Genomic DNA, 277,868 nt, shown 5'->3' with positions numbered 1-277,868 from the left:
GATTTCTGCTACAACATAAATCTGGCACTTTGTATCTGTGCCATTAATGACAGTAAGTTCAAGTACTGCCTGAACTGGACAGAAATATGTTCTTCACTCCCTTTTGCAAAGGTCTGTGGACTGTTTTATCAGTGCCTATTTTGGGAATAATTTTAAGTTGACTGCAAATGTGGATCACAACACTAAGAAGATGGTAAAGGTTCCTTTTCAAATCTAGACAGCTTTAAGGAAAGGGAAATTTGTTTTAAAAACAATACAATAACTTTGAGACAAATTCACTCATCCACAGTCAAATACAATTTCTCTTTGTTTAACATGCTCTCACCTTACCCTCCAGAATATCAAAAACCTCACTTTCAGGTGCATGTCTGCATGTTAGAAAAAAAAGTACACTTTTGTACTAAATTTAAAATGCTTTCCATGCACTTGAGAAATAGGAAAAATAAAAATGTACTTAAAGACTTTGATGCAAAAAAAGACACCAGAACCAAACAAAAATTATTTTTAGCAACCTCTTCACTTAAACAGAAACAATTTTTCTCCTTCTGAGTGTCCTTCTGGACTCAGTACCATGAGATGAAGAAAACAAGTAATTTCAGAAAATGGGATCATTCCTGCATCCCAAGTGTGTTTCCCTGGCTGGTGTTTGACTGCCAAGGAATTCTCTGCAAACATCCATACAGCTGCAGCTCTCCAATAGGAAACACAGATGGAGCTGGAGCAGGCAAGGCAAAAATAAAACCCCTACAAATCTCCCTGCACTCAGTGCTGGGGAATTTGTGCAACACCTCCTGTGGTGCTGCTGTACACTGGCACAGGGGAGCAGAGAGAGGCAAACACTGAATTAATGAGCACAGCCTGCTTTTCCTGGGAGCCTGGACTCTGACAGAGCTTTAGCCCTGCACGTTCAGGCCACTGACCCCAGCATGAGGCCTCTTGCCACTGGAGGTACTACAGGAAAAGCATTAACCAGACCAATCAATCCACCCATATAGACTTTAAAACAGGAGAGGGAAAACTGTCAAGTGATTTCAAAGACTAGAGTGAGTTTTGATTTGGTTTTTGTCAACAGTTCAGCTTGGAAACAGTTACCAAGGAAGGAAATGTTCATGAGAACAAGGATCTGCATGCTTTGCATTTAGAGCTTTTCCTTTTAGAAAGCAAATCAGAGAAAATTTTCAGGACAGAGCCCCTCTTGTGCTTCCATCACCCCTTATAACCTTTCTCAAGGATTTTACATCAGATTGAACCATTCCTTTATTGCACTGATTCTCCCACAAACCATGCCCTAACCAGCCTACCTCTGCAAGGCCAAAACAGTAGGAAGGTGGTTTTTATGGCAACATAAGTTTGCACAAAGCTGTTATCCTGTGACAAGCACAAAGCCAGCAAAGTGCTGATTGGAAAGAGCTACTGCAAAGTTATCCATTTTAAAGGCAATATTTTATATAATAGTAAGATTAAAAATCAAGTCATATATCCAGCTCAAAGCTATGCCAAATGCAGAGAGATAAAGCATACAGACAAATATCACTGGCTTCCAGACAAAGCTGGTAACTTTTTTCTGAAAGCAATACTGATATTTGAAAATATTTCTGAATCAGAATAAAGCCTTAAGGATGCCTTATTTCCTGCAGGAGCAAAATTGTAATAATCTTCTGGAAACTGTAGCTGCTTTTTTAAATAAATGAAGCACTTTGCTCTCCCAGGAACAGCGACATCCTTCATCTCCCAGTTCTGCTGTGTCCAGGGCTCTGACTGCATTCCACTGCATCAGGATCTGCACCTTGACCACAGTGGTGTCAACAGTGACCCACAGCCCCAGCAGACAAATCTGAAGTAATTCTGCCAGGGTTTCATGGGAAGCTTGTGTAAGCAAAAGAATTTTTCTGCAAAAGACCTTTAGACATTAATAAACCTTAAATAAAAATAATAATTTAGAAAAAAAAAAAGCATTTTCTTGAGAAACTCATGAGAATTCAGATTTGAAACTTGCTTTCAAATCTGATGAATATAAAGTTCTTGGATCTTCTAAAATACTGCTGAACCAATCAAGCATATATCTCAATTTTTTCAAACACAAACCACTGAAATCCATTTGCTACAGTCCTGACAAGGAATGTCAGAGAGCCTTTTTGCACAAAATCCTCTAAGGTTTGTCCAGAGACACTTTCATCTATCAGTGTCCATTTGGGAAGATTAGTCAATCCATCCCCTCTATAACAGAACCTAATATTAAATGCTTCTTAATTTTACTGGGTTTCTCCCCCCACTTTCTTCCCCTTCTTGCCCAGAAGAGAAGCACAGCCAGATATTTCTTGTTACTTTACAAAGCCCATTTCTTTATCCCTGTGGTTTTCTTTTCCTCATTCCCTTTTCCACTTTATTTCAAAGGTTGAATACCTCTCTATATTCCCTGTGTGTCCACAGTGCTCCTCAGCAGGGCTGTGTTTGTGTCCTTTACCTTGTTATTGCAAGAGTGACACTTCTTGCTTGCACTCACCACCACAAAATTGCACTTTAATCAATAAGGTTGTTCCTTTTGCAGCCCTGGCACATTATCAGGATGGGCCCCCATGAACAGCAGAAAATATTCCTTATTTGTCCCTGAAATGAGGTGTTCTCAGAGCTCAGCTGCCTTATATTTAAAAGTTCTTTTCTCACTTTCAGCTTTCCCTCACTGTTAACTGAAAAAACTAACAGACAATCTTTCTCAGGTAAGAGACATTTGTTTGGATTTATGAAGATATAAATACCTCCATAAGACAGGGCTACCCTCAGTACAAACATTCTGTATGGATTTTTGTCTTTTGCTGTAGCTCATTTCAAGTCCTTTCTCCTCTTCCTTTCTGATTCAATCCAAGATTCAGCTCTAGATTCCTTCCACCAAAACAGTAACGGCTCTTTCCAGATTGGAAAAAATTAAAAGGAATTGTGTGATGAAGTCAAGAAACTCATTTTGGCTAAAATCTTTTCCACACAGAGGAATCATGTGCCTCTAACAGGAGAAAGCAAGTGCAGGGATACTGAACAACAAGTAATTCAGAGTTCAGAGCCCAACCTGCAACTTTATTTTGCAAAGGGGTCTCCAAACAAGATTTTTCAAGCACAGAGAGTAGAAGTACAGCAAAGTTCCAAAAATTTTATAGCAGCCCTGTGGGCAAAAATTGTTCTGCTTGTACTTCATGTTGCCCATCAGGAAAGTTATCAGATGGTGGGAAAAGGCTTTAATGTTCATGTAATAGCTGAAGGCATCACACAAATCTGGTAAGTCTGACTGCAGAAGTGAGAACAAAGAGTGCTATCACATTCTGCAGTCAGGTCACTCCACTACTCCAGCTAATCACACTTCTTTCAGGTTCAGGTTTCTTACAACTGAAATACAGTCAGAGGTGTGATCTGCAGTGACAATTTACTGCCAGACACAAAAGCATCAAGAATGGAACAAAATAAAACAACGGGGTGAAAAAAATCTCATTTTTCTTTTTCTTATTTTGGAGGTAGCCAGGATTATTATTGCTTTATCAATTTATTACTGCTCCTTCCTTTCTTATCACTGTTGCCAATGAATCACAAATTGCAATTTGTTTGCTCTAAGACACATATTCAGCAGAAGAGTTGTCAAACACTGGCACTGGCTGCCCAGAGAAATGGTTGAGTCACCATTCCTGGAGGGCTTTAAAAGAGATGTGGATGTGGCCCTCAGGCTCATGGTTTAGTGGTGGGCTTGGCAGTTCCAGGTTAATGGTTGGACTTGGTGAGCTGGGAGGTTTTTCTGCATAAACGACTCTATAATCTTATATCTACAACTTTGAAAATGGACTGTCCTCAACTCCAGGTAACTAGGAAAGTTTGGGGCTGGATCTGCTCTCAAATATGACACAATGTAGGTGTCAAAGGACTGCATCAAAGGCAGACATAGGGGAGCAAGTGTGGTATTCCCATTCTCTGAACAGAGAGAGACATCATTTTCTCTCCCAGGATTTTTCCTGGGGAAGGCAGTGAGAGGCTGTGAGAAGAAGAAAAAACAATTCTTCTCTCTATTCACTGCTCCTGTAGTTTTGCAGATGTGGAATGTGTTATGGAGATTGTTTACCCAAAGTGATTTAGTTACTGGACACCAGTGGAGGTTGTTTTGTTTCCTTGGCCAATTGAGTCAAAGCTGTGTCCTGGCTGTCTCAGACAGCCGTGGGTTTTTCTTGAGTATTCCTTAGTATAGTATCTCTTGAGTATGTAATTTAGTATAGTAGTAGTGTAATACAGAATAGCTTAATAAAGCAATTGTTCAGCCTGCTGAATCATGGAGTCAGAGCACATTATTCCCTGCATTGGGGGCAGGCACAAAAGCAGCCCCTAGAGAAGGGATGAAAGCATCCCTGCAAGCAGCACGAGAGCAGAGAGCTCTGCACACCTGGCACAGGTGAGAGGCTGCATTCTGCAGGGGATGGGGACAAGTTTCCCATCACACACATCAAAGCTTCAATTCATGGAAGGAGCAGCCCTCAGTTCCTCACTGCAGCAAACACAGAGCAGAGCATGGCTTGTCATCCTCCTGCATCCTCCAGGCTGGGAGATTTTAGGCTCTACAACTCTGCCACTGACTTTGTTATGCTGGCCAGTTCTCTGAAGCCCAGTCTGCAGCTCAGAAATCAGCTGCCCAAAAGAGTTGCCAGGTTTTTCTCAGAACTCTTACAGACAGAACTCTTTGAAACAGGCTCAGGTTATTGCAAGGTGCCAATGCCAGAGCCCATAAGGCAGCTGCCAATATGATCTCAGGAACAAAGATGGGCTCCTGGCAGTGACAACTCCAAAAGATTCTATAGCCTACCACAGAGCTATCACAGCTCTCCAACACTCTTCACTTCCTCTGTATTTGCATATCTTGCATATATTTCCATATCCTTATTTCCTTTTTTTATAGTAGGAAAAGCCTTTAAACCAATATTTGGGGTTATATTAATCTAACAATAAAACAGGCAATAGAGCTCTTAGTATGTGTTTGGTAGTAAAAAGATACACAGATCATTTTCACATGCAGGACAGCAATCCATAAAAGAAAAGCACTTTTCTGAACATTAGTCCCATATCACATTAAATTCAAAACTTGAAGTAAAGTAACAAATGCTGAGTCTGATAAGTAACGTTTTTTCCATGGAAGCACTTGTTTCAGAGTTTAACATTTGGTAAAAGTAGTACATCAAATTCAGAAGTCTTAATTAGCTAGTTATGAGATACTGAATTTAACGCTGTATATCCTCCTTTCAGCTCTTTCTAGGCAAGGTCCTGGGTGAGATTTTCTTATGCAGCAGAGCAGAATTGACTTAATTGAATTACAAATTCTAAAGAGGAAATAGATTTTTAAGGGCAAACCTGAGGCTGAACAAGAGAAGCAGAGCAAATTGCTTTGGGAAGACAGCCTGGAAAACTTAAAATGTGATCAAACTGGTTCATCCTTGCATTCTGTGGTTGGTAAACAAACCCACAGTTACTAAGGGGACTAAGAGAAGTCCCTGCAATGGGAATATAAATTATGGATCTATATAGAAGAAAAACCCTTGGGAAAATTAAACTGTGATCTCTCTTCCCTTGTAATTTCCCAAGCCTGTAACACTCCTGACAGACATTATCTAGTTTCTACTTTAGGAAAAAGTTCTGTTGACAGATTCTTTTTGATAACTTTTTACAGAGATGGGATCAGTACAAGGCACAGCATTCAGGATGCAGGTACACCAAGAGCACAGGGTTTCTGCTTTATTTTCTCTCTCCTTAAAAATCCTAGCCTTCCATTTGCTTCTTTTTGAGAGCTGCTGACACTTTAGGATTTCTATTTATTATAAATTAATCATAAATAATATCAAACTTTAGCATTAATAGCTAATCCATCCGTGCTACTAACAGAACTAAACACTCTCTGTTGTAAAACCAAATAGCAAAACAATGGGAAAAAGCATTTTACCTCTATGTGCTTTCTCAACAATGCTTCAAGACTATTTAAATTTTCAGTGCAAACTTGAGAGGTGGGCACTGGAAGCAGCTCTCATCCCTTTTTGTTAATTTGAAAGAGGAGAGATTTACTAATCCTAATTTTGTCTGCTCCCAACTGCTTCAACACAGAGGAACAAGCTGAACAAACTCATGTGCTGGAATGAAGCCTTGTCCCTCTTAAGTTTAAATTCACGAGTTCTTGACACCAGCTCTCACACATATGCATAGCATCAATCATCTCCTCTCACATACTGGGAAGATGTATGTTGCATATTAATTTTACTACTTTTTCCTCTCTCCTTCTGTGAAAATAATGTACTTTGACCCCCACAGCCCTCAGAAACAGAAAAAAGAAAATATAAATTACCCAGGGCTCTCAATTCCCAAAGTTTAAAGCACTCTGGCACCTTGTATTAACTGGAAGACTTTCAGGAAACCAAATTACTGGGGTGGCAGATAGCTGCAGATGATTCCTCTGCCTTAAACAGATTCTGTCTACAAGGACTGATTAAACCCCACTTTACCTCACACTGTTCCTCCTACTTCCAACACGTCAGGACCTCCCAAATTCTCCAGCTACATGAATATTTGTTCCTCTTCATTTGGTTTTATTTGTCCATCTACATCCCTGAGGCATCTCTGTCCGACAAAGGCATTTGCATGGCTAGTGAACAGAGAGTAAGAAATGGTTTAAATTCCAAATAGTCTTTGCTGTTGTAGAAATGAATAGCCATGATTTTCTTCTACACCCTAAAATGCTCCAAAAGATGGCTTTGCCCTGCCTGGGGTACAAATACTTCACACACCATCTGCCTACATGTTTCACATCTTCACCTGCCTTTAAGTTCACTCATATCTCCTGACCACAACAAATCTGCAGTCAGATTTCTTGAGAGAAAACAGAGACTGAAGTTATTTGAGGCCACATCCATCCTCTGAGCCAGCAGGACAAGAGCCTGCCCCAAGCTAGAAGATGTTTTGTCCCACTAGCTCAAGCTCATCTGCCTGGTGACACACAGAAATGAAAAATAAAAATAGAAAGTATTTCTTGTGACAGAACACCATATTCACACAGTATTGTGGCACAAGGAATGCCCACAGGGGATCTGGGGCCATGCTTTGTTGGACCCTTCTCAGCAAAACCATGGAATACAAGCAAACATTCCAGAGACTTATGAAAAACCATTGCTTTTCTAATAATTAACAGCACAAAACACTAAGAGGGATTGTTAAACACACTCTGGGTTTGGTTTTTTTTAAAGAAAAATAAGATAATAAATAAATGGAAAAAAACAAGATTTGGAAGAGTGATGTAAGCATGCATTAAAGACAGATATTAAGTTTCTGTTTCCAAGGACAAATCCATTGGTATCAGCAAGCCACAAGTGACCTGGACCAGGCAGTGCTAGAAATTTTCCACTGCTGTCCAAAGTTCTGGAGAATCCCTGAGTGCCTGGGGTGGAACAAAGCTGTAATCAGGAGAGCAGAACCAGAGCAGCTGGCAGTGCTGCATCACAGGTGCTTGCTGGGGAGCTGTTTGGGAGGCACAGGATTCCCAGGGCAGTGGGATTTCAGGATACAATGCAGATGGAGCTACTCTACCAGTCATGCTCTAAAAGATCTTATCCAATTTGTTAAAACTAAGAGAGTGCTGGAACAAACCAAAAACCCCGAGGCATATTGTAGCAATTGGCAGAGAAGTTTCAAACACTTGATCAATTCTGGTCCTGACCTCCACACTCAGAAGTTAAAATAACATTCCCAGTTTTTTCTGCAGTAAAATGTCTGGCGTTACTACAACAAAAATTAAAATATTAAACCATGTAAATATTATGAAGTTAATGTCTTCCTCTGATGACAAGAGGAAAAAACATCTTCAGGCAATGGTTACAAATGTGACATTGACCCAGCAATCATCTATTAAATTAGAAAAATACTGCAATTGATTGAGAACACTTGGACTGCACTTACACAGAAAAATCTCATAGGATAAAAAATCTTCTCATCAGAAAGGACAGGCTTTTGGAAAGATGGCTTATTCTTAACAGGAACTTACTGAATTATCAGGCTTTTGAAAAGATGATTTATTCTAAACAGAAACTTTGTGAATTTTTTCACTTCATTGATCAAATGTATCAGGAAAAAAATCCAGTTATTATTGATTTATTGGCAGGTCCTGGAGACCAGTAAAAGTATTATTTTTGTGTCTTCCAGACCAGGAAGATTCACAGCTTGAAAAAGCAACCTTCTGTCACAGAGCAAGTAATAGATTAAAAATGAGAAGAGCAATATGTTTTTGTCATCAGAACTTGCTGCAATGTTATATTCAGGCATCTGAAGCATTTTTCAGCACTGCAGAGCATATTAAGAGATTAATTCATGTCACTACACACTGTATGACATCCCAGGGTAAGTAATTTGCAGTAGATACCAAGTTTCCTCCTTTTTTTGCACAAAGTTAGCAAACTGAGCTTGTAGTAGGGACTACAATGAGTCAGAAATGTTCTGGGTTTTGGAAGAAAATGTCAACCCAGTGAAATGGATGTTTAAAGGGCCATTTGTTCTGTAGCACTGTGGGCCATGGCTTGAACAGGGGGTGAGAGATCCTCCCCAAAGCTGAGGTCATGCCCCTCTCCTCCCTGTGCTTCAGGCCAAAGGAGGACTCACAGGAGGCAGTGCAGGTGTTTCTCTGGCTCCAGGTGCTCCCTGTATTGGAAGAACAAGAATTCCTGGATCCCTGAGCACTGGTGTCATGGTTTAACCCCATTCTGAAACTCAGCCCCACACTGCCACTTGCTCAATCCCACACCAGAGAATGAGAAGAGTGAGAAAACATAACAAAGCAGAAAATCAAACCTGCTATTCTACCGTGGTCCATCATGCCATACCTGTAAGTTTACCAGGAGCTGCATCAAAGCTCTGGGGCAATTACAGTGGATGAAGAATTCACACTTCAGAGGATTTTATCTCTGCTAAATACAGTGTACATTTGCTTGGAGGGGATGTATTTCTCCTTGATTTACCCATGTCAGTTAAATGTCACTGATATCTTTGGCTGCCAGAAGTGGTAAATAAATGTGATAAAAAACATGTACAGCCCAGTCAAATGTAGCCTCATTGCAATGAATCAAGGGAAATATTATGAAAAATGTTTGAAACCAAGCCAAGGATATCAACCCATTACATTTTAGTAAATGCTGCTATTTTACATATTGGCACCATTTTATCCATATTAAATCATTTTACTGATGATTTTTGTCACAACAGGTTTTCCTTCATGTAAAATTACAGGTTTCCCAATGATTTGATCTCTGACATGTTTTGTATTTGAAAATTTCCATTTGCTTTGGATAACAGAAGTAGAGCCAAATTAACCTGGGCAAAAACTTGGCAAAAGGCAGAAACTATTATTGTCAAGTCCAGGTAATCCACATCTGAAAGCTGCTAATCAAAATTGCAAAAGCACAGCAAAAATATTGACTGTTCTTCCTATTACCTTGCAAAAATAAACAGATTTGTAGCTCTGCTGAGACCTTTGCTCATTAATTCTCTGTGAGACTTAAATTTGATAACTGAATGTTCTAGTCATACATTATTTTGCCATGTTATAAAATTCTCAAGTGAATTAATCTAATCATGAAAAAATCCTGAACAATAGAGGTTAAAAGGAAAAGCCATGTTTCACAATCCTGTAGAAAACCTAATAAATAATTTTTTTTAGAATCTCCTAGTGAAAAGGCTGTAGGCTAAATATTTGTCCCTTTTTCACCCTCCCAAATCTAAAAGCTTCCATGTATTTACATTAGACATCCTCATTTTCAAAGCATATCCAAAGACATATTCAAAGAAAATAAAGGATAAGTATTTCTTATAAAGACCTCATATCTGGGATTGAATAGGGCTGAGCCCTAAATTAAAATACCACAGACAGCTGGTTAAAGAACAGTTCCTGAAGTTCTGAGGCAACAGATTCCTGAGTCTCCCTTGCATCCCCAGGATTCTAGCTGAGGCAGGAGTACAAATTATGCAGCATCACCCAACCTCTCCAGGAAATCTGGCCATGGGAAGGCAAGGTGGGACTGCTGCTCCTGAAACCACAAATGCATTGTCTAGGGCTGACCCAGAAGTGCACATGAACTCCTGAAGGAGCTTGGACTAAAAGAGAAACTGAAAAGCTGAAAAGCTTTTCTGGCAGAACATAGAAGGAAAAAAAAAAAAAAAAAGAACATATCACAGAGATTTTATGTAGAAAATACTACAAGCTGCATACCATACCACAAAAAAAATTTGGAAAATTTGGGCAAAAAAAATTTAGAATCAGAAGACAAGAGAAACAACTTTGTGCCAGTGACTTCTTTCTCATCTTAAAAACCTCCTTCTGCAGAGTTAATGAATGGAGAATCAACTGACAGTTGTTCTGCATAAGGCTCTACAACATGACCTTTCTGAAGCCATGTAGCTCCAAGACACTCTTTTAATTGAACAAAAAAAAAGTGTTCCTGATTAAGAAGAAAAAGTCAAGAGGTTATTAAATTCAGTGTCCAAATGTGAAAAAAAAGTCAAAACATGATCAGAGCATTGTTTTCTGTCTTGTAACAGCCCTCTCTGTTCAACAGTCTTTTCTGATCAACTTTTTCCTCCTTTAGAAAAGTCCTCACTTCTTTAATTGCATGGCATGTAAGATAACAGAAAGCAACAATGCGTGTGTTCTGAACAAGCTGAAAAACATGAGTCAAGGTTTCTCTGAGACAGAAATCAATTTGGTGTAAGTCAAGCCATCACACCTTGTTTGATCAGACAGGGCCTTCTCTGATGGTAGGAAACACCAGTGCCAGAATATCGACGTGCACACAATCAGCCTCAATGATGAGGTTCCGTGGTAAGCACAGTCCTTGAACTTCTGTGGGTGGCACCTCACCAAATTCCCCACCAACTGAATAGAATAACTCCATCCATTACAGTACCACAAATCTCTAGGGACAGGGAAGGCATCTTTGAGGATGTCCCACTACACCACTGCCCCATTTTTAGACTCCTTACAAAGCATCCCTTTTTGTCTGCCATCAAATAAACACGGGATATTGGGCTAGGCCAACCTTCAGTTCAATTTTGTGTGGTCAATTCTTATGTGATTAAATAAAACCTATTTTTTAAGTCTTAATCCATACACTATTTAATTTACATGAAACCAAAAAGCCTCCTCTTTGATGTGCATTAGGGACATTTGAAGATCCCTTCCAACCCAAACTATTCCATGATCCTGTGGCACTGCAGGTGCAGAGTGGAATCCACACAGAATATATAACAGGCTGCAGTAATGTGAAAACTGGCCCATCCCCAGGCAGCTGCTTGCTAGCTGGCAGCACAGGCAGCAAGTGCCACACAGGAGGGGTCTGCAGACAGCAGGGAGGAGGAACAGAGATGATCAGCACGTTCCCATGGCTCGAGCATCTCCCAGGAGATGGTCTGTGCAAAGAGGAGCAGCATCCCGGCAGACAGAGAGCAGGGAGCTCCTGCTGAACACCACAGTAGGCAGAACCCTCAGTTATGCACCGTTTACTTCTTCTCACTGCCACCACTGGGTTCCCATCAGCATCTTCTAAAGCATAAAAATGACCCAAAAAAGTCTGAATCATACCTTGGTCAGCTGTCGTTGGATTTATCAGTGAAACTGAGCCTTTACACACACAGGGGATTCAGTTCACTCTCACAGATCAGTTCCTGGGAATACAAAGCAGCACATAATTATCTTTTCCTTGCAGGACACTAACTCACCAGCTATGCCCATGAAGAAGAACTATTGCACTGGCACAGACTGAGCTGCAAGCTGTCCCTTGCTTGTGAGAATGCCCCATGTTGTGTTCTCAAGCAGAGCTCGTGGAAAACAAGGGCAGGAATTTTTGTTCTGATGTTCTGGATTGAGCCTCACAAAATAAAGGAAGAACTTCAACTTCCATATATCAAGAGCTACCACTAAACCAACAGAATAGTGCAAGTATCTTAGAAACTAGACAATCTATACAAAGTATATATAAACCCCATTTATATATAGATTTAAGAGCCCAACTTTATCACCCACCTTAAAGTGCTGGCTTCTCATCAAATCAGTAGCTGTTCTTCAGCAGAAGCAGAGACAGATTGCATGAAACATGTTGTGATTTGCTATGCTCTGTAAATATAAACTAAAAAGGTATAAAAAAATGTGCTTATGAAAAATACATAGCCAAAAAAAAGAGGAAGAAAAGTACACATAAACAAAACAAGTGAGATATAAATGCAAATGATGCTGCAGAATTTAGGACATTGTACAAAATAAACAGAATTAACCATTTATATGGGATACCAAGAAAAACCTCATATTCTATTGTTGACAGATTAAGAGGATTTAATTAACAGCGGGGGAAGAGTGGAGGGCAAATTATCACCAGTTTGATAAGAAAAAATTATTTGTAGTCAAAAGATTTAAAACTTTGAAGAGCACAAATTCTCCTGTTTCAAGTCTTTATTCAGCTTCTCACAGATGGAAGGAGGAAACCAAATCCTCTGGGGGAAGCTCTTCTTGTATTGCTCCAGCAATGCTTCTCATGTCCTTCCTTCAAAAACTGGTCCTGACTGTTACTAGAGACAGAGTGCAGAGATAGGGGAGCCTTGCTTTTATCTCATGTGGCAACTCCCATATCAAAAAAATCCTAAAAATGAGAAATCCTGAGGCCTACAAAATCTTTGTATCCTCGAGTGTAGGAATCCAAATGCAACAGGAAGAATTAACAGAAGTCTTTTTTATTGATTTCTGGGACATTACATGGGACCCCTGAGACCTCAGCACAAATGAGAACTGTAAAATATATTCACAGTCCTGTCAAAACCTGAAGACTAATGACCTAATATGAAGTCGTTAAGTTTGTGATACAAAGATATCCATCAAAATTTTATTCAGAGGTGTGAACACTTCAAGTGACACCAGGGTAATACAAGCTTGTAAGGCAGTAAAAGGAAGGGTTTCATTTTGTTTTTCAAGTCCACTTGAACATTGTCATGTTACAGGCAAGTTATGATGATGGGGAGGAAATTCAATTCACAGCTGAGAAAAATGTGTAAATGCACTGGAAAGTGAAGCAGACAGGGAATTCTGCAGGAGCCTTAGCCACAGCTGCTGGCCCATGGTGCCACTGCTCTGCTCTCAGAGTCCCACAGCAAGTCCAAAGGATGGGGTAAAACTGGTGACTGGGGGAAATGTGTCTGTAAAATTTCAGATGGCATTAAAAAAAATAAAACACAGAGTGGCCTAAAACAGGCTTTAGAGTGAGTGGATGGAACCATTCATTCTACAAAATTACTTTGCTGTCCTTTGGTTTGGGGCATTTTTGTTGAAGCCCCTTTGTAGCAAACAAATATCAGTAATCTCAGTTCAGTTTTGACTTTCTGCCCTAAGTTAAAACCACCTACCAAGAATTTACAGTTATAACAAAATTCCCCTTATTATGTTGCTTTAACAGAGGATTTGAACTCCAGCCTTGTTTTTATAGTATGATTCATTAAATCTCATGAAATTCCTGGGGAAAATCTATTTTCCATCCTTGAATTTTCCAGAACTGATTTTAAAAACTTGAATTTACCACCTCAGAACTAACACCAGAACAATTACACTAAGATATACACAGAAACCTTCCCAGCTATGCAGATTTCCCTGAACCTGCTCACCTACCAATGCAGAGACCTCCAGGTCTGATCTAGACATCATTTTAACTCATATTGCATGGTGGAGACTTCATGGTATTATGCTGACACCTGACCTGAAACACCACAGAAACACTCCAACTCAGATGCACTTAAGGGAAAAAAATCACAAGTCATTCATTTTGAAGGTCTAGACAATTTTTTTTCCTTCAAAAACTGCTGTGCAGCATGACTAAGATAGCTGACAGGTTTGGGTATATTCTGCAATGATTCCTGTACATGCTCTCTTATCCTCCTCCATGGGATGTTTGTTACAAGCAGAGTTTGCCTTAGCAGAGCTCCATGTGAAGAAGCAAGGAGGAAAAAATCAGGTTCAAGTTTAACCACTCCTTAACAATTAATTTTTAAAGACTAATGCCAGGATCATAATTTAAAATTTTAAAAAAATTTACCTTTCTGAGTTTGATTTAACCTCAGAAACAGCAACAAAGAAGATTTTTTGCCAGATTTTAAGGGACTTTTTTAATCTAGAAAAATTTGGCAGTAGTGTGAGAAAAGATGAAACTGGCACAGAATTGCAGTGTGAGTATCTAAGAACCTCAGTTTGCAAGGGATCATCAGGCAAGGTTTCAGAAACAAAATCATATGTTGCTCATAATTCTTAGAAGGTAATGAAAACTCCACAATATCTTGCATTTATGGCTTTTAAGAGGATCAGATATTCTCTACTGGTCAAAATCTTTTCAAAATTTATAAGCAGAGGAGGCAAGACTTGGCTAAGCTACAACATGGGCTATCAATGTCCTTGGCTCACACTAATGCCAATTTTTAAATTCTATCTGTTGGGAAAAAGGCACAAGAACTAAACCTGGGGACCAAACACTGAGATAGAGGAAAAATTAGAGGAAAATGTAATTTTGTCTGCAATGCTGGGCCTCAAACAGCAGTTCCAGAGTCTGAAGGCAGCTCACAAAGGCTTTGAGAACTGATTTTTAGCCCAATCAGGAGCAGAGTCAATAGCAATGAATCCCCTCTCTGAACAGGGAAGGCAGGCAAGTTTTCAGAAACTGTTTTGGGCTCTTATGAAAACTAACAGAATATTTTCTTTTCAACCAAACTTCACACAGTGGGGACAGTTGGCAGTGCTTCCTTTTGTGAAACTGGATAAAGTTAAAAAGCAGGTTTTGCAGACACTGTTGCAGTTCTTCAACATTTAAACTACTTCACATATAAAAGTCAGTGGGAGCTCTTGCTTTCCTGTGAAATATTGCTCCAGAGAACATGACTGCATGTGTCAGTGGTTCCCTCCTGTTTCCAGGACTGAATAAACTATTAAAGTTTCAGTGCTGGCATAAAAGCTCTCTGAAAACATTTTTATCACTCAACATGTAGAACATGAATTCCCCTGAGGAGCCCAATTACAACTCCCTAAGTTAAGCCAAAGCCCAGCAACAAGGTGTTCATTTAAAATAACAAAAATAAGTTTTGCTCAGTAAACAAAGTGCAGTTGTGGACTGGTTCTGTTTCTGCTTTGTTTCCAAGCTACAGAAACAGGTTCAGCAGCAGCAGTTCTGTCTCACAGTCAGTCACAGCACTCAGTCAAAAAGGCTTCTGACTCTCTGATGTGATTCAAACAAGTTCAGTGACAACTGAAGTCTCTGACAGGTCTTCTCCCAGATTAGGGTGAATGAATTTTGCAGCTGCTTTAATGGCTGGTTCTGCATTCAGATTTTTCAATAGGCTCTATTACAGATCCCAACACACTTATTCTTCCCCAAAGAAACAATGAGTTTATATCTCAGCTGTAAACTGAGACCAAATCTACTCAATTTTGCGTGAAAACGGATTAAGTGAGGTCAGAATTAAATTATTAACATCTGCAAGACAGAAAAAAAAGCAAAAACAAAATAAATATTGTCTGTAAAAAAGAAAAGTTGATAATGAAAAAAGGAAGTAATTCTTTCCATTAAAAAAACTCAGCAGGAGATCTAAATGTATCATCTAGACAGCTGTACTGTTCTGTAAAGCAGATTCTCATGATTATAAGAAAAGCCTGACAATAAATGTCTATTTTAGACAGGAATAACAATTCTTTTGTTCCACTTGCTCTTCAGCTGATGCCTTTTAAGTAGGGAACAGTAATTCCAGTTTTCAGGGGAAGCCAAAAGAGATTTACCTGTATTTCATCTCCTAATCAAAGCTGGCTAGTTTGCAGTGCAATCTGTATTTAAATCTCATTTGCCTGTGTGAAGATGCTTCACATGCATTTAGCTTCAGACATGGTGTATTACTAAAAATCAAACAAAACACAACCATATTCTGCTTCCTTGAAAGCAAATGCAATCTCTTGCTTTGATTTTGGAGATAACAGCATCAGTTCCTGAATGCAGACAGGAGGTATTAACAACAAAAAACTCACTTTGGCTCCCTAAGGCACAGGGAGACACAACACAGACTTTTAAAGCCACTGACTGCTCTGACAAACCTACAGAAAAGCTCTAGGAAGAGTTTCAGAAGTGAACAAAAAAACCCAACCCAAACCAGCCAAACATCAGTGCACCCCTCAGCAGACTCCCAGCACAGAAGGAATTAACAAACACTTCTCTCCTGCACTTTTCCCAATAAATGTGGGACGTGGTGCAACAAAATTTGATGAATTTTCCTTGCACCACTTACAGCCTGCCACTTCTAGCAAATCTACATCTCACCTGAATTCTCTGATGTAAAAGTGTAAGTGGTATCACTTATCTGCTTCTCAATCATCACAACATTTTTTAAATAACCCCATTAGGCATACTCACTATCAGAACCAAGTATTTCCTTAAATACTTAACTTTCTTGCACATAATAGAAAAGAAAATCTGTTTCTTTACTCACTGTAGAGTCTACAAAACACTTTTACAAGTGTACAAACACTTTTGTATGATTGTGCTTAAGGATTGTTTTGGGATAAACTAGAAGAAAACGAGGCTGGAACACTGCTTACTATAACTCTATGTTTGACCACACAGGTCTTTTCCTCCATAACTGCATAAATTCTTGACCACCAAAAGTGATTACTCATTCAAACCCAGAAGCACCTACACTGGATTTAGAATTGGGGCTGAATTCAAAATTTCTTTCTCTTCTCTTCAAATTTCACTGACATAATTCAGCTGAAGATAAACAAGTAGGAAATATTATGTGGCAAAATACCATATATGTGCTATTCATTAAGCAAGCTGTTTTTTAGTTCAGGGCTGTTGTCTACAGCACAGCAGATCAAATCTAAGCAGTCCTGGCAGTGATCTTCACTATTCCACAGAAGTTTATATATTACCACCAGCACCACAGTAATTTCAATCGTGAGGAAAGCCATGATAAGCAGGTGGCTAATCAGCAGATTCTATTAAATTATTTGGCCATTTCTGTCTAGTCCTGGGTGGATAATCATGCTTGTCAAAAAAGCTGCCAGTATGGCTGAGCATCCAGTTGGCAGGCTAGACCAATTAAGGAATAAGTAGATGAAGACACAAGAGATATCTTAGATTAAATTCTGATTCCTGGCACATTTTATAGGAGACAACAGGAACACAAGGCAAAAGAACCCAGGCCTCAGAGACTTTTACTCACACAGTAACTGTGTACTCACTTTGCTGCAGCAGCTTAAAACATGGGGAAGAAAAAGAGTGGCCAGAGACACTCCACCTCTCTTACCAGAGCAGAGGCAGAGTCAGGAGCACCTCTGCATCCTTTACTCACCTCCTGCTCAGGCTCAACTCAGCTCTGCCTGCCTGGCTCTAGGTGTTAATCCCAACTCTTACCACTAGAATTGAATGTGCCTTCCTTTTAACTAAGAAACAAAATACACAGGAAGAAAAGATGGTGGAAACAGAGCTGGACTTCAGTGTTGATCATCTCTACTGGGAACTTGGAAAATCACCTCGTGAGTAATGAAGTCAAGTGCACTGCTGGCTGCTCTCAGCAAGAAGGGAAGGGATCATTTTGATATGATCACATAAATATTCAACAAACAAATGTTTTTTTACTTTCTGCAGAGCACTCACTACACAGATCAACTTTTAGGCTGATTGCTTCAACCACTGTACTTTTCCTCTTAGCATAATTTATATCACAACACAAGCATTTTAGCACATAAATTGTGCTACCTCCAAACAGACAATGATTAAATATGCTAAAAAGCTTTTAGGAAGTATAGGTTGACTGAGTCATTCATTGCATTTACAACATTGTGCTACAAAGCAAACTTAAAATGAAAAATAAGTATGTCAAACACAAGTAAACAATCTGTCATTTTATACATACTTAGGCAGAAGCTGAAATGCTTGCTCAAAATAAACTGACATCAAAAGTTCATTGTTTTCCAGTGAGTATTCCTTGTTTCATGTTATGCTATTGCTTTGCAAAAGAATATTTTGAGAGGTATTTGGTTGTAACATGAATTGCTTTTTGAATATCAGCTCCACATTATTTCAAGCAATTCTTATGGTTTACACCAGCATGATTGAAGTGACTGGGTGCAAGATGAACACTGGGGTGCCTCTGTGCTGCTCTCTGTGAGTGCTTTGCCAGCTCAGTGAATCTGTCAATTTACAGATGATGCCTTAACACTTTAAGAAGGACTTTGCAGAAACAATCTCGTTTTAGAAGGTATACTCAAATTACAAACATGCAGCAATGTAGCACTCTTTGTGAGTCATTATCTCAGAAACTTAGACAGTTCTGAAGGGAGATGTGTCAGAGTATGACCAACATTTCTGTAATGGCATTTTTCATGACAGCATCATCTATTTGAGAGAGCAGAGCAGATGTTTTTCTGTTTGCCCCCTGCCAAGCACAGAACCTTCAATTCCTTTCCAAAGTCTTGGGAAGGCAGGAGTTACTCACAAAAGTAAGACTCAGTAACCCACCAGTGGGTTATTCCTCACTTGCCCTGAATTAATACACAGAGCAGAATACAGAAAAATGGGAGAATGGGACACAGAAAATTTCCAGCAGCCTCTCACAGGAGCCACCCCTGTAACTCCCTCACTTCCAAAAAACCAAAAAACCTTGCCACACAAACACAACACACAAAATATCAGCAGCTGAGGACAAGGAACAGAGCTCTCAGTCTGGGGTGTTAAGTGCCCATCAGAGGACAAACCACAATACCATTATTTCCCCATTTCCATGAGATTTTAGTTCACCACTTCACTGAATCCTAGCACAAACCACTGCTCTGCTGCTTAGTTTCTGCCCAGCAGCTGGTTCTGCTCAGAATGTCAGATTTCCTACTGAGGCTGAAAGGGACCAGAGGAGAGACCTTGGCCCCACAGTCACTGCTGCCTGTGACAACAGAGGCTCAGCTCAGGATGAGAACACTTTGCACTGAGTCAGCCAAGTAGATACATATGGTATTTTACTTCAAGGGTGTATGTGTTTTGAAAAACCTTCAAGACTTTTCCTACCTAAAAGCTGAATGTTAACACAAGGCAGGGCAAGGGGCAGCAGGGCACTGAAACACCTGCTTGTGAAAGGTGGATTCTGTTCATGGAAGTGGCAGCAATAGAACTTGTCAAAAAAAAAAAAAAAACCTTCAATAAATATTTCTCCATACATTTTGCTAAGGCTTACAGGCAGGTACATGTTTAGATTTTTTAAGAGCACTGGCAGGTTTTCACAAAACCCAAAACACACATCTTGTTCACTGGCATCAGCTGTTCTGACCAAACTTACCTTGCTCTTCAGTGGATTCAAATGTCCTACAGACAGAAAATTGCTTTCCTAAAGAATGAGAATAAACTAAATCCAAATGTAACATCCTTCCTAACCCCAAAATTGGCCAAAATAATTATGCAAATTCATAACTCTCACTGCCTTGAGTTACAATAATTGAGATTTCATTGGGAAATCTCTGCATCTCAGATGTAACGAAGTCCTGATTCTTAAAAGATCTGCAGCACCTTCCTTGGAACACACAGTGAGTGACAGCACATTGTGAGCCCTGTCACAAAGCCCCAGAAGCACAAGGAGACTCAGCCTCTGCCTTGGGTTCCTGGCTCAGCAGTTTTGCTCCCTATAAATGCAGGAAACCCTGCCTGGGGCCAGCATAGAGCAGCAGGACTGAAGGGTAGCAGAGAGGGATGTCTGGGGAATCACACACATCCCAGAGCATAATCTGCAGCAGGTCACCTCCAAAGCACACAAAGCTTGGATTTCACTGTCTCATGCAAAATGCAGAGTTCATCTGGGGGCAGAGCATTAACTTGAGGCAGCTTAAAAGGTACATCAGCATCACTAAAAGCAGCTTGCATTTAAAGTCTGTGATACAATTATTTTAGAGCAAATACTCTTCCAGGGTTTGCTTCAAAAAGACTAATTTGAAAAATATCACAAGAAGTGATTATTATGCTAATAGTCATTCAAAATGCAACATGATTCTTTCCACACAAGGGAAGTGGTTTGATTTCCCTTTCTAGCAGCAGAATTAATATATTGTTTTAAACATAGATATGCCTAATTTTAGAACATATGGACTCTGCCATGTGGTTGTTTACTTAGATGGGGTGCTTTAATTTACTTGGCACTTTCTAATGTTTAGGGTGTCTTTCAGAATAAGGAAGAGATGTCTGGACACATTGTGGGCTAAACCAGAATATAATTAGAAAGCAAAAGCTTTAGGGGATCCTTCTTTATTATATCCACAACACTTGAACACATTATCTAGCTCTGTGCTCTATAATAGAACACTCAACATATACTAAGAGACAAACCAAGAATAAAAATAGCATCATGAACAGCCCTCCATATGTGTTTTCAGTGAGAAGCACCAGGCAAATGCAAAGAAGCTACAAAGAAACTAACTGCATATTTTTCATATATAAATTCTCTTATCTGTTCAGAAAAAACAGTTAACAGATCCCTTAGTAGCTCCCAACAGTTCATGAAAAAAAAATAAATTTATGCTAAATATAGCATTTATAAAACTGTTTATTCACCTATATAGGTATCTAGACTATTTTACTCAGGGATTCCCCTAATAAAAGGTTTAGATTTAAGCATAATTGAGTAAATCAGCCACAATCAAGGCCTGCAGAATGCAGGTCATCTCTGCATACCCTGGGACTATGAATGCTGTGGAAGAATCCAGAACCACATTGGTCACCTGTTTAACTAGCGTAGACACAGTTTGACTTAGAGAAAACAAGATTAAATTCCTGATATTGCTAGACTAACAAGAAATTTGTTCAGATAACTTCTACACTATGGAATTTGTATCCAATTATAAGACATGAGTAGCAGAAGTCACAGCTTCTGTGCAGAGAAGAGCTGGATGGAATTGTAATTGTAATTCAAAGTCCTTCCCAAAGAGGAAGGTAATAGTGTTAATGAAAATCAGCATATCAAAGTGTGTTTGCATATCAAAAGATAACTCAGCCCCAGATAAACAATGTTCATTTGCATTCTTACAAATTCCCAGAATTAATCAAGGCACAATATAAAATTTCCCTAACTTAATTAGCATGAACAAAAGGGAAGTGAAAGTCCCTGCATACTTCTTTGAAGACTCATTAGTGCTCACCAGCATCCTGATAACGTTCAAGTGCAATTAGAGAGGGGTACCAGAGCAGAATACATTTTAAAGAGCCCCAAAAGCAGAGGACTGAGATGCTGCCAGAAGGCACTGCAGAGAAACACAATGTGAGGTAACAGCTTAATGACAGGCATACTCTCTGCAGAACAGCTGCTTTTGTTTGATGTTTTTTTCCCCTGCAAATTTATTCTAGTTTTGTAACCACTTCACTAAAATAAAATTTACCGCCCTGGTTTTTAAATTGTCAGCAAGAGGACCTCCTACTTACTTTTTAATTCTTTGAAATTACTGATATAGAGATGCAAGGACATCCTGTAGCAGCCTGAAACTTGAGACTAGTGTGAAAAGTTGAAGAGATAAAGTGCATGTCCCACGAAACTGAAGTGCTCAGTTTGAGAACTGGCATTTCCCACTGGTATCTCCAAGACTTCACTGTGAGATATCTCATAATAGAAGTCAGTGCATAAAGAGCCTGTGACAGCTGCACCATCAAAAACAGGACAAAAAGTTTAAACAAGAAAAAGACCAGTAAAATCTTTTCAGAAGTCCATGACTGAGCAACTCTGAAAGGCAAAAGAGCATCACTGATTCATAGCCCTGTCCTCAGGAAGATTCTCCCTTGCATCAAGGGTGCAGGAAGCACCAATCATCTGATCTGTTATTTATGAATGAACAGTCCTTCTTTGGACTTCATTCAAGCCCTTTAATTTACAGATAAGAAGTTTTCTAGCCAATAAAGGATTTTGAATTTTTCATATTCGGGTTAGGATTCTGTGATCTAGTCAATTTAAAACATTTGCACCATTGAGAATATTGAGAGTTTCAGCCTCCAATTCTTCAGCAAAATATTCTCTATCTATCCCACCACTTCCCTCAAAGAAGAAGTAGAAATAGCAATTGGTACTACAGTAACTGGGGAGTGGCCTCCATGTCTTTACCTTGACCCATGAGCTTCTCCATCCTCTTTCCCCCCTGCCCTGCTGAGGGTGAGGGAGAAAGGGGCTGGGAGTGTCTGGCAGCCACTTAAGGTTGATCCAGCACATGCCCAGAGCCCAGATCTCATCTTTCCAGCAGGATGGCAGCTCTGATGGTGAACTATAAGCATGAGCCAGGCTTGGATTGAGAACTCCAAGGCCAATTTATTGCACTATTACCACTGCCTGCCTCTTGCAGTTCTCACATATTTCTGAAGGCAAGAACTCATTTGCTACTGAAAAGGAAACAAGAAAAAACATTTGTGTTAAGCATCCATTGAATCCTCAGTTATATACTCATACAATTACTCTGCCTGTGAATAATGCATTCCTTGGTGTAATGGCTGGGAGCTAAGGTGTATTATAAAAGAATGCTGGATGGGATGCTGCATAGAAGTAGGCCTGAGGATAACACATATACAAGATATTTATGAAACATATAGGGTTTTAAGCAGATTAATTACTGTGAGTTTTGAATACAAACTGGGGGAACTTTCATCCAACAAGCAGATATGTTATGTTCCTGCAATTTGGTTTCATGAACTCTAACAATAAAATCACAAAAAAATAAACTCCAATTTAACTAGGAACTGACAGAAAAAGCGTCAGAGTAGTCTCAATGCTTCACAGTAACTGCCATGCAGAGGTACTAGAGACATCTACAGTAGCCTGAGAAATTAGTCCTGGTTATCAGGCACACTGCAGCAGTGCCAAGGAACTGAACTTAACTGGGAACACCTTTGTGCTTCATTGGACACAGGAGTCCACTCCTGCACGGAACCTCACCAACACCCCTCTCCAGAGTGCTCTGATGCACAGTGCAGCATCTCAGAGCATGGAAACTGAATCTCTTCCAGCTGCACATGGCCTAGAAATTCCCTCCAGCTGCATCACAAACCCAAGCTAGAGCTAATCGGAAGTTAAAAAAAAAAATACAACAAAAAACCCCACACAATCTGAAACACACATAGCATGGACATCAAAATGCACATAGCATGGACATCAAGCCCTGAGCAGTTATTCCACACTCTCTGTTCTGCAAACACAGTCTGGCCACGATGCCCAGTGCTCCCAAGGGACTCTCCTGCCCATTCCACACCAACTGGCTGCCACTCATGAGTCCACAGGGGCCCCCATCACCTTTCCAAGTCCGTGCCAGGCATCTCCCTGATGCAATGCCATGAATTTACCCACTGATCCATGACACCACACACAGCCCACCCAGGGAAACTCACAGTGCCCTGGTATGGGGTCCCAGCATGCTCACAGTGCATTTCTGGACACAGCAAGCCCTGCAGGTGGGACTGCCCAGCACCTTGATGCAGTCAGGAGAATTAAAGGAGTGACCCATTTCCCAGAGGAAAAGCTGCTCTGCAGTGGAGTGACTGGCAAGCAGCTGGAGCTGAGGGCATCCCTGAGCAGCCAGCCTGGCAGAAGAAAAGGCAACAGAAATTTCAGCTTGTGAAGAAAGAAAGAATTGTATTCAAAGTGTGGGAACAAAGAAAAAGGTTCACTCTAAGACATTTAAGTCAGCAATTATTCAAAGTATCCTGTCTTGGGCCACAGGCCATCGGATGACCACTGTATCACAGAGAAGAGAGTGTTATGTAGCATATCAAATATTGTACAAATGGTGCCAGCATTCAGCTGTAACTTGAAGCCACTAACTGGCTTTTCAGCAATAATGGCTCCAAGCTATTTATCTAGACTTGCTAACAAAAACAGTCAAGACAAAACCCTATGAGATAATTTAGTCTCTTTCTTTATCAAGTTTATCCATGCTGACAGCAACAAATCCTAATTACTTCAGCTAAGCCATTTTAATTGAAAGCACAATCCTAGCCTGCTGGATTAGTAAAAGAAAAAATAAATCATATGTCTGTGTGCAAGAGAAATTTTTTTTGAGGACAGCTGAGCAGTTTTGTTGTGGATAGTCAGTATTTTTCTGCAGTGCATTAATAGTCATTTATTTACCATAAAAAGACATAACAAAAACAGTAAATGGGTTAGAAAGCCATGAACACAATAATGTAAAGAGAGAAACTGGCAACTTGATCTTTCTGCCAGAGGATGTTAAAATGGCAAAGCAAACATAAAATCCATTAAGTATAATGGAACAGGAAAACTAGCAGTGCCAAACAAGAATTAGGAGTTCAAAGATCTGTGATCAATAGAAGGATTTAAAAGGAAGGAAATAAAGCAAACCAATAAGATATCAATAGCCAATATGATGAGAGAAAATAAAACTGGTGCATTTAAGGGAAATGAAGCATTTTAAAATATAGTGAGAACAAAATGAAAGTAAGACAGATTATTGTCAAATAAATAAATGCAGTTGATAAAATCCTAAACAAGGATATAGACTAAGGAAAAGTACAGTAGGTAGTTGTGGATTCTTTTTTTAAGCAGACATTTGTGGCCTGCCTGTCACACCCACAATACAAAGATTACTGTCTGTGACAGGAGGAAAAGGAAGGAACCCATTTAGACCCTGCATTTTCCAACTGGCACATCCAAAAGATTTGCATCTATGAATCTGTAAGGCTCCACTCAGATCAACAGAGAAGGCTTCTAAATTGAATATGAGTCAGCAGTGCCCTGGCAGCCAGGAGGGACATCCATGTCCTGGGGTGCACCAGGCACAGGCTAGGTGGGGACTGTCCTGATCTGTTCTCACTGGGCCTCACCTTGAGTGCTGGGGCACTTTGGGGTGCCACAATACAAAAAAAGACATTAAGTCATCAGAGAGCATCCAAAGGAGGCCACAAGGATGGTGAAGAGAAGCCATGTGAGGAACAGCTGAGGTCACTTGGTCTGTCCAGCCTGGAGAAGACTGAGCACAGACTCCTTGCAGTTACAACCTGCTGATGAGGAGGGGCAGACCCTGATCCCTCTCTGTGCTGACCCATCACAGGACCCCCGGGAATGGCTGAAGTTGTGTCAGGGGAGGTTTAGTTGTGTATTAGGGACAGGTTCTTCCCCCAGAGGGTTCTGGGCCCCTGAACAGGCTCCCCAGGGCAGTGCTCACAGCAGCTCCTGACAGAGCTCACGGAGCCTTTGGGCAATGCTCTGGGGCACGGGGTGGGACTGTGGGGTGTCCTGTGCAGGGCCCGGAGCTGGCCTCGATGGTCTTTGTGAGTCCCTTCCAACCCAGCACATTTTGTGATTCTGTGAAATTCCAGTGTTTAATAAATCCAATAAACCGTTGAATTTCACAAGGCTTGAAGGACTCCCTGGGTAGTTTTAAGATGTAAAACTGGCAAGGACACCCATGGAGTTACAGTCTGTATAACATATTAGTCTACAGAACAGTTACTGTGAATCTCATAACAAAAAAGAATTAGAAGCTAAAATGTAATTAATGATGGTCAACATGGTTTCATAATCTTTCCACGCCTTTCTAAGTCTTCTCAAACAAACCTGTAAAGCTGACAACATCACTCATCTGGTAGATCAAGCTATCTTGACATATACTTGAATTTTTTCAAACTGTTAGATTTAATTCCATATAATGTTGGCACCAGACACAGTCTGAGAAGTATCAGGAAGGATTACAGAGCTCTGGGAGCAGCAGTAAATGACTCTGGAGTGCAGGTAACCTTTTCATCACTCCTCCCAGTCAAAAGGAAGGGGTTTGAAAGGGCAATCCAATCTGCCAAGTCAAAAAATGGTTACAGGACAGGTGCCAGAGCCAGAGCTTCAGCTTCTTCTTCACCCAGAGGATGGGTGGGCACTGGAACAGGCTTGACCAAGTGCTGCAGAATATTTTTATGAGCAATATAAAATCTCTGCTAATAAAGTTGGCAGCTAACACAAAGTTCAGTACTGTAAAAATGAAGACAGGTAATAAAAGATACAGGACCATGTGAATTGCCAACAGACTAGTCAGAATCCATCTAAACCTGCTTTAATACAGCCAAGTTCCAGGTAGTGGTGGCAGGATTACAGCAGACAGACACAGTAACTTGCTCAGACTGACCTCAGGGCATGTCTGGAGCACCCTTCATAAAATGCAGAATAACTGTTAAAATCTGGGTAATGACAGTAATTATATATATATATAACCCTAGTAAAAGATTGCTGGAAAACCACATCCTTTCAGAAAATGAGTTGCACAAAGGGCAGAATAACACAGGAATGAATTCAAAGAACAGATATAAGAATCACCTGGAAAAGCAAACTTTACAATGAGGGGCATAAAAGCTTAAAGCATATAAAAAAGATATGTGATTGCCCTATGGTAATTTCACAATGAAGTAAATATGATGGTGGAGAATTTTTCCTTCTGATGCAAATAATAACAAAATCCAATGGCTTAAAGTTTAAACTTGTAAAATTCAGCACGACCATTAAGATTTCATTTACCAAGGTAGGTGAGCAGTGGCATACATAAATGGAAAATGAGTTGGGGAAACTGTATCAGTTCAGACCATTGAGGCAGTCTGTTTGAATTCATCTTTAGAGGTGTGAATAAATGAAGCAAACTGGTGTTTGAGCTGGAATCCTGAACACAGACTGTGAATGTAAGGGAGTACCCCAAGCAGCAGGAGACAGAATGGTCAGATGAGTCCCTGCCATACTGCTTTATAAATTCCTCTCATTTTGTAAAATCTTGCACCTACTCATATCCAGAGCAGCATCATTAGGACTCACTATCACAGACAAGTAACTAATATTTGGTGAGTTTTATATTGCTGTAAAAAGGATAATCACAGCTGAGAGGAACAAAGCACGTAACATCTGATCCATCCAAATAAAAATCTTTGAGCAGTTCATTTAGATACAAATGAATTGCTGCAGAAATGCTGCCACCCAGCTGTAAAAATTGCACAGGGAGAGACTCAGCTCCCAGAACTCAGCTAAGTGGAAAGCTACTATAGTTCACAGAGTTTTTAGTTATTTGAGCCTTTTCTTTGCCAAGTTCAGTTAAAATCTATTTTGCCACAAAGTAGAGTATATGCATTTGCTTACAATATACAAACTAGGTAACCTTACAGACTCTCTAAAAACTTCTGAGCACATTAAAAATGTACATCTGATGCATTTCCTATTTCTTTTTTGCACTAGAAGGCCCTTTTTTTGTCTAGCCATTATATTAAAAAATAATTATTAAAAGCCAGTGTAATTTAGATGGTGGCAATGCACCTCACTTGAAAGAAATGGAAGGGTCCTTTTTAAAGGGGGGGAAATAAAAAGAAAGTTCAGGCCCAATTTTCAAATCTGTAATGATACTTAGCACACAGTAAAACCAATCTCATTAGCATTATTTTAAAAAGTTCTATTGAGAAGGCAATTTCTAGATGAAATTAATAACTCACAGATGACTATGAATGCCTGAGCAGTGAATAGAGAGTCAGATGTTTTACCTCCATGTCTCCCCTGCATAATGCAGAGAACAAATAACTAAGCTTCTAACACATTTAAATACTAACTCTGAATTACTGTATTCAAACCTGACATTTAAGACCAAGAAGATTTTTGGGGTTTGTGCTCTTGACTCATTTAAAATAAAGATCAGAAGTCAACAAATGAGTAGTGAGACCTGAATTTTAATTTACTTCACACTGCTGAGTAAATCAAAGAATCCTAGAACAGCCGGGGTTGGAAGGGACCTGAAAAATCATCCAGTTCCAACCCCCCTGCCTTGGGCAGGACACCTTCCACTAGCCCAGGTTGTTCAAAGCCCCACCCAACCTGGCCTTAATCTGAACAGAGAAGTGACAGGGGCACTAGTCCAGCCACAGCAAAATACTGAAATTCAGAAGATATTAAGACCATGAAACAGGGATTAAAGGTGACCTTTGTACAGCTCTCCCACGAGAGCTTTCCTGGAACTGCAAACATTAAACTGCTCATTTTAGCAAATCTTGCCATGTAAATCCAATATACTTCCCCCTCTAAATGCATTAGGGAGCAAGCACAAGGAAAGGAATTGTAGTGGTTAAGTGTTCTGATCATGTACAGCATAGAAGACAACTGTATGAATACAAACTAACCAGACTAACCAGATTTAACCTAACAGTTGCAGAGTTCCCCAGACAGGTAAGGGGGAAGTGCCAAAGGACCAGAGTTCCTCCACAGCAACACACACCTTCTACCAAGCAGTTTTGCAGAACAGTTGTGAACCACTGCAGAAGGTCTAAATCTCAGTAATCCAAGAGATCTCTTCTAGTCTAGTGCTCCTGCAACACTTGAGCTCAATTTAACAAGAAATAACCTATTAGTGCACAAGGGCTTGCTGCTCTTCAGGCTCTTTAACAGACTGCAGGCACCCAGGGAAAAACACTGCAGATCACAGAGAATAAATACAATTTCAGCAATCATTCACACACTGACTCAAAGGGGTCAGGTTTCAGGCACAGTTCCCTCCATGTCATGCTCAAATCATGAAATTCTTATTTCCCATGGTCACTGTAATTGTGTACAACAAAGCTATGTTCCCTTGTGCTAGAAAGACTCCAATTGCAATGCTCATTAACTGGGAACCAGTGAAGTAACTTTTATCTAAAATTTTGTCTCTTCCTAACAAATGGAGGGATTAGCAATGGGATAATAGAGTAATGTCACTCAAGAACATAAAGGGCTGTTTGTAAATCTAAGGAGAGGTAATTATTCACAGTAACAGAGGATTATTCAGTGCACCTACTCAATTGCTACCTTTCAAAGCAGGGTTTAGGCACATGGCTGTATCCAGGCAGGATCACAGAATGGCTGAGGTACCTCTGGATCCTCTGCACAGACCAGTGGCAGACAGAGTGGATGGATCACTTTGTTCAGGTGAATTTTGAATAGCTCCAAGAATGGTCATTCAACAGCCTCTTTGAGTCATCACCTCAAGTGTTCAATCATTCCCAGAAGAAAAAAAAAACCTAATGCTTAATATCCTATATTTCAGTTTGTGTTTACTGCTTCTGGTTTCATTGCTTATTGCCTTGTGTTTATTGCCTCACTGAACACCAATGAGAAGAGTCTGCCTCCATCATCTTTACTTCTCCCACCATCAGGCATTCATTATGCACATGGGTAAGAGCCTTCCAAGCCCCCTCTTTTGCAGGCTGAATAGTCCCAGTTCTCCCAGCATGTAAGATGCTTCAACCCCTTCACCTCCCTGGCTCTGCACTGGACTGACACCACTGTGTCTCTTGTACTGGAGAGCCCAGTCCTGGACACAGTGCTCCAGATGCAAACTCACCAGGGCTGAGCAAACAGGAAGGGTCACCTCCCTTGGTGTGCTCTCAATGCCCTTCCCAAAGCAGCCCAGGAGGCTGCTGGCCTTCTTTCCCACTGCTGCTGTCAGCTTGGCATCCATCAGGATGCAGCTTTCATCTGCAAAGCTGCTGTCCAGCTGCTGCTGGTACATGGGGTTACTCCTGCCCCCATGCAGGACTTTGCATTTTCCCTTGTTGAATTTCATGAGATTCCTGTCAGCCCATTTCTCAGCCTGGCCCAGCCCCTCTGAATGGCAGTGAAACCACCCCATGCACCAGTCACTCCTCTCAGCTTTGTCTCCTTTGCAAAACTGCCCCGGGGTCACTCTGTGATGTTATCCAGGTGAGGAATGAAGAGCACTCCTGGCCCCATCACTGACCCCTGGGTGCACCATGAGTCACTGGCCTCCAGCTGGACTTCCTGCTGTACATCACCACTCTTCCAGAGCAGATCAGACTGTGCTGTGAATCATTTTGCTTTTTGAAAGGCAGCACATTTGCAGCAAGGCAGATGACAAGTGAGTTTCACCTTTTTGTAGTCTAACCTGACAAGTGGTGAGTCAAGGCAATGCCACTAATTACAGTTCTGTTGACATTTCCCTTGCTTCCCATCAGTTTAGGAGCAACCCATAAGCATCACACACATCTCTGAGATCTTTGTTTTGCATAAAAACTTGCATTATCCATTTCACCAAACCAGCAGGTATTTATGACTGGTGGCAGCTTCCATCCCATGAACATAATTACCTACAACACAGCAGTTCAGTGGGATATTAAAGACAGATAATGACACTCATACACAGCATTCAAAAGATGGACTCTGCCCCCCAGAAACAGTATGATATTCTGGACTCAACAGCACTCAACAGGTGAAAAATTCCACAGCAGCTTTTTATGGACAGGAAAGAGCACATCCAGAGGCAATGCAGCCTCTGCAGATGTGTCTGTGGGATTACACCATTTTGTCTTTTACACTACTTCCCCTGACTGAAAACCACAAGATTTCTCTCTAGGAAAAGACTTTTTCCTACTAGGCAAAAGTGATTGGCAGAACTTATCCAGCTATTTAGGAGTTCAGAGCTAGGCAGTCCCTTTTTGAGTCTTACATCATTAATACAGCATCAGGGTTTGGAGTTTTCTTTTATGACAAGGACCACTTTGATAGAAAAGTGGAATGAAGTAGGCTAAAAACATTCAGAAAAGAAGCATTTTAGTTTCAAAAAACCATGCAACTTCTAAACCCAGGAAAATCTGCCTATTTTGCTGCTATTCTTACAGTTCAGGAGATAAGCCACAGCTCCATCACATTTCACACTTGTGGCTTTGGGCAGTGAGCAACTTGTATACTCAATTATGGAACTGTTGGGAGTTCTAGAACTTCTGTTTGAACTACAGAATCCCATAACAGAAATATCTTGAATAATCTCAAACATGGATTTTAAACATAGGGTGCTGCTCAACCCCTTTGCACACATAAAATTCAAGTTACTTAACAGAATATTTCTTTATGCACCTATAACCCCAAATTTCCATGTATATGAAGCAGAAAAATGTAGCCATATAAAAGAAGGTACTCCAAAAAGCACAGAAACAATTACAGAAATGCTTCAGAGATGAAACAAGAAGCTTGTTAATTTTGTTTTAACCAAAGCTGTGTTGCAATCTGATCTATTTTCTGAACTTGTTTTCATTAATACTGATCCTATTTAGCCGAAGGAAATAAAGGTCAAATGACATATGGTCCCACATGGCACAATCCAAATGAGCTAGAAGGAAAGACATGTTTTTCACTTCATTTGTTGATCCCATTTCCTCTGACACAAGCAATGGTTTTAACCACTACCAGCTATGTTGAAATAGTGCTCCCACAAAGACAGAGGACCAGAGACCTGCAATTTATGCAAGCTTAGAGTAAAGGCAGAACTGCTGCTTTTAGCAGCCCTGTAGTGCAGTATCTTAATCTGTTTAAGCAATAAAAACCCTTCAGTGCACTGATCAAAAACCACCACATTATGCTGCTACTGAAGCTGTTTTAATAAATCAGAAGATATCCAATAACAGTTGGAAAAACCCCCATCCACTGCCCATGGGGTGTATCATTACTGGGAGCTATGTCAGAGCACCATGTAACATCAGGACCTTCCACAGCTCACACCTGGCAACCCAAAGCATCAGGATCTATTTAACCAAATGAATCCAGCCCTTTGTTCAGCAACTCAAAGCTTCTGAAACACACTGTCTCACACAAACCCCACGAAAATACTCTTTCCACTCACATTTAAGCTATTACCTTAGTCTGTCACAACTTTCAGGCCAAAAATCACACATCTTTCATTAACAGGTTTTTCAAATTTTCATTTACACAGGTGGCAACAATCCAAAAGAATCCATCCATTTCTACCTAAAGTTCTGTTCACAAATCCTGCAATTGTGGTGCATAATTTTTGTTTCTTGTTATTTCACTATTTTTTTTCTAACAGATACGTAAAGTTGTTTTGCACAGCATCTGGGGAGTTACAACATTAGATTCCCACAGTCTGTGCGCCTGTTCCAAGGTGATATTTAGACAGGGGTCTTCCCACTCTTCTCTGGTAGCAAGATTTTATTCATCAAGACATTATCCCTATTGACTCTGTGTTTGTTTGAACAGGTTTCATGATGGTGCTTTGGCTGTGAAATTGATAAGGTGTATGAATATATGTATGTATTTTAATTTTTTTAAACAGCAGTCTTGAAGATACGACTGTAATCAGAGAACCTGCATATTTACAGATACAAAACAGTTCATTAATAAAGTAGGACCTGCAGTTTTAAAAGCAACTAATGGCTGAGATGCACTTGAGCTACAAAACCCAGAAATGTCCTTACACACATGCCCTTGATTGCTAGCTTTATAGAGTTAAGTCATTGAATCAAAAATGTGTCCATAAGTAGATATAGAAAATGTCTAAGTCTTTCATTAAAAAATAAATAACTCATCTCCCACAATCAGCAAGACCAGGAGATGAAAAATGTTCTCCTCTAAGACCATGCAGCACATTCTGTATAGGCACATTCCTGGTGTCCACACTCTGCAGAAATCACTGCTGGGACTTTTTACATTGATATTCCTTCCCACTGCAAACCCCCCACATTTTAATTAGGAACCTAAGTCAGCCAAGGTCTTCGTAGCTGTCTTTTTATCAGAGTAACCAGGAGCCATCTTAAGCACCATGTCCTAGCCAACTTCTGCTGGGTAATTGAGGCGCTGTGCTGCATCCCACAGCAATCTCCCAATGCTCCTGCACTCCTGCCAGCATACCTACAGACTAAACTGAACTTAAGCACAGCAAGTCACTTCAGGATGAAGCTGCTTCTCCACTTGAGACCATGGGATGAGGCCAAATGATTGTCATCAGGACAGAGAATCCTTTATAAGGGTTGCTAGCTCGTAGAGTAATGCTTCCCTTTCACTTTTAAATTACTTCCCACTTGACATCTTCAAGCACCTCTGGCCTTGCTTGATTTTTGTTGTATAAGGAAATTCAGAGATCTAGGCTAGGACTGAGAGTCTTTGTCTTCCAAAGAATAAGTTAGACAGCAGCAAATATGGCTAAAAGGTGAGTCTTATAGAAACAACCTGGAAATTCCCAATTAAGGATGCCCCCTGCACGTGCTTTTTTGTCTAAATGTCACACACAGATGGGTGGGTAGGGAGAACCCAAAAACCTCTCTAAAGGAAGTGCAGTTTCCTCATCCTGTCTGATGCAAGCTAAAATTTCCAACATTTCATCTCTCCCTGCAGAAAGCCATGTTCTTGGACAGCACAGCCACACTGGTCAGAAGCCACTGGAGTTTTCACCCTCAACACACTGCCCTGAGAAAACATCATCAGCCACAGGCAGTCCAGAATCAGCCACTTCAACCCAGAGCTGACACCTTGGCCTCTGTGCACATGGAGCTGACTTCTACCCAGCATCCATGAACACTCCAGGCCATCCTTTCCTGTATGCACTAGAGCCAAAGTTTTTATGGGATCATCTCAGCACCCAACCATTAAATCTGGAGGACAACACCTCACTTAGAGGCCACCTCCAATATCAGAGCCCACGAGCAATCAATGGCAGCACAGTGGTGTCCAGGCTGCAATAAACACACCTGGCCAGGTCACTGCACTCCCCTTCCTTCACAGCCCCCATGGTGCTGGTGTGAGCCTGGGGAGCATCCCAGGACCTGCCTGTCTCCTGCCAAGACTTTGGAAAGAGACACCTCACAACAAGACTTACTGTTCCCAAAGCAACTCTTCAGTTGGTTTCAGCTGTGCTTAAAGGGAGAGGAATTATGCAGTTTTAGCAAGTAGTGTTATTCTGTGTTGATGTTTCAAAAAAATTACTGGCAATGGGACAGATATTAGCATCCCCCACAGTTGCTGTTGCCAGATGTGGCTGACAATCTTTTGCTGCCTGTTTTAATAGTAACTGAAGCATTTGCAAGGCACTTACATTTTCACATTTTCCTCCCAGCCTCCACTGAGGAGTTTAATTCAGTTCCGATTCAAAGACCAAGAGAGAACATTTCAGCTTAAACATCTCCACCAGATACTGGCTGTCACAATAAAGAGTTGCAGATTTTCCCAGCCCTTGAGAATGAGCCCCCACCACTGCAGGCACCATATCATAACCTCCTGTTCATGAACTGTCCAAACACCATCTCAAAGGCAGTTAACACTTGTGCCTCCTTTGCCTTTAGTAGAAGACTTTTACAGACCTTCTTGGAGCAATCTATTTTTAGGCTGATTTTTAACTGATTTAACAATACCTCATTTATTTGTACCCGCCTGTACTTGTGGAAATGCTGTCTTCCATGTGACTTTTTCCTTTCTCTCTGGTACTTAACTCCTTGCTGTACCAAAGAAAGCAACTATACTCCTCACCTTTTTTGGTAAGTTCTACAGGCCAGGCTTTTCCAGTCGCTCATGAAACAGGCAATTCATTCCCTTGGTCATCTATCTATGTACCTGTTAAAATTAAGAGTTCATTACCCTTGTGTACAGTGTAGAGGAAATACCTCACTTGAAGGACTGCAGCTGCAGCCACTTCACATTAAATAAAGAAACTCTGTAATTGGTAAATGCACCCAGACCTCACTATCCTGTTCAGGACATCACTCGGGGAATTTCCATAGGTATAAGGAGCTGTTAAGCATCCTGTGCTCTCAGCTTTTGAAATGTTTCCCTCAGGCACATATCATGCTAAATAATGGAGTTACGCACATGGCCAGCTCAAAGCACAGGGTCAATCTGAGGAATTCCTTGGTTTGAGAAATAATCCATGCCCCCAGTTTTACAGCAGGTTTCAATAAGAAAAAGATCTGACTGTGAATCTCTCATTGTGAGGTCACATGGTTGCTGCTATTAACTTAAGAACTGAGCAAATAAAAAATTTAAATTGACACCAGCTCTGTCCTTGAATAAAGAGCCAAGAGTCTTGTCCTTCTCAGCTTCCCTAGGCAGGGAAAGAAGCAGACACAGCAAGGAGCTGCTACTTTTCATGAGACCAGATCCTCTGAGACAAGAAGTTTCTGCCAAGCTCACATCCAGATGGAGCTCTAAGCCCGAGGCAGAGAATTGCTTAATAGCCAGTTGTTGGTATTAAACCTTGTGAGAAGCAGAGCTTGTTCAGTAGTGCCTGCAAGGCTTTAAGAAGGAGCAGCTCTAGCCTCCAGCACAACTGTCCCCCCAGTGTGACTACCCAGCATGACATGGCACGCTGGATCTCAGGTGCCCTGAGGGTCAGGAACCTGACTGCTCACCCACTAGAGCAAAGCACTTGGAAGCAGCAGAGCACAGGCCAACTGCTTGCAGAAGATGCCACACAGGCCACAGCTGCCCTGCTCTGACCTCCTCATCCAGCCACTCTCCACTGCAGTTTTTCATTAAGTAGGATTTACACAAGTAGAAAGACTAGGATAAACAAGGGTAAGAATGTTTGTCTCCCCTGCACTGTCCAGGAAGTGCCATTTCCCTGCTGTGTCGTGTGAGCAGCTCCTGACTCAGCCATTCCCTGAAGAATCTCTGGGTTTGTGGCATGAGAACACATTTAGCTGCACGCTAGTCCGTGCCACACCCCACTGGCCCCAGCCTCTAGACACTCACTTCAAAAACTCCATCCTCGCATGTGACAACGAGGTGGGGAAGGTTTTCATTAGCAAGAATTTGTTTAGAGGAAAAAAAAATATTAATAGGACAGAATTTGTTTATCCTGAGATGTATCTTGAACTGCCAGAAGATGCTTCCAACTAACAACAAACTCTGAAGAACAACATTTCAAACACAAATAAAATGCACACTTGAAATCCCTCCTCATCCAATGCAGCATCTCTTTCAGGGAAGGCACATCCCCTATCATGTCAGGCTTCTCAATGCAGAGCTAAGACCAAACATGATAATCCATCATTGTGTTCTCAGGCTAGCTGCTCCAAGTTTAGATTTGCTCTATGACGAAAACAAAAACCTCCACAACTTTCCAAACTTCCCTGGTAAGAAACTGTTAATTTTACATGCTATTCATCTTTGGAAGATTTAGTCTGAAATAAAAACAACAGCTGGCCTGATGCTGAAAACTGTCATACAGCTCAGTACCACGGGGACCACCCAGTCAGTGATAGAATGTTTTATTATATCAGCTAGAGCTGAGAAATGTAAAAGGAGTTCTGTAAATTTAATCACTGGTTGTTGGAAGAGCTGAAGAAAACCTCTCCATTTGTCATCCATATGTTTCAAGAGGAAAAAAAAGGCTGGCTTATAAATGATGGGTTGCAAACACTGTAACAAGTTCTGTAAATTCAGCACCTTTCATGAAATTTCCATTTTAATTTCATGACTCTGAGCCACTCAGCATCTCAGGTGGGATTAGTCCAGGGCCTAATACAATGACACTTCTAGCAAAAAGTAATACATTATGTTTTTACTCACTTTGGGATTTTTGAATGCATGGTGCAGCACAAACATACAATAAAGTACAAATAACTAAATGCTCCCAAATCTCCTGCTAATACTAATAAAAATACCAAAGCAGCACGTAGTTAATGTTGTTTTATTCAACAGTCCAATACCACCGTGTAAGAAGGCAATTTATTCAACGATTTACTCGAGAGACTCCTGAAAGAATAATACATTCAGAAACTCCCAAGACACACTCACCAGTGGTGTTTGAAGATTGTCTATTTATATTTTACAATGTCTTCACAGAAGAGAGGTTAAAATGCCTGGCTGTGTCTCCCCTGCCTTGCAAACAGGGAAAAACACATCAATACTGCTCTGAATCTGGCTCCCCACTGCAAGCCAGAGAGCAACTTGCCCTGATGAAAGCTAAGAAACAACACAGGAGTTGAGCTGAACAATTTCAACATAAAACATCTTGCACTTGGGGTAAATTGAACAGCAGTTTAGCAACTGTGCATAATAGCAGGTGTAATGTGCAAGGTTAAGAGGCAAATCAAGTAAAAGATCAAAAATAAGTAAAATAAAACAGTGGGGATCTCAGACAGGCCTGATATCTCTGGCAAAACTGTTCCAGCCCTGGTGCTTCATCACAAACCTGACAGCAAATCCAAGGAGAGAAACAAGTAGGGCCTGCTCCTTTTACTTTTTATTACATTTCTGCTGCTGCCTGTTTATGAACTCCAGGATATTGCAGGTACTTTTGATCTTTATCCTATCACCACATTAACACACAGTGTGTTTCACCCCGATGTCCTGACCCTGGAGTAACACAGAAACTGTTGCCCTGGGTTCATGGCTCAGCTCAGCTAGTTTCAAAGCAATTTATATCATTAATAATTCACATACATCACTGTGTGAGCAGCAGGTAGAGCATATGCTCCACGAATGGGGCTCACTGCAGGAAAACTCATGTATGGGTGGTTTGCCTACTTTGTAGGCTCAAGGAATATACTGGGAACTTAGGGATATGAGAGGTATTCTTAACCTCAACACAGCCATATTTATACAGAAAACAATACCTGTTGCATAACATATGTATTTTCAGTATGAAAGCAGTGCTGGCACTTATCTGCACTTTAGGGAACAATAAATGATCTTAAGGATCTCTGCTCACCCAAAGGCAAACAGCCCAGGTACAAAGCCCTGTTCCTGGAGATGTGCTGCCTACAGGAACCAGGAAATGGAAGAGACAGCTAAGGAGAGAAATAGAGCACAACAGGAAAACTCAGCCACCCTCAAGACAGCACACCTGCCAGCTTCCATTTCTGGCCCTGTGTCCTCGCATTTCCCAGATGTCAGGGAAACTTTGCTGTCTGACCCTTCAGGGGCCACTCCTGGGGTCACAGTGTCACCACCCCAGACTGTCCCTGTTGGGACTGAAGCCCCTTTGCAGTGGCAGCTCCGGTGACCCAGTGGGGTCCCTGGACACCCCACACTCACACAGGATTCCTCACTGGCTCATGGCACAGTAACACAAATCCAGCTCGAGCTGGTGCTTCCAGGGAGGAAGCCTGAGCAAAGGAATCCCTTGGCTTTCACACTCTCACAGTTTTTGTGTAATCTGGGCTCCTCCTGCTGAACCAGCAGCTCCTGCTGTCGCTGAGTGCCCAGTCACCACCAGTAGCACAGGTGCCTGTCACAGCACATGCAGAAGAGGAGGCTGCACACTGCCAAGTGCTCAGCACTTGCAGAGTGCTGCAGTGCTGAGCTAGACTGGCACTCTGCAACATTCAGCTGACACTTGTTTCTGGCTCATCTGGATTTTCATGCTCACATCAGTGCTGTGAGAGGGAAAAAAAAGAATGACATCACTTGACAAGGAGAACAGAATCAAGAGGAGCCATGATAAAAGAGTGATCATGGGGAAGGAACACAGTACTGTGTGACAAGCAGAGCCCAGTGATTAGACTAAGATACCAAAAGGTGCTGATCTCATTGCTTTCAGTGACTGAGAAATTCATACTGTTCTTAAGTGCATTTTCTCTGATCTTTAGGTATTTAAACAAAGATCAGATGCTTGGTCATTTGCTGGCACATAAATCCCAGATAATGCCTGCATCCTGAACAGTTACTTGAAGTGCTGAAGTGAATCATGTCCATCTGCCCACGGCAGCAGGGCCCTTGGCTGCACCTGCCACTATCATTCTTCCCAAAAAGCCACCCCCTGGCACTGCAGCTCCATATGGACATGCCACCAGCAGTAGCTTGTGCTCCCAGGAAGGTCCCTGTAGCCCCCAGAGACTGCCTGCACTCTTGTTTAATTGCACGTGGCTGAGGCTTATCTCACCTGAATTCTTTATCATAGAATGGTTTAGGCTGTAGGAGACCTTAAAGATCATCTTGCTCCAACTCTCGGGAAGAACCACACACTGAATTGGCATTGACACCAGACTCCAGAACAGAAAAATTGCCTGATCTTCAGGAAAAAATTGCCAGGTCTTCCACAAAACAGCTCCCTACCACAAAACCTATTTCCAATTCAGAGATCCTTTCATTAAAACTCTTCAATCTTTAGGCACTGTGATTATTTTCAAGAATTATGAGAGTTAGATCCCCAGAGTGATGATGTGCCATGAATCAAAAGAGACTGCCTCTCTCAAGGTTGCTACCAAATGCCCAGAGTACCCAGGAGCACATGATCAGCTACAGTTGGGCTGCACAAGAATCCATCTGAGCCTGCAGCAAGTGCTGTCCTGAGCCCTGAGTTAGGCTCAGAGCTCCTTCTCTGCCTCCCCAGCCCTGGGATGCCAGTCAGACTATCTCATTCTTACACTTTTCCCCAGGAGCCTTCTCTTTCCTGCATGAAGGCCACTCCAGCATTTTGGAGAACACTTTCAGCCTTTTGTTTCTCCAGCAGCATCAGCTGGGACACACAGATATCAGTTTAACAGTGCCCACCCCCAGGCCCAGCCTGCTGCCTCCAGTGGCACAACACATCCACACACAGGGATGGCACAGGAAGGTAAAGGAAAACTTTTAAACTTGTGTAAGAAAACTACCAAATACCTCTGCAATTACTCAGATATACTTCTTTCAAAAAAAGCTACACCAGCCTATCACAGATTGTGTGGGGAAAAAACTAACTATATATAGGATTGGTTTTAATTTTAAATACTGAATTTCTTAACAGATTAAAAACTGAGATGAGCAAATATACTGCTTAGTGTGTAGGATTTTAAATGGTTTCATCCTGGTAATTTCCAGGCAAGTGCAATCAAGTAATAATACAAGCAATAATGCATGCTGCTCCTTGAAATATAGAAGTTCTGGATAAGAAAATCTTCATTTCATCATTAAGAGCAAATGCTTTCTCAAAGCCATCAGTATGATCTGCCTTTTGATGCTGAATAAGTATCTTGGTCTGGTTTTTAAGACCCTGGCAGCTTTCCAAGGTGACATACTTTTTTCTAGTTACACATGTCTGAAATTTTGTACTCATGCTTGTTTTGAGGGCTTCTATTCAAGTAGAGTGGTCTCAGCTTAAAACTTCATTCCAGTGGGGGCCTGAGTCATTGATTTTATTGCATAATGATGAATTGAAAAATTAAATAACCCAAAAAAAATTGTCAATACTTGAAATGTTGGCCCCTACCTCTGGTAGTGAGGGATTAGGCTGGAATCTACTATTTGTTCATGAATATCCTATTACTGTAAGAGAATGCATTATAAGTATTTCTGCTCATTGTTGACTTTCACTGCAAGAAGTGTTATTTATTTTGCTAGAATCTACGAGTTTCTCTTCTGCCATCTGGCAACCTTATTTGCATGTTTCACATTGATTATAGAAACACCATTAAGTATCTGTTTAAGTTTCCTCAACACAATGCTTTATTTTTATTATCAGAAACTGTTCTGATCACCAGCAGTAAATCCATATTCTTCCCAGCTAAACATCATTTCACATTCCATTTAATCTCAGATGAGTTTCTTCCCATACACTCAGAATACAATTTAGGAGGCAGATGTCAGGGATTTTTAGGGCCCTGGCTTTAAAGCACACACAGAGCTTCAAGTCAAAACCAGCTACCTGACAGATGTGAGGTGCCTGCTGCACAAGGGATCCCCACAGGATCCACACCACACACTTCAAGAGGCAGCAAGGGAAGTTTATTGCACTCACTGCCACCACAGGTTGGCAAAAACAGTCCCTTGACTTGGAACATCAACAGGAATGGCCTGCACTCTTATGCAAAAAAAAAAAAAAAAATCCCACCTGCACTGCTCAGGGATTCCCCATGGTCTATAAAAGGGATAACAGGCACTTATCTAAAGGGAACAGGAAAGGACAGCCCTGGAACTTCATCAGCACAAGACTTTGGGGTAGGAAATTAAAGAGCCAGAAAGAACCATCTGGGTTACCAGTCCCCTGCCATTTAGGGAGCTCCTCCAAATGCTTCATCCCTCTGTGACTGAACGCAGCCACATTCCCAAAGTGACAAAATCACCTAATTTAGTATTTGCAGTCAGGCTGTTACCTGCCACCTCTGCTTAAGTCACAACAGATTTAGAGTAAGTTTGGGTTTTCTGTGTTTGTGTTTTGGCATTTGGTGGGGGTGTTTGTTTTGTCATGTGTTTACATGTGTTTTACAGAAACAGAAAACAACACTTATCTAGGCTTCACACAACACAAAAAAAAAAACCTTCAAAAAAAAGTAATTAGAATATTCACAGAAATATTAATGGCCACATAACCTAGCTCTGTTTACCAAGTGACTAACACCCAGGGAGACTCATTCAGAATTTAACATCACATAAAACACCTACATCATGCACACAAAGTAGTGAAACATACATTATTACTTAAGTAAATCCTTCTAAACTGCTGACTATATGTTCATTAGCCAAGAGCCTGGATCTGAGAAGTTAAAACATCCCTGGAAAACATCCCCAACACACCAGGGCCACACAACTCCATGTGGTCACAACAAGGTTCCAACAACATCAATCTAAGCTTTGCAGTTTTATTCCTGATATCTTATCACACAACTAAACCTCCCAGCAAACCTTAGCCACTGCTGCATCCCTTTTGCTCATTTTCAGTTTGTTCATTTCAGATTCATCCTGAATGTATTCCCCTGTATCCTCCCTACCATTTTTTTATTTGTTTTGCCAACCAGCATGTTGCTTCCTTCCATGCCACTTCACATGTAAGGGCTGTCTCAAGTACTTGCTCTACTTCTGTATAACCCTGCAGAGTTATACAGACAAAGCCTGACAGTGACAAAACAGCCCAAGTGCCAAGACAAGCCCTCCATGCTGAGCCAGGCATATTCTCAGCTCCTCACAGCCATCTGTCAGTAACTGCACCAGACAGGCAAGCAAGTGCAAGTACCTGAGGCAGCAATCACCTTCCTCCCATAGCTGCACATATCCTACAGCTCCAATGCAATGAGGTACAAGCTGTGGTGGTACCTTCAGTGACAGCTGCACGTTTATGAGTGGCATTTTTCATCTCAACAACCATTTCAGCCATTGAAGGTCCTCTCAGGACTTGCTGTGTAACCCTTTTTTTCTCAGGTGTGCTTCTCCTCACAGTGCTGGAGTTCAGGATTTCGGGCAACAAACCCTCTCATTTCAGCATCACCCTGCAGTGATCAAGAAGGGAGATCACCCTCTGCATCAGCTTCACCAATTCCAAACCCATCACACCTTTGTAAGGCACGGACCAGCCCAGTTCTGCCAAAGAAGAACAGAAATTCTGGGCACTCAAGCACCTTCTTCAGATAAGGTAAGCTCCAGAAACAGCCCTTAGATCTCTGTGTAAGTCCCTAACCCAGAAAGCACTACACAGTGATGCCTACAGGTGCTCAGAGAGTATTAGTGCATGTGTGCTGCAGCACAGGAGACAAGAACTACAAGTCTGGTTTTATTTCCTAATGCAAAATACATTCTGTTCTGGACACAGGATCAAATACTTCCTTGGGTTTTGGAGCAAAACCCAAAAACAACTTGGAAAAAAAGCATAAAAGGGTATTTCATCACAAGCTACATTGTGAGGGAAAGCAGTTGGCACATTTTTTAAGTGCACAAGCTGTAACTGCATGAATTTGAATTATAATGAATCTGGGAAAAAAGGACTAAAGACACACACATGCTGTTTTAAGTACACTACCTCCACAGTTACTATTTAACTGGTCTTAATAACATTTGAATAGGTGAAACTTTTACTGACTCAAAAGCAAAACTGTGTAGAAGCATGATATAATTATTCTATCATTATTTCAAATCATTAATTAAAACTTTATAGGAACAAGCTGGTGGGATTCCAGAAAACCAGCTACCAAAAAAAAAAAAAAAATCCAGCTTTATACTGTATTTTCTAGTGGTAACTCTTCATCAGAACAGCTCAGATACAGTGTCAAGCCTCTCCAGGCTGTCAATTTTTACACCTAAAAAAGCAGCAAGGATCTCTTGCAGTGCAGTTTTCAGAGGATATAAACCATAAAAGGTTAAACTTGAAAATGCTGTCCTCAAAACTGCACAAACCCCTTCAGCTGCCTGAGACAGACACCTTTGCCCCTCAAAATAAGTATTTTGACCATAAATACTGCATATTAGAAACCACAGGCAGCCAAAAGCTAAGCCCCAGAGATACTGATTACACAGTAGCTCTGAGAAAATATAAAGAAAAATAATACAAATGCAGACCACTAGCTAGGAATTCCCCACAACCCTTTACACTAGTTAAAGGGTCAGAAGAAAATTCAAATGGTTGTAGCTAAAAGAGAGCAATTACAGAAACTCACAGCAGGCATCAACAACAGTTAAGTAAGAAAATGTATGCTAGACAGTACTAAAGCCTTTCTTCTTTAAGAACTGTAACACTTTACCTATAGTAAAGTAATCAGAAGAGCTTGTACCTAAAGATACTTACAGCTAGAAAAGACCTTAAGCAGGTACAAGACAATAAATCATTAACAAAAGCAGCAAGGAAATTATACTTGAAGTAGATAAATACCACTTAACTAAGTAGTCTAGACCCAAAGTACTAGCTTTATAAATAAGATCTACCTCTCTTTTAGCAACAGCATGTATTGACTTCACTGTGACACAGTGACACCCCCAGCCACCTAAGGCCATACAAATCCCACAACTCCACCACATTGCTGGCCCCTCCCTAGCCAGGGCCCTTATATAAACCCACCCTTAGCACACTTCTGGAGGCTGCTCCTATAAATTTGGCAATGGCAAACAGCTGTTGCTTCCATACAGTAGAGTGTGCAACAAGGAGTTCCTTCTGCCTGGTAAGTGGGACTGTTTTGGGCCTTTTCTTTTTCTGAGGACTTCTTTTTATGGTTGTTTTTGGAGTTTTTTTCAGCTTTAGTGTTAATTTAGTTGTTTGCAGTTACTGTAAAGCAGAGAATGTAGCTACATGTGTGAGGAATTAGCTTTTATAGAAGCATCCAATGTAATTAATTGTTTCTCTAAAGGCTGCAGGACAGGCTCTAATAGCTCTGTAAAGCTGTCTAATAACAACAGCTTATGGATATTAAGAGAAAAAGCACAGTAGCACTGCAAGTACAGTGGGAGTATTAATGACTGCAGCACATTGTGACTCACAGAACTGTTGCTTACCCTCAAATGAGCTTGCTGAGAACAAATGATAGTAGAATAAGTGTGTGAGAGGGCTTTGTGCTGTGTGCCTGGATTTGCATAGAGGATGGAATCCCATGAGTGGTAAGGCTCATAGGGGATCTGAAGGGCCACTCCTTGGGCAAGGACTGACCTCCACCAGGGTCTGTGGCAATACTTTAATGCAAAGTAAGTAACTAAGGTATTCTGTAGCTTGGGCTGTATCCTAACAGGTTCTCCTTATAGCTTGAGAGCTGAATTCTTTGTCAAGCACTTCAGCTCACTTCTGACACAAATGCTGCTGCAGGGTTTTATTCAGACAGCTGCTGAGTCCCCACTAAAACTGTAACAAAGTTTGTGGCTTCCCAGTAACATCAGTGAGTGGTAATGACTTCATGGGAGGCTTCTGAAACCATAAGGAGAGAAAGGCAGCTCAAGCAACAAATCAATTTTGTGTTCCACAGCATGACCTAACACAGTGATCTTGCAGCTGCTTTTGCATGCTGAAAGGGGGGAAAATGCTGTTCTACAGTAACTATAACTCTGAGCAGAAATTAGATGTGTGGCAGGAGCAAACACTCCACAGTAAAGGCTTATCCCAGTGCAAAAATAATGGTATGCCTTAAAAGTTAGCAAGTAAGCAAGCATTAAAAACCCTACCTACAAATGGTTTTGTAGCAGAGCAATGGCAGTAAGTGACACATAAGTTGTTTTATTGACAGAGTAAATATTATATTTTTTCCTGGAAAAAAAACCACAAATATTGATCAGAAAATAACATAAACCACTAGTCAAGTGCTTTTCCATGCAGAGCAGGTGAAACCAGATCTACAGAATATCAGTGTTGCCACATTCAGTAATTTATGAGTGCAATTTAACTTCCAGCAAATTATCCATATAAAGGAAATGGACTTACCAGAAAAAACAGTTGTGCTATAATTAAATTAGTTGACTTCCTTTGTATAGATTACACAAAACACAAAGATATGCAGTTAAGATGGAATATTGCATGCGAGTATAGCCTGTGAGCATACCTTCTGCTGCATCCTAAATTTAATACTTAAGATTTGCCAAGTTTGTTATTCTGTGACTTCAGTTAAGTATGCAATAAGGCAATTAGGAAATGACAAATGATAAACATCTTCAAATTCTAAACCAGCTCAAGTTCCAGAAAGAAAGAGCTGCATGTGAACAAAACCAAATGTTTTGGTCCTTGAAATCGTGAATGAAGTATGGCATGTGTTACACGGTATAACTATCAGAATCTGATAACTGATTTTTTATTTTAATGAAAGCAGGAGTTGCCTGATTGAATTATTTTTTTCTCTTTAGATATGACATGACACTGTGCCTAAAAATTATTTCTGAAGTATATTTTGTAGTATAAAATTTATTGACCATTTTAACTGTTGCTTATCCTGACAAGAAGGACTCAGGGATGCTGGGGGATGAGATGCTGGACAGGACCCAGCCATGTGCACTCACAGCCCAGAAAGCCAAGAGTGTCCTGGGCTGCAGCAAAAGCCCTGTGGGCAGCAGGGGGTTCTGCCCCTCTGCTCCACTCTGGTCAGACCCCACCTGCAGCGCTGCCTCCAGCTCTGGGGTCCTCAGCACAGGAAGGACATGGGGCTGTAGGAGCGGGTCCAGAGGAGCCACCAAGTTGATTAGAGGGACAGAATACCTCTCCCAGGAGGAAAGGCTGAGAGAATTGGGATTGTTCAGCCTGAAGAATAGAAGCCATCTGGGTGACCTTATTGTGGCTTTCCAGTACCTGAAGGGAGCCCATAAGAAACATAGAGAAGGGCTTTTCACAAGATCCTGGAGTGCCTGGACCAGGGCAAATGGCTTCAGACTGAAAGCCAGCAGGTTCAGATTAGATGTTGGGAAGAATTTCTTCACTGTGAGGGTGGTGAGGCACTGGCAGGTTGCCCAGAGAAACTGTGGCTGCCCCATCCCTGGAAGAACTTGTCAGGGTAGATGGGGCTCTGAGCAACCTGGTCTAGGGGAAGGTGTCCCTGCCCCTGGCAGGAGGGTTGGAACTGGATGGTCTTTAAGGTCACTTCCAACTCAGGCCATTCTATGGTCTACTGTGGTCTTGTGTTCTCTGTACCTTAATAAATCTCCATAAACCCTTGAGAGGTGTTGGATTCCTACCAAAACAGTGGGGCTAAACACTGCACTGGTGCAGTGCCCAAGCTGGGATTTGCTGTTACCCTGTGGCTTGAACTCCTAATACTCCTTAGCATTTGATCCTCAGGGCTCCTATCACTCATCTCAATTACAACAGTTAGTGATTAGCAACTCCTGAAAATCTGCTCCATGCTGTTTTCAAGTACACAGGAAATTAAACCTTAAAGGACCACCCATGAAAAGTTTGGGTCAAGTGATTTGCCTTGTATCATACAAACTCTGTGATAAGAGCTGAAATAAGTACAGTCATCCACAGAGGTTTTTCCTCAAGATGAATAACACTCTCACAATCTGCATTCCTGATCTCCTTAACTAAGCCCACTTCTGGAGGAAAAAAAAATCTGATTCAAAGCTTGTTCACCATAGACTTTAATTCTTTATAATATTCTGGTCTTTAGGGAAAAAAAAATGAGACTACTGCCATGATCACACACCCTCCCCTTAAGCAGGCAGTTTGTGTGATTAGTTCTTTCAAACAACTTAATTTCTTAATGTGCCTATGCAGGACACCTTCAATATGTAGAAAAATCTATATTACTGCAGATTGACTTTAGATTAATGATGGAGATCATTGCCTTGGTCTATCAGTTTATGTAGGTCTGCTACTAGCTGAGGTGGAAGCAGTCTGTGTCACTGGCTTTTTAAGTGTTAACAGCAGAGAAAAGGTGAAATGCTGAGTTTTTGTTGTCTATTACAAGGTGAAAGAGTGTGAAATCATGTCACACAAACGTGTATTGCCTTCTCCTTTTATTCCTGGTCCTATAAGAGATTATGAGAAGGGAAAACATTCCCTAAAACAGTCCCTCTTTAAAAGGAATATTTATTGTAGACTTCCTTTGTATAGATGTGTGCAGAACCAAAAGTAACTGAAATAATGGCTTGCCTTTTTTTCCTGAAAAAACTAGTTTGTGACTAGCTCAGTGGACAAACAGGAACCTAACAGGAAGCTGTTAAGTCACTCACATCTGCTGAAAATACCTGTTCTACCCACCAAGTTTAGAGTCTAGGGAGATAACTTCATCTGCACTGTGATACACCAACATAACTTTCTCTGCTTATTTAGACCATTCCTCTCCATGTTTTTATCAGTTTGCCATAATCTAAAAGGACACTCACAGATGTACCTTCTCAAGTGAAAGGAGAACACAAACTCTATTTACATCAATGCAACACTTGATGTTGTACCTGAGCTCATCCAACTGTGTTGACAGGAACATAATTTTCTGTCTTTTTCCCAACTAATTCTGATGCCTCTGACTTTGTAGTGAGACAGGCAGAGCTAAACCAGCTTGATTTTGCACTCTGATTGTTAGCTTTACTGTTCACCTGCAACTTGGCTCCTGGAGATCAGTCTCAGCTGGCAGGGATGTCAATGATGCCCGTGTTTATGTCAGTCTGCTTACTCGGTGTCGCAGTCCAGAGCTCTGTCCTCTGGGTATCAAATCTGAGCTCGGCTCTGTCCTTTGGGTGGCATCCCTGGGCTCAGCCCTGTCCTTTGGGTCACACCCGTAAACTCAGTTCTGTCCTTTGGGTGGCACCCCCGGGCTCAGCCCTGTCCTTTGTGTCTCAGCTCTGTCCTTTGTGTCACACCCCCAGGCTCAGCCCTGTCCTCTCGGTCACAGTCCTGCCGTTTGGGTCACACCCCCGGGCTCAGCCCTGCCCTCTCGGTCACAGTCCTGCCGTTTGGGTCACACCCCCGGGCTCAGCTCTGCCCTCTCGGTCACAGCCCTGTCCTTTGTGTCACACTCCCGGGCTCAGCCCTGTCCTCTCGGTCACAGCCCTGTCCTTTGTGTCACACCCCCGGGCTCAGCCCTGTCCTCTCGGTCACAGCCCTGTCCTTTGTGTCACACCTCCGGGCTCAGCTCTGCCCTTTCGCACAGGCCGAGCCTCACCTCAGGCACTCCCGCAGCAGCAGCGCGGGCCGAGGTCGCCGTCTGGCGGCCAGGCAGCGGCAGTGCCGGCGCAGCTCTGGCAGTAGAGAGCATGGCTCCCGGCCCTCACAGGCAGCGCTGAGGCCACTGCCCGGGCCCAGCAGGGCTGCCTCCCGTGGGGGATCAGGACACAGCTCCGCTCGGCCCCAGCGCCGCTCCCGTCCCCTCAGCCCCGTGCCGGGCGAGAGGGCCCGCGCTGCCGCCCTCGCGTGGGCACAGGCGGCGCTGCAGGCGCGCCCGGCGGTGCCCGGGAACGGGGCTCCCTCGGCAGCGCCGGGTGAAAGCGGCTCGGCTCCCCCGGGAACGGGGCTCCCTCGGCAGCGCCGGGCGGGAGCGGCTCGGCTCCCCCGGGAACGGGGCTCCCTCGGCAGCGCCGGGTGAAAGCGGCTCGGCTCCCCCGGGAACGGGGCTCCCCCGGCAGCGCCGGGTGAAAGCGGCTCGGCTCCCCCGGGAACGGGGCTCCCTCGGCAGCGCCGGGTGAAAGCGGCTCGGCTCCCCCGGCAGCGCCGGGTGAAAGCGGCTCGGCTCCCCCGGGCCTCGGGAGCGGCTCGACTCCCCCGGGTTCGGGGCTCCCTCGGCAGCGCCGGGCGAGAGCAGCTCGGCTCCCCCGAGAAATTCGCTCCATCCCGGCGCGGTCAGACGGGGGCCAAACCCCCGGGGAGCCGCCTGTCCCGCTGCTCTGTCTGCCGGAGGTGCCTCTTCCATAAGCTTTGTCTCACACCACTAAAATTCACAACTTTTTGATCTCCCGGCGCTCTGCTGCAACCTCCCCTCCTCCAGTACCTCCTTGGTCTCTTTATTCATGCTCGGGTTTCCCCTACATGCTGCCTAAGGTGTTTCTCGGTTTGAGTGATCCTTCACCTCACTTTAGTGCTCACCAATTCATGTCCTCAAAACCTGCAATCCAATCCCTGACAGCCAACTTTCTCCCCCATAAAACGCGCTCTCTGCATCCCAGGGACTTTGGTGGGTGCAGTTACTTTTGGTACTGGGACGGCTCGTGCCCACTGCTTTGCTCTTCGTGTAGCAGCGCGACTGGTCTGTGTCCGAGTCAGCAGAGCACATGGATGCGGGAGGAGAACCTCACTGCCAAACTGCTCACATCTGACAAAATCTGGGTGTGCAGGGCTACTTGCTTTTCTGGGGGGGGTATTCCTGGCCATTGCAATGCTTTCAGCTTTCTCCTCTGGGGGCAGAGCAATGCACAAGCCCTCCTGCAGTGCCCCAGACCCTCCACTGATAAGGCCTTGATCAGCACATTCCACGGAGCTGCCCAAGGAGTTGTGCCGAAGCTGTTAACAGTAGCGTGGAACAGGATCAGCCCAGGGCTGAGCGCTGAGGCTTCTGCCTAAATTGGCAGTTGCTATGTCACTGCAGAATGCCATCACCTCCCTGTAAATCAGCTTTCTCAGGTCCTCTGCAAGTGGCAGAAGATCAGAGGGGTCCCCTGAGATCACAGGCAAGGACGGATCAATTCAGTGATGCAGAAAACTCTGTGTGCCCATCGTGCACCCTGGCTCACGCGGAGCAGAGGGTGGGGGGGACAGAGCTGTGCTGTGCCACAGGGAGGGAGGGGGAAGATGAAAGGCATCAGCCCATCCATCTCCAGGTGGCATCAGGCCTGTCTGGAGCCTCTTTTCATCTGCTCCTTTAGCAAAGTTCAGATGCACTCATTCGGAAGGATTTCTCTCGGCTCAAGGCAAGAAAAGCACTTTTACTTCTGTGCTTCTGCCTTCAAAGCGTGCGCCGGTGTGTCTGCCGGGCCAGCCGTGGTGACCTGGGCTGTGTCTGTTCAGGCTTCCTTTGCCAGAAAGAGAAAAGTCCCCTTTTGTCCGAGGGGCTCCCACAGCCCCTCTCTCAAAGGCGCGGCGATGCACGAAGCTCTGCCTCCATCTCCCGGGAGCTCTCCCCGGAGTCTCGCTCTGCCTGGACGTGGCCTGCCTGCAAACTCCGCGGCGCCGCGACGCGTGACGGCCCCGGGGCCCCTTCCCCCTCTCCCCGCGCCTGCCTCGGGGCCCGCCCTGACCCCAGCCCGGCCCCCCGCTCCGCTCCGCTCGCAGTCTGCCCGCCTCTGCCGGCCTGTGCGGACCTGCCGGGCCCGGGCACACCCAGGAGGGTGTGAGCGCAGCGGGAGCCGAGTGCTGGCACGCATGGGCCTGGGAGAGCCCAGCCCCGCGCTCACCTGGCCCGGCTGCGGGAGCCCGACATCCGCGGGGAGCAGGTACTTGGTCCCGGGGCGGCTGCCCCGGCCCTGGGGATGCTGTCCTGGCCTGGCAGGGCGGCACGGGGAGGGTGTGACTGTCCCGGGAAGATGAGGGGGGAAGGCAGGGGGTTGCCCGTGTTGTTCCCACGCTCTGGAGAGCAGGAACGGGGAGGGCAGGACTGGCTGCCCGGGCATGAGACTGAGTGGGGGATCTGGGCCAGGCTGTGCTGCTCTTGCTGTTTTGGGGTCGCCCTGTGGTCCATGCTGAGCCCGTGTTCTGTCCTCCGTCCTACGAGGAAAGGGAGCAGCGGGGTTAGGCACCAGCTCCTGCTGACCTGCCCGGTGGCACACAGCCTGGGCTGGCTCAGCTCGCTCCTCCAGGACAAGGGAATCTCGATCTGCATATGGCTACCAGGTTGTCCTGTGCCAGCACAGAGGTACTTGGGAGGCTACCAGCACACGCTGCCGTGTTGATGACTGTGGCAATGGGTTTGTCAGCCCTTCAGATACCCTGTGCCTCGCACACAAGGGCTGAGTGTGCAGTGGGTGTTGTTGGGTGGGAGCTAAAGGAGGGTCCTTCCAGCCATGATGGAGTCCCAGCTTCCACTCTGCTGGTCTCCCACTGGAGCTGGAGCAGAAGCTGAGCAGGGTCTGTTGTGTGCCTATCCCTGCTCTGTCTGGGATGTGTGCCCTGCCATAACCACTGATGCTGCTGCAGTTGCACTATGAGCTGGAGAACAGGGTGGTATTTCCCCTCCGAGCCCTCCAGACAGCACCATTGGGGCAGATTTGTGACCAGTCCTGTGCCACTCTCTGCCAAGCTCCAGTCTTGGCAGCAGCAGTCCTTTGGAGCAGCTGAGTTGCAGCTGGTGCCCACAGCCACTCCTCCTGTACTGTGTACCCTGCGTGGGAGCCTGCCAGGAGCTGCTGACACCAGTGCTCTGCCCATGTGAGCAGTGACAGGGTGACTCCAAGTGGAGGCTAGCTGAGCCCACTGGTCCCTGGTGGAAGTGGTGACTCTGCTTCTGGTGACAGCCGAGGTATGAGCCTGCAGCCAGAACCCCTGGGCATCAGGAAGGGAAGTATCTGGACCTATAGCTTCCTGTGCTTGTGTTAAGGCTGACTCTCTCAGTGCCATCACTGAGCAGGTCACGGCTGCTGGTCTAGAAGGTGGAGGGGGCAGCAGATGTGGCACTCTGTTTTGATGCTCTTCATCCTCTGTGCCTCGGCTGGCTGGACCTGCTGATGGCAGCCCCCTGACATTCCCCAGCCTGCAGAAGCTGCCTGGCCAGGGATGGGGTCCTGCTCTCGGGGTGCTGCCTGCCTGTGTGTGACCCTGTGCTCCGTGTGGGTACTGGGGCAGGCTCTGCACCCTGGCCCTGGAGACCCCCATGGGCAGGTATTTAGGAGCAAGGAGATGGGCTGGGGTGCTGCCCTGTTCCAGGGGCAGACCAGGCTGACCTTGGCCACAGCTAGGGCATGGCAGAGCTGCTGTGGTCTGGCTGGCTGGGCTAGGGAGGAGCTGGGCTAGCTCTGCTCCCTCTCTCCACAGCCCAGACTGGAATGGGACACAGCTCTGTGAGGCACTCCAGCCTTGGAGAGGATGTGGCTGGGAGGATGTGGTCAGCTGGCTCTCAAGCCTGGCTCAGTGGTCACAGTGAAATGAGAGCCAGGCTTAATCTGCAGGGTGATAGTGTTGCATAGTGAGCCTGGCCTGTTGGGGAGGTTGGGGTGAGGAGGAGCAGCTCCACAGCAGCACAAGCAATAGTAAAGATGGGATTTCTCTGGATGGATTGAGGAAGATCTTGTTTTGGGCTCCCTGCTTCTTCCAGCCAAGCACCGGGAATCTGGGGATCACAGCAAAGCATCCTGGCTCTGACACCTTGCCAGCCTTGGGAATTCAGTGGTGGCCCTGCCCTCAGCCTGGATCTCTTGTGACTGTAGAAATGGGCTCCCCCACAAGCACTTGGACCAAAGCCATCCAGAGCCTGCTCAGCTGCAGCTCCTCCAGCCACACCTGGGATTCCTTGGTGTGCAGGTTGAGCTCAGGGGCTGCCAGGATGGTGCTGCAAGCAGCAAGGACCTGCACCTAGGGATCAGAACAGGAACTTCCCAGGCCATGGCATGGCACTGGACAGTCCTTGCAGGAGGGGAAGCCTGGGTGTAGGGATGCTGTCAAGCTGGCTAGGCTGCTTGCCCCTGGAGCCTGCACAGTGGTCCTGGCTCCCAGGCAGAGTGCTGAACCCTGGGCTGGGGAGCAGGCCCTGCTCCCTGCCAGCTCCAGGCTTGTTCCAGCTTGTCAGGTGAAGGGTCCCAGCACAGCCTGCTGAACAGGTTGGGCTGCACCCTGAGCTGCTTCTTCCCCTGGCACCATGCCATGCCTGGGGACACAACCAGCAGCCCCACTATGTCCCAGCACTCTGGGCCACCTGCCAGGGTACCTGCACACAAAATGCTTCAGTGCTTCATCCCCATGGGATCGGGGCAGTGTGCTGCCAACACACTGTGTGTATCCCCCACAGGACACCTGACCTTGGCTCTGGGACAGTCTGCTGCTATGGCAGACCCCCCTGGTTGCTGCTCTGCCTGTGCCACCTGCCTGCTCTGCCCCTACAGCTGCCAGTGGATCACTGCCAAGAAGGAGAAGAGGAAGGGCCTGAGAACCACCAAGGTGATACCTGAGTGATGCTGAGCTGGGGCTTGCCAGCCCCTTTGTGGTATCTCAGAGTGCTGGCTGGGGTGGGGAAGGGCTATGGCTAGGATGCTCAGCCCACACACTGAGCTGCTGACCTCTTGCTGCTGCTCCTGCTTGCCAGGGCCAAGCCCCAGGAAAGCTGGGGTGCTACCTGGCACCCTCACTGTCCAGGAACTGCCCTGGCCTGTAGCAGTAAGAGGGTGAGCTGTGCTCCTGCTGGGTGACAAGAGGGGTAGAGCAGCATTAGTGTGCTCTGCAGTGGGGCTTGCACGTGCCTGGGGCAGAGCAAAGCCCTAGGGCTGAGCTGGCAAGCAGGTCCCGGGGCACCTGGCCAGGCACGTGGGAGACACAGTTCCTGGGCTGGGTGTGGCCCCACCAGGAGGGTGTCCCCAGCAATTTGTAACCTGGGAGTGGTGAGGCCCTGGGATCCTCTGAGGTCTCCGACTCCCATGGGTGTGGCTCTGCTGCGGCTTGTCCTGTCTTGCCTGGAATGTACAAATAAGTCTGGGTTGCTAGGTGTCCCTCTGGCACCTGTGGCACCCCTCACCTCCCCCACACACGTGGCACTAGTGGCTGTGGGCAATGTAGCTGGACCCAGCCTGCAGACTCAACAGTCCAAGGGCAGTTCTGAGGCCCTGCACTGCTCTCTGCCCAGCTCACAGATAATGCAGCTAGAAGGGAATGGGACCTGGCTCCCCACCCCTTCTTATGTCCAAAGTCCCAGCCTCTTCCCATGGAGTGCTGCATGGGAAAGGAGGCAGTTTTGCCACAGGAGCCATCCTCCCCAGCCTGGCAGAGGCAGTTTTTAGTTTGCTGTGGGACATGCTGATCCATCTTTCTATAGCATGGGTCCAGCCAAAAGAGCCAGCCGGAGTGGCTTTGGTCCCTGTCCATGGCACAGCTGAATGCCTGGACCCCCGGGCCATTGCCTGCTGTGAGCCCCTGTGCTCCCTGCTGCTGGCTGGGTGATACCCAGGGGTCTCAGCATCCTGCCTAGGGGCTAGGTGCCCTCAGGGTACGTGTATAACTCTCATCTCTGGCTTTCAGTATGACTGCAGCTGGTTCCTTTTCCTCTTCTGCGTCTTCCTCTTCACCCTGGTGTGGCTCTACTTCGCTATCATCATCCTCAATGATTTCCACAACTTCAATGAGTGAGTACGATCTACATCCAGCCTTGTTCTCCACCTCACCCCTGCCCCTCTGACCTTCCCCTTTGCTGGCAGATTCATCTTCAGGCAGAGCAAGCTGTGGCTAGACTGGTCCCTGGTCCTCATCATTGCTACGGCTGTGCTGATCAGCTACTCGTCTGTGCTGCTGGTGAGCCCTCCTGACCCCACTGGGCTGGGGGAGAGGGGCTGTGCTGTGCTCAGGCTGCCCTGAGCTGGGGGAGAGGGGCTGTGCTGTGCTCAGGCTGCCCTGAGCTGGGGGAGAGGGGCTGTGCTGAGCACAGGCTGCCCTGAGCTGAGAGAACCTGTAGTGTATGGAGCCGGGTCAGCCTGAGCACGGGCAGAGCCCCTGCCTGGGCCAGGAGCCGTGAGCTTCTGTGGCTGAGTCCTGTGCCCTGTGAGGGGTGAGGTGTGGGGCACAGCCCAGTCTGACAGCTCCTTGCCCTTGCAGGTCCTCGCTTTGTGCTTGCAGCTCTGCGGCCAGCCCTTGAAGCTACACTGGGTGCACAAGGTGAGAGAGGGTGCAGGGAGATGGTGCCTGCTCTGGCTGCCCTTGCACCTTCAGAAGCTGGGACCAGCCTGCTGGGGCTGTATATGGCTGCTGTGACCCCACAGAGTGGCTGTGTGTCCCTGCTGACCAGGGCTGCAGCTGTCAGTTCCTCAGCCACATGTCTCTGGGATGGGAATATTCCCAGTGCTCAAAGCATGGAGCACAGAGCTCAGCTGCAAACCCAGATGGGGAAAGTGGGGTATCAGGATTGCATAAGGAAGGGATGAGAAGGACTCTGCTTGGCCTGCAAGATGCTGTGTGCTCCCCTAACTGCCCTGTGTGTGCCCCACAGATCCTGCTCATCCTGACTGCCCTGGTGGTGGCTGCAGCCTTCACAGGGCTGGGAATAAAGTGGGCAGAGGAGTGGAAAAGTGCACGGATCTCCCTGCAGGTGAGTCACCTCGATAGCAGGTACTCCCCTGCTGTACCCAGAGCCTGACCTGTGGGTTTGAGCTCAAGGGTGCTGACTGAAGCCCCCAGCATGGCTGTGTGCACTGGGGGTGAATTCCTGCCTTTGACTTCTGCTACCTGGCCAGGCAAGGTGCTCCTTTTGCCCCTGGAGTCCTGCCTGGAGCAGCTGCCACCAGACTGATGAATGGTGGCTGGACCAGAGCAGGGAGTCTGTTCTGTCCCCCAAGAGCCTGTCCCTTCCTCCCAGCACTGTGGATCTTCCAGCAGTACTGGCTGCAGGGGCAGATCCCTGGCATTGGGGCATGTGTATTTTGGGGACAGGCACTGGTGCTGGCTGACACCTGTGGTTTTTTGCCTCCCCAGGCAACAGGTCCCTTCCTGCACATTGGAGCTGTGGGGGGAATGACACTCCTTGCCTGGCCCCTGGCCAGCTTCATCTACCGCACCCGCAACACAGGTAACCCCCTCCAAGCTCTGCACTTGTCACCTTGGCTTGTGCTCTGTGTCCTGCCACCCAGCTGAGCAGCACTGGTGGCAGAGTGGTGCTCAGGGAGCAGCAGTGCAGTAGTGAGAATAGGTCTCCAGTGTGGTAGTAATGCCTGCTCTTGGTGGTTTCTCATGACCAACCCTTGTTGCAGCTTCAGCCCTCCCTGCTTTGCAGCTGAAGGAAGGCTGCAGGTGGCAGAGTGCTGCAGAAGTGCTGAGTTGGGCAAGGGCCAGGAATAAATCCACAGTGTTCCTGAGGGTGAGGGTGCAAGGTTTGACCTAGGGCAACACAGGTTAATGCCAGGTGAAGCAGCCTTGGCTTATTCCTAGTGATCTGCAAAATACTTCCTCTGTACCTCATCCCCTCTAAGTTCTGTGTGTGCCTGCAGGTCTCAGGGTGTTTGTGCTGCTTGTGTACTGTGCCGCAATGATTGCACTCTACCTGGCTCCCTTGGGAATCACCTCCCCTTGCATCATGGAGGAGAACCAGCTGCCTCCCAAGCCAGCCCTAGTTGGCCATCGAGGAGCACCCATGGTGAGTGACCAGCGCCATGGCAGTGGTCAGGGTGGATGGGCAGGCTGCTCCACTAGGAAAAGCCAGGCTGTGCCTGACTGTGGGGCACAGATCCTTGTGGCCACAAGCTGTGGCCAGCCCAGAACAGTGGTATCCCCACCACAGCCAGGGCAGCTCAGGCTTGGAGGGTGGGTGAGCACTGGGTGAGGAGGGGATGCAGCAGCTGCAGTACAGAGGTGCTGCCTGAGCACTGCTGGACCAGGTGCAGCTCCCAGCAGAAAGCCTGGCTGTGTAGTGTGGGCTGGGGAGCAGGGACAAGGCAGGCTTTGGCTGTCTACTCCCAGTCCTTTTCCACCCCCCCACCATGCCCAGGTCACCCCAGGCTCATTGTGGCTGCCCTAGAGCCCAGCCAAGCTGCTGGGTGCATCCAGGCAGGATGAGTGCCTGCCCCCTGCCCCATCCTTCCCTGCTTCCTGCACTAACACCATTCCTTTTTCTAGCTGGCCCCCGAGAACACCCTCATGTCACTGCGCAAGGCAGTGGACTGTGATGTGCAAGTCTTTGAGACAGACGTCATGGTGAGGTAAAGGGGCTCAGAGGGAGGAAGGAGGCTGTGTATCCTGGGATGTCACCTCACACAGGGGACATTCTGGAGGACACCTGGAGGACTGATTTGGAGCCTGCATTTGCAGGCAGCCGTGTTCAAAGGGCTCCGCCACTCCCACCTTCCCAGTATGGGACAGGCTCCAGCTTTGTGTCCCAGTAATCTGGGAGAGGTACTGGGTTTCTGTCCTCCCCATGCAGATTGCCTTCTGGGGAGGGAGGCTCCATCAGGGGAGGGGTACTGCTTGGAAAGCAGACCCTGGCTCCAGTTAATCTCATGTAATCCTGTTATTGGGACAGCTCTTTCAGAGAGCAAGGAACTACTTGGTTGGTGGCTTGGTCTCTGGGTGCACATTTTTGTGAAAGGGCCTCAAGTAGAATAAGGATGGGGGTTACTCTGCCAGGTGGCTGGGAGGGGGTAGAAATGCCAGGGCAGGGTAGGAGACAAACAGCTTCCAACACATGGCTTTTCTCTGTGCTCCTTTGCCAGTGCTGACGGGGTCCCATTCCTCATGCACGACGAGGAGCTCACCAGGACCACCAACGTGCAGGCTGTGTTCCCTGAGAGGGCTGCCCTGAACAGCACTGCCTTCAACTGGACAGACCTCCAGCAGCTGGATGCTGGCAGCTGGTTTCTGGAGGTCAGGGATGTCCTTAGGGTGGCTGGTGAGGAATGGGTGCATTTTTGGGTGAAGCATTAGTCCTGCCCTGGGGCTCCAGGGCCTTTCCTGGTCCTAGCAGACACCTAGACAGGGTGCAGAAGCATGCACAAATCCCTTGGGTGCAATTATGCCCCAAGCTGGGGTTTGTTCTGGCTCCTCAGCTGAGTCATGAAGGAGGCTGCTTTGAGAAGGGATGTCTCATGTTTGCTCTGAGCTGCACAGCCTGCCTGGGCTTGAAGGCAGCTGTGGCCAAGCTCTTCCCAAAAGGTGACTAACTACTGCTGAGCAGCTTTGAATGCCCACAGGCATTGGGGCTTCTTGAATTCTGTTGTTAGTGGGGAGAAGAGTACAGGTGCCCATGCATGTGCATGGGGAGGTTCCCTGTGCCTGTCTGCACTGGAGAGCATATGGAGAGGCCAGTGTAGGAAACTGAGAGAGACAGGCACCAGTTTGGGATGTGGAAGCTGACAGGTGGTCTGCATGTGATGACTGCCCCCCTCTCACCCTTGCAGCGGAGGCCATTTCCCACTGTGCAGAGTCTTTCTCCTGGTGATCGCCAGGAGGCAGCTGAACAGAGGATCCCGTCCCTGGAACAGGCTCTAGAGGCAGTCAAGCACAGCAACCTCTCCATCATGTTTGACCTTCGGCCTGAGAACCACAGTGACTACCAGAACTTTGTCAATGTCACCCTGGGAGTGATTTTACAGTCCGGCATCCCGCTGCAGCAGGTTAGCTGGTCACCACCCCACCCCTGCCAGGACCTGCTGTCACACCCCTGCCGTGGTGGGAGGTGCCCTGCCAGTCACACTGACCATCCCTGACACCCTGTACGCCCCATATGTGATTCCTGCTGGGCAGCCCTGCCCACATGTGAAGTTCTCTAGCTGGGAAAAGTTACCAGTAATTAGGGTTTAATGCCTACAGCTTCAAACCCCTCCAAATACTTCAGACCCCTCCAAATACTTTGGTTTCCCAGCACTGGCCACCCCGGTGTGTAAACAATGACTCAGGAGACCAATACTGCCAGCATGAGCAGGGGTACAATGCTGGGGCTTTCACCTCCCCACACTCCACCACACCTCTCCCTGCAGCTCTTGGACTCCTGCTGCACACTCCTGTGCTCCCTTTATGTTTCATCCACCCCCTGCAGCACAGGATATGTGCTGCCCTCAGGGGACAAATCAGCACTCAAATCATGTTGCTTGGCCTTTTGGGAATGCTGAGCAGGAGGGGACATAGAAAAGACTTTACTATAGTGGTGATCCAAGGTGCATTCTTGCTGCAGAGCTGGGGATATTTGCTTCTTGAGCCATTCAAAGACCCAGAAAGGACTTAACTGTTGCAGATTTCCTAGGCTGGAACTGCTTTCTCCCTTCAGTGGGACATGTGCTTATTTCTTGGCTGGGGCAAGCTCTTAGGAGACTGTCCTGGCTGAGATCCTCATGGAAGTGCTGAGTGTGGAGACGGGGGGCAGGAAGCAGTTGTCTAAGCAGGCCACGTGGGCCTGGACCTGCGAGGGAATATTGGAAGAGAGCAAACTCTGGAGCACCTCTCCTCTGCACGTGCTCTCTGGCTCTTGCCTAGGTCCTCTGGCTTCCAGATGGGTTCAGGGAAGATGTCAAACAGCACGCCCCAGGTGTCCAGCACATCTATGGCCGGAAGAGGGTCGAGAATGAGGAGGAGCCAGTTCTGCGCGTCAATCTGCCCTACCAGGACATGAGCTCTGAGGAGATAAGGTGAGAACACTTTGTCCAAGTACCTGGGAGCTGTGGAGGTCTGGGGACTGTCCCAGGGGCCAGCAGAGGTGAGGGTGCTGAGTGCTGGTGTGCTTCTGGGAAGAGCTGGGACTGTGCCTTGTGAACAAGTGTCCTTATCAGGCAGGGCTGGTGTAGAGGATGGAGCTGGCTGCAGTCCTCTGCCCTGCCAGCAAATCTGCCCTGGGTCTGCATCTCCAGACAGTTGCTCCATGTGGCTGCAAATGCTGGATCATATCCCAAATGTACAGCCCCTTCTGGCTGTGCAGAGTGTGGTGGCACCCTGCTGTCTGCTACTCTGACCACGGCTGTCCCCACACAGGCAGTACCGCCAGGACAACATCTCTGTCAACTTGTACGTGGTGAATGAGCCCTGGCTCTTCTCCGTGCTCTGGTGCTCAGGGGTGAGCTCTGTCACCACCAATGCCTGCCAGGTGCTGAAGGAGATGAAACGCCCCATCTGGCTTCTGGTAAGTGACCCCTCCATCCTTCACCCTGCCCCACAGCCCTGTGTCCCAGGCACTTGTGGGTCCCTTTCTGCAGCAGCCTGGAAGGTGACTTCTGCTCACTGCTGTACTGGCATGGGAGCATGCGACCCTGTAGAAGGGACTGGTGGCAACAGCAGGCAGGGCTGTGCCATGCACAGCACTTCACCCCTAGCTGATGTTCAGTGTCTTTTCTCATTGTCTTGCAGCCCAGCAGCACATACTTAATGATCTGGATCGTTGTAGACTGTGTTTCCTTCCTTATCATCATCTGGGCCTTCGTCCTGATGAAGTAGGTTTGATCCTTTTCCCCGTCCCGAGGCAGCTCTGTTGGGGGAGGTTGTAGTGTGCCCTGGGTGGCTGGTGCAGACCCAAACCTGCTGCCACCCCTCTCTGGACTCAGATCCTGGGGGTGTGCTCCCCTGTCTGGTTGAATGAGACAGAGGTTTGTGGGGGCTACTTTCATCTCCAAGCTGCAGCTAAAAGTCTGCCTTGACGCTGCTTCAAGCTGCTGGATGCCTTAGTTCACATTTGCTAACCCACTCTGCACCCCAGGGTTTGGTGGGCTGAGGCTGGGGCTCCTGATCCTGCTCCTTTTTCCCAGTGCTGCAGGCACTGAGAGCAGCTCCCTGTGGGACTGCGGGGCCCCAAAGCCTCCGGCTGGCAGCTCAGGGGAGGGCACGGTGGGACCAGACTTGCATGCTAACATCGATCCTATTCCATCTCCTAGGAAATGTTCCCACAGGAGGCGGCCAGCGGGTGAGTGCGCACGGAACGGGAGCTTCCCTCCCTTGGAGCCAGGCTCTGCCTCTGGGACTCTCCCTGACCGGAAGGCAGCTTTCCCCAGCCAAACGTGACGGAGTGGTTTGGGATGGCTGGGGGAGGAAAGGGAATCCCAGCCCAGGGAGTTCCTCCTGTCCTGCCGTTAACAAGCAGCCCTGCGGGACAGCACTACGGAATCCCACATTTCCCGAATATCCTCAAACCTGCTTTTCAGGCTACTCCGCCTGTCGCTGCGGGATGGTGGCCGCCCACAATGAATGGTTTTTCTCTGTCTCCTCAGAGTCTGAGACTGATGTGCTGCTCACAAAGATCAACAGCTTGATGCAAGAGTGACGCCTGTGTCAGCTGTGGGGTAGGGCAGCCAGAGCCCTGCACAGCTCAAACAGGGAGCACTCCTCAGGCCAGCTTCGAGGCTCCTTCCTCCGAGCCTCCCTTCTACCGTGGCCTTCCTGGCTCCTTTTATGGTGCACAGCTGCCCTCAGCTGAGAAGACTTGGAACTGAGTTCTCATTGCCCGCTAGCAGCGAGGAACTAAAGCTTTGCAGGGGTGGCCTAGGGGCAGAATATTTATCCAGCAGTGCTGGAGCTGAGACCACTCCCTTGGGGTTTGGACAGGAGCGGGGATTTGGGTCGCTGTTTGGTGCAGGGGAAGGGCTGTCTGCCTGTTGTCAGCAGCTCTGCAGACACGTTTAAGGGCTGTTCCCCCGGGGGCTGCCTTGTCCCATGGCTTGAGAAATAGGAAGGGGATGTGGAGTGGCTTTTCAAAAAAGGGAAAGCCGAGCTCTTCACCCTCCCATCCTGGACACAAATCCTGTCCCTGCTGCTGCTAGCTTAATCTTCACGGGACAGGGTCCTGGCACTCCGTGCAGCAGTTAATGCCTGTTGCTCGGGGAAGAGAAGGAGCAGGGCTGGGGGTGGTGGGTGCCAGGGGCTGGCAGGACGGCGCTCATGCTCCTGCCGCTGCTCCAGGGCAGCAGAGGGAGCGGTGGGACTCGGCATCGGTCACGTTGCAGCAGAGCCTAGATCAGGGAGAGGGGTACCGTGGCAGTTTGACTTGTTGCTGTCTATTTATGTCAATAAAGCAGAGGAGCGGCAGACAGAGCCCGAAGGGGTGCGGCGGGCACGCCTGCGTCCTCCCTTCCGCACCTTTCCCTGCCGGCGGCGCTGCCGGCCCGGAGAAGGAGCCGGCGCAGCCCGGACGGTACCGAGCCGGGGAGGGCTCGCTCCGCGGCGCCTCCGTGCCACCTACTGCCGGCGCGGGGAACCGGGCGGGCCCTCCGCAGCGGGCAGCGAGGGGAGGCCGAGCGGGGCGCGGCTCCCGGGGCGCAGGCCGAGCCTGCCCGCGGCCCGGCGGGCTCGGAGCGGCGGTGGCGGGGCGCTCCCGGAGGCGGTGCCCGCGGCCGGGGGGCGGCTCCCGGCCGGCTCGGGCGGGGCGGGGCGGGGCGGGCGGCGGCTCGGCCGCTCGCGGGCTGGCACGGAGCGGAGCGGCCGTCGGCCACGGCGGAGCGATGATCCGCCGGGAAGGTAAGGAGCGCACTGCCCGGCCCTGCCCGCCGCGCCGGGGCACCGCGGCCGCGCGCTCAACAAGTGTCTGCCCCGCCGTGACCGGCGCTGGGACAGCGCCCGGTGCTCCGCGCTACTGCCGGGCACCTCCCGCCCTCCCTCCCCACCACGGGCGGCCGTGCGAGCCAGGGGTTAAGACCCGAGGACTGGGAGCTCTCGCTCCACGCCCTCCTCGGGCTGTGGACGCGCTGTGCTGCCGTGGCTCAGAGAGGGTGGCCGTGGGATGCTCTTCTTGCAGATCCCTTGCGTGCTGCGGGGCGGAGAGCGGTCATGGGGGTTTGGGCTCTGCCAGAAGGGATTTCCTGTACGTGGGACTTGCGTGCACCTTGAGGCACGTGGAGATGGGCCCTGGACACTGTGTGCTATTTCTTGGGAGCTGTAGGAAGGGTCCTGTGGTCTCCCTGCCACGCTGGGTGCACAGCACTTGCCCAGATCGGGAGCCAGCAGTGCCCTGCTGCAGCTGGCTGTCACCCGGTACGGGTGGCCGGCAGCACAGGGGTCAGCGCGGTGCGCGCTGCTCTTGCTTCGCAGCCTGGGCTGCGGTGGGAAGTTTACACCAGGTTCACAGTCTTTGTGTCCTGGTGTGGTGGCCCCAGCTCTCCATTAGCTTCTTTAGTTCTGCTGATAAGGTCAGGAATGACCAGGCAGTGAGATCTCAGACCTGCTCATGGTGCGCTGGGCAGTGTCTGAAGCCACTGTTTTATTTTGCAGAAAAGGAAGCTCTTAGTAATAGCACAGGGTTAGGATTGCTATAAAGCTCAGTCCCTGCTTTTCCTGGAGCAAGTGTGGAGCCCAGCTCCAAGTCAAAGCTGTTTACGCTTCCCCAGACTCCTTTCCCTGTTCTGCTCCCACGATGAGTCAGTGTGGGCTGGTGACACAGGCAGGAGGACCCTCTTTCCCTTTCCCTTTCAGCCGAGGAGAAGCTGGAAGGCTGGGCGAGCTGGGACACCAGGTGGCACATACCCGAGCAGACACAGGCCCCCTTGTTTGATGACCTGAATTCTCGAGAGCCCTGTGATGAGCAGGGTCATCCTTTCTGCATGAGTTCCTGGCTTAAAAGATGAGTCTCCAGCAGTGGCGGGACAGCTTCCCTGCCTTCTCACACAGACACTCTTTGTCTGCAGTCTGCCTGGGTGACAAAGGGAGACATCTACTGATGGGGCAGGGATGGTCTGAAGGTCCACAGGAGCTCACCACCTGCCTGAGACATGGCTCACATCTGAGGTCGAGGCTGCACTGGCAGCTCTGGCTGTCTGCCCAGAGAAGTGTGGAGGTGTCCAGGCAGAGAGATCACAGCTCCACTATTTTAGGTCCAGGGTTTTCTCATTGCTATGTCTAGCCCAGTCATTAACCAAAATGTTGCTTCATGGCAGCTTCCAGCTCCCCTCCTCACCAGCATCTCCACTGACCCCAAGGCATCATGTTCCTTTCCCACTTGTCTCCTCCTGACCCACGGCTGCTTGCTGCTTTGAGCAGTTCTTATGCTTTACCCCATAGCAACCCAAGTTTTGCCACTCCTGTAGCTGAGCTGTTTGCACTACGTGAATGGGCCTACGCTCAGCTTTGCTGCAGCCATCTGGCCCTATGTGGGAGGCTGCAGTTCCTGCAGTAGTATTCATAGCCCTGTGCAACCAGAATGTGTCCAGCTCCTGAACAGCTTCTGTGCCTGGGATGTGGCAGAGGTGTTCAAGCTGCCCAATGCCACAGGGTTCAGAGTTGAGTCAATCTGACTTTAGCCCCTGATTTTCAGGGTTGGTGGCAGAACTACCTGTCCTCCAGTCCCTGCCCGGGCCTCTGCTGTGGGCCCTCAGTGGCTCTCAGCAGGGTTAGCTTTCCAAGGTGTGTGTAAGGGAGGCTGCTTTTGTTGCTGTCTGACTTTTAAAAATCCAGACTGGAAGGCAGCTTGAGGCATTATCCCAGGCTGAACTCAACCCTTCCCTTAACATCCAACAATGTTAATGCCTTGTTACTCCTGTGTCATCTCTGCAGACACTGAACGGGCAGTGGAAATTCTGACCAGATACCAAAGCACCCTGCGGTCCCCGGAGGAGCAGGAGTTAAAAGCTTCTATTGGAAAAGTTTCGCACATCTTCCAAAGTGAACTCTTCCAGGCTCTGCTGGGTAAGCCCCTGCCTTGCAGTCCCTTGCAGTCCTTGCAACCTTGTGTTTAGTGGGGTTTCCTGGGAGCCTGATCCCATGCTGGTGCCTGGCACTGACCAGTGCATTCTGTGGTAACACATGGCATGCAATGCCAGGGAGCTGGGCTGTCTTTCCCCTCCAGGGCTTAGGCAGGAGATACCAGGGCTGCAATCACTGGGTGTTTGTAGAGAACAGCATTCCTCAGTCTGACTGAGGACAAGGGGTAACACCTTCTTGATCAGGCCATGCCTGATCTATCCAGCACCTGCTAAAGGATCCTGCCCTGCTGCGAGCACACTCTGTGCAGTGCAGCCCAGGTGTGTCCAGGAAGGAAAACTAGATCTTTCTGTCTTTAAGAGAGAACCCACATGTACCCAAGCTCCTTTGGGGCATTCTGTCCTTTCTTATGCTTAGACCCACCAGCACTTGTGAGAAACACACTGTTCCTGCCGTTCCATTTCACACACAACAGCCAGGCTTATCTTGGGGCTGGACACCAGAAAATGGCATTTTGAGCACGGTATAAAGTTCTCCATGTGGATTGAGACAAATGCAGCTGAAGTGTTTCTGGACTAAGCAGCTTCTCAGTGCAAGACACACAGCTATCTTGCACACACAGCTATCTTGCTATTCTCCTCAAGTTCTGTTCACTGTGGGCCTTGGGAAATGCATGCAGCCCTGGTGGTTTCTGTTCCTGAATCTCCTGGGAAAGAAGCTGAGTTTCCCTGGTGGGGTGGAAGGGAAAGCATCCCAGAGGCTCTGCACTCTTAGAAGAAGACCCAGGCCCCAGGGTGCAGAGCTCCACATGGGCTCTGTGGCTCACTCTCAGTGCATTTTGACCCAAGGCTGTCTCAGCCCTGGTGCTCCCCCTCGCTGTTCTCTTGGCAGCTCTCACCTTTTCTTCACACCTCTGCAGCCTGAGTTCCACTTCTGTGCCTGCAGAGATGAGTTGCCAGCAGCTCCTCTGTGCTTCAGGTTTTCCATTGAAGATGAAGTTGAATGCTGTGTCCTGAGTAATTTTATTCTATCCTTTTTTCTCTCTTGCTGTTGGAGCATCACCTGGAGACTTTCAGTCCCAGCATGTCCATTTAAAGGTCTTGTGCTGGAATGTCTGTGCCAATATCTGCAGCAGCAGAGGCATGTGCCAAGGGTGCACTCCTCAGAACAGGTGGGCCCTCATACTGAAGGAGCCAGTGTACATCTCCTTTCTTATCTCTTAATTTATACACCCTGCTCTCTAAATGATCCCCAGCCTGAAGGCAGGGATCCCCAGCAGGGCTGTGACCTTGACCAACCTGACATTAGCCCAACATCCCTGGCTGCTTTTGTGTGCTGGCCAGTCCTCCCTGGGGCTGTGTGAAGGCAGCAAAGCAGCTTTCCCAAGGCCCAGGGCTGCCGCTGTTAGTGCAGAAGTGCTGTGGAGAGAGCGTGGCTGCAGAGAACACGAGCTGGCTGCAGCTGCAGGCTGGCAGGCGGATGCTGCAGCGTCCCTGCTCCCTGCTTTCAGCTGTTTGTCTTGGTGTCCTATCAGCCCTGGCACAAGGGAGTGTTGGGAGTGTCTCTTGTTTACTGGTGACCTTTTTAACTGGTTTAACAGGATATTAACTCCCCGTGCCGGAGCGAGCCTTTCTCTAGATGTGTTTACCTAAACTAGGAATTTGCATTAATTACTTCCGCCCCCCTCCTCAACTCCCTCTCCCTGCTTCCCCTTGGAATGTGGGTTTGTGAATGTCTCTGTCCCAGCATGGACATTGTGTCTGGCTATGTGCTCACTGTGGCCACACACAGCTGGCACACACTGGGTTGCCTCGTGTCCATGTCCGTACCCACTGGAGCACAGGAACAGCACTGCAAGGGTGATGGAACATTTCTATTTTCATTTTTATTTTCACCCCTCCTTTTCCCAGTGGGCCACTGTGTCTCTGTCTGAAGTCTGCTCCGAGTCACAGGGCTGGCTGGGTGTGGGAGGAGGATTTGCAGGAGAGCACAGACACTGCTCAGTTCAGAGCTCCCATCTCACTGCCCCATGCCATGCCAGAAGTTTCTGGCTCTGGAGAGGCCTTAGCCTGCAGAGGTGTCTCCTCTTGCAGCCTTTCAGCAACACAGCCCTGCTTTTTTCAGCCCCTGGGGGAAGATGAATGTGTGAGCGTGGTCCATCCCTGTCCTCAGGCTTCCTGCTCCTGCAGGCAGTGCTCTCCTAGAGCACACACTGGCTGGTTGGAGTTAGAAGATCAAAATGCATCAGGCCATAGTAGAGCTACCAGCAGTGCCAAACATCATGGAGTTTGCCAAGTTAGTCCACGTGAAAAATGCTAGGGATATGACTTTCTGTATGCTTTTTTTTTTAAAGAATAAGCTGGTTTGGGGTCTCCAGAAGCCCCAGCCTCTGTTGTGTCTAGGATGTGTCAGTGTTGTGCTGGATGGGTCAGTCGCTGCAATCATACCCAGCATTGCTCTGCACATGCACAGTGTTCTGCCAAACTCCTCTGAGCATGACCCAGCCCTTTAAATCCTTGTGACCACTTCCCTGTCCCTGGAGCTGCCTGTGCCGGGGCCACACTGCCCGTGCCAGGACAGCTCCTGTCCCGGCAGTGCCACGGCTGGCTCGGCACGGCCCGGCGCTGCGGGAGCTGCTCTGCGCTGGAATGTGCCAAACCCTGCTCAGCACAAAAGAAATTCCTTGGCTGTGCAGAGGGAAAACAGGCTGTGCTGGCTCCCTTCTCCTGGCCCCTCTCTCCGTGTCTGAGGCTGTGGAGCCAAGTGCGTGACTTGCAAGGAAACAGCCCAGCAGAGGGGTGCTCCAGAAGCCTGGGCTGGGGCTATGGTGACCCCGCTTTCCCTTTGCTCGGTGGAGCCCCTCAGGGAGGTGCTTGGTCTCTTGTACTGCTGGGGAGGATGGGGCTTGCACACAAAAGCAGCTCCCTGACCTTTCCTTCCCAAAGCCGGGGCTGAAAGGGGCCCTTGTGCCCTTTGCAGTGGGAGAAGCTGGACAGGCAGGGTTTGTGTGTGTCCAGCTGTCCCAACTGCCAGCAGCCCAAGGGGCCAAGCTCCTCCTGAAAATCCTCTGGGATTCAGCTTCTCTCCTGTGCCTGAGCACCGGCCAGTGCAGACCTCTGTAGGTCCTGTCAGCTGCTTGGGCTCCCAATCCTCCCCTGCAGCTTCTTTTACCCCACAAAAGTTTCCTCATGAGCATCCTGATGTGGTGAAGGCAGAAGGAGGGGCAGGTGCAAAACCCCAGCAAGACCTGCTTGCTGACAGCACAGCTGGGCATGATGTAATGGCTTCACCGGGTGGCTGCAGGAGCCAGCGTGGAAAACTGGAGGAATCTGGAGACTTCCCAACCCTGAGGACTCCTCCTCTTGCAGATTTGCCCATAGCAAGGATGGAAAGTTGCAGCTTGCGTGGAAAAGATCAGCTGTGCAGCCATGGGTGTGAATGGCAATGGGTCTGCTGCAAGGCTGGGGTTTCTGCTTGGGGTAAATCTGTGTGCTGCAGCTGGTGACAGTGCACACATTGGGGAAAAAATGTCATTTTCTTCCCCAATGTGCTGGCTGGCACAAGGGCACTGCTTTAGTGCACAGATGCTGGTGCTATAGAAATATTTAATGACATTTATTTGATGTGTTAACCCCAGGAAAAATTGTTCAAAAAATTCTAATCTCTGTAAATCTTGAGTTACTTTTCCTTATTAGATCCAGAATGCATTTGCATGTCATCACACAGAAACTGGGCTGTGAGACAGAACATGCAGCTTCATCTTTTGGTACCACAACGTCCTCTTATGGAGGCTTTTCAGGTAGTGCTGCTCTTAAAGTGCACAGGTGAGGCAGACTTGTACAATTTGTGATGCTCATAAGAAATGAGGGAAACCAGCATATATTTATATTATCTTAATGCCAAGTGCATGTGTACTTCTGTCCTTTGCTGCCTGAACCCTGTCCACCAATCCTGAAACTCCTCTAATCCCTGGTGCCAGCAACAATTCTCTCTTCTGGCAAGCATCTAAACTGGGCTGAGGGTTTTGGAGGTGGAGAGTGGCTGCTTCAGGGGACAAGTTTCCTGCCCTTCAGGCTCCTTGCCAGCTGGGTTACCCCAGGCTGTGTTCCTGCAGCAGATGGGTGACAAACGGGGGTGCCAGCAGCAGCACACCCCCACAATGGAGCCTTTCAAATCCTGTTTTCATTCTTGCAAAGTTTTGTGTGTTCCCAGCATAATCCATGCAGCCAGAAGCTGCTGCTATCCTGTTACGCAATTATTATTTTTATATCCAGAGGGAGAGATGTTTTAGCATGAAAACAAAGTCCAGTGTCTCTGGCTGTGAAGTGAGGGCTTGCTGCAACCTCGTGTCTGATTTGGGAGGATTTCAGGGGCTGCCAGCAGCCTGGGGGCTGTAGAAGGGGTGCCCCAGGTGCAGTGGGTACATCTGGGGACTACTACTCTTCCCATCTTTGCCAGCTGCCATATGTCTCCCAGGGCACAGGACAGAGCCTGGCAGCACAAAACAGCAGCTCCAAAAGTGGCACTGATGCCAGGCAGTGGCACAGTGCTCCCTGCACTTGGGCAGCCACAGAACCTGGCTGGGCTGCCCTTGGGCACCCAGCTGGTCTGCCAGCAGCTGAGATTTGTATCAGCTTTGCCCCTACAGCTGGGAGCTCAGCAGATCAGGCAGCCCCTGGGAGCTGGAAGACGGGGGTTGAAGCTGCTCTTGTCCCATCTGCATCAGGGATGTGCTGCTGCAGTGCATGGGCACGTGGTTAAGCACTGGAAGAGAGGATGGGGAATTGTGCCTGGGCGTGCAGCCCTGCTCTGTGAAAGCAGCCCTGGTGTCATGGGCAGAGTGGGAGCTTCAGACAAAGTTTATTATAAAACCCCTCCTGTTGAGTCACGAGGTGAAGAAAGGACACCCTTCCTTTCTAAACTCATCCTCAGAGAGGAGCCTGGGTGTAGCTGGATCCAGTTTAGCCCCAGACTTTGTCAATGGTGTATGTCTAAAGGATTATACAGGTGTAATTGAACCTTTATACAATTTTGTCCCACAGGATTAAGGATGATAAACCTAATGTATTTATATAAATATATTAAATAATTTGTTTAAATTTATTACGATAAGGATTAGAAAAAAAAAAGAGCTTAATCAGAATTATTTACTAAACAATATGGATAGCTATAACTACTAGTGTAGTGCACTGTTTTTGAAACTATATTAAAGCTAGCTAAACAACTACTAAGTAGAGATTGATGTCACTCATCCATACTAATGACCAAGGGCAAATCTCTTTGACTCAGCCTCGAGGAGTGACCTTGAGGGGTGTCCCCACTCAAGGGAAGGATCTTCACACAGCTTAGGGAGGTATGATAGAAGTCCTCACTGTGCAAAAAGTGTGACTGGCCTTTTATAGTATAAAGTGATTGACTGTCAGTCATGTGCATTTTTTAGATTATTAGTCAGCAAAATATGCTTTGTGCTGAAAAAGGTGCGAGCAGCTCTTTCATTTCTTCTTCTCACCACTCCTGACTCTCACTTCCATATCCGAGTGCACATCCTTGCTGCTCCCAGCTCCAGTCAGGGAGCATGTCTTGCCTGTCCTCATGGTGGGGTCTGACAGTTTGGTCAAGCTGGTCTCAGTATTTTTCAGCACTAAAAACAGCAGACCCTCCTCACTTGATCTTACACTGCTTAGCAGACCCTCCTCTCTCAGGCCTTCACTGATGAACCTGTAAGACAAATTTCCAGCTGCTGTGTCCCTGCTTAGGCAGAGCATCCTGCTGCAGCCAGGGACCAGCCTCAGGCAGTGGCCAGCATGTCCCTGCTTGCACTGCCAATGCTCACCGGATTTCCTGGTGAAATCTTTGTGATGTGGGTGTTTAATACCTTGTGATGCCAGGCTGTGGCATAGTTTCAGGTGAGAAATCACAGACTGGAGGGCAAGTGCAGGTGCTTCATCCCTGAGCTCCCAGGGAGTGCCATGGGAGCTGCCACATCCCCTTCCAGTGAGAGCCACAGTTTGCCCCTCCAGTCACTCACAGAAGTGGAGCTCTCCAGCTTCCTCCACAGCAGATGCAGGTACAGAAAATAATCTCAGGTTCCTGCTGTGTCTTTTCCTGCTTCAAGTGCTCATTTATGCTGCCTTGACTTTTTGGCCCTGCAGGCTCTGCCAGGCTTCCTGTTTCCCAGGTGCTTGAAGGGATTTATGACTTTTTTTATGGCTTTTGGAAGGCGTTTACCAAACTCTTTTGGCTGACCTCTTGGAGCTTTACCTTTAACCTGACAGCATTTACCATCCATTCTGGTTTTCTCATTTAGATGCAGCTTCAGCAGCTTAGATAAATGTCTTCTCATTTTCAATAGCTTCTTTTCCTCTGCAGTCAAGCCTTGCTTTCCTCCCTTTTGCCTTTACAGTATCCTCCAGCCAGACACTCCATGTCTGTTCTGATGTCCCAGTGGGTCTCTCTAAACAGGCTGAGAGCCTCCCACAAGTTTTTGTTACCCCTTTCAGTTTCTTCATAAAAACAAGTTCTCACCTCTGATGTAGTTTCCTTTTTGAAATTAAAACACTTCTGCAGTGGATATGTTGACCACTCTGGAGGTGCTGGCTCTGGAGATAACTGGGGACTGCCAGGGGCCAGCAGCTGCCTGAGTGTGCAGCAGTGGGAGCTTCCTTAGGGAGGAGCAGAGCCCACTGCAGCCCTTCTGCTCCCTGGAATCCTCTGTGTGTGACCTGGAGAAGGTAAAATCCTCCTGGCTGGGTTCCCACCTCTGGAGCTATACCCGGGCAGCTGCTCTCAGATCCCAGTCTCACCCCATAAGTGTCTCTGGAGCAGTGAGGGCTGGCATACCCCATTTTCATGCCTCTCTCTAGAGCCACTGTGGTTTACAGCAGCTGACTCAGGTCCTTGGAGCCCAGAATGAGGGTGCTTGATACCTGTTGTGGCAGCATGCAGGTGGAAGAGGGGAGATATCAGGGAGGGAGCTGGGGTTAACAGAGCTGTAGTCATCAGCTTTAGAGCTTGTGCACTGAGTGCCCTGTGGCTTCTCTGCCTGTCCCCTGGGAAGGGAGCCCCTCCATAGGTTGGTGGGGGGCTGTGATGGGGAGGGAATAGCCCATCGGTGTCAGGGCAGGGGCTGCCTGGTGCAGGAGGCTTGTCAGAGCAGCAGGGACAGGGGGCCATGCCTGGGGCTGGCACAGCCTGGGGGAGAGCAGGATGGGCTGGGTGTTGGATTGATGCTGCTGAGCACAGTTTGCTCTTAGTCCCTGTGGACTGTGTGGTCACTGCTCTGTGGACAATCCCACGCCTTCCAGAGCCATGGGCACTGCACAGTGAGCCAGGCACCCCACTCCACCTCCTGCCTTGCACAGGGGGTGTGGTGGGCAACACAGCAAGCACAGGGGGACAGCAGAGCCCTCTCACAGAGGGCTCAGACCCTGGGGGCAGAGTGGAGGTCACAGGTGCTGCACCCCACAGAGGCTGCTTTCAGGCATCAGGCTGCCCCCTGGTCCTGAGGATGTTTCTCCTGCTGTTTTGCAGATATCCATGAATTCTACGATTTCACGCTGCGCTCTGCACCCGAGCAGTCTCCGAGCCTGGATGCACATCATGGCACAGCCAGGCAGCAGCTTGGGGGCAGTGAGCCCAGCTCCACAGTCACACCCACAGAGCCCCAAAACCTGCCTGAGGTAAGAGCCACCGTCATGGTGCTGCAGGGCCAAACCCTGCACACTCCTGTGCTGAGAGGGACTCAAGGGGCACAGGGGCTGCTGGCCACCACAGCCTGCCCAGATCACATCCAGGCTGTTCCCACACATTCTCTGTGATAGCTTGTCTCATTAATGAGGCAACCTCTCTGGTTCACAAGTGTTAATTGAATAACTTGTAATGTGAACAGCTCCGGCTCTGGCTCCTGCTCTGCAGTTGCAGCTGGATTATTTGCTCCTGTCTGACACTGTCTCCCATGGAGGTGTTTCAGCTCTCTGATCCAGCCACTTTTGATAAATGAAGTAGGCTAAGTCTTTCAAGTTTCCCTTTTCAGGATTTTTTCCCAGCTTTCAGATAACTTGTGTCTCTCTTATTTGCATTCTCTTCAATTTTCAACAGCGTTCTAAAAGATACCAGGTGGAGAGGCAGGAATTGAGCAGTAGGGTCTCAGTTATCTCAAAGGCACCAAGGTAAATAAAATTGCCTCATGTCTTTGCAGGCCTTCTTTCCATCCCCCACTCACTGCCCTGACATGGGATGCTGTAGGATCACCCTAATCTAGGGATACACTTGTGCAGAAATGCAAAAATTCAGGGATTCCTCCTTTCAGTGAAATAACCTTATCAGATAAACACCATTTTCTGCCTCAGAGACTGAACTGGCTTCCCATCATATACCTGGGGGTACTCCAAATTTAAGTGTCACACAGGGAAGATGGAGCTGAATGATATCATCTGAGAAAGAACACTTTAAAGGCGTTTGGGGATCAAGAACAAGGAGGACAAAACAGCCCACAAGCACTGCAGGAGATATTTGTGTTCCTCTGACTCAGGAACTGCTATAGTCCCATTTTTTCTTGACCCTCTTCACATTGCCAGTCCCTCTAGTTAAAGTCAAACCTGCACTCCTCTAGGATGTGTTTAAGAACAAATTTTTAATGCTGGTATGCCATAAGCAGTGGGATCCTGCTTTGGTTTTTTTGGGTGTGCTGTAGCCTTGATCGACCCAACAGTGAACTCTGCTGGCAATAGCCACCAGTCTCTGTGGCCAGGCCAGTCTATGAATCCCCAAGACTGAACAAGGACATTGAAAAATTAATGTGGAAACGAGCAGGGAAGCAACTGTTGGCCTTGCACAGGTAGTGTGGGCGGTGCCCCTGCTCCTTCCACTGTGCCCTGTCTGCAAGGGGGATGAAAAAAGCATCCAGTTGCAGGGCTTCCTGGCACTGAACACAGCCCAAGCCACTGACACCATCAAATCTCTCCTCCTTCCCCCAAAAAAATGTGTTTGAGCTGTCTTGTGTTGCTGAAACATGAAATGCAACCCAGCAATGGCACAGTCCCAGAGTCTGGGGCCAGCAAACCTCCACTGTTGCCTGCAGTGACCCTGCTGGCCCTGGGGCCAGTGCCAGGCAGGCTGCCTTGAGAGGGGGGATGCCCATCAAAGGTACCATTCCCCTTGCATGGGGGAAAGCTCCTTTTGGCCCTTCCAGAAGCAGCGGAGAGCCTGGAGGCAGCTGGCCTGCCCTGCCCACGTGTCCCCCCACTTGTGTCGTTTCAGGGCAGCTCCTGGGACCGTGAGCAGAGGCTCGCTGCAGGGGACAGCGCTGCGGGGATGGCGCCACGGCTGGTGCGGGTGACAGCACGGCGGACAGAGGCACCAGCCAGTGTCTGCAGCCTGGTGCTCAGCTCTCACAGCACCCTGCCCCAGGTGAGCCTCCGTGCGCCCCACGCCACCTCCCACCCTGCCTGGCACTGAGGGGACAGCGCCGGAGCCACGCGCTCTCAGCACCGCGGGCGCGGCGTGTCCCTCCCCTGGGGCTGGTAGTGTGTCCTCCTGGCTGTTCTGCTGATGCTCACACCAGAAAATCGAGCAGTCACTTGTGCCAGGGGCTGGACAGCACTGAAATCATCCCCTTGCCTTAGCACTTGTGCCAGCCCTCAGGGCTGGGAGGGCAGGTGGATGTGGCGCAGGAATAACGAGGCTGCGTGGAGCTGGAAATCCTCCCAGGCCCGTCCCTCTCGCCCCCGGCGCTGGCACGCTCCCACGTTGCAGATTTCCATATTTTTTTCTCTGAGCTCTTAAATGGCAGGTCCGTTCCTCAGCTTCCCAGGAGCTTTTCTCTGCTGTCTTATTTACTTGGAAACACCATTTATTTGGATGTGCATCGTAAAGCTCAGCCTCCACCTGGTGCAAGAAAATCCTTTGGGCTTCGCATTTGAGGGGAGTTTTAGGGATGAGTGAAGGGCAAAATGCACTTTTGGGAAGGATGAAGTGGCCAGGAAGAATGGAGCTCACCACAGATTTAAAATTATATGAAAATGTTGTTTTTCTTGGCAAAGTTTGAAACAATGCTTGTTTGCTAAGTCTTAAGTATTCTTCCAAAGTATTTTAAATACAAAAATTGCACTGCCTCTCTTCTGTCCTTTTTTAAATGTTTCCCTTCTTTTTCTGGACTGCAATAAAATGGGTAACACCCCATTTTTTTTTCTCTTACTGTTTAATTTCTCCTTTTCTCTTGTTTCTCTCTACATTTTCAATCATTCACCATATCTTTAGCAGTTTTTGAAGGGCGAGACAGTGGTTTTCTGAATATGACAAGAAGATGAGCTTGGCTGCTGATTTCCATTTGCCAGTGGGTGGGAAACACCACCACAGGGGAATCATAGGGTAAAACCCATGAGGGGGTGAGAACCTGAGCAATTGGGAACAGATTCTGTTGTGATTTTAAGGGATTTTCTTCCTAACTGTCCCAGGCCATGAAGTACAGCAGCTCTTGCATCCAGCCCCAAATGTCTGGCTGAGTTGCAATGTCTCCTTTAGCAGCAGACACCTAGTTTTGATTTTAAGGCTTCATGCAATGGGGAATCTGCTCAGTCCCTGACCTGGCTGGCCTGATGATTATTTATCCTTCACATTAAAAATCTGTATTTTACTGTTAGCCTGTACTTCTCTTGGTTTAGCTCCCAGCACCAAGGAAATTTTGCTGCCTTTGTTTGCTAGGATGAAGGACCTTGGCAATCAGAATGTTCCCAACATGTAGGTATTTATAGATGCATCTAAGTTCCCTCTTAACTTTCCCTTAGATAAACTAAACAGATTGGCTTCTTCACTCGCTCACTGTTGAGGCAGGTTGTTCCAGACCTGAAATAATTCCTGTCATTCTTTTCAGCCTCCTTCTTTCCTAGCCTGTGTCAGCATGGGGCCAGTCCTTGGTGCCAGGTGCTGGAGCTTTAGGGGTCACCCATTTGCAGGGGCTGCAGCTGCCAGCCCTGAGCAGGGGGTCACTGCCCTGGGATGGAGGAACAATGGGGACCTGGGTGGGCAGACTGGGACTCTGGGAGCACTGTGCTCTGGCAGGGCTCTCATCTGCAGCCTCCTTCATCCCAGAGGATGGTCATTTCACAGCATGACTGCAGGCAGAGCAGGGAGCTGGAGGTGAAAAACTGTGAAGATGGTGGTGTTCAGTGCCAGGTATTGCCATGCCTGTAGTCCTGCCTGAAACTTGGCTTTCTGCAGAAACCCAGCAGCTTTCATGAAAACTGGAGCCAAGCAGTGCTGGAGAGCTGCAGGCTCGAGCAGAGCTGGTCTGCAGCAGCCCCTGTGCTGGGATGCAGAGTTCTTCATCACAGTGGTGAGCCTTTCCCAGGATGTCACCTTCACTGCTGAATACAAGCCTTGCCCTGACAGAGGGAAGCATTTTCAGCAGTTCCCCAGGTGCCTGGGGCAGGGCTGTGCTGCTGGACCACAGCACAGGCCCTGTTTCTCCTCCTTCACTCCTGCATGAAGGCACTGAGGACACCTCAGCTCCTGCCAGCATCAAATCCCATGTCAGTTCTCAACAGCAACAGCATGCAGGACAGCACCAGGGCTGCACAACACCTACACACCCAGCTCCTGCCCTGCTCCATGGGGACTTACTGCTTTTTAGCCTTCATTGTGTGCTTTTTATGCCACAGGCATTTCCAAAGCAGGTTTCAGAAAAATACCTGAGCTGGCCAATGGCATTTGGAAGAATCAGGGAAGCTTTTATAAGTTAATGATAGTTAATGCTAGGGCAGGGGAGCAGCAGCTGCCACCCTGGTGCCATCAGCCCAGGAATGAGAACTCTAGTGGACACCCTGCCACCGATGAAAGGCAACACAATGAACTGGCTTTTCCTACCTGAACTAAGTGCAATTCTCTTACTGCATCCATCAATGTGAATAAGTTTTCCGTTGCCCTGGCTTTGTCCTCTCCCCTGCCCACAGCTCTCCACGGCAATGTTAACAGAGCAAAAGCTACCATGACCTGCTGCAGCCAGGAAGATGCATGTCAAATAGATTGCCTCTCCACACAAATGCTTCCAGGAACAGGAAATTTCTGCCTGCTGGCAAGGGTATGGGTGTGCTCTGAAGAGCCCTGCAGCGTGCAAATGGCTGCTACAAAGGAAGAGGTGCCGGTAAATACAGCAACATGTGCTTCCTGTTGAGGCTTAGTGGGCTGAAACCATCTCTCCGTGGCAAAGTGGATATTCAGCTCTCAACGGGGCAAGAGCAAAGGGACTTTGCCAGATAAAAAGCCCTGTTGAGGCTAATAGAGGCAAAACCCTGTCTGAGTTCTGGGGCTTGTGGGGTTCTGTTTGCTGAATCCTACATTTCAGCTTTTTCCCGAGCCTCAGCAGGGCCTCTCAGGGCTCATGAGCTGCGGGAAGACTCAGGAGGACGCTCGTGTGGCCGGTGTCACTCGCCTGTGCTCCAAGGCTGCCAAGGAGGCTGCTGCTCTCCGTAAACGCCGTTTTCATCCTCTGTGCAGGGAGCAGCCAGCTGTAAAGATAAATGGAAGAGGAACAATGCCGCTGATGAGCAGAGCTTTGCGCCTGCGAGGAAGCGCTGCTCTTCCCCTGCCACCCTCTCCTGCTCCCCAGCGCGGCTCCGCAGCCGCTGTGACTCCCTCCCTGTCACCGCGCCAGTGCGGGGCCGCCCCTCCGCCCCCGCCTGCCCGAGCATCCCTCCCGCCTGCCGAGGCGTTCCTCAGCTCACAGCTCTGCCCTGCCTCAGCCTGACAGCTGACACGGAGCAACAGCAGGTCCTGATATGATGGGGAGTGCGAGGAGGCTGCCTCAGAGGGCAGGCATTCCATGCGTGCCCCGCAATCACCGGTGAAGAGGAGAGCTCGCTGGCAGGGGTCACTGCTGCTCCGGCAGGCTCCGGCTGTGTGCGGTGCCTCTGAGCGCCCCGCAGCGTGAGAGCGGCGGTCTGCGCTTCAGCCCTGCGGGCTGAGGCCAGAGATGCCCCGGTCCCCCTCCCTGTGTCCCAGGGAGGACACAGCTCCGGCAGAAACGCCCTGTCGGGGTGTTAGGAGCCCTCTCTGCTGCACCTGCTGCGGAAGAAGATGCATCCGTGTGCCTCATAACCCACGGCCCAAGTGCCGAACAGGTCCATGGAGCTCCCTGGGGCATTTGGCAGAGAAAGGCGAGCTGTGCCGCCAGCGTGGCGACCGGCTGTCTGCTTCTCCCGTCCTTGTTTCAAGTGTTTTTTCCTCTTTCCCAGTGTGCCTTTGGCCGGACCGAAGGGCGTTCCCGTGCTGTGCACCTTTGCCTGGCGGGAGCGGAGGGTCAGGATGGGATGGGCGTGTGGCAGATGCTGCAGCTGCCGAGATGCCGGCTGTGAGCTCCCTGCTCCCCTGCCTTGGCTGCAGCCTCACCGCTCTCCATTTTCTCTGTGAGATTCAGGAGACGGGAAGCACCACGGAGCTGTTTGCTGTTGCGTGGAGCGTCAGGGAAATAAAGCAGATCTCTGGTGTAGGCAAACGTCTAACAGTGAATGCAGCCCCAGGAAGAAGCCCCTGTCAGGTTGCTCGGTTGCATGTGCCCTGCTGTCCCCAGCACCCCATGCCCTCTCTGAGGGCTGACTGGGCAGGCAGCTGAAGCCATTGCTGTACGCCAGACTTAAGCAGGCCACTTCTTTATCTCAACCTGAGCTCATCAGCATCGGCCCTGCAACCCCAAAATCCCAGGAAGTGGCTAATGCTCAAGCAATGGGATCACAGAAACAACCATCTCCTGGGGGAACTCTTCCCTCCCCATTGCATCCCCACGCAAAAGGGAGAGCATGTTGATTTTAGGAGAAGCAGAGAAGAAAAGCTACAACCCCCAGCCCAGAGGCTGTTGCCCAGTGTCTCCTGAGCCACTTTGTGCCCAGAGGTTGCTTCAGGGCATTCAGATGCTCTCCAGCGATTTTGTGTTTTGACATCGCAGACACAGGCTCAGAAGCCAAAGTGCTGAACTCAAGAGGGTGTCTGTCTGTAGTAACACACAGATTGAACCACACATCAGCCCTGCACAGCAGGGACACCCAGCTGGGCAGCCTGTGTCCCATGGATGCTGCTGCTCAAAGAGGGGGTCAGCAAGGGCTGTGTCAGTAAGAGCTGTCACTTCAGTGGGCATTTTGGGGTTGAATGGCCTCAGCTTTACTAGAGGCTCTTGCTATTCCTGCTGGAGAGATGGACATGCTTAGACTTCAGTTCTCCCAGCTCAATATCAAGCTTTAGCAAAGGATGAAGAAGTCAGTAGAGCCACCAGGCTGTCAAACCAAAATCTCATTCATGGTCACCTATTCCTACTCTACTTGGGGACTTTTTGTCTAAAACCAGCAGCAAAAGGAAGATCCTTGCAGACACAAGGTGTTTCTGGCTGTGCAGCATAGGAAAATCTTGATGGATGTGGTGTCTCCATTCACCCAAGTCATTGTCACTGTTTTGAAGGTATATTGATGGTGTGAGTGCATGCAGCTCTCCGCATGCAATGACAGAAAGCGAACAGTGAGGGGGAGGCTCTGGGGAGTATCCAACAGAGAGCCATGCTCCAGAGCCATCCACACAGGCTTGGAGTCCCTCCATCCATCCTTCCATCTTTCCATCCTTCCATCCTTCCATCCATCCATCCTCCCTGCAGATCAGTGCTTCAGCTTTGCCTCCATGTAGTGTTTGCATCTCCCTGTCCCCAAGGGAGCACAGCTGCTGGAGAACTTGCACACTGATGAGATTCACACTCAGGGGCTCCATGTGTAGGTCTGAAGTCAAGAGCCAAGACCATTCACAGGCATCTCCAGCAGCAGAGGGACTGATCGGGGCCAGGCCCACTGGTGTCTTGGCCAGGAGCTGTGAGCTCCTGCACTGCCTCTGCTGGGTCTCTGTCTGCTGTGCTCATCAAGTTACCCAAATGTGCTGCTGCAGGGTCCACAGAGCAGCACCAGGTTCCTCCTTCCCTGCTCTGCCTTGTCAGGTGGTTGACCATATTTCCACTGCAACCAAAACAAAGTGCTGGAGCCTGTCTCCAGTAGCATAGACCCACCAGGGGCTCAGGAAACGTGGAGCTAGAGCATGGAATATGCCACCTTCTCTTCCACCCCTCCACATTGCAGCCCCAGCACCTCAGAAGGGTGAGGACAAATGCCCCAGGTGCATTTCTGCAAAACAAACGAGCTCTCCTCGCCATTTTTATAGAAGCAAACCAAGCTTGAAGGCAGAGCCTGGCAAGCCAGCTGCTTTCTATCTGGAGTGCTGGAGCTGGGGGAACGTCACTGCATCTTAATGGCATCAGGCTGGACAGAGATCAGGATTCTGGTGGCAGAGGCAGTACTGGCACTGTTATAAATAAAGCAGCCACGATAACTGCTCATGAAGGTTTATGGTCTTTAGGATTTGGAGGATCAGTATCAAGCTACGCTGAGAGATGTATTATCCTCAGCATTGGTAGGAGCTAGGGGAAGTGCAGGGGGAGGACAGTAAATGAGTGTGGGTTTGGAAACCATCCCTCTTGTGAATCCAAGCGTGAGCCCTTGGAAAGGTGCTCTCTGCTGTGTGCTGGCTCCTCTTGCCTTGCTCTGCCTGCTCTGGGAGGGTTAAACCGTGCGTGGCTGCAGCAGTGGCTGCATTTCAAGCCAGTCCCTGCCCTGTTGCAGGGAGCAGCAAGGATTCATCCCAGGGCTGCACCTTCCCGAGCCCTGCAGCCTGCAGGCACAAAGCACCTTGTAGGAATCTCACTGCCATCGCACCTAAAAATTATTCCAAGTATTGAGGCTGAGGCAAAGGCCTCCTGCAGTCTGTGGCCTGGATAGCTGTAGGGGCTGGCACTGCTCAGGTACACCAATGTCTGTGCCCAAAGCACTGGCATGGAGACCATCCTGCCTGGCCAGCACTGCTTCCCCAGCCTCACCACCAGCTTCCCACCTGCACGTGTCCAGGAAACACGGCAGTGTCCTGCTGGGCTGTCCCCCCCTTGAAGGGGTATTTTTAGACCAGATCATTTCACAGCCTGGCCTAGAACAGACTGAGGGAGGAGCAGTGGCAGAGCAAGGAGAGGGCACTGCGCTGCAGTGCAGGGGAGACCAGGCTGCACCTGGAGCTGGGTTTATTGCAATCCCGATGTTGCACTGTTCATTCCCTCCCCCTTGGCACATGCTGCACAGCTCTTTCCCCTCTGTGCAGGGGTAGGTTTTGCACAGCTGAGTCTCGAGGGGTGTTTCTGCAGGAAGATTTCGTAAACTTTAGTGCTCTGCTGCTGTGGGAGCGCTCCTGCCTTCCTGATCTGGCCTAGAACAGGAGTGGGGTGACGAAACAGCTCTCCCAGCTGCCTGCTCTCCCTCACACCATGGCTTGGCAGCCCATGGCCTTGTGGGGAACTCAGCCCAGCCGTGTGCTCTGGCCAGTGTGGGTGTCCGGGCCTTGCGGCCTGACCATCGCTGTCCAAGCCCTGCATTCAGGGTGAGGGAAGCTGGCACATCACCCTCAGCACCACCACCCTCCAGGGCTTGTGTAGCTAGCCTGTCGCTCTTGAGGAAGGCAGGGGTGTGCCTGTCCTCAGGAGCGGCTCCTCATCCCGCGCCTGCGACCCGCTCTGAAGGTCACCTCGGGGCTTCCGAAGCGGCCGTGTGGGGACGGGCGGGTGGCGGCGCTGCGCCTTTAAGAGGGCCCCGTGCGCGGGCCGCGAGCCTGCGGCACGCGCGCTGATTGGCCGGGCGGGCGGCGCTCGCGGCGGGGGCGGGGACAGCCATTCACAAATTTGCGAGCGACTCTTCCTCCCTTAAAGGGGCAGCGCCGGGCCAGCCAGGCGCGCTCCTCCCGTGCACCGCGGGTGCCCGTGGCTCCAGGGGACACCGGCACCGGTTTGTCTCCCCGCGGCTGGGCAGGTTTCCCTGCCGGGAAGTGTGTTCTGGGGCAGCACTGCCCGGATGAGGCACCAGCATCCCTGTGAGTCACTGGCTGTGGGCGGTGGGAGGTGCAGAATGGGCTTTGCTCAATCTGGAAGGGGCAGATTGGAGCAGGGCTGGCCAGGGGAAATGGGGAATGCGTGTTCCCCACGGAGTTCCTCTTCTTGTTCCCCAGGCAGGGTGGGAATACTCGAGGAAGGGACATCTCTGGGACCCGGATGGGGAAAGATCCCGCTGGGCAAGTCTGTGATGCCCGGGCAGCCCCAGGTGTGGGCAGAGTGCTGCTGAGCCCTTGCCTCCCTTTCAGAGCCACGTGTTGACCCACTCCGAGGAGAGAGCCTGTTCCTGCAGGGATGGCTCCTGGTGAGGAGCCCTGAGAGTCAGCCCGTGGGGCTTTGTGGCCCCAAGGTCATTTCAGTTAGGCAGAGGCAGCCAGGAGATCTCCGCAGGCTTGAACAGCCCAGGCAGGCTGGGTTTGGCTCCCGCTAGGGCTGATGTATGTGACCAAACCCAGGGACAGCTTGGGACTAGGGAAGGGTTCAGGGAAACAGGATTTCTGGTGGTGTCACACTAGGCATCAAGGCACAGGACTAAAAAAAAAAAAAATAGCAACCGTTTCTCTTAAAGACAGTGAGACTTCAAAACACCTTGCTGTGACCCTGGTGTGGAGTGGTGAAGTTGTGCCCTGCTCACAGTGTCAAACCTCCCCTCTGCTCTGTCATTTTCTGGAGGAAATGCGGCACACACAGGAGGGGGCACCCCCGGGCCGTGGGTAATTGACACAGCGCTGTAATTGCCGTGCCCTTGCAGCAGCGAGGCTCCCCGTGCTGCGGAGGGAAGGGCATCAAGGCAGCCCACAGCCAGCCCATGCCTCGAGTGCTCCAGCACAGGGCAGGAGCATCCCTGCCAGGGATGGGGAGAGCAGCTGTGGGCATTGTGAGGCTGTCAGCAATTCCATGCAGCCTGCTGCATTTGACTGTTATTAAATAACGCCTCCAGGCTCTCCTTTACAGGCAGGGAGCCTGAGCCCTGCTGTAAGGACCTGCTTCAGGTCTCCATCACTCCTCTCCCCTCCCCCAGAACAGCCATAGAAGACATTTAGTTGTCCATGATGTGAGTTGCAGAAACCAGCCATTGGTGTCTATTAAAGACTCTCATGCCATTGCTGCCACAAGCAAGGATGCAGCAACTAGGCAATGTATCAGGGATCATTAATAGAATAAAAATGGTTTGGCCCCGGAGGAGAATAATTTGTTGGGCATCTGCCCTGAGAGTGCTGAGAGCTATTGGTCCCTTGGTATGGCTGGTTATTATTATCCCAGCTGCACTTTTCCCAGTGTGAATTGCTGCTGGTGGCAGGAAGGAACAGCCATGGAGTGAGATGTTTCTTATCCTGCTTCTTCCCACTCAGCTGTGACTGCACAAACCCTCCAGTGCTCACAGGAGCCTCCAGGCCAGTTTGCCCACAGTAGCTGTGCAGCCAGCGCTGCAGAGCACCTCTTCAAGTTCCAATTGAGAAGCCACAGACCCTGCAAATGGCAAATTCCTGCTTCGTGGGGTCTGTGTTAGTGCTAAGGAACTGGCTGTCAGACGGAGCCAAGTTCAGCTGGTCCCTCTTTTTGCTGCTCATCTCCTCCTAGCCTGCCCACCCAGATATATTTCCCTGGGCTGCATGTGTTGGGTGTCTTTTTGCAGGTGATTGTGATGGAAAAAGGTACCACCCCCATGAAAAACTGTCCTCCCCTTCCTCCTGCAGCCAGGCCCAGAGCAAACCTGTGGCTTCAGTTCCCCTGGCAGGACCCAGCTCCTCTTGGGTGACAGTCAAGCCCTCAGGTGACTGCTGTTTCTGCAAGGAACTGGCTGCCTTCAGCATGCCCCTGCCTCCCATCCCTGGCTCCTGGAAGGGCTGTAGGTACAGCAAACATCCCCCATGCTAGAAGGGCTGTAAGTACAGCAAACCCCCAGTGCCTGGTGCCTCACACTTGCCTTCCTCTTCCCGCAGGACTTGATGCAAGAGGAAGGCAGCAGCAGCAGGGGCTGAAATGCGGTGACACCAGACAAAACCTAGCTCTGTGCATCTCTGTGCATCTCTGTCCTTGTAAATAGCATCATCTCCGGGGATTTATAAGACGGGAAGAATACCAGTAGGAGGAGGGTAGAGAATGAGAGAGCTCTTGAATCACTTCCCTCCATGAAGGCACCTGCCTGGAAATCAGCTCCCATCTCCTTTAGCCCTGCTCAAAGCTCACATTACTGCAGCAAGATGCCCACAGCTGCCTCAGAGTGCTGGGCACTGTGCCAGCCCTACCAGACACAGGCCTGGGCCCCCAGTGCAGGTGCCTACTTCACTTGGTCTCCCAGCAGAGCCACCTCCAGTTCCCAAAATGCCACCACTCACTAAAACAAGCTGGAGAAGCACAGAATGTGGATGGCCCTAGCCAACCAGCCCTGGCCTCTTCTTGAGCTTGATTAGGTATCCCAAGTCCTGTGCAGCATTAGGGAACGTTCCAAGCAGGCAGCAGCAACCATGGATTGGTTTTTTCCCTTTTAATTGGGGTTAGCAAGTGGCACATGCAGTTCACTACAAATGCACAGGAATGAAACAACTCTCATGGCAGCTAAAATGGGAAATGTGGAGTTTGGGGAGGGGAGATGCAAGCAGGTAAGGAAGGACTCTAAAGAGCTGTGGCAGCTGAGACTCAAAACCCCTCTGTTTGCAACTGGCAATGAGGCACTAATAGATAAGAGAGGTGGGGAAGTGGTGTGGGGTGGAGGCTGTAATTCTGGACCTCCAGGGCTGACAGTGAGGGTGTTTCCCATGTGGGGATGCCCATTGCATGAATGGCTGTGAAGGCTGCAGAGACTGAGCATAGAAAGAACCAGACACCTTCCTTGTGGAGGATGCATCAAAAAAAGGGAAAAAATGGCAAGGGAAAAAAAAATCAAATTAAATGCTTCTCTTTATTGTTCACTCAGCTCCTTATTAAAGCATTTTTCCCTAACAGCTCTTGCCCTTTGCTTCTGCACTTCCTCCCCGAGTGAATGCCCATGTCCTTGCCTGCCCCCATCCCAGGACAGAATGACAGGGGATGTGTCTGGAGCAGGGCAGGTGTGAGCAGCTGGGGTGACAAACTCTGCTTGTGCAGGTCCCTGGTGCTCTCCTGCCACCCAAGTCAGCCTCTTGCAGACTGGGGCTCCTGCCTGACCTTGGCCCAAAGATGGCTTTGGGGAAGGCCATGGCAGTGGAGGGGCCACTGCAGGGTCCCTGCAGCCTAACCATGCCATGCCAGGGTGGGAGGCACACTGGGAAGGAGGTTTGCAGCTGGGGTGGAGCAGTAATTAGCTATGCCCAGGTACTGAGCACATCTCATTGATTAAGTTATCTCAGAGGTGCCAATGGCTGGAGAGCCAACAAGGAATTCATGTCCTTTGCTCTCAGGAGGGAGACACTGGACACCTGCCCTTTTTTACAAAGCTTTTTGCTCTACTTTGTTACAGCAATCCTCTATCTCAGCTTCAGTCTGGCCCCAGTCCCTCCTGTCATTCCCATCTGATGGCACAAGGATGGCCACCTTCCTCCCTCCCTGCTGGCTCTGTGGTGTGAGAATGAGGTAGAAGATGTGGAGATAATCCTAATTTCTTAAAACCTGAAGTGTAAAGTCCTGTCTTAAAGCCAGCACTCCACACTTTCCTGCCATGCACTCAAACACAGTTTTTCATTGATTAATTCTCAACAAGCTTGTTTTGCATGCAGGCATCCCACACTGCCCTGCCCTGCCCTGCCCTGCCCTGGTGAGCTCCTGGGGTCTGCAGTGTCCTGTGGCACTGAGCTCTGCACTGGAAACACTGTCTGGTGTGCAGCCATTGGCTTCATCTTGGTGCATCTCTTTGGGTCAGTGCCACAGTGCTCCTGGGGCTGGTCACTGTCCAGAGAGAGCCCAGGGAGCAGCAGGGTGAGCCTCACCTGTGGAGCTGTTCCGGAGGGCTCAGCAGCACTGCTGTGCTCAGCTGCTTGAGGTCACCGTGGGGAGGACAGGTGCTCTAGACTTGCTTGTCCAGGGACATTATGACTGTCCTGAGCCTGTAGCAGGGAAATCTCAGTGTCTGAGCCACTCCAGCATTCTGTGGCATTAAGCCACCTTATGACTGAGGTGATCTGAGCAGCCTAGAGACAGGGAAGTGCAGGCAGTGCTGGAGAGGACAGGTGCTGCACTGTGCAGTGGGGAACATGGTACTTGGGGGCACCAATCCTGATTATGGGGTGTCTTCTGCCCCCTCCTCTTCACCCAGCAGCAACCATTTCACTTGACTGCTTGGGGGCAAGCCCTGCAGGAGCACCTCTGTGTGCAGAGGTGAAGTGCAGAAGTAATTCTGTACTGCAGTTTAAAGAGCTGAAGGAACAGGGAGTGGGCAGGGGCATTTATCTGACCAGCCATCATGCACTTCCCCCTCCCACAGCCCTGCTCATGCCCAGGGCTGTATTACACCAGCTGCAGGAGGCCAGGAGGAGCCTTGCAGACCTTGGAACCCGAATTGAGGTGTTGCACCACCGTATCTTGTGGCTCAGCTTGTGGCCCCCTCCTGCTTGTGTACACAGTGCACAGTTCATTGCTCTTCTACATATTTATGTACCATTTCTTTAAAATAGTTTTTCACCCGCTCTAGTATTTTTTACAACCTTTAAGCATTAAGAGGCCGGGTTCAGGTTCTGAATGGTCAGATGTGGGATTTTGTAATGGTTTTTCTCTCTCTCCCCATCAATTTGTCTGGATGGCTCTGCTGAAATTCTTCCAGTCCTGCACTTCTTTGCAAAAGGTGAAGGACTGCTGAGCTGCACTGGGAGCAGCGGGCATTTCTGCTCTGCTTTTGCCATCCCGTGATGTAGGTGGAAGGCCCAGCAAAGGCCCTTGGGGTTTCGACAGCCTTAAAGCACCTGTGGCTCACGGGGCAGTGGCAGCATCCCCGGGGTGCTGTTCTGGATGGAGCACATGTGGAAACATTTCCAAAAAAGCAACGTGAGAACTGATACAGAGATGCAACAGAGGTGCTGCTACCAGCCTAGCAACCAGTTCAGATCTGGAAAAATTATTTCCTACTCCAGTGCGGACCACAGCTGGAGCAGAGCCCCTCTTGGCGTCGATCACAAAGCTGGCGGGGCTGCCACGGCCGCTCGGGGCTGGAGGAGCGGCCAGCGCTGCACAGGGGCTGCCCGGTGCGCCGGGAGACGGCTGAGGGCAGGCGCAAGGTGATGCGTGAGGAGCGCAGGATTCTGCTCCTTCTGATACCGCCTGCGCGGGGGCGGCGGGGGCGGCACGGCCGGGTCTGCCCGGGTCTGCCCGGGCGCGGGGCTGAGCGGCGCCCCCGCCGCCGGGGCGGAGCGCGGAGGTTCCGCCGGCGCGGATTGGCCGCTGCGGGGGAGGGGGGGCGAGGGATGCTCCGCGCCGCCGCAGGTGCCGCGGTCCCGCATCGAGCCGAGCCGGACCGGACCGGGCTGAGCCGGCCCATGCAGCGGAGCGCCTCGGAGCTGCTGCCCCGCGCCCCGCGCCGGGAGCGGCCCCGGCACTGAGTGGCGTTGCGGACGATGCCGCGGCGCGCCCCCGCGGAGATCACCGCGCTGTAACACCATTCCCCCTCCCTTCCTCTTCCTCCTCCTCCTCCTCCTCCTCATCCCACGGGGCCGGGGGCGCCGAACGGGCGAAGAGGCGGCAGGCGCGCCTTGCGCGGGGCGGGGGCCGCTGCCGCCCCCTGAGCATCCCTCCCTCCCTCCTCCCTACCTCCCTCCGCCCCTCCGCGCCGCCTCCCTCCCTCCCTCCCTGCCGGCTCTATGGTGTGAGGGCAGCGATGCACAAGCACCACCACTGCTGCAAGTGCCCCGAGTGCTACGAGGTAACGCGGATGGCGGCCCTGCGGCGCATGGACCCCCCCTCCTACGGCGAGTGGCAGCACGAGCAGTACGGCTACGGCGGCTACGGCTCGCAGACCCTGCCCGCACCCGGGGGGGCCGCGCCCGCCGCCCGCGGCAAGGCCAAGCTGGGGCCCCCCGCCCGCGACCCCGCTGCGCTGAAGCCGCCGCCGCCGGCGCCGGGGAAGAGCGCGGCCAAGGTGAACGGGAGCGGCCCGGGCTGGTGGCCCGAGTGCACGTGTTCGAGCCGCGACTGGTACGAGCAGGTACGGGCCAGCCCCGGGCAGCGGCTCCCCGGTGCGGGACGCGACGGGGCGGGCGGCTGTCGGGGTAACGCGGGGTTCCTGGCGGGTTCCTGGCTCGCTGCAGCATCACCCCGGGGGCGTCGCGAGCAGCCGGCGCGGATGCCGGCGCTGCCGGGGCTGGCTGCCGCCGTCGTTGCGGCTGGCCGTCGTCGTCGCTCGGGTCGGCTGTCGGAGTCGGTCGGGTTGGCGTTGCCGTTGTTCGGGCTGGCTGCTGCGGTCGTGCCCGGCGTGAGAGCCCGACACTGGAGCAGCCTTCCCGGGGCCGAACGGGGCCAAATGGATCTTGCTTGGCGCCAGGTGGTCGTCGGGCGTTGATGTATTTTGGACGCCCCACCTGAGGTGCTCGCTGCTTGCGATGCCTGAAGCCCTGGCAGCACCAAGGGCATCCCATCGGGCTGTGTTTAGCAGGCGTGGTGCGTGCTGCCCGCTGGGCAGCCTCGTGGGTTCGCAGTGTTGCTTGCCAGCGCTCCCAAACTGTCACCCACTCTCCATTGAGTTGTGGTTTCCTCGCTCTGCTGCTACGTCCCTGCTCCCCGAGATTATTACGTAACCCTGCTCTGGTCGCTGGCGTGCTGTGTGCATTCTGCCCCATTTCACTGCCTCCATTTCTTCCCACACATTCATTTTATTAGTGTTCTCCAGGACCCATTCTCGGGCTGTGTCTCTCTCCCCTAAATGGAGAGACCAGTCTTGTTTTGAACCCACAAGCCAGCTCAGAAAATGGTTGGATCTTTTTGCAAAGCATTAAAATGGAGGCTAGACCCTGCCTGAAAAACAATTTACCCTGCTTGAGAGAAAGGCATTTCAGTTTGCTTCTTCTGCTTCTTTCATTCATTATCTTCAAACCTCACATGATTTCTTATTGATCCTTCTAATTATTATTTCAAGATGCTGTAGCAGGCAGACACACGGGAATCAATGGGAATTCTCTCCTCCTCTGCTCTCGGCAAACACAACCCTCTTCTTCCCTTCCTCTGTTTTTTTCTTCATTACTGTCTGTCTGTTGCTCTGGTTGAAATAATTAGATTCATAGCTGATAGCTCAGATTATATTTACAGAAGGCACCAAAAACTCCAGCCACCTTCCTATGAGCCTGGTCCTGCTTTCTCTTTCTTTCTCTGCCTCTCTTTGTATCAAAATCAGCCTCAGTTCTCTCTCGCCTGCTGATTCCTGGCAAGCATTCTTCCATTTTTCCTCCACTATCTCTTTCCTTCCCTCCATCCAAAGCATGAAGCTCAGGGAACAGAAAATCGAAGCATGTTTGCTCCCTCCTTTCTGCTCCTGCTTGCCTGAAAGGTCCGGCCCAGTATTCCTGGTAAGACGATTGCAAGCAGTGTGAGAAGGAAGTGATGCCAGCTGCATTGCTGCCGTGGCAGGCTGGGCAGGGGAGCCTTTCATGTTTTTGCAATGGTGGAAGAGAAATCATTGTTTCTTTGTGGTGCTGCCATGGAGCTTGGGCTGCTCGGAAAGTCCGCGTTGGGAATCTCTGCTCTGCCTTTGCCTTTCTGAACATGCAAAAAAAAAAAAAAAAAAGGAAAATCAAAAGCTCCTCACGGCATTGCAAGCAACAGAGGATGCCAGTGTTTGAGGCTGTGTGAGCATAGCAGGGTCTGCATGTAGAATATGACGTGTGTGGTGTGTGCACTGCCTGTATCAGAGCAGGCAGCCGCTCCCTGGTGTGGAGCAAATGTATGCCGTGAGTAAAGCCTGCAGCAAACGCCTCAGCAACGCTCTCCTCCTGATCCAAGGGTGCCCGAGCCCCGAGGAATCCATGTTCCTCCCAGCCCAGTGGTGGGCAGAGGGACAAAAGGTGGTAACATGGAAACATCTAGGCATGGCTCGTGCCCAGGCAAGCAGGTCCAGTTGGCTCTGGGAGGCAGGAGGTCTTAGGCTGTGGGTAGATTTGGCTGGAGGTTGCAGATGCAAAGCAATCTCCTTTACAGGCTGCCTCCGTTTCCAGGAGAGCCTTGGCTGGAGGCAGGGCTGCCATTTTTCTGGGCTGCCCCTTTAAATGAGCTCACTGTCCCTGAAAGCACTTCCAGCAGCTGAGGTGGGAAGGGATGCGCAGGCCAGGAGGCTTTCCCGGGTAAGCAGGGATCTGTTACCCTCCTGGGGAGCTTCACCAGCTCTCATTTGAGCGTTTTTCCTCCCCTTGCTTCTTCGTGCAAGCAGAGCAGCATGTGCTAGTGCTCTGACATCAGAAACGTGCTTGCAGTTGCGTATGGTGCTGTATGTTCTCTGACATCATGGCATACTCACACACCCGTGTGCAGCTCCACGGCATGTGAGACATGCCCACACGTGCTGCCCAACACACAGCACGGTCCCAACGTCAACCTGCACCTCCTCCCACTTCCAGCCCCCATCTGTTCTCTCCTCCTGCCTCTCCCCTTCTCTAGGACACATTTTAGCTTGCTCAGGCAATGCCAGTAACTGAGAATCCCTAATCCTCACCAGAGGGAGGGAGGAAATCTCAGAGGTCTAGGTATCTCACATCTTTTTTGCTTTGCTTTTCTTTTCCCTCTGAGATGTCTCTCATTTCTTTTCCCTTATCTATCCCTGTTCCCTGCTCATTAGTTCCCGGTCCCTGCACTTGATGTCATTGCTGTCCTCCATTGTTCCCATCACTATCCCTCCCGTTGGCCCTGTGCCCTCCTTGTCCCCCTTTGCTCGCTAGTGGGGAACTCAGTTCCTCCCCTGCCAGACTGGGGTGACAGGAGGACTCCTGGCTTTGCGGGAGGAACAGCAGTGTGATCCAGGGAAGCATCCCTGATGTGCAGCACTAGAGGAGCAGACTGCTCAAACCCCTCCTCTCCCCTGCACAGTGACACCCACAGCCTCTCAGGAGAGGGGTGCTCAACTGCCTGCCCATGCCCAAGCCCCTTCTCCAGCCCTGCTCCATGAGCTGAGGGTCCAGAAGCAGCACCTTTCCCTCCCACAGGGAATGTCCAGCCCTGAGTCTCAGCTCACTCTAAAGACTCCGGTGCCAGGTGCAGTGACCAGAGTGAGACCCCCCTCCATGAGGGTCTCAAGGGTGTCACCAGCATTGTCATGTGCATTTTGGGTGCATTCCTGGGCCATGGGCTGGGGCAGGGGCTCAGGGCAGTGCAATTCCCTGGCATGTGGTGAGGAAGTGCCCTCTGCCCCCAGGGCTGCCCCAGGTTTGCTGGCCCTGCTTGGCCAGGAATGCAAAGTCCTTCTATCCCCTTCCTGTGATCCCTTTCTCCCTCCTGGGGTGGTCATTGTAATGAGACCTTGACCACTTGCAAGTGCCCAGATCATGCCAAGGCTTGTGTGGCCTCCACCCCTGGCAGAAGTGTTTCATGGCCAGGCAGGTGGAGGAGTGGGACAGATCTTCCCTGCCCACCCTCAGCAGTGAGTGTTTCACTGATTTTCAGTGGTAGTTTTCGATGCACAAGCGTTGCTTGTTGAGTTCCTCCCATGCCCTGGGCAGTTAACTGCAGTAGGTAGGCACAGGACAGCACATCTTGGCCAAAGCACCAGCCTTTGCTGAGCCTTCAGATGATGCTGGACTTGGGGCTCCTGTCTCCTGGGGCAGGGGTGGCAGGGGGAGCAAAGAGCCTTGGAGAAACCGTGGGGATTCAGACCAGGTTTCTGAGTGATGAGCAGGTATGGCTGAAAGGAAGGAGGGAGAGCACCAGGGGGGCAGGCAGGAAGCCAAACACAGGTTGGTTTGTGGGAAATGGCTGAAGCCCCAGATGTTCCCTGGGGAGGTGCGAGGGAGGGTGAGAGGAACAGGGTGCCGGGGACATGGAGGCAGTGGAGGTGGTGAGGTTGGCAGGGTGATGTTGCTATGGCTACTCCCGTGCTATTCATAGAAGAAATTAGCTAAATCTTTGCACTGAAACGTGGAGGAGGAGAGAGGAGGAAGGCGTTCTCCGTGTTTGGAGGGAAGGAGAGAAGCCAAAACAGGAAGGGGGTGAAGTTTTCCTTCTTTTCTCTGTGCTTGCACTGTGTAGGGGCATTTCAGGGAAGCACCACTGCCTGAGCTGCCCAGCACTGGCAGGATGTGGAAGGATGCAGGCAAAGAGGAGCTGTCCCATGGGAAAGTCCCCCCTGCAGAGCTTCCACACAGAGCCCCACGTGGCAGGATGAGTTCTGTATCGTGCCAGGAGCACAGGAGACATCCTTTTAATTAAAGACAGCCAATCTGTGAAAGGTATTTTTGGCAACCTAAATGTAGATGCAACTGTAGTGAAACTTGTCCTTTGCGTCTGGCTCCATGGCTCAACACAGTGCTTGTCTGTTCCTGGCCCCATCCATCTGCTCAGCCCCTGCTCTCTGGTCACTGGTGGTCCCCCTGTCCTCCCTCCACCTCCAGCATCTCTTCCAGCCTGTCCCCCTGCCAGCCGGAGTCCCAGAGAGTCTTCCCTCTCCCTCACTCCTCGTCACACTCCACTCCCTCGTGAGAGTTTGATTCCCCTTCCACAGACCTGTTTGTCACCTCCTCACTCACGATGTGTAAATCTGCGTGTCTGTTCCTAATATATCCCCCTCCATCTGATCTCACCTCTCAGCTTGTTTCTTGGGCATCTCCATCTGGTGATCCTGCCGTCATCACCCAGCTGAGTTGCTATAACCAGGTACTGAGCTGCTCTCCTTCCCCCAAGCCCAGCCTCACACCCAGCCTCGCACCCACCCTCGGCCCCTTGCCCCCTGGGAAGAAGCTGATTTTCCCTTGCTTTTGATGTTCCTTTCCTGCCCCTCAGATGAAATCAAGGCCTAGATAATGTTTCTTTTTAAAGTCATACCCCTTCCCTGTGCCTCTCCTGGGAAAACCTTGACACACAGATTCTGAGTGAGCTGGTTCTCCTCACCCGCCCCAGAGCATCCCGTGTCCTGCTGTCACCCATCCCCTGGACTGAGGAGGGTCAGATGTTCTCAGTGCTCCTTCACAAAAGATGTTGAATTCATTTAGGAGTTGACAGCTGAGGACATTTGTCTCCTTAGTTTATTGATTCACCTGTAAGGCTTTCCCCCTTTCTTTGGGCACGTGAGTCCCTTGGACGGGGGCTGTACGCTTGTGCTTGTTGGCTTTTCTGACTCATCCCTTTAATACAGTAAGGGATAATGCTGGAATTAGAGAAGTGAGTTGAAGGACTGAGCTTAGCTCCTCTCCAGCTGGATTACCGACTGCTGCCTGCCAGCCAGCCCAGATGTGCAGACTGCAGCCCCAGAGCTGTGCCTGGCTGCTGGTTTTGGGGTCCTGAGCTGCTGGAGGGAGCCTGGGGCAGCACAGGGAGAGGTGCTGGAGCTGGTGTCTGAACTGGCTGTGCTAGAGATGTAGCTGCTTCTCTAGAGGCAGTGTCTGAAGCCACATAGGTGGGAGAGACCCCATCGATGCAACATGAGTTGCAAGAAGAGCAAAGTACCTGCCAGAAACGGGAGGATGTGGCCCTGCCACCCTGCTGGAGGAGGAGGAGGAGGTGGAAAGTGCATTGATGAGGCATGCAGGGCCAAGCATGGGCATGTTTCAGCAGGGGTGTGTGCTGTGTGGAGGAAGTTGCTCCTGGTGAATAACCTGGAGGCAGCAGGAAGCCCATCAGCCCCCACTGTGACAGCAGTGCTGTCACTCCTGTTGGAGGGATGACCCGTGCCCCCATGGTTGTGCTTTCATCCAGCTCTACCAGCACCACTGGAACCTGCCTGAGCCCAGTCCTGGCCAGTGCCAGGCATTCAGCAGGGATCTGCTGGCCATCCTCAAGGTGTGGGTTCCACGGGGGGTTGCATGAGAGGGAAACCCAGGGGACAGCTGTACCAGAGGCCCAGCCCGGGTACCCTGGTGCAGGGGAGGGTGGGAGGAGGCAGTGAAGCTGAAGCTGTCACTGTTCCTGGAGAGTTGCCTTGTTCGGGTAAGCCCCTCGGCACGTCGTGTGCTATTATGGGAGGAGAGAAGCTTCCGTTCCTTCCAGAGCTGTGAATGCTCATTTAGAGAGGGGAAGTCATTAAGACTAATCAGGAGTAATCAGGGCCGTGGTGATGTGCCGGGCCCCGCTGTGCACAGCCCGGTGCAGGATGCTCTGCAAGGGGACCGTGGGCTCTGGGTGCCAGGGGAGGGCAGGTCCTGCACTGCTCATGTGGGGGATGAGGGGGCTCTGCCACCCCAAATCCCATGTGGAGGCAGGAGGGACAGTGAGCCCGGGGCTCAGCCTGGCAGCTGTGATTCAGGGATGGGTGTAAGCCCTGCTGTGAGGTTGTGCCAGCACTGTGGGTGCAATGGGCTGTGTTAATGCTCACAGCTGGTTTTAACACATGCAAAGATGGGATGATGTAGGGAGTCCTCAAGGGCCCTCGTTGCAAATCCAGCAATATGCTGTGAGCATGCATCAGGGACTTAGAGATGAAAACTTTTAATACAGTGTTTAACAAGTTCAGAATACCTGAATTTGGAATGAACTTTGCAGCTTAACTTGCAGAGCTCGCTTGATGGGGCTTGTGGAAGAGCTGCTCCGAAGGTGTAATTATTTTTGGGAATATGTAGTGCTTCAGAGCACCCTGGACCAGGCCCTAGATACCTTTTTGTCACCTTTGTGTTAACTAGAATTTTTCTTGAATCTCTGTTGATGGACCTTGGTTTGCTTTTTTTTCCACAGAAACAGGTTTCTTAACACTTGTTAACTGGGTGTGCACTAGCACTTACTGAAAAGAAGAAATTAGGATATTTGAATCCCAGGAACTAAAGAAATCTTTTATTTTAACTCTGTTCCTTATTCTCTTTTTTTGCCCCTATACATATGTATTTATCTGAGAGGAAGATAAAAGCATGTGACTCTTTCAGATAATTACAACTCTTCCTGTGTAAAAAGGAATCAAGTAAATTTTATTTGGTACCACCAGGTCAAAGAGAAGCTACTGAAGTCCAGAAGCTCTGCAAATTGGGTCACTTATTTTAGTGGGCTGAGCCTGGAACAGGATGTCTAACTTTCAAGTGTGAACACCCTGGCCTTAATGGTTTCTAAATGGAAACTTATATTCGACAGAGCTTCTCTTTGGGAAGCTTTCTTCCTGTGCTACCGAGTAAAGGCTTTTTCCAGTCCCTATTTAAGCTACTCTTTAAAAAAAAAAAAAAGGCACCAAAACAAAGATTAAACCTTCAGTAGCTGCTTGTGTTCACATTACACTTGGGGCACTTCAGTGGCTTTGCCAAAGCTCCTTGTGACCAGGGACCTTTCAAGTCCCGTGTTCTGTTTCCGGCTGGCCGCGCTGCTTTGAGCCGGTGCCCAGGTGCAGCCGTGGGGCAGGGGCTGTGCTGCCACGGCCTCAGAGCCTGCTCATGCCACCTCAACAGCCCAGCTCAGACATCTCCCAGAGCAGCCTGGAGAGAAGGGCTGCTCTTGCTTGCAGGCCACCAGGCTGGCTGGGAGCCGAGCCCAGGCAGCAGCTGGCACCTGGCTGGATGGGACTGGCACAGCGGGTGCGGGCACCTGCAAGCTCCAGAGTCAGCCCCAGCATCCTTTCCTACACCACTGATGCCACATTTTGAGCTGCGCAGGAGGGCGGGGGCCAGGCTCAGACTGTCACTCCTCTTCATGCAGGCACGCTTGTTGGGTCATGTCCTCCCCCTGCCCAAACCATGTCAGCCAACAGGTTGCTCTTGCAGGAGAAAAAGTGTAGAGGGAGTTCCTTCATTCAACCCAGTTAATAGGAAGGGTAATTCATCTCTGTCCAAAGAACTTCTTCAGCCTCCAAAAGTTTCCATCATGTTTTCTTTTGCTGCTTTTCCCTGTCCCAGACTGTGGGAACCCTGCAGGATCAACTCTCCCTCAGAGATCTCCAGCTCTGTTGATTCTTTCAAGCAACCTCAGCTCTGGCCACCCTTTAAAGCCCAGGAAAGCAAAGAGAGATGAGCATGGGGATCTGTGAGGATGGGACCAGCCTTGGCAGCAGTGTGGCACCTCTCCTCTTGAGAATGGAAGGGTTAGGTCAAAGCATGGATTTGGTCTTGAGATGTCAGAAAAGCCCTACATCTCATGGGCAAGCTGGGAGCAGACTTCAGTCTGGGAAGGGATATGCCATGCATTGCTTTCTAGCTGTGAGGTGGCTTCTCTGGGCACAGCCAGGTGAAAACCAAGGGGGTCTCCGGGGGGTCAGGAGCAACCTGGAGGGAAGATGCCAGCACCTCTCTGCTCTACACACCTGCTCTCCAGCAAGAGCAGAGCTGAGACTCATCGCCTCCTTGCCTCAGGGAACCTCAGGAGTGGATTTCTGTCTGGTCTTGACCACAAGTTCAGGTTGCTGTGGAGGAGCTGTGTCCTCTCAGGTGCAGTGGGAGCTACATGTTGGGCTCTGGCTTGGGGCAGGAAGGAGCCCAGCGTTGGGAAAAGCAGCATCTGGGCACAGGGCAGCAAGCCTGGCACAAAGCAGATGAGCGTGTCAGTGCTCATCAGGGTGAGGGCTGAGCAGGGGCTCTCCGTGTGTGCTGTGCAGGCAGGACCTGAGCTTCTTCCTGTGAAATTGATTCAGCAGCTTGGTGCAAACCCACTCCCCACAACAGCAGGATCCTGTTGGTGTCTGGGCATCCTGCAGCTGACCCCACTGCCTGCAGCACCCTCAGCATCCCCAAGCCTGTACCTGCTTGTTCACAGCCAGAATTTGACACGGCCGGGTCCTGCCACAGAGCAGCTGCTTTCAGAGCTGCAAATGCACAGCTTTCTCCATGCTTTAACACCCTTAAAAAAAAAAATCAAAGCAGATGGAGCTGGACTTCAAGCAGCTCAGTGTCAGCCCTGATTAGATAATTCTGTTGGGCATTTCCCCACTTGTGACCTCTGCTCCTGAGAGCTTTTAAAGAGATGTAAAGATGGAATTTCACTTATCTTCAGAGCCATTTCCTTCTGAGTGCTGCTATTATACCTCAGATGATACAAAACAAAGGATATTAAAAGACAGATTGAATTTTCACTCTGATCCAGTCTGGGGAAATAAAGGAGTTAAATTAGTGCTTTGCTTCTCATGCATTAGCCCAGTGTCTCATGCAGTCACTGTGTCCTGCACATTCCTTCTTGCATCACAGCATCACACACGGGACACTACACCCTCCTGCAGAGAGCAGCTCTGTGTGTTTGGCCTGCTGTTTGCCATCTCTGGAGGCTGCTGTTATACCTGTTGCTGGTTAAGATGGAAATGTGTTTATATGTGATTACCATCCAGTTGCCCTTGTCCTGGGACATCTGTAGCATGTGTATTTTGCCTCCAGCAGGTACATATCTCCTGACCTCTGTGGGCTGGCCCTCTGCCAGTTCTGTGGAGGATGTGAAGCTGGAAAAGCTTCGGGATCTCACTTCTGGAGACATCATCTTGAACTTTCAGTTCAAAGTCTCCTGCCCAGCTCCTGTGTTCCAGCCCTGAGAGCAGTCCTTGGGGAAATGCCACAGGGCAGGACCCAATCCTCAGCAGCAGGCTAGTGAACCTCCATTTGCATGTAATTGCAGCTTTTCTTTTGCTTGGAAGTTTTGGAAAATCATCATGTTTTGCAATTCCTACCTTTGTGTCAGCAGATGACAGCAGTAAAACTGAGGTGAGGGGTGATACCTGTAGATGTGGTGCTCCCAGGTGACTGTGTTAGTGTCACTGGGCTTCCATGGCCCAAGTGGAGCCCAAATAGCAGCAGTCCCTCTCAGATCAAAGGGAATATCTAAGGGTGGTTCTGAAAGGCCACATCCTATGCCCGAGATTTTTTCTGAGCATGCTGGCCTGCCTGGCTGCTCCCTGCATGTGCTGCAGTGGTATTGCTCCAGCCTGTAGGGGAGGAGATATCCCTTCTGCCCTGCACACAGACCCACTGCCTCCTCCTGGCTTCAACCACAGAGGCAGCTGCCCCAAACAGGCAAGATGCTCTCCCAAGGTCTGCACAGGGAGCCATTCCCTCTCTGGGGTTGCCTGGGGCAGATTGCTGCTCCCTGTGTCAGCTCCTGGGCTGTGGCTGCCACTAGGACTGCTGTGCAGAGCTCAATGAATGCAAGGCTCTGCTTCTCTCAGCCCCTGTGAGACCAGAGAGCTCTTGAATCCTGACCTTCAAACTTCATCCCCCTTCACCGTGGTTCCCTTTGACTCCTGTTGCTGCCCAGATTTTCTCAACAGCTGTCCTCTGCCTCGCTGGCTTGGTGCCCAGATCAATCTCTCTGCATCTGTGCAGTGCCCTCCTCACTGCCCAAGGTCCTCCTTGAGTCCCTGCAGCCTCCATCCCCTGAGACCAAGGGCCTCTGCTTGATGGAGAGAGCTCAGGGCACCTCCAGCTCTGCTGAACTTTGGTGATCCTGCTGCCATGGAGTGAGCACTGTGGGACTTGGACCTCTTCTCTTTCTATTTGTAACCCACCCCCTCCCCCCCCCCCAAGCACAAACAGGGCTTGGTAAATAATATTGTGATGAAGGGGTTTAGATGAAAGAGATCTGACAGCCCCCATTGAATGTGATCTGAATGCACAGCCCTGTTCCCTCTCCTCCCTGCATGCAGCAAACCCCTGCTCCTTAGGGCATAAATTACTTACCCTTCCCTATAGAATTGAGGGCATGGTTAATTTACCAGCACGTTCCTGCTGCCCAGCAAAAAATTATGACTGTCTCTCTCCTCCCCTGGCTAGCAGAGCTGCTCAGTACCTCTGCCTGGCTGCTGGAGGGAGGCAAAAGCTTTTTCTTTTCAGGTGCTCTGCTTGTTTCTGCATCTTAGGTCTTATCTGTCTCTTCAGTAGGACAGGCAAAGTGCAAATATTGAAATATTTGCAAGTGGAAGTCAGAACTAATGCCCAAACACCTTTCTCGTAGTAGCTGGAATAGCTGGCTGCAGGAAGCAAGTGGGGATTTCCTGGTCTGAGTTCCTCCTGACCATGTGTGACTTTGTTTTAGAGCAGCAACTCACATTCGGTATCTCCTGGGTCCCATCTGGAGTCTGAGTGGGAAATTGTGCTCCTAGCAGTATTCTGAGATGTAAAAAATCACTAGTGTGGAATGGCTGCAAAGGATGCTCGGTGCACAGGGAGCAGGCTAAACAAAATATGTCCTTAGGGCTCACCACTGTGTGAGAGGCAATGTGATGTGTGATTTTTGGGCTATTATTAATTCAACAAAGAGTGCAGTGGGGCTCAGTGGAGGACTCAGGCTGGACCTGCAAAAGCCTCTATAACATTATTATATAGAGCACTTCTCCCTGGGAGGGATCCAAAGCATCATTTGTGGAGTTGAATTCTTTTTATAAATCATGGGGCACATGATGGGCTACATTCACTTAGGCTGCCTCTCCTGCATCCTTCCTGGAAACTCATCTAATAAGAGCTGGCATCTGGATGTTCAAACCTTGATGTGTTACTGGTTGTTAATTGCTGGCAGTAGAAGTGCTTCTTTTCTGCCTTGAAATGTGGAATCCCTTCCTAGAATTGCACTGGGGACTAATAAAAGCCACTGCCAGGTTTAATATATTCTATCTCTCAAATTATCTGGATTAAATACAAGGACTATGTACTGCCAGAGAGGGGATATTCCCAGTTTAACATTGCTTCTGGGACTGGGAGATCCCAAGACACTGGACCTGAAAATTGTGATTCTCTTTTGTGTGGGGGAGGGGTTTGGCAGGAGTGCTTGGAAGTGATCATATTTGCCTGAGTTGGAGAATTAATTGTCATAAAAACTATGGTTTTGTAACCAATAGTTACAGCTGCAGGAAAGATCAGAAAGCATCCGAATAAATCAAATTAACTACCTCCTGCTCCATCCATATGAGAGCAGAACCTTCCAGGGCAGGATTTAAACCACAGTCTGGTTGGTCCTTAACTCTCTCATCCATTAATTGAGGAGAGTGAATAGTCTAGAAATAAGGTCAACTAAAACAGGACATAGTGGGGACTGCTGTGCTGGGCTATGGGGGGAGGCTGGTGTGGCATTCACAGGCTGCTCTCAGTCGGGGATGGGCAAACCCAGACGAGGGCGATGAGGAGGGAGCTGGCTCCTCTGAAGATATCGCAGACTCAGAGGCTGTTGGGCCGGGCAGTCCAACACCCCTGTTAATGGGCAGACAGTGGTCGCTGGTAGTTGTTTCACCAGCCCAGACCTTGCCTGGCTGGTGTTCGTGATGCCCCGAGGCGGGCTCACTCCCCCTCCCCCGGTGGTTCCTGTCTCCCCGCTGTCTCACTCCGGCTGCTGTTCTCCTCACGAGCCCGGCGATGATGAAGCGAGTTCCATCCCACCGCTGACCTTCCAGGCTTCGCACGGCTCCGCTGTGTGCCGGAGAGGAACGTCAGCCTTGGGATTCTGCCTCTCGCTTTCGGCCGCGCCTCCCTCACGCCCAGCGAGGCCCCGCGGAGCCCCGCGCCTTCAGCGGCGGCGGCGCTGGACAGCTCCGGGGGCGGGACCCGCCGGGCCCCTCACCGCCGCGCCCCGACCCACCGGCCCTCCTCCTCCTCCTCCTCCTCCTCCTCCTCCTCCTCCTCCTCCTCCTCCTCCTCCTCCTCCTCCTCCTCCTCCTCCTCCTCCTCCTCCTCCTCCTCCTCCTCCTCCTCCTCCTCCTCCTCCTCCTCCTCCGGCCTCCCGTTCCGTGCCTCCGGCCGGCCGCCCTTGGTCCTCTCCGGCCGCCCTCGTCCCTGATCGCCGGCCGTCCCACCCCGGTTCCTCCGACCGTCCTGTCCCGTCCCTCCCCGTCCCGTCCCGTCTCTCCTCCGGCCGCCCCATCGTTCTGGCCGTCCTGTCCTGTCCCTCCTTCGCCCGTCCCTCCCCGTCCTGTCCCGTCCTTCCCCGTTGCGTCCTTCCCCGTTCCGTCCCTCCCCGTCCCGTCCCGTCCCTCCCCGTCCCATCCCGTCTCTCCTCCAGCCGCCCCATCGTTCTGGCCGTCCTGTCCTGTCCCTCCTTCGGCCGTCCCTAACCTCCAGCCGTCCCGTCCCATCCCGTCCCGACCCTCCCCTGGCCTCACCCGCCCCACGGCGCTGCACCTTCTCGCATCCCTTTCTCCGCCTTCCCTCCCTCCCTCCCTCCCTTCGTCCCTCCGTCCCTCCGTCCCTCGGTGCCTTCCCGGCTGTCCTGCTGTGTCTGCCCTGCCATGTGCAGCGAGCCGAGGCAGAGGCAGCCCAGGAGGAGGGACCCAGAGAGAGGTTCACGGGGAGCCCTTCAGGACAGGAGGATGCCTGTGCTGCTGTGCAGGATGGGCCGAGGCTGCCGAGTGCAGGAGTAATGAGGATAAGGGACCAAATGCTGTCACCCCTCCCAGGGGCCCTGTGCTTAGGAGGAACAGCAGCTATTGGAAGGTGCTTGAAGGCCTGGTGTGCTGGCAGTAAATTCCTCCCTCAGAAAGGCTTCTTTTCCAACTCCTCATATCTCCTAATCCCTCACTAGTGTGAATTTCATGTAAATTTTGGGAGTCTGACACGAGCCTGAGAGAATTTCCAGTCTTCCCTATCTCCCTCCCAGCAGCCAAGACCATGGGGTGTTGGGGACACCCCAGCCCTGAGGAGGGACTGATGCCCAGAGCCGTGCTGTGGCCCTGCTCCTGTCCCAGGGCTGTTGGACACCTGGAGGAGGGACAAACAGAGCCCTTCCCAAATCTCTCTCTGCTGCCTGGCCTGGAGGGTCTGTGATGGCGTGGCCAGGGGAGAGGCAGTGCACCACAAGGGCTGGGTCCATTGCTCAGCTTGGTGACATCCCACTTTTGTCTCCTCACAGGCCAACCCCGCTCCCATTATCGTGAATACAGACTCGCTGGAACAAGGGCTCTCTGTAAGTCTCCCGGTTTCGTTTTGCTTCCTTTGATCAAGTGCTGCATTTTCCCTGCTCAGCAATGCAGGAAAGACTTTCCCAGCTCAAGGAGGCCCTGGTAAGGCAGCAGAAGATCCTGATACCCACGCCATGTCCCCACAGCTCACCCCATTCCCAAACCTTTCTGGGCTGGGTGACAGTGCGCAGAACCGAGGCCAGCAGCAGGCGATGCTGGGGTCTCCTGCACAGGGAGGTACAAGGCAAAAGGCCTCAGCAGAGGAGCTGGGGATCCAGGCTGGTTGTGCTCAGGGTTAATCATTCAGCCATTTCCTCTGCCTCCCATGCAGGGGGGTTGAGAGGCTCTGCTGGGGCATCCTTTACCTTCCTGCACTGCCTCAGCCTCCTTAGGCAGCCCTGGCCCCTCAGGAGGGGTGCAGGGCTCTCTGGGTGCTTGCTGGCATCTCCCTCACCAGTCCTCAGGGCAGCAGGGCCCACCAGGTGCTGCTCCTCTCCCACGGAAGGCTGCCAGCAGCTGAGCAGTGCTCGGTGAGTGTGTGTGCAGCCATGGAGCATTTGGCACTCCTGGTGTAGTATAAGAAAATCTTCCTCAGTTTGTTGCAGACAGGGTTTACATCCCCAGAACACTTGTAACTCATTCCTGCTGGGCAGATGAAGGGAGCAGGGTAGCCAGCCTGGGTTTCTGCCCAGCAGCACTGGCTCTGTGCTTGTGGGGTGCTTCCCTTCTTTGCCCAAAGGAGCCCAGCTAACAGCTTGCCAGGGCTGGGTGCTTCACATTGGGTTTGCTTCTGATCTATCAAACTGCAGCTGCCTTCAGCAGCAGTGGAGCAGTACCAGGACTCAGAGCTGGGGTGGGTCCATCTTTGGAGTCAGGGTAGTTGGTAGTTGGGCCACAGGTGACTTCTGGGGGTTGAATTTCCCCTGTAAACTGCAGAACTCAGCCCACAGCCTGTGGTGGGGTCAGTGCACATCAGAGCTCCACCTTTGGCTGGGTTTCAGGGGGTGCTCTGCACCCCAGACAGATACCAGCATCATGCTGGGGGTGGCAGTCACTGATCCCATCCATCCAAATTCGGCAGAACATGCTGGGAGCAACTGTCCTGCAGGGGTCAAAAAGGACACCAGGTTGTAGCTGTGCTCTGCTGGCTGTGATGTGGTGTTTGTCATCTCTGGCTGCCCGGAGCAGGGGAGACAGCTCAGTTTGATTCTTCTCAGCATCCAGCCTGGAAACCCTCTTGCCTTCTACTTCATGTTATACCAGGAAACAGGCCTTGCTCCATCTTTTCCTTCTCTGGGGTTTTGGATTCCTCAGGCTTCAGAGAAAACAACTGCCCAAAACCTCAGCAGTTTCCCAGGTCAGCAAAGGAGCCAACCCAGGAGCTTGCTGCAAACACCAAAATGCCAAATCTGGAAACATGAGGTTTTTTTACAAACCCAAAATCTGGAGCCCATTGGTACAGTATGTATTTGGAAGGGTTAAAGTCACATCTTCCAGTCTTTAATTACTTAACTATTCATTGCTTTCCTTAATGATAAACAGATGGAAGTAGTCTAGTTCCTTCCTGTTCTAGTTCCATTGATTGCATTGGACTGGCTGTTGGGCTTGATTTGGCCCTGACTGTTTATCAAGAAGTCTGTTCTGCATTTCAATGTCCCCATCCACCCACTTCCATCCCCAGGAGCATGTAGCACCAGCAGCACTCTAAGGTGGGGGCTGCAGCACTGGGATGGCTGGGGCTCGGTGTATGGCTTGAGCAGAGCCCAGCATCCCCAGCATGTAAAAACCCAAATAACCTGTTATAAAATGCTTGCAGTATTAAAATCATCTCTTATTGATTTTAAGGGGAGTACTGGAGGGCATCACCCATGCTCACAGTTTCACATCTTGGTGTATTTTGCCCAGCATGTCCATAATGGGGAGAGGGAGAATTGGAAACAGAGTTTCCATGGCAGATGAGGTCTCCACATTTCAGAGCTGCCTCTCTGAACCTAAAACAACTTCTTGCTGCTGAACAGTTCCAAAATGAGGAGGGAAAGTCACTCCAAAGCCCTTGAGGAGTTGAAGGTTTCAGAGTCTGGGTCCTTGAAGCCTATTTGGTGCCTCATTGCCCAGCAGTGAGGTGCAATCACCTTCAGTTGCTTAAAAGCCAGGTGTGAGGAAGACAAGTGCTTTCCAGGCCTGATCTCAGCCGTGAGTCCCTCACACCTTGGTCCAAGTGCTGGCTGGGGCACATCCCAGTGCCAATTCCTGCAGGCAGCGTGGCTGTGCTGTCCTCCCAGCTGTTGCTGGGGCTGTCAGGCTGCAAACCCTTCACTCTGCCCAAGCTCAGTAGGTTGGTCCTCTGGCAAAAGGCTGACCACAAACAGGGCATTTATCCACTCTGGGCATGAGGCCAGCACCGTGGGCACTGCACACAAGGGGGCTGAGGCCAGGGGGTAGCTGGAGGCCAGTCAGTAGGTCTCAGTGCTGCAGCAGGACACATGGACATGGGGAGGTGAGGGGAGGCAGCTCTTGACCTATTTTCCCTGAGCCCCCTGCCATGTGCAGGCAAGGAGAGCTCTCCTGTGCCAGCACTGGTGATGCCCGTGCCAGCAGGGAGGTGCCCATTGCACCCGCTGCCCCGGCACGGGGCTGCTCCCCTTTCCTTGTGCTGGGGCAGCTGTGGAGCATTGCCAGGTGCCCTCCACACCCAGGGCTGGCTGGCACAATCAGGGGCTGGCTCTGCAGTCTTCAGACCCTCTCCATTATCTCAATAAACGGCTGCTCCACCAGCAGGTCCCAGTGCCCAGATCCTAAGCACAGGAAATGGGCAGGACCTTGCTCCTAAAGGGACTGTGAGCTGTGTTATCCTTCCTGCAGGGTATTTGCTCTTGCAGCTTGGTTGCCTATCTTGGTTGCATTTGAGGAACCTGATCTTTGCCTTATGAGTCAGGCCTTCTCTTTTTATTTAAAAAACAAGCAAACGAGCAAACTCACAAATAACAGCCAACCACCCCCCAGCCCAAAAAACCCACCTCAAATCCTTACTCTCCAGCAAGTTCCAAGGGGTGTTCCACGTGGGCTGTGGCAGTGTTGGCCAGCAGAGCCTGCAGACAGCTTGCAGCAGCTCTGGAAGGTGTGTGCTCTTCTGTTTATCAGATGAGTGTTCGCTCTGCAGCCTTCTGTTGATGAGCTAAATGCCGTCATCGGTAACTATTTCCCTCCTGCTCAACAGAGGAGAGGGCCAGCAAAGGCGCCTCTTCCTGAGCCCTCAGGTGGGCTTGTTGCACGGGGAGGGCGTGGAAAAAAAATACCCTTACTCTTTTTTCCATGAGAAACCAGGTGATGCTTAGGATCAAGATATGCTGGGAACAGCTAATTGGCCCCTGACACCGCTGCCAGCTCTGCAGGTGTTACACGAGGAGAGCAGGGTGTGGTGCATCTTCCCGCCCAGGCATCTTCCCTCTGGAGATGGCCCCAGACAGGATCTGGGGAGGAGCACAGGGCGCTGGCAAAGGACAGGGGGAACAGCCTGTGGCAGAGCCAGGTCCTGGCAGCTCTGGTGGATATCATGGGGAGGTTTTTGCCGTCAGTGAGTGACTGGTATTTGATTTTCCAGCGCTGGAACATTCGCTTTGTTGGCTTGTTCCCTTGGTTACGTGGTATATATTAAGTTCTTCGTTTGGCTTCCTTATACAATTAACTGGCATTCCAATTGCTTGAATTTTGAAAACATTATCAGAGATAAAACTTCATGGTCAGGCCTGGCTGACCCCAGCAGGCACCGCACCAAGCAAGCACCTACACCACTGGTTCTCTGGGAGCAGTGCAGAGCACTGCTCAGCATTGGCAGCCCGGGGATTTGGGGAGCGGGGCTATCCCAGCTCAACTGCCTGGCAGCACCGGGGTGTGTGGCACTGGGCTGTGTGCAGGGCTCTCGGTGCAGCCCGGGTGTGTGGCAGGCTCTGTGGGGGCTCTCGGTGCAGCCCGGCTGTGTGGCAGGCTCTGTGGGGGCTCTCGGTGCAGCCCGGCTGTGTGGCAGGCTCTGGGGGCTCTCGGTGCAGCCCGGGTGTGTGGCAGGCTCTGGGGGCTCTCGGTGCAGCCCGGGTGTGTGGCAGGCTCTGTGGGGGCTCTCGGTGCAGCCCGGGTGTGTGGCAGGCTCTGTGGGGCTCTCGGTGCAGCCCGGGTGTGTGGCAGGCTCTGTGGGGGCTCTCGGTGCAGCCCGGGTGCGTGGCAGGCTCTGGGGGCTCTCGGTGCAGCCCGGGTGTGTGGCAGGCTCTGTGGGGCTCTCGGTGCAGCCCGGGTGTGTGGCAGTCTGTGGGGGCTCTCGGTGCAGCCCGGGTGTGTGGCACTGGGCTGTGTGCAGGGCTCTCGGTGCAGCCCGGGTGTGTGGCAGGCTCTGTGGGGGCTCTCGGTGCAGCCCGGGTGTGTGGCAGTCTGTGGGGGCTCTCGGTGCAGCCCGCATGTGTGGCAGGCTCTGGGGGCTCTCGGTGCAGCCCGGGTGTGTGGCAGGCTCTGGGGGCTCTCGGTGCAGCCCGGGTGTGTGGCAGGCTCTGTGGGGGCTCTCGGTGCAGCCCGGTGCCGCTGGCAGCGGCCGCTCCGCGCTGGCTCTCAGCACGGCTCACAGATTGTCAGAGCTTTCTGCAGATCCCCATCCTGGAGGGATGTGTACGCTGTTCCCTGAGGCCGTGGGTGTGCATATGGCTGGCTGTGTGGCAACTGTGCTGAATGCCAAAGCAGAGAGGACAATGTGTGTAGTAGCAAAGGGTGCCAGGAATCTGAGTTGCTGGAAAGCCGGGGAGAGACGACGCTGCGCCCCACGCACCGGGATAGCAACTGCAGGGAGGGATGGGATGGGATGGGATGGGATGGGATGGGATGGGATGGGATGGGATGGGATGGGATGGGATGGGATGGGATGGGATGGGATGGGATGGGATGGGATGGGATGGGATGGGATGGGATGGGATGGGATGGGATGGCACTGAGGCTGTGCTGAGGGAGGCTCTGAGGGAGTCTCTGAGGGTGGCACGGGCCAGCGAGCTGGCTGCACTTAGGATTAGTCAGTATGGGAAGATGAGAGGAGGAAAAGGTGGCCCATGGCATAGGGGGAACCTGTGACAAGAGAAGCAATGCCCCTCTGCCCACAGGAGCACAGCACAGGGCAGCACTGTGGCAGAAGGTGGCACTGACCATGTGTCCCTGACCCTCTGAGGCTGGCTGGGATCCTGCTGTGGGTTAACTCCACCATTTCTGGTGCTTTTCTGCTGCAAGATCCTCCTGTAAGAGCTGGCCAAAGCCCTTCCCAATGCGCTGGGAGGATCTGAGCATCCTACTATTGGGGTGTGTGATGTCTCAACCCTGAACTGTCCCCTGCAATCTTCCTGTGGCTGAGAGGCACCAGGCACAGGGCACATCCAAGGAGGGATAACACACTCAGCTTGTGTTCCCTGGACCCTCATTCCCATCTCTTTGCCCAGCCTCATCCTTGAGATGCAGTACGGGGTGTGGTATTGCTTTGGCATCCCAGGGCAGGGGATGAGGTTGTGTGTGTGTCACAGGTGGCACAGCCCTATCCCAGGTCCTGTCCTGCAGCACTGCTCCTCTGCCTGGGCCCCTGATTGTTACCACCTAGAAAAACTCCTCTTTCCTCTTCCTACCTATCAAAAGAGCCTTACCCAGCCTTGCTGGGTTTTTTTATGTGGTGTCAGATGATGGCTTTAGCATAAATGATGGCTGCTGTCCCCTCCATGGAATGACCCAGCACTCTGGGGGTGTGGAGCATGGCAGGGCTGTGCCTCTGCAGGGGCAGATAGCAAGGAGCTAGGAAAGCAAGACACAGCCAGCATGCTGGTGCCTCTTGAAGAGAACTGTGTGCAAACAAAGGCATGTCAGCTCCAGTTTGGGATACAGAGCATATACAGCAAGTGGCTCCATATGATCTATGAGCCATCAGTTAACGGTGGATGTAAAATCCAGATGAGGAACCCTGCATGTTGACCAGAGGCACAGGCAGAGGCAGGACTGCACAGTGAGAGAGGTGTTTGCCTGCTGCGTGCAGGTTCCACTGCCTCTGCCTTGTCATACAGAACTACCCATGTCCCATCCCTTGCTCCCCAGAATGACTCAAATTATGAGGTTGAGCTCAATCTCCTCCAAAAGAAATGTGAGTGAACAGTGTGCCCTGGTAGCCAAAAAGGCCAGCCTTGGGCTGGAGTGCAGCAGAGACAGCATCAGCCAATGGTCAAGGGAGGATTGTCTGGCTCTGCTCCCACTGGGGCAGCCTCACCTCCAGTCCTAGGACCAGAATAAAATGATATAAAGCTGTTAGAGAGCATCCAAAGGAGGCTGCAAAGGCTGTGAAGGATCTAGAGGAGACCATGTGAGGAAAGAGTGAGGTGACTTGGCTCATTCAGCCTGGAGGAGAGGAGACTGAAGAGGCTGAAGACAGAGCTCACCAGTCTGCAGCCTCCCCGTGAGGGGCATCAGGGGAGCAGACACTGATCTCTTCTCTCAGGTGCTCGGTGATGGGACCTGAGGGAAGGGCATAAAGCTGTTTCAGGGCAGGTTTAGGTTGGACATTAGGACAACGTTTTTCACACAGAGGGTGGTGGGACACTGAACAGGCTCCCCAGGGATTGGTCACAGCCCCAAGGCTGCCAGGGCTCCAGGAGCATTTGGACAACACTCTCAGGCACATGGTGGGATTGTTCGGGGGAATGTGCCGGGCCAGCAGGTGGATTCCATGACCCTCTGAATTCCCTTCCAACTCAGTTTTCTTTAAAACTGTTGCTGTAAAGTGTTGGATGTTTCAGTAGCCAATTGCATTGCAAATCTTGCTAAATTTTAGACCTTGGCAGCTGTTTCTGGCCTGATCCTGATGATCTGGAGTGAAACTGCTACATTTTTCCTGTGCACTGTTGATTATGTGGAAAATGGATTTTTTTTTTTTTTGAGTCTACATTTGCCGTTTTACAGGCTACAATTGCATCCCTTTTTGTTTCTATTCATTATGTTTCCAAGAGCTCTGCTTTGATACTTGGGGTATGGGAGACTTTTAAGCGTGGGGATCAGTGTGGTGTACAGCACTGAAACAGGCTACACCATTTTTGTACATAAGGGCATCACAATATTTTCACCTCTTACTGTGCCCCACTCTCTCACACCGTGTTTCCTTTGCTCCCAACTAATTTCGTAGAATAAATTATCCTGAATTTCCTGTTAATACAGTCATGCTACGAAAAGATTTAAAAAATATAAGCTGCTAAAGGTGTTTATTATGTTATTATGTACAGACATTTTTTTCCCTTTAAATGGACCGACCCCCTCTCTTCCCTTCCTCAAGCAGTGAATTCCTGAGGTTAATTATATGCTGCGTAACAAAGGTGTTATTTCTTTTTGTGCCTTCGGTTGTGTTCCTTTTCATGGCTGGAGAAATGAGCTGGGAGAATAAAGGCTTTGCACAGAAGTGCATTAAAGTCAGTGGGCTTTGGCTCATGCCCAGAGAGAAAAGCAGCACATGGTTTAATTCCAGGGCAGGCTCAAGCAGTTGCATTTAAGGCTTTTTCAGCGGTGATGGTGCAGCTTTTAGGTTGGATTCTTCATGTTCAGCTACCAGAGAGGAAAAACAAATTCCCCCAGGAGCAGCAGAGAGTCGTAACACACTGTCTCCCTCTCTCCAGATGAATGGCAGTGATGGGATGTTCAAGTATGAAGAGATTGTCTTGGAAAGGGTAAGTACTCCTCACCCACCCACCAGCAGCCTCCTCCCCCTCGCCCACCCCCGGCACAGCTGGCCCCCCACGCATCCCTGCACAGCCCATGGGGAGAGCTTGGTCTCTGCTCGCCGCTCTCTCTGGAGGCTTTCACGGGTGTCACACCTGCTTTGCCAGCCTGGCTCCCACTAGGGTGGGCTTGCTGCTCCCCTCTCCCCCTGCACACCCCTCCAGAAGGGAGGGAGGATGGCTTCTCCCTTGCCTGCTTCTTTCACACCCTCACCCCCACAAACTCATCAGTGCAGAGCATGGAGGGGGCTCTTTGTCATTGTCTTTGTCAGAAAACAGAGGTGTGGGGAGCTCTGCTTGTGCAGACACAGGGGGGTGCACCCCACAAATGGGCACAGGGACCAAAGCCACCCTGCCACCAGGCTCCCTGTCACTCCAGGGCACAGAGCCTTGGGATGCTAAGCTACAAGAAAAGGTTATTTAGTGAAACAAACCACAACAGAGGAAGCTCCTGCTCAAGCCTTTTCTTTGTTGGCAACACAGAGGTGATGGCATGTGCCACACCAGCCGTGGCTAGAATCAGCTCCCCCCATTTGTGGGGTTTATCCATGGCCAAGCCAGCACCACACTGGGCACAAAGGGCTTTCTGTTGCCCAGGAAGAGCAGCGGAGGAGGGATGGAGAGGGAGCAGGAAAAGCTGGCCCAGGGTTTACTCCAAGAGACAGGCACAGCCCTGCTGGCTGGGAATGGCGGTGGTGGGAGGTTGCCTGCTCTCTCCACAGCACACCTTGCCTCCCCACAGCACACCTTGCCTCCCCCTCGCTGCCGTGCCGGGCGGCTCAGCCTCGCCGCGTGGCCGGCATTGCAGGGGAAGACGCAGCGCTCATTATTCTGTTCCTCTCTGCCTTTAGTCATCTCCCTCCTTCCCTTGGCTCTGCATCACAGAGGTGGGTGGACGGAAGGTTATCTGGGGCTGCCGCCTCACCCACCGCTTCCCCGGCGTGCCTGACGAAACCAGCCCAGAGGTTCCTTCCTTTTTGGGCTAAGTACTTCTTGCTCCGGGCCCAAGTCACGGGCAAAAGCCTTGCCTCAGGGATTCAGAGCATCCTCTGTCCTCATCCCGTAGTGGGAACAGGGAAACCGCTGGCAGGACCACACAGAGAGGCAACACTCATTGATGCCCTCATTTCAAAGCCCCAAACAGCAATTCATTCTCCAACAGCAAGAAACCATGATGGAATCTCACTGCTTAGCAGCCTGGGCTGGCATGGACCATACCCAGGTCCTTCCCCTTCACCTGGTCCCTGGTGGGATCCAACAATCCTGTCTTAATGCAGGAGAAGCACGCTGGTGCCTGCAGGGGAGGCTATCCCCTTGCTGGGGTGTTTGGCTTCCAGAATTGACCTCAGTGTATCCCAAAGTGGCTTGTTAGTCACTGTCATTAATCCTTGTCTTTGTTGTAAGGACAAGCACAAATGCAGCAACATTTTGGGGGCAGTAATAGCAGAATCACAATCTGCAGAAGGACATCTCTTTGTGTTTACCCACCACATGTGTCCACAGCAGGAACAACCCTGGCATCAGGGCATCAACCCTCATGTCAGCTAAGAAATCCCTTTGACTCTTTTTTGAGGTATATCAGAATAAAAATTAACACCTTCCAGATAATTTCCAGGTTTTGTAGCTAACCAAGGACCTTCCATAGACAGGCACAACTAATGGCTGGAGATCATTTTGCAATCTCACCTCCCTTGCTGCAGCCTGGCTTGGTCTCTGTGACAGTAAAGAGCTTTTTTGAGCTAGGCACAGGGTAATCAGAACCCAGCACAGAGGAAAGAGAGCAACCTAGACCCTTTACTGTTGAATGCCTCTGTGTCACATGCCAGCCAAATCCCAGCTGGCCAGGGAGCATCCGGAGCGCTGCACAGTGACAGGCATTGGTGGCTCCTGGTGCTGTGTCACGAGTGTCACAAAGCCAGCTCTGCATCTCTGCAGGAGCTGATGCTGGGACAAAATTGCTGGGGAGAAGTGCAAGCCCCAGCTGGCTATTGATGCTAAATTATCCTGGGGAGATGAAGTTCCAGTGTGGCCCTCTCAGCCACAGGTCCCCTGGAAGAGCAGAGCACCCCCTCATCCCCCACTGAGCGCTGGGGCCATGGGCAGCCAGGAGAGCTTGGTCTGAGCCCACTCGTGTACGAGAGAGGCAGGCACAACTGTCTGTGACTAAGTGTCAGCTCTTCCACATGAGGAAACAAGGCAAGAAGCCATCTGATTTTCAAGGCAGAGCAAAAAAGGCAGGAATTGTCCACTTGCATCAAGCATGGATCTGGAAGCAGTGCCTGTGAGTGTGTCACTAATGAGGATCCTGCAAGTGGGAGAGGTGGCACAGGGCCACAGCCACTCAGTCCTGAGATGCTGGGGGAAGGGGAATGGCCTGGAGATGAGCTGTGGTCCCTGCATCCCCCCAGTCATAATTCGGCAGGAGAAGCTCAAGTGATGCTCGAAGCATGTCTGTGAGGAAAAGGAGACAACTGGAGAGCCCACTCCATCCTGATAGCCACCTCCACGCAAACCTGTAAATTTTGTCATCAGCATTGCTGGTCCCCAGCTGGGCTTTGTGCCAGGGCCACATCCCAGGGTGCAGAGGGGCAGGAGTGGGATGCTGGTGACTGGCACAATCCCCGCTGCTCTGTGCAGGCTGCGGCATCGGTGTCTCCTCCTGGGGAGCAGCCAGCAAGGGGAGGTTTTCTCCGCCAAGGACCACCTCCTCTTCCCCCAGCTCCCCGCCTGCCTTCGTCTCTCCGTGGAGACGCGGTGCTGAGGGAGGTTCCCACTCTCCCTCCATCTGTTCAGTGCTCCACGCTGCCGCGCCGAGCACTGAGGAACGCCAGCCTCTCCTCCAGCCAGCATCCCTGTGCCCCCTGAGCCAGGCACCCCGGGGTAGGATAGCTGCTGTAAGGGCTCCTGCTCCCCAGGCAGTCCCACGGCTGGGGGGAACTGTTTTGGGAGGGCTGGCAGCAAGCAGGTGCCCATGGGGGAAAGACACAGTGTTTGATTTCCCGCAGGGGAACTCCGGCCTCGGCTTCAGCATAGCGGGAGGCATCGACAACCCCCATGTTCCAGATGACCCAGGCATCTTCATCACCAAGATCATCCCTGGGGGAGCGGCAGCCATGGATGGCCGTCTAGGGTGAGTACAGGGCTGGGGGAGCAGACAGGGTATCACTGGATCTCTGCATGGACCCTCTAGGCCTAACCCCTTTTCCCAGTATGGTCCTTGACCTCCATATGTCTCTTTCCCACAGCCAGATGCCCTCAGGACAGGGTTGTCCACCACTGTTGGCCACCAGCCTCCTGTCTGTAGCCACCCATCCTCCCCTCCCTGTATTAGGCTTCTGCTCCCACCCATCCCATTACAGCCCAGGGCAGGGATCCAGCCTTCCTTCTCATCTCCCATCTCCATCAGGGTTGCACTATAGCGACCAGCTCCACTCTTCCCTGCTTTGGGAGGGACCCCTTTCTCACCCCAGCAGGGCATGATCTGCCAGCTTGAGCAACTCTCATTTGTGTGGCTGGAGGAGGGTGGCAGAGGGTGACTAGAGGAGGGTGGCATGGGCTGGTAGTTCCCCAGGGATGCTCAGGGCCGTGCTGTGCCCACAGGGTGAACGACTGCGTGCTGCGGGTGAACGACGTGGACGTCTCTGAGGTGGTGCACAGCAAAGCTGTGGAGGCCCTGAAGGAAGCAGGCCCCGTGGTGCGGCTCGTGGTGCGCCGCCGGCAGCCCCCGCCAGAGACCATCATGGAGGTTAACCTCATGAAGGGCCCCAAAGGTGAGCCCCTCCCTCTGCTCACTTGGCCAGGGTGCCCGACTGCCCCACAGGACAGTGTGGGGTGGCCCCTTAGTGTGAGATGTCATGAGATGCAGGGCAGCCTCATGGGGATGTGGGATGGCAGGATGCTGCAGGGTGGCTGAGCAGTGTGGAATGGTGTGGGACATGGGGTATGGGACAGACCCACTGGGGCCAGGCTGGGGTGGCCCATTGCCTGCTGGGTTTGGGCAGGGTGTGAAGCCCAGTGAGGCACAGGGGCTGTGGTCTCTGTCTATCTGTCTGTCTATCTGCCTGTCCCTCACCTGCATTCTCACTCTCCCTCAGGCTTGGGGTTCAGCATTGCAGGGGGCATCGGGAACCAGCACATCCCTGGGGACAACAGCATCTACATCACCAAGATCATCGAGGGAGGTGCTGCCCAGAAGGATGGGCGCCTGCAGATCGGGGACCGGCTGCTTGCGGTAAGCCCCGTGGCCACAGCCAGCTGTGAGGAGAAGCTGAACAGGTTCCACTGCAATGCAGTGTTGATCCAGAACCCCAGCACCCATCCTGTCAGCAGCTTCACCCCTCTTCCCTGTGGCCCCCGCTGGGATGTTGCTGTGGGAGGGCAGGCACAGTAACGGCTGCGGGCAGGAGGGCCAACCCAAGGCAATGGGTCTGTGCCTCTGGAGCTACTGTGGCACCTGCCCTGTGGAAAACCACTCTTGCAGGGCTGCCCTGCTCCCTGCCCTCCTGCTCAGCCATGTCACCTTTCCCTCTGGCAGGTGAACAACACAAACCTGCAGGACGTGCGGCACGAGGAGGCAGTGGCCGCCCTGAAGAACACCTCTGACATGGTGTACCTGAAAGTGGCCAAGCCTGGCAACATCCACCTCAACGACATGTACGCGCCCCCCGACTACGCCAGCAGTACGTACGCCGCTGGCCCTGGCTGGGCAGGCGGGGCTGGGGGCACCTCAGCGTGCTGGGCTGGGGAGCAGGGCTGGGCTGGTCTCCATGTCCTCATTGTGTATGCATTTCTGCTCCTGATGACCTTCTCCTCCCCTGCAGCCTTCTCAGCCTTGGCTGACAACCACATAAGCCATAACTCCAGTCTGGGCTACCTGGGCGGCGTTGAGAGCAAGCCCGCCTATCCCATCCCTCCCCAGGTGACTCCGTCGCGGTACTCGCCCATCCCTCGGCACATGATCGGAGATGATGACTTCACCAGGTGAGCACCAGGCAGGAGCATCCCTATCATGCTCCTTCTCATTCCCTCACTTTCCCTCTGTGGTGGCTCGATGTCATCCCCACTGCCAGTGCAGAGCCTTGAAAGGCCGTTTGGAGGTGCATGGTGCAATACCTGAGGTCCCCATAATGAGCTCTGTGCTCACCCCCTGAGACCAGCCCTGCTGTGTCAATCTCTGCCTTGCTGCATTCACTCCCTCTCCGGTCCCTCTCCCACTCTTTCACAAGCCTTACACAACTGCATTTCAGCTTCATTCTCTTGCTTATTTCACAATACCTGCAATACAAGGTGTTCCCTGCCCTGATGGTGCCATGCAGCAGTGCCACAGGCTGCCAGGATGTCCCCAGGTGGAGCTGTGACAGGGGTGAAGGGCCAGGGGGAGCACAGCTTTGCAAACAGGTGGGGTCCCTCCCATGCTCCCTGAGACTGGCAGCCCAAACCACCTTCATGCAGGTGTAATTCCTATGACTGCCAGCCCCTGCCAGACAGCCTCCTGCCCAGCCCTGGCATAGCCCCCTTTGCCCTAGTAGAATCCTTTATGCTGCATGAACAGGTTTGTTTCCTGAAGCCAGGAAATAAAGAAACATTGCTCTGAGCCTAAAGGCAGTATAAATCTTCTCGAAAGCCTCAAGCTGAGGGTGGGAGAGAGAGACCTGGAAAGTCCTGCTCTACTAGCTGATTCTTACAGCTTCCCCTCTTCTTGTCACAGCTTGGGGCCAGTGCTCTGAATGTGCTATCCCCAGGGCCAGGACTGTAGGGCTTAGGCTGATTAATAAGGACCAGCACTCAACTTAGGCTTAGGGCTGGCTCTGCTGTTTGGAGCAAGGTTGCAGGCTTGTTTTGGGAGTGTGCCTACTGTGGAAGATGCAGTGGCTTTGTCCAGGATTCTCCCATTCTGCAGCTGAGTGGTGGATGCTGGAGTGGGAGACCCTGACATGCCATCTGCTCCAGGTCTGCCATTCTCCTGGAGGGTGTCTGCACTCATCTTTGTCATGGGGCTTTCTCACCTCCTGGTGCTCAGCCACAGCTGGGTGTCCCCGCACACCATGACCTGTGCAGCACTGTCTCCCACCCTCACCCACCTCTCCCACTGGTCTTGGCACTATCAATGCCAGTTCTGGAGCCTGTTTCTGGCACTGCATCCTCAGCAGGTGTAGCAACTTCTGTGCTGTCGGGGCACAGGGGGATGATGCCACAGGCAGGAGCAGTGCTGTCTGCCATTACAGTGCACCACAGAAGGGGCTGAGTCACAATATTTGGAAAACACACCAGAGACCCTGGTCCCAGCAGGGTGTCCCTTCTTGCATGTGCCAGCATTCCCATTTGTGGATTAGGGAGCAGAAAGAGCAACCCAGCTTAGGCTTAGCCAGTGGCAATGGCACAGTGAGGGCTCAGCAGTGGCTTGGCAGTGGCAGTGCCACGGTGATGGCCCAGCAGTGTCTCGGTTGTGGCTTGGCAGTGGCAGTGGCACAGTGATGGCTCGCCAGTGGTTCAGTGGTGGCTTGACAGTGGCCATGGCACAGTGATGACTCAGCAGTGGCTCAGCAGTGGCTTGCCAGTGACAGTGGCACAGCGATGGCTTGGCAGTGGTTCAGTGGTGGCTTGGCAGTGACAGTGGCACATCAATGGCTCAGAGGTGGCCGTGATGCAGCACGTGCTGGTGGCCACTAGAGGATGGTGCTGCCTTGTGGGAGGCCCCACTGCACACAGGCTGGCACCGCTGGGCCAGTGTGCCCAGACACAGCCCCCTGCTACCCAGCAGATCCACAGCCTGCAGGGGGCTCAGCACTTGGCTCCTGCTTCCCAGGACAGTGCTGAAAGCCTCCTGTGCATTGCTGACCCCCCAGGACAGCTCCGTCGCTGCAGGTCTGCTGACAGCAAGATTGTGCACTGGGACCAGTGTGGTCCAAATGCAACTCACTGGTGTGGGGAAAGGCAGCAGCTGCCCTGAAAAAGAAGCTGTCTCTGATGAGGCTCTTGCCAGCCATTCCTCAGGAAAAGCAGTGGTCCAGTATCCAGCCTCTCCCCCTCCCATGAGCACAGGTGCTGCTTAGATGTGGATATGGCTCCAGTGACCCTCACGTCCTGCAGCAGCTAGGGCTGGGAACCAAAGAATGTTTTCCACCACAGCACCCCAGACCCAGCACTGCCCCATAGGATCCCCTCAGCAGCCCTGTGCCGAGGTCCCAGTGTTAACACTGACATTCAGCATGGGATCTGCCTGGAGGATCTGTGTCATGCCGCCTGTGAGGAGGATGGAAGCCAAGAGTGCATGTCAGGACTGAGACCTTGATGTACCTGTCTGGGTCTTCATTTCATCCCCTCATTCTTGTAGGGTCTCTTTACCTTCCACCAAACTGTCTGGTCCTCACAGGTGTTGGAGATGCTGAGTTGAGGATGTGCTTCCTGCACACTGCTTGGGCAGCAGCAAAACCCAAGGGGCAGAGCAAGTTCATCTCCTGGTTGGAGGCAGGGTTTGCAGACCCAGAAACCTGACCTATTTCTTCCCCTGAGAGAACTCTAGCCCTAGGCACAGCTTTGCTGCAGAGGGACTGATGGCTGCAGCCCTCCCTGCCCCCTCACCACTGCCCCTAAGTCAAGCACTGGTAACATCTTGAGGACTTGGGCTTGAGCATCTTTTGACTGAGCATCTCCATGGTTTTCCTGATCTCCTGGTTGTGGTGTGTTCCAGCCCCCCACCCCAGCACCTGGCAGACTTGTGCTGGGTTCTCTCAGCACAAGTCTGCCAGCATTTAAGGTGCCTCACTCAGTGCCATCCCTGGGCTCCAACATCTCTCCTAACACAGCCTAGAGATTTCCCACTGGTACCTGGCAGGTGATGATTGATGAGGCTGCTGAGCTCCTTATCAGGCCTTTGGTCCTTGTGGTACCCAAGGAAGTGCCCAGGATCCGGCTACAGCGGATGCTCTGATGGTCTCCAGTATCATGTTGGCTTATAATCACCACCAGCCTATGCTAATTGTCTGGCATCATTTATTCCTTATTTCAGTCCAGAGCTTGAGCTGCTGTTGTTCCCATCACATTGTTTTTTTCTCCCAGACAAAAACTGACGCAGGAGTTTTGTGATGCTCGGCTGTCTTTCTGCTTTTGCCTGCCTATTGTTTGAGCTGTGACAGAATTAAGTCATCAAAATATGAAGGACATCTGTTGAGCTGTGCAGGGTGGCACTGGAGGGGTGCATGGGGCTGGAGGCACACTTACCATGCTGTGGAGGGGCTTGACCCCACCCTTCTGGCTCATGGCATCTGATGCCACCATGCAGTTCAGTGTTTCTGTGTGTCATTTCACGGTGGATGCTCTGTCTCTGTCCCTGCGGTGTCTCATGTCACTCCACCTGCCACCTCTTCAGACTATCAGTCTCCACAGTGCTGAGGGCTGAGTCACACCAGGCTGCACTCGGGTGACTCCAGCCCCACCAATGTTCCACGAGCACTGGGCACAGAAGAGCCTGTCACCAGCTCTGCTGCTCCTCACCCCCATGTCTCCTGTCTCCCTGTTCCCTATGTGTCCTTCCAGGGAGCCCCGGAAAATCATCCTGCACAAAGGCTCCACCGGCCTGGGCTTCAACATTGTTGGGGGGGAAGATGGCGAGGGGATCTTTGTGTCCTTCATCCTAGCTGGAGGCCCTGCTGACCTCAGCGGGGAGCTGCGGAGGGGAGACCGTATCCTTTCGGTGAGTTGTGGGGCACCCGCTGCCCCTCCTTGCCTCCCACAGCCCCGGGTGGGCACGGTTCTGGGGGATTCATGCCGGGTGGGCTGGCCGAGGGCAGGTACCGGGAATGCCGGTACTGGAAGTGCCGGTACCCAGCGTGGTACTGGGGGTGCAGTGGCAGAGTGATGCGGCTCTGAGAGTGTGGGTACCGTGAGTACCGGTACAGGGGCTAGGCAGCAGGGCCGAGGCGCAGGGCAGACCCCCGTGGTTCGTGCCCCACGGGTCTGGTTCAGCGGGGCCGCTCTGTCCCGGCAGGTGAACGGCGTGAACCTTCGCAACGCCACCCACGAGCAGGCGGCGGCGGCGCTGAAGCGGGCGGGGCAGACGGTGACCATCATCGCGCAGTACCGGCCCGAAGGTACCGCCACGGAAGATCGCGGTCGGGACCGGGACCGGGACCGGGACCGGGACCGAGACCGAGAGGGACATGCAGATGAGGGGTGTGGCTATGCAGATGTGGTTGTGGTATGCAGATGAGGAGGCGGGGCATGGCTGGCGCGCGGTCGGGAGGCCGGGGCGGGGGGCTGCGGGCGAGGCGCCGCCGGGGGCGTGGCCCGGGGGCGGGGCAGGTGCCGATTGGCCGGGGCGGAGGGGGGCGGGGTCGCGCCGTCCCGCCGGCCGTGCCTGCGCGGCTTTGTGTGCGGGCCGGGCGGGTGCGGGGCCGCGGCCGCCCCGCCTGCAGGTGAGCGCCGGGCAGCCCCGCCGGGACCCCACCGGCAGCGGGGCCGCGGGGGGCTCCACGGGCCGGGGTCGTCTTTGGGGTAGGGGGAAGCGCTCTGCTTGCCGGAGGGCGTCGCCGCGAGGCCCGGCTCCCTGGGGTCCCACGGGCCTTGCAGGATGGACCCTGTGGTCGGGAGAGCTCAGGGGTCACGGAGGGCGACCACGGTGCGGGCGGGGCTGGAACCGGGGCGCCGCTGCTGAGATGGGCTCGTCCCCACTCTGAGCATCCCACCTGCGGCGCCGCCCCAGGCTTTCGTTAACGCTGGGTTCCGATTCCCTGGCAGCGGCCGGGGCGGGTGGTCCCGCCGGGGGCAGCGGGAAGGGAGCGGGCAGCTGCCCGCACAGAGCTTCGCTGGGCGGTAGCGCTGGAGCGTGGCCTGTGGGCTGGGACGGCGAGCGCTGGGAGGGTGCCCCGGCGGCCAGCGGGGGCCAGGGCTGATCCCGGGGCTGCGGCCGTGCCCGGGGCCGCACCGTGCACGTGCCGGGATGCCGCCGTTCCCGTCCGCTGGAAAACGCGTCTCCCCTGGGCCCCACCGGCTTTCTCCACCAGCTTTCCCCACCAGCTGCTCTAGTCCCTTCCAAGGAGGCCGATGTCCCCCCTAGGCATGCCCTTCATCGCGTGCCTCCTGTGGCATCGCTGGGCGAGGTCCCGCTGGTCCCGGTGTCCGCTGTTCCTCCATCCCATGGCAGAGCTTTGGGATGCGGAGTCATTGGTGCTGCTCAGGCTCTGCTGTGGGTGTGGGGTTTGTTTGTTTTGGCTTTTTCTTTCTTTCTTTCTTTCCAGGAAGCGCTTAATGTTCTCGTATTTCTGGCTCCCTTTGCCACTTGAGATTTGGCAAAGACACCAACCAAGAGTGATTCTTAAATGTCAAACTGGACAAAATGTTTTGAAACCCCCTTAGACCGAGGCGGAAATGTCCGTGTGTTGTAGCTGGTGACTTTCCACGTCCGTGATGGTTCCTGGCGCGTGTGGGCAGCAGCACCGGGCACAGGGGCTGCAGCCATCCCGGGAGGCAGCGTTGTGGCTGTGGAGTACGGGCTGTTGTAACTTAGAAGTTGCCCTCAGTGCTCCAGAGGCTTGAAGGGCTGGGAGAAAGATCATGGAGAAAGATCTCCCTGGTGGGTGTGAGCCCCCAGCGTGAGGCTGGGCCCACTCAAATGTTTGTCATGTGGGAAGAGCAGGAGAGCTGGATTGTAGGATGCCGAAGGAGGAGATGCTGGTGGAAAGGGGATTTGAGAAGTTCTTCCCCGCTAGCAGAGGTGGAGGATGGCACCTGTCTCTCATACCTGAGCGTGGGCAGGGCTCGCCTTGGGGTGCTGGATGAGCACCGTGTGCTCTGTGCCTGACCTCTCTGGGGCTCCAGGGGGGCAGAGAGGCTGCTTGTGCAGGTCTCACGGGATGAGGGACCCTCCCTGTTTTGTCCTGCCAGACACTAGGAGGGAAAAGAAGCAAAGACCGAACCAAGAAAGGTTAGAAAGGCAGGACAGCAGCTCCCCTTTCTTCTGAGCACCAGCACCTTTGACCACTGCTGCCTGCTGTTGAGGAGGGGGAGTGATGGTTCCTCAGAGTTTTTGTAAGGTCTGTTACCTCTGAGCACTTCTCCCCCTGACCTTTGCCTGCTGCTATCACCAGCACTTGGATTTAGCAATTCCCCCTCCTCACATCCCATGCAACAAAGCTTTGAATTCCTCATCTGAAAATACAAAAAGTCACATTATGGCCTTTCCCTGAGTCAGTCTGTTCAAAGGGGAGTTCCAAGGCTGTGCAATGAATTGTAAAAGCTTCTGAGCTTTCCCTGTGCCTGTGCTTCCTTCTGCTTTCCTAGGCCTGTGCAGAGGGAAGGTGTCTGGGGTCAGGGTGCTAAAATGCTGGGCTGAAACTGTCAGTATTTTTTGCAAGTGGCTGGGCTGAAACCTGTGACTGAGCATTTCTGGGCTCTGCTGTTGGCCTGGCCTGGCAGAAGTGTTTGGATAAAGGGCTTTATGCTCAGGAGTTGCTTTCCCTTGTCTGCCAGCATCTCTCCTTTGTGCTGTCTCCTGGTGCCCAGCTGCAGACCCGGGGCTTTGTTGGCTCTGCTGGGCGTGTTTGCAGGTGTGTCACACCCGTGTGCTGCTTCTGGGATCCTTGGGGCAGGCGGGTGATCCGTGCCTGTTGGTAGTGGTCTGTAGCATGTGCACACTCGGGGATTCCACTCAGGATGGAGCTCACCCCAGGGGTCAGAATCAGGCCCAGCTCTAGGAACACCCACACCCTGGAAAGGGAAAAGCAGTGGGAGGGTGCTGCAGTGTTTTTATCGAGCTGCTGAGTGAGAAGAGCAAACATCCTGGCACACAGTGCCATGGCACTCACGGCAAGAGGTGCCAGCTCACCTGTTACATACTTTGCAGTGTTGATAAGCATGTCCTGAACGTGTTGAGCACTGTGGGGATCAGCCCTGGCTCACCTTCCTGCTGCACCCTGGGCTAGCTTCCTGGGAGAGTTTCAGCTGCACAGGTCTTCCAGAGTCAAGGTGCAGAGCCAAGGTGGCCCTAAGTTAGGGAGCAAAGGAAGGAGCACTCTTTGCTGGGGGTGATCTGCTGCTAATTGTCTCAGACTGTTCCAGTGTGCATTTAAAGGGTGCCCATGGCACCTGGCAGTGCCCTGTGCTCAGTCCTGGGGTAACCTTGCCTCCCCTGCTCTGGGAGGGAGGCAGTGGGTTTATTTTGGGGCTGGCTGCTCCTCCACTCTCTGTCCTCCCTCAACTGGAGCAAATCTGGGTTGGTGGCTCCTTGCAGACCCTTCCTAGGGCAGGACTGTGTTTGCTCTCTGAGGATTAAAGCCAGAGCAGCCCCTGTGTCCTTCAGTTTGCTGCAGCCAGCCTGGTTTGTGCTTCTTGTTATGTTAGTGGGCTTTGTCCACCCCCCCAGGCAGTGTGGCCACTCCAGCAAAACTAGGAAAGTCCCTTTCCATGGAGTGCCCCAGCTGAAATGGGGGCATTTGAGAACTTTGGGCTGCTTGCAGGGGGATGCCCATGCCATTTCTGGCAGGGCAGTGGCACCCACAAGTTGCCCTTCCAGCACCCCCACCCTGATGCTGGGTGGAGAAATCTCCTTTTGCCCTGTGTTTCCTGTCCAGTCCCAGGCAGTGCATCCTCCACAATTGTAGTGAAGAGTGTTGCAGGAGGAGTCTGTGTAGCAGCAGTGGTGCCCTCAGCGCGGGGTGTGCAGGGAATCTGTGCCCCAGCAGGGTTTGCCATGACCTGGCTGGGGACAAGGGCTGTAGTGGCACTTTCTGGGGGAAAAACAGCCCTTCTGTACCAAAGAGGGTTTAAAAAGCAGCTGTACCCACTTCTGGCAGATCCTCCTCTGGGATTCAAGAGCTTATGGGTATTGCAGGGCAGAATGAGCTGTGTGGGTCAAGAGATGTGGAGTGGGATGGAGCTCACGTCCCTCTGCTGAGAGCACAGTAAAACCCTGGTGCTGCTTGGGTGGCAGAATTCCGTGTCCTTGTGAAATAAGCGTTGTCCATGCCTTGCTGCATCTGCCTTTCCCTCTGCCAGCAGGAAGGCAGGTGAGGCAGTGGGTGCCCCTTGGCGTGGGCAGCTGGGGAATCTCATGGTCTCCACATTAACTGACCCTGCCTGGTGTTGCAGCAACTCTGGGTGTTGCATGGCAGGAGATGGCATGGAGTTTCTGTGTGCCACTTGGCAGGTTTTGTGTGTACTGCCTTTTTTTTTTCCCAATCCTTGAGTAAAAATGTATCTTCAGCAACTGGGTGTAGCAGGGGGATACCCAGGCTGGGGGGCTGGAGAGTCAGGAAATGCCGAGCTGCAGCTGCAGCATCCCATAACCCCAGCCCTGCTTTTGTCTGCTCTGACCGTCCATGGGAGAGGGGCTGGCTCCCAAACAAAGCCCACAGAGCATTTCAAGCAGTGTTGCTGCTCCCCTCATGTGATGTGGCTCCACAAGCCCAGGACAGCTGTGGCTCTGCTCTGCAGCCAGCACTTTCCTCGACAGCTGAGCTGCCATGCTCCCTCCCCAGAATTAAAACCCAAGCCACATCTAAACCACTGGGTCATGGACAAGACTTTCTTGGCAAGTCTTAGAGCACGGGTGAGCCTGGTCCTCTCTCACCTGTAACTGCAGGACGTGCCTAAGGAACAAAACAAAGGATGTGAGGCAAGGTCTGGCAGTGTGGGCTGTGGCAGTGCCAGCAGCTTTCCTGGAGCCACAGCTACACTTTCCTCATTCGGCCCTGGGTAGGGAGGGCTGGTGCCTCCACCCCTGCGTGTCAGCCCGACCTTTACACCCGGCTGAGGGCTGAAGGTCGGGCTGCTGCAGCGCCGGTGCCGGGCAGGCGGCTGCTCCCGCCCAGCCACCTGGCAGGAAGGTGCTGGTGTCTTCTGGAGGGTTCCCCAGCTCTTCTTGCACGTCTCTGCCGCTGGGATGTAGAAGCAAAAGGTGAATTCCTCCTCCCTGCTCCCCTTCCAAAGGCAGGGACTTTGTGTTTTGCCTCCCTTTCCCTGTTCCTGCTGAGGAGAAGGTCATTGCTGCCAGCAGAGCGATAGCTGGGGACTCCCCCAGTGGCTGTGGTTGTGTCTCACTGCTCCAGCTGGTGGGCAGTGGTCTCCTGGAGGGGCTCTTGCTCTCTCTCCATGTTTTGAACTGCTCTGTAGGTCAGCAGCTTGCCAAGTCCTGCCCAGCCATGCCCTCAAGGAGCTGCAGCTCAGCAGCAGCAGCGGAGGTCACAGCAGCCATTGCCTGAGCTGCTGTGGGGGAAGTTGTGGTGGGGTCGGGAGCAGCTGGAGCCCTGTCTGCTCCAGGTGCCCTGCTTGGACTCCTGCAGACTTCTGTAACCTCTTCAGCTTTGTGTGCAGGGACAGACAGGCTGGTGGGCAAGATGCCTTGTGGGGATGAGCCCTGGGTCAGCTGTGCCTGCACTGAGCAGCCCTGTCCCCGCAGAGTACAGCCGCTTCGAGTCCAAGATCCACGACCTGCGGGAGCAGATGATGAACAGCAGCATGAGCTCGGGCTCGGGCTCGCTCCGCACCAGCGAGAAGAGATCGCTCTATGTCCGGTAAGGCCCCGCCCGCTCCCCGCAGGGACGGGCCCGTCGGCGGGGGCTGTCACAGCTCAGCCTGGGCTCTGCAGTGCCTCGGAGCTCGGTGTGTCGGGGCCGGGGGGGTGAGTGCCCTGGATGTATCACAGCCTGCAGGCTGCTGCTGCAGGGAGAGTGGGGCTTGTGCACTGGCTTGTAGGGCGGGCTGCTCGCATGCCTCTCCCAAGGACTGCTCCGGTTTGGAAAGCAGTGGTCTCTGCAGAGCCTGGGTGGCTGCTGGCCAGCCCAACACACTGAGGAAAACAGGGAAATGGTGGGCATCGAGCCCTGCTTCTGCCCCAGGCAGCTCGTGGCAGCTTTCAGGGCACTCTCCTCGAACCAGCTAACAGGCTTCTCCTTGTCTTATCCTGCCATTCCTGTGGCAGGATCTGGCTGGATGGGAGATGAGCTCTTAGGAGGATTATTGCTCTGAGCCCTCAGAGCACTTTTAGTCTGGAGCCAGGTGCAGGACAGGCAGGCAAGGGTTAAACAGCCATGCAGCTCAAAGTGCTGCAAGTCCTGTGTGGACAGGACAATCCCTGCCACCTCCTGCCTGCCACAGCGCCAGTGGGATGAGCGCTAATGAGTAATTTTAACTTGGTAATTAAAATAATCCTGTAAATCCTAACCCTGTGCAGCCTGTTGCAGGTGAGGCTGGCAGGAGCAAGGGATGTGAGAAGGATGGAAGGGCCAAGGCTGCATGAGCCTCAGTCTGCATCTCCCACTGCATGGCTGCTCCATGCAGGGGGACTTCAGGCATGGTGGATATGTTGCAAGCCTGGTATGGCAGGAGGGGAGAGCTGCAGCTCTGGGTTCCTGCAGTTCACACCTTCCCACGAGTCTCTGCAGGCATTTTGCTTGATTTAGCATCTCAGAGCTTCCTGGGAGTGTGCGACAAGCTGGGTGCACTGTTGAATAAACATCATCTTGTTAGTCCTGCCCTCACTCCCCTGCTGTCCTGTGGACACCCTCATGTGTGGAGGAGGGTTTAGGCTGGGTCCAGCTTGAGCTGAGCCTGTTCTCTGCCTGGAAAGGTGCTCATGTATCCAAGTATTCCCATGAACCAGAGAGCTCCCTGTTGCCTGCGTGCTATTCATAGCATTTCTAAATTCTTGGTGCATCCCCCCCATGGGGCTTTGGTGGCCTCCACAGCACTGTGTCCCTCACACATACCCAGGTGGAGCTGGGCTGTGCCTTGCTGAGAGGGTGATCCCAGGGAGAGCTTTTCCCCAGTTTAGCCCATCACAGCACTCTGCTCGACACACACCCTGCAGACGTGCTTGCAAGAGCTGCCGGGTGCCTGGGCTGCCCCAGCCCTTCTGGGCGGGGTAGTTTCAAGCACAGTTTACCCGAAACCAGCTGAGCTGCTGCTCTGTGGACAGGACATCAATTACAGGACTTGCTACCCAGCTGCTTGAGTCAGCCCTGTGTGGCTGCATTGCAGCCTGTGTGCTGTGGAGTGGCACTGGGAGCTGGGCACCCCAGTGCCTGCTGGAGCTGATTTGGGGGTGCTGGAGTTTCGTGCAGCACAGGCAGGGGCAAGGCAGGTTCACATCCTGCCTGTCACCTCCCTGCTCTGCTGCAGGGCAAAGTCTGCCAGTGCCGGGGCCATGCTGGGTGGGGATGGAGGTCAGGCAGGCATTGTGCCTGGGCACCAGGAAGAAGCCATGGGAGTCCTTGGCACTGCTTCCCTGCCCTCCAGCCAAGCCATCTGCTCTCCTGGCTGTGAGTGCTGGGAGCTGCCTGGGGACAGAGCGAAGCTGGAGCTGCCGTCTGCCCCTGTGCCCCCGAGGGGCACCGAGCCACAGGGGTGCTGCATGCCAGCACAGCCAGGGGCCAGTGTCCTGGAGCACCGTGCCCTGGGGTGCCAGTGCCTCCTGTGCTGGCTCTGCAGGTGCCCTGCCCCTGCAGAGATCTTGCTGTGGCTGTCCTGGGATGGCTGCTGCTGGAGGAGCAGGGGCCCTGTGCACTCTGCAGGGCAGGCTGCACAGAGTGGGCAGGGAGGAGCAGGGGCCCTGTGCACTCTGCAGGGCAGGCTGCACAGAGTGGGCAGGGAGGAGCCCAGGCCCTGTGCACTCTGCAGGGCAGGCTGCACAGAGTGGGCAGGGCTCCTCACAGCCTGCCTGCCTTTGGGAACCGGCCTGACCAGTTCCCCAGGGCCTTGGCCAGTGGCACTGACCTCACAGCAGCCTGTCAGCCACATGCAGCCTTATCTTCTGGCCTGGAGCTGCCTGCAAGGCTTGATTACCTCCGGCCAAAGCACCCTTTGGTGCTCTGCTGCCAGCTCCAGCCACGCTGCCCTGCAGAGGGAACAGGCACAGGAGCTGCCCCAGCCCTGGGCAAGGAGGACAGATCTGGTGGCTGAATGTATCTGGATATGTTGGGTCTTGTCCCAAAGAGCCCTCCCCATGGGGCAGCCCTTCTTCCCATTCAAAACCCAGCCCCAAGTGCCCTGAAAGGTTTCATAGCCCAGCACTCCCCTGGCAGAAATGCCCTCCAAGCTCTGCTGCTCCCCAGGTTCATGCCACATGATCCCACAGCCCTTTCATTTACAGTGTGCTTTTAGACCCCCTTTGGAGTCCCCACAGTGGAAGGGAGTAATGACCACAACAGAGCATGTCTCTCCTGCTTGCAGAAGGTTTATTAGGGCCAGGGTTAAACCAGCAGCAAACCAGTGTTTGCAGTGCCTGGGCTCATGCTGGGCTGGGGGCCAGTGGGGCCAGTGTCCTGGGAGCAAATACAGAGGTTTTGCTGCCAGTACTTTCAGTGACTCGTTCCTTTCTTTGTCTTTTTGCAAGTTGATGCATCAAAGCAGACACGGTTTGTGTGATCTGACATTAGTAGAACAAGTTGCAGGTGAAGCCTCTGAGAGCAGCTTACAGGCTGCAGTGCTGTGTGTGATGTAGGTGTGCAGGGAAAGCATTAGTGCTCCTCTAGTAAAAAACCAAAATCTTTTCTGTAGCTGGGTAGTTTAATTTTGAAGATAATTTTAAGCTCAGTAAACTGTTCTCAGGGGAGGTGTTTAGGGCTATGAAAAGGATCAGTTGTGGAAGCAGATATATATACTCTGAGCTGCATTCCTCATTCACAGGCTCTGTACATAAATAAAGGCTGTGCTCAGTGATGTGGTGGTCTGGTGGTCTCTGCCTGTGCAACCACCCACCAGCAGTGGGGTCTGATGTTCCCCATCCCATTCCCCGGCCCCACAGCCACAGAGGGATGGTGGGGAGCAGCCCTTCCTCGGGCTGCTGCTGTGGGCCTGGCCCACTCACTAACCACAGGCACTTTCAGTGTGGCTCGTGTGCATCCCACAGCTGAGGTCAGCAGTGAGTTCTCTCAGTTCAGTCACTCTTGTTCCTCCATTGCACTCCTCAGGCCTTGTGCTGAGCCTGCCAGCCGAGGGGTGTGCAGGTGGCTGGCAGCACTGCTCGCCTTGGCAGGGCTTGGGTTAAACTTTATAAGGTGTGGAGGTGGCAGTGCCCCAGGAGGGTGGCACTGCTGCTGGCCTCGCTGCCTGGCCATGCTCAGAGAAGGCCTTGCTGCTCTCTGCTCCTCCTCAGAGCCCTGTTTGACTATGACCGGACCCGGGACAGCTGCTTGCCCAGCCAGGGCCTCAGCTTCTCCTACGGGGACATCCTGCACGTCATCAACGCCTCCGATGACGAGTGGTGGCAGGCCAGGCTCGTCACAGCCCACGGCGAGAGCGAGCAGATTGGGGTCATCCCCAGCAAGAAGAGGTGAGTGTCCCTCAGCAGGAGCTGTCACACTTGGTGAGCCCAGGATTCCCCCAAACTCTGCGAGCCCTGCAGCCCCCGGGGCCCTGCTCAGGCTGGGATCTCCTTGTGGTCCCAGTCCACCTGAGCCCGTGCAGCCTGCAGGGCAGCTTGGTGGCAAGCTGGGGCTGTGTGCAGATCTCCCTAGGCAGGTTGCCCAAAGCTGGGTGAGACTCCAGGTGAAGAGGGGAATGGTCAGCCCCCTCTGAGGTCCCTGTGGGCATGGGGAGTTGGTGTTAGCCAGTCTGGGTCTCTGTGTGAGAGCACAGTCGCAGCAGCAAGGGCTGCTCCTTGTGTTCTCTGTCACTCTGCCCAGCTCTGTAGCCAGGTCCCACTGTGATGTGGGAAGTCACAGAGAGCAGAGGAGCTGGCTGCTGCTGCTGCCTTCAGGTCTGCAAAGCCAGCCTTGAGTCTGTCCTCCATCCCTGTTGGGAAGGCTGGCTTGGCTCCTCTCCTGCTGCTGCAGACACTGGCCTGGGCCAGACCCTGGGCAGGCAGCTCCACATCTGACCCTCCCTTGGAAGGAGCTTCCATTTGCCAGTGGGGCCACCCCCCAAGGGTGCCTTTGGCTGCCTGGGGAGCCACTTGGGCAGCGTGGAGGGCACATGGGTGGGACTAGCAGCTCTTTCTCTCCTGATCAGGGTGGAAAAGAAGGAGAGAGCACGGTTGAAAACAGTGAAGTTCCACGCCAGGACTGGCATGATTGAGTCCAACAGGGTAAGTGCAGATCTGCAGTGGGGCACCTGGAACTGCTAACTAGTGAGGGCAGGATGAGTCCCAGCAGCAAAAGCTCTTCATGGGGCAGCTCAAACCAATCCCAAGGCAAAGAGCTGTGTGACTGGACCTGCCCCAGGCCCACATCTGCTTGGCACAAACCCTCTGTGAATATGCAGTGATTGAGCAGATGAGCCCAGGATGGTGTGAAAGCACTGGGAAGGACCCATGTTTGGAGTGATGGGGTGGCAGAGCTCATGGCTTGGAGCTGCCTGAAGGTAGCTGCCCTCACACCTCACAAGCAGTGCCTAACAGGCCAACAAGAGAGGAAGAACAGCCTGGCTACCCCTGCAGAGCTACTGACTGCCCCATCAGCTTCCCAGCATCCCTACCACATGTTTTTCTCCATGCCTAATTTTTTTCCTGCATTACAGTTCTCACGTAATCTCCATGATTTCATTTGAGGGTGACTGCCCTGACACAGCTCCTCATTGTCTCTCCATTTTAATTTTCCCCACATGTGTTAAATACCATTGTTTTTTCTGTCCTCCTTCCACCTCCGTGTTCTTCAGTCGATCAAAACGAAACGTAAAAAGAGTTTTCGCCTCTCTCGAAAGTTCCCATTTTACAAGAGCAAAGAGAACCTGGCCCAGGAGAGCAGCGGACAGGAACGTAAGTAGCAGCTGGCCAGAGAGGACAAGCCTGCACCCCTCAGCTTCCCTGCCCTGAGGGAAGAGATTCAGCACATTTCTATAGCCAGGGGTCCTGGCACCTGCCTGTATTCAGGTCTGGGCTCCACAGTCATGCCAGCAGCTAGGGAGAAACTGGAGCTTGAAATGAAAGCAACAGCTGCAGTCTGGCACTCTCCTCCTTTCTCTCATGTTCAATGTCTTCATCTTTTCATCCAACTTTACACCCACCCAACTCCCTGCTCTGCCTCCCCCTGCTCTCCCCCCTTTGCTGCAGGCTCTGCTCCCTCCCTCTGCCTGCTTCCCTCCAAGTGAGGGGCTGGCTGCCTCCTGCAGAGCTTCTCCTGTCCCTGCCAGGGCTCAGGGCCTGGGAGGTCCCAGCCCCATCTTCCCTAGAAGTGACTTACAGCTTCACATTCCCACTGGAGAGCCCTTCCAGCAGGTTAGGCCCTGTGGACACAGGGAAGCCATGACCCTGCTGCTCACCCACAACTGAGGCACATCTTTGGTAGTTGGCTACATAAGTTGGGGGTCCACAGCTCTCACCACCCTGGGACTCCCAGTAAAGGCAGGGTATTTATCTTGTTGCCCCAAATCCTGATGTGGGCAGCGCTGGAGCTGCTCACCAAACCCAGCCTTCCTCTGAGTGCTGGGCTGCATCCACTCCTTGGGCAAGCATCCAGCTGGCAGTGCCCACACCTCTGGAAAGGGGCAGTGGACAAGGCAGAGCTGTGTCTGTGCCCCAGTGCCAGCACAGCAGGCACATCCCCTCCCCTCTCCGGCTGTCCTGGGTGTCATACAGAGCCAGCAGTTACTGCTGGGCTGCTCCAGGGGCTCCCCACATCTCTGTGCTGCCCATGGCAGGCTGGTGCCAGCTTCCAGTGATTTTAGCAGACAGCACAAGCCTCTGGCTGTGCTGAAGGTTGTCTGTGTGTCTGCCTGTCTCTAGTAGTGCCTGCACATGGCTGGGCTCCAGTGAGATCCGTGCTGAACCTGGGGTTTGCTTTTGGCTGCCCTGCAGTGAGATGACACAGCATGGGGATGGGGCAGGCCACTCTCTACCTGTCTGTGTCACATACACACAGCCAGCTCCCTCCCTGTGCTCTGCCCCTGTCCATCCCAGCTTTCAGTGGGGAGGTCTCTGCCTCACATTTCCACAGCCTGGGCAAGCATTGTGCTGTGGGGCAGCTGACACACCCAGCTGGGGAAAAATGTGTCCTCCTGCCACATGTTATAGGACTGTGTGCTGTGCCTGGCCCCAGAGTGGCCAGGCTGTGCTGGGGAGGCACAGAGCCACTGTGCCCTGCCAGTACACTCCATGAGGAGAAACACTTCAGCCCCTGTGCCAGCAGCTCAGGGCTGCAACTGCTTGCTGCCAGCTGATGCTGCTGTGGCTGCCCTGCCCTCCCCAGGCCCAGGGTGGCTCCTGGGGGCTCTTTGGCAGAGAGGGTGAGCTTGGGGGGCGGAGGGGGTCCAGCCAGACAAGGCAAGATGTTGGCAGCGGGCTGATGGTGTCAGCTCTGAAGATATTTAACCTCACTTGCAGTTGCAGCTCTGGGCCGTTCTGCACTCCTGTCACTAATGCTGGTCTGGCTCTGTCTCCCCCATCCCTCTGACTCCCCTTTCCTGCGCTGTCTTCTCTCCCCCTCTCCCCCTTCTTGCTGTCTGTGAAATCAGGACTTCCCTGGGTTAAGTGACGATTATTATGGAGCAAAGAACCTGAGTAAGTTGAATTCCGATGCACATTGTTCCCTCTCCGTGGCTGGCGGTGCCTGGGGCGTGGCTGGCTGGGCTCTGGCCGGGGCTGCTGTGCTTCCCTGGCTGCAGGGCAGGAGGAGCCCGGGGCTGCTCCCCTGCTGGAGGCTGCGGGGCTTGAGGTGCCACTGCTGCACGTGGGACGGGGTGGGGGAGTTTGCCTGGGGGTGTTGGCCATGCCCTAGGTGCCTGCTGCACCTCCTCGTCCTCTTCTTCCTGCTCCTGTCTGGGTTGGGTGGTGCTTTAGCACTCGGAGCCATTTTCAGTGTGGGTGGGAAGTGACCATGCTGGGCCTGCTCTGAACGGGGAGGGTGACAATATTTTGAGATGTTCCCACCATTCTCTGGGTTACCACATATGCAGAACTGCAGAATAATGAGAGGAGCCCCATGGGCTTCTCAGCTGGGGCGTGAGTTCCCTGCCAAGCTCCACAGCCCCAGGCAGTGCAGAGCCTGACTGGGGCAGGCAGCGGCCAGCAAGCCTCTGTGGGGTGGTCGCAGCACTAGGATCAGCCTGAGCAAGCAAAGCCCCAAACTCTGTCCCATTCTGTCACTGTCTTGTCTCTGTGCGTCCCAGCCCTGTCCCCAGAGGTAGTGGATTCCCTGTCCCCATCCCTGTGCCAGCACAGCCGTGCCCTCCCTGCCCGCTGTGTGCATGCTGCACCTGCTCCCCTGCCAGCATCCCCTGTGCACTCCACCTTCCCTCAGCCTGGGAAGCCTTCACATCTGCCAGGCAGGCCCTCCTGGCCTCTCTGTCATCTCCTGGAAGCATCCCCTGCATGTCCCCGGGCTCCCAGCCTAGGGTGAACGATGCCGCCCTTGCCCATGTGGCACAGACTCGTCCCAGTGGGTGCTGGGCTGCAGGTTTTTGGGGAGCCAGCGCTGTCCTGCCCTTGGCCAGTAGTGCTGGGTGACAGCTGGGTGCCCCCGTGCCTCCTGCCCAGGCTCCTTCTGAAGGGGATCTCTCTGGTTGCTTTGCAGAGGGCGTGACATCAAACACCAGTGACAGCGAGAGCAGTTCCAGTAAGTGTGTGTGCACCTGCTCTCCCGCCCCCTGTAGTGTGTGTGTGTGTCCCTGAGTGAGTGTGCATGTCTGGGCACGTCCATCCTGTCTTGTCCCACTGCTGGTTCTGTTCGGGGCTGGTCCTTCCTGCTGGTGACACTGAGATGCTGCGGCCAGCTCCCTCCTCGGAGCCAGGGAGAGCAGGGGCTGGCAGCAGGAATGAGCCTGCCTGCTTCACTGCTCTCTCCTGGGTCACGGCTCTGCTCCAGGGCAGGGTGGTGGGTTCCCAGTCCATGGTGATCCCCCATCCTCAGGCAGCAATGGCCAGCGGCCAGGCCTGTAGCATAGGTGGCTCCTGGAGCCCAAGCCTGTACAAGAGTATGGGATCCAGCTGCAATAAATGCTCTCTTTGTCCCCAGAAGGTCCTTTAAATACCTGCAGGGAGGACACAACATCCCAATGGGCTGGGAGCCTGCAGCAGTGGGGGAGGGAAAGAGGAGGCTTGACCCAGAGCTGGGACATGAATAATTAAAGTGGCTCAAGGGCGCATAGCTGCATGCCCGTCATGCTTCACATCCGTGGGTGGAGTGAAGGGGACAGCCTGGAGTGTCCCCAGAGCTGTGGGAGGCTGAAGGGGCAGGAGCCAGCTCCTCAGAACTGCAGAGGGGCTGGAGAGCTGCTGCTCGTGCTCACCTCCATCCCCCTGGCTCTATTGCAGAAGGACAAGAGGACACCATCCTGTCGTACGAGCCAGTGACACGGCAAGAAAGTAAGTCCTGAGCTGAACTGCCCCGTGCCCACTCCAGTGGGACCACCTGTGTCCCCAGCACAGCCAGGGGGTCCTGTGTGCCCTACCCTCCTGCCACAGCAGCAGGGCACTGGGTGGATGCAAGAAGAGTTCCGTGTGTGCGTGCAGCAGGGGAGCCAGGTGTGCATGGCCTCCACTGCCCAGTTTTAATTAGGAAAGATTTGTGCTGTGGTCTGCAAGACCAAGGGAGAGATCCAGAGCTAAAACTGAGCTGAGCTTTAGTCCTTAGCTGAGGACAGGATTATCCCTTCCTACCTCAGACCAGGTCCATGCTGCAGAGCAGCCCTTCCCTGCTTGATGCTCATCCCTGCAGACCCTTTTGCAGGCTGAATAGTCCCAGCCTCAGTGGTCTGTCCTTGCCAGGAGCTGGATCTGACCCTTAGGCTCCCATCACTCCCCAAGCTCCCTGGCATCCTCGCCCAGCTGTCCTGTTGCCTGGCTCCTCCCCAAGCAAGGGAGCAGCTTTGCTGATCTGTGATCCTGGAGACCTGCAGAACCTTTCCTGTGGCCGTGCAGATGGTTTGGGTCAGATGGGAAGGACATGTTGACCGTGACCAGGAGGAGATAAACTCATACAGAGGAGGCACCTTTGGGTGCCCATGTGAGCAAGAGCACCCACTGCCAGCAGGGAGAGGGCAGGTCAATGCCAGAAGTGGCAGTGGGGTCAGCTGCCTGCAGCACAGGTGGGGCTCAGGTTGTGGCTCTCGTTTGCAGTTCACTATGCGAGGCCAGTGATCATCCTGGGCCCAACAAAGGACAGAATTAACGACGACCTCATCTCTGAATTCCCACACAAGTTTGGTTCCTGCGTGCCCCGTAAGTCCCAGCTCAGGGCCCTTGCTGGAGGGAGGGGAGAGGGGTGGCTCTGCTCCTTGCAGGGTCTTGCCTGTGGCGTGGGGAGGGGGCTGGGAGCACAGGGGGTTTGTCCCTCCTGGTTTGTGGTGTCACTCTGGGCTCACTCTTGGTTCCCACTCTCCTCCAGACACCACCAGGCCTCGGCGTGAGAACGAGGTGGACGGCCAGGACTACCACTTTGTGGTATCCCGGGAGCAGATGGAGAAAGACATCCAGGACAATAAGTTCATAGAGGCTGGGCAGTTCAATGACAATCTCTATGGCACCAGCATCCAGTCCGTGCGGGCGGTGGCAGAGCGGGTGAGTGCCAGGTGCCATTCCTGGCTCTGGGACGCATCCAGCCCGAACCCACACGCGTTCAGCAGCTCCCTTCCTTCCCCCCTGGTGTTAGTGAAGGGCTGTAACCACATTAAGCAAGCACAGCACGATCCTTTCCTCCCTCCAGACTTCTGCCAAGCCATGTGGCTGCTTTCCTCAGATGTGTTACTCTACCTCAGCGTGGTACCTCTGTCATCCAAACTCCACCCAAAAGCCTGGCACTGCTGGCCCACCCTTGTGCTCAGGAGCTCACAGGATGGAGATACCTGGGTGCTCTCAAAGCAGCAGTGTTCCTCTGGAGGAGTCCTGGAGCTACCCAGGGCTTGTAAATAGTTTCACATGTTCAGACAAAGGCTCAGTCCCTTTGCATTGTTGCTGTCCTGCCCTGAGCAAGCAGGAGTGTGAGGCCATTGGGAGCTGCCTTGTGTCTCAGGAGCGGGGCTCATTTCTGTGGCTCCTCCCTTTTCAAGCACATCTGTATGAGCAAGCTGTTTCCCACACAGAGTAGACTGTGTGGGTAGGTCTGATCCTGCTTGTCTCCTTTCCAGGGGAAGCACTGCATCCTGGATGTGTCTGGCAATGCTATCAAGAGGTTGCGACAAGCACAACTTTATCCCATTGCCATTTTCATCAAACCTAAATCCATTGAAGCCCTCATGTAAGTGCAGCACTGTGTTCTGTGCCTCTCCAGCTGCTTGTCCTGCTGCTCCTGGCCCTGGGTAGAGCAGGCTGGAAAGAATGTGAGAGCTGAGCTTGCAACTCTTCTCAGCAGCAGCAGCAGAGAGCATTATCTGTGAGGAGAGTCAACAGCTTGAGAGTGACTCTGAGATCAGAAGAAACTCTGCTGGCACCAAGGGGCCTGGGAAAAGCCCTTCTCAAGTCAGAAGGGGTCAAATTGCTTATTTCTAAGTTTTATGAAGATGAGAGACCCTTGGCAAGCAGCAGCAGTCTCACAAGTTTAAGGGATTGTCTGAGTTTGAATTCCCTTCCCTGCTGAGGTGCAGGGGTGGGGTAGGTGGCAGTGGGAGGAACTGGTGGAAGTTGAAGTACCAGGGGAGCCTGGAGTCTGAGGGGAAGGGAGCTGCCCTTGGGAGCTGGGTCCTGCACAGCTTCCATTCCTGTGAGCAGAGGATTCCCAGGCACCCTGGCTCTGTGAGCTTTTTGCTTCTGTTCATTGCTAAGAAAAAGAGCTAAAAAGTTTCTTAATTTTTGTGTGTGGCAGGGAGATGAACCGGAGACAGACATATGAACAGGCCAACAAGGTCTTTGACAAAGCCATGAAACTTGAGCAAGAGTTTGGAGAATATTTTACAGGTGAGTGTCCTGAGCAGGGTTGTATCTGATTTACTTCACTTTTCCATCCAGCAGCTGTGACCTCTCTACCAGCACTGTCCTACTGCAGGGTCATGGGAAAATGTCCAGCTTCATCAAAGCAAGAGAGAAATGGCACTTTGCCAGGAGGGCTCTGCAAGGGGACTGCTCCAGGATCAGTGGATAGGCGTAAACCAGTCATAGAGGAGGAGACAAGTTGTCAGGCAGGATTTTCTGAGTTTGTGAAAGCTTATCACCAACTTCAACAATAATAAAAATCTAAAAATCCCCGAGCAGGGGAAGCACAGGGTTTCAGAGTGCTACAAGTCTATAGGAAGTAAACTCCTTGCACGGGAGAAAAGGGGAGCATTTGCAAAAAGAGAAAAGAGAAGTTTCTAAAGAGGAAAGATGAAAAATTAGTGACCTAAATGGTGGAGACAGTCCTGAGTTATTACGAAACATCTACCCAAAAAGACTGAAAGTTTGGCTTGCTTCCTAAGTAGTCTTTGCTCAAGAGCCAGTCAGGGGTTGCTGACACTTTGTGCCTGCTGAGATGAACTGCTCATGACACAGGCATCCTTGTGCATTAAGGAACTAATGTTTGTAACATGATTTAATTCTGGAAAACCACAGGCAGGTGAAGAGGCAGAGGAACTGGTCTTCCATCCTTTTTCCAGTGCAATAGCTGTTTCTTCTGAAGTTGAGGAATGATAATGTTGCCAAACCGTGCATTACCCACCTAACAGCTACTGGGAAAAACCCCAAGCAGGATGTTTTCCAAAAATTTATTTCAGCTGGGCAAATACTGGGCTACAAACATGGTGAGCTTTCCCCAGACCTCCTATCCTGGGCTCCAGAGCTGCTGGCTGTTTTTCCAGGAAGACATGCCACAGTTTTGCAAGCCCTCAACATGCCACTGTGCGCTTGGAGGGTGAGTTTGATGATGACCTGTGAAAAAGGAGTGGTGTTGGCTGAAATGTGTTCAAAGAACCATGTAATGGGCAGAGAGATGGTCATTGCCACAGGTTCTGTGCCAGCAACCTAGCATGAGGGAGCAGAGATGCTGGAGGATGGTCCTGGCTGGCTTACAGAGGCAGGCTGGATTACCAGAAAGCTTTGGCCCTTCTTGAGCATCTTGCTGTGATGTAAGCACCACAGTGGAATGCAGGACGGGACAGGGGCTGCTGCTGGGAGCCTTTCCCAGCCTGGGAGCTCTGTGTTCCCACCCTGCAGCACAGCAGGAACCCTCAGCAGCCAGCCAGAGGAAAAACCAGAGGGAAGGGACAAAGCTGGCACCTCGGGGGGGGTGCTTGGTGCACCTCATGAGCTGCCCCAGCCCTGCCTTCCCTGGCTCTGGTCAGTGGCAGTGCCGGTGCCTGCCACGGCATGCAAAGCTGATTAGCAGCCTGGTGTGGAGAGCCCAGCCAGCCCTGCACACAGCCAGGAGCTCTGCCAGCTGGGATCAGCACTGGCTAATCCCCACCGAGGTGCTGCTTTAACCCTCTGTGTCACTGGGCCCAGGGCAGCTCCTCTGACACCACCTGGTTCAGTCCCTGCAGGCTGTGCCCTCCAGCCATCTGGGGCAGCAGGAGGGCTCCCCCTCACTCGTGGTACTGCTGCCTGGGGCTCAGGGTCTTGCTTGTTCTCTCCTCTTCCAGCCATCGTACAAGGAGACTCTCTCGAAGAAATTTACAGCAAAATCAAACAGATCATTGAGGACCAGTCCGGGCACTACATCTGGGTCCCGTCCCCAGAGAAACTCTGAAGATGTCTCCCACCTGCTTCCCTGTGAGCAGAAGATCTCTGAAGTCCCACCCATCCGAGCCCTCTGCCCCGAGGGGGAGGGATATGAAAACTATTCCTGCTCCCTTTTTTAGATCGTCGCAAAATTGAGTTTTCTAGTCCTGTTTTTTTTGTTGGGATGAACTCATATCATTGATCACGTGACTGTTCCCACCATTCCTGCATGGACCTTCCCACTGCTCCAGTAGAGACAGACAAGAACCCATTCAAGGTCTTTTTTTATTATTATTATATTATTATATTATTATTATTATTATTATTATTAACTAAACAAAGAATCAAGATGGGAGGAGGCAGCTAAGGACTAATGTAAGAAAACAAGTGAAACAATGGACTCTGAACACATGAGCTGGTATCAGAGCTCCAGGGGCATTTTTCCAAGTGTGACTGTCTAGCAGCTCTGAACAGTGCGACAGATGGGCAGCAGAAAGCATTTTATTTATCTGTATATGTAATTTATATATAATATAGAGGAGAGATATTATATATATATTATATATATATATATGTATGTGGACTAGGAAATCTGAGGGACCTCTCTGGAAAGGTGTTGTATTATTGCAAGGTTCTTTCAGTTCCTCTGTCCCAAGCACTCGGCGTAGGGAGTCCACTTGGGCAGGAAGAGCTCAAAACGGTACCAGGTGCTTTGGAAACTTCTCCCGTCCAGGCCAGTTCCCTGCAGCCCCCCTGGGTCTGAGACAGGCCAGAGACTGCTACTGCCTGTGCAGGAGGGACCAGAGCAAGGAGCAGCAGCTGGCCTGCAAGAGGCTGGGAGACAGAGACTGAGCAGGAGGCTGCGGAGCAAGAGAATGGATGATGCTACATATTAAATTGCACATTGTTTTACACACCACCTTATGTGTTTGCATGAGAGGTTTCCTTTTGGTTCTATTTTTTTAAGCTGATTTTAAACCAAAACCATATTGTGTTGTTGTGTTGGCTTTTTTAATTATTATTATTATTATTATTATTATTATTATTATTATTATTATTCCATTTTTCTCTTGTCAATGATGAACTGAATGGGTATAAAATCCAGTTTTTTAACTTATTTTTTAAGCTGGCTCTATTGTAAATAGAATCTAGATCTGTGGTGTTTAGTTAAGAAATACTTTACTGGCCACATGGAACAAATGTACTCACTGTCCTGTGTTGCTGTGAAAAACCTGGGATGCTGGACTGGCCCTGTACCTGTGGGTGCAGGTGGAATGACCCATTCTGGCTTGTGGCAGCACACTGGCATTCCCTTCTGCATTAGCCACTGGCAGGAAAAGCCCCCAGCTGTGCCTTGGATGGACACTCACATTTTCCAGATCAGTGACAGAATTAAACCCTTCTGTGTTCCCTGCTCCATGCCGAGTTCCCGGCCCTGCTGAGTGCAGGTGCCTGGGCTGGCTCTCTGGAGGGGCCCTCCCTCCAGCAGAGGCCACCTTGCCTGGCTCTGTCTCTGACATCTCTGTGTGAATCTGTGGCTGGAGCTGGGTTCTGCTGCCTCCCCCAGGCCACCCCAAAGCCCTGAAGTGGTGCCCCAGCTGGCAGCTGAGGGGCAGAGGGTGCAGAGCTGCCCCATGCCCTGGGCACTGGCATTTTTCAGGAGAGGCACCAAGACACTTGGCCCTAAGCTGAGACATGTCTGTTTTTGAGGACACTTTGGCTTCTGTGCTTGAGTGGGGCTCCAGCCCCTTGTGTGGAGCTGGGGACACTCACGTGGCCTTTGAGTGTGTGCTGGGTACTCAGAGTTCAGGTCCAAGTGCTCCCACCTTACCAAGAGCTGGTGAATGCTGTTCCTCACACAGTGCCACCCCACAGCACAGGAGGTCGCTGTCCAAGCACGCCCAGGTAAGTCTTCTCCTGCCTCTGTTTGGCAGGGACAAGCAGTGATCCCTCTCCCCAAGGTGCTGGCTCTCAGTGTGTCAGTCAGTGCCTGGCACACAGGCTGCCAGCTGAGCCAGAGCTGCTGTGACACTGTCCCTGTGCTGCCTGGGGAGGAGCTTCCTTTGCCCACCCTGCATCCCAAGAAGCCCTGCAGGGACCGAGCAGCTTCTGGGGCCAGGACAGGGCTCTGCAGGAGCCACAGCTGAGAGCACAGTGGAGGGCAGAAGGATTCTGCTGTCGCTGGGACCGACCCTAAAGGAGCACACAGAACTTTGGCAATGGATTCCTGCCGGGCATCCGGCCCCTGCCCCGCTGGTCCTGCTCCAGCTGCTATAAATGTCGGTCCCTGAAGAAGTGGAGTAAGTGAAACAAAAGTCCTTAAGGTGCTAGTCACACATTCCTATCTTTTTTTGTCTTTTTTTTTTTTTTTCTTTTTTCTGTTTTTTCCTAATAGCCTGTCTCCCTCTTTTGAGTCACGTGGAGAAAAAGATGATGTACTCCATGGCATAGCTGACAGTACTGATCATGACAACAGTAGTTGGTTAACAGTGTTTCTTCCAAGGAGACATATATTTTTAATAAACAGAGAGTTGCAAAGAACTCTTGTCTTTGAGACCTTCTTGTAGAGTCCTTCATTGTGTACCAGATCTGGTTTTTTTGGTGCTGGTGTTAGCAACTCTTGATATGGTCTCTTTATGGCAAATTGGACTGTTGACATTGGTTTACAGGAAAAAAATAGCCTTTTTTAGTATAAAAGGTGATGCCTGAGAACTTGCCTAGTGGAAAAAGGAAACCTAAAAAAAAAAAGAAAATAGAAAATAAAAGAAAGGAAGTGGGCATATTTAGAGCTGCAACCCAGCCACTGAAAAGTGCTTTTGGTTGGGTTGTTTCAACCCAGGTTAAGTCTGGCATGACAACACAACACCATAATGTATTCCGGATCATGGCTTGAATTCTGGGGAGGTTGCTTGGCAAATAATAGGGTCCATGGGCGGTTACGTAATTGTTCTTGTATTGGATATAAAGACAACAAAGCAAATACATACTCCAGCTAATATAGGGCTTCTTTTCACAGTTGTAAAAGGCTGTTTAAATATCAGAAAGAAGAAAAGTTGTAAAAACAACTGGTATAATTTTTAGTACTTTCAAATGTAAAGAAAAGGAAGTAAATAGTGATTTCAGGAGAACAAGGATATTGTACCAATTGAGCATAGGCATACAGTTTGCTGACTGTTGAGTTTGTGAAGCTCACTGGACAAATTCAAAACCATTTAAAAACTCCTTTAACTGATCAGATCAACAGCCTGGTGGTGGTGGTTGTCCACAAAACAGAAGATTAAGCAGTTGCTAGGCAGACCTGATGCTAGAATTACCACTCTCAAAAATCAAACTTTGCTTGCATGCTGACAGATTTGGAGTCAAGGATAAAGCAGCACAGAAATATTGTCTGTTGCTGCTGGCCCAGCTCTGCCAGGCTGCTCTGCCCAGCCCATGTGGGGCTGCAGACACCCCTCCCATGGCCTGTCCTGAGCTCCTGTGTCACCTCCATCTGCTGTGACAGCAAAACATTCAGGCTCCAGGGGGGAGAGGAACACACAGTTATCTTCTCAAATAAACCCTGTCACTCCTGTAAGGCAGAACAACCTCTGGAAGAGAAACACCATGTGAAGAGAAAGAAGGTGGCTTGGAGAAGGAACTGGCTCTGTTAAAGCTGCAGCCACCCGTTTTCCTGGCAAAGGACAAGTTGCTCTGCCAGCCAGGATGTTTGCAAAGTCCTGGCCCAGAAAATAGCAGAGCATTGTCCTGAAAATGGTCCTGTCCAGTTGTAAAATGTAGGAGCTGGTTCTTTTCCCTCCCAAGATGTCCTGCTAAAGCTGCCTGCAACAGGCATGAAACTAATCTGCCCTAAGACACTTCTAGAAAATTAGACTGTAAGCTGCTTGTGCTCTGGAGAAACATGTCTGTGCTTCTGTCTGCAGCTCTGGGTAATTAGCTGTCTTAGCTAAGCAGAAGAGCACAGGTTGTGCTGTGAGGCTACTGGAAGAGGGGCTTTAAAGGAATGTAATTATCATTTTCTCAACATTTTTTCTCTATTGATGGAGCAGTCTTAGATACACCCGCTGTTGCTAATGATGCTTGGCAGCACACAAGAACTGCTGTTCTCTGCTTTCCTCAGGCTGCCACAGCAGGATTCATGGCACTGAAGCATCTGCTGTGAAGCAGGTAAAGTTATCATCTTGTCAAAGGTGTCTCTTTCCTTCAAAAATCCTTGGGTACACCTTGACCTTCAGTGTTTATTTATATCTCTTGCCTCCAAAATGAGGGTCATTTCTTTACCCTTAAGGTTTTTAACGCTAAGGGAGAACATTACACATGGTTAGAGTCAATCAGTGCAGCATTTCTGAATGGTACCAGCACGTGGGAGCACCTGTGGGACCTGCAGTACCTGCTTGGGGCCACACTTGACTCAGCACGGGGGTGACTGTGGAATTTCCTCCCCTAGTTACAGTGCACTGCTTGACAAAAGCTCCTGCCCAATCCTCTAATGAGCTTCAGCCCTCTTCCAATTACCTTCATTTCTGATTACTGGGAACACTTCCAAGTGTGAGTGGCCAGGCCAGCCCCTCTTCCTTTCCTGCCTCTCCCAGATGCTCAAAGCAGCCCCAGCAGTGGGAGCAAAGCTCTTCCCCCAGTGTCTGGTGGGAGGTGCACCCTCAGTGAAGAGCTGCTGGAGAAGCCCTGCTCCAAACCAGCACCCAGTCCCAGGTATTGGTTTGGACTCACCCTCTCCCTGGGCCCATTCCCAATTCACACTGCAATTCCTTTGTGGCCCTGCACTGCTGCTCCTCCCCAAACGGTTAAGAAGTCAAATTAGGGGCAAAAAAGGGCATAAAATACTGGCTGGGGAAAAGGGAGGGAAGTTTGTGAGCTCCTGCCCTGGAGGATCCATTCGTGCTCTCAGAAGCAGGGAGGGCTCTGCAGTACAGAACCAGTGTCCAGCACACCCTGGAGCTTCCACAATGATGTGTAAATAGGAAAGTACAGCTGCAATGCCACCCTCTGGAGCCATCTGTGCACATCCAGGGATGAGCACACAGGCTCTCTGAGCTGAAAGAAAACAGGGATCAATGAAAAGGTGAGAATGGGGGAGGAATGAACAGCTCTGTTGGTTTTTTTACAGGTCAGCTGTTGCTGGTTTAGAAAGCATTTATAAACCACAGTCACCCTTGATGGGCTACTGAACTGTGAAGCAGCATTTAGCCTGCTAAAATAACCTGGACCAGCCTGCATCTGGACCAGCAAGCACCTGAAAAGGTGTGATTGCACACAAACAACCTACTGGGAACAGCCACTGGAAATGCAGCTAATTACCGTCTGACTCAACTAGGAGAGGAATTCTTGCCCTACTTAAACTCTTTGGTAAATACTAAGCCTGGAATAAAATGTACTGTGTAAAAATGTGGAGGAATAGATGAGTACTATCAGCAGAGTCTGAAACTTATCTGATCCAGGCTCTTCAGGGCTGTCTGTAGCATAAAAGAAATCAGAGTATCTGCAAGGAAAAAATTCAAACCATTCTGGCTCTAGGCAAACCCACATTTAGTGTTTGCTGCCTTCTATGGCTGTATATAATTACCTCCTTGCACTTGCTGGGGAAACATGACCTTTCTCACCAGGTACAGTGTGACACCTTTACCTCTTTATGTGAGTGCAAGTCAGAACTGAGCATTAATTAAAGCCAGCCTGGCAGGCTCCAAGGAGATACTGAAGGCAGGATGGAAACCTTTGAGTTTGTGGCATCATTTAGAGTCTCCCAGTGCTGTGATGCAGCATGGATCTCCAAAACTGTGGCTCCAGAAGAATTTTCTGTGGCATTTGAGACCTGGATTTGTATAAATTTAAAGGTATTTCTTAGTTAAACAGGCAGCACATTGGGCATTAGAGATCTGGAAGCAGTGTGTCAGAGACCCAAACTAGGTCTAGTGAACTGATTTAAGCTCGCCATGAAATGGAGAATTGACACTAAACAGCTCCACGCTCCTGTTCAGGAGCTCCCCTGTCTGACCCTTCAGATGCCCCTCCCAGGGTCCCAGTGGCACCACCCCAGGCTGTCCCTGCTGGGACTGAAGCCCCTTTGCAGTGGCAGCTCCAGTGACCCAGTGGGTCCCCACCTGGCTCCCTGCACACCCCACACTCACACACAGGATTCCCCACTGGCTCAACCCCAGGCTTCCCACAGCCCTGTCCTAGATGTGCTCAGACTTGCTGAGCACCTGCCTGGCCCAGGGCTCAGGGAGCCCTCCCAGCACTGCCAGTGACAGCTGCAGCTTCTTCCCTGAGCTCAGCACTGCTGGTTTTTCTATTCCAAGGGACTGTGAAACCAGCAAACAGCTCTGAATTCTTGTCCCCACTGAAATGGACTGGAAACTAAACAGTCTGACAAATATTTATGCAGCAAGGCAGCTATGACAACCAGAGGAGATGGAATACTTTTTAAAGACTTTTATCATGCTCATTGCCATTTGCTACTAAAACCAGATATTTAAACCAACCTGTTACACAACAGCAGAGGCATCTCATGTAAAAGTTAAATATTTATTTCTAACTGTTAAATAGCTCCAGAGAATGAAAATTATTCCCTAGAGGAAAACAATTACATTTCTTGAATAAACACTTCCTAAAAAGCACATAACTTCTTTGCCAACAAGGAGATCCTGGTTTCTTTCCCACTGCTCCCATGGCCCTGTGCCTTCACAGATCTAACAGCCTCTCATTCAGCAGAACACTTTCAAGAGAGACTGCTTTCCTCTTTTTGTAGTTGTGGCTGTCATTATTCTTCATTTGGAATAAATCCTTTTGCTCTGTCCAGCTTGTCCAGAACCTCACTATAAAGGCCAACCATCTGGGGAATACGAGCACCACAGTTGTCAACGGGGATGGATAAAAATGTATCATTTAACTAAACGTAGCATTTAGCACAGAACAGAACTAAGGGAATAGGTGGGAGACTACCAACAGCTTCTAAACCTAAAATTTCAAATTGATGTAAAGATTTTTGGCACAGGTTTAAATACAATGATTTAGGGAAAAAAAGATCAGTGCAACCTAACAAAAGTGGTTCTATTTACAGTCATAAAGCACAGTTTACATGTGAGTCTTATATCAGCACATAAACCTATTCACCAAATCACAGACTTGGGAGCTGATGTTGAGGGTGGGGAAGACTTCTTATTGTCAGCTCTCACTGCTTTAACTGATGTATTTTAAATGGTGTAAAAGTTAGAGCCAACCCCTTGATTGCTCAGCTTGTACACAAGAGAATGAATGGTGACACCAGCCAGGCTGCACTGGGTTGCAATCTAGATAGGAGCAGCAGCCAAAAGCTGCAGAAAGAAGCTTACTTGTGACAGAGTAAGAAAAGTGTCATTGCAAAGTGTCACCTACACTTTGTAGGTGCTAGGCTGGAAATTTCTCCCTCATAGGAAGTGGCTAAGCTACACCTGAGGAGATGAGCTTTACTGATTTTCTTCACACCATCTTAAACCCTATTTATAAGACATGAGATTATACTAGAAACCAAGCCTGAAAGTATGTAAGAGCTGATTTAACTCAGCTGGTACAGCACCTTGACTTTAGTTAAAGCAGGCAAAGGTACAAGGTTCTCCCATGGCCACAAACAGTCAGAAGTCTATTTCCAGTCACACATTTCCATCATCCTTCCAGTAAAAGAATGCTACATTAGTCTCTCTATTGTCTATCAAAACTTTTCTGGCCTCACTTTGAAAAAATCTTAGCATCAGGCTCCCCCAAAATATTTAGATACCACGATTCTCCTGAAATTCTAAAGATCATCAGCAGTGGTTTCTTCACCCAGATCCACATCTCAAATCCAGGCCAGACAGCCAATCCCATATCCTCAAATCCCCCTGTGCACACTTACATGGCCTTCATAGGTCTTCTTCAGAGAGCCTAGGTGATTGAGGAAACGCATTCCCAATCCACACCACTGCTCAGCTTCCTTGTATTTACCAACAGTATACTGAAATATTCCTGTATTCCAGGCTCTTGTCATCAACCAAAGGATCTCCATCTCTGGGTAAGCATCCTGAGGTAGCAAACAAGCAGCAGCACCTCATCAGAAAATAGAATCCTCACTTCAAAACTGACAAGTCAAGAGTGTGTTAGAGTTTAATCTTAGAAAACAGTTGGGTTCTTTCCTCCTAAGCAAAGAGAGAAAAAGCCCTTAAAAATCCAAGAAAATTTGTAATGCAGTCCTAAATATCCAAAAGACTTTTCTTTTGAGGTAATTTAGGTGTATCTTTTACTGAAGACATCTTAGCAGCGCCACATATAACACTATATAATGTTCATTTTACTAATTATTCTCAGTCTAATGAGATTTTTTTTCAAACATGCTCAGGATCATCTCCCAATCTCTTGGTTTCCTGTTCTACTTACTGTGCTGCTGATTACACTCAGAGCATCTTCAAAGTAGTCCCACACCTCCTGCAGCACACAGGTATCCAAGTCTGTCAATCCAGTTGGCAAAGAAATGTTAATCAAACTGTGTAAGCATTTGCTGAGGATTGAAAGAGAGTAAAAGAGGAAATATTAAATACCATGTGCACAAACAGTATGATTGTCAGACATATCTACCTTGGTGCCCAACACACTCATATTCTTGTAGCAGAAACATGCATTTTTGTACTATCAGATCTTATTCATATAAACTATGAAGAAACAGAGTCAAGAACAATTAGTACTTAACTATTTTCTTTGCTGGTCTCTACAGTAACACAGAAGGAAAATCACAGTATATCATAGGGTGCTACACATGACAGAAAGAACAAAATACCTTTTCTAACTTCCCCAACAAGAGCTACGTAGGCAGCATCCTCAGAAAATCAGTAACAAACACAGGGTTCTGAAAACAGCTCTGTCTTTCTCAGCGTGAAGTGAGAAAGGCAATATCAACAGCTGCCTTTGCCAAGTGCTTACTTCAAGGAACTTGGAAAGGATAAGTAACACATAAATATGCTAAATAAGTCACATATGTACTGTGTAGCATCACTATCTTACAACTCATAGCTTTCTTCTCAACCCTTAATTTCTCTTCTTTGTCTTTGAAATACCCAGCAGAGTAACATTTGAAATGAACACCTTCCTCACAAGAAACAACCAGAGACCTCTTCTAGATCCAATTTTCATTTTCCTTCCTCAATAGATTAATTTATTGCAAACAGGACTGTGCCAGAAAATATGCCAAGTAAACAAGCTGCAGGTAAAACATCTGTTAGGCAGTCATCCTTCAGAGTTACATTGCTTGGCCAGCAAGAAGTGGAACCTTGCATGTAAAGTACAATCCACTTTTTTTTCAAATTGCAGGCTTTATTCCCTGTCAGCATTTTCAGTCAAAGGCTCATGGCAAAGCTAAGTGATAACACTAACCTAAATTTCACAGCATCAATGACAGCCTGCTTTCTGTGAAGGTTTAGTGCACTCTTGAGAGCTTTCTTACACAGTACAGGATACCGAGCTGGAGATTCCATTGCTAATGCTTCAAAGTAAAAGAAAATAGAGAAGAATAAAAGATAAATTACTGAAGTCAACTTCAATCTCTTAGGTCACTAAAATAAACTACAGCATGTTGCCAGACCCTTGTGAAAAATGACTGAAAAGAGATCTCCTTAATGGGCTGGTCACCAGCTGCTGCTTCTCTCCCTCTTTCTTATTCAGCACATCATCAATGAGGACAACAAGGCAGAAGCACAGAAAGTTGCATAATTCTCTGCTGTTTACCTCCAGTGCAGTAATACAAAAGAATTCTGGTGGGGGACACTGTCTAAAGAGTTTTGTTTGTCACCTTGAACACAAAAATCCAGATGGAAACCTTATGCAGGAGCAGGATTTGGGAATGGTGTCTCCAGGCACTGGAGTGTTCTCCCTCAGGGCAAGGAGAACAGAAGGTGTTTATGCAATCCTACAGGACACCCTCCAAAGACTTGCCATGGTAGTTCTAAATGCTCCTCATCTTTCTTGGATCCTGCTCTAGATTCTCAAGCACATTTTTGTGACTAGGACTTTGTGATGAAAGTATGGCACAGTGTAGAGAAGTGCTATTTACAAATTGACTATAAAAACTTTAAGTTGAAACTTTACATTATCTTAGTGGCTTAAATATACTTAAAGTATGTATCCAAAGTCCACAGCCCAAAACTTCTGCACTGGGGCATGAATCAGTGAGGGCATTCTCTGGCCTTTGCCAGTTTGGAGCATGTAAAAGTTTATCTGAAAAACCCTTTCCAGGCTCACAAGCTATATGAGTGTCTCAGGGTCTAGAAATGGAAAGATACCACAACTTTCTGGTTCATCACCCATGTCACCTGTCACTTCAAAACACAGCTCTCCTAATGTTGCTGAGATCCTAAGCATCTTTGCTTCAGGACAAAATATATATGGTTAGACCCATTTTCTGTATGTTGTACAATACATGATAATCCTGGTCACCTCAAAAGAACAGGAAAGAGAAATGAAAGCTTCTTTGTCCTTACATGCAATGATTTCAAGTGTCTTGATCTCTATTTGTGGTTGCTCCCAAACTGACTCCATAAGATTGTGAAGTGTTGGATCATTCAGTTTGGATCTTGCTTCAAATTCATAAAGCAGCAACAACGTGTCTGTTGGGTCTTTAGCAAAATCTCCTACAAAGAGACAGGATTGCCTGTACATAATGATGAATTTTCTCTAAGCCACAGGGTAATTTTTGCTATAAGGTAATTTTTGCTTCCAACAGGCAGGAAAACCATCAAGGCACACAGACTTAACAGAAGAGCAAGTGGAATTTGCCATTCAAGGAATATCTAATGGAATTTTTCTACCAATATCCTACCAAAAAAAGTGAACCATGCATCTGCAAGGCTGACAGTCACTTAACACCTCAGCTGTTATCATACTGTTATCTATCTACTCCAATAACCTCCATCTGAGACAGCAATTCCACATGCTCTGTATTCTCCATCAATATTGTGACTAAGAGTTACATGTGCTGAACACACACTTTGTAGCTTACCTGTTAATTTCAGCACCTTCCATATCTCCTTGCACGTCTGAAGATGTTGAAGGGCCTGACTAAAAAGCTCCACCTATTTTACAAAATTAAATAAGTTACTTTTGTAAGCAAAAGGAATAATTATGTCAGAACCAACTATAAAATAAATTAAGAATCAGCCTAGTTAGTAAATCACCCATATCAGTTACTGGGGTTTTGGGGTTTTTTCCTCTTTTCCAAAGACCTCCACATCTCTGACAAAGCCACTTCACATTGGCCCAGAAAGAACCATCCATGCTCCTGTGGGATATAACTGTTTTAGCTCCCAAGCATAAAATAGTGTTATTGAGACTGACAAACCACTAAATGCCACAACAGAATTGCTGTGCATTGCCCTCCAGAGAATTTTCTACAATCATTCTATACCAGACTTCTGTACTTCCTTCACAACCTCTGTGTTTTCCTTAATCTTCTTATCACAGTAAGCACAGTGCCCTCTTCCTCCCACCCACAAAAAGATGTATACATTAAAAAAAAAAAAAAAAAAAAGAGTTTTATCACAACCACAGTGGTAACTACTTTCAGCAACAGCAGTAATTGTCTTTCTGCCTAACCCACATTCAGTAGCAGACTCCTTACAATATCTATCTTATAGATTGAAATTCCTCTCAGAAGTTACTGCCATGACCCTTTATTGATACAAACCAATTCAAAGACACTGAACTAATTTACAGAAATTCAACACTTACAATTGTCTGGAAATGTGCATCAATTCTAACTATGAAATATTTCCTTGCTTACATTCTCAATATCCTGTTCTGAGTGAAAAAACTAGGACTTCAAAATCAGAAGGAAAAAATGCTACTCTGGTGCACTCAGAAATAGTTAACAGGCTTTGCCCTACCTGTTCTGAAGGTGTTACTTGTTGTCTCCCCATTTCCAGATCAACTGCAGCTGCCATTAACAGGCATGTCTTCTGAGCAATTAGAACAGCTTTGTCAGAGGGACAAAACTGGGACAACTGACACCAAAAATAGGAAAAGGTCATGAGAATTTTACCCTTATAAAGCAATTTGCTTGTGAACAGATGATTGCTGACCGTCCTCTATGACACTCGCAGGAATCAGTCAGTCATGAGTAACATACATTCTTATTGTAATTTTACTGGTATAATTATACAAAAGGATTAATTATATATAAAGTGTAAAGCAGAGTTGGAGTCCCCTCTCTACAAGCACATAGGAAACTGACAGTGTTGGTAGAAGTCCTGCATAAAAATTAGGACCTAAGTACTTAACATGTTTGTATTAATGATACAGTTTACAAACATTAGAATCCATTTATTTTAGAAACTTCTCATTGATTTTATTACAATCTTAAGAAACAGAATGTGAAGTATGACAATAATGCACACATTTTATATTACAAGTCAATCTTCTTGTGACAAAAATGCTCCATCTTCAGAGCATACAAGCACGTCTCCATGGAGATACCCAAACCATGGATGTGACTTCTAGAAGAACTAGACAGATAAAAATATTCCTCAATTAGAAACACTATTAGCAAGAGTAAATACCTTGAAAGACAGCACAAAAAAATCCCTCATCTTTTCAGGGCTGTCCTTGAACTGAACAGCTAAGTTCCAAGCTAACAAAGACACAAAAATAGAGACTAGAATAAGAATCTGCACTGCTCCATGTGTGCCCATCTAATCTCTAGCAATAAGCAGTTCAGGTCCTACAATTCTATTTCTGAACCAATATGTCATCAACAGCTCATTTAACAACAGCAAGAAATACTGTTACTAGTGATTTGTTAAAATAGCTAATTCATGCTTTCAAATTTTGCCTTGATAATTTCACCACAAACAAGAAGCCATTCTAGCACACACCCTGCCAACGAAAGCATGAACTGGAAAAAGCATTTTCTTATATTAGTTAACAAAGCCAGCATATGAGGGGAAGTGTTGTACAGTATTCCCAAGACAAATAAAAAAGCAAAAGGAAAAACCCCACAACATCTTGAACCATTCCTCATTTTACTCCAGCAAGGTCAAGTATGTGGCAATTAAGCACACAGTTCTGAGTAATAAATGGATGAGCATCTAAAGGCAATCAAATTATTTATGTATGAGAGCTTGACCCAATTAAATGTTTAGATTCTACAGCAACTTTCACAGTAATTTATTCAATAGGACACGTTTTTGTAGTCTCTGAATTGTTTATCCTGTGATTGAGAATGCTGCCTTTGAAAGGTCCTGATTCCATTCATGCTCATGTCACTGTATTTGACCTCTGCTGCTTCTCCCCTTCCCTTGTTGCTATTTATTGGGGCACAGTTACACTGTGAGGACGTGTGTAAAAGCAGGTGTCTTCTGATACTGATTGCAACTGTTTGCTCTCCTGTATGCTCTGACAGAAGCAAGAATCTGAAAAATTGGTTCAACTTGTTACCCTATGCTTATATTTTTATTTATAGACAGCACATGCACTAATCCTTTACCAAAACCGTGTAACAAAGACTACAAAATGAGGATCCAGAGACAGCACTATCCACAAAGCTTAGGGCAGCCCCATGGCAGCTGCATTTCCCACTAGAAACCACTTTATCTGTGATAATATTTGCTGTTTGGATTCCACAGTCTGTAGTTCAAGGCAAATTCCAAGGCTGCAGATTTAAAGGATCAGTAAAGACAGGAGATTCAGTTTAGATTTTGAGAGAGCAACCTACCAACTTTTCTAAACCAGTGAGCCTCAAGGATCCTCATGTCCCCTGTAAATTTCTCTTCTGTGAAAGACTCAGCAAGTTTCTTGTGAGCTGCAGAAAACATAATTCAATACAAAAGTACCACTTTTGGAGCAGAACAAAAACATTAGCAAGTCTCATCCTTGCATTACAAAACAGAGGTTTCCAAAACACCTGTGCAATTCCTGATGAAGACTTATTCTCATGACTTTAATATTCTTCAGAAAGCCCCATTAAAAACAGCAGAAGGTGCCTCACACAGCATTTTATAGAAGTTGCCAACAAGCACTGCTCTTCTAAGTTTACTGACACTAAAGTCTAATGCAGAGGAGTTTTACTTAATTTCAAAAGAAGGGGGTTTAAATTTAATTACAAGTTTGAGACCTTTCTTCTAGGAACCTTTTATTGATTTAATTCTGCTCTTAAATCTCTTCTACTTGCAGCAGTACTGCAAGTTTTTGATAGCAAAACCTGTGGCACTAAACTCCAACTTCACAATACTATTGAATCTCCAGCTCTAGTTTTCTTTGATTTCACTGGGAAGCTGAGAGCCAGGACTGAAATAAGGAGTCTAAATATTTCATTGGTATGGATCTAATCATGTCATAAAATGTTCACCTATGGAAGAACTCCAGAAAAACGCAAATAAAACAAAAACATACCCAAGTTCAAGTAAGTCAGTATGGAGTTGATACCTCCATCTCTAGAATGGAGAAAAAATTTAGTTTTAGAAAATTGATTCATTTTTTTCAACAGGAAAAAAAAAAAAAACAGAACACATTATTTATGTTGGAATACATTTTCCCAGTTATGGATAGATCCACTCTTCTCACTCCAAATTTTTGAAAGATATCCCACCAGTGTCAAAGTTACAGAGATTGCTTAGCTCACAACCTCCATTAAAAATATCTAATAGGCATATGCATTAATAAAAGAAGGCAAAGAGCAAATATTTAAAAAAAAGTTTAGACAAGTTGAAAATATGTTCCTATGTGATGTCATTAGGTCAAGCTAGGAAGTCATCTGGGTGGACTTTTACTAGCATAAAAAATCATCTCTTGATTACTCTGCAAGAAAAAATACACATAAAGAAAACATTACACAATTTGAACAACATATCCACCATAAGAAAATGGTTTTTCAAGGAGACCCACCTTTTCTCTGAATTTTCTGCCATGACTTTTGATAACATCAGACGGACCAAACATCTAAATATGAGAAAAACAAGCAATGAAGAAACAAGAGTTTTTTTCAAAGGTGTACTCTGCCCTAATTTTCCTGAAAGAATCCCACTTTTCTTCCTTGTGCTTCTCCTTGTATATATATTGAATTCTTACTTTAAGGATGTAAATAATTGTCGGCAGTCTTGTAACTGTTCAGACAAATACTCCAAAGCTTTGATAGCCACAATTTGTTGGTCATTCTGAAAAGAATTAAAACATGTTTTGTATATACTGCACTACCTCAGTTACCACAAAAGATACCCAAACCAAAACAACAACAAAAACCCAAACAAAAACAAACCCCAAAGCAACCACATTTTCCAAGTCTGTGCAGCCCAGAAGCAGGAAAATGAACAAAGGACTGTGCACAGAATTGCCTGAGAGTGCAGAGAAAGCTCTAAGGAGAGATCATATGATTCCCTGCACAAAGAGCCTGTGGCAAGAGCAGGACTAGTACAGGTTGGTGAGGCTTTCATGCCTCACAGGGCTGGGAACAAAGCCCTGATAGCCTGAAATGCAATCAGCCAGTTCAGACAGTGCTCAGGCCACCAACCAAGAGGCAAACAGGAGGGACAAAGGACTTTCATCATGGATTTATGTGTATTTTTACACAGCTTCCCCCTCTCACATTAAAGATCAAATCCCAGAGGCAGAAGAAGATGAAACGTTTTGCTGAGGAGAATTTTACAGAAATGCACAATGTAATATCCAGATGCCAACGTTTGTAACTCAGAATTCTTTATTCTTCTGTCAAAATTTTAAAAGATACCACTTCTTTCTACATGAAAATAATTTCTACTTTGCATTACACAACACATTTGAGTGAGACCTTTGTTGTGGAAGCATGAAATACTAAGAAATCCATGAAATACAGAGAAATATTAAATCTAGGCCAGGTTAAAGAGGTTACAGCTGTCCTACTTATATCAATAAAGCAAAGACAACATTATCTGCTCTACCTCTAAAGCAATTTGGGCAGCTAAACTCAAGAGGTTGCTGCCTGTATTTTTATCCACTCTCAGCTTGTCTTCATGTTCTGATGGCTTTTCTGCTAGTTTCCCCATTTCAATAACTGCTTCCATAGCTGAAAGAGACAGAGGCAAAAACCAACATTTTTATAGAAGCAATTGGAAGGTGCAAAGTTCTGTTTTAACGATTTATGAAAGGCTATAATTTTAGGGTTTTTTAAATGAAAAGCCAAGGCAAGAAAACCTGAGCATACCAGCACTTCTCCTCAAATACTTATTTCCCCCTAGGGAGGTGCCAAAAAGCTTTCAAGTTACTAATCTAAGGAAACAAAGATGCCATACAAATGATACTCATCTCACATCCTTAATTTTGTTCTGCTAAGTAACTGTTTGTTACCAAAGACAGAAGACTTTCTCTAATACATTGTCTGGGCATCATTCCAAGCTCCCACATCTTGGCTTGTGCTAAGGGTGCCACTGCTTTTATGTTCACACTGTGCTGTGTTTCCCACTCTATATTATGTGAGCAAATTATGCTGTCAATAAAAGTTGTATAGAGAATAATTAAATGGCAGAGAACTCATTGGAAAATAAGCTCTGCACATTACTCTGTATTCCAAGTAACTATAGACTGTATTTCTCCATTTTCATTACTTGAGCTAAGATCCTCATTAAAATATGAAACAGCAGAACTCATTATAAAGGAGAAAGAGGCTACAGAGATACAACATTCCATAAGTCATCTCAATAATTCATGTATTTCTTGGTAACTTCAGGCTCCATCTGTCCAGAGAAGTTAAGAGCAGCAATAACGGTTCCCTTCAGTTTCATATTGTATATGCATACTAAAAAGTATAGAATGATTCTCACCCTGGGATGCTACTAGAGCTTCTGCTCATGGGAGGATTTTCTTCCCTAGACAGAGGCTCCATCCAAACAAAATCAAATATAGCAATGGATTCTGCCTCTTACATATTGTGTGCTTAAAAAAACCCAAATCCCACTTTTACAACTTAAATCTACAGCCTGACATTTTCAATGACTTTAGGGACCCTTCTTCTAGCTACCCTCTGTTGTGTCTTTCTCAAGATCAACAGTCCAAAGCTGTTTAGTATTTTTTAATATATTTGGCATTTCTCCTTGTAGTGGGCCCTTTAACTTTCAGGTTGTACCTTTATCAGTATCGTTCTCCAACACTGCAATCTTATAGACACTGAATTTAGTAAAGATGCTGTTTGGATCACACCTTTCTGCTTGTTTAACTGCCTCTTTAGCCTATTCACAGAAGAGATTAAGGGAAATCAGTACAACATCACCTTGAAATTAGTATATAATTTGCAATAGAAAAGAAATAAAAAGATACACAAAACATCACTGGTTACATTGTTGATACTTACAGAATAACTCAAGATGTTTAACAGGGCAACATCTGTCCTTGAAACAAAAGTGATGAGACCAGAAGACAGCACTAAAGGCTGATCAGAAATGAAAGAGCCAATTCCTCAAAAATAAAAGCAATGCAAATAAAGACATAAGTATGTCTACATATGTATTAAATATACCTTGTCAACTTGTTTCAGGTGAAGATAGCAAGAAGCCATGTTCCTCTGCAGCTTAGCCAAGTTCTGATCTATCTGCCCAGGTGTATAGAAGCTGACAGAATAATTGTACCAGTGAAGGGCTTCAGAATAGCTTTTCTCCTAGAAAATATAAAAATGAAATAAAACCCAAACAAACATGGCCATATTTGGATGATTAAACTGCCCATGTGTTTCCAATTTTTTTTAAAAAAAGGTCACAGCAATGAAAGATTTAGATAGTCAAGTATATTCTAGTGCAACCTCCAGGCTGTTCCAGGTGCAGAATCCAGCACTTTCCCGTGTTAGATTTCATACAGTTGGTGAGTGCCCAGCCCTCTAATTTGTCTAGACACTGTGAGGGACAGAATGCAAAGCTTCACTGAAATCCAAAGAGATGACATCAACTGGCTTCAGCTGATAACAAGGTGGATGACCTTGTCCTAAAAGGAGATCAAGTTTGACAAGCAGGACTTCCCCCTCATGGACTAGTGCTGGCTGTGACCAATGACTGCACTGTCCTTCAGGTGTTCTTCAATAACTCCCAGAATAATCTCCATAATTTTACCAGGCACTGAAGTGAGACTGACAGGCCTGTAGTTGCCAGGGTTGTCCTTCTTGCCCTTCTTGAAAATTGGGATAACTTTTGCCAGCTTGCAGCCAACTGGGACCTCTCCAGATTCCCAAGACCATTCAAAAATCATTGAGAAGCCTCACAATGACACCAGCCAGTTCTTTGACTACTCTTGGACAAATCCCTTCAGGCCCCATAGCCATACAGGAGCCAGCTGGAACAGGAATTCTTGCATTAACTGTTCCCATGCACAAACCTTAAGATGAGGCTACCTGAAACTTGCTTTTGTAATTGAAAACAGCACCCAGATGGAAAATAAAACTAGTGCCAGCTGGAACAAGGCTCTTAGTAACAGTTTGCTTTCTAACCAAAAATAGACATATCAAAGAGGTCAGAAAAAGAATTTCATTTTCACTCATATAAATAAGAACACTACTATTTGGTCCCAAACCTCATAATGTTTGGCAGCTCTGTCCCACAAGATGATGTGGAGCTGATTCAAGGCTTCAGGCAACAGCTGTTTGCCAGTATAATGACCTGAAAAGATACTGCAAATCATCACTTTACAAGAACTTTACAAGAAGAAGCACACTGAGAGCCATCTAAGAACTCTTCTACAGCCTGCAACAAAAAAACAGGGATGCAGGAATAGTTTCAGCTAGGAGCCAGTGTTTCATATCCTGTTCATGGAAAAAAAGCCCAAACCATCGAATCAACCAAGCAAAACCCAAAAAACCCAGTGGGTAAGAGAAAAATGTTCTCATGCTTGAACAATGTAAATGTAGCTCTTGGTCCTAGCTAGATGCAACATGAAATAGGATTTGTTTTACAGCAGATCTGTAGTCAAAAAATACTACAGTGCTACAGGTGCAACAGACCTGAAAAATAAACTGTTATCCATCTGCTCTAACAAGGATATGCAACCTATCTTACACTGACAAAAATAAATTGGGTTGGATGGACAAAGTATTAACATTACACAGAACTCCTGGTTAATGTTTCTAATCCCACATGTATCAGTCACACACACAGTCCTCACTAAGAAGGAGGAATTGCTCCAGCAAATGAATTTAACCCTAAACTTGATTGTGACTGTCTCTCAATATGGAGGTTGAGATTTGCCAAGTAAAAGAAACATAATGGAAAACAGACACAGAGAAAGAAAAACAAGAATAAGCAAAAAAAGTGAAAATTAGAATGCAAGACTTTAGCCAACTACATCCAGCTTTCAGTAAACAGCAGTATAAGATGGATACAGACCTATAATAACTTCTTCAATCTTTTGCTTAGCGAGCAGCTCCCTCTTATTCTGCAGCAGGAACTCGATGTGGAGCAGGGTAATTTTTCCAAGGTCAGGTGAAGATTCAAATCGTTCAGGAACAGATTTCAGAAAATCAAAACCAACTGATTCCCTATTCACAGAGATGCATTTTTAAGAGGCTGCACCAGAAGAGCTGTTAATTTTCCATTCTAGAGATTAACATATTCACACCATACAGCATGTTTGTCATTCAATCACACCGACAGAATGAATCAAGGTATGAATTTGTTACAGTTCATCTATTCAGTGGCAGCTTCCTCTTACCACATGCTTCTTCCACTGTATTCATGAGTTTATTCTTCCCATTTGCAGCAAGATACAGGCATATACATACATAATCATGATGGAGCACTTAACAGGGCAAAAATTCGTGCCTCAATTTATTTTGCAGTAACTTGTTATCCTTCTACTGTTTTTCCCAAGAATGGTTCTAGGGCTCCAAAGTCATTCTGATGGTTGGTTAGAAAAAAAATGTCAGTCTGATGATTCCAGACATATAATAAAACTACATAATGAATCTTAATCATTCCAAAGTAAGTCTACAGCACTGCAAATTACCACTAGACTTACTTCACACACTGTTCTGTTGCTACCATAATCATTATCTCCTTGCTATAGAAGACAGGCTCCCTCTCGAAGCCTTCCACCTTACCCCCATGAGCTTTTATTTGAAATAAAGCATCATTGTATAACAGATGTTCTTTGCTTATAAAGAAACACCCAAAAGCTCCAAACACTGTGTTTACCCCACTTAGAGATGTTTTCATACCTTCCATGCTCCAGCAGCAGTTTGGCAGTATTCAAACAGAAGTCTAAAGACATCTCAAGGTGTGTGAATTCTGCAAGAGCTAGACAGAACACAAAACACTTGAGATTATGTAATCAACTTAGACACTTAATTGCTCAATTTACCACTTATCTCTTACACCTTCTTTGAAAGACAGAAACAAAACTGAAAAAAAAAACAGCAACCCTACAACAGACGTACAACAAATGGAAGAATAATACCTATCGTGTTTTGACTTTCCTTTCACTGTACAGTTAATGCAGTACTACAGAAAGGTGACAGGCTGATAGCCCTGGAATTCCAGCCCTCTGTCTCTTTAAACAGGAACAGCATCAACTTTAGTAGAATAATTTCTTTTTTTTTTTTTTCTTTTTTTTTGCTTCAAGCTGTCTTTTATCAAAATGTCTCATCCTTATCCAGCAGGAACAACCTAACACTGAGGTTAGTGCTCAGGCTGGGTGTGGTATCATATTGCAATGGGAACTACTTCAGCATAATGCCCTGAGCATCAGCTGTTGGACTGACTGGTGCTGATAAGCAGGTATCAGTTTTACACCACTCAGATAAAGTTTTAAAACTGTTACACTGTGCTGAATGGTTAAGAACAAAACAGATATATTTGTAGCTTGGATGAGATCAGAGAAGGAATACACAAGGACATGGCTGGAACAGTTGTTAAACAAGCATTTGAAGGCAGCTGATGCAAGTGTGCAACACAAGATTTTAGTGAAATGCCTAAAATTTAGCAGAAATCTTCACTCAAAAGACAGAGAGCATACACTTTTCTGCCAGCCATACAAGAAAAGAGATATCCACTCATTAATAAATGTGCTTGAAAAACTGACTGGAGGCTTAGTGTTACTAAACAATAGCCAAGTGTGTTTTGATAGGCAACTCTATGGTTTCACAATTCAAGCTGAAGAACACAAGTCAGCTACTGTATGTTTATTTGAGACTATAAGGTTTAAATGACTGGCTACTTGAAATCTGGCTGAAAGCCCCAAGGAGGAATGTGGAGCTACCATTTCTGCTAGTCTGACAGAATTCAAAGCCCTCAGCTCTCTGCAAGAAATTCCTCATCACATTCTACATTTCTCAGATTATTCCTTACAGAGCTGATGTTTTCCAACCCTGAAACGTACAAAGCCTCTGTTCCTTAAGATTTTATTTATGAAAATAAATTTCTCTGACACATTGATTATCCTTTCTATATAAAGTCTCCCCAAAATCTTTCTTATCCTCTCATTTCACAGCAGAATCAGTTCTGCTCAAGTGATAAATGTGAGGAATAAGGAGAAAAGAGTTTATTTGACTTAAATAAATTGTAATACAGGTTTATAACAAGACACTGATGATCACATGCTATCTCTTGGTCAAAACCTGCAAAACCCTACCCAGAGAACAGCAATGCTTCAGCAGCCCTTCTTCTGTGCTGACTGTGTAAGTCAATGCACCTTCACCCTTCTGCATAACCTTATGCATATGTCTAAATAAACTGTAGCTTTACATTGCTATATATTTTCACTCTCCTCCTTCTAACAGCCTTCAGAGTGTTCCCCATCCCCTGTTTGCAGCAAGGCTATTTAAATTAGCATCTGGATACCTCCTCTGTGAACACTGAGTACATGTCTCATACTCCAAAACCAAAAGGACATTTAGCTAATACAGATACTGCCACAACCACACAATTGTTTTTCTATGTATGACACATGCAGTCTCCTTGGATATGGATTAATATGAAACCTAGGGAGAGCTGTGATACCTGAGCTGATATCTTCATCTGATGCTCCACTTTTAAGAAGAATTTTAACTTTCAAAAAAAAACCTGCTGGGTGCAAATTCTCCTGCACAATGAAAAACAATACATTACTTGGACAGCTCTTTGTAGAACACAGACCCTGTGAGAGTACAGCACATTCATAATACAGACAAATATGAAGGAATCACATATCTTCCCTGAAATCTTCAATTCCTTTTTAATGACTGAAGTAAGTGGTAGGCAACTTATGCAATAATTTCTTCCTAAATGCAATGTGTATCTTTATTATTTATTCTTACACCACCAAAAGACCACAAGGATAACAAAAGCAAAAGATGTAAAGTTCTCAGTTTGCTGTGGCCCATTTTTGATACTTTTAAATAGAAGCTGAACATTACTGAATTAGATAGAAACACTTCCAGCTTTCCTAATTGGCTGGATTAATCTAGAATTAATATGAGTAGATTCAAAGTAGTTCATAAAAAGAAGAAATTCAGGGGTCAACAACAGTGGGAGCAATTGGAAATAATGAGGACTGTATACTAAAGCTCTCCCTAAAACAGTGCATATTTCAGGTTCTAGAATCAACACTTTCTTCTGGTTTTCCATACCTTCACACAATATCAAAATGTACATTATCAAAAATTATGATAAAAACACTTTCTGCCTCAAAAAGCTTTGCAAAAGTAAACAACAGGACAAAAGTCTTAGATACTGTAGTAGCACATTATTTGCATAACTAAAATACACTGCCATTTATCCTGATCTCATGAACATATGCATTATGATCTCTCTGTAAATTCAGACAACATGCAGAAATTGAATTTCAGCTTTCATTTAAAGCAAAATTTCATACATAAAGCTTGTTTTGTACAAAACAGAAAATGAAATTTTTTTCATGATCAACCAAAGACAAATAGGAATTTTTCAGATTTCATTTACTCCACACTGACCTGAATAGATAAAAGCACAAAATTAACTCAAGTCTCTATAGGAAACAGAATTTGTAAAGGATTAAGAGACCTCACTGTAATGGCTGTTTAGAGAGGTATGAACTTCCTTCAGGGTAGCTGGTATGTTTATACACTTCAATTTTCAGATCTGCTTGCATGCCTCTGCCTGGGTGTTGCTTTGGGGATCCCCCAGACAATGAGGTAACGGAAATAATTTTACTCTCTGTGCTTCAGCTGTGGGTTTGTGGCTGTGCCAGCTGCCTGCCTGTATCAACTCACACATCTGAGAAATTTTAGTCACACCATCATCAAAGGACCTTACTACTAACACATAGGAGGTAGGAGAACAGCTCTACTTCTACATACAAAAAACTATTTCTCTACAAAAAAAAAAAAAAAAAAAAAAAAAAAAAAAAAAAAAAAAAGCTGGGAACACCAAAATATCCATAGGAGCATGTAAATGTGTAAATGTAAAGCAAACACACCTCAATCTGTTGTCAAGGATAACACACCAGTGATTAATGTGGTCCATATTAACATGTCAATAAATGCTTGAGTTTCATCTATCACAATCTTTAAATACAGCCAAAATTAGTACCTGATTTGCCAAGCTTATGGCTTTCAAAGCCTTGTCCAGGTACAGGCTGCAATCCCACTCAAAATAGGTTGTGGCTAACAATCGCAGCACTTTAGCCTGGAAACAAAAAAACAGCCACATACAAACATACATATGAACACAAATCATTTAAATTCTAAGGCCATGAAAAATAAAAGCTTTTTGAGGCAAAAAAATCCTGCCTGGTATCAGACATATAAAGTGATTTCTCACATCTGAAATATATCCAGTCTTGAAGCGATGCAGTACACACAGCACATGAATCAACTAGAATTCAGAGAAAAACAGAAGGGTTGCAAGGAAAATCAGGTAACTGGGAAAAAAAGAATGAAAGAAGAAATCTAATTAACAGGAGGCACACACTTCACAGAGGAAAACAAACAAATAAAAAAGCAGGACAAAGACCTACATGATGATGGACTTCAAATACATAAATTATTTACATAAAGAGGAAGGAATTAAAATCTTCATATCCGCAGTCGGAAACAAAAGAATAAACTGACTTTTAGATGAGACAGAGAAACATCTATCACAAATGACACAGCTCAACTGATGATGTATTGAAAGAGAAGAGGAATGGAAGAAGATGGCCAGGATCAACTTCAGCCTCTTTCTACACTTTGATTTCTGTGAAATAGTAGAATCAAATGTGATTTAAGGGTGCTCATCAGTGACTGATGCTCATAACAACTCAACTTGAAACTCTGCCAAACTTCACAGCAGACTACTAAAAAGGAGACCAAGACATCACTGGGCAGGTTTGCAGAGAAAAGGCAGATAATACACTGGAGTCAGTTTAACAAAATCCTCCTATTTATAAATAGAAATTTCTCTATTTCTTACCTGCATTTCTTTGCCAATAGAATATTTCATGTCCATCTTCCCAATGTCATAACTCTGGCTATCAATGATTAATGGAAGTTAGAATTAAACAGGATGACAGAGATAAATTCAGTCTTCTGATATGTTCAAAATTCCTATCCTTTCACACAAAATAATCTCAGTAGCTACTTTTACCAGAGAATAGAAAATTCTGTGCTCCTTCTAGCCTTACATTAAAAATTGTACTCAGTTACTTTCTTCAACTTGTTGCAGCACATTCTGTAACATCTTCTATTCAAACATTTAGGTAGGTTTTATCAATTTTAACCACGGAGATTTTGAAGAAGCAAGTGTTTCCATTCTCACCTGACATATAATATGGCAATACACAAAATCTATCCATGACTGGTCTCCAGACCACAGCACATCCACAGCAAAGACAGAACCTGTAACTCATGATCCCCATTCTTCTTCTAAAAGTTAAATGGCAGAACAAAGAACTACCCAGGAGAAAACACAGTGCTAATTCCACAGAACCGGATTTGATTACAAATGCTGTGAATGAAGAACTGTTAGAAAGAAAAACAGAAACTGGGCTCTTGTTTTCTAACCTAGTAAACTCTCAGACTAGGGAAATCTTCACCCACTAGATGGAGCCACACTCTTTCTCCAGATTATTATTTGCACTGTGCAAAGCTTTGTTTCCTCCTCAAATTTTGTCATCAGGACTCGGTATTTAATTTTCCAAAGGAATAAAATATAAAATAATCTCCAAAGCACCAGATGTAACTAATTCTGAGCATTTCTACAAATCCTCTTTGACAACAGATACCACCATAATGATTCTGAATGTGATCTGTTGCCCTCCATTTTCTTCTATTTGAAAGAACAAGAAGACATTAACACAAATTTTCTGCAGTGAGGCTGTTACCATGGCATGAAGATGCTCTTTCTCTTAGCCTACATTTCCTCACCCTTAGTAATACCACAATAGTTATTTGGATCCTACAATAGTTATTTGGATCCTACCCAAACCATCTCAACCCATTCCTTTTTCACCTTGATGTTTGTGCCTTTCATCAGTCAAGGACTCTTCAGAAAACTAATCCCTTTGGAGGAAGTACTAGGGAGAGAATTGGCACAAACCCCTGGAAGATGACATTCATTCTAATGGCATGAAAATCCATGTGGGAAAACAGTCAGAGATTTTAGGCAATAGTGTACAACCAGGACAAAGAATCTGCTCAGATAATTTGGTTCAGCTAAAATCTTGTATTCTCACATTTTTAATGAGACCTCTACTTTCCCTTGCTCCCCCCTCTCCTTCACATACATTTTTACATCTCAGAAGCAAGGGTTTGTTTATTTGCCTGCACATTACCTGAGCCAGAAGGAGCTCTGTTCATACCTCTTCCACTCATAGGTTTCCACTCCAAAATTGTAACAGAGGATTGACAGGTAACAGGTCTGGAATAAAAGACTCCTGCTTCTATAATGTTCTTGTAAAATATCATTACATCTATGGCACTCCAGTCTCAGGTTCTTTAAAATGCATTTTACTTTCAAGATATATCCACTGTTATCACTTCTGGCCTTTTGCAAGGGGATGCTGAAGATGACTAAAATGGAATCATTAACTGGATGGGAAAGTTAATCAGACCAGGACACACAAAACAGCAGGAGTTTTGAAACACATGAGGAACACAGAGTTCCTCAATAAATCACATTGAAAGCACTGGAATTGTGTAAATTAAACAATAAAAATTGAAATTTGAGAGACAAAACTGTAATACTATAACCTTTTTTTTTTAAATAACAAAAAAGTTTTACATAATTAAGTGAAGAGGACTCCACCTGTTTCATGGTAGGCTTCTTCCCAGCATTTTTCTTTGGGGTTAAAAAAGGACTACAAGATTTAAAAGCAAACTGCTTTTGAATGCTTGGTTATTCAGAGCTTTATCAGTCAGCCCTGACATCTGTTCATAACAACTTGTCATTTCTTTGAAATTATTTGCAGCTGTCATATGTCATGAAAAGAAGAGACAAAAAGTCATTTTATATGCTAGCAGGCTGCCAATATTTACATCCATTTTGCCTCTGCAGTATCTTTTTTTCCCAAATATAAATGATGCTTTTTTGCAAGGGACTGCAGATTTCAAATTCTCAGACAAAAATGAGAAGGGTAGGACAACACCTTGCTTCACTTTTTTTTTTTTTTTCAGTCCAGAAGCAAAAGCACAGAGTAGATATATGCATAAAGACAAAAGAGATCACTCTCAGACATGAAACCTTATTTTTCACAGGTTCATTTGTGAATGTTTTCTTTCCAGGAGAGAAAGTTTCCTGTACTGACATTGGTTCATAGACTACCAAGGATCACAATCTTCTCCAGCTGATCTCTGGTACCACACAACACAATAATCTCCCTGTGATACTCACCAGGGACTCTCTGGTACAATGGGAGCCTGAAAGAGTTTAGGATTGAGAACTACCCAGCAGTCCAAAAGATTTGGATTCACTCAGCAATCACTAGCTCTTTCCATTTTCCTCATTTTTTAAATACCACTTTTTAAATCAGAAGTAAATTGTATCTCTCTCTCTCATGATCAGAAACCTTTACCTTGTCTGCATCAGTGCTCCTGGTTTGTGAAGAGCTTTCATCACAAGAAGTTTAATATTATTAATGAAGGAGTTCAAGCAGAAAGAATGAAATTAATTTAGAATTAAATGAGAAACAGGAGTGCAAAGATCCCAGTGAACATTTTCAACAGTAAGAAGTTCTGGTCTTATAATTCAAATCAAAGCTAGACGCCTGCAACTTAGTCACTCAGATGCACTTGAACATGGCCTGCAGATGACACAAAGCAATGTAAAAACAGTTGGAGTTTAATTGGTTAAAAACAAATAAACTCCAACAATATTTCCCATATTTTTCTTTAAGAATTTGCATCTGCCCGTTTGAATTTTATTATCTGTACCAGAGAGACAGGAACAAAATGTTTCTTAAATATTGGGAAAACATATAAACAAATGAAAATAAATGTCAGGAAGTTTATTCAGATATAACTATAATAGACTTTTATCTTTGTAAACAAAAAGCTAATCTGCATATGATTGTTTTCTCTGTGAGACAAGAACTACAAAAACCATTCATAGCTCTACAGTTTCATGAAGATGAAGAGTACTGATGGCAGTGATAGACTTGCATATCAGTAACTTTGTAACTCAGCTCTTCTCTTGTCCCATCTGTCCCCAGACAAATGTTCACATGGGTACAAGATGCAATATACAAGATCAAGATGTAAAATGCAGCTGGTTCTGTAGAGAGTAGGTGGTATATTCAATTTAGAAATCTTTTTGCCTTGCTTGCTGATTTGTCTTCTCATTGTTTAGGAAAAAGTTTATTATTCTATTTAAAATTCTAATCTAAGAGAAGCAATAAAAAAATGCACTCTGAAAAAACTCTGCTGTTTCCACACAAAATTTTTAGCAACAAAATCTCAAAGAGGCAACCAACCGCAGAAGAGACCTTCAGTCCAGAGTACTTTTCAAAATTTTATATGCCATATGTCATGCTTTAACATATAGAGAGGAAAGAAGGTTCTCAAAGTTTGGAATTATAAAGAAGGGAAGATTTCACTTACTTCTTTTGGCAATTTCATCAACATATCTTTGCAGCGCTGCACGCACATCACCGCTTTCTGAAAATCCCCTTGAGCAACTGCCTGAGAAAGCAGCAGAGCATGCCAACAAAATGTTAGTGTGCAACTGGTCTTTAAAATTCACTAAAAACCTCATTCTTTAAAACAGGACTTGGGTTTTTCACATGCAGTAAAGCTAGGTTTCGGATTAGGTACCTGTCCTTACGGTGCTATAATAATTCTGGCAATTTTTCCATCTTGCCAGATGATCAAGAGATCCAGAAAATCACCGCAGTCCTTAGGTAGTGTGCAAAGGCCAGAGACATGGGACAAGATCATTCCCATGTTAAGATGATACAAGAACTCAGCAAAATTTATACCACTTCTCCTTTTGTTTCCATGATCAAATTAAAATATGGGCCATTGCTTTGTCCTATTTAGGGTAGCTCCTGAGAATTTTGGAGATAGCACTTCCCTTTTAGATACTGAGATCAGTGGTGTGACCAACAAATTCAGGAACTACATTGTTTGTATTTGCACTCCTGTGTCTGTAATGCTCTGTAGGATTGGTAGAGTTCTCATACATTTCAGTCAGGAAAAACAATTCCTCTCAAAACTTAGAATTTCTAAATTACATATTTTAAATTGCAGTTACTTGCCTTGTTCTCCAGTCAAGCACAGGACACTGTTGGAACTGACCCATGTATGATTCACACAGGCAGCTGTTTATTTTATAAACAGCCATGATAGCCAAATCATAAAGCAACAAATCTGAACTAGAAGATATAAACACTACTGAAGAATGACTGCGATAAATGTGGGAAATTAAAAATCATTAAATGATTGCAACACTGAATGCAAACATGAGATCTGCTATCTTATATCTAAGTGAAGGAAATCTATCCCTCAGCAAGTCCTCAATGCCAAGCATTCAGGTATCTAATAACTGGGTCAGAGTTTCCCTCTATACCTCTACAAGGTATAGAGTGACTTAAAGGAAAACTGAGAACACATACTGATTCAGCTTGGTAAGAGAGTACTTTGAAAAGGCTTTTCTCGACATCAGCTCTGTGTGCTTCAATATCTGCTTCACCCTCACTCCCCTTCCGTAACTTCGCATACAGCTTTTCAATACTCTGGAAAACAAAGTGCAGGCATCACCCATGGAACTTACAAATAGGGGTGTATGTAGGAAATCAAAAGTGGGAAAGAACTTACACTCATGGCATTCTCTAGAAATCCATCTGCAAGACCAGCTTTTCCAATATCTATCCATCCTTTCCCAGTTTTCATAGACATCTGAAGGAGAAAGTCTCTTGTGAAAATGCAGTCACTTTCAAGAAAGGCAATAGAAGATCTCATCTCATTGTAGCACATATCTAACACAGGACAAGGGTATTTCAGTTCTGTAATTTCTGACCAGCAACTCTCACTTCTGAATGAACACACAGATACAGCATAAGACTTATGGTGGCCTACTAGACAATATTATAAGATACTGAAATAAATACATGTCCTGCTTGTAACATATTTTCCCTGTGAGAAGATGGGATGCTAACCACACTGCCCAGACATTCGTAGCTCCAATGGCTGAGCAGGGTAACCCTGTAAGATACAGGTTCCACTTCAGCATGTACTTTGTTTTCTTTAAAAAATGGGATCATCAATCTTATCTTTCCTTAAGTGATGAGAAGAGAGAGTCAGCAATACTCCTGCCAAAACACCAGTTACCCTTCCAGAACTAGACGTATATTCCACTCCCTTTCCAAAGCAAATGTAATAAGATTTGAAGACTTCCCTGGGGGATCAACTGTATTTCATTACACACCCACAATTAGCCTTACCAAAATCTGTCTTCGAATAGTCCCCTCCGGAGGATCGCTGCCCTCACAAAGGCAAATCAGTCTGCAGGCAACAAACCGCACTGCAAGAAAACAGTGCAGGCATTCAAAAGTTTCCTTTTCTCTACTCCTTTTTTTTTTTTTTTTTCAGAAAGTCAAGCCCTGCCATATCTGAAAGACTATCTGGCATTTTAAATCACAAGACAGAAAAATCTGAAAGCTTCAGGCGTCGAAATCTGAATTTTAGCCAAGATGTTTAAAATTGCTTTTCAGACAGTAAGAAAAAAATATATATTCTCATTAAAATACCCTATTAAACAATTTAGAGAGAGTTTAAGTTAAATACATGGTATTCAAAGATTTAATTACATTGCAGGTGCTTACAGTAACATTTCTTGAAAGCCTCAAAATAGCCTTCAGCAAAATAAGGAAATGAAGTTTAATAATCTTTACAGTTTCAAAGTAAAAAGCAAAAATATTTTGAGGCCTTCCTTACACATCAGGGATGGAAAAGACACTACTTAATGTACTTAAAACAGCCTCTCCCTGGCCCTTCAACTGTGATGTGAGAACATCATGCTCTACTCTGTGTCAACTTACCCTTTTCCCTTTACCTGGTGTAATTTATATGATGCAGATTATACATCATTTTGACTATAATCCCTCAAGACAAGAATGTAGGCCTGACACTGCAATCCCACAGAACCACAGAAAGAACACGCTGAGGGAAAAGACCAAAAGCTCATTTCTGCTTTTCCCCAGCCCTACTCCTGGCCCAAGAGAACCCACCAGCTGAGCACGTGGCTATAGCAGGTCAGTGAAAAGAGGACTTAGAATGTTTCTCTATGTAAACATGGATGAGATAGTTACATTAAAAAACAATCTCACTTGATATAAATTAACTGACCAACAGTCTCAGATTTACATCTATGTTTTTTACATACATTTTGGGATTTGAACCACAGCATCAGAAGGCAAATTACAGCTTCATTTGGTCACATCACCTCTTTACTGGTGCTCTGGCATGGAAAGGGGGGTGATAAGAATGCCTACACTGATTCTGTGTCACAAGAAGGCAACTATTACATCAGGATGCTTTTTCCTGAACTGTTTATGCAAGCCCACCGATACATTTTTCTCTCTCTTGCCCATGCCTGCAAAGACTCAAACAAATCTCCAGCACTGCTTATGTGCCTGCCAGCAGAGAGTGTTGAGTTTCCAGGCTGCAGCACCCAGAACACCCTTAGGGAGGAACAGAACATACATACGTTTGGCTCTTTGCTCATCACTGATAACAGCACCCGTGTGTTTGGTCACAGTCCAGTTCCACAAGCTGACTGCACTCTCTTCAACCTGAAGAAGAAAATTCCACTCAGTTTATTTGTGTCCTGGATGTGGATCCCATTGAAATTTACCACTGGAAAAGAAGCATCTTTCATGTGTTTCACAGGAATGGCCTCTCCACATGTTTACACAACTCCCTTTTACATCAAAGGTGTGAGTTTTCCATAAAACTGTCACAGGATCCCACAGGGACATGTTGGACAGTGACCTGAGAACAGGCACGTTGAATGGATGTGGCATTTCTTCACCTACAATCTGAAGGGGTTGGAAAAGAACTCTAAGAATCTTATCACCTTTGAGAACCATCTGTAGTAAGGCTTCACCTCTTTTGCACATCAAAAAGAACACTAAGTAGCTTAATTACTTTAAATACCTACACTGGGAAACTTTAGATATTAGCAAACAAAGAACAAAGGCTACTGACTCTATACTCTTGTTAAAAAGATACAGCACTACATAAAGGCAATAAACTGCTTTAGCAACCCACCCTGAGGGGCTGATTTTCCATCACTTTATTCCACTTTTCATGACAGATCTTGCCTACGAATACACTCTAGGAGAGAGTTCATAGCCCCTCTTATTGAAGTGGCCAGATTGCAAATTTATGATTTCTCCTTTCTTCAAAAATAATTTAGCCCAACTGATTAAGGAAGAACTGAAGGATACCACTTTTATGCTCTTGTATTTCTTTACATACTGTACTATTGACACTTTCTGTTACAACACTTGCTAACTTATCTTGCTCCTTGTTGCAAATTTAGGACTTCCAAAATCAGTGTTTCTTAGCTGATAATTACTACTTATTAAATGTCTCTTGAAAATATAATTTTAGAGGAAAAAGTTGGACAATATCTCAGCTGGTCTTTTTCCTTATTTCAGATTCATGTATTACCAGATTTCTCTTTGAAAAAGGACTTTTAAAGTAGATGTTTACTTCTTTCTAAGTACTCCTCTAGGAGAAATAAAGAGAAGGAAAAAGCAAACATTATAAACAACCACCTGATAAACTTTTACAATGACTGAAAATGAGTACTCCAATATAATATTGTGTACTCCAATATTGTTTACCAGGCAGTTAAAATTACATACTTGCTTGTTTTCTTCTTCCTTGGGTTATCTGCTGTCACTATGGAAACCCACAGACAGGGTGAGAAGTACCTCTCCTCTGATAAAGTACCAAACTCTTAATTCATCAGTGCTCTCTGCTAGTATTTTTACTTAAAATTACAACCAGATACTACTAGTAATTTGAAATAAAAAATACCTCAATATCATCAGTAACCAGTAATTTTTCACATTATCATCACAGAATAGTTTGGGTTGGAAGTGACCTTAATATCCCGCAGTGCCAACCCCCTCCCATGGGCAGGGACACCCTTCACCTGACCAGGTTGCTCCAAGCCCTGTCCAACCTGGCCTTGGACACTTCCAGGGATGGGGCAGCCACAGCTTCTCTGGACAACATGTGCCAGGGCCTCATCACCCTCTCAGTATCTTACTAATATCTAATCTAAGTCAACCTTCTTTCAATGTAAAGCAATTTCCCCTTTTCCTGTCACTTCAAGCCCTTGCCCAAAGTCCTTCTCCAGCTCTCTTGGAACCCCTTTAGGCACTGAATGTGCTGTAAGGTCTCCCCAGAGCCTTCTCTTCTGGCCGAACTCCATCTGTCTTTCCCAGGAGAGGTGCTCCAGCCCTTCAGTCACCTTCACGACTCCCTCCAGCAGGTCCACATCCTTCTGATGTCGGTGGCCCCAGACCTGGACACAGCATCTAGGTGGGTCTCATGGAGAACACATTGAGAACACGTACTGATTCAGCTTGGTCAATGCCGAGTCAATGACACACACACTTTTACATTCAGCATCACTTCACATTGACTTTTAAAAATAACATTTCCCACTTTATTTTGGACTTTCACTCTACTGGGGCAAACGACAAAGAAGTGAACTGTTTTCTTTACATTTCAGTAGTGCTACACTTTTAGCTTCCCCAAAGGTGGGAAGCAGCAGCAGCTGGTGTTTACGGAGCTGTAGCACCAACCTGGGCCAGGGCTGTGGGGTGTGAAGCACATGCACCCCCCGTTTCTTCAGACGGGCCGGGAGCGGGGGGCTCTCCCTCCGCCACCTTCCCGTCCTCTTCAGAGATGCTCTCCGCCGCCTGGAACAGCTCCTCCGTGAGGGCGGCGATGCGGGACGGCGCCTCTTCCTTCAGCAACTCCCGCACCAGCGCTGTAAGACAGGAGGACAGCGGGGCGTGACACTCAGCCCAACATCAGCCGCCACTGACGGCACTCATGGAGAAGGGAGAGCCCGCGACCCGCGGCACCTTCCACGGCGGCCGCCCGCGACCCCGCCATGGCCACTCGAGGAGCTCCGTGAGGGGCGCGGAGCCACGGCAGCAGCACCCCCGCACTGCGCCTGCGCGCTCCGACCCAGCGCTGCCGGCGGGCCCCCGCGCCGCCGATTGGCTGTCCGGAGGTGCGGCCCCGCCCTCCGCCCCGAGTGACAGCCGGCACGGCCAATCGCGCGGGGCGGTAGAGCGGCGTCTGTCGCGCGCCGCTCGCCGCGTCCGGTGCGCGGCGCTTCTGGAAGGATCCCGGCGGCGGGGTCCGGGCGGGCGCGATGTCGGGGCTGCTGCACACCACGCTCAGCGGGCTCAACAGCGACTCGTACTGCGAGATCAGCCAGTACCGCGACCAGCACTTCCGGGTGCGCCCGGCGCGGCGGGTGGCGGGGCCCGGCCGGGGCGGGGAGGGCTGAGGCCGGGACAAGGCCGTGCGAGGAACAGGGCAGCGGGAGGGCGCAGGGCGGCGGGAGCGGGACGGCGAGCGCGCTGAGCCCGCGGCGTGCGCCTCTGTGCCCGCAGGGTAGCAGGCAGCTGCAGGAGAAATCGCTGAAGATTTCCTCCACGCTGTACGTCGGTAACCTGTCCTTCTACACCACCGAGGAGCAGATCCAGGAGCTCTTCTCCAAGTGCGGGGATGTCAAGAGGATTGTCATGGGTCTGGACAAGATCAAGAAAACCCCCTGTGGCTTCTGCTTTGTAGAGTATCCTTTCTGGTTCCCTCCTGTCAGTACGGGTGTGGTTGGCACCTGTCGTTTCTCTGCACAGTAACTGTATCTGTACTCTTTTTAGAAAGGTGATAGCCAGGTGCTTCCTAGCAGGCACATCCTGTCCATCCTTGCACCTTTCTCTCTGCACCCTGAGACTGATTGTGTAGTGGTGCCATATGTGACAAGTCCCACCAGACCTGTAGTTTCTGGAGGTAGAAGAGAGCCCCTTTAACTAATTGATTTCTTTAATGGTTTTAGGGCCAAAATGAGAACTGTTAGTCATCAGCCTGACGTCTTCCATGTCCAGAGCACATTTTGTGTTTACTTTCTCATCTCAACTGCACACCTGAAGGAAGTAGCAGGATAAGCCATGGGGGCATTTTCAAGCAGAGGGTACACGCTTATACAGGTTGTGCCAGGAGCTGTCTGTGCAAAGCTCTCCTTTTGTTCTGTTTCAGTCAAGTTTTACATAGTACGCAAAGGCTGATTTCTTGCCCTTAGCAAGGTTTTAATGTCTTTGTTCCATTGTCTTGTCTGTGCAGGTACTAACATTAAAGTACAGAATCCTTTCTGAGCATTAGCTAGTCTTAGCTTGGATTTACATGAGTGCACTTTTTGATCCCATAGAGAAGGGCAGGAAGAGTAGAAAAGGCTGGAAGGCAGTGAGGGGAGTTCTGCTTCTCAAATACAATACTTCCCTGGGTTTTTTCCCTGTGCCCAACAAAAAGCACACTTAGTTGTCCTTAGAGAGTGCCTCAGGTACTACACGAGAGCAGATGCTGAGCATGCCATGAGGTTTATCAACGGCACACGGCTGGACGACCGCATCATCCGCACGGACTGGGACGCAGGGTTTAAGGAGGGGAGACAGTATGGGAGAGGAAAGACTGGAGGACAGGTAAAGGCAATGCTAGTTCATCCCTGAATTCGTTCCTGTAAGACTCTGTGTACTTCCTTGCTGGTTTTGTCTCAGGGAGAACAATGGGCAGACGGTAAAGACCTGATAACGAAGGTTACTCACTCCCAGGTTGTTTTGGTAATTGACACCTGGTGTTAAAGGCTGGAAATAGAACTTAAGGCCACTTTCATCTAGGACTCCAAACTTCCTGCAATGCAAGCAGAATGTTCCCTAATCCAAGCTAGTACCCTTGAAATGATCCGAATTTGAGTAGAGGGAAGCAGTGTGGCTGCCAGGCCAATCTCATAACACAGCAGTTTCCCCAAGGACAAAGAAGAGGTTCAGATGAGATAAAGTGTTCTAAAGGCCAAGCCTGGCAGTTCAGAAAGGTATACTGAAAAGCTGAACGAAAATAGTTTGGAGTCTTCTTTGCTTCTTACCTGAAAAAAATCTCAACAATCAAATATATCCTTTTCGGGCATTTTCACCACCATTACCACCTTTTTGGTGGATTAGTTGAAGAGATCTCAGACAAGTTGAAGTGTTTCTAATCTGGACTTCAGTTCCCCACCAACTGAACAAGGAGGGATGATGATTCTGGGGTCTAGTAGGGGACAGGCAGTGCTGGCTGTTAATCTGTGTGTTGTTGCTGTGCCCCAGGTGCGAGATGAATACCGGACAGACTACGATGTGGGAAGAGGTGGCTTTGGCAAGATCATTCAGATGCAGAAGGCAAATCACCAGCCTGCAATCTATTAATTGCCTTGTGGCTCCTGGCTCATAGAGGGCTCTGTCCTTCCAGAGCTAGCCCTGTTCTCGCATTTGGGATTGGGGTGTGGAGTGAGATCCAAGTTCCAGCAAATGGTGACTCTCCTTAGACTGTGGATATACATGTGTTCATTCTCCCTTCTTCCTGAGCTAGAGAAGATGTTCTGTGCTGATACAGGGCAACAAGGGAAAAAAATGGACAGCTCTGTAGGATTTTGGGCAAGAAGAAATGCAGCATGTCACACACACCTTATGCTATGACATAACTCTTCATGTTGCACTTAAGCAGGTGGCTTCCTCCAAGCTGCAACTGCAGCTGTGGTTGCTTTCAAATGGAACTTTTAAAAAAAGCTTACCACCGTTGGAGCCCTCCAGGTGCCTGGGCACCGAGTGAGGCTGCACAAGAGATTCAGGTTTCTAATCTACAACCTCACCTGCTTAATAAACAGTATCACTGTTTGAATGAGAGAAGTGGACAAGGTCTTATCCACTTGAAAGTGCTTGTCTGCACATCTAGCCCTTGGGTTGGTCAGGGCCTGCAGAGTATTTCTCTTTGTGATGCCCCCAGTGCTGCCTGGCTTTTCAGATCCTCACTGTTTGGTGTGACTTTGTTAAAAGTTTCTGTTAATTTTTTTAAATAAACAGTTGTATTGGATCTGGCTGAGAAGAAGGTAATTTTACCCCTAGCAGTCCTTGTAGAGCTGTGTTTTGTATTGGTAGCTAGGAAGGTGTTGATAAAACACCAGTGTTTTGGCTGTTCTTGAACAATGTTCCCACAGCGTCAAGGCTGTCTCTGACATTCCCACCTCACCAGCAGGCTGGAGTGGGGGAAAGATCTTGGGATATTCCAGACCATATGGCATCTGCTCAGCAGTTATAGCTAAGAGAAGGGAGATGGGGGTCATTCCTTATTAAAACATCTGTCTTCTGGAGCAGCTGCTCTGTGTACTGAAGCTGTGCTTCCCAGGAAGTGGCCGGACATCTCCTGCTGGTGGAAAGTAGAGAATAAATATTTAGTTTTCCTTTGCTCCCACGTGCAGCCTTGCTTTTGCTTTATTAAACTGCCTTTATCTTGGCCCACAAATTCCATTCCCACTTCCTTTCTCCCTGCCTTCCTCCCACTGAGGAGGGGAGTGAGAGAGCAGCTTGGTGGGTGCCTGGTGTCCAGGCAGGATCAGCCCACCACAGTTTGGTGCCCACCGTGGGGCCTGAGGCAATGGCTGTTCTGTGCTAAGTGTGCTTTAGCCGTAGTAGTTACTAAGTAGGCAGCTCCTGTTGGGTCACAGAGCTTGCTGGCTGCATTTCTTATCTCTTTACTTTGCTGGGCTTTGGGAACATGTTAGTACAAACCATGGCTCTGTGCTTTGCCCTGGCACTGATGGCCTTGCTCTGCTGGGGGAGCTGCCTTGTGGAGAGGATCCCATTTCCCACTCCCACCTGGCGTGGGTGGCTTTATTGTTCCTGCTCAGCCTTATGCGAGATATTTAATACTACTGATTAACGCAGTTGGCATGTCATGGGGTCTGTGTAATCTGGTGTCATCCTGGTTAAGAGAAGACAATTTTTGGGTGAGTCAATACTGAAATGTGCCCTGAGGCAGCTGGTCCGTGGGTGGCAGAGTGTGTGGAAGGATTTGGGCAAGTGCCTGGGCTAGTTATCACCTCCCATAGCCTGAGACTACACCTGAACAGGCAAGTAACCCTGGCAAACTGACATGCCAATTGACAGAAGGTGCCTAGCCCAGTGAAAACCAGCAGCTTCTGGCACTGTACTGGGGCTTGGCATGTGCCTGCAAAGCCACAGTTCAGGGCTGTCAGAGGGCTGTGGTTAACTCAGGGACCCCAGCCACCTCTGAGAGTAACTTGATGGAGACTGGGGACAAACTCCATCTGAAGTGATAGCAGAGATAGGGGCCCAAACAAGAACTGCAGTTGCCCCAGTTGTGGAAAAAACCCAGTGGACGTGGAAGTCAATGGGTCTATATCAGCAGTTATTAGGGGAGGAGGGAGAAGAAGAGTTCCATCAAGAAGTTGGTCCTTGAGAAAAGAAAATGCAGGAAGGAGTGAGGGAATTCAGACAAGAAGCAGAAACCACCCGTCTACCCTCATCAGAACTTTGAGATGTGTGGAAAGATTACAGTCCTTACTTTCTGCTCTGATGCTGGCATAACAGGGCCCAAAGTCAGCAGGAAGATAGGGAAGCCCAACAGCTATTCAGCTCTTGGGAACAAAATCAGGGGTGTCACCATGTGCCTATGGATGTAATCAAGATACCAGCTATGTCTCCATCAGCTAGCAAGGAGGAGACACCAGCTTTCCTAGGCTTTGGGGAAAGTGCATGTTCCAGGTTAATGTTAGCTTGTGAACCCTCTCCATGGAGTAAGCTGGACAAATCACAGAATCACAGAGTGGGTTGGATTGGAAGGGACCTTAAAGACCAGCTAGTTCCAACACCTTGCCATGGGTAGGGACACCCCTGAGGAGGAAAGTGACAGAAGTGGCTTGGTGAGCAGCTGGTATCCAGCCACTCCAGCATTGAGTCCTGCAGCAATTGCAGTTTGTGTGTCAGAACCACTTTCTCTATGACACAGACTGGGTCGGGGGGGGACACATCTGTTGGTGTCTTAAAGCTGCTGTCACTTGCAAACACGGAGATGACCACTAGGAGGGTGCACGGGTCTCACCTTGGTTCTCTGCACTTCTGTCTTGCTGGCTTTTCCTCTCCTGCTGTGCAGTAGCTCAGGGCCAATGTCAAAAACAAGTTGCTTATGCTCTGAATCAGACCAGTAGTTGTGTTTCATATCAGCAGTTCTAGAAAATTCAGAATTTTCCCTGTCCTGTCACCTGTCCCACAATTGGAGTAGCCTATAAAACATAAAAAATGCTCAGTGATCACTTCTGAGAGGAGGGAACCAAGAACTCCCTTCCCTGCATTTCTTCCCATTTTAAGGCAAGCATGACCAGTGCTCTCTAGCCTGTTCTTATGTCCAAACAAGAGATGAGATGTAAACCATCAAAACTTTTTTTGATCTGCCCCCAAGAACCTCTCAGGTAGGGCAGGTAATTCCATTGAACAAGTTAAATTCTGTCTGTAAATTTGGTTTGTATTATGTAAACAATGGCAGTTGCTCCCTGCCCAGTAATGTGTCATGATTTTTCATGCGTTATCTTGTCCAGGATGATAGAAACTGTTGCACACCTGTGTGCAGACCAGGCAGTTAAATTAGTTTAACACTCACATTACCCCAAAGTCTTGATAACTGAGCTGGGAGGGGTGTTACATTTAGTTTGTCAAAATGTCTCCTACCTGTTTGTTTTGCAAGTCGGGTTGCCGTGCCCGTACAACTGCCACAGGTCTTGAAGGAACTGCATGTTTATTCTTCAGCAGGTTTAAAAAATGTCAGCATTGACCAGCCCACGATGCAGGCTGCCCCTGAGATGCAGTGAAATGGAACAGGACATTGACTTAAAAATGGAAAAAATAAGAGCAGTCATCTGTCCAGCCTTGCAAAGCACCATTGGTGTGAGGTCCTGTGTGGAGAATATGAATTAGAGATGGAATAAGTGCTTGGGTAAACACAGCAGGAAAATGGGAAAGCTTAAGGAGGACAGGGCAATGTACCACCCTTAAAACTCTATGATTAGCAAACAAATCTCTTGTGTATGAGGTCGGGAAACCAGCACACCTGTGCAGCCTTTGGTGATCCTGATGGTGGTAGAGAAGGGGTAGTTCATCAGGAGGCATCCACAATGATGGAAAATCTCCCATCTGCACCATAAATGTGCCACATGCACTGCCTGTGCTGCGTCTGCCATCTCCTCCCTGCACCACTCACTCACAGGCTCACTTCCACCACAGTGAGGTGTGGGTGCCATGGGGGTACAACTGTCTCAGGAGAGAGAGACTCCTTGAACCTCCAGGGTGACATCCTGCTGGGTGCAGGCATCATCACAGCATGCTGGCAGCTCCAGGACAGGCTGTGAGAGGAGCCACCCTTTGCCTAGTTGCAGTATGGACTGGGGGACAAGAGCAGGAACCAGGGCACCAGCACTGGGAAGAAAGGAGAGTAAGGGAAGAGAAACCACGTGGATGCAAGTCATCGTGCCAGACTTGCAAAGGCAAAGAGAGGCGAGCACTAAGCCTGTTGTTTATAGAGAGCTGGCCACCTGGCACAGCTCAGGGCAAGAGGATTATTGGATGCACACAGGCTCCTCACAGCTACTGGGTCATGTGTGCTTAAGCTCACCACAGAGAACAGAAGGGTTGGGGCCTGCCTGGAGCCAGGTAAGGAGTGATAAGAATCTCACCCATCACCGGCTTTGATTTCCTGGAGCCCTTCTGGACTGTGAGGGAGCGCAACCGAGTGCTGCTGCAGAAATGTCAGGAGCTGATACCAGTTTGCTCTTACACCAGTGACCCCATCTGCCTGTATCAATTCCCTAGATTCCAGGACTCAGGCCCTGCTGATGGATTCATCCCACTCAGCAGCCACTGCAGCTCTGCCCCACCTCCAGGGAAGGGGATCTGACAGTGCTCAGATTTACAGGGAAGAAGATGGCACATTAACGCCTCACATTGAAGCATTTGGTGTCACAGAGCACAGCAGACTTGCCAGCCTATTTTAATTCCCAAGCGGATCAAAATTTAATCTGCTGCTACATCTCCGCCTGCCAGGGCCTGTTCTGGCCAGGGAGCAGTGCAGGGGCAGGCTCTGCAGCTGCAGCTCTCCCTCCAGAGGCTCAGCAGCACAGCCCCCCATCTCCATCCTGCCCCCAGCCTGCATGGCCACACTCATGGCCTCTTGGTAGCCCCCCTGGAGGTGGCAGGCATCTGGTGCCGAGAGAGCTGCTCTGAAGGGTCCACCAGGAAAGCCCCATGTCCCCCAACACCAGCTGGATATGAACTTATGAATGCCATGGGATATGGTGGAGCCAGATGGGGAGGGAGGCTGGCCGTCACCCCCAACAGCCCAACCCACCAGCACTGCATCCCTGGCATGACCCAGAGCACCTTGTCACCAGCCAGTGGCCACAGAAAGGCCTCCCAGCCACCTGCCTGCTCAGCATGGCTTGGGCCAGACACAGTGGGACTCAACAGCCCTCCAGCTCCCCTTCAGTCCAGGGGGGAATGGCAACAAGGAAATGACAAATCAAGCCTGGGGAGGAAATGACCCAAGTGTCAGGGCACACCGCATGCAGCTGTCTTGGGGCTGGTTGCTTCCTTCCTTCCCCAGAAGGGTGGGTCATCACAGGCCTCTCACCAGCAAAGCCGGGCTCTGCTTTTTGCTGATTTTCTCAAACCACAAAATGGCCCTTCCCAGACTGGTACAGGAGGGAAAAGCTACCCTCCAGCCCCTAGCACCTGACAGGCTTCACCAGGAACCTGCTTTTCTCCCAGGCTCTGCAGGATGGAGCTGGGCTGCTATCAGAGCAGGCTGCAGGGGCAGTGGGTACAGCAGTGACACAGATGGTTTCTGCAGACAGCACACACTGAGGCTTCTGAGTGTTTTTCTGGCTGGGTGTTGTTCACCACCAGCTGGTGTGCTGAGATGTGCAGTAACCCCAGCACAGCCTGGGAAGGGCAGAGGTGCTGCCCAGCAGAGGATGAGGTGCCACCCTTGGCAGCCCTGTTAACCTGCACAGAGAGGGAGGCAGGGACCCCCAGAGTGGGTGCAGAGCTGGGGCTGCCCCCACAGGCTGGTGGCCAAGGACAGGATGCCTGGCCCAGAGCCTGGGGGTGAACAGGGCTGCTGTAGCCAGGGCTCAGTGGCACTGACTTCCCAAATCTGCCAGGGGAGCTGCTGCTGCTTTTCCTGCTCACCTGCCATAGTGGGAGCTGTTCAGAGCTTCCAGAATTCTGCTCCATGCCCTGAACTCTGCCAGTCCCAGTGGATGCCCGGGCTGGGATGGCAGAGCTCAGTGGGATGGCCTGTAAGCAGGAAGGGATGTGCCCATGGGCACAAACAGTCCCACAAATGGACGTGGGCATGGATGTGCACACGTGTAGGGGGACACAGAAACAAACAAAGGCAGGAGACTGTAGCAGTGCCAAGCCAGGGGGTGACAGCTGCAGCTGTATCACAGGCCCATTGCCCTCTAGCCCTGGGTAGCAGCACCCAAAACTGGGTGAATGAGCACAGGGCAGGCTCAGGGCTCAGCAGGGACCCTGTGCTGCCCCTGGCCAGAAGATACCCACGAGGTGGGGTGGTGAAGCCAGCATGGCACACTGAGGCACCAGCCTGACTAGGAGGGCTGGCAGCACCCAAAGAGTCACCTGTGCCTGTGCTGGAGCCAGAGCAGGAGCCACAGCCCTTTTTACTGCAGGGACAGCCCTGGGGGAGGGCTCCCAGCTCCAGCACAGGGGCCAAGTAGAGCTGATGGTGCAAGTACCTCCCCAGTGACTGTGCAGTGACCCTGCACCACTGCCAATGAAGAGCAACAGATGCCAAAACCAAGCACAGTCCATCTGCCTTAAATTAGGGTTTTTTTGGATACTTATGTCAGATCTGATTTAGACTAGAGCAAAATCTGGAAAATCATCTTCTCTCATGGATGGAGCCCAGTTTGTGGTCAGGCTTCCTCTGCAGGCCATTGCTGGCACCTCCAGGAGGTATTATTTCCAAGGCCTTTACTGTATCCACTGCTCTGGAACTTGGTGGCACAATCCCTCCCTGCACACGGCCTGACAGGCAGGACCATGGTAGGCTGCTGTCCTGCCCCCCCAGGTACCAGCAGCACTGGCTGGAGCTGGTTTGAAGCACTGCTTCACAGCTCCTGGCTGACAGTGAGCACTGGTGGCTCCAGCTGGCAGGCTTTGGGCAGGGATGTCACCCAGCACAGCTGGCTGGGACCAAGCCCTGTTCTGCACTGGCACCAGCCTGGCACCCAGCCCAGTGGCAGGCAGGGTCCTGCCAAGGGTCCCACAACCCCAGGCCATTAACAGCAAGACCAAGAGGAAAAAGCACTTAAAAACATTTAATTTAATAGATTTAAAAATTGACCTTAAAATTTTAGAAAGGCAGATGAGGTTGGACACAAGTACAACTACACTGAGGACATCTCACTGACACTTGAGCAAGATAATTACATCAAACAGCATGGTCAGGGCAGTACCAGTTTGCTAGCAGTGAGTACCAGAGTTCTATGAGTACTAGAACAAGTTGCAGTAAGCCTTCCTGCAGAGCTCCAGCCATGGCTGCCACGTACAAGTCTGGCACTTGGAAGGCAGGGAGGAGGTGGTGAACACAGCTACATGGCAGATGGAATGAGTACAGCTGCACCATCATGTGGGGCCTCCTGTGCACCGAGAAAGCAATTTTCTTGGCCAGGGGGCTGTGCTGGTGTCACTGCCCCTCCGTGGGACTGGAGGAGGGCAGAGACCAGCCCTGGGCCACCAGCACTCCCCAGGGGAGTGCCCACCCAGCCAGGGGACTCCCCTGTGAGGGGAAGAGGCAGCACACAACCCAGCTCTGCAGTCCTGACTCTGTTTTGCCAGTAGGTAGGGTCAGAGACACAGACACCAAATTAAGGGATAAATATACCGTATAATTTCCATAATGTTCTAAGTCCTCAGTTTCCTCTAATTGTACCACCAGCTACCTGTCCACAGAGTTCCCAGTCATTTTTCTACACAATACACCCTGTGACTATAGTCATTCAAGTTTCACAATATCCAAATAGAGCTTGAGAACATTTCATGCTTTGGTACCACATGGATTGTCTAGTAATCAGTGGAGGTAGTTGGTAAGATAATTGTTTCGTGATCATCCAAACCTTAACATACAATGCAATTATCACAACAAAAAGCAACAGGATTAGCATCAATAAAACAACACCAGGGTGAAGTACTCAATTAAGAATTCTGGTAGCTGTAGGCACCCATCCAAAAAGAATGTCCCACCATCCATGATCTCCATCACATGATGGATTTCTGCCATGCCATGATGGACAGCAATCAAAGCCTTTTCTCCATTCTCCTGGGCTTGTTTCAGCAAGCCTCAGGTCTGTGTGTTGGAACAATACCTTTACCAGTTCACACCAATGGAAGTAGGCTGCAAGTCTTGAATCAGGGTATAGTTAGATTCCAAAAATTGGCAGGATATAACAGGAAGTAAAAAACTAAAAATCTTCATTTAAAAAATAGAAACAAAAAATAAATAACTAAAAGCCTGTCATTGCAATAAAGTTACAGGTACAAATATTGGAGTGACTACTTGTTTCTTCAGTAACATTATCTACAAATACAAAAACACAAGAGGTTCTCATGCATCTCCTCTAACACAATCTCACAAAGTGTACCACTGACTTTCAGATCCAGGCTAATAATTTGCTGTAGGGTATTTAGTATTACATCCAAAACCAGGCAAAGCTAACAAATCAGTATGGTGAATGTTATTCCAAAATGCATCCTGCACAAAAGAATCCAAATTCAATCTAAAAGCTTCTTAGAGTCCCCTGAGTCTAGGGTTATCTCTGATGCTCCCTGGTCATGCAAGCACACCACCCAAGAGAAAAGAGATTCCTCTGTTTTTTCCTAACTGTTCAAATATTTAATTTACTTCATGCTGAGTATGATCCTCTATGAGTATCCCTCCTGACCATTAGCATCGAATTCTACCTTTCGTCTCTATGCTCCAATCTACAAATTCGTCTTGGGAATCAACCTCATCAGAATTCACAGAATGCCAAATATCTCCATTTCATTTATCAGGATCGCACTGCACACCTGCCTCTGCAATCACTGCATGTATTTTCTTGTGACTCACTTGCCCCCTCCTTTCCTTATAATGAGCTACTCTAACTGCACCCTTCTCAGCAAGTCTGGTAAATCCATCTTATCAGCAAGCAGCTTATTTTGGCATTTTAGCATTACAATTTGATTCTGCAGCTCACATCTGTTGGTCCATGTTAGAGCATTTCAACAACTGTTCCTTTTGTTGGTGTTTTGTTTGATATACTGTTAACAAAATCCATCCTTGCCTTTCCAAATCCACAAGTTCTTTTCCTTTGTCAGTATGCGAATTTTGGATGCATTTCAATTCATCCAGCAGTTCAACTTCTTTTAACTGACTTCCCCATTGCTCACATGGTCCTCCAACCTTAGCCCACCTGAGGACCAGTGAACTATATGGAAAGTCTTCCCATCTGGGAATTTCATACAGGACTGATTACCTTCATTTAAATTTTAAAAGCAACAGTTTGTTCTGAACCTGCTGACTACGCTGATTTTGTTTTGCTGGCGAGCAGGGTCAGAGACACAGACACCGACTTAAGGAACAGTGGCATTTACTACGATGGAAAACTGCAAAGAATCACAGAAGGATAAGCTAAGCAAGGCACCTAACCATGAGCAAAGAATTGCAAAGGGACATTGAAAGAATGCCTACAGTGATTAAGGAAGATCCATCAGACATCATCCAAGCCCAAAAGCCCAAGGGACATCAGCTCTGGGGGGAAGCTGTCACAGCCAAGGACTGGAGAACCACGCCAGGAACTGGGAATTCCTGCAGTGCCTCCTCCTTTGCAGGCCACGAGGCTCCCCCACTTTGCTGTGACAGTGGCCCGGTTTTTACACTGCTAAACAAACCAGCTGACATAATTTCTAATTTCATTTTCCTGTCAGCTTTCTCCCAAAGCCTGGCCAAGGCTCAAGGGGATCTAAGGGAGTTGTCTTTGATCCTATACCCCCTAATTAGGCCAGATGTGGCCTTATGCTGTTTCTAGATACAGAAAGGTGAATATGTTTTGCCAATAAGTACATATAATAATACTTTGTTAATGAGTGGAAACATACAACATTTGGATGGAATGCTCATCCTAGGTCAGCTTTGACTCAGGGCCTGTTGTTCAGACCTTAGTACTTCACTCTGGGACTCAGTCTCTGCAGGAGAGGGGATGGATGTAGTCTCTGGATCATGATCTTGTACCTAAGTGAAAAAGAGGTCCATGAAGCACTGGTCCCCAGGCCCTCAGACTGCAGCAGCCCCAGGGCTGAGGTCCAGTCCAGGTTGGTGCAGAGGTTTTTCTGCTGTGGCACAGGCTTGTTCCGCATTTTTCCCTTCCACGCTGTTCCAAATCCCATAGGCGAAGTAAATAATGAAACCTGCAGGACAGTTTCCATAAGGAAATGTGCAATGGTGGGCTGGCAGCACTAACAAACCCCCGGGAGAGACCTGCAGGCACTGCACTGCCCACCACAGGACACCTACCCACAACCATGTAGATGGCAAACCGCGCCCAGGTGCCCGCACTCAGCTGGACCATCAGCAGGATGTTAATGAAGGTGCTGAAGATTGGCACAAGTGGCAGGAAAGGGACCTGCAAGGGACAAGAAGTGCTGTGTCAGCTGTGCCTTGAGGGACCAGGCTGGACTCGAGGATGCTACTGGCCAACGGAAGGACCCCCTCCCTGCCACAGCCCAGAGCACCCAGGCACTTCCACACTGAGGATTGCACCTCAGAGAGACACGTTTCCGGGTGTCTTTCACTCCCTTTCCTGGTGACTGCCCAGCAGCAAGCCCTGGCAGACCCCACAATGCCCAGATTCTGATGGAGTCCAGGGGGTGCAGACACCAAGATGCAGGGGGCTGCACTCACTTTGAAGTTTAACCGTGCGTTGTTCTGCGGCTGCCTCCAAATGATGATGGTGAAAATGAGCAGAGCCACGAGGAGCAGCACCAGAGCCACAACACAGCCCACACTGGCATTCTTCAGCGCAGTCAGATTGAGGGTCAGGACCACACAGATGACTGTGATCAGTGCAGCTGCAAGATAAGGCGTAGTCAGGGGACTGTGTGGCACATGGCCTCCCTGGGGCCCTGAGCCTCACCCACAGCAGTGCTGAGGCACACACTCCTCTTGGTCAGGTCCAGCATGCACTGTCTCTAACACCCACCCCAAAGCCTTAGGAAAGTGCTTTGCTGGAGGCACTTCCCAGACCAGCAAGCTGCAGGGAGCCTGTGCTTGGCTGGGCTTGGACCCAGCTCTGATGCTTACCCAGACCTGCTGAGCCATCCCATTCTGGCTGTACAATGGAGCCATTGACAGACAGATCAAACCCCACTGGCTGAGCCCAAGCACTCTCAAGGGGCTGGGGACTGCCCTTGCTGGTGGCCAGAGTGGGTCAGGCTCATCACAGGGATCTCCCATGACCACCTGCACATCCCTGGCTTAGCACCCATGTCCTCCATCAATGCCTGTGCACCCCAAACCACAGCTGTACCCTGCACTTGGCACCCTGCTTAGGGTTCAGCACCTGCTGAACAGCAACTGGCAACCTGGCCCCTCTCCTCTGCCTGGCATGCTCTCCATCCCTTCCCAGCTCTTCAGAGACAAGCCAAAACACTCCAGGCCCCTGGCAGGAGGGGACACTAGCCACCAGTTCCCACTGACTCACCAATGACTGCGACACAGACATAGACAATGCGTCCCGAGAGCGCAGTGGGGGTGTCCCCAGGCGGGTTGAACAGCATCGCCAGGGACAAGGTCTCTTTGTGCTGGGCACTAGCAGCAGTGATGGCTGGGTTCATGATCACTCTCTCCTCCTCGTTCCCATTCAGCTCCAGCATTTCCACGGCCTTCGGGGAGTTTGGCTGTCTGGGCTGGTACCTGAGCAGGTAAGACAAGCTTGCAGCAGAGCCCAAGCAACCTCCTAGCCCAAGGGAACAGTGGGCAGCACCTTCATATCCCAGCTGCTCCGGCAGTGGCCCCGCAACAGCCACTCCAAGGATATGCCCAGAGTCACACACAGGCTCTGGTCAGCAGCCTCCATCTTGGGGGCTTGACACTTCCCCAGGATGCATGCCCCTGGAAAAGAGCTGTGGCGACAAGCCCCTGGGACGATGTGAGGAACATCCACCCCGGGCACTGCCAAACACGAGAAGTCACGCACCGGAGGATGAGCACGCACACCGCCACCAGGGAGTAGGCCAGCAGCGTGCCGATCGACATGAGGTCCACCAGGTCCTTCAGGTCAAGCAGGACGGCAAACATAGCTGCAATGAGGACAGGCAGCGTGAGCACAGCTCCAGACCACCGCAGGGCTGGCTATGAGGAGGTGGCCAGGAGCCTTACCTGCGAAGAACCCCGAGACAAAGGTGGCGATCAGAGGTGTCTTTCTGCCACTGTGCATCCGGGAGAGGAACTTGAAGAGCAGCCCGTCCTCTGCCATGGCATGGATCACTCGGGGCATGGGAAACATGGAGCCTAGCAAGCTGTCATGGAGAGAGATTAGGCAAGCTGCCCACATCTACCACCCAGAATGGGAAGGGACCAGCTCTGTGCCAGGAGCAGGACAGCAACTGGACAGAGGAAATCCCCAACCCAGCCAGGTTAATGCTGTCGGTCCCTGTGCTGTGCCCCAAGCAGAGCCAGGAACAGAGCCAGTCCTACCTGGTGGAGAGGGCACAGAGCGAGCCAACGGCAACGGCGTAGCGGGCAGGCTCCCAACCAACCGCCTTGAAAGCCTCAGGCAGAGGGCTGCTTTTGTTCAGGAGGAAGTAGGGCACCATGAGAGTCAGGGATGCAGAAACCCCAAAATAAGCCACAAAGCAGATGAGGAGGGACACAATGATGCCAATGGGAATCGAGCGTTGCGGGTTCCTGGCTTCCTCCCCTGTCCAGACACAAGAGGCCACATGTGCCCCACTCCACTGCATAGCATGGGGCAAGTACCCCCAGGGATGAGCCAGAGTAGGGACTTTCCATGGCAGCACAGGACTGTGGAGCAGCAAGCAGGGGCTGTTGGAGAGGAGGAGTCCCTGGCCATGCTGCTGCTGCACTGGCAGAAGAGAAGGAATGGAGCTGCCTGGCAGCCTGGGCTTGCAGCCACCCCTTGGCCATGCCAGCCCTTCCCCCCCCCACCATCAGCTCCCTCTCCCTACAGAGCCTGTTGAATGGAGATCCTCCTTAAACGTGTGCTCGGCTTTACAAAGGTGTGCTGCACCAGGCTCCCAGCAAGGGGCTCGGCAGCAGGAAAGGAGGAGACTGCTGGGCAGCCCCTGGAGGCAGGGTGGCACATGCAAGGTCAGGCAGAACAGCCTGTACCAGCCACCCACTAAGTAGATTTCTGGGGTAATGAGAGGAAATTAAGAGAGCTGCCGGTGCTCCAGGAAGCAGCAGTTTTGCATGAACCCAGTCATTTGGAAAAAGGCTGCCTGAGGCTGGGAAATAACTAGGAGGCACCAGCAATTCCCAGCACTGTTGCAGGCTCGGCTCAGCAGTCAACAGGCTCCCCACTGCTCTGGGAGCTGGCTGTGCAGGCAGGGTGCAGCCCTGCTCCCACCATGTGGTGTAATGAGCCACTTTTCCTGGGGCAGGGCAGGCTCTGAGCCCTTTTGTCTGGCCCAGCTGAAGACACAGACTCCACAGGGAAACCTCCCAGGAGCAGTGAGACCAGCTGTTTTCCCACACCATGCAGCATCCTCCCCATCAGCTCCCAACCAGCTGCTGGCTGTGGAGGGGAAATGCCCACGCCACCCTCACCCAAGGCAGTACCTGTGGTAGCAATGCAGTCAAAGCCCACGAAGGCATAGAAACAGGTGGCAGCACCAGTCAGCATCCCTTCCAGTCCAAAGGGGAAAAACCCACCAGAGCCAAAAGCATTTTTCCTGGAAGAAATGCAGGAGAGCAGCTGCCGTGAGGTGCAGGGACAGCAGGACCTGTGCCTGCCCAGGCAGGACCTGTGCCAGATCCCAGCCTGGCACAGTTGCTCTACTTACATGTCATCCAGTGGGTCTAGCAGCGAGCAGTTGACACAGCTCTTCTCTGAAAGCTGCCAGTTCTTGATATCTCCCTTGATGAAGCCAGCAATGATGACAAAGCTCAGCACCAAGAGGTTCACCGCTGTGAAGATTTTGTTCACGAGGGCAGATTCACTGACACCAAAAGCCAGCAGTACTGTGGGGACAGAAGAGGTGAGTGAAGACCCATCAGGCTCCCGTGCCATCACCCATGGTACCATGGAGCCACTCTCCGGCATACCCACCAGTAAGCAGCAAAATCAGGATCAAAGCAAAGAAGTCTGGATGCTCAGCCAGCACTCCTGGCACGTGCATTGGGATGTTGGTGGCAAAGAAGGTGGAGATGTGGTTGCCGATGATGTTGTCAAATGTTGCACTCCAGGCTCGAGCCACACTAGCCGTACCTGGTTGGTGGCAAATCTGTGCATTAGTCTGAGCCCAGGGCAGACTGGCACCAGCCACCCACACCTGAGCACCCACCTCCCTGCTGATCCCACCTCACACCCTGCCCCCAGAGCACCACATGCTGCCCCCAGAAGCCCCCCATGGTGCCAGCAGGGTGCTGGAAGGAGCCCCACACATGCTGCCTGGCCCCGTACCTATCACACAGGAGAGAATGAGGTTCCACCCGGCTATAAAAGCCCAGATCTCGCCAACGGTAACGTAGCTGTAGAGGTACGCAGAGCCAGCCTTGGGGACACGGGCCCCAAACTCTGCATAGCAGAGTCCAGCCAGTACCGATGAGAAAGCAGCCACCATGAAGCAGAGGACGATGGAGGGACCAGCCATCTCCTTGGCTACCTCCCCGGCCAGCACATACACACCAGCCCCTAGTGTGCTGCCCACCCCCAGGGACACGAGGTCCAGTGTGGAGAGGCAGCGAGCAAAATGTGTGTCATCGGAGCTCAGGTCCACCATGCGCCGGCGGATCAGCTTCTTCCCAAAACCCGTCATTTTTTCCCCCAACATCTTGTCTTCTCCTCAGTGAAGCTCAGCTGGTGAAAAGCCCTGCAAGAAAAGAGAAATGTGAAGCTCAGTGTCTTTCAGGCAGCAGGACTGGCACTGCAAGAGGCAGGGTACGCAGTGATGCCCACAGGAGCCTGCTCCCAGCTCACTCACTGGCACCACGTCCCTGCCACACTGGTTGGCCAGAGACCGTGGTGGGGCACCCTCCAAGGCACCGTGGAGCTGCACACACCCTGCCTGCACAGCCCTTGCACCACGACAGTGAGTCAGGGATGAACCCAGTCAGTCCATGCTGGGAAGTGCTCATTACTCAATCCCTGTGTGGTCTCAACCATAGAGCTCATAGGCGCGTCCCAAAGCTTGCCCACTGCTTCCCAGGCTTGGCAGTCTGGAGATCCTTCAAACCAAACTTGACTGCTGGTACATTTCTCCAGCCTGGCACATGGCTGTGCACAGCAGCAATGATGTGGAGACAATTCCTCCAGCACAGGATTTAGCAGGCTGGGCTGACTCACTGGATGCAGCCATCTCTGGTTTTTTTGGCATCTGCAACACATTCTCTACAGAGATGTATAACAGACAGACTCACAGCAAGGGTTCCTGGTGCAATCCCCTTGCCTGCTAACAGTGCTTGCTAAGCAGTCTACAAGCTCTACAGGCTGAAATCACCCCGAATGTGTGACATCACCACTCCTCTTGCTCACAGCAGCCACCTATCCCCAAAAAGCTCTGAAGACGAGCAACCTGTGATGCAGGCATCCAGCACAGAGAAGCTGCAAGGAAAGTGGTTCCCAATGCCACAGCTGGCGCCTCTGCCCACACTGAACCACCCAGCCACCAGTGTATTCTTCCTGCTGGCTTCTCCCTTCATCGGGAAAGTGAGAACACTCCATCCACGTGCCCAGGACCGCGTGCCACACTATACGTATCAGCCTAAGCACACAAGGATAACTTTGTGACCATTTCCATAGAGGATTATCAGGATCACAGCGGCAGCCAGCAACTCGGCTGTTTCCCCATAACCAGCAAACCATCCTGCTTCTTGATAAACCTACTCCCGAGCTGGCACGTGTCACATTCAGCCTTTACCTCAAGCGCAACAAGTCCCCCAGCACTAGCACCCTCCTCAAACACTACCTGGACAACTCCAGCTGCCTTCCCCAGCGCTGCTCAATTGTTCCAAGCATCTCCAGCATCTGGACTCGAGATCCACATGGGTCAGGCAGCAGCAGGAGCCTCCCGCTGCATCCCGGTGCCTACCGCAGCCCGGTAGCGACTATCGCATCCCGCCGCGACTTGGCGCAGGTGTGGGAAGCTCGGGACCACCGCCTCAGCCCCCATGAGGCATCTGCGTCCCCGAGGAGTGCCAGACAGGCTCCGTCCCGCCGCGGAGGCCGGCGCTGCCGCGATACGGCAGAACCCCAGCGCAGTCCCGCGGCAGGAGCCGCCAGGGCTGGCTGATGCAAGACCGGCACCGGTTGCGCCAAGCCATACTCTGCTCCCGGTCCGGCGGCAGCGCCCGCCATACTCACCTGCGGCGCGGTTCGGCTCGGCTCGCCCCCGTGCGATCCCCTTTAGGTGAACTCCGTTCCGTGCCGCGGCCAAGAGCACAGAGCACAGAGCGAGAGAAGGTCCGCCCGTGAAAAACTGGTATAAAAGGGCGGCGGGAACAGTGTGCATCAGCTTCCACCCCAAGCCTCAGGGGAGTAGGCGGGGAGCAGGGCAGAGACGAGCTTCCTTCCAGCCCCACCCGCGCCCCGCTTCCCGCGCGTTTTCGAAAATATGAATTCCCGTGACAAGTGGCACCGGAGCGAGGCCCGGCTGGGCCGGCAGGAGTGCGGGTGCTGCGGGCAAGAGAGCAGGGCAAGGCGCCTTGGTCCCTCGGGAACGCCACGGAGGGAGAAGCTGAGGATCCCCCGAGTCCAACTGTGGCATGAGAACCGAGCCTGCCCCGGCCTTGCCCCACCGCGGCGGGGAGCGAGGCGAGGAGAGGCCAGCCCGCTGCAGGGGCTGCGAGCGGAGCTCCGCCCGCGGCTTGTGCGGTGACTGTCCCCGACCTCCGTGCGCTCCGCTACACCCCTCAGTCCTGGGAGCAACAGGCACTAAGTGATGGGAAATGCCAGTCCTGGGAGAACTGTTGGGCATCCAGGAGCAAGGCAGGGGCCAGCACCATCCTGTCCAGCACTCAAGCTGGGACCCGCCCGTCGGCGGGCCGCGCCTGATGCAATCCAGTGCTTGCGGGTCGTGAGCGCCTATTCAAAGCGGCAGCTCGGAGAGGTAAGCCAGCCCCTCGCCGGCATCATCGGCAATGCCCTGCTCCGGCATTGGCGCTATCGAGACAAAAAGCTTTTCAGTCTCTTGCAGAGCGGAGGGGAGGCGGGAGCGCCAGGCGGCTGCCTCCCCCACATCCTCCGGGCGGGGAAAACGACGGGAGTAAGCGGTGATGGAAACACCAGCTCATGCTTCTAACTGGAAGTGACGCAAGCTCTTCCTCCGCTTCTCAGAATCGAGAACTGTAGCGCCCCTGACCACATGACGAAGTAAGGTCACTACTCAGACAGTTCCCACTCGTTCCAGGGCTGCCAGCTATAGGCAAGGACCCACCTGGGCAGCACCATCGCCGAGAATGTTCTCAGGATCGGCTGCACCACGGTCATAGCAGGACTCCAAGCAGGGTCACCCTGTCCCAGACAAGCAGACACTGGGTACCCAGAACAGTGAGGGGGCAGATTACATTATTTCCCTATTTCCAGAAACCTTCTTGCAACATCAGGGGTTGGGAGGCAGTTTCCCGAAAGGAGCATTATCAGGACACCAGAACGTTTCCAGCTCCCAAACCTCACGTGCAGCTCCACATATGTCTTCCCAGCGTCCCATCCTCACCTGCCAGTCTTACTGCTCCCCACTCCCATCATCCAGGGCCTTGATCCAGCAGCACAGGCTCAGGGCTGGGAGCAGGCAGAGGCACGGAACAAGCCAAGTGCATGTCTCAACAGGAGCAGCAGGAAGGCAAATAGTGGCAAGGCACACATAGCCAGCATCAAAGGAGGGTAGGAGATGGCTCCAGCCCATAAAGGGAGCCAGAAGCCCTGCAGAAACAGATCCACATCAGTCCTTGGATGCCCCCACCACCTTCCACAAATGAAACATTAGAATATTTCACATAGGAAGGGACCCATAAGGACCATGGAGTCCAGCTTCACCCACAAGTTCCTCTCTGTTTACAAATAGCAGGGCACTTTTTCTAGTCAACTCCCTTCATACCTGCACCAAGAAGTTATCTTCACTATGCATGTACAGGGAACACACAGCATGTTAGGGCTCTCTGCTGCAGATTGTGCCAGCATTGGAGCTGCCCCAGAGCAACCAAGTGCTAAGCAGGGGTGGGAGACAGCCAACACAGCTTCCCTGTGCAGCCACCCCTGCGCACAGTCTAGGGCAGTGCCCCAGGAAGGAGTGCAGGCTACCTGTGAATGCTCATTCCAAGGCAGCCAGGAACACAAGCCAGGAATAACAGGAGCAGGAACAGGCCAGCCTTCCCAGCCCAACCTTAGGGCTCTCCAGTGCCTTACCCAGACACAAAGCAGTGCAAGAAGGCGCCTGCATCAACCAGCCACAGAGAGAAGGTAGCAGAGCAGGGCCTCCAGCACCAGCATGCAAGAACAGTGCTGGACTGAGTCCCAAGTGCTGCTTCCCACCACGTGCCCACAGTCACTGATAATAAAGCAGTAATAAATAGCCAAAGCCTGCAGAAGTCTAATGTGCCATCAGCCAGCACTGGCTTTTCCCACATCCAATGTGAAGGTGGTCTAAGGAAGAAACCTGCCCATACAGCTGCCTACCACCACCACACATCCAAGCATCCCACCTGGAAGCATCAGTTTTGTCCAGAATGTACCTCCATCCACCAGCACCCAGCTCCTCCTTGTAACAGACCTCAAATCTCTGGCTGAGCAAAACCAGCCATAGCCTAGCACAGACCTGCCCTGTTCGCCCAGGGCACTGCCTCTACCCAACCAGACAGCAAGCACCACTGCAAAAGACACCTTTATTTTAGATACAAAGGGTTAAAAATTAATTTATTCAAGAGCTCCACATATACCACTGGCCCAGGAGCTCGCACAGCTGGACAGTGGCTGTTTGTCCCCATGTCCCAGCTGTCAGTCTCTTCCCAGGTCACCACTGTCAAACACTGCTGCATCTTTCAGACAGATTCCTGGGAAGCAACATCAAAGCAGTAGAGCTTCTGGCAGTCAACACCTGAGCCCTGGGAAAGGCCATGAGCTGTATCCCTCCCACCTCACATCCCTCAAGGGATCCCTGCAGCCTGCCCAGAGGTGAGGGCTCACCACAGTGAGGGAACATACCTGCTGCTCTGAGCTGAGCCTGCAAGGAGGAGATTGTCTGCTGATAGACTTCACACTGGGCAGTCTTGTCAGCTGCAGACAGGAGGCAAGAAGGTGTGTGCTCAGCCCATCCTAAATACCTCACACCCAGACTCTCTAGGGCAGCAGCTGAGATCCTGCTCTACCCCCTAAACATGAATCCAGCCCCACTCCCATGGAGCTGCAGGCACTGGGCTCCAGGTACAAGCACAGGGGATGTCACCTGCACTACAGGTGTCCTGCAGTCCTCAGAACAGCCAGCTCTACATACCAAGCTCGCCCTTCACTCTTTCCAGCTCTTTCTTCACACGCTCCAGTTCCTGGGACAGCTGATCACCTGCAGACTGGCAAGAGCAGAGTGCAAGTGTGATGCAGGGAGTTTCAACCCCCCCGCCCCCAACAGAGCCACAGCACAGCCCATCCTCTGGAGGAGCACTGCAGCCCATCCAACACCCCAAGATCAACCCACTGGGGACCACTGCCAGGGCACATCCATCACAGAAGCAGTGCCTGGCAAAGGAGCTGCTGTAGTGAGCATCTGCCAGCACACATGGGGAACAAGAATGCCTTTGGCTGCCTGCAGCCACAGAGTGAAGAGCCCTAAAACTGCTGGAAAATGCATAACTTATTTTGCAGGTAGATTTCCTAACCTGGAGATTCATCTTGCAGGCTCTGCACACCCCATCCTGGGGCCAAGTCCTACATGTCAGGACTTATAAAAGTGACAACACAAGCCACATGAAGTTTGCATGTTTCAAAAGGCCTTTAGAAAATCTAGCTGGACAGAAGCCTACAGTCACCTGAGTACAGAGAGCTGGTAAAGCCATGCAAAAAATGGTCTTGTATAAACCCCTGAGAAAGGCTGAAACAGCTCAAGTGCCAGCCAGAAACTGGCAGGTCCAGGTCTCATAATCTCCCATCTCTGGCATAGCTGGCCCAAGCCAGAGACTGAACAGTGCCCCATGGTGACAGGACACAGCTGGGTCTTACCTGCTCAGCAGGGACTACATCTTTACACCCTGAAGTCAGGCCAGGGGACAACTCACTGGACAAAGAGGACTCCACATACTCCCAGGTCTGGTTATTTCTACCTGTGAAGAGAGGTGTCAGCATTAGAAACCTGCCATCCTCAGCTGCTCTTCAACCTGGCCACAGAGCTGCTCCAGATCAGGGAAAGACAGAACCTGTCCAAGAGATCAAGGGGTCTCTCAGCACTTCCAGTCCAACAGCTGCTGCTGGCTCGGCCTGTATGGGTGCTGCTGGGAGAAAGTGCTCCTGCATGGCCTGGCTCCCAGCAGCTCTGGGCTCCTGCTGGGAGTCTGCTCTCACAGTGAGGGCAGGCAGCTGCCCGGGCAGGGTGGGACAGGGCTGTTGAAGCAAAGTGGGGCTAGAGCCTCCTTGCCTCCCTTCCCTCTGCAGGGCTCAGGACTGCAGGCTGCTCAGCTGCAGATCCTGGGAAGGCAGCACTCTCTGCCTGCAGCACAGGCTGGAGCACCCTCAGCCAGGGCCCATCTGGTCAGCCAGGGCTCATCTGGGGAGCAGCGCTGCCCAACAAGCAGCTGCCCATGTTTCTCCACACTCCCCTGAACACAAGGCAAGAATCTACACCTCCATACTGCTCACCTGCTCCCAAGACAATGCTTGCTGCAACCAGGCTTTCTTTGCTCTCATCATTTTCCTTCAGCTCTCGGGTCCTATTGCACACCACCTCCTCTGTAGTTGATTCTGAAGTGAGACCCAGGAAAGGAAAATAAAGAGCATCAACCCCTGCTAAGAGACTGACCACAGCCACTCCCTCTCCTATGAACGAGCCTCAAGCACCAGATATGTTCAGATTCTTTGCTGGATGCCTCTCCAGCAAAAGAGGGAAAGGACTTCACCCAGCCTTGCTTGCTCTGCACTTTACCTCCCCTCCTCTGAGCCCAAGCACATGCAGTACCCTCCCAGTCCGTTCCCCAGGATGAGCTTTGACCCTGCAGCCAAGACCTGGATGTTCTTCCCACGGCAGCAGTGCCCCTCTCTCACAACTCTGCAGCCTCTGAGGCTTCTGCCAAGACTCACCTTGATTGAGGCAAAAATGCCTGGACGAAATTACTTTTTCCAGAGGCCGCAGTGAGGAGCGGGAAGCCACAGCAGGAATTCCTGTAGAAAGCTTTGAGGAGGGTTGTTTACCACTCCCAACCTTGGCAGCAGCTGTAGTGAACAGTAAACACAGAGGCCGCTATTCCCAAGCAGCTCCATTGCACCTTCTTCAGGCAGCCCGGGGCTCAGCCAGGCTGCCTGCCCGAGGCACACAGGCATCAGTACCCTGTGACCCCCCAGCACCACAGGGTGAAGGTTTCAAACTCAACAGGCTGCCAGCCCACACTGGCGGGAGGCCAGGCATTGTTAACACACCCCTCGGGGCACGAGACTATTTCCTAGGCTCCCACCTGTGCCGCTCCCATGGACTCCCCACTCCCCATGCCCTGTCCCCAGCCAGGCTGCAGCCCAAGTCCTTCCCCTTCTCCCTTCTAGACGCAGCACCCTAACCTACGTGCTTCCCTACTTCGCGCGAGGCAACTGGCAGGGGCAGAGTTACTTTTCTTCCCTCTGTCCCGGGGGGCGAGTTTGGGAAGGCTGGAAAGCTGTGCCTGCTGCGAAGCCCCGCTAGCACGTTGAAGCCTGGACCTGGCAGGCGATGTCAGTTTCAGCCTGGTCCCTGGGAAAGAGAAAGGGCTCTGCAGCGCCGGGCGGGCGGTGGCCGTGCCGGGGCTCCCTGCCCGGCGGGGGAGCTTACCTGGGGGCCGCAGGAGCCGCGTTTCCCAGGCGCCGCGCCCCGTGCCGGCCGCGGGGACCTGCAGCCCCAGCCACGCCCGTGTGTGGGGGAGAGCAAGCCTGGCGCGGCCGCGGCCCGGGGAGCGGGCAGGGGTGCCGGGGCCGCCGCCGGAGAGCTGTCCGCGACTGCGCCGCGCCCGCCGGGACAGAGCGGGCGGGCGAGCGGGGCAGGCGCCGGGGCCACCGCCGGCCGCGGGCTGCGGGAGGCACCCGGGCTCCCCTGGGGCCGGGGCCGGGCCAGGGGCAGCAGAGGCCTCGAAATCGCCCGCGCTCGAGTCTGGGACCCGCCCGTGGCTCGGTAAGGGCAGCGGCGTGGAGGTGGCGGGTCCGGGGGGCTTGGGCTGCAGCCCGCTGAGCTCTCCCAGGCCCGGCGAGGGCTCCGCGGCCGCCCCGAGGCGCAGGCGGGCGGCGATGGCGCGACACTCTTCCTCGAAGAAGCTGAGGTAAAGCGGGGTGGACGGCGAGCGCAGCGCCGGGACGTGCTGCAGCAGGTCAGGGCAGTCCGGCGAGCCGGAGCCCGCCTGCGGCTCCGGCAGCATCATCGCGCCTCGGAACCACCGGGGAGAACCAGGGAGAACAGGAGAGCCCCGCCCGCCTCCGCGCTGGGCCCCGCCCGTGCCCTCTCTGTTCCGGCCGTTCTCCCGCCCCGCCCGTGTCCGTCTTCTCCCGGCAGTTCCCCCGTCCCGCCCCGCCGGCGCCCGCTCTGTCCCGACAGCTCTCCCGCCCCCTCGCCGGTGACCGCTCTCTCCCGGCCGTTCCCCCGTCCCGGTAGCCCCCAGGACCAGGCAGACAATTGGCTTCACAGTGGTTTAATGCGAACGGCACCGGGACGTTACACTGGACAGGGTGCAGACAGCTGGATGGATGGCAGCCCCGCGCAGGGCAGGGGAAGGAGCCGCCCCGAGCGCGACTGGCGGCAGCAGGAGGCGGGGACCGAGCCCCTCCGAAGCCACGGCCGCCTCCACCGGCACCGGGCTCCGCGCTGCCCCACGGCCCTTTCCCGGCCGAGCCAGCACCCGGAGCAGCTCCCTCGCGCTTTCAGCGACTTCTCCCCAAGAGCCACCTCTCGCCCAGCAGTACCAGTTCCTCACCAGAAAACAGAGGGGACGTTGGGAAGGCCTCGGGGAACGCGCCTGGCAGGAACAGGAGGGCATCCACTCTGGGCCTGTGCTCCAAGAAAGGCTCAACTGTGACACAACAAAGTGACCAAGCACTTTTAAACCAGCCAGCCTTGACCTGAGGAGCCCCCGAGCTGAGGCCCAACTTCATTCATCACAGCTGTGGCAGCTGGGGGAGCCTCCAAAGGACACTTGTGCTGCAGCAAGTCACAGCCTCATTGTCCCCTCAAGCTCTGAACACTTCCCTGACCAGTCCAATGTTCTCACTTCCAAACAAGTGACTGCCTAGCTCACTGCAAATCAGGGGAGAACACACAAAGAGCCACTGCCACTTCTGCTCTGTAAGCAATGTCTAACCTAGGACTGACAGCCCATATTCTGCTGTCCTTTTCTGGAGGTGGCCTCACTCCAGGCCCCACTGCTGGGCTCCTCCAGTGGCAACCATCACAGCTGCATCCTACAACTGCCCCCACTAGCCTTCTCTTGCTCCTCCTCAGCCAGACAGTCTGCTCCTCCCAGCAGCTGGGGCTCAGGATAAGGTCACTAGGCTCAGCCAAGCAGGGTGCTGCAGGCAACACCAGCCCAGCAGCCCATGTTACAGCAGGCTGTGGTGTTTCTTAAACTCTGGGCCAATGCATCACAGCACATGTGGCTACAGCCCAGACTATCCCATCTTCCACATGCCAAATGGCCCACAAAGAGCATCATGAGAGCACATGGGATAGAAACCCCTTGAGCTGCCAGCAGCACCTTAGAAAGGAGGGGACACAAATACACCAAATAGGTCTGTAATTCAGGAGGCTGATAGCAGGGTTTGAGTAGGTGTTGGGTCTCAGCACTTCCAGACAGTGAAGAATGGGGGTTTCATGCAGGGCGAATGGGGTGAATGACAGACTGACACACCCAGGCACCTACTCACTGGTTTGGATAAACCTTACTAAAACTCTAATACCTGATATAATCACTGACCAACATGACAACTGCTATTCTTCAAAGTCTCCTGCAGAGATGCTTGGGGCTGCACAGACAAGGGAGTGAAGGTCATCTCTTATCTTCCTGTACAGGGAGAGAGAGGCAGCTCCTACACCAGAATGCCATTAGCAAGTTCCTGCTCCACACCTATCCACATCTGCCCCTAGACATGGGACAACACACTCATTTGCATAAATCTTCACATCTTTAGGCCACGATCACAGCCCAGTAGAACAAACTGCTGCCAGTTACAAAAGAGGAAAATACTGAACAAACTGGGAGGTTCAAGAGAGGAAAAGCTGGTTCAGAGAAGACAGATTTAGTGTAAAAATAAATGTCATTTTTGCAGGAGGGAGGGTGGAATGGAGGAAGACAGTGCCAGGTGCTCCTACTGGCGCACTTTCCCTGGGACGTAATTCCTATCAATAGTCTCCTCTTGCAGGAACATATGTAAGCAGCGCTCGTTCTGTGCCAGTGGGTGTCCAGCAATTCTGGAAGAAAATCAGATGTGGAGGTTAGCACAGCTGCCTCCAAGACCCCCACACCTCTGATGTGTGCAGGAGGGAGTCAGGCAGCCAGCTCAGCACACCTGCATCGCGCTCAGTCCTGTTTGTAGGAACGTGCATGGCTCTGCAACAGGACCAGTAAGAAGTGCCTGAGCACAGGCTGTTCCCTTCCAGGCCGTTCCCTGAACCAAAAGTACCATGCTGGTGGGTCCCTGTAGCACAGCTGTTCTGCTAATACTCACTACACTCTCAGGAGAGAGCACAAAGCACAACCCCCACTTAGGGCAGGACTTGCTCCAGTTCCAGTTTCATTACGTGGCTGCAGGTGCCACCCTCCAGCACTGCCACCTGCCAGAAGCAGGTCAAGACTCAAGACTCTCCCACAGTCAACCCACGGCCCAGCAAGAGCTAAAAAGGCAGCACACAGCAAAGCCAGGACATGAAACTTACTTGTTAATAAACTGTTCTAGGCCCTGCCTCCGCTCCTCGATGAAAGACTCCTCAAAGATGCCTTCATCTCCTCGGAAGGGAAGCTGTCGTTTCAAAGCTTTTCCAGGCAGCGGTGGCACTACAATCTGAAAGCACAGAATCACCCCATGAGCAGAACAGCCACCTGCAAGCAGACATCTTTTGCTGTTTGATGCTCACCTCCACTGCCATCAAATGGATAGAGACTGGCTAAGTTTCATGCCTTAAAACATTTTGGGATGCTTGGCAAATGCCTGTGCGTAGGTTTGGTGGGAGGGGCAGACCAGGACTTGTGAAGAGGAGACAGTGAAAGGCTCCACCCCCCAGCCCAGAGCCAACATCCCAGGCCAGGCAGAGCTGTTCATCAATCACACACCGTGGGTGGTGCTAACTCAGCCCCTGAGTGACCAGAAGCTCCACCTTGGGAGGGGGCTACAAAGGCCCTGGGGCTTAAAAGCTCCCATGAGAGACTTGTCTGGACCCTGCATTCTCCTGGAGTTTCCATCTCATCCATGCTGGAACCCCAGGAGTTGGTAGCTATGTGTGTTTTTCTGTACCTTTTTTGTCTTTCTCTCTTTTCTCCTTCTAATCCTTTTTCATGGAACTTTTTTGGGTAACATAGCAACTTAAGGTTTTAATGGTTTCTAAGTTAAGTTTATGCTAAGTTAATAGTAAATTAATGCTAAGTAATGTTATAATAAATGTTTTATAAGTGTATTTACTCCTTTGCCAAAATTCCTTATTTTTGCCAGTAAACTTTTTGTGCATTTGTGACCTCTTGAGAATATCTGGTTGGGATTTCTCCTTGTACCATACTAGAATAAAGGAATCTCAGTTTGACCCCTGGATTTAAGTATCTGAGGTGCAACATCCACCACCACAGCCCCACTTCTGGAAATCTCAAGATTATTGCTGCAACTGTTCCCACATCTTGGCTTAAGGAATAGGAAGGTCTGAGCCAGGCCTCACCTTACTGTCTCGTTCCAGCTCATTCTTCAGCCACTCAAAGTCGCTGTATCTTCTCCTCACACATGACTCCTTCAATTTGAAGATGGGGAGGTTTGTCTGTAATGAAGCAAAGCAGTTTATTTGCAGGTTGCTCTGGAAGCCACACATGTAACTGAAACCTGAAGCTGCAGTAAGAAAATAAAACCTCATGAGGATGCATGATGGGAATACTCAACTTCCTTATTCAGGACAGCACAAACACCAAAATCCTTCAGATCCAAGCAAGCCTGTCTACTCAGTGCCAGGCATTCCCTCTCCCTTGAGTGACTATTCCTGGAACATGCCCCCTTCCCAGGGGCACACACTGGAACCAGTGCTGACAATATAACTGTCAGGAGAATGATTTCCTCCCCCCCCAAGTTTACTCCATTTTGAAGTGATCTACAAGAGTTTCACAGCAGCCTGCAGAGTGAAAGAACATCTGACCTGACACTGGCATCCCCATGGAAGAACTAACTGAGGAAATCTTGCCCCAGCAACTGTTCAAGGCTAGACCTTATTAACAGTCTTCTCCCAAAAGAGAGCACCTACTCTAACAGGCTTTTCATGCCCATCTTGTGTCACTGGAGAATGGTGCAGCAATTCCTCACCTTTGCCCCCTGCCACTGGAGTCCAGCAAATGACAGCTACATTAACTTTACCTTTACCCCATCAACACAGTCTGAATCCTTCCAGGAACTGAGGTAACAAAACCTTCTGATGGACAGCACCCAGATATTACTGCAACACAATTAACTGTGTTCTTATGAGGTCTGTGAAATAAACCCAGCTGGTTTCAGTGGGACTAAGAGGTTCCCATTGCCACCTGCAGGCTGATGGGAGCCAAGCACCAGAGCAGAAAAAAGCAAACACCAATTCTTCTGAAAGGCAGAGGAGACTGAGCAGTTAAATCACTCTATAAGCAAAAGTCAAACCAGCACCACAACACACACTAAAGGGACCGTGTTTTAGGGGAAGCTCCGTTTTACTTTTCCCATCTATCAGAGACAGAGCTGTGAAGGGGTCCCCAGTTCAGCTCGTTTAAGGCCCAATGAAGAGAACCCTGCTCAGCGTGCTATGCACGCTCCTAGACCACGGGCTCTTGGTAAAGCAGCCAGCACTGCCAGCATGCAGTGTGAGCAGTCCCACGTTACTGCCACCCAGCTCTCCTCCCCTGCCTGAGATAAGCAGCTACGTGCAGCCGTGCCGTGCTCAGCAGCCACCCAGCGGGGCTCTCGAGCTGCTGAGGCAGCACCTCCCTGTCCGAGTGCGCACCAGCCCCCGCTGGATGCCGAGCGAGCCCATCAGCTCTGACCTTGAGCCCCGCAGGCGCGCTGCTCGCCCCGGCCCTGGGCATCGCCTCCTCCGCCCCCCACCGCACAGCAGCGGCACCGCTCCGGCCCTACCCGGCCGCCGTCCCTCGGCCACCGCGTCCCGAGCGCTGCCGCCCCTCCCCGGGCCGCACACCCGCGCACCGGGCAGCCCAGCCCCGCAGGCCCGACGGGGGCCGCACCCGCATGCGGAGCTCGTAGCTGGTGTATCTGGCGCGGCCCATGCCCACGGTCTGCGGGTTGAAGATGTCGATCTCGAGGAAGTTGCTGGGCGGCCCGTACGCGTCCGTGAGGTCCTGCGGCTTCGCGTTGAGGCGCCGGGTGTCCGCCACCGCCGCCTCCGACATGGTGGTGGTGCCGCCGCCCCGCCCGGCCCGCCCCGCCCGCTACCGCAGCCCGCCCCGCCCGCGCATAGCCGCACGGAGCCCGCCCGCAGCCTACAAAAACCGGCAGCTATCCAGGGTTCGGGGCCCCTCAGCCGCCACCCCGTCCGCACACCGCGGCACGGCGCCCGCACAGCGCTTGCATAAAGAGGTAGTTATCCAGGGTTCGGGGCCGCTCAGCCACGGCCCTGACAGCGCCGCCGTGCGGCCGCCCCCTGCATAAAAGCGGCGGGTATTCAGCCCGCGAGGCTGGCGAGGCTGGCCCCGGAACCTGCATGGCAGGCTTGCTCCCGGGCGTTGCTCCGCGTCGCCCGAGCTGTCCCGGCCAGGCCCCCGCGAGACAGGGCAGAACCCGAAGTTGAGGCGGCCGCGCTGAGCGTTCGGCTGGAAACCGGGACGCGGGGCCAAAAAACGTACAGAGGGACTGCGCCATACAGTGTCTGGAGTGGTGCCAGTCCCGGACGCTGTACAGCGCGGGGAGCGCGCGGCCCTGGAACATGGTTGCCGTGACTCTGCGATCGGGACGCAGACCCATCACGCCTTACGCCAGGGAGTGTCCCGGAAATAGGCTTCCATCCGTGACGGGATGGGGAGGCAGCAGCGCTCTCGGCCCGACCCGGAGTGCCGTGGCGCACTCTGAAGCGGGCGGAGGAGCTGCGACCGCCTCGGGGCTGCCACCACCACGCCACTATCACTTCTCTGCCATCAGAGGGGGACTAGGTCCGCACTGGGCCTGGCAGGTTATGTAAGCGTAGTCCGCCGCGATGCCCTCTGGGAGCTGTAGTCACATCAACGCCCCGCCTGCCACGCTCACCCGTAGTGGGGTACGCCCCGCCCTCCGCCGCGAAGGGCGTTGGGTAGTGTAGTCCGCCGGCCGTGCCTGGCTGCTTGCTAACGCCCCGGCGGGACTACCGCTCCCGGCGTGCACCGCGCGCGCAGGCGCGGGGAGCGGCGCTGCTCCCTGGTAAACAGAGCGGCGCGGCGGCAGCAGCGGGCCCGGGGCGCACAAAGGGGTGGCGGGCCCGGCACTCCCGGCGGGGCTGAGGCGGCGCCCATGGCGGAGCCGGCTGGGGCCGCGGCGTCGCCGGACATTGACCCTGACTTTGAGCCGCAGAGCCGCCCTCGCTCCTGCACCTGGCCGTTGCCGCGGCCCGAGGCGGAGACGGGCGGCGCGGCTGGCGCGGCGGACGAGGGCGCAGGCGGCGCGGCGGCGGGGCCCGGCCGGGCCGAGGGGGCGCGGGCGGGCGGCGCGGCGGCGCGGAAGGGCGGCTCCCGGCGCAATGCCTGGGGCAGCCAGTCCTACGCCGAGCTCATCAGCCAGGCTATCGAGAGCGCCCCCGAGAAGCGGCTCACGCTGGCGCAGATCTACGAGTGGATGGTGCGCTCCGTCCCCTACTTCAAGGACAAGGGTGACAGCAACAGCTCCGCTGGCTGGAAGGTGCGTGACGGGCCGCGCCGGGGGGACCGGCCTTGTGTGCCGAGGCCGGGCCGGGCGAGGAGCGGCTGCGGAGGCGCCTCCCCGGTGCCCCGGCCCGCCCCGCCGCCCGCTCCGCGCTCACCTGTTGCTGCTGCTCGGCCCCAGTCGGGGCGGCGGTGCCAGCGCGCGGTGCCCACGCTGCGGAGCCTGGGCTGAAAGCTCTGCTGAAAGCTCCGGGGTCTTTTTAGACCCAACCCAAGCTTCGGTTGCGTGCAGCCGGGGCAGCTGCTGGCGGTGGTTGTGGCATGGCCCTGCGAGGCTGCCCCTTGCGCTCTTTGCGTTCACAAACTTTTTCCAGGAGAGAAGGGGCACATTTAACAGGCTGTGTCCATGTTTCTGTGCGGGGTAAAGCCTCGGCTGAAGGGTTTTTAATCGCAAGGCCGCAGTTCTTTGGTCACGTGACTGTTAAAGCTCAGTATAAATAACTGTGTCATAGCAGGCATGCTTGGCTTTCAAGAAGGTCTCTTGAAAAAGGGTCCTGTTTGTAGGAACGTGATGGGGGCCTCTGCTCTAGTTTGGAAAAGGGAAAACAATATTGTGCTCTCAAGGCTCAGCAGTGTCTTCTCTCGTTCTGGAAGTAGGTGTGTGCAGGGGTCTGTCAAAAGAGCTCCAGACCGTTTCAGTTTTCTGCCTATGGCGACCTTGTGCTCCCTTATCTTTAGTCTAAAGAATTCCAGCAAAGGGAAAGGGAAATGTGAGAGCTGGCTTGCAAAATAGCCCCTCAGCATAGATGCCATGGAGACTGGACTCTGAAGAGTGTGATCTGTTGCTCTCTCACTACAGACTGGAATTACACTCTTGTTTGCAGTATTTATTAGCAGTTCATCCATGCTGCAGTTCTGCAGGAGGCTCAGCCAGCACGGTTTGGGGCTTTGGGCTTCCGTTACTCCGGCCACGTGTTCCTCTGCTTGTCTGACTGAGCAGTGGGTGAGGACAGAGAGTTAATTTCAGACAGTAAATAAATAAATAAACGTTAGTTTCTGGTAGGTTTTCTTTCAGCTGGCTCAGCTCTCTGAAGTGGCACACCACGTGGTAGTGTAAGTGCAAACATTTGCTCGAGAGGGTAGAAACATGGTGAGAGGGATGCAGCTGTCACGGCTTGGACCGCCACACGTCAATACAAAACTTTTCACCTTTCCATTTATCGCTCATTGACAGTTCCTAGAGAGTGTATCTAGTTTAACTAATATGGATTGTATAGGTTAGATTCTGAATACTAAATTCTGATTTGGTACAGTGCTTGGGTTTTGGTGTTCTTACTGGAAGACAGTTCTTGTTTCCTCAGGCTAGGGCTGCTCTCCTGGTCCTGCTGCTCCTGTATGCAGTCGTGTTAATTTAACAGAACTGATGCATTTTCTGGTCAGGAATATGTCTGAGTATCTGTTAGGCAGTAGTGCCTGAGATTAAAGCTCAGTGTGCTTTCTGAAATGCTCCCCAGACACTGTGGCGAAGGTAGAATACAGTGGGATGTCCTGCTGGACTGGATGCTGGAAAAAGTACACTTCTGACTTAATCCACTATGGCTGTTCTTTTGTTATATCCCTTCACGTGTAATGAGACCATCAGCCTTTGGTGTTACTCTGTGTTTTAATAATGTGTCACTTTGGGGACATGTGCAGGTAGATTTCAATTCCAAAAGTTCACTTTGAGAATTGTGCATATATGAGAGTGAAATTCCTGGTCAGATGCTGTCGTAGCTTTTCTGTAATTGACTTTTTAGTGTGGTTTTTCAGCCTGGGAACAGAATAATTTTGGCTTTAGAAGGAGAAGAAAAAGAAACTTTTTGCCAAGAAAGATGAGGGCGCGCAGAACAACAAAAGCTGTGGTGGGAATCAGTCTGTCTTATGATTAGGGCACTTTAAAGCTCTTGATTTAACCAGCAAACAGAAAATCATGATGGAAATACAATACATTTTCCCTCCTGCTCCGTTGCAAAATCCTGTTGGCAGAGCTTGGCAGGATGTGTGACTATGGAACTTACTTTTAGTCTTTCTTTCTGTTAACTCACAATTACATGGGTTTGCAGGAGGTTTGTTTGTTTTACTGACCTTAGTCTGTTTGCATTCAGATCCCTTAAGTGAAGGGAGGTCAGACATTTACAGTTTTACAGATGGGGAGTCAGTCAAGTCAGTTCAATTTGACTTTTGTGGACTTGGAGCAAAATTAATAGGTGCATATTTAAGACAAACTAGATAAACAAAAGATGTGTCTTCACTTGAGGAATGGACTTGTCTGTTTTTTTTTGTTTTATTCTTGTTATTTTTAGAGCTGTGAAGCTCTGTTTGCATGTTTTGGGGGGTTTTAATCTGTAAAGTAAAGGAAAAACTTCTTGAGTTGTCTTGGTGGTTTCTCAGTTTTGAGGTGAATAGATTTTGCATTAATGAAATAAATGTGAAGCTGCTGTTAAAGGTAGCTGTAGCATTTTAATGCCTGTTAAGATGGTGGTACAGCTCTAGAGTTATGGTATTTCTGTCTTGTTTGAACAGAGCCAAACTGATAATACATTTTATTTGTATGTAGTGCAGTTCAACAGAGAATTTTGATTAAGTAATTAAAAGTAAGATGTCTTTAAAAACTCTTAATCTACTTTAGTCAATATAAACCTCATAAACTCATTGTTGTTTGTTTCATAATTAATTTAGAGCTGTCCTACTCCACTATACAATTGGGGGAAGTTCAGCTGTTGCAGACTGCCAGGGTGTAACCTCCATGAATTCCGGAAGAAACTGTGTTTTCGAGGAAGATGGAGTTGGCTGTTCCTGAAGTGCTTCAAGTACCTTGTAAAGAACACATTTGCTGTGTGTGCAGTCTGTCCTTTCCCTGCAGGAGTTCAGCTGAAGTTAAGAATTAACCAGCCTGCAAGGCAGAAGTGTCCTTGTAGGGTGTGTTTGGGGCTTCTTCATAATCCTTCCCTGGGTGCTCTGCAGGGTACTCTGGGTATCTATGGCTAAGAGGATAATTCCTTTTGGTTTTGAGATTACTTGCAAGGGGCAGGTGTTGAGGGTTTGGGGTAAAGGGCAAAAACCTTGCAGAGAAGCAATTTGCACTGGTTGTTACATCCATGAGGATGAGCAAATCTGGCACAGTGAGGAACAAGAAGGACTCATCTTTCTTTGTGAAACAAACTGTGTATTCTCCCCAGGCTCTTGTCTTTTCCTTTGAAGGAACAGAATAAACTTTAAAGCTGTTGTTTTCACCCCCCAAAAGTATGTCACTGAAACAAAAATCAGATGTCTCCTATGTATCTATGCAACATAAAGAACAAATGATTCTGCACTATTACACTAATTATGGGAAGCTGATGTCACACCTCTGCATCCTGGTGCTCCCTATTTATTTCAAATGTGTACATGGATATACACAACATATGTACCCTCATACACATATATATGGATAGTTTGTATGTGTGTATATATATTCACAACAGCTCAAGGAGCTGTATTACGAATTAAAAATTACCAAGTGTCTTGTTTATATAAAACAGATGACTAGCTCTTAATCTTTGTTAATGTGGGCAGCATTTTCCTGAAAAGCCTTCCATTCAGCCTTGGGTTATGCTCATATTGCATGTAGTTGATATAAAATGTTGACCAGATGGATCAGGAGACCTGGCTGAGAGCTCAGTCATAGTCAGGCACTTCACTGGCTTTCACTGCTGGCTCTGACAGTCCCCAGCCTCTCCTGGAGCTGTGGCTATCTGATCTCCTGGCAGAGCATGTGCAGAGCTCCCTCAGGTTGGAGCAGCTGCTCATCCTGTGGCATTCTGAAGCTCCTCCATGAAAGAGAATAGGCCAGCAGACAAAAGGAACCCTGTCCATCTTCTGGACTATTTCTGCTGTGCTGCAGCTGGTAGATTCTGCCAGGCTATCTTTATGCCTTGCAAATAAATTCCAGTTCAGTAGATAAAAAATCATGGGAACACTAGTTTTGGCAAAGTTGAAAAGTTTGTTTATTGGTGTGCTGACTATCAGTCAGACAACTTTTTTGTTTTTTTTCTGAAGTCAGATCTGCAAATAAGCAATGATAAGTTCTTCAAATAGGCACATTTGCTGTTTCTTTATAGCTGCTGGTATGTCCTCTATCCTTTAATATTATTTCTTTTTGCTCAGGTTTTTCAAAAACCTTAGGTTCTTAACTTGAACCACTAAGGGGCCAAATCATTATCAGGAGAACTTTCTTTAATTTCACTAAGAAACCCTTTACCTGGACAGGAACATCTGGTGCCAGTGCTGGGCTTACTTTGACTTTTGGTAATGATAATTGCAAGACAGTAGGATTACAGAATAGGTTGTGTTGGAAGAGACCTTAAAGATCATCTCATTCTATGTCCCTGCTGTGGGCAGGGATGCCTTCTAATAGACCAGGTTTGCCTCAGCCACATCCAGCCTGGCCTTGGACACTTCCTGGGATGGGGCAGCCTGTGCCAGGGCCTCACCACCCTCACTGGGAAGAATTTCTTAATATCCAGTCTAAACCTGCTCTCAAGTTTGGAGCCATTCACCCTTGTCCTATCACTCTACACCCTTGTAGACAGTTCCTCTCCTGATTCCTTGTAGGCTCCCTATAGTTACTGAAAGGCTGCAGTGGTTTGAGAAGACATTCAGAATATTTCACTGTGTTTCCTCACTGAGCCAAAACTGAATGGATGCCATAGACCAAAAGGATACATAAAACTTCAGCTCATCATCTTGGCTCTGAGCAAAGTGTAATTCTGCCCAACTTTCAGCCTGGTGCAGGTTCGTGTATAGGTGAGGCACAGTGTGGAGTCTGGGGGTGTCTCTGCTACACAGACCCTCTGACCTCAGTCTGTGAAGAAAGGCTTTCTGTGACTGTGTTGAGAAAGCCTGTAGTGTTTATTCCTAAGTTCATGTGCCTGAAAGGATACAATTCCCATTAAATCTTCTGACACTAAAAATGAAGATGTGTTCCAAACTGAATTGGAATAGGGATGTCATTGCTGTCATCACTGGTATGTCGTTTAAGTCCACCTGCTCTTTAATGGTTTTGTAGGTGCTGCTCTCTGTTAGTTTTGGTTTATTTTGGTTTCTTGGAAGTTGCTGCCTTGCAAAGGGGAGGGAGGGCCTGTTTGAGCGCTGTGTAGCTGAGGCTGGGTAGAAACTGCTGGACTCTTGCCATTGCCTCATGTGCTGTTAGTGATGTGCTTAGTCCCGGCTGCAGGGCAATGTTCCCTGTCCCAGCTGCTGACAGCCTAACTGGTTTCCTTAAAGCAGGGGGGAATTAAAAAACAGAAGCTAAATGAGACTTGTTCAGATGCCATACTGAGGAGTCCATGATGGATACCTGGTGAACATGGGTGGATGATGTCCATCATCTTTCTCTTAACAGAGTATTTTACCTTTGAATCCCAGTAGTTCTTAAATGGTCTGGCATAGGTGAGGTGGGAGGAAGGCAGCTGGGCCTGGCAAGGTGTTGTGAGTGGGAGAATGGCAGAGTGCTGGGTGTGGAAAATGAGGCTGGTGGCAGTGCACAGAAGTAGGACAGTAGGGCAGATGTGGGGTCACCAGGTGTCCTGTATTCCAGGTGGAAGAAAACTGATGAGTACTCAGCTGTGAAGAGGGCCAGCCATCACAGCGTAGCAACATATACTTAACCCTGCTTAAAGTGACACTAAGAGGCCCTTCTTGTTGTAATGCACTGAAGAAGCATGAAATATGAGAATTTTTTTTTTTATTTGAAGCCTTGTTGAGTGTGGTTGTTCCCCTCAAAAGTTGGGAAAAGCTCAGCTTTTGGTGAAAATTCATCTGCTTCATACAATGCTAATTAAATTACTTGAGGACTTTACTGCTACTCTTCCCTGCTCCTTGCCAGTTTTTTTTGTTTTGTTTTTGTTTTTTTTTTTTTTTTTTTGAAAGCTGCTGTGCTGAATGATTATTCCTTGCAGCACAGCTCAGTTTTTCAGGCAGTTCTCAGAGAAGGCTGTTCCTGGGCTGCTGGTATTACTTGTTCCAACAAGTTTCTTCTGCTCTGTCTAATCCTAAACAGCTTTTGTTGTGTATGCCTGCCTATCTTGTAAATCACCTCAATCTTTGCTTTTTAGAGAGCTATGATCTTCTTCTTCTTCTGGCCTCCCACTGAAAGATTACAGAAAGGAAAATGTTCTTCCTAAAATTGAGATCCCTGTCTGCTGAGCTTGACGTCTGTGCTCGTGTGTGCCTTCTGGAAGGGGATTGCTGGGGAAGTGTTCCAACTCCCTGGCTCTGGAGCAGTTGTTTACTTGCTGGTGCAAATATCTACAAGGAAGACTTTTTCCTGAAGCCTTTGGAGCCAAGTGGCTGAGACAGGCACTGACAAATACAGCAGGCAGAGTGTTCTCCCCTTGCAGCCTCCCAAGAATGCCATGGCACATAATTCTGCACAATTATAGGCCTGGCAGTGGAACATGGCCCTGCACTGGGATGAGACCAAGTTCTTTGTATGCCTCCAAGGCAGTGAGAGTGTATTACAGGCAGCTGCAGTGATTGCATGTATTTTCTTTCTTTTTTTTTTTTTTCTTCTGTCACTCATCCTTTAGAGAGACTTTTTGTTAAGAAATCTAATCCTCTGTGGTTTGTAGTTTAAACTACATGATGTTTCCTGGGAGAATGGCCAGGAAAGGAAGGAAGCCACTGTGTCTCCTGGAAGGGTAGCTGCTCTGTCTTGTCTTTCTGAGCATAGCTTGTGCTTGGCCCTGAGTGCTCTGCTAGCTCAGGCTGTGCACCACTGCTGCATGGATGAGCTCTGCTGGGCAGGGCACAAGAGCCTCCTCCTGCTCCTGTAAACTTCAGTTTTATGGTAGGGGACCTCAGCTGTACCTACAAAGCTGTACAGTCCCCTGGAAAGGTTGTCAGTGGCCTTTAGTCTTCTGTAGTCACTTCACCTGAGCATTTTCCATGGTATCTGTGGCAGTTGCCCATGAGGCTGACTGGGCAGGACAGTGGCTTGGTTGTGCTACCAGCTCCTGTGGTTAATTCCCTGATGTGAGACCAAAGCACTGTTTGGTGCTGGGCAGGATCCACAGCAGCCCTAATGTTGTTGCAGGGGCAGGCCTGTTTTGATGCTGAGAAGTGTTGCTGTCCTTTAACTGTGGCCAGGAGATTTTATCAAAGAAGAAGACTTAATGTTCTGGTAACTAAGATTTAGGGAACAGTTTGCATAAGCTCCTAGCCACACTTCTGTGGCTAGTCCTTATATCTTAGTTTGAAGACACAGTGGTTATGACCCAGGGAATGGTCCACCCTTCAGTGTACAATAAATATCTCTAGCCAAACTTGATTTTTTTTGCATATTATCTGTCTTTAATTTCAGACTGGTTTTGTCTGAATGTGGTTTGCTGGAATCATCTTTGATCTATGATGGATTTAGAGACACAGGCTGGCTTTTTTTTTTTTTTATGGCAATGCTTATCATGCAGCCATAAGTACCATTATAAGATACCTGAATAAATAACAATACCCTCCCCTAAGTAGGGGCTGAAGATATTCCTAAGGATTTGAAGGATTCCTGCCTGCACCTCTTCCTTCAGGTCCTGCTTCTCTATGATCAAAGAGTTGCAGAGTCAAGACCTTGTGTGTTTTGCAGATGCTTAGACCAGCTGGGAGCCTCCCGCACTGCTGAAGTTGAGCATCTAAAAAGTTAATGTCATCTGTATATTTCTGGTGTGGGTTGCTTAACATCAAGAAAGGAAATATGTCAGGGTTGCCTGGGTGACTGAACTCTGTCATTTCCTCTTCTGTCAGGTCTGACTTGCAGGTCTGTGATTATTTCAGCATAATTGATCTGTCCCTGGCTTTCTCAGTGAGATCGGAGGGTGCCCTCCATGTGTTGGGTGTATTGGATCAGTAGCAGGTGTGTTCTGCTGCTGTCCCACAGCATCCAGGCTGGTGGGTGTGTGGGTTCAGGTGGAGTTTGGGACACTCTGGGCTCCAGCCTGCAGCCTTGCAGCCAAGGTGGGTCCTGCAGGTGAGTTAGGGCTCGGAGCTCTGTGCTGCAGTGCTGAGCTGCCTCCCACAGTCTGCAGGAGAGCTGCAAAGTGATAACTTAGGCACTGCACTTTAGACAACAGTTAACCCTGTTGAAAGAAATGTTCTGGTTTTTTTCCTCTTCCTCCAACTCCACATTCTGTTCTCTACAGTTTTTGGTGCTTGACCCCCACGGTGAGGTAGTTAAAAAAACAGAAATAAAAGAGGCAGGACAAGTAGTTTCCAAGGAAGGATAAGGCTGCTTTTGAGTTGGTTTGCTCTCTGAACTGGCTTATAACGTCACAGATGCTTGTGTTACGGAAGGATGAGAGTTTGAAGATGAGGAAGGAAAAAGTGGTACAGCAATTATCTCTTTCTACAGCTTTGCCTTTATGTCAGTTCAGCAGTAACATGTAAAATCACTTTGGGACTGTTTTATAAAAGGTACTAGGCTTCATTGTGCTCATGTGAATCCTATTCTTATTCCAAGATGTCTCATCTCAAGCTGCTTTTCAGCCAAAAATTAGTTACACAAATTGTCTCTTATGATACTCAAGATGCCATCATGAGTTCCCAGGCTACTTTCAGGAGAATAAATGAAGAATTAGTGACAACTTAGTGGTTCTTATTGCTGCAGCTTTGTGCATTCAAAGTTATGCACATTTTCCTGGGAAAAGGAATGGGATTCTTTGGAAATGAAAGCAGCAGCCTTGCAGGAGACAGTGCACAGTCTGAATTACTTGTTTCAACACTTGAAGGAAAGGAAAGCTTTGTTTGGAGAAGATGCCAGGCAGGACTGTTGTACAGCTATTACTGTGAACAGCTCAAGTAATAAAACTGTATAAGAGCATTGACTGACACATGTTCCATCAGGCTCTGGCTCTGCAGTCACTCTCCAATTAAGAACATGTGTATTCTTTGATGCCAGTTGCAGCAAGCAGCAAGTCTTCTCCAAATCCTCAATAGCCAAAGGTTAAAATGAAAGCTGAGCCAGGATGATTCTCAGATCTCCTTCAATCTCCATAAAATCTTTCCACTTTGCCTGTATTGTTAATTTATCTGCGTCTCCTTTTTTCTAGGACAGTACTTTTGGTGAGGTGGCCAAAATTAGCATGGGGAGGACTTTTCCGAGAGGAAAAGGGTGGGGAGAGGGAAAGCAGCAGACAGGAAAGAACTGTGTTGAGAGTTGGTGGAAAAAGATGATAAAAGCACAGTTAATTTGTTCAGAATTAAGAGAGTATGCATGAAAACTGGAGGTTGTTATATAACTTAGTTTATATGAAAAAGATGTTGCTCTTGGACCCCTGTTGTGTTTCCAGTGCTGCACCTTTTAATGATCTGTAATTTGGCCATCTGATAAGTGCAGATATCAAATAAATTCATTGGCCTCAAGGGGAGTTTATGGAGGATCTGTTCAAACAATGAGATCGTTGCTTCCTGATTCTAAAATACTGGGGAGTTGATCAGCTGCAGGATGAAAATTGAGTTTGATGCTGGTGTACAGACATTTTAGCTTGCAGTTTTCAGCAAAGCTAAACCAAAAGGAGGGAGCTGGGAGAGGCAAGGAATGTGTGTCTTACCCAGCAGAAAGATGGGAGAGGCTAAAACTGGCATGTACTGTGTGGGAGTGCAGTATCCACTGAACATCTTACCCTGTCAGGAACATGCACCAAGGAAAGCACACAGCCTCCTTGCAGAGGGAGCCTGGCAGTCTCCAGGATTCTACGACTCTTGTTCCTTAAGGTTTCTCTCTCATTTCTCCCGTCTTGGGGTGGAGATGTTAATGGGTGCACTGAATAGAAGTATAGAAGTGTTTTGCCATTTCTCTTCACCCAGTCTGTTGGATTCACTGTTATGCTCTGCTTGAATCTGACTGAAAACTGGCCATATAAACATTAAAAAAATTAGCCAGGCTTCTGCTGGGTAAAGGGGTTGACAAAAGGGTGTGAACAGCAATAGCTCAAATTCAGGTAGGCTCATGTTGAAATTGCAGGTTGTATTTTAGAGCTTGTTTACTTGCTCTGTGATATGCCTCATTTTTTGCAGATTCTGTATGGTCTTTAAAGTTCTTTTGTGTTAGTATTTTTCTAGCTGAAAGCTGCTAGTTGTCATGGTAGCTTCACCCTTGATATTACAGTGAAACATGGCACTGCTTGCTAGTGCTGCAAAGCATGTTCAGACAGAAATAGCAGGTTTTTATGGATAGCTTTTTGTTATAACTTTCTTCTCTGCATACTGTCTGAATGTGTTTAAGCTTGTGAGGGTTCTAGGTGGGAGGTGTGTCAACTGTCAGGTCCTCACATTTTGTGGGTTTTAATTCTTTTTTTTTTCCCAGAACTCTATTCGACATAACCTGTCCCTGCACAGCAAGTTTATTAAAGTCCATAATGAAGCCACAGGGAAGAGCTCTTGGTGGATGCTCAATCCTGAGGGTGGCAAAAGTGGAAAAGCACCAAGGAGAAGAGCTGCCTCCATGGACAACAGCAGCAAACTTGCAAAAGTCAGAGGTAAAGCATCCAGGAAGAAGCCTCCTCTCCAGTCTGCTCCAGAATCCTCTGCTGACAGTCCTGGCTCTCAATTTCCTAAGTGGCCTGGAAGCCCATCCTCAAGAAGCAATGAGGACTCTGATGTGTGGAACACCTTCCGGCCTCGAACCAGTTCCAATGCAAGCACCATCAGTGCCAGGCTTTCTCCTATCCTGACAGAGCAGGATGACCTCCATGACGAAGAGCTGCTTCCTTCTCTCGTGTACTCCAGTGCGTCCAGCAATGTTCCACCAACTGTGACCGAGGAGCTTGAGCTCATCGATGGCTTAAATTTGATGTCTCCCAGCTCATCTGTGCTGTCTACCCAGCAATCTGCCTCCAGTGGTCAGATCCAGAGGGATTCCAGCTTTCCCTTGCAGAGCCCAAATGCAGCTGGTCAGACTTTTGGCAACTCCCTGTTTAACCCAGTTGATATTTCACTGCAAAGTTCTGTCAGCCATTTCTCTGCCCCTCAGACCTTGGAAGCTCTTCTGACACCCAGCTCTCCGCCTCCAAGGGATGTTATGATGACTCAGGTGGATCCAGTTCTCCCACAGACTGGTAACAGGATGGGCAGCCGAACTCTGCTGCTTCTGGGTGGACAAGCTGCCCAGAGTAAGATGAGCTCAGGCAATCCACGAGGAAAGCCTGCAGAGCAGCAGGCAGAACCAGTTGGTGCCAGTGTTTTGCCATCAACGCTTCCCATAGTGACATCTCCTCAAAACACTGCCAGCATCACCAGTTTAAAGGCTCCAGTTTCTGCAACAGCTGCCCAGTCAGTCCAGCTGGGCAGTCCAGTGCTCCTTTCATCTGCCAGCCCTGCTCCCTTGGGATTGAACCAGGACAGGCTGCCCACTGACCTGGACATTGACATGTACATGGAGAACCTTGAATGTGATATGGATTACATAATCAACAGTGAACTCATGGATGGAGGACTGGACTTTAATTTTGAACCTATTCTGCCTACTCCCAGCTATCCCAGCACCTCACAGGCCTCCAACCATACCTGGGTACCAAGTTAACTTCAGGAGCACAAAAAGGTAGGTGTAGTTGTGTAAAATGCTACAAACAACCCTGTCTAGGATGGTTCCTTTGCCCATCTCTGCCGCAGTTAAAGGAACCTCTTTGAAAGCATAGTAAAAAGCTTTTGGAAGAGTCATGTTCCCTTTTAGGAGGAGAAAAAGCTGTTTAAAGGTAGGTGGATTTAACTTACCTACCAGGTAGTCAGCTCCTTTATGAAATAGAACAGCAACCTGAATGAAAATCCTGTTGTCTCCCATCACCCAAGATGACTCCATCACAGGACATCAGACAGTGCCTACAGCTCTGCAGTTGACATGAGAGCATGTGCTGATTCCATAAAGACATCCACCAGTATATACAGAAAGGTTGAACTGAGCCAAGCACACACTGTGTTTCTACCCAGGTTATTATTATCCCTGTAGAATTCTCTAGGATGTGTACAAAGCATGTCCATGCCATGGCTGTCTGCTTTGGTCTGTGTGTAGCAGGTCACAGTCACTCTTATCACACCTTCTGCTCTGCCCTTACCTGGGATAGTGTCTGGAAAGTCAGGTAAGGTGGCTCACCAGCATTAACTACTGAATTGCTTCCCATTATTAGAATAGGAAACAGGAGTCTGCAGTGTGCATGAAGGTGGAAGGAAGAAGGATGTGTTAGTGCTATCCCATGTACTGCAAAGCTGCATCTTCAGCAGTTTGTCATATTTGCACAAATAGAGTCGGTTTGGTAAATAGTGTATACGACAACAAGGCTTTAAAATATCTTATTTTTTGAGGCAGTGACACCCTGACCTGAAACACTTAAACCAGAGGCAGTGGAAGAATTAGGGAACTGGAGCTGAAGGCCTGCTTCACACTTGGAACTCTGCTAGCTGATGGAAAGTGGACAGGCTGGAGCATAGGCTGGATATTGGTTGGAAAGTGGAAGCCTTGCCAAGAGTATTTCCTTTTTAGGAGGCAGATATGGTATTTGTTAGTGTTGCAAATTCAACTGCTAATACTGTCCAGCTGACAGGCAGGAGTAAGGGCAAACTGCAGATACTGCTTCTTTCTGGGAAGCCCTTGAGCATCAAAGTCATGGGGACAGAAATGATAATTTACTTGACCTTAATATTCCTTCCTAGGCACCTGAGTAACTTGGAGGTGGTTTGGACCAGGTGACCTCTGTCAGTGCAGCCATTCTCTACAAGTGTCTTGGGTCCAGACAAGAGTAAAATGCTGTCCTTTGAGCTGGTGTTACTTAAACTGTGTGAACATATTAATGCATTACTATATATTGAGGTTTTAAACACAATTTAACTCCCCCTTATTCCAAGTCACATCCCACTGCTTAGGATGTCATTTCTTGGTAGTGTTCTTCTGTTTGTACCTAATAGATCTCTTTATTCTAGGGAGAGGAGGATTGGTCAAGCTTTTCTGTTTTCTTATGGGACTTTTTATAGTGATGTGTGTTAACTGTGCATTTGCTGAATTACTGAGTGTCTTAATTTAAAGATCTTATCTTCAGGTGAAATACAGAAACTCAGTCTCGATTTCAAATTTCGGTTTCGAAATTTGGTTGACAGACTATGGTATCTTTCTGTGTTAGGGCAGTTTGCAAGTTAGTGACAGAGGCTGTGGCTTTTTGAGCAGTATTTCCATTGGATATTGTTCTGAGCTTTTGTGTTGATTTTGTTTGTTTGTTAGGGTTTGCTTTTTTGTTTTTATGCCATGCTTGGGCAGGCCATTATATTTGTGAACTTTTCAGGGATGAAATATTTTTCACAGAAGTGTTTTCCAAACATATGCAGGCTGTCCTGCACTCCTGGGCCAGGTAGACAAGACCTCTTTTTAAAGCATACCAGGTATTGATTATTTTTTAGGAGTGTAAAGCAGAGAAGCTGAGGAATTATTTATCGAAGGGTAGGGTCTAGTACTGTTGAAAATGTTGATATAATGAAGTGCTTAAGAGGGAGAACAGGAGCTCTTAAAAGCATGGTTATGTTCTTGTTCCATTTTATATTTTGTGTGAATTGCTTAATCAAAACAGAGGAGCTACTGATGTTAAAACCCTTGGATTTTCCTTGTTCCACACATGATACATGATACTTTCTGGGAAATGTGTTGGACATGAAGGAGTGAGATCTGGAGCAAGTTCTGAGCCACCATTGTGTTAGAGCAGAAAGCGTAGCTCCCACGTGCCTCGGTGCTCTGGTCACAGCAGTGCTGCCCCAGGAGGAGTGGCCACACCCTGTCAGTGTGCTTTGTTTCAAGCCTTTTATTCTGTCCTTAGATTATGTTTGCCTTTTCTGAGTTTTGCAAAGCTTTTCTGTTTTTCTGTATCCTGGAGTCCATGAAGTGGGGATGAGGGGGAGCTTTTTCCCCAAAGGAGAGCAAGTATTGTGCAAAAGGCTGCCCAGACAGAGAGGTGAATCAGGTTTCTAGCAAAGGGGGAGCAGGACACATGTGGAGAGAAATAGGAATGTTCCTGGGAAAAAAGGCAGAATTTTTCTCAACAAACAAAACCAAGTGAGCTGCAGACAGCAGTGTCTGTGAGGAGGATAGACTGTGTCAGTTGTCCATTACTGCAGTGAGTTCCTAGGATCCCACAGTTTGGAAATCACTGTTCAGGGAAAGCTATGTATTGCTCTGGTGTGGTAGGCATTTTTCCTTTCATATCCTTTCTATTACTGCTTTTCTCTGTGTTAAATTCACATTGGCAAAAGCTATTCTTAAATGATCACTAACATAAAGCTGTTCTGAGTAGTTCCTGTGGGCCTAACTCTGAGTAGTTCCTCGTGGCCCTCTGGGTCAGTTATGGGTATAATGCTGAGCAAAACCTGTTTATCAGTTAATCACAGTGATGACATTCTGATTTGAGCAGCCAGAATGAAAGTGAACTGGGAAAATATTTCTCTCTGTAGACAAGAGGATATCTTTAGGAAAGAGTACTTAGCCTTATCTGCAGCACTTGGGAAGATAGGAGCTAGTTGGTGTTACCCTTGGTGCTCAAAGCTCCCGTGATTTTATCCTCTTCTTGCAAGTTAAATGCCAAAGAGCTTGTCCACAGCTTCACCAGGAGTCTGTTTGAACCCTGCCTGTGTTTCTTTGCATGTGCATTAGAGATCAAACATTGAAACTTGGTCTCTGCCCAGCACTGATGCAGCGCCCACAAACTGAGCTATTAGCCACAGAGGAAGACAGTCAGCATAGAAATAGAACTGCCTTTTTTGTAAAGTGCTATAGTTTTTGTCTCATTGGTGAGTGTAAAATCCATTTAGTCTTCTGGTGGATATTAGTTAATTATTGTTAGTTATTCAGTTAGACTCCCTATGGCTTCAGAGTCTGGAGAACTCTTTATCCCTTGCCCAGTTTGTTCTGGATTCATGCTTTTCTTGCTCTGTTGAATTCCCTTTGCTCCAAACATTGGATTTTTGCCTGACAGAACATAAATAAATAAATCCCCCATAAACTTGTAATTTCCCAAAGCAGCCCATTGCTCTGGCTTCTGTTTTAAACTACTGTCTTTTCTTGTTCGGGGCTGATTCCCTCTTGTAGTTTGGTTGTTTGTTTGTTTTTCCTTTTCTCTGGTTAATTTCATGCTCACTGTAACTGAATGTAGCTGCTGGGATGCCCTACATTTGTATTGCTGTTTTGCCTTTCAAAGTAGATCATATACCTACAGTGGTGGTCTTATGTCAGTGTCCTAAGTCAGCTTAGACTTACTCCAAGGCTTGTTTGAATGAATTGTGACAGCTTTATTGAGGTGAGGCAGAAGACCTGAGAAGAGATCTTCAGACTTTTAGGGGATTGAGATATCTAAAAATGTTTAATTATTTGGAAGGTAGAGACAGAATTTCTCTAAGTGAGTGAGCATAAACAGTTTGTGTGTGATCTTTAAAAGTCTCTTTTACAGTCTTTTCCCTACCAATTGATACTTGTGGTTGTTTAAGGTGAAGAGTTATCTTCCCCTTCCCTGCTGCTTTCCTGCAATGCCTCTAGTGTTAGCCAAGTCCTTCTTTAAACTTCCTTATCTTGCAGAGCCTTTTTGGTGCTGTCAGCTTACAGGAGGAATACTTACTGCTGACCTTTCTGTCTCAGTCGTACTCTGAAGCTTGGAGCTGAGCAATTGCATCCTCCACTTGCCTCTCTGTTGATCAAGGTTTCTTGTGGTCTGTTTGTTCTGTAGGGGCAGATTGGTAGTAATTAACTCCTTATCTATGTATCCAGGATTCCCACTGAAGAGGAGCTCTAACCAGTCACTCTTATTTTTCTTCTTCCTAGTGTCCTTCAGGTTTTGAACATTGGGTTCTGACTTCACTTCCCACCCCAGCAGAGAAGAGAATGGAGCATGTTGGATTCAGTTTCCCTGCACACCATGCCTTGGGCAGAAGGGGCTGCCCATCTGGGAAGAAGGGGCAACCTGCATCTGGCTGCAACAGGAAGAGTTTAAAAATAGTTATCCTGTTATGTGCCATGGCTCTTCCTACAAACCTGACCCTGCCTTGGACCACCTGGAGAAACCCATGTCCAAAGAGGAGCCCAGGTGAAAACCTGGGCCAGAAGACTCTGTGCCAGGCAATAGTGTTTTCCTGTGTGATGAGTTGGGTTTGCTGGAGGAATCTCTCACTGGCTGTCCTCTCTCTGCTACGGCAGAAAGTCTCCCAGTGCCTCGGACTGGTGGAGGGCTGGCTCTGCACTCGCTTGGCTTGCCTCATGGGGCAAAGTAGTTGGACTTTCTGATTAAGCCACCAGATGTGCACTTGGTATCCCACAGACTCGCAGAGGAATTGGTGGGAGCTTGTTGGTAGAAGCCCTGTGGGAGAAGGGTGTGCTGTTTCAGGGGTTGGTTTCAGTGTGCCCATCACTGGAGCATCCATCATCGCAGGGAAGGGTGGTTCTTGTGGTATAGAAGGCTTCCAGCTGTCCCCTGGGTGGAACAGGAGGACACTGAGTTTTTCACTGTGCCAACTGAGCCCCATTGAATCAGAAGCACGTTTTGAGAAGTCCCTATGCTGTTCTCAGCACTTTCCTGATACACCAGGCTGCTGTAAAATAAGCACAGGTGCTAGTAGCTGCTTTCTGGGACATAAAAACATTGTTTTGGGTTTGTTTTTGATCTGTCTTGCTACAGCAGCAAAATGGAAAGCCTGGGTGTGGCCTTAACAGAGCCCTGGTTGCTTTTCAGAAGGGCATTTTCTATAGATGAAATATTTTTTTACTAATCTGGGAACTTTCTACAGTGAACATGAAGCCAATGTAATGTGTGTCCCTATTATGCATCTCTCTGTCTGAGAAGGCAACAGTGACAGACTCTTTTTCAGAGCTGTATTAGGAACAAACACATCTGATGTTTGATGGTGTATATGATTGAGGGGAAGAAATTGGCAGGTCCCGGTGGTTTCAAACCACTATGGGTCAGAGTTGTACATTATTGTAATCTATATGTAAAAGTAGGTGCAAATTACATAGAAGCTTTTCTAAACCTTTTTAAATATATATTATATATTTTAATTGAAAAACAAGATTATTGGATAAAAAAAAACAAAACACGTTTGCTGCATCTGTCCCCTTCATGCCAGATAACACTACAGTATGGGAGGGGGCAGGCCTAAGGCATTTTGGGCCAAGAAGCTGAAAATGTTGTTGGAAAAGCGGGAAGGATATGGCAGTGTAACTGGGGAATGGCTGCTCTCCCCAGAAGAGGCAGAGGGAAGGTGCCTGGCAGGGCATTCAGCCACAGCTGCTCAGGCTGGGCATTCCTGCCAAGCCAAGGGTGCAGTGGAGGGAATGCTAATCATTAACAGTGCTGTTCTTAGCTAATCCCTGAGTAGCTGGCCTGCAGCTGATCCACAGGACACATTCCCTAGTCTGCTAAGGAGGTGGTGTGGACTGGATTGTGCTAGATCTGCTGACACTCTGCATAGCCCTTACCGAGGGCATGATCACTTGGATTTGGTAGCTCACTTTGGTTTCTGAGGGGTTTTGTTTTCTTGCTGAAGTTTCTGCTACTGCTGGGGAACTTGAAGCCTGTAGGCTCACCCTCAGGGGTCCACCTGGGATCCTGCTCTGTCTCTGTATTCTTGCAGAACAGAAATTAGGGGTGAAAAGATAAATTCAGAGCATTGGTGGCATGTTCATATCACTGTTTTGGTGTTTGCAGTGACAGGATCTGTGGGAGACGTGGTGCTTTCATGGTGTTCTGGTAGGCTTGGTCTGGCAGAAAGACTCTCCAGTCCTTTTTGACAATGGCTTCAGTTCAGAAAGTTTGTATTATGCGGTGCAATGAGCCACAAGGTTTCACCAGCTTTTCTGCTCTGTTTTCATTTTCATTTGAGTGGAGATTAGAACAGGAGTGATTGCCTGGTTACCTCCAACAAGGAGTCTTCAAAAGTCTTATCTACAGCATGCTATGCCATCAAAGCCTTGAATAGTTTGATAACCTTTGTTTTGAAGGTTGCCTTCATGGCACACCTCCCAGTGATGTTTCAAATTTGCCCACAATCTACATGTCTGGCCACACCTTGTTGTAACAAATAAACCAAAAGGCAGCTCCTAAGCTGGGATCTCAGAGTTTGTACACTTGAGGCATGGATGAACATTCTCACTGGAGTTAGTTCATTGCACAAGTGGATAGATGCCCTTTCACAACACTTTGGCATGATCAGCCACTCTGAGCTGCAGTGAACAGACTGGAGAGATTTATGTTATTTGGCACATAGTATCTACCTTGTTAGCTTGGGTCCTGAAGGGAACTTGATCCAATGATGTACAGAGCAGGTTGAATGGCTGCCCACGATTCACAGCTTTGTATCAAAGGACAAGACAGCAGTAAGTGTGGTCATGTTAAATGTGAGTCTCTGGCTCGTTTCCCATGAAAATGGAACCCAAAGCAATAGAAAAGACAGTATTAGTAACCAGTGCTTCAGACCACATGTGAGCTGTTTCTGGCTGGGTTGGTCTGTGGGAAAGAGGTGCTGTCTTCAGGCTGTTGCAGTGTCCCTTAACTGTGACAGCTCTGGGGAGCTGGCCTGGATCCCTGTCTGCAGAGAGCCGGGCCCTGAGCACTCAGGTACCACCAGGGAGATCTGGTATAACCTCAGCTGGATCATGTCCTTGACCTGATCCTGCTGGAGGAGGTGTAACCCCAGGATTCATCATGGTTAGTGCTCTAGTGTGAGTTCAGAAAAGACCCTGTCCTTTGAGTAAGGAATAGAGCACATACCTATTTTTTTTCCCATATTCCCCTGGCCATACTTCTGGAGATAACACTGGAGCTAGGGGCACATCTGGCTGGAGTCCTGCTGTACCAGGTTCCTGGCAGTGACATTTCTGCCTTGCAGCAGTCTGTACAGGTACTTTGTGTCTCTTCAGCACAGTAGGAGCTGACAGTGGTTGAAGAAACTTGGGAGTGCACTAATGCTGAGAATGGTGTTCAGATGACTCGTGGAGTGCTCAATAAATCATGAATGTAATGCTGCAGGCTCAAGCAAGCACCATACCTTTTTTGTATGTTTAGCAGGATAGCTTGTATTGTGGGCACAGAGGGCAGGGATGCAGAGAATTTAGGAGTTCTACAGACACTTCATTTTCATAAACCTTGAGCTTTTTTAGCCTGAGATACTTCCTCATAGGACACAGGAGACTCTGAAGTTCCTAAACTACTGCTTGCAGAAAGGCTGTACCTGGCAGGGGGTTGCTCAATACTTGTCCAATTTCTTGTATTCTTGCCCAAAGCATTTGCTACTTGCTGCTGCTGGAGCCCAGGTAATGTCTTGGTGGCTCTTCATGCTGCATTAGCACCACAGGCCCCATACTTGGAGCTAGTTTTTGCTCTAATGAAGGATTGGGGATTTTGGGAGCAGCTGTGAGTGGGGTGAGAAGGGAAGGGGCCAGTGACATGGGAAGTGGTGCTCCTGGATAAGTGCCTGAGGGAAGTGGGCAGGGGACTCTTAGCACAGAGCATTGCTTTATGCTGAGTTCCTTGTCCTTTCTGAGCTCAGGCAACAAATTTCTCCATCTTCAGAGGATCAAATGCCATCTTACACAGCATTGAAGCCACCATGCAGCTCAGGGCCACAAAGGATTCAGGTAATTAGGCCCAGAGAGCTTAGTAGGAGGCAGACTTGTTGCTTTTATTTACACTTTGGTTTAGCAAATTGCTTGAACTTTCTTTATAATTTAAGCATATTTTACTTCCAAGCATGTACTTCCAGCTTCATGTGAGAGCTTGAAAAATTGGAAGCTTCTGGGAGCCCTTAATTTTCCTTGCTGGTGTGTCTAAAAACATGTAATCCCTATCCTGTGCTGCTTTAAAAACAGCAGTCAGATCATCCTGATGAGAGGAATGAAGCATTCCAGAGCCTGGGTGTATTCATAAACAAGAGTCATAATAGAAGCAAGTAGCACTAATCAGCTTTTCCAAAAGAAATGCCTAGAAAGCTTTTATCTACATAAGAATTTGTTAATTTTCTTACTTAGTTGCTTATTTATAGCCACGTTCAAATGCTTCAGGGCTAGCCTTGCTCCAGGATTGAGTAACCTGTGTCTGGTGCCATGGGTAGGAGTGCCTTGGGAGTGGTGTCCTGGACTGTCACCAAAATGTGAAAGTTTGGATCCATTATTAAAAAAAAAAAAAACCAAACCCAGAGCAAATCAATCAACTTTGGGACATGAGCATGAACAGGGAATAGCTTAGGGCTTGCCTCGCTTGCATGTCTAATGAAAAACATGTTCTAATTAATGTGGGGAAAAGCAAGCAAGAGGTGACTTCTGAAGCCTGAACGATCTGTTTGTGTGAAGGCTTGGAGCATGAGCTATAACCCATCACCACACTTGCTTGACTTTCAGGAAAGGGATCCCCTCTCTTTACTAGCCATTGTGTGTCTTTCCCTGCACCCTGATGTGTCTGTAGCTGATGGAAATCATTATCTGATGGAATCATAATCACTCCTAATGCAGTGGTGTAAAGCAGGGAGAGGAGGCAGCAGAAGCTGAAGGTGTAAGAGCTGACAGTGTTGCATTTATGGTTCTTTGGCTGAGGCAGTGTTATGGTGTGTGGTAGAAGGGGATGTTCTGGGACACAAAAACAGAGCCCTTGTTGTTTTCAGAAGGGCAGTGATGTGGGACTGGTGGTGTGGGGTTCCCCAGGGTGTCCTGAGAGCTTTGGCTAAGTGGAAGATAGGTTACTTGTCCTGAAAGCAGCCACCTTCATACAGCCCTGGGGTGGTTCTGTGAAATGGTGCTTCCAGCACAGTGGAGTCTTCACCTGGTGCAATCCCAGGAAAGGTTTCTGCATTGCTAGCACAGATGTCTGCTGCACACAGGGCACCACTACCTGACATAGTTTCCACCACATCCCCTGTGCACTCTTCCACCCATTTCTCACAATTTTTTTTTTTAATAAACCTCTGTTTTTGTTTGCTCTCTGTAGCAGTGTAACTTCTGAACCATTACAGGCTTTGTTACCATCTGTGCTAGCAAGACTGTAGAATGTGCTAGACTAGGGGGGAATGTTTGAAAAATAAAAAACCTGTAATCCTCTGCTCTGTGTCTCATCCAGTTTGTTCTGTTCTCATGGCAAGGGCCAGCTATTTCTCCTTGCCCTTGTCTTCTTTCCTCTGCCATCCTCACTTGTTAGGGGTCCCCCTCAGTGAATGCCCCTTAGTTGGCAGGAGGCAGAAGGGTTGCAGTGTGAACACCCACAAAGTCTCTGGTGTGCCCTGCAGTGTAGAGCCCCTTGTTACAACTTGCTGGCAGTGCATGGGGATCCATGGGGTGCCAAGCCCTAAAACTGACCCTGGGGAGTTTCAAATCCTGTAGGACTAGTCTAGAGTTGTTTCAGTCCCTTCATTTCCTGCCTTTCTAGACCTCAGTGCTAAAGGTGACTCTGTTTTGTATAGCTGCATTCAAATATCTTTGTGTGTCAGCAGCAGTGGTGGCAGGTAAGGAGATGAGAGAGAAATGAGGGAAGGAGTGTAGACTAGGGATTCCACTGGCCAGGTTAGACATACAGAGGGCAAGTTGGGGATGTTCTAACACTGCTGAGGGTAAAGGCTCATTTGTGAAATAGCACAATATGTGTACAGCCAGAAAATTTTCATTCAAAGCCTGGATACCCAATATATTATTTTTGAATTCTATTCTTCACTACAGTTAATGCAAATAACTAAATAACTCTAAGGGGCTCTTAAGGGTCCTGCTTCAAGATTTAACCCAGTTTACAAAGATGAGGAATTAGGAGGAGATCCTTAGGGTAACTCTGCCCCTCATCTGTTCCTTGGGTACTTAGGGCTTCTTGCAGGCACATAATGATGGGTGCTCGTGGAGACACAAAATGCCCAAGATTTTGCAGCTGATTTGGTCAAAGTGAGTGTGTTCAAAACTTGCCTCACAACAGGGGACCATGCATTATTTGCCCAGTAGCCATTAACACTTCTTTTACCTCTTTGAGCATTGCCCCATGCCATTTAAGCATTGCCAAGGAGAATAAAATGGGACCTGAATGCCTTGGCTCAGAGTTGCTTCTGATGAGTGTGACACTGTCTTCAGTAGCCACTAAGAGTCCTGCTGTGTTCTGTGGTTTCAGTGCATTGTGTTTGCACCTTTCTTGCAGTCTTGGAGACCTCGTAGCTTTCCCAGGCTTGTCACCATAAGTATTTTGGCCCATGGGTAGTTGTCTGCAGAACAGCAGTACATGAAACCAGGACAAAAACAGCTTTTCTGCTCAGCTGGATTTCTGGCCACAGTCCTGCTTTGCCTCCAACCCCTGCTGGTTGATGAGTACCTGTGTGCCACCAGGGACGGGCCCACGTGTGGAAGCGCAGCGGGGAAGGCTGCTGCCCTCTGCATGTGTCCTTTGTGGTGGTGTGTGAGGAAGGAGGGCTGGGGCACAGGGAGATGGTGGGTGCACACTGCCTTCTCCTGAGCTGTCCTCAGCTCATGTGCTATTATTTCCCCTTCAGAGCTGTGGTAAGAGCAGCAGCCAGAGGCCTGACTCTGAGTGGGTGGGTTGTAGGAGCTGTGGCAGTACCATTGCTGCAGTGTGACTTGGTGTTGTCCGTGGCCTAGGACACACCATTCCTCCCACCATGCAGCTTGGGAATGGCTCAGCTGTTACAAAGGCAGTCCTGGCTGCACCTGCCAGCACTTCATTCTGCTACAGGCTTTGCAAGAAACTCAGTTACTGCTTTGGGCATGTGCCTGCATCTTCCCCTGGGTAATCCCCGGTACAGTCAGTGTCCCAGCTCCCATGTGCAGGATAACCTGGAAGGTTCCTGCAGAGGAACTGGCTGACTCAACAGCTGCCCTTGCTTCAGACTCCCACTTACAACAGGTGGCTTCATTCCCCTTTTGTTGCTGCTCTCTGGAGCCTGTAGTCTGTACTCTGGCAGTACTTCCAGCCACAGAGCAATAGGGAGGAATATCCTGTCCCAAGCACTTGAAGGATGCAGGGGCCACCAGGACAGGGACCCAAGCGGTGAAATTGCCAGACTTGTGGCATGCTGTGTGTGACTGCCTGCAGTCTCTCCTGGCCTTGCCAGCAGCTCTGCTTGTTTCTGGTCAGGCTTGAGAAAGCATGGAGCCTTTCATCTTACTGGTGTGGCTGGTATTTGTCTGTGAGCTGGAGTGTGTGGCAGCTCTAAGGCCAGCCTTAGTGCAGGTGTAGAGATGAGGTAAAAGGGAGCCAACCTCACATCACCTGGGACAGGCAGACCCTCAGCCAGAGCCATGCTGTCACTGCCTTGTCCCTTTCCTGGCCAGCACGGGGTGGTGGTGGGAGGTGAGGGTGCTGCTGCTGGCAGCAGGCTGGGAGCCAGCCTAGGCTGCCCAGCACTTCAGGTGCACTGCTGGCTTCTTTCCTCTGGTGAGGCCTGTGGGGAACGGGCTGCTGTGGCTCGTCCCAGCGCTGCAGGGAGAGAGCTGCTGTTGCAGGGACAGCAGGGAGTCTGGCAAGCTGGCTGGCAGGCAGCTAGCCTGCTGTGGTTCACCAATGCTACCCCTGGCAGCGAGCAGTACAGCCAGCTGGCTGATCCCTGCCCAGCCCTCAGTGGGGCTGATAGTACAGCAGTCAGTCCCAGCACTGTCTAGCCAAGCCTGGTGGCAGCTGTCCCAGCACCAGTCATGCTTGCACTGGTGTCACTGTTCCAGCATCAGTACTGACTCAGCTGGTACTACCCAGCACCAGTCGTTGTGGCATTTTACTGCCCAGGCAGCAGCTTGGCCCAGTTCAAGCTGGCCTAGCCCCAGTGAAAGGAAAGCATCAACAGCATGGATCAGGAAAAAGCTAGTCCTGGTTCCTGGCCTTGCTCACTGAGTGTCTGCTTGGGAGTGTGAGCAAAATGCTTCTTCAGCTGCAGAAGCAGCACCTGCCACGTGTGACCAGGTACCAGGCAGCTCCTTCCTTTGGGACACTCCACTCCTCCTTGCTGGAACACCACAGCCCCTTGAAAAACTTCCCTCTTTTCCTATCAAACACACAATGCTGCAGCAGTTGCTTATCTGAGCATGACAAGAGGACAGAGCTGAGCGGAACAGGATAGGTGTAGTCTCAGTGACCAGCTGCTGGCCATGGACCAGAGCTGTCAGTGCATGACCCCAGCATGGCTGAGAATGTTGGGTTTCCTGACACGTGGGCCATCTCAGTGCTGTGGGCAGCCAGACATTGCTGTCCTGCCTTCAGAGCAACCATGCAAGTTGGGATCCCCTTCCCAGAATCTAGCAGAAATAAAGCACACTCCGTGTCAAACATAATATATTTATAGCAAAAATAGGCTTTTTCTGTAGCTTCCATACACAAGGTTTTCTCCCCGTATATTTACGCAGTAAACAGGTCGACTGAAGCAGCGTGCACTGGCTGACTCGACAGCTGCCCTTGCTTCAGGCTCCCACTTACAATGGGTGGCTTCATTCCCCTTTTGTCGCTGCTCTCTGGAGCCTGCACTGGTGCCCTTGTACCTCTCCAGTCAGGGGTTGTGGCACAGGCAGGGAGCAGCCCAGGGAGATGGGAGGAATGGTGGTGTAGCCCCGCCCAGGCAGAGGGCAAGGCTGATGGACAGGCTGCCTCTGTTCAGATGGGGCAGTCCCAGGAGTGCCCCCCAACCCACATTCAAGGAAAAGCTTCTTGTAGCTTACCTGTGCTGACCACAGGCTCCTCCACCATGCTGTTAAGCAAGTGACTGGGCACAGGACCTCAGCCCTCCCATGGTGGTAAGAAGATACAAACCACATTAACTCAAACACATTAACAAGCTTCCCTTTTTCCTCCTGCCTCTCTGCTGATGGGGAGCAGAGGAGGGGCTTAGGACTGCCAAAGCCCCCAGCAGAAATCTCCAGTGCCTGAACACTGTCAAAGACCTTCTCATCCTGCTGTCGGAGAAAGCAAAGCACGAGGATGCTCTGCCAGCAAGAGCTTCACAGTTTGGAGTTTGCTGGGTCATCTCTTGTCCATCCCAGAAGGGTTTGGCACATAGACCTAAAGAACATAACAAGCAGGCAGCAAGTGCATCCCCTTGCTGTCCTGGGGAAGGGCCCTTGCTAGGAGCCAGCACTTCTTGCTGCTTAACCCTGCAACTCAGAACATTTCAACACACCCACATGCTGCCCACACTGTTCCCAAGTGAGAGACACCACCCCGATGAGGACAGGTGCCCAAGTGTGGCTTTGCAAGCAGAGCAGCCACTGCAGCACAGGGAAGGAAGCCAGTTCTCCCCTCAGCCCTCCCTGTGCCACTGAGGCTCCCACAGCACCCAGGCACGGAGCATCCCTCTAATCTGGCCCCAGTCCCCTCCCACTTCCCTCTCCCCCATGTTTTTGGCAGTCCTCCTTGGACATGTTCAAGTCTCCAGCATCTCAGCAGCACGGACTTGCCTCACAGTTTGGAAATTGCACGTAACAGGGCCACTCAGTGACCCCCACAAGGCGGGGGTGGGGAACCAACAAAAAGGAACAATACAGTCAAGTGAACTAAATCAAGGAATCCCTTGCCGTCGGTCCCAGCGTGACGGGTCCCGAACGAGTTCAGGGAGAGAGGAGGCTGCCGGGCCCTGCCGCAGCTCCAGCATCTAGGAGATCATGTACTGGGTGATGGCCTGCAACGCGTACAGCAGCTCTGCCTGCATCCGGGCTTCCAGGATCAGCAGGTTCACGTGGACCTGCAGGAACAGCGAGAGGCTCAGGCAGCCGAAGTGTGCTGTGCTCAGCGGTGCAAGCAGCTGCCCACCTGGGCAAGTGAGTCTTTTGTCATCAAAATGCCACCAATTTTTCCAGCTCAGGCAGCTCCCCTTTTCCCCTCCTCCCAGTTCTGCAGGCTGTAGCTGCTTCCCAGAGCTGCATGCCAGGGAGTCCCCTGCATACTTGGCACCAGCATTCCAGGCTGGCAGCGGCACAGTCCCTGACACCCACAGCAGCTGCTCCTGTGAGTTACAGCTTGAAAGAGGGCTCGCCAGGAAGCACTCACCACTGGGGTAATGACCTTGGAGATGCCTGTGCTGCTGGTGCCCCTGGTTTCATCACAGTGGGCAGCCCCATGCCACACTAAATCCAACTCCTTACAAACAGTTCCATTCCCCCCACCTGCCTCAGACTGGTTTGGTGGCTCAAAGATCTCCCATACACCCCCAAAGCACCCCAGCTTGCAGCCCCTGCCCACTCCCAGCCTCACCACAGCCAGAGCCAGGGGCCAACTATCCCACCTTTTCACTGTGCTTGAACTGCTTCCAGAACCTGTCAAACATTTCTGAGTTTGTCTTCTCTGGGTAGCAGGTTACAGTTTTAATGTAAACTTTGAGCATTCGCTCCAGGAGCTGATTCACTTCTGCATAGTCATAATCATCGTACCTGTGGGGAGCACAGGGGGAAGTCACGGCCAGCACCTTGCCTGTGGCCTGCTCGGGGCATGGCACAGCCACAGGGCAGGGGGGCACATGGCAACAGCCACGAGGCACCAAAACCTACCCCAAAGCCCTCTGCCCGGGCCAGAGCAGTTCAGTATCTCTTCCCTGCCTGTCTCAACATTCAGGCAGGGGATTCACCTCTGTCCCTTCTCCATGCTCATGTGGATGACAGACTGAGTGCCCTACCCTCTTCCTGCCCAGGCCAGCTCAGTTTCTTGCCCTGGACCGTGAGATTGGTTTCCCTACCTAATGCCAAACATGCAGTGGATGTAGTTCCAGATGCCCCGCTTGAAAACAGAGGGTTCACAGCCCTGCCGCTTGGCCATGGCACTGCTCTGCAGACCATCCACCATCCTAAACTTCTCATCCAGGAGATGCCCAATGTCGGAGTAGAGCCGGTTGACCAGTGAGAAGCCATGGTCTTCCCACGAGTAGTCCTGTTGAGCACAGCAAGAGGATTTTGCAATTGCAAAAAGGAGCTTGGAGCATGTTCCCAGGAAGAAGGGCTGGAGACCTCAGGAAGCAAAAGAATTCAATGAATATGCTCTGGAGGTAGCTCTGCCCAAACCACATCCCTTATCAAGCAGCTTTTGAATGATTTTTACCCTTGCCTCCATGAGGGCCATGTGAAAAAAATCATCAACCCTTGGGGACAGAAGTCACCTCTCTCTTCCCAACCCTAGTGGGGCAGGGCCAGTCTGCATGGGCAACTCTGCTACTACTTATGGGAGGGAAGGGGCAGCCCAAGCTGCTGCCCACCCAGAGAACAGAAGTCTTACCTGGACTCTGAATACCTGCGTCTGATCCTCATCACGCCGGGCAAAGTCTTGGTATCCAAAGTCAGGGTCCTGCATGTAGCATGCAAGGTTGGTGGCAGCGGTGACTTCGCTGTCAGGATCTGCAAGAGGGGAGAGCCCTGCAGCTGGGTCAGAGCAATGCTCAGCTGCCCTGTTCCCAGCCACATCAACCAGCCCTTGCTCTGCCCCACATGCATCCCATGAGCCCCTCTGAACCACACACCATGGAAAATGTAAGGCATAGAGGAGCAACAAACACACAGGTGTGCCGTATGAACTCCCACCCTACACACCTGCCTCTGCTCCCTGCCCCTCACCTTCCTCTCGGTCCTGCTGCAGCAGCCTCATCTCATCCCTGCCCTCAGTCTCCACATGGATCCGCTGCATGCGTTCCCGGAGGGAATCCAGCTCCATGCAGGAGTCCAGGGACTGCACAGACACAGGCCTGGGCGTGAGGGCAGTGGTCCCAGCAGCGTCCCCCCATCCCCTGCACACCCACCCTCGGGGGCTCACCCGCTTGCGGTTGATGCGCAGCAGCTCCTGGCCGTAGCTGTTGCCGGCAGTGGCCTCACAGAAGCACTGGTTCCCGAGTGACAGTGGCTTCAGCGAGCCTCGGCCCCCCAGCCCCTCATCCTGCTCGCAGCCACAGCCAAAGACAAAGCTGGCAAGTGCGTGGCAGTGTGCCAGGAGGACGACGGCGTGCACCAACTCCGCCAGTGACCAGCTCCACTCGCTGATCTTCAGCAGCTTCTGCAGAACATGGACAGACCAGCAATGTGACACAGGCAGGTGGGCAGGGTGCTGGCAGCCCCTGGGGATGCTGCTGTCCCCACTGCCATCCTGGTCCCTGGCTGATAGCCCTTCCCAGTACCTCAATGTGCTCCTTTGTGATGAGCCATGGCCGGTGTGCCAGGATCTTGTTGATCTCATTGAGGTTGCGGAGTTTGGGGGGGATGAATTCGAGGCCGCGCAGCCACTGGGGGTCCCCCCCTGCCCGCAGGAACTGCAGCACATGCAGGTTCACTAGGTACCGGCACTGGTGCCGAGCTGCTGCCTGCAAGAGCAGCACATCAGCATTACTGCCCCAGCACGACAGGCTCCCACAACCACCTCAACCTCCAGGACATTGTGATTTTGGCCCCTGATGAGAAGCCCACGGCACAGGCTATCTGCTGGAGGTTAAGGAGAGCCTCACAGGGCTGAGCAGAGCCCCTCTCCCCTCTGGCAGCTCCCAGCAGGGCTCACCATGATGGCGATGTAGTGCCGGCAGTCAAAGGGCAGAGGGCCATCCATGTGCATCAGGTAGTGCTGCGTCTTGAGGAAGCTGTCCAGGTACTGGGGGTGGTAGCCCATCTGCTGGGTCACCGCCTCCAGCCGCCCTCGGCTTGCCAGCACCTTCACAAAGAGGAACTGGGGGCACTCAGGGTCGCTGCTGGACATCTTCACTACCTGCAGGAGACACGCTCTGCTTAGCTCTTCCCAGAGCAGCCCCTGCTGCAGTAGCACACCCCAGATAAGCCCAGGCTCTGCAAGAGGCAGAGATCCCTCTCCCAGCTTGGTGCTGTCAGAGGGACACTCACAGTCATCAGGCAGAGCACTGCTCAGTGACACAGGTAGCAGGAGGACAGGTAGCAAGACACACAGGTTGGTCTTTGTCTGGGAGAAGGCTCTGCGTGATGAGCAGAAGCAAAGAGCAAACCAGGAATTATGTTCTTTGTAGTGGTGCAAGGCCAGATCAGAAGAAACACAACACAAAATACATTAAAGAATGGAGCGGCCCATCTGCCAGCACACAGCCCTCCTGCCCAGGACCAAGATGTGAGAGAGCTGTGGATGGAAACAGCAGAGGGGCTCCCAGGCTCCTGCCCTGGCAAGCCAAGAGGCAAACCATGTCCTGGTACCTTCCATGTGATCAGGAGCACACAGAAGAGCTCCCCACATGTTGCCCAAGCAGACAGCATGGGAGGGGGTCCTGCAGCACAGTGCACAGCTCTGTGGCCCAGAGAAAACATAGATGGGCAGCTCGACAAGGGGGGCCCAGACACCCCCAGCAATGCCCACACCAGCCTTGCACCAGGGTCCAGCACAGCTCCAGCCCGTCCTGAAAGGGTGGTGGGAACAGAGGGCAGGGATGTTGGAAAGATGCCCAGGCAGCTGCCATGCTCCAAGGACCGTGTTGCCACAACTCCCACCCGACAGCATGGTCTGCACCTGCAGCCTGCCCACCCTGAGGTATGGGTACAGCAGGTGCCACCCCTTGTCACACAGGAAGTCACAGCTCCTGCTCACATGTGGGAGCCCAGGCAGCACCCCCGGATGCAAAGGATGCATCTCTTCTCCCAGGCTTGAACTGAAATCTCTCCTGGGAAATTCTGGCCCTGCTGACACCACTGTCTTGTTCCTTCCACCTGTCTCTCCAGTGCAGTCACCCAAAGGCTGGTGACTGGAGCATGGCAACAATGGTGGCATAGGAGAAAATCAAGAGCACTTCTGCAAACCACCAAAACTACAGGGTGTGTGACAGAGCAGCCAGGGGTGAGGGGCAGACAGAGCAGGGGTGAGCTGTGTGGCAGCACAGAGCAGTTGCACCCACACAGGCAGTGCAGGAAGCAGCTCAGGCTATTTTCCACCATCCTGTACTTCTGGTGAAAACACCATCACTCAAGTGTCAAGATGTTTACTTGACATTTAGAGTGTCCTCTTCACTTCCTCTGGTAAAAGGGGTCCACAAAACCCCAAAACTCATATTAAAATGGAAAGATGAAAAGCACCAGCTTCTCTGATCGACAGGAGAAAAGCTGAAAGCCAGAAGTGACCTGCAAAAGCTCCCTACAAAGTCCCTCTGCCTGGGGAAGTGAGATGCTGTGAGGACACCCAAGGGGCTACAGCCACTGGTACTCTCCTGGAGGGCTGAGGTGGAGGAGCCAAGGACCCTTCCACTCCCCCCGGGGAAAGGTGGTCCCAGTAAGGAGCTGTGCAACCATGGCTCAGCCTTTGGTGCTGCCAGCTCTCCTCACTCTGCTAGTCCAGGTGATGACGGAGCAAGCAACCAAGCAGATACGTCTTGGAAGGAGACGATGAAGGAAGGGGGGGATGAAAGTGCAGAACAGCCACCTCCTCGGCTCTCAGCCCCTGGCCGGGCTAAACTGCCCACTCCCAAAGGCAACAGCTCAGCCCAGGGTGTCTCCTACCGGCACCGCCTGCCACACTCCCTGAATTCTGCCTTCCCAGCCTCTGGCATTGGCCCCATTGCCACCGTCCTCATCCTCCTCGGCCACAGCCTTTCTCCTCCTCTCGGAGTGCATCCACTCGCACTCCCGGGCTGTGGGAGCATCGCCTCCATCCCCAGGGGAGCCTTCGTGTGTCCGAGGCCCCCGAACTCTCAACAGGCACCTCAAATGCGTACCCACCGTACCCACCACCAACCTCGTCCCCTCCCCGCCCGGCGGACCCCGGGGGAACGGTGCCCCGGCGCTCCCGGCCGGCAGCCGTGAGCACATAAAGAAGGCAGGAGGCTGAAGGAGCCCGGACAGCGCCGGTATGTGCGGGAGAGGGGCCGGCAGACCCCGCCGTGCTCCCCGCCCGGCCGGGGCTCATCCCTTCGCCCGGCGAGACCGCGGCTCCGTCGGTACCGGTGGCTCCTCCGGTAACGTTCGCCGAAGACGCTGCCGCGCCTGCACCTCTCGCCCGGCTCTTGTGCCTGGGTATTCGAGAAGACGGGGGAAGTACGAGTGCCTGCGGCAGGGACCCTTACGGCGGTGCCGGCGGCCGGTACCCGGGGCCGGTACCCGGGGCCCCATTGTGCGGGCGGCGGCGGCGGCAGCGCCCCCGGTGAGCGGCGCGGGCAGTGCAGGCGGAGAGAGAAAAACAAGTTTGATTGGCAGTGATGGAGCCACGGCGCCTCCCGCATCCCGCACAAAGGGGACGGGGACGCCACCGCCGCACCGGGACCGGCACCAGCACCGGGAGAAGGACGAGGACCAAGACCGAGCCGCCGGGTGCGGCATCGTGAGAGCGTAACCTCGCCGGCCCCGCGCGCCGCCAGCGGGCAGCGGGAATGTCCCGGCCTGCCGGTGCCCTAGCCGTGCCGGCCCGGTGGCGGCGAGCAGGGCTAAGCCCGGTGCTCCTGTACGGGCTCCGGTGGTGACGGCGGGGCGGGTCCTACCTGCCCCGGCAGCCGCGGGCATCGGCTTCCTCGGGGGTGCTCCACGCTCTGGGGACACACGATCATGGTGAGCCCGTGCCGTGCCGAGCCGAGCCGAGCCGAGCGGAGCCGAGCCGAGCGCAGTCCCGGTGCCCGGGTGCCGGTGCCGGTGCCGGTGCCGGTGCCGGTGCCGGTGCCGGTGCCGGTGCCGGTGCCGGTGCCGGTGCCCCCGCCCGGTGCGGCCGCCGGCAGCGCAGAGCCGGCACCGCGGCAGGCAGGGGGGCGGGCCCGCCTGCGCCAATCGCCGCCGCCAGGGGGCGGCCGCCGCGGCACCACGTGGGCAGGGCTGGAAAGTTACCGGGGCCAGGCGCGCAGGCCCCGCCCCCTATGGGGTGGGCGGGGCGCCGTGTGCCCCGCCGCTGGGGGGCGCTGCCGCCTCGCCTGGGCACCGCGGGACGCGGGGGGAACAAGGCCGGGACCCCATCCCGGGCCTGGCTGTGCCAGAGTCCGGCTGTGCCAGGGCCCGGCTGTCCGAGGGTCCGGCTGTGCCAGGGCCCGGCTGTCCCAGGGCCCGGCTGTCCCAGGGTCTGGCTGTACCAGGGGCCCGGCTGTGTCAGGGCCTGGCTGTCCGAGGGCCCAGCTGTGCCAAGCCCCGGCTGTGACAGGGTCTGGCTGTGACAGGGTCTAGCTGTGCCAGTGTCCAGCTGTCCAAGGGTCCTACTGTCCGAAGGCCAACCTGAGGGTCCCACTCTTCTCCCAAGCTAGCAGTGATAGGATGGGAGGGTGTGCTCTTATGTGCCTCTGCCAGGGATGGTTGAGGTTGGACATCAGGAGGAATTTCTTCCCAGAAAGAGTGATCAGACATTGGATTAGACTGCTCAGGTAGGTGGCAGAGTCACTGTCCCTGGAGGTGTTTATGGAAAGACTGGAGGTGGCACTCAGTGCCGTGGTCTGGTTAACATGGTGTTGTTCAGACAGAGGTTGGACTCGATTATCTTCAACATCTTCTCCAACACAATTGAATCTGGGATTCTGTAAGAGCAGCTGCAGGGGGCTGCAGTCAGTGTTGGCCAGAAAGGTCTGCTCATCTGCAGGGACAGCAGCAGTGGCTGAGGGCTGCAGGTGGCCCCAGAAGTGGTTGGAGACCCCAGAGCCGAGCCCGTTGCCCAATGAGGTCACAGCACATCACCCAAGTGTGCAGGGAGCCCTGTGAGACAGCCAAGAGGGGACTCATCCATGTGCTTGGTGTTGACTGATGAACATGCTGCCACTGTGGGCCTGGACAGTAGGACTGGCCCCTGCCTCACTGTGTGTGAGAGGTCAGAGGTGCTCAGCAGCTGGGGCTCCAGTGGTGCCACCGGAAACTGGGGACACAGGGGAAGGAGCAGCGAGGCCTGGGGGAACTACCAGGATGACACAGTGGCTGGCTGGCTGAGCCAGCACAGGCAGGACACAGGAACAACCACAAAACCACGGATGAAAGGCAAAGAGGAAATTTATTTTCATTACCTCACCAACTGCAGGACCCCCCTAAGCAGCACCTAGGCAGAGGCACATAAGCAGGGACGCAGGCACTTTGGATCTTGGTCCACCCTGGAGGATCACTGAACCTGCTGTTTTTGCCTGTTTATCAAGGATTTGTGCAGTTGTGGTTCACCACTGTGATTTGATCTTTCCCACGGCAGGCCAGGAATCTCAAGCACGTTAAATAAGGTGCCACTAAGTCTATCACAGGCCTGTGTTATCTAAACACAGAAGTTCTACTTACTGAATACACAAAGCTAAACAACATGAGTATGGTATATGTGTTTTTACTACATCAGCTGCAAGGCACTTGAGCACGTTTACAATCTTTCTTGCCTATCTTTCCTTATTTTTCCACACTTGGCCCCCCTGGGACTCCTCATCCTGTGTGCCCCCCCACTTGGCTAGTGGCCCCTGCTTGCTCAGCTGCAGCTGCTCACTCACCAGGACATGTCCCTGGGTGTGCTTGTGGGCACCTGGGAGCAGGGAGGGCACTTGACAGGAAGCAAGACTGGGGGTCCAGGGCATTTGGCAGAGAAATGGCAGGGGCAGGGCATCAGGAGTGATAAGGTTTGGCAGCAAAGCTGTGGAGAGTGGGGCATGCAGAGGTGCAGGAGTGTGTCACACCCTCCCATAGCTGTTCTGGTAGGGGCTGTGCCGCTGGGGGCGGCTGGGGGCCCAGGCATTGGAGGTGGTGCATGGTTGCTGCTGTCTCAGAGGGTCTCGTGGCTGTCCTTGGGTGGCAACTCAGTCACATAGCAGATGTTCTCGCTGTAGTTGGGCTTGAAGCTCTCCACAACATCTTTGGGGACTCCCGTCCATTCCTCCAGGGAGCAGAGCAGGGTGAGAGGAGCCGCCACCCAGCCCAGCCCCAACCCCCCGCAGCCGGGGTGAGCCCAGGGCAGAGCTGCCTGCACCACCTTACCTGGAAATTGCCGTTGTGGGTGATGAACAGCTCATCAAAATTCTTGCTGGGGTTGGGAATTCGGGGCATCAGGATGACCCATACCCTGTGCAGGAGAGGTGTGTTAGAGGGAAGAGCCCTAGTGCTGCTGGCCCCAGCCAGCTCCCCACACTCACCTCTCCATGCGCACCAGCAGGATGACAAGGACTAGCAGCAGCAGGCAGGAGGCAATGGGGACCAAGACCGTGCGGATCCCAAACCAGTACAGCTGTTCCTCCACCGTGCCTGGAAAGAGAGGGGTGACACTGATCCCCAGACAGCCCACCACCATGGCACTGGGGTGGGCCTGCAGGTGGCCCTCCGTGGGTTGCCATGGCATTGCTCATGGCAGGGAACAGAGCATGGAGAAGGGGCCTGTCCCCAAGCCCTGCCATCCTATCACCATAACTAGCTGGTGACCCTGTCCTGGTCCAGCCATGCCCTCCAGTGCTAAGAAGCCCCTGGCAAAAGTCAGAAGGTCCCACTGGTGGGGTGTGTTTTGCTTCCAGAAGTACAAAGGATGCTGCTGCCAGCACTCCACATGCCCGATGGGTCTTGTCCCTAGAGCTGATGGCTCAGGCCATTCTCTACTTGCTTGGCCATCTCTCACCTGCTGAGCCCTGCCCTGCTCCAGTCCATCCTATCCCACTGCAGCCCTCAGAACATACCCTTGGTGGAGTTGCTGCCCCAGACGACAGGAACACTCCACTCGCTCCAGAACTGGGTTCTGCCACAGAATTTGTTGATCTTGCTGCGCACATAGAAGGTGTAGGACTTCTCATAGTCCACACTGGGTAAGGAGAACACATCTCCATTCACCAAGACTTCCTGCAGAGACATGAGCCCTGTGCTGCTGGCTGGGACCACCTTGGAGGCTGGTGCACAGCTCACCCCCAGGCACAGTCACGAGGGTGCCGTGCCCAGGACTCTCACCGTCCAGCTGGTGTCCTTGTTGCTCTTGTACTTGACAGCGTGCTCCAGGCACTTGTTTCTGGGGTAGGGGGAGGCCCAGGTCAGCTGCAGCTGATTGTTGCTCATGTTGCGGATGGTCAGGTTGACAGGCGCCTCTGGTTTCACTGCGAGGGACAGGTAATGCCCAGTGAGGGCTAGCCCCATGGCCAGGGCCCTGCTGCCAGCTGGGAGCCCACAGGGGAGCTCTGAGAACCCACAGCCCTGCAGAGGCGAGGGGGGTCCCCCCACCACTCTGTACCCAGGTCCTGCAGCTCCATGCGCTTGGGGATCTCCAGGGTCTTGCCTCCAACACTGGCATTGATGAGAACATGGAAAGGCTGGAACTGGATGAGCTCGTTCTTCTTGAAGTGGCAGCCGACCCTGACTCCCTGGTGCTGCAGGTAGTGCTTGCACTCCACCACCTTGTTAGACGTGTTCTTGTTCCTGTGCCACACTGGGTTACCAGGACTCCCCAAGGCCTCACATGCCCCAGCCCTCACCAGGACCCCTCTCCCCAGCACATCCCATCCTGCTCACTCTGGAGACAGAGCCTGCCCCACCCTGGGCTTGGAGAGGAGGAGAGGCCTGATGCCAGGACCAGCAATGCTGCAGCAGCCCCCCTGCACAGGGACCCACTGCTGGACACTCTGCTGTAGGACTGGCCATGGGGCAGGGGCACCTACCAGTAGAAGAGGGAGTAGTTGACTGTGGGCATCTCTTTGTTCCCCCACGTGCAGTTCATGTACTCCTCATTGAAGAGGACACACTTCACTCCTGCAAGCAACAGACACTGCTGGGCATGGCTGAGGTGGATGGCTGTGCCAAGGCCCAGGGGTGCACCAGAGAGACATGGCACATGCCAGATCCCTGCATATTTCTATGAGCCTCCCTCTGTGCCAACCAAACAAACTCACCAGCCAGCACTGCAGGGGCAGGAGGAAGCCAGGGCCAAGCGTTACAACTCCTGGTTTGTAATGTAACACAATGGAGCAAACAGGCTGTTTCTACACCTGGAGGTGGAGGGCACCTTCCCACCAGCCCAGGAGGTCCAGGGATACAGAGGGGCTTTTCCCACAGAAAGCTGTTGTTTTACTGACAGCCAGGCAAGGAGTGCATTTTTTCTCAGAAAACAGTGGCTGGGATGAGAGTGCCAGGTGGAAAGAAACGCCTCTTTGTCCTGTCCCCTTACTGTGCACAGCACTACTGAGGGGACCCGGAAGGAAAGGGCAGCTGGTGCAGATCCACTGACCATCCTGGCCAGCACCCACATGTAGCACAGACCAATAGGATCTGCCAGTAGAGTGATGGGGCAGGACCACTCCCAGGGGGCTGGTGGGTCAGAAATGCTCCAGCACTGCAGTGGGCTCAAGGACACCCCAACAGGGCTCCCTGGTACATACTGACCCTCCTGGCAGCCCCACTGCAAGGGGCCAAATAGGTGCCTCAGATCCTGGGACACATCAGGGGTCCCAGGGTCCCTGGTGTGTGCCACAACAGCGTGCCAGCCCGCACAGCCCCACATCCTGTCCTCGCCCGCCATCACTGCAGAGCTCCAGTCCCCAGCCCCAACCACAAAAGGGGCCCGTGGCCTTGCCATGTGCCCCCTTACCTGGCTGGCTGTCGGCAGCAGCAGGGTAGGGACCCGGCCCACAGAGGAGGAGGAGGACAGGCACGAGGAAGATGCCAGGAGCCGCCATGGGGGCTGCTGAGCGGGACGCGTGCGAGCAGCCTTGGCCAGGGCTGCTGACTTCCGCAGCACACTGCTTCCTGCCCCAGGCACCGCCTGCACCACAGCATCCTGCGGCCCCAAGGGTGCTCACTCCAGAGGGGCCCCACAGCTCATCCCGGTGGGATCCCACAGCTCAACCCACTGAGACATCATAGCTCATCCCAGTGGGATCCCATAGCTCATCCCACTGGAACTCCGTGGCTCATCCTGTTAAAAATAAGTTAGAAACGGTTGTAAAATAGTTGATGGATGGTTGAGCCTGTACTGTTAGTTTGGTTATTATATTGTGAAAGGGGTTAAAAGGGCAGTTATAAGAAATGCGGTACTCAAGGTACCACAGCACATCTCAGTAAAGTGCACCACGAGCCAGCCTGGACAGAACTGTAATGGCCAATCGAGTGCCTTAAACCTTCATGCAGATGAAGGATCCAAAAAGAAACCAATCCAAAGGGACAGAAAACAGGATCAAAAGGGGCTTCTGACCCACTGAATCCGTGCTGCTCCATCGGGGCCATCGCTGCTGAGCAGCCCCAGCGCCGGCGCTGCAGCGTCCTCGAGGGAACGCTCCTGCCCGGCCCGGGCCCCCGTGCTTTAGGCCTTTCTTTTTATTGTAATAAATGCTGAAATCACTTTAGCCCCGGGAGCCTGCTCTCGTTTTTAACAATCTCACTAGGATACCACACTAACCCACTGGGACCCCACAGTGCATTCCACTGGCTCGTCCCACCGGGACAGTGTCACCCTCCCTGCTCAGTTCCCACGCCTCGCACCTCTTGGACCCCCCATTTTATCCTGCCGTGTTCCCATGGCTCATGCTGTAGGGCTCACCGCCCCTGGGCTGCCCCAGGAGCATGGCTGGGATGGGGATCCCACCGCCCAGCCCTCCTGGATCCCTGGCAGCACCGCTGGGAGGCACTGAGGCAGTCGGAGGGGGCGGCTGCAGTAGAGCGTCACAGCCGGGCTTTGTGCGTGTGACAGTACGGCCGGTATCCGCGGGAGCTGCTGCCGGTGGTGTGGTGATGTCCGCACGGGGTGTTGGTGGCCGGGGTACCGGGGATGCCCCGATACCGGGGCCGGGGGCGAGGGGCGGTGTCACGTGATCCTCTCCGGACGCGCCACCGCCGCGGCGCCTCCGCTTGGGGGCGCGCGCGCGCCCCTCGGGCTGCCCTATCCCTCTTCGACACTTTCCGTCTTCGCTCGGAGCGGGCTCGGGCCATCCCGGCACTGCTCGGGACTGTCCTGCGGCGCTCAGCTTTTTTTGTCCTCGCTCGTCCCGGTTCGGGGACGCTCGGCTCTCTCCGTTTACTCTCGGATCTCTCCGGCTGCGCTCGGTGCTCTTCGTCTGTCCTCGGTCCAGTCACTACAGTACTCGGGTCTCTCCGTCAATTTTCGGTATTCTTCGGCAACACTCGGGCCTCTTCGGCGACGCTCGTCATCCTCCGTGCTCCTTCGGCCCAGCTTCGGCGGCACCCACCTGCCCCGGCGCAGCGCGCAGCGCGCAGGCGCGGGCGGCCCCGGCGGCCCTTGTTGTGGCCCGGCCGCCCCCGCCCGGCCGGCCCGCCATGGCGGCCTTCGGCGTCCTCAGCTACGAGCACCGCCCGCTCAAGCGCCCACGCCTCGGCCCGCCTGACGTGTACCCGCAGGACCCCAAGCAGAAGGAGGTGCGGGGGCCGGGCATGTTGGGGGGAACCCGGGGTGCAGGACCTCTGTGCAGGGGCCGGACCTGAGGGAGCGCCGGATTAGCGGCGCGAGGGCCGGGAGCTGGGCGAGGGGGCGCCGTCCCACCGGGACGCCGGGGGTGGGGGGCGATGGCCGGGCCGGGGGAGCCCCGGTCCCGTGTCCCGGCACTGCCCTGGGCGGTGCCTGGTAGCGAGGGCTGGGGAACGTCGGGGGAGCAGCCGGGCCTCGCCTGGTTCAGCTCCCGCGGTGGGGACGGAGGCTGCGGCGGTGGGCGCGTAGGGGCCGGGCCGGGCCCCGCTGACCGTCCTTCCCCCGCAGGATGAGCTGACTGCGCTGAATGTCAAGCAAGGCTTCAATAACCAACCAGCGGTCTCTGGGGACGAGCACGGCAGTGCCAAAAATGTCAATTTCAATCCGGCGAAGGTGAGAGACGTCCCGACAGTCGAGGGCGGGTTTGGCAGGGCAGGCGGCTGGATCCTGCACAGTCCTGGGTCTCGTTCCTTCCGTGTGAAGGAGATCTTCCCCTTTTGCAAGGGTGTTTTTTTAAGACTTGACCCTCCGTTTCTGTAGAATCCAAGTTCTGCATTCGTTTAGAGCTGTGTCCCACCTCTGAGAGAGTGGGTTCTTGTCTGGCTCAGTGCATCTTAGGGGCAGGTCTATGTCAGCAGTATTCGTTAAGCCAGCATCTAGGACTCCTTAAATTCTGCTATTAAAGCACAAGGCTGTAGTAGTAGGGGAGAGAAACTCCTTATTGGTTTGGTTATATGGTGGCCATAGTAGAAGGAAGGTATGATTTCATGAAACATCTGGAAGTTTAAAAATGGGAGTTATATAATAGCCTTCAACTGCATTTTTCCAGTCTCTGAAATCAAAATGTTGACTTCCTGACAAAACAAGTAGTAATGACCTGGGTTGGAAAGCAGTCAATAAGTACAGGATATTTGTTTTCCTTGACTGACTTGTGTCTGAGGAGCCTTCTGTCTGGTTTGACAGATATTTTTTTAACGGGTTGTGTCCATCTCAACCTGAATCCCTGCTTGATTGTTGTATGAGTTGTCTAGACGCATTAATCTCTGCAAGTATAACAAAGGAATTATTGGCAGTTACTTTGTGTTTCAAAAGTTGATACTGGTGAGACTTCTGGTAGGAGTGATAAATGAGTGATAAATTTTAAGCACACTGATTGGGTCTTTGACCTCTGAAATGTAATGAATCCATTTTTTTTTTCCCTTCTCCTCCAGATCAGCTCCAATTTTAGCAGTATTATTGCAGAAAAGCTACGGTGCAACACCCTGCCTGACACAGGGAGACGGAAACCGCAGGTCAATCAGAAGGATAACTTTTGGCTGGTGACAGCACGTTCTCAGAGTGCCATAAACAACTGGTTCACAGATCTGGCTGGAACTAAGCCCCTCACTCATCTTGCTAAGAAGGTATGTTACAGGAGAGGCAGCCTGGCAGGGCAGAGAATTTAATCTGTGCTTGTTTCTGGGGGTTTTATGAAGGTCTTTACTGTTTGGAGAAATTCCTTGTCTATACATCTTGTGAAGCTTTCAGCTTGCAGAGTGGATGTAGGATTTGTAGTGCCCTGACTGTAGTCACCCACACTTTGAGATCTGGTCTCTTGGCTGTTACTTTGAGTGTGTTCAGCTTTGCCTTTTGGCTTGTAGGACATGACTGATTTATTTTAAGGTTCAGTTGTTTTTCAGAAGAGCTGCCACTGTTGCCTTTGGTCTGTTGTTTAGATTAGGACATTTCTGTTGTGGAGGGTTTCTCAAGTTCTCAAAAGTCATAGTGAGAATTACTGAAAATAATGACCTAAATGACTTCCCAGACTTCTGTTGCAGTGAGGTGTTTCTGCTTTTCAGCAGAGGAGAGTACATGTGTTATCACTTGGTCTTGGCCAGGCTACAGTATTTCTATGCCCTGGAGTCTAGGGGTAGATTTTTCCCTTATAGCTGTGAATTCTGTAGAGTATGAAAGAAGGGTCTTAATCTGGCATTTTTATCAGGCCTAATAGCAAGGGAGATAGCTCTGTCTCAGGGGAAGCCTACAAACAGGGTGCTTGTGAATGTGCTATGCACTGTGGAAAAATCATAACTCCTAATTGCAAAATGGTGTGAGTCATTCCTGGGGGGAAAATAAAGTAATCAGATTTTCCCAGTATCCGACTCTTTATAAACTTAGTCCTTCTTTGTGTTTTGACTGTCAGTTTCCTGAGGTCATGGTAAAAGCTTGAACCTGTCAAGGTTTTCCCCTGTTTTCCTGCTATGAGCTCCATCCATTTTCATTAACTTAGATGAGAAAGAGCGACTGTCAGTAGCCAGGTAGTCTGTCTTTGAGGCATCAGAGAGTAATTGGGAAGAATGTAGGAAACATAGCAGGTAAATGAACATCAGTAGTTCAGGGACTTGAAGATTCTGAGAAATTGACCTGTTTGTTGTGAATTTTTTTCATTCCTCTGTGAAAAGACACATACTTTTGCTCTCCAAAATATCTCATGGAAATGAGCCCCACAGCTGTACTTTTCCCTGTGATGTGTTATTGCTTCCTGGTTTATAGTCCTTCAGCCTGATGATTTTACTGGTATCTTCCTATATTGTATCTTGAATTTTCAATCTTGGATTAATGAATTCATTCCTACTGTGTACTCAGTTCCCTGTTTCTCACAGTCTTCTGTTGAATACTCATGATATTGTGAGACTTCTGTAACCACTCGGTTTTGTATGTAAAGTGGAGAGTCCTGGCTTCACTTTGCATGGCAGATACTCTGTAACTGACTCAGTCCTTAGTCTGTATCTTTGATGGCTCTTTATGTGCTCTCTGGAGGATAACCTCCAAGATGTTTGCAGGATTCAGGGCATGGATTTACAGTGATGTAATTATATGTTCTGTCTTCTTTCAATTTGTTTTGTTTCTGTTTATACTGAAATGCAGCTCTGGTACTGTTGCTTTCTGACCACAAGTGATTTTGGCAGCAGGTTTTTTTGAGGTAGAGGTAGTGTTGCTCTGTTCCCTTTTTACCTTTTTCATACTTGCAGCAAGTATAGCTGCTTTAGCTGCTTCAGTTCTTATTCCAAGTGCTTGGTTCAGTTTTCCCTCTCCATTTCATTACAGGTGCCCATCTTTAGCAAGAAGGAAGAGGTCTTTGGTTATTTGGCAAAATACACTGTTCCAGTAATGAGAGCAGCGTGGCTCATCAAAATGACCTGTGCCTATTATGCTGCCATCACAGAAACGAAGGTGAAAAAGCGTCATGTCATTGATCCCTTCATTGGTAAGCACTCTGTGGGCAGCACTGGCTTTGTCCATCACAGCTGTTTCCTTCTGGTTAGTAAGAGGTAGCCTGGAAATCCAAATAAACTTGTTTCCTGCTGATAAGTCCCTGTGTTCTGATGTGAGTAACTGTCTGAACAACAGGCCCACCTATGAAAGTACACTGAAAAATAAGTCTTAGCAGCCATAAATACTTCCTGGGAGCCTTACTTTTCTTTCTCCCTGTTAAGTTCTACTGAGCTCCTTTGCTGTCTTACCTGTTTTTTTTCTTACCATACAAACATTGTAAAGTTGCAATTTAGTGATGACTGATTAGCTACTTCCAAAGTGACTATGTACATTTCCCAGAGAATTTTGGTATGTTACTCCCTGTCTGTGTTCCCAATTTCATTAAACAGTACTGGATCAAACATCCTTTGCATCCTGGCCTGCTCCAGATTGCTGTGGTCTAGAAGAGTTCCCCTGACTGTGTTCTGTTTTTTTTTGGCTTTCCACCTGTGCACCATTCTGGTTCTTTCCTGCTCCTCTTTGCCACAGTGCTCACTGCTAACCTCTTTTCTCCAGAATGGACACAGATCATCACCAAGTACCTGTCAGAGCAGCTGCAGAAAATTGCGGAGTTCTACAGACAGCTCCCAGGGCAAGGCTGTGGTTCACCATCAGGACCAATGCCCCAAGAGGTGGAACAAGCTTTGAAGCAGTGGGACTACAATGAGAAACTGGCTATGTTCATGTTCCAGGTGAGGGACTGGCGGGGGCTGCTGGGTTGGTGTGAGTAGAGGAGGGCAGGGGGAGTGGATGCCAAGTGATTTATTTCTGCAAGATGCTCTCTTTTCCTTGTGAATAGACCACTAGGACTAGATTGAGTTTTGAGCTCAGTAGTAGGACAGGGGTAGCACAGAACTGTGAAAACTTCCAGAGTTAGTTCCACTATTGGAGTGCAAGCTGCTGCTGCTCTGCCTTACTTTAGTGAAGGTTACTTCAACTTTCACCCATTTGCTCTGCTTTTATCTGTGTGCAGGATGGCATGTTGGACCGGCACGAATTCCTGACGTGGGTCCTCGAGTGCTTTGAGAAGATACGGTCAGGAGAAGATGAATTTCTGAAAATGCTTCTTCCTTTGCTGCTGCGGGTGAGAAATACACTCTCAGCTTGCTTTAGGAGAGTGCTGACTTCTGCTTTGGCCATCCCCTTCCTATTGCCTAAGGGGATAATGAGTTCTTTTGCACCAAGAACACCAGGGAGTGTCCCTATGAGCATCCTTCTTAGCTCATACAAGGATGTCTTTTTAGTGCTGCTCTTTTCTGGTTTTTATTCTCCTTTATCCTTTTTCCCTGCACTGGACTTGGTAATCCTTGCCCATGCCACAGCTGTGATAGTTCCACTGGTTGTGCACCAGTACATGGAAACTGCTTTTTTCTTTCTTTCTCTTGCAACAGATTCTGGGCAAATGTTTTGAAGCTCTGGGAAGGCTGGGTGTGGGTACATTTTTACACATTAAGTCATTGCCAGAGAGCATTTCAAGGCTTTTGCTGATGCTTAGTAGCCAGTGGGTGATCCATGATGCTAAGGAGCTCTCTGTAAAAAGGAACTGCCTCTTCAAGGCAGTGTCACACAGTGTAGTACAGTGGGAAGGTCGGGGTTTTTTCTTGTGTTCCTTGTGACGAGGATGTTTGCCTCTCCTTCCATGTTCCCTGCAGTACTCTGGAGAGTTTGTGCAGTCTGCGTACCTGTCCAGACGTCTGGCCTACTTCTGCACCCGCAGGCTTGCTATGCAGCTGGATGGTGCTGGTGGGCACCCCCCACACATCCTGTCTGCCCAGACAGGGAATGCTCTTCCTTCAACTCCCACCCCTCAGCCAGCTGCAGGGAATCCTCCTCCCAGCCCTTTCAGCGACTTATTACTGTGCCCCCAGCACCGGCCGGTGGTGTATGGGCTCAGCTGCATCCTTCAGGTATGTTTAAGTGATGGTGATTCTGGGGTCAACAGGGATGATTTGTTTGCCATCACAGAAAAATCATTACAGTTTGAGTCAGCAGCTTTGTAAGTACAGAAATATCAAGCCATTATTATCTCTGCTGATTTGTTACAGAGCTTTTGTCAGTTAGTGCTGTAGCAGTGCCCTTGACTGACTTGCATAAGAAAAATGGTTTGGAATAGAGCCTTTTGCTCTACTCACAGGTGCCTCACATGGCTGGGAAAGCTTTACAAAAGAAGGGATGAGAAAAAAAGAAAGGGTTATTTCCCATGTGTATATCAATAGCGGGTTTTCATCCAGGAGAGGAAATTATGGCAGAAATGAAAGTGCTTTGTAATTTTGTCAACTCTTAAAAACGTCCCCCTCATCAGAAAATAAAGTTCCCACAGAACAAAATAAACCAAAACAAAACAAAACAAAAAAAATCAACCCACAACCAAACAGTTCACACAAGAAACAGCCCCTCCCACTTTATGGAAGAATGTAGTGATTTAGGAGTGGTAGCAGGCTGTGAAAAGGAGCTACTCTAAACTCATATTCTTTGTAGGTGGGATTGATTAAATGTTACATTGCAATAAAAGGGCAAAGTTGCCAAAGCCTTACTGATAGATATTCGAAGAACTGGTGCTGGTATGACACTGTGGGATTCAGTTCTTACTGTCCTTGTGTCAGTGAGAGGCAAGTTCTGTTCAGTGTGTGCATTCATTCATGATTGTGTTTTTCTCCTTCAAGAGGAGAGTGACTAGGTGAGGTGGGTCCATGCAGGAGTGGAGATTGTTTCTTCCAGGGGAGAAAAGACTTGTTAAAGCAGAGAAGGTTCCAGAGAATACAGAATGGAGCAGGAGTTGGAGAGGAAGAGAGCACAAAGCTTGAGAATCTGCTGCTCAAGAGAGGAACTTGAGAGGAAGGAGCCCTGGCAGGATCAAGAAGCAGCCAGCCAGCTCTCAGAGAAAGAGAGGAAAAGAAAATTTCTATAGTACATTTGGCTAGAAGTAAGGACCTTTCTAGAAGCAAGGGTTAGAGAGCAATGTAAGGTTATAAATAAACATTTTGCGTTCTTATTAAGTCTTGTTTGCTTTCTGGTCAAAATGTTTAGAGGGTTTGTTTTGGTTTTTTTTTTTTTTTCCTATTTTCTATGTGATAAAACATGCCTCTAATATAAAACTCCTCTATTTGGGGAGCTTGCTTTAGGGAAAATAGACGAGGATATACACCTCAAAGGTTTGTCTGATTTGGAATTCAGACACAACCTGCTTAAAAAGTTGGTGTTGGTAAATGATAGTCTGATCTTTTTAGTATGTCTCAGTGGAAACAGGAGCATTTCTGAGAATTTCCATAATTCTAAGAATGTGCATAATTAACCTTTGCTGAAATGTTCTCAAGATCAGCGGATTCTTTGGTTTGAGGGTCTAAAACAGCTTTGTGAGCCAGAAAATGTAGGGGAATATCAGGAATTGTTTAGTGTCTGTTTTGTCTGTGTTTATGGGAGTGTACAAGATCATAAAAGAATGAGAATGCATATACCATGTTATTGTTACTATAATAATCAGAATTGTGATTATCAAACAAAATGGTTTAATTAATTTAGTCTGTTACCTCATATTTCTTCTCAGACTTTACACTTGATGACAGTTGTAAGCTGCTAATGTAAATGTTGCTTCTGGACCATGAGGGTTGGATTGTGCATTGGGGGTGTGAGTTTGTATGATCCAAAGGGTTTTTCAGAGCTTAAAACAAAACAAAACAAAAAAAAAAGCCACAAAAACAACCCACCCAGATAGTAAATGTGCTGTATAGAGGATAATGAGTGCCTTGGTAATAGGATAAAGTAGCGGTTAGTTCTGTAGAAGTATAACTTAATTGTTTTAACCTTAATTTGCTCAGTGATACTGACTTTTCTGTCTGTTGCAGAGTATAATTTTGTGTTGCCCGAGTGCCCTTGTGTGGCATTATTCCTTGACTGATAGCAGGATAAAGACTGGCTCTCCATTGGACCACCTGCCTATAGCCCCATCCAACTTACCCATGCCAGGGGGGAATTCAGCCTTTACACAGCAGGTGAGCTTCAGAAAAGGGAGCTCTTGTGGTTTGGGATAACAGCTGTATCTTAGCTCTTTCAGAATTTTCTTTTCATGTTGTGTGATAAGCAGATCTGGAGGTACTGTCTCAATCCCTAAGAATTAAGTGCTCTCATTCTGCTGTAAGCCAGATAGTGATGTCCTTGGAAGATGGGCAAAATCTAACTTTAAGTAGAATTGCTGTCAATCTCTTTTTTTTCTTCTAATCATTTTGTTCACATGACTTCTAAGGCACCTTTTTGTATGTTTACACAAGTCCATTGTTTCTAGGTTCGGGCAAAGCTGCGTGAAATTGAGCAGCAGATAAAGGAGCGTGGCCAGGCTGTGGAGGTTCGCTGGTCATTTGACAAGTGCCAAGAAACCACAGCAGGTAACTTGCTGTAGGTTCAAGTTTCGTTCCCCCTGATCCATGTGCTTCTCTGACAAAACTGTCTGGCTATTCTTTTTGATTTTTTTCCTATTAAATACAAATTACTGTTTGTATTTACTGTCAGCAGTAAGACATGGCTTTTTTTCTTTGCAGAGCAAAATCTTATAAGGGTCCATTTCTCCAGGTGTAGGGGGAGTTTCTGTTACTAGAAGCTGGAAATATTTACCAGAGAACTATACTCTTGTCTGTGTGCTGTGCTCTGATGCTTTCCCCTAAAATCTGCTATCGGCCACAGTGAGAGTCAGGATATTAAGCTGGGTGGACCCCTGCCTGACTGGTACAGCTTTCCTTGGGTAGTAAGCCCAAGCAATGAGCTCACAGAAACTTCTTATAGAATCATAAAATGGTCTGGGTTGGAAGGGACCTTAAAAATCAAGTTGTCTCAATTCTCCTGCCATGGGCAGGGACACCTTCCCCTAGATCTGGTTGCTCAGGACCAATCCAGCCTAGCTTTGAACACTTCCAGGAATGGAGTATCCACAGCCTCTCTGGGCAACTTGTGCCACACCCTCACAGGGAAGAATTTCTTCTGAACATCTAGTCTGAGTTTATTCTCTTTCAGTGTAAAACCATTCCCTTTTGTCCTGCCCTTGTAAAAAGTTTCTCTCAAGATTTCTTGTAAGTCCACCTTAGTGTGATAGGTGACAGTTAGTCACCCTAGAGCCTTTTCTTCAGGCTGAACAATCCCAATTCTCTCAGCCTTTCCTCCTGGGAGAGGTATTCCGTCCCTCTAATCAACTTGGTGGCTCCTCTGGACCCGCTCCTACAGCCCCATGTCCTTCCTGTGCTGAGGACCCCAGAGCTGGAGGCAGCGCTGCAGGTGGGGTCTGACCAGAGTGGAGCAGATAGGCAGAACCCCCTGCTGCCCACAGGGCTTTTGCTGCAGCTCAGGACACTCTTGGCTTTCTGGGCTGTGAGTGCACATGGCTGGGTTCTGTCCAGCCTCTCATCCCCCAGCATCCCTGAGTCCTTCTCTGCAGGGCTGCTCTCCATCTGTTCATCCCCCATCCTGGATCAATACTGGGGTTGCTCTGCCCCAGCTGCAGCACCTTGTACTTGGCCTTGTTGAACCCCATGAGATTCCCACAGGCCAATGCTGGAGCTTGTCCAGCTCCCTGTGGATGTCATCCATCCTTCAGGACTATCAACCAAACCACTCAGCTTGGTGTCATCTGCAGACTTGCTGTGGGTGCACTTGATCTGTGTCTGTGTCACCACTCATCACTGATGTCCATTGGGACTCTGAGCCTTTGGCCACTGCCATCTGGATGTGACTGTCCAACCAGTTTCTCATACACTGAGCAGTCCAGCATGCCTGGTGCTGTGTAGGCCCTCCCATTGTCAGAATAAAACAATATTTTGGTGGCAACACCAGCCATGGAGCCATGTATTAATAGACTGGGCCCATCTGTTTCTTCCAATGTCGTTGCCTGTAACTGGAAGGATAGAAGAGAAAATAATCTTTGTTCCAGAATCCCTTTCTAATTGTCAGTTCCAGGTCCTGAAGTCCCTTTTGATTGTCTTTGGACTACACTTGTGACTTCATCTCCTTCTGTGTGGGAGACCAGTAAAGTCTGAGGGCTGGACCAGGCTAGGAAGTTTCATTATTTCATGTCCTTAACCTGGACACCAAGAATGCATCAGGCTTCCCTTAGAGAAGGATCCATCTGGCATTTGGATAAAGGGTTCAGACCCTCTCTTCCACTTAAAAGAGAATCACCTACAGCTACAACCCATCTTCCTTGTGAAACTGGTCATGATACGGGGTGTAGGCCTTTCTGACCTTAGCTGACCTTTGGCAACATCTGGTGTTGCTCTAGAGTCTTTTGTACCAGGTGCCAAATACACATTTTTCTTCTCTGTTCTCTTCTAGGTTTCACTATTGGCCGTGTCTTGCATACCTTAGAAGTTCTGGACAGTCACAGCTTTGAAAGATCTGACTTCAGCAACTCTTTGGATTCCTTGTATAACAGGATATTTGGGCTGGGTCCAACCAAAGACAGTCATGAGGTGCTCTGGGACTTGGCTGCTGGGCCCTGGTCTTGGATGTGGCTGTGTTCTTGTTTATAACCACACTGTTATTGTCCTGTGTCTGCAGAGAGCTGACTAGGTAGTGGCCTTTGGCCAAGAGACATGATCTCCATTGAAAAGGATTGCATGCAGCTCTGTTAGGGAAGTACTAAAATGAGAAGGGGGGGGGTCTGTGCTCTAGAAAGTCCAACAAATACATCGGAATTCACTGATGAAGGATGTCAGTCTGCATACCAGATTGGTGCTAAGGACTTGTCATGTCAGTAGTAGCCTGGTCACATTTTGGGCTGGCTGCTGATTCCTGGGAGCTCACAGTTCAGGTTCCTGTTAGCCTGGGAGCTGATGTACTTATGATGTGTAGGACCATAGTACATCCACTACTGCATTGGTTCCTAGAAGAGGGCAGGACTGGCTGTTCATATACTTTTTATGAGGGTGTCGAGAAGTTGTGTTTTACTCGGTGCTGTGATTAGCACTCTATAGATGTGCTGCTGGAGGAGAGATGATTTTCTGAAGCAGAGTCAGTCTGGAGATTTGTCAGGGGCTGTGGACCTCATGTTGCAAAATGCAGTCAAAACAGGAGGGCTCTAGCTTGACATGTGTCCTCCCTTTTAGGAGGAGGGGAATGTAGCAGTGTTCAGTCCCTCTTCTGATGGGGAGTAGACCCACTGTTATATCTGCTCCCCTCTTCTGCTTGGCTCAGGTTCTCACTGCAGTGCTTCTATCCCCCCAGATCTCCCCAGATGATGACGCAGTGGTGGCCTTGCTGTGTGAGTGGGCTGTCAGCTACAAACGCTCGGGGCGCCACAGGGCCATGGTCGTGGCCAAACTCCTGGAGAAGCGTCAAGCAGAGATTGAGGCTGAGGTAAGTCCTTATTCCTGGAAGGCTGGGAGCAGTAAAGGAGAGCAGAAGTTACTTAACTCCTGTTACACCAACCGGCAAAGGCTGATCAGCACAGTGCCTCTTGTCACTAGTGCTGCTAATTATGGCATTTGCTCCATCTGACCCAATGTAGTCATAAATGAGCCTGTGGGATGGTGCGTATCCCATTTCTTGGATAGATTTGAGGACAGCTGATTGCTGTGCAAAAGCACTGACTTACTTGGAGACTGTGCAGTAGCTTACAGAAACCTGTGTGGTGGCTTCCTTATAAGAGCAAGATAGAGAAATTCTCTTGAAGGCTTCTTTTTTGAGATATGTGGATAGGAAGCTTCTCCTCTGTGTCAGAAGTCAATACTTTTTTCTGTTTCTACAGAGATGTGGGGACTCTGAAGTCGTGGATGAGAAGGGCTCCATCTCCTCAGGCTCTCTGTCAGCAGCCAGTGCTCCTGTCTTTCAGGATGTCCTTATGCAGTTCCTTGACACTCAAGCTCCTATGCTAAGTATGTAATAAGAATTTGTAGTCTCCCAGTTTCTAGCTTTCCTCTCTTGCAGACTTTGAATTTGTGTGAAGTTCTCTTGTTGTAGGTATGGGGTGTATCTAAATTCTCTATCTGGTTTCCTTGCAATTCAGAGCTTATCTTGGTGAGGGAGGAAAAGCAACTTGCAGGGCCAGATGACAGAAAGATGGTACAGAGGCATTTCTGTTAACAAAGCATAGGCCAAGAATAAACGAGTTTAATCAGGAATTGCTTCAGGCTGAGAACTAAAGGGAGGTTTTTAACTGGTGACAGAGCTCTGTCTCTGATAGGAAGTGCTGCAAACCGGTTAAGGGGGATAGGGGGATAGGATAACGGGTCTGAATGATGAAGGCAGCTGTTTGTACACCCAGGAATAGCACTTAAGTCCAGTGGCTCTGGGCTGTGACACTGGAGAGCTTTTGACTTACTTAATTGCTAATTTTTGAAACTGGACTTTCTGCTTTTAGTCCCTGCTGTAATCTCAGAACAGTGTATCAGTCACTGTGTTGACATCTCAGGAAATGCTTTCCCTTGCCCTCAGATCGGTGGCTGGTGTTGCTTATAGTGGTGGAGAACTACTCTGATAGCACTGACTGTCTGTGTTGTCCTTTCAGCTGATCCTGGGAAGGAGAACGAGAAGGTGGAGTTCTTTAATCTGGTGCTGCTGTTCTGTGAGCTAATCCGACATGATGTCTTCTCCCACAACATCTACATGTGCACGCTCATCTCCCGGGGTGATCTTGCCATGGATTCTCATGGGCCTCGCCCTCCCTCACCCTTTGATGACCCTGCTGAGGAACATGACAGGAAAGAGACAGAGGGAAGCAGTGGCATCAAGCTGGAGGTGAGATCATGAGCACCATGGCCTTGCTGTACATCTTTGTTGTGCTTGCCTGTTTTTACCAGCTTTGCAGCTTCCTTGCTGTTGTCTGCTGGAGAATGTACCACTGACTCCTGTTCTTTCTTCCCTTCACTTAGTTCCTTAGCATTTCAATTTAAGGTTATGGTCTAAGTGACTGGAAAGGACCTGCAGATTGCAGAAGGGTAGATAGGAGAATCTTGCATGGCTTGATACAGAGCAGCATATCGTGAGGCCTGTCCATAATATTTGAGGTGTATCAGGCTCCAACTTGCCAGACACCATGGGTGTGGTGGCATACTGCTGTCAGTGTCCAACATGGACATCCGTGTAGTCAACAAATATTCTCTTGTTCCCTGATGCATCACTGAGATGTAAAGCTGCTCTCTCTGTTCCCAGGACACAGGTCTTTCAGAGCCCATGGACATTGACCACAACCCCAGCATGCTCTTTGATGACATGGAAAAGACAGACTTTTCGGTATGTTCCAGCATTTCCTGTTACTCTGTAAGCAGGGTCAGCGTGTTGTAGCGAGCCCAGAAGCAGCATCTGCCTTGCTTTTGTGTATCTGCTGTAAGTGGCTGGGTTGTAAGGCAGTTCACATTGCAAAAGGCCCATATAACCTATTTATGTTGGTTGGTGTTCATCAGAGCAGAGTGAGTCCCAGTTGTTCCTGGAACCTCTTATGCTCTGGCTACTGCCATCCCAGTGTTTGGGCAGGGTAGGAAGTGGGCTGCTTGGAAGTGGATGGGAAATGAATGGCCATGATGGCCTCAGATTGGAAGTGACCAGTTGCAGAGGTTTTCTTGATCCTGGGAGAAGGCATTACTCTGCTTTCATCCTACTGTGTGGCCTTCATTGCTACTTCAGGGTTACAGCTCTTCATATCTGTGGGCATAGTTCATGGTAGCAGAATACTTTAAAGCACTTAGCAGTAAAATTAACTCATGGTGCTTGAAAAATCCTGAGTACCTACATCTATCCAGCCATTTCTGTCCTTTCAAGGTACATGTCGGCCAAGTCTGATGTAAAGTTATATGCCTTCCCAGGATCTCACTTCTGTGGAAGGGGCTGTTTCCAATGCTCTAAGCTATGAATTAATTACTCCTATTGTGTTATTTCCTGTTGTGTTTAACCTAATACGCAACATGGACCAGAAGCAAAAATAGGAATAGTCTCTTGGCACATTACCTTGGTTTTTGCTTTAAGAACTGGCTAGTTTTCCAGCCCTTCCCTTTCCTACTTCTTTTTAGGCCTGAGCAGAAGTATGTTCCTTCAGCAATCTTTACTGTTGCATGACCATGTTTCCTAACTACATTTTCTTGTCTCCTCAGATGTTTTCTCCACCAATGCATTGTGAATCTAAAGCCAGCCCTTCTCCTGAAAAGCCAGATCCTGAAAAGGAAGGAAAGACTCTGCTGAAGGATAAGTCTGTGGAAGGAATGCTAGCATCCCTGTATGACCAGCCTCGGCACATCCAGTATGCAACACACTTCCCTATTCCTCAGGTACAAGACCTGCTCCTAACTGCTCCCCTGCTGTTGCCTTTGTCATGAGGCTGCTGCCTCTACCTACTGTGGCTGGCTAAGGAGCTGTCCTGTTTTTCTGGGTGGCTCCTTGCTTACTCCCAGAGAAGCTTCTGAGATGAAGGTTTTCTTTCAGAGATGTGAAAAAAGATTAAAGCATTCAGCCATGTAGTTGGTAATGCAGTTGTCTCTTTTGGTTCCCCAGGAGGAGTCATGCAGTCATGAGTGTAACCAAAGGCTGGTAGTTCTTTTTGGGGTTGGAAAACAACGGGACGACGCTCGGCATACGATCAAGAAAATAACCAAAGACATTCTAAAAGTCTTAAACAGAAAAAGCACTGCAGAGACAGGTTAGTAGAGCTTGAGACACTCCTTTTTGAAGTAAGAGCGTCTTTCCAGTTGGCTGATTCCCTTGTCTGGAGTCTCACAGTGAAAGGATTTTACTCAACCTACAGTGTCTGGTAAGAGGTACTAGTGAATGAGTCTGGAATGGTGCTCTGTTTTCAAACATACTAACCAGCAAGTAAGACAATTGGTTTCCTGCTGGCAATATGTTTAATTAACTTGTCTTCAGAAGAGAATTGAGTCATATAAGGTTCAGAGTGAGACCCTGGCCAAAACTTTGGCTTTTCATATTTTATTTTATTTATTCTTGCATTCACATCCTTCTACAAGAAGCAGAAAATACTTTGCCAGTGCGTATTTGGCAAAGACTTTGCTAAATGTATTGTTCTGTTACACTTCAGGCACGTGCTAAATGTGTAGGATAGGAACTTTGGATAGCTGGGTCAAAATCAGCATAAAGTGTCTGACGTCCAACAGCTGAGAACCTGGCTGCAGTTTTTCTTTCTTAGTCTGATGCCTTAAAGGTAACTTAAAATGTGGTGAAAAGATGATGCTTTAAAATGTGGAGTGCTCTGACAAGGAAACATTTGTGGCTGAGTATCTCCAGTCCAGAATGCGTGTTCTCATCAGAGAATATGTGTGTTTCCAAATCAAGAAGGATGCTCCAAGGAGTAGTTCCATTTGGGGTAAACTTGATGTTTGCCCTACTGTCGTTCTTAGGTTGGGAATTCCTTTTCCTTTTTTTTTTTTTTTTTTTCATTAAAGATAGTCCTTATCAACCTAAGATCTAGGACTCAGGCCTTTTGCCTATGCCTCATGACAGGGGCTGATCTTGCTTGGGGAAGTGTCAGAAGTTGATGGCTGATCTTTGATCCTCTGGTGAGGAAAGCAGCCTCATACTGTTTTCTGATGTTTTCAACTTTGGTAGGTGGGGAGGAAGGCCAGAAGAGGAAAAAGAGCAAGCCAGAAGCATTCCCAACAGCTGAAGATATCTTTGCAAAGTTCCAGCACCTTTCTCACTTTGATCAGCACCAAGTCACATCTCAGGTATGAAAATTTGAAGACTGCTGTCCTTCTTGGGCCCTGATTCTCTTTGTATTACTGAGAGCGTCTTCCTGGAAGGAGATGAGCCTGCTGAGGGACTTCTGGAAGGGGAGATGGACTCTGTGTTGTCTTGCACTTCCAGGTATCTCGTAATGTCTTGGAACAGATCACCAGCTTTGCTTTGGGAATGTCATACCACCTGCCTCTGGTGCAGCATGTGCAGTTCATATTTGACTTGATGGAGTATTCACTCAATATCAGTGGTCTTATCGACTTTGCCATCCAGGTAAGGGCAGTGTGCTCAGGTGCTCTCTGGGGAGGGGTTTGTCCACCTGAGAGGCAGCAGGTCTGTGCTGTGATAGTTGGCCTGCTCTGGTCATCACTGGGGATCCTCTGGCCTGTGTCATGGAGGTGGTCAGATCATATGGCCATTGTGATGCTTCTGGGCTGCAGCTGTCAGGAAAAGGTTGGCTGTGGCAGATAGTCTTACATGTTCTCTTCTGAGGATTATTCTCCCAAAGGCTTTGGGCTTGTTTCCAAAGAACTTGCATCGCTGTCCCTAGTTGCAGCAGGGCCTTGTTCTGAGTGAGAAGGGGATTGTCAGTCCCTGGCACCTTGCCTACCTTGCTCTCCTGGAAAGATCCTTGGCACATAGCAGCCCAAGCTGCCTTCTGGATCCTGCTAAAATCCTGTTGCTGTTTCTGCAGCCTGTACCAGGTGTCTCTTGAAGCCTAGCTGATGGAATTGTGGCTGTTAGCCTGGAAAAGATCAGAGTGAAACTTAATGCAGAATAGAACTACCAAACAAGCTGCTTAAAACTGCCTGTGGCCATATCACAATTATCCTCTGATACCCAAGCCCTGACGGCCCTTCATGCTGCCTGAGACATTTTGCCAGCTGTTCTGGGGTGCACCCCTAAGCAGAAAGTGCCTGGCAGTGCCTTTCCTGGCAGGTCCTGTAGGCTGTGAGTTTGGTGTGCCTCCTCGCTTTCTGACCATACCTTACCCCTGTGGCTGTTGAAGGGTTTTTCTGTCATTGGGTGCAGTTGCTGAATGAACTGAGCGTGGTGGAGGCAGAACTGCTGTTGAAATCCTCCGACCTTGTTGGCAGCTATACCACCAGCTTGTGCCTGTGCATCGTGGCTGTGCTGCGGCACTACCACTCCTGCCTTATCCTGAACCAGGACCAGATGGCTCAGGTCTTTGAAGGGTAAGGGCCTCTCCCCTCTCTGTGTGTAAGGAAGTATATATGCTGGGGGCTCCTAAGGGGCATGGACATCTATGTCCTTCCTAAAAGGCAGCTACTTGGTGCCTGAGGGTTCAGCTCACTGTTTTTTGTGTCTCTGCAGTCTGTGTGGGGTGGTGAAACATGGCATGAACCGCTCGGATGGCTCCTCAGCAGAGCGCTGTATCCTGGCCTATCTCTACGACCTGTATACCTCCTGCAGTCACCTCAAAAGTAAATTTGGGGAGCTCTTTAGGTGAGTCTGATGCAGCTGAGGTGCAGTGAGTACTGCCCACTATAGCACCTTGACTTAAACTTTGCTTTTGATCTTGTTTGGTGGATTGCTCCTGAGAAAGTCCTTGTTTGGAAAGGAATAGAAAACAGAGCAAAGAGCCTCATTAGGCCCCTGTTAATGTCATGGTACAACTGTGCATTGTGGTTTGGGGCAGCAAACTCTAAAAAGTGTATAGTGGATTTAGGCCCAAAGGAGGGAGAGTGGATAAATTACCAGAGGTTTCAAATGATTTATGAGGAACTGAGTCTCCTCCCCACAGAAGAGGAATACTGATAGAAATTTTGTAAAGTTCTAGTTGATGTGGAAAATAAACTGAATGTTCAACAAGTCTTAGAATGCAAGCACAGAAAGGAATGAATAGAAAATAACAAGTTTATTGGTCTTAATTGGTACACAGTGATCTTGAGTTTCAACATGTTCTTTCCCAGAGAGGGTTGGCCTTTGCTCAGCGGAATTCAGTGGCTGTGGAGTTTTTTGTGTTCCTAATTGCCCTTCTGTCCTGTTTAGTGACTTCTGCTCCAAGGTGAAGAACACAATCTATTGCAATGTTGAGCCATCTGACTCCAACATGCTATGGGAACCAGAGTTCATGATTGACACTATTGAAAATCCATCTGCACATAACTTTACGTACACTAACCTGGGCAAGAGCCTCAATGAAAACCCAGCCAATCGCTACAGTTTCGTCTGTAATGCACTGATGCACGTGTGTGTGGGACACCACGATCCTGACAGGTGAGAGGCAGAGCTTTCATGGTTCTACTGAGAAAGTAATTTCTTTAGATGAGGGTAAGGAAACCAGTGGCCATATCTTGGCTGTCTTGGGGTGTGAAGAAGGAGGAGCCAAGGCTGGGGTCCCTTAGAAAATCACTGACCTGATGGCATGCATGGGTAGCAAAGCTGACCCTCTGCTTTTTTCATTATTTATTTAACAGGGTGAACGACATTGCTATCCTGTGTGCTGAGCTAACTGGCTACTGCAAGTCTCTAAGTGCCGAGTGGCTGGGTGTGCTCAAAGCTTTGTGCTGTTCCTCCAATAATGGGACCTGTGGCTTCAATGATCTCCTCTGCAATGTTGATGCAAGTGCAAACATTCAAAAGGGGAAAAGGAATTGAAGCAGGAGTGGAGGGATCCCTTGGGAAAAGGCAAAAGTGAACAAGGGATGGAGGCTTTGTCTTCTGAGGGCAGGGAAAAGGCTTTGAATACCAGGGGCTGCCGTTGGTGTTTGCTGCAGCCCGGGCAGACCATGGACATTGACCTGGGGTTAGGGGCCCTTCTGCCCCTAACAGACTTGCTTACAGAGGGAATGGGGTAGAGGCTGTTTGGATCACTGGCTCATCTCCTCTCTTACAGGTCAGTGACTTATCTTTCCATGATTCCTTGGCCACCTTTGTTGCCATTCTCATTGCCCGGCAGTGCTTGCTGCTGGAGGACCTGATTCGCTGTGCTGCTATCCCCTCACTCCTCAATGCTGGTAAGTGCATCCCTGCACAAACCTGTGTGACTCTCAGTTCTGGCCCAAAGGCCTGTGCTTAATGCATACTTGGTGAACTCTGTAGTTGTGAAACATGCCTCTAATACTTCTTTTATACTTAATAACTGAATATGGTGCTTTGGAGAAATTTGGGGCTTTTGGTTTCTATCAAAAACTGGTTATGCTAAGGTTTTTCACTGCCCTGCTCTCTTGAGTTTGTGTGCAAGCTGAAGTAAACATGGGGAGCTGTTATCAGCCTCACTGTGTGACCATTGTGCTCAGATCTGACCTCCAGCAGTATGCCTCCCACTGATAATAATGTTCAGCTTAGCATTTTGGCTAGAGCAGCCAGCTGGGCTTACAGCACCTGTGCCACTGCCTTACTCTGCCACCAGCCTTCCTATCTCTGCTCTGGGGATTGCAGCATCCTGACTCTGACTGGGTGAAGTTGGAAAGATGGAGCAAGGAGAAAGCAATGCATGTCACTGGGGATAATACTGAAGGATTTGCTTGCTTGCATGTTAATTGCTGCACATGCTCCATATTTGTAAATACAATAAGGCTGCTGCAGCTTCTTGGCTGGCTGCTCCAGGGCAGTGCACTGTGAAGAGCTTTTGGATTGAGAGTCAGCTGTCCTGGTGCTTAAGAAATCTCAGTTGTCTCTTTTCTTTACATAGCCTGCAGTGAACAGGACTCAGAACCAGGAGCACGTCTGACCTGCCGGATTTTACTCCATCTGTTTAAGACTCCACAGCTGAACCCATGCCAGCAAGATGGCAGTAAGTGAATGAACTTAGAGCCTTTCTTTGTTGTGAGAGTACTAAGGCTCTTGCACTCCAAGAAGAGAGATATGAGACCTTATGGTTAGAGATCATAACCTGCTTGCTTTGAATAAAGCAGGCAAAGCTTGATGCACTTTCTTCATAGGACAAAGAACAGTGTCCTTCCATTCATGTCACTCCCTGGTAGCCAGGCACTGAGGAGAAGGTTCTTGGAGGCAGGAAACCAGCCAGTAGAGGTGGCCTTGCTGTCACTAAGCCATTAGAGTAATGATCACTTCTTCTTTTGTCTCTCGAGCTTTGTATAGCCTCTTAACTTGGTGCCAGAAGCTGCTGTTTTACAGCACTCCTTTTTTATGTGATGATGGAAACATTCCAGGAAGCTCTGTTCTTGGCTTCTCACCAGTATCCTGATAGCTCAGATTTCTAAATCCAGCTTGTATTTTAGGTCTAGGGTTCTGTTGGAGCTTGGAGTTCATGACACAGGCTCTGCACCCCATTTGGATTTCATGGTTCAGTTGTCACAATGTGATTGGCACTATGCTTCTTGAAACTTAATTAAATGGGCCCCATGTTGCAGTTAGGAAAGTAACTGGCCTCAGGATTCTCTGAGCTGGATTTTATGGTACTTGCTGGCACATAATTCAGGCAGCTCTGAGCCTGTGCCTTTCTCTCTGCTGAGTATTGCCTTTCCCCTTTGTCCTCTTTGCAGACAAACCTGCTGTGGGAATCCGCTCTTCCTGTGACCGTCACTTACTGGCAGCTTCCCAAAATCGTATTGTGGATGGAGCAGTCTTTGCAGTGCTGAAGGCTGTCTTTGTTCTGGGTGTGTACCTGTGCTAGCCTGAACCTATAACCATGTTTTTCAGGGGAGTGGGAGAAAGGCACTGTATTGTTCATGTTGGCTGAGCAGAAGGCCAGAGGAGATCTGTTCTGGTGAATATGTGGCGTGTCTGTAGCTGTAAACATGCTTTGAGTCTGTTGGCTGCAGAGAGGTCACTGATCACTGGGAGAATTTACAGAATCTCAGGATGTTTTTTGAGTCAGGCTTTGTGGTTGGAGCTGTGGTGTGACACTTGTGCTTTCCTTTTAGGAGATGCAGAACTAAAAGGCTCTGGCTTTTCCCACCCGGGAGGTGTTGATGATCTCATGGATGATGAGCTGGGCACCAGGAAGGCTGGTGGTCGGGTAGTAACTGTAGAAACAGCCAGCTTGGATATTTATGCCAAGTATGTACTGAGGAGTATATGTCAACAGGTGAGTCTGTCCCATCTCTAGGTGTGTCCTTATCCCTTCTGCATACAGGTGTATCTCACATGCCTTTCTTCAGTTTGGGTTTGGCAGGTATTTCTTTGAAAGATCAGTGAAGAACCTGCAATGTTTCTGTCATGTGACAGTACTGAGGATTGCTCACTGTTAGCAAAACACAGAGACAAGCAGTGCTCAGGAATTAGGTGTTGCAGTGTTCAGGGACTGCATCCCCTTTGCTTTGGCAACAGAACAGGGCTCCTGTCCAAGGAGGGGAATGCTAGCAGTGGTAAGCTGAGATATGTGCTGAAGGCAAAGAAGATCAGCATGAGAAAGACAGACAGATGGTTTATTAAAATGATGAATGGTGTCTTTCAGGATGCCGCCTAAGTGTTGCTTGCAGCTAGGCTGTTAATGTATCTCTGGGCTTTGCATTGCCCTGTTTAGTTAATTAAAACAACGACAACAAAAGCCTTTTGCTTAGCCTAATCTGACAGCACCAGTATTTCTATTCCTTTGTGAAAAATTGACACTTGAGGAGCTGAAACCTGGCTAATAATGTTGCAGAGTAGAGTGGCCATGCTGTATGAAAATGGATGTTGAAAGGTATCCTTAGCCTCGGTTATAAGTTTATTCTCTCAGCCGGGAAGATGTGGTGTTACAATCTGAAACCTGTATTTTATATTACTAATGTGTAAGCCCACCCACCATTAGTGCTGTGTGTTGTCCTCAAGCTATTGCTTATTAATTGGCTGACTGCATAGCAGTGTTACCACCTTACCAAAAAGGAATTGGAACCACCTATTTTTAAGTATAAATTCAACGTTCTTGTTGTCACTGAAACCTTACTGTAGCATTTACAGAAGTAGATATTCCCTTGCTGATCAAAGTCAATATAGGAAGGACTGGAAGCAAGCAGAGGTGTTTGTGCACCGCAGGGAGTAGCAGTGTCAGGTATCACTGCTCATACCAGTTGTTGGCAGCACTGGTTATGTAGAAGTGAACATTCCAGCAGACACCCATGAGTTATCACCAATTTGTGCCAGAGCTCCTGTAGGCTTCCTGCAGCTGCAAAGGGCTGGTAAAATGCTGTGTTTAATATTAGCACCTCTTCTGTGAGCAGTGAACTTGCACTATCAATGCCTTAAATTGTAGGTTGTGATTTCTCAGTCTCAGGTATATATTTTATAATAGACTTAATTGTGAGAGGATTAGGAAAAGGAGCAGATTATAATTAATTTAAAGGTTTTTTCATAAACTCCTAGAATGGTTTGGGTTGGAATGGACCTTAAAGATCATGAGCAGGGCTGCCTTCACTATTCCAAGTTGCTCAGGGCCCAACCTGGCCTTAAACACTCCCAGGGATGGGACATCCACAGGTTCTCTGGGCAACCTGTTCCAGTGGCCACCTCTTAAACCTGTCCAAGTCCCTCTGGATGTCATCCCTCCAGCATGTCTTTAATTCGTCTTTATACCAATAAAGTGGATTGGAAGTGAAGTCTGAGTTCTTGTAAAAGCTGAGCAAATGATAGCAAGAGTCTTGCCAAGGAAATTTGTATTACCTAGGCAAGAAAGAGAAGATTATTATTAAGACATTGTGATGTAGCAACATTGAAGGGGGAAATGTAATAGGCAGTGGAGAGGTCATCACATCTCATGTGCAAACTTCATCTGGAATGAAGATAATGATCTAGGCTGTGGTTTCACAAGGATTTCAAACCAGAGTTTTGACCTTTTCAGTCTTTGTGCTTCAGAGCTTAGTTTGCTACTCACTGCTGAAGGGTCTTTCCAGCTTTCTAGGCATAGCATCAGCACCTGTGCATAATGAACTGGATCCTCATCTCTTCTTTTGTTGTCACTTCTCAGTGGAACAATTCTCTGATCAGGCTTCCTCTGCAGATGCAGAAGTGCTTATATAGCAGTCTTCTGTTGATTTTAATTCAATGAATGTGCCTAATTTTAAGTATGAAAAATTTCTGCACTAACAAATGCTGCAGGTTAACTGTAAATTGAGTGAAGTACCTACCTCATGTTTGGAAACTGCTGCCCTTATTATTATCATACATTTAGGGAGCATCAACTGAAATCAAGAGGCTGACAATAATAGTTTTCTGTCTACCTTCTCATAATATGTGACTTTATAAGGGGCTTGCATCCAGTCAGTCATTTTCCTTTCCAGAGTCTTAGAAGTAAAGTAATTGGTTTTTACTAAGTTTGGCAGTGTGTTTTCCATCACTATTTGAGAATTAAGGTGTGTGCTTTTCCCCAAGACATGTTCTAGTTTAGTGCTAGCTGCAACCCTAAGTAACCTAACTTAGGACAGCTCCAGAGCTTTGTTGTGCTGGAAATAGACCAAACAGTTTTAAGTGATCCCTCCTGATCTTCTGAACCCAAGTGGCAGTGTCGAGGGAGCCTGGACATGGTAGTGACTGTATACTGTTAAATCACACCAATATTTTCTCAAAAGAAAGAGCAACTACTGTGTTTCATTACTGCTGACTTGTCAAAGTTTGTTTCCTCTGTTCTGATTACTGTGCTGTGCCTGACGCCTGCTGAATCAGGATGGTACAGTTCATGAAGAGAAATGATTATCAGGCATAACTGCATACTAATAAGGCTTTTATGATTTTGATGTGTTCCATGCATCTCTCTGAGACTGAAAGCAGGGGCGTTGGTTTAGAATCAGACATCAGTTTGACTGTGCTGACTCTGCCTTTGTCTTGCAGGAATGGGTAGGAGAACGATGTCTGAAGTCCCTCTGTGAAGACAGCAATGACTTGCAGGATCCTGTCCTGAGCAGCACACAGGCCCAGAGGCTGATGCAGCTGATTTGTTATCCACACCGGCTCCTGGACAATGAGGAGGGAGAAAACCCTCAGCGGCAGAGGATTAAACGCATCTTACAGGTGCAGGCTGCTGGCAGAATCTCAGTGTCCTTCCAATTGCCTCATGTAATTGCAGCCCTCTGAGGGGTCTGACACTCATTATGGTGGCACCTTGAGGGTGTGGGTTGGTGTAGTCTGAACTTGGTGTAGTCTGAACTAAGGCATTATGTGAAGTGTGTGTGTGCGTGTGTGTGTTACAGAATTTGGACCAGTGGACCATGCGGCAGTCCTCGCTGGAGCTGCAGCTCATGATTAAACAGACAGCAAGCAATGTGAGTTTCTGCTCAGAGGGGATCATACTGGGGAGGATGAAGTGGCTGCTTGTGAGTTAGTGGGGAGGTAGCCTGGCAGAAGTGGGGATAGGGAGAAAGTAAACAATGTCAGGCCTGTGAAAGCCAAGCATGAGAAGGAAGCAACGAGTCTGAGACCCCAGGAGGAGCAGCCATGGGGAAGTTGGCAAACTGAGTTTGTACTGAGTCGAAATGTGGAAGCCATAGGTGCTCTCAGAGGACGACTTGACTATCTTTTTCTTCCCTGCCTCCAGGAGATGAACTCATTGTTAGAAAACATAGCCAAGGCCACCATTGAGGTATTCCAGCAGTCAGCAGAGACCAGCTCTGCTAGCTGTACTGGAAATGGAGTCAACAATATCAGTAGCTCAACAAGCGCTACACCTGCCAGCAACAAATCCAAACCCATCCTCAGGTAGGTGCAGAGCCAGCATGCAGCTCTCTTGTAGACAAGTCTGAATGTTAAATTGCATTGCAAACAGCTTTCCTCTCCTGTGTTGTCACAGCTCCCTGGAGAGATCAGGAGTATGGCTGGTGGCCCCTCTGATTGCCAAGCTTCCAACATCAGTGCAGGGCCACGTGCTGAAAGCTGCTGGAGAAGAGTTGGAGAAAGGACAACATTTAGGGTCATCATCCCGCAAAGAGCGGGACCGCCAGAAGCAGAAGAGGTGAGTCCAGGGGAAAGGGCAGGCAGTGTTTGCTGTGCTGATCCCAGCCTGGCAGTATAGCTCCTTCTCTGTTCTCTCACAGTATGTCCCTCCTGAGCCAGCAGCCATTTCTGTCACTGGTGCTGACATGCTTGAAAGGTCAGGATGAGCAGCGGGAAGGCCTCCTCACCTCTCTGTACAGTCAGGTCCAGCAGGTAGGGGTCTTGTTTCTCCCCTCACTTTCCTCAGGAGCTCGCCCCTCCAGCAGACAGGCTCTGGAGCATGGCCTTAGGATGTTGCTTGTCCTACCCTGTTTGATATAGGGAGCTTGAGCTGACCATTTCTGAGTCACCAGACAGTGAATGGTACAAGCTGCTCTCTCTAAGCTTCAGCATACAGCTGGTGAGGTCTGTCCTCTCTTCTGTATTTCTTAGATTGTTACAAATTGGCGAGAAGATCAGTACCAAGATGACTGCAAAGCCAAGCAGCTGATGCATGAGGCCTTGAAACTGCGACTGAATTTGGTGAGCAGTTGCAGAAAAAGAGCTTAACCATCTGGGGTGAAGAGTTGTCTGCCTTCTTTTCCTTTGGAACAAGTACACACTGAAGGGTCTATATATGTCCTGAGGCAAGGAAGCAGGAGAGACACTTGTGCTGCTTCTAGGTCGTGGGCCCAGAGTAGGACAGGGTGCATGAATAAACTCCCTTGCTCTGTTTCATCAGGATGAAATCCAGAGATTTGGTCTCTTTTGTAGATGTGTCTTCCCCTTTGAATCCCTTTGCAGCCCCCAGCACTACTACTTGCATCTGAGGTTTGGCTGCTGACAGCAGTCTCCCTCAGCTCACAGTAGGAATTAAGCTCCTTTAAACCCTGGTTTAAGCTCCTTTCTCACTTCAAAATCAGTATTTCTTGGTGTCCTTGTAACTGAACTCCCTTTCTCTGCCAGGTGGGAGGAATGTTCGACACAGTCCAACGCAGCACACAACAGACAACTGAATGGGCTGTGCTTCTCCTGGACATCATCAGCAGTGGCACTGTGGACATGCAGTCAAACAAGTAACTTGCAGTCTGACTTCTGGTCTAAACACTTCTCAAGGGAGGCAGTTGTTAGCATGGCCCTGTTTCTCATGTGAGCTGGCTATTTCTCTAGATGATCTGTCAGAAGTGACAGCTGAAAGAGACTTCGGAGTAATAGCAGGCTACAACTTAGGTCCTGATAGCTGAGTGCACTCTGAGTGCCATATTCAGAACAAACTTGGCTTTCCAGATGCAGAGAGATACGCAGGGGAGAGCTGAGTCTGCTTTTCAGAGGTGCTGAATGGATACAGACAAGTCCAGTCTTTATCTGTGATACTGCACCTAATTCAAGTGGGAGTAAAACTCAAGTGTGGTGTGTAAGGAAAAGGAAGATTAGTGTGGGAGGTTATTCTGAAGACTGACACTTCTAAATGTGGGTGGAAGTCTTGACAATTTTAATAGTGTTTAGTGTTGCAATGATGGCAGAAGCTTTTTATCAGTTTTTCAGGTGACTGACCTTTCTGCTCTGACCTACAGTGAGCTCTTCACCACCGTGCTGGACATGCTGAGTGTTCTCATCAATGGCACCCTAGCTGCCGATATGTCCAGCATCTCTCAGGGCAGCATGGAGGAGAACAAGCGGGCATACATGAATCTTGTCAAGAAACTCAGGGTGAGGGACACCAGGCCCTGTATGGGGACCAGAGCGTGCTGTGTTGTGTTTGTTCAGCTGTGCAGATTTACCTGTGTCTCATGAACAGTACTTGTCCTGTTTCTGCTGTTTAAATGAAGCAGTGAGGGTGGCCCCTATGATTTTGTAGGCCTGAAGGGTGCAAAGGTGAGAAGTAATGCAGGGATGGAGACCAAAACCAGAAGAGACATAGGTGGGCTTTGGATGGTTTTTCCTGAAAAATTCTTTAAGTCCTCTTTGTTCCACTTGTGCAGAAGGAGCTGGGAGACCGTCAGTCTGACAGCCTGGAGAAGGTGCGACAGCTACTGCCACTTCCCAAGCAGACCAGAGATGTCATCACCTGTGAACCTCAGGGATCCCTCATTGACACTAAGGGCAATAAAATAGCTGGCTTTGATTCCATCTTCAAGAAGGAGGTAAGTGAAGCATTTTTGTCTGTATCACAGCTCCTGAGTGCAGGTGTCACCTTGTCCTCTGATGCCTTAAGTCTGCACAGCTTGGGAGGCATCTGTATGCAGTGCCTCATTCCCTGACGAGCCTGAAGTGGCTGGCTGCACGCAGACAAGCTGGCACATAACCATGTCCAAAAAGGGCAAAGCTGGGGTGTTAATGCTTGGTGATAGCATGCTGCTGTGACCTGAGATGTTAACTAAATTTGGGGGTTGTATTTATGGTTATATGAAGTGTAAAGAGAAACACATAATCCCTGTAATGTAAGTTAATGGCAGAGCCCGTGTGCACGAGGCTGGCAGAGATGGAATGAAGGAGACTAGACAGTTGTTGATGAAGGCTTTTAGAAATTACTGCTTTGCCACCTGGAGGAGCAAGGACCATTAGCAAGGGCTCAGACTGTTTACTGAGAGATCTGGATTAGAGCGTGAAGAAAGGACAGAGTTACCTGTACCTTTGTAGGAGCAACAACAGGGACTTGAAAGTTCTTATCTATTTTGCTTTAAAGGGTTTGCAAGTCTCTACAAAGCAGAAGATTTCTCCTTGGGATCTTTTTGAAGGTTTGAAGCACTCAGCCCCGCTCTCCTGGGGATGGTTTGGGACAGTCCGGGTGGATCGCAAGGTGTCCAGGTTTGAGGAGCAGCAGAGGCTTCTTCTCTATCACACACACCTGAAACCCAAGCCCCGCAGTTACTACCTGGAGCCTTTGCCACTGCCCCCTGAAGAGGAAGAGCCTCCTACACCTGTGGCTTTAGAGCCAGAGAAGAAAACTGCAGAACCAGCTAAGGCTGATAAAACAAGCTCCAATCCTGCTGCCTCCACTGAGGAACGCAAGAAAAAACAGAGCAAAACCAAGAAACGCAACCAATCTGCCAGCAAAACTGAGGTAATGGAGTGTCTAGCAGCTCTGGATGTCCCATGTTCACCACTCCTAGTCACAGAACACTCCCTGGAGTCTTCCTGAGGAGCCTGAGAGTGGTGTTATGGTGAAGACGTGATGTGTTTCCTCTCAGCTGGGAGTACCAGAGCTTTATCCTGCTCTCTCTAGCTTGGGCAAGGCAAACACTTTCTTAATCCCTGATGGGGGGAAAGGAGTCTCCCCAGCTCAGATAACATCCTTGGCTTCCTCCTGTGCATTTTCAACCCTTTAATAGTCTTCCTTCATTCGTGAATTCCCAGTGCACATTGATCTTTCTTACTGCTTTGTCTTTGCAGGACTTTGTTTTGGGCCCTAGCCGAGGGGTTTCATATGGAGTTGGCATGCCTACAGATCTTTTGCATCACCAGTCAGGAAGCACCATGTCAAGGCTGGCATATGGGCAATCTCCAGTGGGTCTCTATGCCCAGAATCAGCCTCTTCCAGCGGGTAGGTGCACCAGAGAGCCAAAAATATTTCACCTCTTTGGGAACCTTTTCTGTGAGATGGTCCTGTGCAGGTCCCTGCACTTTCTCCTTTTGCCTGGCATGTCTAGATACAGTGATGAGCAGTCATTCTGGAGCTGTGAGGTGCAGCAGTAGCTGTGACTGCTCTGTCTGTTTCTCTTCCTCTTGCAGGTGGGCCTCGCCTGGATACCTCCTACAGACCACTACGCGTGCCACTGGGAAAAATGGTTCAGAGTCGCCCTCCCTACAGTGGTGTGCTGCCTCCAGGGATGGGGAGCATGATGAGCATTGACCCCTCCTACAAGCCAGCAGTGTACAGGCAGCAGCCTCCAGTGTCCCAAGGACAGATTCTGAGGCAGCAGCTGCAAGCGAAGTTGGTAAGTCAGAGCTGTGCTCTTGCTGTTGCTGACTCCACAGTATAGCATGGCCAGGCTGTTTGGTGCTGTCCCTTTCTTCCCAGAGCTGCCCAGCTCTGTATCTGCTTTGGAAATATGTTGTTTCTTGTGCCTGCTTTGTGGGCCCATGTCACTTCCAGTTGGAGGAGGTTGTCACAGGGTGGCCACTGGGGAATGAGAGGGGCATGTTCTGCCTGGGTGTGGGAGGTTTTTTAGTGGCCTGTTTGTCCCAGGTCAGGGTGAGACAGAAGTCATGAGCATGTGCCTGCTGTGCAGCAACCTCATAGATTAAGCAGTGAAACCACTTGTCTGGTTTAGTGGGAGCTGCTGAGAAGAGAGCAGCAGTGTTCCTGCTCTTTGCAGATGTTGGAAAAAGCACTTCTCTCTTGCCTTCCAGCAGGGCCAGGGCATAATGGGCCAGCAGCCCGTGCGCCAAATGGCTCCAACCCCGTCTTATGGAGCACTGCAGCCTTCCCAGGTAAGTGGCAGTGACTGCAGGTAGGGCTGGAATCTGGCTCCAGCACAGGGCAGCAGCTTTGTTCTTGCTGCTGAAGCCTGAAAGCTCTTGGCTCTTCTCCCTAATGATCTTCCCTGTGACAGTATTTACAGGAGGCTGATGTCCTATGTTCTGTATTCCTTTTCACCCCGTGACTAAAAAAGGCCTTTTTGTTTCATTTCAGGGTTACACTCCTTATGTCTCCCACATAGGCCTTCAGCAGCACCCCTCCCAGTCAGGCACAATGGTACCTCCTACCTATTCTGGTCAGCCCTATCAGAATTCCCACCCCAGCTCTAATCCTGCTCTAGTGGATCCTGTTAGACAGATGCAGCAGAGACCAAGTGGCTACGTGCACCAGCAGGCCCCTGGCTATGGACACACCTTGGGCAACACACAGAGGTACCTCCTGCCCTATGGGATGTTAATTATCTCTATTTTGTTAAGTGTTTCCCTGCTCTTCTTGTACAACTCTAACAACAAACTGTGAAAATCCTGTTCTCCATGCTGTACTTCTTAAAGAGAAGCATCTTTATCCAGCTTTCTGTCCAGGGAAGAAACAGAGAGATAGGATGAAATTTGGAAATGCTAGTTGTAGGCAGGAAACTATGTTACTAGCCAGAGGAAGATGGCATAGGAAAGTATAAGGAGAAATTACCTGGGAAAATCATAGTTTTGGTTTTAAATCTAACCAGAAGATCACCATCAAAGGGCTAAATCTGAGATTTCCATTTTTCCTGTGAAGGTATAAATACAGCAGAAAAGCCATGCAGAACAGTGGGATGATGACTGTTACTTAGGACTTCTAGAAAAACAAGTTGTATTAAACCCTTGAGAGGCCCTTGTGTCCCTCACCTTTCTGCAGAGACAGCATGGATTGCAGGGGGTTTGGGCTGTCTCATTGATGTCAGAAGTTGTGTTTGGGTTAAAGAAAGCTGGCTGCCTCTGAATCCTTTACTCCATGAGCCTGTCCTTTTCTCTTGCAGGTTTCCTCATCAGTCAATACAGCAGACCCCCATGATGAGTGGGATGAACCATTTGGGTCCACAGGGAGTCCCCTCAGGAATTCGACCCAGCCAGATCCTTCCTGACCAACAGCAGCAGCAGTACCTGAGGCAGCAGCAGCAACAGCAGATGCTGAGGGTGAGTGGTTGCTGACAGGAGGAAGGCTGCTGGAGCTGGAGGAGGCTTGCCCAGTGCTGCTTACCTATACCCCTCTGTGTCAGGAAGCATGTCACTCTGTTGGAGGCTGTCTGTGGTAATTTGCTAGGCAGTTCTCCCTTCCTTAGAGCTGGCCACTCCTGATGGAGATTCCTGTTGCACTGCCTTGTGCCAGCCACCCAGCAGGAGCTAAAAGTCTGTTCAGTCCTCTGGCCTGTGTCCCACCTCTTCCTGCTCCAGCTGAGCCAGTAGATTGTGCAGAAAGTTAGCTGCTGTGCAAGTGTGGCAGGAGCTAGAAACAAAGTGAAAAGCCCCCGTCCACAAAAGAGCAGGAAAGTTGTTCAAGATCATCTTTAGGGGCATATCTGCATTTCTCAAGATCAAAAAAAGCATTGTTTAGTTTCCATTGGCAAAAAATCTGGCACGAATCAGTCCATATACTCCATTTCTTACAGCAGATGGTCAAAAACTGATTCAAAGCCGACTGTTAGACCCAGCTCTCTGGGTTCAAAGGAGATCACAAAGCATGAGTCAACAGATATGAGTATTCCATGGATTTGCATTATGATCTTAGGAACATTAAATTCTTACATGAAATAAAGATACATTTCTAGGAATTATAGAAATGTATTGAATTGACAGAGAAACACAAACAGTGTAAATGTTGAATCCAATGCCTTACAACAAGGCCTAGCAAACCTGTGGAATATGGGGAGACTTTACGTGGCACAGAGTGCTGAGGTTTTGTTCAGAGAGTGGCCTCAGTGAGACAGTGGTTCCTGCAGAGAGCTGCAGTCAGCAGTATCTGAGAATTGCTGCCTTGCACTGGACAAGAGAACTGCCTCTGGCATGGTCAGCAGCTTTTAGTCCTTTTGATAAGTAGCACCCCCTGACTATTCACTTTGAGTTTCTTTTAGCATTCTCCATCACTCATATTTAGAAGAACATGCCTCAGACAAATTGCTAACACTTCTCCTAGCTCAGTAACTTCATGTATGCCTTCAGCATTTAGCTGACTTTGCTTGGTTGCTTAAAAAGCCCACAAAGGTGGAGTGTCCAAGTTATCCCATTAGTGGGACTCCTGCTGTGTTACCTGAGGTGTGCCTGGTGCTGGAGCTGACTTCCATGATGCATTGGCTTGTAGAAAGGATGGGTGGCCTTTTGATTTGTCTTATATGAGTTGGTACACAGCTGCTGCAAGAAGGGAGGACATGAAATTGCTATCCTGGCCCATTTACTCAGTCAGTCAAGGTGTGTCTGCTTTCTTGTGTACCCAGGCTGCAGCATCCATGTCAGGAACCTGTGACCAAACTGATATAACTGGGAAGGCTGTTGTAGAAACTCATTCCCTTTGCATTTGAATCATTGATCCATTGAATTCTTGATCCAATGTGTTCATGACTGGTTCTTGTATGAATTATTATTGTCCACTGTGTCCTGTTTACTGCCTGTTCTTTCTCACTGCTATTTGCCCAGTATACATTCCTATGGAGGACTTGCAGCTTCCAAAGGTCAGGGTTTTCTAACCTTCTTTCATAAGACACTGTTCCTTCTCCTGATTGTGTTTTTGTTTGTTCTCTGAGTCTGCTCAAGGTTTGAACCTTGTCCTTTTGAGCCAGTGACTGGAACTGTACCTACCATCACCACGTTGGGTTTCTTATGATAACATTAGTATTTTTCTTTTATTTCTGCTAGGATTTTTTTTTTTTTTTAATCTAGAGAGTTAAAAACTGCTTTGACAGATGGGAGAATTGTCTGAAAATTAGGAGAAATGAAAAACCTTGAGATTTCTGGGTATGTTCTGACTCCAACACACTGAATATTCTTCTCAGCATAACTAATTCTGTAAACATTTGGTTTTGAGCACTGAATCCAGTTTTATCCACATCCTTTTATTGAAGTGTAACACCAGCTGTCATGAGTGGCAGGGAAGGACAGCAAGATAGATTGAAGAGTTGGGGGACATGACTGAGAAGAAAAGTCTGAAATAGCTGGATGTGTTGCATTAGAGAGACAAAGACAACAGGAGAGATAAGTCTCCGTATTTATCTTAAAAATAAAGGAAAAAATACCCTTATCTCTTCTTATCCGTAGGCTGTAGGACCAGAAATGGCCTTAAAACACAACACGTGAAATTCAGGGTAGAGATTAGGGAAAACTCCAGTAGTAGGAGCTGACCTGGAGTGGATTGTGTAAGGAGATTATAGGAGCTCTGTTGCTACCTCTGAAAAGAACCTGAGAATGAGTCAGGCAAATACTCATTATTCATTATTGCTGATCTTAACCAGGAGGCAAAAGATGAAGCAAGCCAGCCTTTCAAGTCCTTAATTTTCTATTCTTGCACCTTGTTTGCTCCTAGTAGTGACCAGTAGACTCGGAGTTCTCTTCCTGTCATCTGTCAATACCTCATCTTGCAGAAAACTTTGTTGCTGTGCCTGTATTTCTTGCCATTTCTCAGCTTGGGGCGGAGTCCTTGTGAAATATGACCAATTTAGGTACCTGTAAGGAAAATGGTGCTTGGGGTGTCTAACTCCACGGAACATCATCCCTCCTTAATCCCTCAGCGTGCCCCGGTGCTGTGTGTGTTGCCCTGACGGTCCCTTCTCTTTTGTCTTCACAGCAGCAGCAACAACAACAGCAGCAGCAACAACAACAGCAGCAGCAACAGCAGCAGCAGCAGCCCCAGCCACCGCAGCCCCAGCCCCAGCAGCAGCCCCAGGTGTCCACAGTGCCTCAGCCACAGGCGCAGGGCCAGCCCCCGGGGCTGGGGATGCAGGCTCTGCCCCCCCAGCAGCCCATTGTGAGTGTTCCCTCGGAGGCACAGGGACGTGACAGTCCAGCACACATCCAGCAGTGCTCCACCTGCATCCTCCCTTTCTCCCTCCCTGAGCTTCCCAGGGCCTGTGTGAATGCTGAGGCTGCCAGCCAGGTGGTGTGGCTATAACTGTGTTTCTCTCTTTACAGTTCCAGCGCCAGGGCCTTCAGCAGACACAGCAGCAGCAGCAAACAGCTGCTCTGGTTCGACAGCTTCAGCAGCAGCTTTCCAGTAAGCCTGAGTGTTCTTGATCCTGTTGCTAGTCTCCTCCCTGCTGTTTTCTATTGCAGGTACTCTGGTGTAGAGAAGCGAGGCCGAGCCAGACTGTCTGTCTGAGGACATAAATTATGCTGGCAGGGAGGTGGCATCAGGACTTCGAGCTACCAGCCCAAGGGGGCACAGCAGCAGGGAGGGCAGTGCTTGCCAGGTTGTGAACAACCTTCCAGACCTTCCTCCTGCTGCCTGCAGAGGGACAAGGGAGCTGAGCCTTTGTAGGGATTGCCACAAAGCTTTCCAGAAAGGATCCAGAGTGCAGCTTTAAAATCATCTGGGGATGTTTTTTCTGCTGCAGGTGACCTCTGAGAGGCACAGGGAGGCTGTAATCCTGGAGCAGTCACTTGGTGGATGACCCAGAGACGCTGTGGTCATGTTGTGAACCAGACAAGACTTCTTGGAGGCAGGAGGAGTATTCTAGGAAGTGTAGCTGCACACTTGCTGTGTTTGTGGTGGTCACAGCAGGGTAATGGCATAGATGTTTTTCAGTCTGGCACTGTATTCCTATAATCTGTATTGAATTACTGGCTGGAGGATCACAATACAGAATTCAGGCTCTATGCTGTTCCCTTCTGAATTGCTTCCTGTCATTGTCTTCTGTCACCTTATGGGCTTTTCTGCTGTAAAAATGGGAGAAATGCTATGAAAATGCTCAGAAATGGACAGCACAGTTGATAGGTTTTTTGTTTTATTTTGCACTGAGAGTTAGACTGTGCCAGATCTGGTAATGTGTGGAGTGGGGGACTTGGAAACTGTGCTTATACTTGTTCCCTGATGGAAAATTCTTAGTCCTTGTGGCCAAAAACCTCCCCAAACCAGGTTTTAATGTGCTGAGCTTCCCACTAGACTGATTCACAAATGATAAGTTTGTGCCAAAGGATCTCAGCTGGGACATTCAAATATAGGAAGACCTTGTATAAGAATCCGAATACAGCAAAAGAGCCATATTTTTGTAGTCTTTCTGTTCAGCAAATGGAGCTGTTTTATCTGGAATAGATATGTGGGTTCCATGCAGCCTTGTTTCAGCATTCAGCTTCCATGCTGCCTCCTTGGGTTTGCATCACCTCCTCCTGGAATCATCTAGAGTTCTCATTTGTAGTGTCAGGGATGGAGTGGAAAGCAGGAAGGTAAACCAAGACCAGCCTGCACAGGAAAGATACAAGGGTGTTTTGGGCCCAGGATAGGTTGCCTTAGGAGGCTCCAGGGTATTCCTGAATGTCCAGAAGAGAAGGCAGCAGGCCAGCCAGGTTACACTCACCTCCTTTTACTTTAAGTGGCTTAGGGCCACGCATGCTGATGTTGATGTTCAGGAGAAAGAACAACATGATTTTATGTATCAGGCAATACTCATATATACTGTGAGCACTGTAAATCACCAAACAGCAGTCCCAGGAGTTTGGAAGTTCTTGAGGTTCTTGAATGTAACTTTACCATGTTTCTTGCCTTTGTGCCATCTGGAAGTCCTTTGGGCCTGTGTGGAGATACTGACAGGAAGCCAGGGATGTTTTCTCTGAAACTTTTGGTTTCTGGGAGTGCTTTAGGATGAGTGACACTGGATAGCTCAGCAGCTTGTATGACTGCAGAAATAGTCTAATTTTATAGAGCTGACTTTCTTTTAAAATTGGAAATAATGAATCCATAAACTCATCCTCCCAGCTGCTTGCCACCTTTCAGGGCTTTGTTATGGTCCTCCAATTCCACCATGAGGGATGGAGAGATTTTCCCTGGAAACTTCAGGATCAGGACTAGAATATCTCTCTCTCTTCCTGAAAGAATGTGGGATCCTGGCCATGCTGCTGGTCAAAGACTCGGGCAGACCTGCAGCACAGGGAGTACCATAGTGGTTATATTTTCCTTCTCATGGCGTGTGACACTCCTCATACAGCACTGGTGATGTGGGGAGGGGAATCTCTTTTCTGAACTAGACCTTGTGACTGTTTAACTCTGTCTTGACCTCAACAGATACACAGACACAGCAGAACAACAACCCATTTGGACGCTACTGACCTGTGGCACTTCAGTCTGATTCAGGAGGGAGACATCACTGTGGATGGATACACCTCTTCAGCCTGACCCACCCTCTGGGGCAGCCCCCACCCTGTGTCCTTGTGTCCCCCAGTGCTGCTGCTGTCTGTCCCACAGGGAGATGCCAGGAGGAGCATTTTATTGTACAGAGAAAGTGTTTTTACTATCCAGTTTCTACAAATGTTTATGGAGATCCCTTGTGGCTGATAGTCTCCCTTCCCACTTTGGTTTCAGTTTTTACTCAGTTTTTAGTATTTTTGTTAAAATAATGATTAAGACATTGTAAAATTTTGTACTTTATTTATACCAGATGAACTCCATACTGCAGACATTCTCGAATGAATACAGAGAGCTTACTTTGCAAACTGAGTGTGTTTTCAGAGCCTGCCTTTCCTCCTCAGCACTCCTCCCAGTACAGCCCAGCAGCACCCTCCACACATGGTCTTCATCTCTTCCTCAATAGAGCTAATGTCTGCATTTTTAGCTTTTGTGAAGGCTAAACAATTCTGTTTGGGAAGGAAAGCTCTTCCCTGTTTATTTCATAAGCTGGTGTTCACACACTTGCAAAGGTTTGTGCAAGCTTTGTAGGATTTTTATGTTGATTAAGGGCTTTGCTGGTAGTCCTGTTGCATGTTCCACCAGGACACCGTTATAAAATGAAGAGGGACTTCTATTGCAGGGTAATTCTGAGCTCTAACCAGCCCAGCTTCCCCCACCACAGCACTTACAGAGATGCTCAAGCTCCTTACCTCTGCAGTCTAGGAGGAGCTGCAGACTGAGTGCATTCACAGTGCTGCTTCTTGCTTCTCACCACAGCAAGGTTTGGCTGATAAGCACCAAGGCTGCTTTGTTAGCTCCTTCCTCACAGCCAGGGTGCTTTCTCTGCATGGGAAATGTGCCTTCTAAACTTGTGTCCTGCTTAGTGCAGCCTGCTGGCATGAGGTCTGATCTTGGTGCTTGCTACTCCTGCCGTCTGTTGAAACTGGAAGCCACCAGCACCTCTTTTCTCTCTTGGGTTCTTCCTCAGGAGTTGGACCTGTGGTCCCTGTGGTAGCTTTGCTTGAACGGCCTCATCCTTCTGTCCCATCTGTGGCGGATAGGGTGAGGCCACAAGGACTCAGCAAGGAGCTGCAGCTGATCTTCATCTGAGGGCAAATAGTTCTGGAGGGTGGGCCACTGCATGAAGGCCAGCTCAGGGAACTATGAGGGCTGGCAGTGTCCCTTGTCCTTGTTGCTGGACCTGTTTCTGCTGACCCAAGAACTGAAGCTTGAGCTCTTTCCTCAGTGGGAGCACATGTGAAGCTGCAGTCTGGGGCTTGCTTGGCGCTACACCATGTCTGCCTTGCTTGTCCCCAAGCACCTGCACCCATGCCAGGCTCTTGCCATGTGGCTGCAGGACCATTGGCAGGTGTTTCTGGCCAGGCCTGATGGAAGGGATACAGTTGTTCATGAGGACAGGGGCTTGCTGCCTGTGTGCATCCCTGCTTGTCCCCTTCCATGTGATCAGCCTGAGCCGGCTGTTGCATTCCCTTTGCCCCCAGGCTGCCCTGGCCAGGGACTCTGCTTGCCGGCAGCCCGTGCTCGGTGACCCCGAGCTGGAAGCCCTGATCCTGACCATGGCTGTGCCAGGCTGCCTCTGCTCGGAGGGAGCCGTGACTGCGGCAGGAGCACTCTGTTCCCCTCATGCTGCCGGGACATGGAGGGGCTACTGCCCGGGGACACTGGGCACTGCCTTTGCCCACAACCTGCCCCTCTTCCTGGTGTGTATGGTCATGGCCGACAGCCCCCTCCTCTGCCGGCCCTGGGCGGCAGCTGAGCCTGCGCCAAGCGGCATCTTGGATGCTCCTTCTGCATCGCTGCCGCGCCGGAGGTGGGAGGGGGCGGCTCTGCAGCAGCCGGAGCGGCCGGGAGGCAGCACGGCCGCGGGGGCCGGACAGGGGTGCGGGTGATGGCCCTGCACGGCATCTGTGGGGACACGGGAGTGCTGCCGTGCCAGAACACCGAGTCGGGTGCTGCCCTGCTGAGCTCTGATGGGGGGATCTGGGGACAGCACCCCAGGAGCCACCCTGCCTTCTGGAGAGAAAGGGGATGACTTGTCCCTTCCTGTGGCCAAGCGCCTGCTGCCACGGGACCCTTGATTGCATGGCCCAGCAACAGGGCTGGCCCTGCTCCTCCTCTGGCAAACGGCTTCCCCCAGCTGTGTCAGCTGCTTGGCAGGCCAGGTCTGTGTGGGATGAGCAGCACTCCAGAGCTCTGCTGTGGTGACAGACGCCGGGCTGCCACGGTGTCCAAGATCCCACACAACCCTCGGTGGCTGCCCACAGCTTCCTAGTGGGTGCAGGAGGTTCCAGGGGGACTCGGGGACCGGTGCAAGAGCTGGTCACAGCACGGGGCTGTGTGGGGAGCTGTGCTGTGCCTGGCCTGGCTGCGTGCCTCGCAGCTGCTGTGCTGCACATTAGCACTGAGCCGCGGCCGTTTTAAGCAGGTCTGACAGCTTCCAGCCCTTCTGCTCCTTCTCCGAGCCGTGGCTAAACGCTGCTTGTGACAGAGCCAGAGGCAACCGGGGGCATTTTCATACACACTGCCCATTGAGTAATGCACACAGCTGCCCTGCTGCGGCCACCAGTGCAGGGAGGGGGCGGTGCGGGGGTGTGCCTGTTTGATGCTGGGCTTCCTGAAGGCGATGCCACACGGGCTGTGCCCAGCATCTGAGGGGAAACAAGATTGCAACAAATCTTGATGCACTGGGTGGGGTGGATGGGCTGAAGAGGCTCTGCCCTATACACCCACCCTACCCAGCAGTCCGGCATGGAGGGTCCCCATGGACCATAGCCTGGGCAAAGGTGGCTTGTCAGGCGCTGTCAGAACTGGTGTTGTGCAAGAAAATCGATCACTGCTCAGTCAAGCAACTGAAGCTGGGCGTGGAGCAGCTGTGTGAGTACCCAGCTCTCCTGCAGAGCTCGTGGTGGGGAGTGGGCCACGAGGCACCACTGCAGCTATGCTCCATGACCCCATCCTGGACTGGTTTTGTTGGGCAGTGGGACCCAGGCAGCTATGCCTGATACCCTGCCTGCTGCAGGGCAGCTCAGCATCGGTCCGGGGTCCCCTTTAAGATGCTACTCAGAGCCAATGAGCCCTGGTAAGCAGAGAAGCACAGGGCAGGGTTGTGCAGCCATCCCAGGCAATGCTGGACCATGTTGCCTGCTCAACAGCTTAGTGGGTGGCAGCTTGCAGCTCACCCTCTATGCATTTTATATATATATATATATATATATATATATAAATAAAATAGGGTGAGCTATATTGGTATGCCCTATATATATATCTGTGTATAACAGGCCAGCAACAAAATCAGTCAAGCTGCTGCACCCATAAGCAGTCCCTGGGAGAGGTAGGAGGGCAGGAGGAGCAGGAAAGCTCTGCCCTGCTCTGCAGCAGCAGCTGGAAAGCACTGGGGTGGCTGAAGCCAAGCTGCACAGGGGTGCAGGGATCTCCCTGCCACTGCACATTCACAGATTCAGTGCAGGTGCCAGAGGTGTGTGGGAGAGTTGAATTTAATTGCTGCCCTTCAGATGCTGCCATGCAAACATCTTAAACAGGAAACGGTGCCTGCTCTGTGGAGGCATCGCAGCTGATGCTACCTTGGCAATGGCAGAGGGAGACAGCAATCAGATACATCCATCAAGACCCAAATCCATGCCCTGCTTCAAATGATTTCTGTAATCCCATCAGGCAAGACTGAAACATTGCTATGGGCAGCGGCAGGCTGTAGGAGAGGCGGCTCCTGCCAGGAGGCCATGAGTGGGAGGAGAAAATACCCCCATGCTGGGAGGGGGAATGACAGAGGTCCTGGGTCTCGCTGCGCGGTGCTGCTGGGAGCCTATGGGTGGCTGCTGAGACTGAAGCCCGGTGCGTGGCAGGGCTGGGCCGGGCCCCAAGGCTGAGGCTGGGATGGGGCACCCCATACTGAGCACCTGCTGAATCCTTCCTAGACCCGCTGGGC

At 49.7% G+C, this 277,868-nt stretch overlaps 11 protein-coding genes and 1 long non-coding RNA gene across 27 annotated transcripts; 5 read left to right on the top strand and 7 right to left on the bottom strand.

Moving 5' to 3' along the window:
- The first annotated feature begins 43,560 nt into the window (after positions 1-43,560).
- GDPD2 (glycerophosphodiester phosphodiesterase domain containing 2) lies at positions 43,561-61,507 on the top strand. Of its 4 annotated transcripts, XM_059859300.1 has the most exons (16): positions 50,157-50,316; positions 52,821-52,969; positions 54,041-54,144; positions 54,217-54,310; positions 54,611-54,670; positions 55,002-55,100; positions 55,484-55,577; positions 55,996-56,141; positions 56,621-56,703; positions 57,214-57,364; positions 57,898-58,113; positions 58,970-59,121; positions 59,462-59,609; positions 59,834-59,916; positions 60,355-60,383; positions 60,688-61,507. In XM_059859300.1, exons 2-16 carry the CDS (start codon positions 52,856-52,858, stop codon positions 60,738-60,740), a joined length of 1,626 nt encoding a protein of 541 aa, XP_059715283.1. In that variant the 5' UTR covers positions 50,157-50,316; positions 52,821-52,855; the 3' UTR covers positions 60,741-61,507. The 4 variants fall into 4 exon arrangements, with proteins under 4 accessions (XP_059715280.1, XP_059715283.1, XP_059715279.1 ...); XM_059859297.1 differs by lacking the exon at positions 50,157-50,316 and adding an exon at positions 43,561-43,646 and having other exon boundaries at positions 60,355-61,507; XM_059859296.1 differs by having other exon boundaries at positions 60,355-61,507.
- Positions 61,508-61,845: 338 nt separating this feature from the next.
- On the top strand, positions 61,846-137,089 carry DLG3 (discs large MAGUK scaffold protein 3). Of its 5 annotated transcripts, XM_059859205.1 has the most exons (24): positions 61,846-61,930; positions 63,959-64,090; positions 71,636-71,784; positions 73,364-73,513; positions 100,866-100,919; positions 108,579-108,629; positions 111,686-111,810; positions 112,281-112,450; positions 112,775-112,911; positions 113,215-113,359; positions 113,501-113,660; positions 117,216-117,372; positions 117,667-117,769; positions 123,073-123,187; positions 126,769-126,945; positions 127,623-127,698; positions 128,268-128,367; positions 131,120-131,161; positions 131,860-131,910; positions 132,664-132,765; positions 132,932-133,104; positions 133,671-133,780; positions 134,345-134,436; positions 136,092-137,089. In XM_059859205.1, exons 1-24 carry the CDS (start codon positions 61,915-61,917, stop codon positions 136,196-136,198), a joined length of 2,694 nt encoding a protein of 897 aa, XP_059715188.1. In that variant the 5' UTR covers positions 61,846-61,914; the 3' UTR covers positions 136,199-137,089. The 5 variants fall into 5 exon arrangements, with proteins under 5 accessions (XP_059715188.1, XP_059715190.1, XP_059715189.1 ...); XM_059859207.1 differs by lacking the exon at positions 100,866-100,919; XM_059859206.1 differs by lacking the exon at positions 131,120-131,161.
- LOC132333787 (uncharacterized) lies at positions 69,239-77,318 on the bottom strand. The gene is made up of 2 exons (XR_009488264.1): positions 77,162-77,318; positions 69,239-76,608 (listed from the first exon to the last, which is right to left on the bottom strand). It is a non-coding gene; the product is annotated as an uncharacterized LOC132333787 (long non-coding RNA).
- Positions 137,090-142,688: 5,599 nt separating the features above from the next.
- TEX11 (testis expressed 11) lies at positions 142,689-169,804 on the bottom strand. Of its 2 annotated transcripts, none has more exons than XR_009488263.1 (29): positions 169,657-169,804; positions 169,372-169,559; positions 169,035-169,088; positions 167,256-167,340; positions 165,991-166,070; positions 165,365-165,445; positions 165,163-165,282; positions 164,150-164,230; positions 161,887-161,972; positions 160,527-160,584; positions 159,666-159,761; positions 158,118-158,199; positions 156,338-156,416; positions 155,508-155,659; positions 154,699-154,784; positions 153,659-153,796; positions 153,269-153,371; positions 152,088-152,212; positions 151,243-151,328; positions 151,060-151,113; positions 150,568-150,608; positions 149,891-149,977; positions 148,737-148,807; positions 148,065-148,181; positions 147,182-147,254; positions 146,664-146,813; positions 144,571-144,691; positions 144,053-144,217; positions 142,689-143,014 (listed from the first exon to the last, which is right to left on the bottom strand). XR_009488263.1 is itself a non-coding variant. In XM_059859204.1 (29 exons), exons 1-29 carry the CDS (start codon positions 169,685-169,687, stop codon positions 144,029-144,031), a joined length of 2,823 nt encoding a protein of 940 aa, XP_059715187.1. In that variant the 5' UTR covers positions 169,688-169,804; the 3' UTR covers positions 142,689-144,028. The 2 variants fall into 2 exon arrangements, 1 of the variants encoding a protein (XP_059715187.1); XM_059859204.1 differs by adding an exon at positions 145,561-145,669 and having other exon boundaries at positions 142,689-144,217.
- Positions 169,805-169,880: 76 nt separating this feature from the next.
- LOC132333785 (nuclear cap-binding protein subunit 2) lies at positions 169,881-172,705 on the top strand. Its single transcript, XM_059859217.1, has 4 exons — positions 169,881-170,039; positions 170,197-170,378; positions 171,144-171,282; positions 171,943-172,705. The coding sequence occupies exons 1-4, from the start codon at positions 169,953-169,955 to the stop codon at positions 172,039-172,041; spliced, it is 507 nt and encodes a 168-aa protein (XP_059715200.1). The 5' UTR covers positions 169,881-169,952; the 3' UTR covers positions 172,042-172,705.
- A 6,304-nt stretch (positions 172,706-179,009) lies between these two features.
- On the bottom strand, positions 179,010-189,783 carry SLC7A3 (solute carrier family 7 member 3). Of its 3 annotated transcripts, none has more exons than XM_059859213.1 (12): positions 189,637-189,783; positions 186,387-186,795; positions 186,033-186,191; positions 185,767-185,944; positions 185,543-185,655; positions 184,439-184,661; positions 184,121-184,260; positions 183,939-184,041; positions 183,444-183,655; positions 182,645-182,811; positions 182,258-182,366; positions 179,010-182,151 (listed from the first exon to the last, which is right to left on the bottom strand). In XM_059859213.1, exons 2-12 carry the CDS (start codon positions 186,754-186,756, stop codon positions 182,018-182,020), a joined length of 1,908 nt encoding a protein of 635 aa, XP_059715196.1. In that variant the 5' UTR covers positions 186,757-186,795; positions 189,637-189,783; the 3' UTR covers positions 179,010-182,017. The 3 variants fall into 3 exon arrangements, with proteins under 3 accessions (XP_059715196.1, XP_059715194.1, XP_059715195.1); XM_059859211.1 differs by lacking the exon at positions 189,637-189,783 and adding an exon at positions 188,286-189,597; XM_059859212.1 differs by lacking the exon at positions 189,637-189,783 and adding an exon at positions 187,891-188,253.
- A 1,004-nt stretch (positions 189,784-190,787) lies between these two features.
- On the bottom strand, positions 190,788-194,607 carry LOC132333784 (methyl-CpG-binding domain protein 6-like). Of its 2 annotated transcripts, none has more exons than XM_059859216.1 (8): positions 193,918-194,607; positions 193,675-193,839; positions 193,200-193,331; positions 192,762-192,863; positions 192,129-192,229; positions 191,410-191,482; positions 191,121-191,192; positions 190,788-191,020 (listed from the first exon to the last, which is right to left on the bottom strand). In XM_059859216.1, the coding sequence occupies exons 1-8, from the start codon at positions 194,495-194,497 to the stop codon at positions 191,007-191,009; spliced, it is 1,239 nt and encodes a 412-aa protein (XP_059715199.1). In that variant the 5' UTR covers positions 194,498-194,607; the 3' UTR covers positions 190,788-191,006. The 2 variants fall into 2 exon arrangements, with proteins under 2 accessions (XP_059715199.1, XP_059715198.1); XM_059859215.1 differs by having other exon boundaries at positions 190,788-190,969.
- A 141-nt stretch (positions 194,608-194,748) lies between these two features.
- Positions 194,749-199,723, bottom strand: SNX12 (sorting nexin 12). The gene is made up of 4 exons (XM_059859219.1): positions 199,520-199,723; positions 197,989-198,084; positions 197,002-197,126; positions 194,749-196,536 (listed from the first exon to the last, which is right to left on the bottom strand). Exons 1-4 carry the CDS (start codon positions 199,682-199,684, stop codon positions 196,434-196,436), a joined length of 489 nt encoding a protein of 162 aa, XP_059715202.1. The 5' UTR covers positions 199,685-199,723; the 3' UTR covers positions 194,749-196,433.
- Positions 199,724-200,677: 954 nt separating this feature from the next.
- Positions 200,678-222,227, top strand: FOXO4 (forkhead box O4). The gene is made up of 3 exons (XM_059859214.1): positions 200,678-201,158; positions 211,491-212,723; positions 216,969-222,227. The coding sequence occupies exons 1-2, from the start codon at positions 200,775-200,777 to the stop codon at positions 212,703-212,705; spliced, it is 1,599 nt and encodes a 532-aa protein (XP_059715197.1). The 5' UTR covers positions 200,678-200,774; the 3' UTR covers positions 212,706-212,723; positions 216,969-222,227.
- A 3,194-nt stretch (positions 222,228-225,421) lies between these two features.
- Positions 225,422-232,798, bottom strand: LOC132333788 (sestrin-3-like). 3 transcript variants are annotated; one of them, XM_059859222.1, is made up of 10 exons: positions 232,541-232,669; positions 229,956-230,044; positions 229,621-229,824; positions 229,247-229,429; positions 228,889-229,125; positions 228,693-228,804; positions 228,358-228,494; positions 227,825-228,015; positions 227,378-227,522; positions 225,422-226,837 (listed from the first exon to the last, which is right to left on the bottom strand). In XM_059859222.1, the coding sequence occupies exons 2-10, from the start codon at positions 229,959-229,961 to the stop codon at positions 226,748-226,750; spliced, it is 1,305 nt and encodes a 434-aa protein (XP_059715205.1). In that variant the 5' UTR covers positions 229,962-230,044; positions 232,541-232,669; the 3' UTR covers positions 225,422-226,747. The 3 variants fall into 3 exon arrangements, with proteins under 3 accessions (XP_059715205.1, XP_059715203.1, XP_059715204.1); XM_059859220.1 differs by lacking the exon at positions 229,956-230,044 and having other exon boundaries at positions 232,541-232,798; XM_059859221.1 differs by lacking the exon at positions 229,956-230,044 and having other exon boundaries at positions 228,358-228,476; positions 232,541-232,735.
- Positions 232,799-233,996: 1,198 nt separating this feature from the next.
- On the bottom strand, positions 233,997-237,707 carry IL2RG (interleukin 2 receptor subunit gamma). The gene is made up of 8 exons (XM_059859640.1): positions 237,547-237,707; positions 236,621-236,711; positions 236,197-236,381; positions 235,920-236,062; positions 235,655-235,814; positions 235,124-235,232; positions 234,969-235,053; positions 233,997-234,867 (listed from the first exon to the last, which is right to left on the bottom strand). The coding sequence occupies exons 1-8, from the start codon at positions 237,632-237,634 to the stop codon at positions 234,757-234,759; spliced, it is 972 nt and encodes a 323-aa protein (XP_059715623.1). The 5' UTR covers positions 237,635-237,707; the 3' UTR covers positions 233,997-234,756.
- Positions 237,708-239,169: 1,462 nt separating this feature from the next.
- Positions 239,170-274,234, top strand: MED12 (mediator complex subunit 12). Of its 3 annotated transcripts, none has more exons than XM_059859638.1 (44): positions 239,170-239,327; positions 239,665-239,769; positions 240,588-240,779; positions 242,464-242,623; positions 243,187-243,362; positions 243,644-243,754; positions 244,323-244,577; positions 246,513-246,659; positions 246,950-247,049; positions 248,983-249,119; positions 249,874-250,005; positions 250,397-250,523; positions 251,156-251,385; positions 251,800-251,880; positions 252,735-252,908; positions 253,132-253,276; positions 254,200-254,318; positions 254,458-254,601; positions 255,361-255,524; positions 255,664-255,795; positions 256,342-256,569; positions 256,770-256,914; positions 257,189-257,309; positions 257,987-258,088; positions 258,801-258,914; positions 259,182-259,345; positions 262,063-262,242; positions 262,422-262,493; positions 262,766-262,926; positions 263,018-263,179; positions 263,262-263,373; positions 263,593-263,682; positions 264,106-264,215; positions 264,714-264,849; positions 265,122-265,283; positions 265,826-266,203; positions 266,533-266,683; positions 266,872-267,077; positions 267,493-267,573; positions 267,776-267,993; positions 268,578-268,734; positions 271,376-271,552; positions 271,717-271,798; positions 273,803-274,234. In XM_059859638.1, exons 1-44 carry the CDS (start codon positions 239,229-239,231, stop codon positions 273,844-273,846), a joined length of 6,483 nt encoding a protein of 2,160 aa, XP_059715621.1. In that variant the 5' UTR covers positions 239,170-239,228; the 3' UTR covers positions 273,847-274,234. The 3 variants fall into 3 exon arrangements, with proteins under 3 accessions (XP_059715621.1, XP_059715619.1, XP_059715622.1); XM_059859636.1 differs by having other exon boundaries at positions 271,373-271,552; XM_059859639.1 differs by lacking the exon at positions 271,376-271,552.
- The last annotated feature ends 3,634 nt before the right edge of the window (positions 274,235-277,868 follow it).

The sequence above is a fragment of the Haemorhous mexicanus genome, chromosome 14 (genome assembly GCF_027477595.1).
Source record: "Haemorhous mexicanus isolate bHaeMex1 chromosome 14, bHaeMex1.pri, whole genome shotgun sequence".
In the NCBI taxonomy this organism is placed as follows: Eukaryota; Metazoa; Chordata; class Aves; order Passeriformes; family Fringillidae; genus Haemorhous; species Haemorhous mexicanus.
The sequence above is the reverse complement of the archived record's forward strand: the minus strand, read 5'-3'. Positions and strand labels throughout refer to the sequence as shown.

Bases quoted from the DNA above. Each gene is read 5' to 3' on its own strand.
- GDPD2 (XM_059859297.1), top strand. From the start codon at position 52,856: ATGGCAGACCCCCCTGGTTGCTGCTCTGCCTGTGCCACCTGCCTGCTC. The intron at 54,671-55,001 runs GTGAGAGAGGGT...TGTGCCCCACAG, and splicing joins AGCTACACTGGGTGCACAAG to ATCCTGCTCATCCTGACTGC. The intron at 55,578-55,995 runs GTAACCCCCTCC...GTGTGCCTGCAG, and splicing joins CTACCGCACCCGCAACACAG to GTCTCAGGGTGTTTGTGCTG.
- DLG3 (XM_059859205.1), top strand. The intron at 113,360-113,500 runs GTACGTACGCCG...CCTCCCCTGCAG, and splicing joins GCCCCCCGACTACGCCAGCA to CCTTCTCAGCCTTGGCTGAC. The intron at 131,162-131,859 runs GTAAGTGTGTGT...GCTCTATTGCAG, and splicing joins TGACAGCGAGAGCAGTTCCA to AAGGACAAGAGGACACCATC.
- TEX11 (XM_059859204.1), bottom strand. From the start codon at position 169,687: ATGGCGGGGTCGCGGGCGGCCGCCGTGGAAG. The intron at 169,089-169,371 runs GTTGGTGCTACA...TGCTGTGTCCAG, and splicing joins ACCCCACAGCCCTGGCCCAG to GTCTGGGGCCACCGACATCA. The intron at 151,329-152,087 runs GTAGAGCAGATA...AATTCTTTTCAG, and splicing joins CTGCCCAAATTGCTTTAGAG to AATGACCAACAAATTGTGGC.
- LOC132333785 (XM_059859217.1), top strand. From the start codon at position 169,953: ATGTCGGGGCTGCTGCACACCACGCTCAGCGGGCTCAACAGCGACTCG. The intron at 170,379-171,143 runs GTATCCTTTCTG...AGAGTGCCTCAG, and splicing joins TGTGGCTTCTGCTTTGTAGA to GTACTACACGAGAGCAGATG. The intron at 171,283-171,942 runs GTAAAGGCAATG...GCTGTGCCCCAG, and splicing joins GAGGAAAGACTGGAGGACAG to GTGCGAGATGAATACCGGAC.
- SLC7A3 (XM_059859213.1), bottom strand. From the start codon at position 186,756: ATGTTGGGGGAAAAAATGACGGGTTTTGGGAAGAAGCTGATCCGCCGG. The intron at 186,192-186,386 runs GTACGGGGCCAG...GCCACCAACCAG, and splicing joins CATTCTCTCCTGTGTGATAG to GTACGGCTAGTGTGGCTCGA. The intron at 182,367-182,644 runs GTGAGTGCAGCC...TGTCCCTTGCAG, and splicing joins ACGCACGGTTAAACTTCAAA to GTCCCTTTCCTGCCACTTGT.
- LOC132333784 (XM_059859215.1), bottom strand. From the start codon at position 194,497: ATGATGCTGCCGGAGCCGCAGGCGGGCTCCGGCTCGCCGGACTGCCCT. The intron at 191,193-191,409 runs GTATGTAGAGCT...TCCTGTCTGCAG, and splicing joins AAGAGTGAAGGGCGAGCTTG to CTGACAAGACTGCCCAGTGT. The intron at 190,970-191,120 runs GTATGTTCCCTC...GTTGCTTCCCAG, and splicing joins GGCTCAGCTCAGAGCAGCAG to GAATCTGTCTGAAAGATGCA.
- SNX12 (XM_059859219.1), bottom strand. From the start codon at position 199,684: ATGTCGGAGGCGGCGGTGGCGGACACCCGGCGCCTCAACGCGAAGCCG. The intron at 197,127-197,988 runs GTGAGGCCTGGC...CTGTGCTTTCAG, and splicing joins AGCTGGAACGAGACAGTAAG to ATTGTAGTGCCACCGCTGCC. The intron at 196,537-197,001 runs GTAAGTTTCATG...ATTTTCTTCCAG, and splicing joins CTAGAACAGTTTATTAACAA to AATTGCTGGACACCCACTGG.
- FOXO4 (XM_059859214.1), top strand. From the start codon at position 200,775: ATGGCGGAGCCGGCTGGGGCCGCGGCGTCGCCGGACATTGACCCTGAC. The intron at 201,159-211,490 runs GTGCGTGACGGG...TTTTTTTCCCAG, and splicing joins ACAGCTCCGCTGGCTGGAAG to AACTCTATTCGACATAACCT.
- LOC132333788 (XM_059859220.1), bottom strand. From the start codon at position 232,606: ATGATCGTGTGTCCCCAGAGCGTGGAGCACCCCCGAGGAAGCCGATGC. The intron at 229,430-229,620 runs GTGAGCCCTGCT...CTGCTCTTGCAG, and splicing joins GGCACTACATCGCCATCATG to GCAGCAGCTCGGCACCAGTG. The intron at 229,126-229,246 runs GTACTGGGAAGG...CATGTTCTGCAG, and splicing joins TCACAAAGGAGCACATTGAG to AAGCTGCTGAAGATCAGCGA.
- IL2RG (XM_059859640.1), bottom strand. From the start codon at position 237,634: ATGGCGGCTCCTGGCATCTTCCTCGTGCCTGTCCTCCTCCTCCTCTGT. The intron at 235,233-235,654 runs GTATGTTCTGAG...CTCTCTTTCCAG, and splicing joins GGGCAGCAACTCCACCAAGG to GCACGGTGGAGGAACAGCTG. The intron at 234,868-234,968 runs GTAAGGTGGTGC...TGCTCCCTGGAG, and splicing joins CCCACAACGGCAATTTCCAG to GAATGGACGGGAGTCCCCAA.
- MED12 (XM_059859636.1), top strand. From the start codon at position 239,229: ATGGCGGCCTTCGGCGTCCTCAGCTACGAGCACCGCCCGCTCAAGCGC. The intron at 250,006-250,396 runs GTAAGTCCTTAT...CTGTTTCTACAG, and splicing joins AAGCAGAGATTGAGGCTGAG to AGATGTGGGGACTCTGAAGT. The intron at 254,602-255,360 runs GTAAGGGCAGTG...CATTGGGTGCAG, and splicing joins TTATCGACTTTGCCATCCAG to TTGCTGAATGAACTGAGCGT.